Below are 288,358 nucleotides of genomic sequence, written 5' to 3'. Positions count from 1 at the left end.
TGTCGGATCTGGTACTGCTGGCAGAAAGCAAAAGACAGTCAAAGGGTGGGTGTGTGAACACCCAGTAACAATGGTGGGAATGCCACCTCCACCTCTCACTCAACACGTTGCAGCGGTCTCAGATGAAAAGGAGCGCCGTCTTGCACAGCCTCCGCAAAAACGACCGGTTCTCCTGCAAACACTCACAATAACAGATTTATAAATCTCACAAAAAGGGCTGAGAGTATTACCTCCAGATGAAGATGATATCTCGGCAGTTTGGTGGAGGTGTCTTCCTGCTTTTATACCAGATGTGTTGATTAGTGACAGCTGTCATGGATGATGGGTGACAGCTGTCACCACGGCTTGTTCCTGAGGCGGCAGCGCCCTCTCGTGCCTGAAGCCCGCACTTCAGGCAGGGCGCCCTCTGGTGGTGGGACAGCAGTACCTCCTCTTCAGCGGCCCACACAACAGGACCCCCCCCTCAACGGGCGCCTCCTGGCGCCCGACCAGGCTTGTCCGGGTGGCAACGATAGAAATCGGCCAGGAGGGCCGGGTCCAGGATGAAGCTCCTCTTCACCCAGGAGCGTTCTTCGGGTCCATACCCCTCCCAGTCCACCAAATACTGGAAACCCCGGCCCATTCGACGGACGTCCAAGAGCCGGCGAACTGTCCAAGCCGGCTCCCCGTCGATAATACGGGCAGGAGGCGGCGCTGGACCGGGTGCACAGAGGGGTGAGGTGTGATGCGGTTTTATCCTGGAGACATGAAAGACCGGATGGATCCGCAGTGAGGCCGGGAGTTGGAGCCTCACTGCGGTAGGACTGAGGACCTTGAGGATGGGGAAGGGTCCAATGAATCGGTCCTTCAACTTGGGGGACTCGACCTGGAGTGGAATGTCCTTGGTGGAAAGCCACACCTCCTGCCCGGGCTGGTAAGTAGGGGCCGGGGACCGTCGACGGTCTGCATGGGCTTTAGCCCTCGTCCGGGCCCTCAACAAGGCCGAAAAGGGCGGTGTGCCACACCCGACGGCATCTCCACAGGTGGGCCTGGACCGAGGGCACACCGACCTCTCACTCTACCAAAGGAAACAAAGGGAGCTGGTACCCCAGACACACCTCGAACGGGGAGAGGACACCTGGCTGTTATGAGCGTACTCGATCCAGGCCAGATGTTCACTCCAAGCCGTCGGGTGTGCGGAGGTCGTGCACCTGAGGGCCTGCTCCAACTCCTGGTTGGCCCGTTCGACCTGTCCGTTAGTCTGCGGGTGATACCCAGACGAGAGGCTTACAGTGGCCCCCAGTTCCCGGCAGAAACTTCTCCACACCTGCGAGGAGAACTGGGGACCGCGATCCAAAACGATGTCTGTTGGTATCCCATGCAGCCGGACAACATGGTGGACGAGGAGATCCGCCGTCTCCTGGGCCGACGGGAGCTTCGGGAGGGCCACGAAGTGGGCCGCCTTGGAGAAACGGTCCACTATCGTGAGTATGGTGGTGTGTCCCCGGGACGGCGGGAGGCCCGTGACAAAATCCAGACCGATGTGGGACCAGGGGCGGTGAGGCACAGGAAGTGGCTGTAGAAGTCCCTGTGCCTTCTGGTGGTCAGCCTTGCCCCTGGCGCAGGTGATGCAGGCCTGGATGTAAGCCCGGACATCAGTCTCCAGGGACGCCCACCAGAAGCGCTGCCGGATTACTGCCACGGTCCTACGCACCCCTGGGTGGCAGGAGAGTTTGGACCCGTGACAGAAGTCCAGGACGGCAGCCCTGGCCTCTGGTGGGACGTATAGTCTGTTCTTCGGTCCTGTTCCGGGATCCGGGCTCCGTGTCAGGGCCTCCCGGACGGTCTTCTCCACGTCCAAGGTCAGAGCAGCCACGATAGTGGACTCTGGGAGAATGGGTTCCGGTGGATCCGACAGCTCGGTCTTGACTTCCTGTTCATGCACCCGGGACAGGGCATCCGATCTTTGGTTTCTGGTCCCGGGGCGGTAGGTGATCCGGAAGTCAAAACGGCCGAAAAACAGTGACCAGCGGGCTTGCCTGGGGTTCAGTCGCTTGGCGGTCCTGATATACTCCAGGTTCCGGTGGTCAGTGAAAACCGTGAAAGGCACTGACGCTCCCTCCAGCAGGTGTCTCCACTCCTCAAGGGCCTCTTTCACCGCAAGGAGCTCTCGATTGCCCACGTCATAGTTCCGCTCTGCTGGGGTCAACCTGCGGGAAAAATAGGCACACGGGTGAAGAACCTTATCAGTTTCTCCGCTCTGGGATAGCACGGCTCCTATCCCTGAGTCAGAGGCGTCCACTTCAACCACAAACTGGCGACCAGGATCGGGCTGCACCAAGACCGGTGCAGTCGAGAACCGGCGTTTCAACTCCCTAAACGCGGCTTCGCACCGATCCGACCAGGTGAAGGGAACCTTTGGTGGAGTCAGGGCCGTCAGGGGGCTAACAACCTGACTATACCCCTTAATGAACCTCCTGTAGAAATTTGCGAAGCCGAGGAACTGTTGCAGCTTCCTACGGCTTGTAGGTTGGGGCCAGTCTCTCACCGCTGCGACCTTGGCCGGATCCGGGGCGACGGAGTTGGAGGAGATGATAAACCCCAGGAAGGACAAAGAAGTGCGGTGAAACTCACACTTCTCGCCCTTCACAAACAACCGGTTCTCCAACAACCGCTGCAGGACCTGACGTACATGCCGTACATGGGTCTCAGGGTCCGGAGAAAAGATGAGTATATCATCCAGATATACGAAGACGAATCGGTGCAGGAAGTCCCGCAAGACGTCATTAACCAAAGCTTGGAACGTCGCGGGGGCGTTAGTGAGGCCGAACGGCATGACCAGGTACTCAAAATGACCTAACGGGGTGTTAAATGCCGTCTTCCATTCGTCTCCCTTCCGGATCCGAAGTAGGTGGTATGCGTTCCTAAGATCCAACTTTGTGAAGATTTTGGCTCCATGCAGGGGGGTGAACACTGAATCCAACAAAGGCAACGGGTATCGGTTGCGAACCGTGATCTCGTTCAGCCCCCGATAATCAATGCATGGACGAAGACCGCCATCTTTTTTTCCCACAAAAAAGAAACCCGCTCCCATCGGAGAGGTGGAGCTACGGATCAGCCCGGCAGCTAAGGAGTCCCGGATGTAGGTCTCCATCGATTCGCGCTCAGGTCGGGAGGGGTTGTACAGCCTGCTGGACGGGAACTCCATGCCTGGCAACAAATCGATGGCACAATCATATGGACGGTGCGGGGGAAGAGTGAGTGCCCGATCCTTGCTAAAAACGTCAGCAAGATCGTGGTACTCAACCGGCACCGCCGACAGATTGGGGGGTACTTGGACCTGCTCCTTAGCCTGGGAACCGGGAGGAACCGAGGATCCCAAACACATCCGATGGCAGGTTTCGCTCCACTGTACCACCACCCCGGACGGCCAATCAATCCGGGGATTGTGTTTCAACATCCAGGGGAACCCCAGAATCACACGGGAGGTAGAAGGAGTCACAAAAAACTCAATCTCCTCCCTATGATTCCCTGACACTACCAGAGTTACTGGTGGTGTCTTGTGTGTGAGTAAAGGGAGTAGGGTGCCATCTAGTGCTCGCACCTGCAATGGTGTAGGTAGCGCCACCAGAGGGAGCCCTACCTCCCTGGCCCATCTGCTGTCTAACAGATTCCCTTCTGACCCTGTGTCTACCAGTGCTGGGGCCTGAAGGGTTAAATCCCCACTAAGGATTGTAACTGGGAGTCGTGCGGCAATATGTGTGTGTCCCACGTGAATTTTTTGGCCCACCCTAAGCCCAGTCTCTAGGGGCGGGCGTTGGTGTTTAACCGTTCGGGGCAATCGCTCAATTGATGCTCCATTGAGCCACAAACAAAACACGCCCCACGTGGAAACCTCCTCTGTCTATTAGGTGGTCTAAATGTGGCCCTGCTCGAGTCCACAGCTTCGTCAGCAGGGGGAGCTGTCGCCCCACGGGACGTAGAGGCCAGGGAGCGTGGGAAGGGCGGACCTTTCTCGGACCCGGAAGGAAGAGGGACGGCGCGCGCCCGGCCACGTCCTTCGTCTCGTTCCCGACGGCGTTCCTCCAACCGATTGTCTAACCATATAACGAGATCAATAAGCCCATCTAATTCCCGCGGTTCATCCTTGGCCACCAGGTGCTCCTTTAGGACTGACGACAGTCCGTTTACAAAGGCGGCGCGGAGCGCAGCGTTATTCCAGCCGGACCTCGCAGCCGCGATGCGGAAGTCGACTGCATAAGCGGCTGCGCTCCGGCGTCCCTGTCTCATCGACAGCAGCACGGTTGAAGCGGTCTCTCCCCTGTTAGGGTGATCAAACACAGTTCTGAACTCCCTCACAAACCCAGTGTATGTGTGAAGGAGCCGTGAATTTTGCTCCCAAAGCGCCGTAGCCCAAGCGCGTGCCTCTCCCCGAAGCAGAGTGATCACATAAGCTATTTGCTTGCGTCTGACGCGTACATGACGGGACGTTGTGCGAAGACGAGCGAACACTGCATAAGAAAGTCCACGCACGTCTCCACACAACCTCCGTACAGCTCAGGAGGGCTTATGTATGCTTCAGGGGATGGTGGGAGGGGTTGTTGAACCACCACTGGAACATTAATATCTAGCACAGGATCGACAGGAGGAGGAGCTGCAGCAGCGCCCTGAGCGCTCGCCGCCACTTGCGCGGAGAGAGCCTCCACCCTGCGGTTCAGGAGGATGTTTTGCTCGGCTATTTGATCCATTCGAGCCATAAAGGCGGTGAGAATATGCTGTAGCTCACCAATCACGCCTCCTGCAGATGCCTGCGCTCCCTGCTCTCCCATTGGTTGTTCAACAGCCTGGTGACGCCCCTCGGAGTCCATGACGCTGGCCGAGATATCCTGTTGGGAAAGTGTAGTGACACGGACCCACAACAGGGGGCGTAAATGAACGGACAATGGAAGGAGTCAAATTATAACACTTTACTGTTGTGAATGTCACAACCAAACACAGCAGATTCAGAATGTGCAACAGTCAATTAATAAAGGTGTCGTGTGGGCAGGCTCGACGATAGGAGACGCCCGTCTGGAAACGAACCGGAACCACACGATTTCCACCGCCACCTGAACCCGAGGAATACTGGAGCCGCCAAGTCCCGGAGTCCCCAGGTGGCCACCTACCCGGCGTGTCGGATCTGGTACTGCTGGCAGAAAGCAAAAGACAGTCAAAGGGTGGGTGTGTGAACACCCAGTAACAATGGTGGGAATGCCACCTCCACCTCTCACTCAACACGTTGCAGCGGTCTCAGATGAAAAGGAGCGCCGTCTTGCACAGCCTCCGCAAAAACGACCGGTTCTCCTGCAAACACTCACAATAACAGATTTATAAATCTCACAAAAAGGGCTGAGAGTATTACCTCCAGATGAAGATGATATCTCGGCAGTTTGGTGGAGGTGTCTTCCTGCTTTTATACCAGATGTGTTGATTAGTGACAGCTGTCACGGATGATGGGTGACAGCTGTCACCACGGCTTGTTCCTGAGGCGGGCAGCGCCCTCTCGTGCCTGAAGCCCGCACTTCAGGCAGGGCGCCCTCTGGTGGTGGGACAGCAGTACCTCCTCTTCAGCAGCCCACACAACACTTTTATTGGGTTTTTTGACATTGAGTCAAAAACTAGACCCCAGTCTGAGTTGAAACATAAAGTCAAGTGACTACTGCACTACCAAAATTTGCTGAAATTCATTTTCTATGTGACTAAAAAGATTAATCCAGGTTTTGAGTATACTTCTTATTGTTACATGGGAAACAAGATACCTGCAGATTCAGTAGATTCTCACAAATCCAACAGGACCAAGCATTCATGATATGCACACTCTTAAGGCTATGAAATTGGGCTATTAGTAAAAAAAAAAAAAAAAACAGTAGAAAAGGGGGTGTTCCCAATAATAGTAGTGTGGCATTCAGTCAGTGAGTTCGTCAATTTTGTGGAAAAAACAGGTGTGAATCAGGTGTCCCCTATTTAAGGATGAAGCCAGCACCTGTTGAACATGCTTTTCTCTTTGAAAGCCTGAGGAAAATGGGACGTTCAAGACATTGTTCAGAAGAACAGTGTAGTTTGATTAAAAAGTTGATTGGAGAGGGGAAAACTTATACGCAGGTGCAAAAAATGATAGGCTGTTCATCTACAATGATCTCCAATGCTTTAAAATGGACAAAAAAAAAAACAGACGCGTGGAAGAAAACAGAAAACAACCATCAAAATGGATAGAAGAATAACCAGAATGGCAAAGGCTCACCCAATGATCAGCTCCAGGATGATCAAAGACAGTCTGGAGTTACCTGTAACTGCTGTGACAGTTAGAAGACACCTCTGTGAAGCAAATTTATTTGCAAGAATCCCCCACAAAGTCCCTCTGTTAAATAAAAGACATGTGCAGAAGAGGTTACAATTTGCCAAAGAACACATCAACTGGCCTAAAGAGAAATGGAGGAATATTTTGTGGACTGATGAGAGTAAAATTGTTCTTTTTGGGTCCAAGGGCCACAGACAGTTTGTGAGACGACCCCTAAACTCTGAATTCAAGCCACAGTTCACAGTGAAGACAGTGAAGCATGGTGGTGCAAGCATCATGATATGGGCATGTTTCTCCTACTATGGTGTTGGGCCTATATATCGCATACCAGGTATCATGGATCAATTTGGATATGTCAGAATAGTTGAAGAGGTCATGTTGCCTTATGCTGAAGAGGACATGCCCTTGAAATGGGTGTTTCAATAAGATAATGACCCCAAACACACTAGCAAACAAGCAAAATTTTGGTTCCAAACCAACAAAAGTAATGCCTCGCAGATGTGAAGAAATCATGAAAAACTGTGGTTATACAACTAAATACTAGTTTAGTGATTCACAGGATTGCTAAAAAAGCAGTTTGAACATAATAGTTTTGAGTTTGTAGCATCAGCAGCAGATGCTACTATTATTCTGAACACCCCCTTTTCTACTTTTTTTTTTATTAATAGCCCAATTTCATAGCCTTAAGAGTGTGCATATCATGAATGCTTGGTCTTGTTGGATTTGTGAGAATCTACTGAATCTACTGGTACCTTATTTCCCATGTAACAATAAGAAATATACTCAAAACCTGGATTAATCTTTTTAGCCACATAGCACTACTATTATTCTGAACACTACTGTATATAAAGACAGACGAAGCAAAGTGATCACATAACCTCTGATGCTGAAGGTGTTTGGGGATTCACTCCTTAATTCCCTCCCAACCTTGTCTGAATACATGTGAAGACTGGAGCTGCAGGACCCAAGCCAACGCTGGTATTGGATAGGCACCCACAACATCAATACCACCACCAATCCAGAGAGCGATTCACAGTGCTTAAGGCCCCCTGACGCGCGCATGTCTTTGACTCACGCACTAGCACGACCTGTCTCGTGCTGGAGAGTAAACTTGTATTTAAAGGGCGCAGACAGGATGCGAGAGGGGCGCCGGTGCGTGCTATTGCACACAGAGAATTTTGAAATGTTCAAAAAATCTTTCACGCATAAATGTCGCACTACATGCCGCGACCTAATCGCCAATACGATGTGCAGCTCATCAAGTGGAGCAAAGAAGAAGTGAACAGAGCGAGTGGTGACGTCAGCGGCTCACATCAGAGTGCAGCTCGTCTGAATGATTATAACAAGAAGTTAAATCTTTCATAAACATACTTTAAGAGCAGCAAACAAGAAGGAAAGAACACACAACTGTTTTATCAAGTTATGACAATGACAAACATGACAAATAATTACCTTTTTAGACAGCTCAAAATGCTTTCTGTAGCTTTTTAGGCACATACGTGTGCGCGAACAGCTGAAGCTGGAGCGGTCCTCCCATACAGCCATTTTCAACGGCCAATTTGCAGAGAAAATGATTAATCCGACACAAAATAATTTTTTTATATACACAGCGTGCAGCGCAGTGCACGTGGCAGCCGGCAGAACAAGAATGGTGTCCTGCTGTGAACACAGTGGGTGTGGTCATCATGACAACATGCGTGCTACTGCATGAATCAAAGACATGCTCATGTCAGGGGGCCTTTAGAAAGCACAGCCAGTCGCCCCTACCACCCCCTCCACCATTACCATCACTCATGAAGTAGTAAGCTTCAACGGTCTGCACTGTGGCAAAAAGTTGAAGAAAATGTTGTAGGTCCTTGACTTGTCGCTAGAGGCTGGCTCCACAAGCAAGCAGGTTCCATGTTAAAATGCCCAACTTTAGAGCAGGAATAATCATGTTTGCAGTTTAGTACAAAACAGCCTTGGTCACTATGGCTACTTCCTCTCTCCATGACAACTTAGAGCTGACATGGATGGGCCAGTGTTCCACTGCCTGTGCACCACAGGAGACAGCAAGCAGTGGAATGCCGGCCCATCCACGTCAGTGGTGCTGAGGTTGAAAGAGTCACCAGAGGACCTATCCTCAGTGCACACACACAATGCTTTGTGAGGAGGCTGAAAAAGCTTAGTATGAATAGCAGCATCATCGCCGACTTCTACAGGAGCACAATCAAGAGTCTGCTGATGGATTGTATAACAGTACGGTGTGGGAGCTGCTCTGCATATTGCCAGAAATCTCTTGAGATGGTCGTGGAGGTGGCTTAGTAGGTCACAGGTAAGAGTCTCCCTGCCATCCAGGACATTTACAACCAGTGAAGCCTGCAGAAAACACACCACATCATCAAAGACGACAGCCACCCTGCACACTAGCTATTCTCCCTGCTACGCCAGGCATATAATGCAAGAGTTTGACTGCATGGACCACAAGACATAAGAACAGTTTCTTCCACCAAGCCATCAGGCTTCTCAACTCCAATACATCACTCTACTAGACTCACACTGAACACTGATAATTCATACTAGACACTCCATCACACATTACTGCAGTGGTCACTTTATCACAAACAGACTACCTCATTGCATTGGACTTGATTCAGAACGTTGGACACTTTCATCAGAATCAGAATCAGAAGAAGTTTGAATGAATGAATGAATGAAAACTGTTTATTTCGAACATTTGATACAACAATTACAAGATAGATCAGTAAAGACAACAACAAAAAAGTTCCTACTGTGTACCCAACATGTCCGAAAAGGGGTAGGGTGAAGCATCAGCTTATTTATCCCTACCCCTTCTTCCCCACAACCGTGATACCCTTTGCCACATATACACATAATTCCTACACACCTAAACCGATATCAATATATATATATACATATATATACACATACATATACACATCAACATACATATATACATATATACACATATATATACACAAACATAATATACACCTACACATACCTACTTACATACAAAATACTATATATTACAAGCCGAAGCAAAAAACAAAAACACCCTAACCCTCATTACCCTTCCTCCGCCCTATACCCAGAAAAAAACATATTTTTGTACCGCTGTTTGAACTGGTTCATGCTTGGACATTGCTTGAGCCCCACTCCCAATCTGTTCCACATCCTCACCCCACAGACAGAAATACAGAAGCTTTTAATGTTGTTCGTGCCCACTGATGCTTTAAATTAAATTTCCCCCCTCAGACTGTAATCCCTGATCTGTTAAAAAACATATTTTTAATATTGCTGGAAAGTAATTGTTTATTGCTTATACACAATTTGTACTGTTTGAAATGAACCAAGTCTGTGAATTTTAAGAATTTGGATTGTAAAAATAGTGGATTCGTAATGATCTCTATAGCCAGTATTATGAATAATTCTTATAGCTCTTTTCTGCATTACTGATAGTGATTGTGTTGTACCTTTATAAGTATTACCCCATACCTCTGCACAGTACTGTAAATATGGTAAAACCAGTGAGCAGTAACAGAATGCGGAGTGAGTTGTGGTCCAGAATATGTTTCGCTTTGTTTAGACTGAATGCTTCTTGACAGTTTACTTTGTATATGTTTTATCTGAGTCTTCCAGTTATCTTATCATCTAGTATCACCCCATAAACTTATTTTCATGTACCCTTTCAATATCTACCCCCTCGACTTGTAACTGAAACCTGTATGTCTGTATTACAATAGCCAAATAACATGTATTTTGTTTTACTTAAGTTTAATGATAATTTATTTCTGTCAAACCATATTTTCAATTTTCCCATTTCTATACTGATCCTCCTCAGTAACTCCTGCAAATCCCCCCCTGAACAAAAAATGCTTGTGTCATCTGCAAATAATACTAATTTTAATATTTTGGAAACATTGACAATATCATTTATATAAATTAGAAACAGTTTTGGACCCAATACTGACCCCTGTGGGACGCCACAAGCATTGTCCAAGCATGATGATATGTTATATTCCCCCAACTTCACAAACTGTTTTCTGTTACTTAAGTAGCTTCTCACCCAGTGCAACACCAACCCCCTAATCCCATACTGTTCAAGCTTATTGATTAATATGTGCATGATTATTGTATCAAAAGCCTTTTTAAGGTCTATAAATATTCCAACTGAATGTAATTTGTGGTCTATGGCGTTTGTAATCTCCTCAACTGATTCTATTAATGCAAGTGATGTTGAACTATGTGCTCTGAATCCATATTGACTATCAGTAAGTAATTTATGTTATTTATGAATTTGTCTAATCTATTATTGAATAACTTTTCTAATAATTTGGAAAATTGTGGAAGCAAAGAAACAGGTCTATAATTTGTGAAGTGGTGTCTATCCCCAGTCTTATACAGCGGCACAACCTTAGCTATTTTCATTTGATTGGGAAATTTACCGGTTTGAAATGATAAGTTACAGATGTATGTTAATGGTTCTACAATCCATTCAATGACCTGTTTTACCACCACCATATCAATTTCATTTAAATCGGTAGATGTTTTATATTTACAATTATTCCCAATGTCTATAATTTCATTTCCATCCACTGCTGTGAGGAACATTGAACAGGGATTTCTTTCTATGAGATTATTATCCCAATCCTCAGGTTGGGAATCGGGAATTTTTTCTGCCAAGCTTGGTCCAATATTTACAAAAAATTATTAAAACCGTTGACTACCTCATCCTTATTTTCCTTCTTGACATTATTATCAATGAAATACTGAGGGTAACTCTGTTTTTTATTATCATTTTTGATAATGCTATTTAATATATCCCATATTCCTTTAATATTGTTTTTGTTATTATATAATATGTTACTATAATATTCCTTCCTACATACCCGTATAATATTAGTTAATCTATTTTTGTATTTCTTATATCTATTTTCTGCCTCTTTAGTCTTTAGTTTTATGAATTCTCTATACAGTGTATTTTTCTTATTACATGCATTTCGTAACCCTTTCGTCATCCATGGTCGAGCTTGGATTTTTTGTTTTCTGTAGTCTTGTTTAATTGGACAATTTTTATCATATAATGATGTAAATATTTGTAAAAAAGTTTCATATGCACTATCAACATCACTTTCACTGTATACCTTTTCCCAGTTTTGCTCCTGTAAATCCTTCTTTAGTGTGTTCATGTTTTCCTCTGTCCGCACTCGCCTGTATTTTATTTTCTCCTCTGGCTGATTCCGCCGATGGTTTCTATTATAAACGATGAAAACTGGTAGATGATCACTAATGTCATTGATTAATAATCCACTCACAGTGTTATTCTCAATATCATTGCTGAATATATTATCAATTAAGGTGGCACTATGGGATGTAATTCTGCTTGGCCTGGTGATTTTTGGATATAAACTCATACTGTACATTATACTGATAAATTCATCTGTTATTTTATGCTTATTTGGATTGAGCAGATCAATATTTAAGTCACCACAAATGAACACAGTTTTTTGATTAGTTTTTGAGAACATTTTTCCCATACAGTCAGTGAATGTTTCAATACTAGATCCTGGTGCTCTATATATACAGCTGACTAATACATTTTTGCTTTTTTCTTCACATATTTCAATAGTTATACATTCTAATAAGTTATCAATCACAGTTGTCATATTGTCTACTATTTTATAATCCATGTTCTTATCCACATACACAGCCACTCCTCCTCCACTCTTATTTTTTCTGTTTACACAATTAAATTCATATCCATCCAGTTCAAAATCCATTCCTTTATCTTCATTGATCCATGTTTCTGATATAGCAATTATGTTAAATATTTTTTAAACTGACTTAAATATTCTTTAATGTTGTTAAAGTTCGCATATAGACTTCTGCTGTTGAAATGGATTTTGATAATTTGTTATCCGTTTTAATGATCCGATTAAACTGTTCATCTGTATAATAGCAACAACTGTCATTGATATTTGAGAAGAAATTATTGTCCGGGTCTATATCGTGCTCCAAGTCCAGTACATTGTGGTCTGTGTATTTAAATGTTCTCAGTTCTACTTTTCCATGATCAGCAATCCTTTGAGTTATATCCTTCTTGTCTCCAGATGTAGATGAATAGGTAGTAGATGAATAGGTTCCTCTGGTCTGTGTCATGGTGTTGTGATGTGTTTGTGTCCTCATACCTTATTGGTCATATTTGTCCAGATCCTCACTTTAAGAAACACTATTGTTCATATTTGTCCAGCTCCTCGATGTTCCTTTTTGCCATGACTTTTGCTTGTTCTGGTGATCCGTTCAGTTTGATGAATATTTTACAGTTTGAAGTCCATGTGTGCTGGATTTTTCCCTGTTTCTTCAAGAAGCGTGCTTTCCTGGCGATGTCGGCATTCCGTTTGGTGAGATGTTCATTGATGAATACGTTTGTCCCTTTCAGTTTTCTTCCTTGTTTTAACAGTGCTGTTTTGTGTTTTCTGTTGATGAATCTCATGATGACGGTTCGTTTATCACCGTCATTTCTCCGGGGCAGAGGGTGGCACGCTTCAATGTTATTTAAATCCATTTCTATACCTTTACATAGGAGGAAATCAGCAACCTGTTTTTCCACAGAGCTGACCTCCTGTTCACTGGGCTCCCCTCCGCTCTCATCTGTTACCGCCCGTGCGTAGGACCGTGGTTTGATATGAAGACCTGTGATGATGACGTCGTTAATTCTGGTGTACTGCTCCAATTCAGCCACTCTATTTTCCAGCTGCACCAGATGCCGGTGCAGAAGTTTATTGCCATTGCCAGTGAACAGGATTCACAGACTAGGAATTTGCTTCGGTACAGTGGTGCAACGTTAAGAAGTCCGCAAACTTGATGAGCTTTACAGAATCATGGATGGAGGCGCAGCAGTTAATGTAGAGGGAGAAGAGCAGAGGGGAAAGGACACAGCCCTGTGGAGATCCTGTGCTGAGAGCCCGAGTGTTCGAGACATTTTTTCCCAGCCTCACACGCTGACTCTGGTCCGTCAGGAAGTCTGTGATCCACCTGCAGGTGGAGTTGGGCACATGGAGCAGAGAAAGCTTGTCCTGGAGCAAAGCTGGAAGGATGGTGTTGAATGCAGAGCTGAAGTCCACAAACAGGATCCTAGCGTAGGTTCCTGGGGAGTCCAGGTGCTGCAGGATGGAGTGCAGGGCCAGGTTTATGGCCCTATGACATAATTTTATTATGTCATAATATATGACATAATGTGCAATATAGTTACATTCAACTGTTTATGCTTTTCTTACCCTTACTTACTTCTCTGTGTCAGCCTGATCCTGTCAGATCTCAGAGGCTAAGCAGTGCAGGATCTGGTTAGTACTTGGATGGGAGACCTCTTTGGAACACCAGCAGCTGTTTGTGTTTCTCCAGGTAACACTGGGGTTGCATCGGGAAGGGCATCCGGCGTAAAACTTGTGTCAACTACCAATGTGGATCTGGGTGTATCCGCTGTGGCGACCCCGACCACAAAATGGGAGCAGCAAAATGGACAACAACACAACCCTTACTTCTTTATATTTTTATTACTTATGCCTTTTTATGTACATTCCTACCATTTTTTAAATTTACTTTATTATGTACTTCATATGGTTTCATATTGGCTTTACATCACAACACTGAGTGAATTGCATTTCACTGTAAGGTTGACCTCTATGTTAACATACATCTGGCAATAAACATGAAACCTAACTTTTAGTAGCTACCGGTTAGATCCAGTTAATTTAGATTAGATTAGATTAGATTAGGCAGAACTGTATTGATCCCTTGGGAAGCTTCCCTCAGGGAAACTGAGGTTCCAGCAGCATTGTATAGCAGCACACAGAGTATCAAAAGTAAAACTAAATAAATAAATAAATAAATAACTGTTTGCAGTTATTAAAAAAAATGCAAATACACAAATATAAATACCAGAGATACTGATCAAGACTGATTTACTGGCTACTACTGTTCCTCTCATTCCCGTCCTCTGTCTTCCTATTACTCCTCCTGCCCCTGAGTGAGGAGTTGTACAATCTGATGGCCTGAGGAACAGTCTGTTGGTCCTGCACTTGGGAAGGAGCAATCTGTGGCTGAAGAGGCACCTCTGATTGTTGATGACAGTGTACAGAGGGTGACAATTTACAATTACTGAGGAAATAAGCGGATCATAATTTTTAATGCCCACTCTAGAGTGAACGATTACACTATGTAACAAATTTTTATTTTTGTTTTGTTCCTGGGTACACAGTGTGTTTTCCTAACCTGTTATGCCTTAAATAAATAGAAAATAGCTGTTATTCCACAGAAACTTTGCTTCTGTGATCAGGACAATGATATTTTGAAATTTGTCTGTTTTCAAGAATATTCTCGATTCGCCTTCACTACTACTGAGTAGTCTCTGAATATTACTACTGAATATTCTTTAACTGCTAGAACTGTCCAGAATTTTCTAGAAGTTTCCAGAATTATCTAGAAATTTCAAGAAACTTTTAGAACTTTCTAGAACGTTAAAAAAAATAAAATCAAAGTTTGTGCTGAATGTAGTCATTTTTCCATAGACTTTAGACATAAGCAATTGAAATATAACACTTAGAAGCCAGGAACAAAAATTGTGTTACATAGTGTTATGAGAACCACCACTTAGTGGCCAAAAATATCATTTAATAAACACCTGAGCTAAAGTTAGTCTGCGAGCTTATCTCGTTCAGACTTGAAGATGGGGCATGTTTGGACTTCATTTGTCCCACCCAAGTCATGAAGAGTCTCACCTACTCGTCACCTTAGATTTAGCGTGATCCTACCATTTTAAAAATAAAGATGAGCTTGATATTATAAAGTGATGTTTTTGCAATAATTTAAGGTTATTTATATGTGACAAAAAAAAAATCCTCCTTGAATCATCCTCTTATATTAGGGTTCAAACTCAAGATCATGAAATGTATCTTTGTGCCATGAAACAGACGGGGCACAATGGAAGAGAATAGGTCATGGAAAGAGATTTTAAAAAGGGGGTCAAGATGTGAATATGATTGTAGACACGTTAAAACGAATCAGAAGTCAGAGCTGAACACAAACAGAGTGAACGCAGTCAGGTGTCCCACAATCCAATCAGCGAAGGTAAAGAGGATGGAGGGATGATGGAATTCCCAGATCAGACTTGACTGATGGCAGGAGACTTTGCTGTCACATTCTTGAAACACAGAGAGGTGCATTGTGGGAGCTGACCTAGAGGCTGTAAAAAGCTTGAATGGAATACGTTGCCTGAGTGAAGGCGGTGAAAGTAAAAGAATGGATAAGTCCAACATCCATTCATAAGTTTCACCAATTCTGCTCACTTATAGACATCATGGTCAAAGACATGCTGTATGTTCACATCAACATAAGTGCAGGTGCAGTTAGTATTAATATGTAAAATTTATTATTCATTAATACGTTGACTACAACCTAAATGGTTCAGTGATGTTACATTTTAATGTCTTTAAACAGTGCAAGTCCTCTGATGTGACTTTGATTTAGGTGTTTCACAAAAAAGCTGCACAATTTAGATTTCAAATGAATAGACTGAAACATTTTCAGAACATTTAACAGCTTTAGAAATTGCTTTACATTTGAACGTTTTCCTGTTAATACTGTTATTTGTATCGGTTTAACAATAAGAATGGGAATTAACATGCCCACAAACCCGCTCTTCTGCCCGACATCCTCACCTCAAATCCTGACAAAGCAGGAACAGACAGCGACAGCAGGCTTAGGGGAAAACCATTAACCGCGAGAGGATCCTCGAGTCTGGAGCCAAACACATGACTGAGCGCACACATGGCATCCTAGTGAGAAAGGGAAGAACACACAGGAGGACAGAGACTCACTCACTCACAGTCCCTGAACAACAATACATTCAAGAGCTGTCAATCATGCAGCTAAAAACCTGCACAGTACAAAAAACAAACACATTTATATTAAACAGTTAACTTCACAGTATGTTCAAAATTACTGTTTGCATTGTCCATTAAAATTGTGAACATATTCAGACAGTAAAATAAACTATTTTCTTTCTTGTCATGCCACAGTGAACCTGATCTTCCACCCAACACACAACTGCAAGTGTCACTGTGTACAACCCAAGTAGTTCTTGCTTTTATACTCAGCATCTATACTTTTCTTTTTTCACAACCAACTTGTGGTCATCTGTGTGCCCGTGTGTGTTGGTGTTAAAATGAGGTGTGGTCAGGCACAGGGTTGGTGCCGTGCTATGGTGTACAAAGTGATCGGGCTGTCAGTGTGACATGACATCTACTCAATACTTTATTCTTGCATCATGGTCACAGTCCTGCCACCTGCAGAACTTTGTGGACGACTCTGCCAATGTGAGCTGCATTGGCAGTGACCACGAGGCCGAGTACAGGAGTGTGGTGGACAGGTTTGTGGAGTGATGCGGACTCAACCACCTGCAGTTCAACATATCTAAGACAAAGGAGCTGGTGGTGCACATCAGAAGACGGAAGACTCGTCTGAACCCAGTTATCATTAATGGAAAGGAGGTGGACATTGTGGAGTACTACAAGTACAACCCCAATTCCAATGAAGTTGGGACGTGGTGTAAAATGTAAATAAAAACAGAATACAATGATTTGCAAATCCTCTTCAACCTATATTCAATTGAATACACCACAAAGACAAGATATATTTAATGTTCAAACTGATAAACTGTTTTTGTGCAAATATTTGCTCATTTTGAAATGGATCCACATCGACAACAAACTGGACTGGACTGTAAACACAGATGCTGTGTATAAGAAAAGTCAGAGCTGACTACTTCCTCAGGAGGCTCAGATCTTTCAATGTCTGCAAAAATATGTTGCAGATGGTTTATCACTCGGAGGTCTCCAGCATCATCTTCTAAGCTGTAGTGTGCTGGGGCAGCAGGCTGAAGGCAGCTGACACGAACACACTCAACAAGCTCACCAGGAGAGCTGGCTCTGTCCTGGGGGTTGAGCTGGAGTCTCTGGTGAAGGTGGCAGAGAGGATGCTGAGGAAGCTGCTCAGCATCCTGGATAACACCCCCCACACTCTGGATGCCAGTCATCCTGTCAGAGCACCTTCAGACATAGATTGAGACTGCAGAGGTTCACCACAGAACACCACAGGAGGTCCTTCCTACCTGTGGCAATCAAACTGTATAATTCCTCCCCCACTGCAGGATGAATACATAATGAACATTTATTTAGCGTTATTCAGACTTATGTGCAGTACTGTCAAACATATTGTGCAACATATCTTCCAGTCATTTCACATAAATTTGTTGTACTTATTGTAAAAAAAATGTATTGATTGATTTTTATTTAATACTAACACTCTGTAATTGTGCATTTAACTAACCATTGTTTACGGTTTACCATTTCTGTTCTCTGGCAAAATAATTTCCTTTGGGATAAATAAAGTTGATCTTTAACTTTTTAGATTTAATATCACAGAATAACCCTTTCTATGCTCAGTAGGAACACTGGACACCATGGTGCCTCAAGCCTTTTGAATTTTTGAACAGGTTCAAAGTTGGCACGAGTTTAACTGACCTTTCCTGATTTGCGCTCATTCGTGTTCTGTGACATATTGAGCCACGCATGGACCGTACTGCTGCCTTCATCAGGGGTGTTCATAACTCAGTTAAGTGTAAGAGCTGCAAGGTGGGTGCTGGGTGTGAGATCAGCTACTGTGTTAGCTGTAAACTAGCATTGCACTGTGCGCTACTTTGGATGGAGTGCAAGGTTGGGTCCTGAAACTGTTTGGCCACGGTGTATGCAAACATATATCTACATCTTTATGTGTAGAAACCAGTGCATGCAGACTCATTAAATTAGGCATAGCTCTGACAAAATAAAGACTTAAGCTTAGTTTAAATTAACATTTTGCACTGAATGACACTGGGTCATCTGGTAGTTTGAGCAGAACCAATGTGGCTAAAAGTTCCCTAAATGTATCTAGATGTTTATGTTGGTATAGAGCTCCAACACAATTACATCACAGCCTCTTGACAATCACTTGGCTGGTTCCATAACGTTCGCGTCCAGTTTTCTGATGAGTCAAAATGGCGACAGTGATGGGGTAATCCCTACAAATCGGAAAGTGTACAAAGTTTTAATCATTTTCCAAGTGGTTGAGGAATTTAGCAAGCTAGCATGAAAGAAAAAAATTAGAAAGTTGTAAGTGGTGCTGTTCTCCATTATGTCAATGCGGGAACTGCCCTTCTACCCACCCACATCTGTGTTGGTTTGAGTTAAGTGAAATCTTAATGCAGACACAACTAGAACTGCCCAAATGTCATTTGCCTGCATCTGACTGTGGCACACTTCATCAATTTTCATAATGTTACTATGCTTATATTTACAATTTGTAAATCCCACGCAATGAGCAGCATGGCCAATTGGATGGTAAAGGCACCCACAGCTAGAGCTCTGCCATAAACCTGCACTAGTCCAGAACGTAGGACCAGTGACACCACAATGTAAGACAGCAGGAACCTGGTGTAGGAAGGTTTGTGCATATAGGTGGCTTTTGTTGGTACTCTGGACGTGAACTAAGTTGATATTCCATCGCCAAACGACTGGTACACTATACAGTAGTAGTAAAAAGTTGGACACACTTTCTATGGGAAAGTGTGTGCACGCATTGCCAGTCATACTGGGCTTCAAAATACAAAATGGCTATTTTAAAAAGATAATGTGGAACCAGCTTGAGCATTGTCATGGATATGTGACATCACTCTTAGGAGCTCTATGACTGAGGGACCTTTACTGGAAGACCGGGGAGCTGTACTCCATGCAGTTGTAGTCAGGTAAAGGGTCGTCAGTGAAACGATCACAAATATACTGGGCTGCAACCATTACGTTTTTAAACAGTAACAAAAAATTTAAGGCAGTCATTCCAAATTGATACGGGCTGGGAGCCAAAGAATTTATTTGAGTACTGGAGAACTGCATGTTGGTGCTTGTATGTGCACGTGAGCACCCCAATTGCTTTGTTCTTTCTGAGATTCAACCTTAAATGCTTGGTTAAAAATTGTTTGGTAATCCAGCAAATACAGCATCCGAGCAGTAATTATGCCCCCCCCCCCCAACACACACCCACACCCACACCCACTCAGAGAATGTTTGCCAATTACAATATGGGATTATAAATCCAAGTCAAAAAATAAATCCCCTCATTCTACATACGAGGTCTATTAGAAAAGTATCTGACCTTATTATTTTTTTCAAAAACCATATGGATTTGAATCACGTGTGATTGCGTCAGACAAGCTTGAACCCTCGTGCGCATGTGTGAGTTTTTCCACGCCTGTCGGTTGCGTCATTCGCCTGTGAGCAGGCTTTGAGTGAGGAGTGGTCCAGCCCCTGGGTGGATTTTCATTGTCAGGAAATGGCGGAATGATTTGGGCTTTTTTTTCCATCAGAATTTTTTCAGAAACTGTTAGAGACAAGCAGCTGGAAACCATTCGAAAAATTTATCTGGCTTTCGGTGAAAATTTTACGGGCTTCACAGAGAATAAGGACTGTTACTACAGCTTTAAGGACGGCTTTAAGGACGCTCGGCGCGCCGCGCTCCGTGCCGCCATCGAGAGCCACAAACCACCGGATCATTTCTAAACGGATGGCTCTGTGGATCTGAGACCGTCGTGTGCACTTTCTCTGGTTATCACAAGAGCTGGACATCAACAATTTTCCGGCAGATTTCACTTTTAACAAGAGATTTTGTCATGGAAACCTGAGCGGAGGCTTCGCGCGTCACGACCGATTTGCTGATGGAGCGAGACAAAGGAACACCTCCATTTTGGTCTCACAGGACGGCTTTGAGATGGAATTCACGGAATTCCTCCGCACGTCTGTCTCAATGTGCCGAAAAAGTGCTGATGTCCACGTCTTTTCACAATTCCTGTGCTAGTCAGATGACGTCCCGGATAAAACACAGCATCCAGTTTGGAAATGAACGGTACATTCCACTGTTACAGGAGTTTTTGTCATGGAAAGAGGAGCGGATGCTTCGCGCGCCGCGGCGGTGCCGCATGGCGCACAGCAACGCTGTGATGAAGCCTCACGGGACATGTTCCTGCATGTCCAGGCACATCCACAATTTCTCGGATAATCACTCGATGGAAAAACCACCAACAGCTGTCTGAACGCCATCTCAAAGCCGTCCTGTGAGACCAAACGGAAGGGTGTTCCTTTGTCTCGCTCCATCAGCAAATCGGTCGTGACGCGCGAAGCCTCCGCTCGGCTTTCCATGACAAAATCTCTTGTTAAAAGTGAAATCTGCCGGAAAATTGTTGATGTCCAGCTCTTGTGATAACCAGAGAAAGTGCACACGATGGTCTCGGATCCACAGAGCCATCCGTTTAGAAATGATCCGGTGGTTTGTGGCTCTTGATGGCGGCACGGAGCGCGGCGCATCCTTAAAGCCGTCCTTAAAGCTGTAGTAACAGTTCTTATTCTCTGTGAAGCCCGTAAAATTTTCACCGAAAGCCAGATAAATTTTTCGAATGGTTTCCAGCTGCCTGTCTCTAACAGTTTCTGAAAAATTCTGATGGAAAAAAAGCCCAAATCATTCCGCCATTCCTGACAAATGAAAATCCGCCGAGGGGGTGGACCACTCCTCACTCAAAGCCTGCTCACAGGCGAATGACGCAACCGACAGGTGTGGAAAAACTCACGCATGCACATGAGGGTTCAAGCTTGTCTGACGCAATCACACGTGATTCAAATCCATATGGTTTTTAAAAAAAATAATAAGGTCAGATACTTTTCTAATAGACCTCGTATACTGTAATATGTAAGTGACAAAGTTACTGATAATACGTACTTTTAAAAATTAAGATCAAGAATATAAATAATTTCTGATACTTGTAGAAGCATTTTCATTAAATCATTTGTAGTAACAAGTTGTGAATAGTACGAAAGTGAAGTGCATTAAAAACTTGACATCTGTTCACATGGAATAAAAAAGTACTGGAAGCGCCAGCAGGATTCTGCTTATCAAACAGGTTGCAGACAGCTCACCAGGAAGGATGTGTGAGTCACTGGACTGATCTTTGACCCACATGGTCCTGGACCAATATCACGCCAGGATGTCATGGAAGTGACATCCTGGCGTGATATTGTTCCCACGTTTTGCCCTTTATTCCACAAAAAAAAGGAACCAGATTAAAGTCAAATCCAAGCAATTTCGGAAACACGGCAGCATTTACAGGAAGGGAGCTGGATGAACAGATTGCTTCTGAGATTTCTGGGAATTAGTGGCAAATGTGAAACAGCCAGGCTTTTTAATCTTTTGGGAAACTGTAGAGATTTTTCAGCAGGGCATGACTGTCATGAAACTACACATGAACTGTACTGGAGCAGATGTACTGTCTGACTTTTTCAGTTCGGATTTGACTACAGGTAAGAAATCTGTAACCTAAGTCAGTGGTAGAGGTCACAGGTACAAGACATTTTAGCACATGCCCAGCAGTAGTCAGTGTGTGTGGCACATGGACAATCTGAGTGGCTATGATAGAACCCAGTATTACTGTATTGGCCCAAACACAAAACAAAAAGTTTTACCCGAAAATACAGCTGAAAAATACAAGGTGATCTTATAATCACAAACTACACTTTTATACACCATATACATATACATACAGTAGGTCTGCTTTTTGTATGCATGGTCAGAAGCATGGTTAAACTTATCCACATTCTTAAATCAGTTGAACCGGAGAATATGTCACCTATTTTTTTCTTTATGTGGAACTTTTTTATAGCATTTCCCTGAGTGTGAGTTTCACAATGGACATGAACTCAGTGCAGCACATGTGCACACCACAGTCTGTGCTGTTACTTAATATAAGGACTTTTAAGCTCTAAAAATAAACAAGGTGTGCAAATAAACGGGGGACAACATATTGGATCTTATTTGGCCAACAGAAAATGTCAGATTGAACATGGATGGAGAAGTGAACAGTGGATTTACACAGGAAGCCCTCAGCTTGTGGTGTGTGCCATAAGAACCTTTAAAAAAATGAGCAAGATGGAAGAATAAACCTGAGATAGACAAATAAACTTGAGATGGACAACATATTGGATGGTGTTTGATGCAGAACGCAGATTGCTGACCCACACGACAACGTCATGAGTCCATTTGACTTTTTTTTTTTAAATCAGGCCTGGAATTTTGGATTTTTGTATATTGCTGTCAGGTACTTTTATTGTCAGAGCAGCTGATCTGCACTGTGTAAGTCTGATCCCGTCAGATCTCAGAAGCTAAGCAGTGTGCAGCCTTTTTAGTACTTGGATGGGAGATCTCTTCGGAACATTTCCGAACAACTTCTATTGTTAGAGTTTCTTTTGTTCCATGTGTTTTTCACTAGGAAAGCCCTATATAAATAGTTTATTATTAATAGCAAATGCATGATTTTTCAGAATATAAATTGCATTGGAGTATAATGGCCCATTCACAGTCTGACGATAAGTGTTTGGCGTTTGTCAACGGAGAGTGAAAGGTTGTTTATTGTTGACCAGTGCTGAGTTCCGCCAGGCTCTGCAGGAGCTAAGTCAGCGTCAGTTGGGCAACGCGTCGTGGTCCCGGAAAAAATTTTCAACATGCTTAAAATCTTCGACGTGGATGCTAAAATTCCTTCAAGAGTTGTGTTCCACTACAGCTACAGCGTTATTGCTCCTTTTACCCTTTGCTGACCTCCACTGGCCAACATCAGAGCTTTTACTGGATGCGCCATCTCTTCTGGATCTGGGCATGAAGAAATATGTGGAAATATGAAGAAATCTGAAGGAATATGTAGAACCTGTCTCGATGACACACCAATCAATCAATCAATCAATTTTTTTATATAGCGCCAAATCACAACAAACAGTTGCCCCAAGGCGCTTTATATTGTAAGGCAAGGCCATACAATAAATATGTAAAACCCCAACGGTCAAAACGACCCCCTGTAAGCAAGCAAGTAGCAAGGTATGCAATTGCAGAGTTATGCCAAGTTAAATAGGCTACGTCACATGACGTCTCAAACACTGAATTAACGATGAGCTCCGCAAAGATATACTACTGCTCCAAGGAGTGCACTACATATGTATGTCCTCCTGCCCCTGCCATCGGTGGAAGTTAAACTACATCCTGTGCGAGTCAGTGGAGCGTCGCCAGTCACTGAGTTACGCCTAGAGCTCCTTGATTGAAAGAATAACGACACGAGTTGAAAAAAAAAAATGGTCACGTGACTCGTGGTGCCATCTTGGGTTCAAAATACCGTTTGCTGTTATTCTGTCTGCATATAAATCCAGCTATTTTATTAGTTATTTATTCACTGAAAATGCCAGGTTGCTGTCCATTTGGATGCACAAAGACACAACAAGGGCTTCAAGATGTACAGATTCCCTTCAGATCCAAACAGAAGAAAAATTTGGGAAAATAAAGTAAGCTGTGTGAGATGAAGCTGACTTGCTGTTGAGTCTTGCTGTTGTCCCGTCCACGTCCACCTCCCACTCCAAAGATGTCCACTTAAAATTTAGTTTTTACACCACTATGTCTTTAGCGCAGTCTTCCTCCTCTCTCTCGATAATTTTCGCCATGTTAAAGACACAGCTCGACAGACTGAAACTTGCAGAAAATCCACGTCCGGGTATTTTCAGTGAGTTTATTACTGAGATTCTGATTGACTGAAAGTTCCCCAGTGTAGAAAAAGTAACCAATGACACTACACGTTTTAGCTTGCAGTTTCGGCAGCGCTATTATGGTCCCCATGTATATGAAGAAAGGTTTAATTCGCACGGCTCACCCTGCTTCCCCCCCCCCAAAAAATGGAAAATTCTCAGCGGATTTACGCTGATCTCAGAAATGGCCCAGAAACCCAGAAAAACTCTGAAATCTGCGGATCCACGGAAAATTGTCATCCCTGCATCATATTTTAATAGTTTTTGCAGTGCGCACTCTGTATGCATCACATCAGCTACAAGCTTTGATTTGTAGCTATGTCTGATTGTATTGTCCCTGACAAATAAACTAATAAATAAATAAATAAATAAATAAATTACAAATGGATCAGAAAAGTCTGCAACTTTACAACACGGAGTCTGAAAAAGATGAAATTGTACACCTTACCTTTGTATTAGAGGAGGCGATTGTAGAAAGAAAAGTTTGTTGAGGGTCAAATTTACCCATAATAAAGCATAAACCAGTGACTGACAACTTTAACCCTCTGGGGCCGACACCGTTGTATATGACGGCTAAGACCAAGCTTTACTAAATTATAAATAACTTTTTAATGATATGAGATAGAAACTTACTTTTTTTTTTGCTGAAAAGTTAACTCCGTGGCCATCTTTGTACTCCTCATAGAAGCTGTGTGATGATGTGCGCAATGTGAGTGTCCAATCGGAATTGGTTCACCGTCACATGGTTTCTCAAAATCCAATTGTAGGGCAGATTTACCTCACGTGAAAAGCCAAAGATCATTTTCAGGAGTGATATGTTACTAGTTGGCCAGTTTGAATAGCCCCCTGGGTGCTCCAATGAGTACATACTATTAGTACATACTCAGTGCGCCCTACGCCATTATGCACAGTGATCAGTGAAAGCAGGAGCAGACGGAGAGCCTCTAATGACAATCTCACGTGCTCAAACAAAGAGTGTGTAACTATCAGGATTGCTCCACTAATTTGCATGTGAATGTTACTGGATAACTCTGTTTACCATATCAATGGACAACAAAACGCATAGACCATTTTGTATATATTGTTCAAAATGTGCATTTGTGTTTACTGTTTGAACCTTTTTGTTGTACAGTCTTTCACACAAGACCTCAAATTACCTTTATAAAGTGTCAAAACAGTTGTTTATTATAGTTTGCTATGCGTTTTGAATAAATGTGTGTGGAAAATTATTTTTCGCTTTATTTTTTCCTTGCCTATTTTTGATTGTAAACCTTTATTACACTTATAAAACACAACAAAAACATATATATCCTGAAAGCACAGGTTGTCCTGAAAAAAGAGACAGAAAACTTGATTGTGGGATGCAGGGAATGCTGTTAACAGCAATAATAAAACATTTATGCCAGGCGAGTGAACTGTCCAAAAAATGCCTCGGACCCCAGAGGGTTAAAACTGCCACGCACGTCATTGTATGACATGGAGTTACAGAGCTGCAGAAGCATAAATCGGGCTTTAAATTAAATAAATAAATCATCATAACTTGTAAATTTGATAGCTTAACTGTTTTTATATTTATTTTGATAGCACCTGTACCTGGATGTGTTGCTGTACGTGGTTAAATGATTTTAAATGTTGAAAACATAAAAGGTTCATTCAGTAGTTCAGCGCAGTTGCAACCAAAATGGCGCCAAATCCTAAATTGGCGTTACTCTCCTCAATCAAGGGACTCTAGCTATGCCAGTACATCACTGCCCTCTGCTGGGCTAAACCAACCTGCATTAGAGACATGAAATTTGGACCCCTGGGGTGCGCCCTGGCCGGAATTTCACAGACACTTTACGTCATAGTGTGATTGAGCCCTAACTCACAGAATCTCCCAAACTAGTAAAAAAAAAATAAAAAAAACCTATGAATTATACTGCAGAAAATACAAACTCTGGTAAATACAACCTGATGACTCTCACACTTTGCTGAAAAATGTTAGTCCACACAGTTCATAAACAGTGTGAAGGCCCCCCCCCCGGGCTTCTTCCATACTGCGCTTTCTGGTGTTTTATGTGGCACACTGCCCCTAGTGGTGAGCTATAAATGTTAGCAGACACTTAACATCTACATCTACAACACAAAAGTGAAAACAGAGCTGTGTGTGGTGTTTGCTGTCTGTTTTTTTCTGATAACGTATACTGAATAACTTACTCGAGCGCCATCAACTTGTTTATGTCTAACGGAAATGTAACTTTGGATGGGCGTCGGTACATTGTGTGCAGGATGCAGGCAGTTTAAGGCAAAACAAATAAGATTTTATGTGCCTACAGCGGACAGGAAAAGACTAAATGTGCTGTCAAAGACCTTGTGTACATGCGTCCCTCCTTCCTGTCTGCCGATGACTGGAACAGGAAGGCTGAAAGAAAGAGAGAGAAAATCAACTCGGTGATCAAATGACAACAAAAGGCACTTTTCCACTTCACAAAACAGATCGTGCAGAAGCGGACGTCCCTTTCAACTTTCCCTGCCCGGAAATCTGATTTTTACCCCTCTGAAGTTGCTTGCTCTCTCTTTCCGCACACATTTTTGTTTAAACTACTTCTCGCCCTTTTCCACTAGAGATATGTTTTCAACACACCAAGTTCTGTACAAACAGACTAAGACCAGAGATGTCCCCGTGTTTACTAAAACAAGAAGAACCTTGTCCCCAGGGAAATTCAGCGTATGACCGGTATTTTGCTTTTGGGGTGCACTGATACAGGAATCAATAAAGGGTTCTTTTCTTAGGCCAGATGTGACCAATCCATTTTACAATCTGCACGCCCTGCAGGAGCTGTCGCGGGTTCTCTTCCCCATTGCTGATCTGCTGCTGTGACAAAGTACAGCTCCTGGCAGTAACAAGTCATTGACTTCTCAATGTGAGAATCAATAAATGCCTGGCGGGAGTGGAAGGAATTTATCGTGAAAAAATGCCAAAACATTATGATGTCAGCAAACATCCTAATGGGTCTTAAGGTCAAAAAATGGGAGATATCATCAACGGATACATTTCCTCACTAAAAAAACAGGAGGGGCATTCTACCAGAAACGTATACTCAACAAAAATATAAACGCAACACTTTTGGTTTTGCTCCCATTTTGTATGAGATGAACTCAAAAATCTAAAACTTTTTCTACATACACAATATCACCATTTCCCTCAAATATTGTTCACAAACCAGTCTAAATCTGTGATAGTGAGCACTTCTCCTTTGCTGAGATAATCCATCCCACCTCACAGGTGTGCCATATCAAGATGCTGATTAGACACCATGATTAGTGCACAGGTGTGCCTTAGACTGTCCACAATAAAAGGCCACTCTGAAAGGTGCAGTTTTGTTTCATTGGGGGGGGATACCAGTCAGTATCTGGTGTGACCACCATTTGCCTCATGCAGTGCAACACATCTCCTTTGCATAGAGTTGATCAGGTTGTCAATTGTGGCCTGTGGAATGTTGGTCCACTCCTCTTCAATGGCGGTGCGAAGTTGCGACGACGAACTGGAGTCAGGTCGAGACCCCGATAAGGATGACGAGCATGCAGATGAGCTTCCCTGAGACGGTTTCTGACAGTTTGTGCAGAAATTCTTTGGTTATGCAAACTGATTGTTTCAGCAGCTGTCTGAGTGGCTGGTCTCAGACGATCTTGGAGGTGAACATGCTGGATGTGGAGGTCCTGGGCTGGTGTGGTTACACGTGGTCTGCGGTTGTGAGGCTGGTTGGATGTACTGCCAAATTCTTTGAAACGCCTTTGGAGACGGCTTATGGTAGAGAAATGAACATTTAATACACGAGCACAGCTCTGGTGACATTCCTGCTGTCAGCATGCCAACTGCACGCTCCCTCAAATCTTGCGACATCTGTGGCATTGTGCTGTGTGATAAAACTGCACCTTCCAGAGTGGCCTTTTATTGTGGACAGTCTAAGGCACACCTGTGAGGTGGGATGGATTATCTCAGCAAAGGAGAAGTGCTCACTATCACAGATTTAGCCTGGTTTGTGAACAGTATTTGAGGGAAATGGTGATATTGTGTATGTGGAAAAAGTTTTAGATCTTTGAGTTCATCTCATACAAAATGGGAGCAAAAACAAAAGTGTTTATATTTTTGTTGAGTGTACGAGGGCTGTCCGTAAAGTATAGGTCCTTTTTATTTTTTTCAAAAACTATATGGATTTCATTCATATGTTTTTACGTCAGACATGCTTGAACCCTCGTGCGCATGCGTGAGTTTTTCCACGCCTGTCGGTGACGTCATTCGCCTGTGAGCACTCCTTGTGGGAGGAGTCGTCCAGCCCCTCGTCGGAATTCCTTTGTCTGAGAAGTTGCTGAGAGACTGGCGCTTTGTTTGATCAAAATTTTTTCTAAACCTGTGAGACACATCGAAGTGGACATGGTTCGAAAAATTAAGCTGGTTTTCAGTGAAAATTTTAACAGCTGGTGAGAGATTTTGAGGTGATTCTGTCGCTTTAAGGACTTTTCACAGTGCGAGACGTCGCGCAGCGCTCTCAGGCAGCGTCATCAGCCTGTTTCAAGCTTAAAACCTCCACATTTCAGGCTCTATTGATCCAGGACGTCGTGAGAGAACAGAGAAGTTTCAGAACAAGTCGGTTTCAGCATTTTATCCGGATATTCCACTGTTAAAGGAGATTTTTTTAATGAAAGACGTGCGGACGGGTCCGCGCGTCGGCTCGCAGCCGCCGCGACGCTCCGTCACAGGAAAAACACCTCTGTTGGAAGCCTTGAGGACAAGTTGGAACATCTCCAGCTGATAAACAATTTCTCATATACTCACTCCACTGAAAGCCATCAAAAGCCAACTGGATTTTAACAAATGGTTATCAACACGGAGGTGTTTTTCCTGTGCCGCCGCGCCGCGTCGGCTGCGTCCCGACGCGCGGACCCGTCCGCATGTCTTTCATTAAAAAAATCTCCTTTAACAGTGGAATATCCGGATAAAATTCTGAAACCGACTTCTTCTGAAACGTCTCTGTTCTCTCACGACGTCCTGGATCAATAGAGCCTGAAATGTGGAGGTTTTAAGCTTGAACAGGCTGACGACGCTGCCTGAGAGCGCTGCGCGACGTCTCGCACTGTGAAAAGTCCTTAAAGCGACAGAATCACCTCAAAATCTCTCACCAGCTGTTAAAATTTTCACTGAAAACCAGCTTAATTTTTCGAACCATGTCCACTTCGATGTGTCTCACAGGTTTAGAAAAAATTTTGATCAAACAAAGCGCCAGTCTCTCAGCAACTTCTCAGACAAAGGAATTCCGACGAGGGGCTGGACGACTCCTCCCACAAGGAGTGCTCACAGGCGAATGACGTCACCGACAGGCATGGAAAAACTCACGCATGCGCACGAGGGTTCAAGCATGTCTGACGTAAAAACATATGAATGAAATCCATATAGTTTTTGAAAAAAATAAAAAGGACCTATACTTTACGGACAGCCCTCGTACATGTCACTTCTAAACATCTTGAGAGGAAAATAGATCTTGATTTGAACATGAACATATCATGTCTGCTCATCATGCTTTTATAAACATTTCACCCTGAAAATGTCAGACCTTGTTAGATTTAAAACAATGACACTTTCGACTGAGATATTTTAGTGTGACAGGACCTGACCTTGTGTGACAATCCTGGAAAGCACCAGGTTGTTAAGGAACTGCAAATCCATGACAAAATTCGAGGGACAGAGACAAAGTTGATGAAACACTGGCTGGGGAGAAGCAGACGATGTCCAGGTTACACCCCATACATGTGCTGGTGTCCCCCTAAAAATCGGTCCGCCCTGCCTTCACTGCGCATGCATCATTTCAGCAGCGTCAGCTGCAATCCACTGATTATCACCTCATTTCTGCTTCAAACTGCACTCCAGTCATCATCTATCTCAGCGACAGACATCTGAAGCTTTTGTACAACAATCATTTCCACATAAAATCAGCATTATTTCGTAATAAAAGACAGCGGATGGCTCAGAGCGCAGAAGCTGCAGGTCAGACGTCTGACGAGCAGCTGCGCCTATTTCGGTGCATCAGTAGCGAAATGAGGTGATTATCAATCAATCAATCAATCAATTTTTTTTATATAGCGCCAAATCACAACAAACAGTTGCCCCAAGGCGCTTTATATTGTAAGGCAAGGCCATACAATAATTATGTAAAACCCCAACGGTCAAAACGACCCCCTGTGAGCAAGCACTTGGCTACAGTGGGAAGGAAAAACTCCCTTTTAACAGGAAGAAACCTCCAGCAGAACCAGGCTCAGGGAGGGGCAGTCTTCTGCTGGGACTGGTTGGGGCTGAGGGAGAGAACCAGGAAAAAGACATGCTGTGGAGGGGAGCAGAGATCGATCACTAATGATTAAATGCAGAGTGGTGCATACAGAGCAAAAAGAGAAAGAAACAGTGCATCATGGGAACCCCCCAGCAGTCTACGTCTATAGCAGCATAACTAAGGGATGGTTCAGGGTCACCTGATCCAGCCCTAACTATAAGCTTTAGCAAAAAGGAAAGTTTTAAGCCTAATCTTAAAAGTAGAGAGGGTGTCTGTCTCCCTGATCTGAATTGGGAGCTGGTTCCACAGGAGAGGAGCCTGAAAGCTGAAGGCTCTGCCTCCCATTCTACTCTTACAAACCCTAGGAACTACAAGTAAGCCTGCAGTCTGAAAGCGAAGCGCTCTATTGGGGTGATATGGTACTACGAGGTCCCTAAGATAAGATGGGACCTGATTATTCAAAACCTTATAAGTAAGAAGAAGAACTTTAAATTCTATTCTAGAATTAACAGGAAGCCAATGAAGAGAGGCCAATATGGGTGAGATATGCTCTCTCCTTCTAGTCCCCGTCAGTACTCTAGCTGCAGCATTTTGAATTAACTGAAGGCTTTTTAGGGAACTTTTAGGACAACCTGATAATAATGAATTACAATAGTCCAGCCTAGAGGAAATAAATGCATAAATTAGTTTTTCAGCATCACTCTGATTTTTCTGATTTTAGAGATATTGCGTAAATGCAAAAAAGCAGTCCTACATATTTGTTTAATATGCGCTTTGAATGACATATCCTGATCAAAAATGACTCCAAGATTTCTCACAGTATTACTAGAGGTCAGGGTAATGCCATCCAGAGTAAGGATCTGGTTAGACACCATGTTTCTAAGATTTGTGGGGCCAAGTACAATAACTTCAGTTTTATCTGAGTTTAAAAGCAGGAAATTAGAGGTCATCCATGTCTTTATGTCTGTAAGACAATCCTGCAGTTTAGCTAATTGGTGTGTGTCCTCTGGCTTCATGGATAGATAAAGCTGGGTATCATCTGCGTAACAATGAAAATTTAAGCAATACCGTCTAATAATACTGCCTAAGGGAAGCATATATAAAGTGAATAAAATTGGTCCTAGCACAGAACCTTGTGGAACTCCATAATTAACTTTAGTCTGTGAAGAAGATTCCCCATTTACATGAACAAATTGTAATCTATTAGACAAATATGATTCAAACCACCGCAGCGCAGTGCCTTTAATACCTATGGCATGCTCTAATCTCTGTAATAAAATTTTATGGTCAACAGTATCAAAAGCAGCACTGAGGTCTAACAGAACAAGCACAGAGATGAGTCCACTGTCCGAGGCCATAAGATCATTTGTAACCTTCACTAATGCTGTTTCTGTACTATGATGAATTCTAAAACCTGACTGAAACTCTTCAAATAGACCATTCCTCTGCAGATGATCAGTTAGCTGTTTTACAACTACCCTTTCAAGAATTTTTGAGAGAAAAGGAAGGTTGGAGATTGGCCTATAATTAGCTAAGATAGCTGGGTCAAGTGATGGCTTTTTAAGTAATGGTTTAATTACTGCCACCTTAAAAGCCTGTGGTACATAGCCAACTAACAAAGATAGATTGATCATATCACCTCGCTTCTGCTTAAAACTGACATTAGAATGCTTTAAGTGGTTTTGCTTTGTCATCTGATGGTTAATAATCACACTATTCCCTTTGATCGCTTTGGGTGTAAAGAGTCAGACACAGAGAGTCGGTCTCAGACGTGCTGCTGTGGTCCCAAGTATCAAGTTTGAAGGAAATCCATCCAGCTGTTTTTGAGTGGTCCACAGAACACACACACACACACACACACACACACACACACACACACACACACACACACACACACACACACACACACACACACACACACACACACAATCAGTAGAAAAACAATACACTCCTCCTCTGTTTCTCTGCATCTACCACTAGATGGTGTATTGTGTATATTACAGACACTGTCCATGCGGAATATGCTAAAGGGGCATTAAGGGCCTTTCACACCATGCATCACTATAAAATCCATTATCTTCAGTCACGTACTAAGGTTATGTTTTATTTTCATATTACTCATGTACCTTAGACAAATCTGCAGAAGCTCTGTCGTTCAAACTGGGTCTGTGTAAAATGGCAAAATGTGCAGAATGTCGGCTCAATGAGACCGTCTCCTTCAGTTAGTCGGCAGTGCTGTGAGATTCAACGGGCCTCATTGATGGACAGTTGCTGTAGAAAACTCCACCAAACAAGGTGACCTCCATCATAAATTACACTTATTGTTCTGCTTTTTGCTGCACTCTAAAAAAGGAACTGCTGTCTCAAAAAAAAACTATGTAACAATTTGCATAGATTTTATAAAGTTATTTCAGCTTAGTTATTTCAACTGTCAACTGAGTTAATGCCACAAGATGTCTGTAGTTAAGTTGAAATAACTTTTTAAAAATCTAAGCAAATTGTTACATCACTTTTTCTCATTGAGACAGCGGTGAATTTTTTAGAGTGTGGTAATCTTGTGGTTATGAGTCACAGACCGAGTACTTACACTGATATATATATATATATATATATATATATATATATATATATATATATATATATATATATATTATAACAGACAAGTTGTCTCTGTGTGCATGTGTATGGCTTCGATCATGTAAAAACCAGAGAGCACTGACATTTACCGTTTGGCATGATTATGTACAGTGAGGAAAATAGGTATTTGAACACCCTGCGATTTTGCAAGTTCTCCACTTAGAAATCATGGAGGGGTCTGAAATTTTCATCTTAGGTTCATGTCCACTGTGAGAGACATAATCTAAAAAAAAAACAAAATCCGGAAATCACAATGTATGATTTTTTAAATAATTTATTTGTATGTTACTGCTGCAAATAAGTATTTCAACACCTGTGAAAATCAATGTTAATATTTGGTACAGTAGCCTTTGTTTGCAGTTACAGAGGTCAAACGTTTCCTGTAGTTTTTCACCAGATTTGCACACACTGCAGCAGAGATTTTGGTCCACTCCTCCATACAGATCTTCTCCAAATCTTTCAGGTTTGGAGTTTCAGCTCCCTCCAAAGATTTTCTATTGAGTTCAGGTCTGGAGACAGGCCAGGCCACTCCAGGACCTTGACATGCTTCTTACGGAGCCCCTCCTTAGTTGCCCTGGCTGTGTGTTTGGGGTCATTGTCATGCTGGAAGACCCAGCCATGACCCATCTTCAATGCTCTTACTGAGGGAAGGAGGTTGTTTTCCAAAATCTCACAATACATGACCCCATCCATCCTCCCTTCAATACAGTGCAGTCGCCCTGTCCCCTTTGCAGAAGAGCACCCCCAGAGTATGATGTTTCCACCCCCATGCTTCACGGTTGGGAAGGTTTTCTTGGGGTTGTTCTCATCCTCTAAACATGGTAAGTGGAGTTGATTCCAAAAAGCTCTATTCTGGTCTCATCTCACCACATGACCTTCTTCCATGCCTCTTCTGGATCATCCAGATGGTCACTGGTGAACTTCAAACGGGTCTGGACATCTGCTGGCTTGAGCAGGGGGACCTTGCTGCCCTGCAGGATTTTAAACCATGACAGCATCATGTGTTACTAATGTAATCTTTGTGACTGTGGTCCCAGCTCTCTTCAGGTCATTGACCAGGTCCTCCTGTGTAGTTCTGAGCTTTCTCAGAATCATCCTTACCCCACAAAGTGAGATCTTGCATGGAATCCCAGACAGAGGGAGACTGACAGTCATCTTGTGTTTCTTCCACTTTCTAATAAATAATCATAACAGTTGTTATGATTATCTTCTACCAAGCTGCTTGCCTGTTTCCTGTAGTCCATCCCAGCCTTGTACAGGTCTACAGTTTTGTCCCTGGTGTCCTTAGACAGCTCTCTGGTCTTAGCTATGGTGGACAGGTTGGAGTGTGATTGATTGAGTGTGTGAACAGGTGTCTTTTATACAGGTAACAAGTTCAAACAGGTGCAATTAATACAGGTAAAGAGTGCAAAATAAGAGGGCTTCTTAAAGAAAAATTAACAGATCTGTGTGAGCCAGAATTCTTGCTGGTTGATAGGTGTTCAAATACTTATTTGCAGCAGTAACATACAAATAAATGATTAAAAAAATCTTACATTGTGATTTCCGGATTTTTTTTTAGATTATATCTCTCACAGTGGACATGCACCTAAGACGAAAATTTCAGACTCCTCCATGATTTCTAAGTGGGACAACTTGCAAAACCGCAGGGTGTTCAAATACTTATTTTCCTCACTGTATATTGGGTAATGGAGGAACAAAAACAGAAAGTTGATAGCATAAATATTTTTGGAGAAAATAGCAATTTTAGCTAACCAATAAACAATGGATGCTGTGTTGAAATGCACCATGGGAGTTTTGGGTTTTGAAGTTTTAAATGTTATTGTGGTTTATGTTAGTTTAACCGTCTTGTTAGTGTTATTGATTTATTGTGTTTTTGTAGCTCAATTGGTTTTTGTCAGTTTAGATAAGTCTCATGTTGCTCTTGACTTAAGTTTCATGTTGGTACCATGGGTGAAATGTTTAGTGGTTTTAATGTCTTCAGCCACTGTCTTTGTTTGTCAAATTAAAACCACCTGCTTACAGCAGCTGTGAGCGCGTGCTTGCAACTTTGATCAGGGACAAATAGAGCACAGCTGACATTTGCTGTTTGGTATGCTTATGTATTTTGGGTCAAGGGTGAATGGCACCAAAAGAGAACACTCATAGGACTAATAGTTTTGGAGGAGCTACGAATATTAGCTAATGTTGCTAATTACATTTTGGACTCACATGCCTTTCCAGCAGACGGCAGCAAATCTTCTTTATAGTAAAAGCATGACTTTAAGTGCATATAATTGTAAATACACTAAAAAAACACAGATGACACATGAAAGTGAAAGTGAAAACATTTATTTCCATTGTGGTCCATTTAAAAAACAAATGACAAATTAGAAGCAATAATAAAATAAAAATAATAATGATCATAATAATAGTGTGTATACAGTAGCAACAATCAATTTCTAAATACATTAAGACACTAAATTAACAATAAAACTACATAATTAACAGGAAATAAAAGGGATGAGATCCTCTTCTAAAAATTGTTGAGATCTTTGAACTTCCACACCATTCCAACTAATTGCTTAATTTATTACCACCAATGAAAAATGTCAGCTACCTATTTTATAAACACTACCCAATCTAGAGCCTGTGGACCTTCACGGGCAACATGCTAGCATATTATATATATATACACTCAACAAAAATATAAATGCAACACTTTTGGTTTTGCTCCCATTTTGTATGAGATGAACTCAAAGATCTAAAACTTTTTCCACATACACAATATCACCATTTCCCTCAAATATTGTTCACAAACCAGTCTAAATCTGTGATAGTGAGCACTTCTCCTTTGCTGAGATAATCCATCCCACCTCACAGGTGTGCCATATCAAGATGCTGATTAGACACCATGATTAGTGCACAGGTGTGCCTTAGACTGTCCACAATAAAAGGCCACTCTAAAAGGTGCAGTTTTGTTTTATTGGGGGGGGATACCAGTCAGTATCTGGTGTGACCACCATTTGCCTCATGCAGTGCAACACATCTCCTTCGCATCGAGTTGATCAGGTTGTCAATTGTGGCCTATGGAATGTTGTTCCACTCCTCTTCAATGGCTGTGCAAAGTTGCTGGATATTGGCAGGAACTGGTACACGCTGTCGTATATGCCGGTCCAGAGCATCCCAAACATGCTCAATGGGTGACATGTCCGGTGAGTATGCCGGCCATGCAAGAACTGTGACATTTTCAGCTTCCAAGAATTGTGTACAGATCCTTGCAACATGGGGCCGTGCATTATCCTGCTGCAACATGAGGTGATGTTCTTGGATGCATGGCACAACAATGGGCCTCAGGATCTCGTCACGGTATCTCTGTGCATTCAAAATGCCATCAATAAAATGCACCTGTGTTCTTCATCCATAACAGACACCTGCCCATACCATAACCCCACCGCCACCATGGGCCACTCGATCCACAACATTGACATCAGAAAACCGCTAACCCACACGACACCACACACGCTGTCTGCCAGCTGCCCTGAACAGTGTGAACCGGGATTCATCCGTGAAGAGAACACCTCTCCAACGTGCCAAACGCCAGCAAATGTGAGCATTTGCCCACTCAAGTCGGTTACGACGACGAACTGGAGTCAGGTCGAGACCCCGATGAGGACGACGAGCATGCAGATGAGCTTCCCTGAGACGGTTTCTGACAGTTTGTGCAGAAATTCTTTGGTTATGCAAACCGATTGTTTCAGCAGCTGTCCGAGTGGCTGGTCTCAGACGATCTTGGAGGTGAACATGCTGGATGTGGAGGTCCTGGGCTGGTGTGGTTACATGTGGTCTGCAGTTGTGAGGCTGGTTGGATGTACTGCCAAATTATCTGAAACGCCTTTGGAGACGGCTTATGGTAGAGAAATGAACATTCAATACACGAGCAACAGCTGTGGTTGACATTCCTGCTGTCAGTATGCCAATTGCACGCTCCCTCAAATCTTGCGACATCTGTGGCATTGTGCTGTGTGATAAAACTGCACCTTTCAGAGTGGCCTTTTATTGTGGGCAGTCTAAGGCACACCTGTGCACTAATCATGGTGTCTAATCAGCATCTTGATATGGCACACCTGTGAGGTGGGATGGATTATCTCAGCAAAGGAGAAGTGCTCACAATCACAGATTTAGACTGGTTTGTGAACAATATTTGAGGGAAATGGTGATATTGTGTATGTGGAAAAAGTTTTAGATCTTTGAGTTCATCTCATACAAAATGGGAGCAAAACCAAAAGTGTTGCGTTTATACTTTTGTTGAGTGTATATAGATATATATATATATATATATATATATATATATATAAATGCACATCCAGAACTGACATCTTATGAAGCAGGCATCGACATTAACGCTTGTCCGATTGTCCGGGTCAAGCGTAAAATGTGATCAGACAAGCAACATGCTCTAAATCGTTGTCCGACCGGACATGTGGCATTTTTTGGTTTAAAACATTCAGATTCTTTATTTTCATCGCTCGGAACCAAAATACCTGGCCGCCGCCGTTTTTTTTCTTATCTACATCACGTGTCTCACACCTCGTGAGAAAGCGTCTCGAAAGGTTTTTCCTGCCACTCTCCACGCAGCGGACAATCAGAAAACATGATATCGATGCGTGCGCGAGACCACTGTATGGAGTGTGTGTTCGTAGCATCTTCTTGCGAGGTGCTGTGGTGGGAAACATTAGATAACAAACATCGCATGGATTAATACGCCTTTTGAAGATAATATTGAACAGAACGTCTTTTCTAAAACCTCCGAAACCTGGCCAGATACCAGGGAAAGCGCCAGTCAAACGCAAAGCATCAACCCCTGCAAGTGTAGAAGCTTCAAAGAAGAGGTATGAAAAGAAAGGAAGAGAGGAAGTTTGTGAGTAGCTGGACACAGGATTACCTGTGGTTGGGGCACAAGGAAGAGGACAACACAATATATTGCCATGTCTGTCAGGATTTGTCTTCAATTGCGGACCAGTAAGTCATTTTTAAATGTTGAAATAAAATAATTTAATTTGCTTTATAAAATACATACTGGCAAATGATCATGCATTGAACAGTGATGAATTCAGAAAACACACAGGAGAGAAGCAGATGCATATTGGCATTTACCAATTATTTTAATTTTTTCTCAATTATGAACAATCGCAGGAGAGAAACATTATGAGCTATGTCTTGGTTAACATATTAAAAGGCTAGAGGCTATGCATGCAATATGTAATAAAATGTATTTTTTGAAAATTGAATTGTACCACCCACAGAGGAGAGTGACAGTATTAACTTTTTCATGAAGTGATATGTCACAGCAAAGTAGATGTGATAACTATTTAATCTGAATCTCAGTCCCAGAAAATGTTGACATGTAATGATTTTTCTATTTCAGCTGCAATTCTTATGTTGGAATATTAAAGTTAAAGTACTTACAAACAAAAGAAGTATGACAGGTTTTTATTAAGTGACAAGTCAGAGCAAAGTATATGTGATAAATATTTAATTTGAATCTCACTCATGGGTTGTCCGGACAACCAGCTTTTCCTATAGGACAAGTAAACTGCCAGAGTTACTTGTCCTATGGACAAGTACAATAAAAAGCTTAATGTCAATGCCTGTAAAGAGTCTGAGTATGCATTTTCCCCTTCTGCTCGCAAAATTTTATACATGTGTTGCACACTGTCTGAAAGGCCCTTTAGTGTTACACAGAACAATGTCCCACTGAATATGAGTCCAATCAGTTCACATTTCACTTTACTCAGCGTGGGCACTTGTAATACAAATTCCTTGCTGTGTTGTGTTGTCTGTTCTGGTCCCTAACTGAGATCTAATCTACAACCCCTGGCAAAAATTATGGAATCACCGGCCTCGGAGGATGTTTATTCAGTTGTTTAATTTTGTAGAAAAAAAAGCAGATCACAGACATGACACAAAACTAAAGTCATTTCAAATGGCAACTTTCTGGCTTTAAGAAACACTATAAGAAATCAAGAAAAAAGATTGTGGCAGTCAGTAACAGTTACTTTTTTAGACCAAGCAGAGGAAAAAAATATGGAATCACTCAATTCTGAGGAAAAAATTATGGAATCACCGTGTAAATTTTCATCCCCAAAACTAACACCTGCATCAAATCACATCTGCTCGTTGATATTGACCCTATGTGTCTTTTTGCAAGGAATGTTTTCACAGTTTTTGCTCTATGGCAAGATGCATTATCATCTTGAAAAATGATTTCATCATCCCCAAACATCATTTCAATTGTCCAAAATATCAACGTAAACTTGTGCATTTATTGATTATGTAATGACAGCCATCTCCCCAGTGCCTTTACCTGACATGCAGCCCCATATCATCAATGACTGTGGAAATTTACATGTTCTCTTCAGGCAGTCATCTTTATAAATCCCATTGGAACAGCACCAAACAAAAGTTCCAGCATCATCACCTTGCCCAATGCAGATTCGAGATTCATCACTGAATATGACTTTCATCCAGTCATCCACAGTCCACGATTGCTTTTCCTTAGCCCATTGTAACCTTGTTTTTTCTGTTTAGGTGTTAATGATGCCTTTCGTTTAGCATTTCTGTATGTAAATACCATTTCCTTTAGGCGGTTTCTTACAGTTCGGTGACAGACGTTGACTCCAGTTTCCTCCCATTCGTTCCTCATTTGTTTTGTGGTGCATTTTCAATTTTTGAGACATATTGCTTTAAGTTTTCTGTCTTGATGCTTTGATGTCTTCCTTGGTCTACCAGTATGTTTGCCTTTAACAGCCTTCCCATGTTGTTTGTATTTGGTCCAGAGTTTAGACACAGCTGACTGTGAACAACCAACATCTTTTGCAACATTGCGTGATGATTTACCCTCTTTTAAGAGTTTGATCATTCTCTCCTTTGTTTCAACTGACATCTCTCGTGTTGGAGCCATGATTCATGTTAGTCCACTTGGTGCAACAGCTCTCCAAGGTGTGATCACTCCTTTTTAGATGCAGACTAAGGAGCAGATCTGACTTGATGCAGGTGTTAGTTTTGGGGATGAAAATTTACAGGGTGATTCCATAATTTATTCCTCAGAATTGAGTGATTCCATATTTTTTTCCTCTGCTTGGTCTAAAAAAGTAACCGTTACTGACTGCCACAATCTTTTTTTCTTGATTTCTTACAGTGTTTCTTAAAGCCAGAAAGTTACCATTTGAAATTACTTTAGTTTTGTGTCATGTCTGTGATCTGCTTTTTTTCTACAAAATTAAACAACTGAATGAAAATCCTCTGAGGCCGGTGATTCCATAATTTTTGCCAGGGGTTGTAATACACCAGATCACAAGAGTTTAACTGCCAATCATGTAAATGTCAAAAGGGTGTGAGACACTTTTGTCAGACAGGCAGCATTATTCCAGCCAGTGTAAAGTCAAACAGTGATATTAGAGCAAACAGAAGGGCCACTAGTTGAACAATGTGCAGGTCTCAGTGTTTACCTGTCGCCTTCTGTGCCTATTTGAACAGGTGCCACTGTGTGTATGAATAGGTGTGCACATCACGTGAACTACAGTCAATTACTGAGAGACCATATCCTGTTAAGAGAATGTCTCACTGTAATTCAATAGCCATGGATCCTCCTCCTCTTTCTTATCTCCACTCTCTCCTTTGTCCCTGGCCTTAGTTTTTCACCTTGTACCCTGAGCAGGGTTAAGGAAGAATTTCGGAAATTATAATTCTCCTGTTCTTTCAGGAGTTAAACAGGAAACTACTAAGTAAAAAAACAAGGAGTATAAGAACAGGGTCTGTGATTTGACAAAACAAAAAATAAAAAAGGTTTCCACCAGTAGAATGATGATCAGTGGAAACAGGATGCACCTGAGCTCAGTTTTGAGCTTCATGGCAAAGGCTGTGAATACTTACGTACATGTGATTTATTCGTTTTTTGTTTTTTTTGGGGTTTTTTTTAATAAATTTGTGAAAATCTCATAACAACCTTTTTCACATAGTCATTATGGCTATTGTCTGTAGAATTTTGAAGAAAAAAAAAGAGTTTCATGCATTTTGGAATAATGTAGAAAAAGGGCAGCGCTTCGAATACTTCTTATTGGATGCACTGTCATGGATGATGAATAAGAAATGGAGGATGTTGCGAAAACTGCTCACCATCTGTGACAACACCTCCCATCCCCTGCATGCCACACTGATGTCCTGTGACATCAGTGTGGCATGCACATTCAGCCAAACACATTCAGCCAAAGACTGAAGCCACCGAGGTGCACAGGAGGTCCTTCCTACCTGTGGCAATCAGACTGCGTAAAGTATTTCAGTTACTCAGTGCTGTGTGCAATACTGTCAATATCTTGTGCAAGTGTCTCAGTCATTGCATCTCACTCATACAAACATGCTGTACTCATTGTAAAGACGGGGGGGGGGGGGGGGGGGGAAGCAATGTTAACTGTTTCGGCACTCTGGCAAAACAATTTTCTTCAGGATTAATAAAGTTCTTTCTTATTCTTTCTTAAATATCACACTACACCCAGACTGTGCTTTGAGCTGTAACCCAACAAATGAAAAGGTCTGTTACTTTTAAAAAAGAGGTAATAGTACCCGTGGGCATGAAGACAGTAAGGACTACATCCATGTGACATTTGACACCAATGAAATTGACCTGCACCGAAATGATTCACCACTGACTGACTTTGCCACAGCAATTCTATAATCCACCTAAGTGTGTGCCACATTTGGTCCCAATCAGGTTGAAAAACACATTCAGAAAACACAAAGGTCAAGACCTTTACCAAAGTGAATTCTTTCAGTGCAATTTCAGGGTCAACCTTCACTAACATACCAAGTTTGGTAGAAATCAGCACCTGGACCTGGGAGGAGTAGCCAACAAGTAGGCAGACCAGACTTTGTCTCCATTGATTGACCTTTGGCAAAGTGGACCTTGCTAAGCATTTCTAGAATTCACTTCCATATGTATCCAAAGTTTGGTGGACATTGGCATGAAAAAACTGACCATGTCCTTTGCAGAAACAAACCTTTTAAGGGCAATTCCAAAGTTGACTCATCCAAATACCACATTTGTTAGACGTCAGACAAAGGACCTGGTCAGAGCAAACACATAGACATTCAAATCTACTGTGGTGACCCCAAGTGAAAAAGGGAGAAGTTGAAAGAGCACCATTAAATAAGATGTTCCTTGGAACATTTTATTTTAATTGAAAGAAATTAAAATAAAACTTAGTTCAAAATCAACATATACAGCAAAACACTCAGGGAGTGGGCAAAAGTCTTTGGCACAGGCTTTCTGCAAATGCTAATGTACATCTCTCGTATTGGTTGAACAGGCTGTGAATCCAAAGTCAAGCACATAAATCTGCACACATCAGCAGTAAACTGTGACCATGTGCTTGAGTCAACATCTGTAAATGCTCCTTCCTCAATGTCAACAGGAAGCCCCACCTCCAGGAAGCTATTAACAGGTTATGGGATCATGTTCACAACGCGCTAAGCAGACACAAAAAAGCTTTTGCACAGCACCGTGTGCACTGCTGCTTTGTAAAATCAGGTCTGTGTGCACTTAATGAGAAGTGGAAGTGAAGCTACAAAGTGGTTGTTAAATCAGACTATAGAGGTTTTCGACATGAATGGCTTTAAAAACTGGGCTTGATCACGAGTTTCTGCTCTTATAGAAACCAGCGACGTTTCTTGAGGCAAAGAAAATCTTGGAGAAATTAGTGTTTTTTTGTTTGTTTGTTTTTTTTCAGTGGTGGTCGTCTTCTTCTGGAGGTTGAATAATGAATACTGAAAAGCCAACTGAGCTGTTAACATTCAGAGGAAACCTTGGCTGTTTTTATGTGGCTTTGCATAGTATTTGTTGATACATAACACACAGAAAGTGCCTAATGACCTGTTGGTCCATGCGATTAAATGTTTACACACCTGCTTCAACTGTAAAAAGTTAGCGTGATCACACACCAACGCATAAGTCAACTGCAGTATTTGTCCTCTGTCTGTGCTTCATCATCATGTTATCTTTGTTCCGCATCCACCTGTATCCATGTTTTGTTTCCCTGGTTGCATTCTTTTCATTTTTGAGTTCAGCATTTATTTTCTGCTTTTGTTCCTTGATTTAGTTTTTGGTTATTGTTCAGGTCTGCTTATAGTTTGATTACTGATTGCTTCTTTTTATGTGTTAGTTCTTTATGTTAGTTTTCCCAATGTTGCACTTTGTATACTTTTGAGTTCCACTTCATGGCCTCCTCCCAGTTGGACGTGCCAGGAACACCATTGTACGGAGGCAACCGGGGGGGGGGGGGTAAGTATCCTAACCAAATGCATGAACCACTTCAGCAGTGCTACTTGGGATAACCTACACCACCTTTCCCAGGTGATAAACCAAAGTGAAGGCGTGGAAGGAAAGGGGGAGTGCGAGCTCGATTGAAAAGGAGGCCATTTAGGCCACCTTTACCAACCATTATGTTTGGGAACGTACAAAGCATTCGGAATAAAACTGATGAACTCCGTGCCTGTGCGCAGCATATGGCTGACTATCGGCAATCTTGCCTGATTTGTCTATCGGAAACCTGGCTGACGGAGTTTGATTCAGATTCATCGGTTGAATTGGAAGGCTTCACACTGGTAAGGGCAGACCGTGATTCTAACTCTGGGAAGAGAAAAGGTGGAGGAGTGTGCGTGTTTATAAACAATAGGTACTGCAACCCAGCACACATCACCGTGAAACATAAACTTTGCACGAAAGACATTGAACTGTTATCGGTAAATTTAAGACCTTATTATATGCCCCGTGAAATACATCAGATTTGCCTTTTTATTGAATATATTGCACCTTTGGCGGACGTTACGGAAGCTGCTAACACTATACATGAACTTGTGACAATGACTGAAGCAACAGCGCCCGATGCGGCAAAATTGATACTTCGGGATTTTAATCTGTGTTCTTTGGCAGAGACTCTACCTGCGTATCATCAATCAATCAATCAATCAATCAATTTTTTTATATAGCGCCAAATCATAACAAACAGTTGCCCCAAGGCGCTTTATATTGTAAGGCAAGGCCATACAATAATTATGTAAAACCCCAACGGTCAAAACGACCCCCTGTGAGCAAGCACTTGGCTACAGTGGGAAGGAAAAACTCCCTTTTAACAGGAAGAAACCTCCAGCAGAACCAGGCTCAGGGAGGGACAGTCTTCTGCTGGGACTGGTTGGGGCTGAGGGAGAGAACCAGGAAAAAGACATGCTGTGGAGGGGAGCAGAGATCGATCACTAATGATTAAATGCAGAGTGGTGCATACAGAGCAAAAAGAGAAAGAAACAGTGCATCATGGGAACCACCCAGCAGTCTACGTCTATAGCAGCATAACTAAGGGATGGTTCAGGGTCACCTGATCCAGCCCTAACTATAAGCTTTAGCAAAAAGGAAAGTTTTAAGCCTAATCTTAAAAGTAGAGAGGGTGTCTGTCTCCCTGATCTGAATTGGGAGCTGGTTCCACAGGAGAGGAGCCTGAAAGCTGAAGGCTCTGCCTCCCATTCTACTCTTACAAACCCTAGGAACTACAAGTAAGCCTGCAGTCTGAGAGCGAAGCGCTCTATTGGGGTGATATGGTACTACGAGGTCCCTAAGATAAGATGGGACCTGATTATTCAAAACCTTATAAGTAAGAAGAAGAATTTTAAATTCTATTCTAGAATTAACAGGAAGCCAATGAAGAGAGGCCAATATGGGTGAGATATGCTCTCTCCTTCTAGTCCCCGTCAGTACTCTAGCTGCAGCATTTTGAATTAACTGAAGGCTTTTTAGGGAACTTTTAGGACAACCTGATAATAATGAATTACAATAGTCCAGCCTAGAGGAAATAAATGCATGAATTAGTTTTTCAGCATCACTCTGAGACAAGACCTTTCTGATTTTAGAGATATTGCGTAAATGCAAAAAAGCAGTCCTACATATTTGTTTAATATGCGCATTGAATGACATATCCTGATCAAAAACGACTCCAAGATTTCTCACAGTATTACTAGAGGTCAGGGTAATGCCATCCAGAGTAAGGATCTGGTTAGACACCATGTTTCTAAGATTTGTGGGGCCAAGTACAATAACTTCAGTTTTATCTGAGTTTAAAAGCAGGAAATTAGAGGTCATCCATGTCTTTATGTCTGTAAGATAATCCTGCAGTTTAGCTAATTGGTGTGTGTCCTCTGGCTTCATGGATAGATAAAGCTGGGTATCATCTGCATAACAATGAAAATTTAAGCAATACCGTCTAATAATACTGCCTAAGGGAAGCATGTATAAAGTGAATAAAATTGGTCCTAGCACAGAACCTTGTGGAACTCCATAATTAACTTTAGTCTGTGAAGAAGATTCCCCATTTACATGAACAAATTGTAATCTATTAGACAAATATGATTCAAACCACCGCAGCGCAGTGCCTTTAATACCTACGGTATGCTCTAATCTCTGTAATAAAATTTTATGGTCAACAGTATCAAAAGCAGCACTGAGGTCTAACAGAACAAGCACAGAGATGAGTCCACTGTCCGAGGCCATAAGAAGATCATTTGTAACCTTCACTAATGCTGTTTCTGTACTATGATGAATTCTAAAACCTGACTGAAACTCTTCAAATAGACCATTCCTCTGCAGATGATCAGTTAGCTGTTTTACAACTACCCTTTCAAGAATTTTTGAGAGAAAAGGAAGGTTGGAGATTGGCCTATAATTAGCTAAGATAGCTGGGTCAAGTGATGGCTTTTTAAGTAATGGTTTAATTACTGCCACCTTAAAAGCCTGTGGTACATAGCCAACTAACAAAGATAGATTGATCATATTTGAGATCGAAGCATTAAATAATGGTAGGGCTTCCTTGAGCAGCCTGGTAGGAATGGGGTCTAATAAACATGTTGATGGTTTGGATGAAGTAACTAATGAAAATAACTCAGACAGAACAATCGGAGAGAAAGAGTCTAACCAAATACCGGCATCACTGAAAGCAGCCAAAGATAACGATACGTCTTGGGATGGTTATGAGTAATTTTTTCTCTAATAGTTAAAATTTTGTTAGCAACGAAAGTCATGAAGTCATTACTAGTTAAAGTTAATGGAATACTCAGCTCAATAGAGCTCTGACTCTTTGTCAGCCTGGCTACAGTGCTGAAAAGAAACCTGGGGTTGTTCTTATTTTCTTCAATTAGTGATGAGTAGAAAGATGTCCTAGCTTTACGGAGGGCTTTTTTATAGAGCAACAGACTCTTTTTCCAGGCTAAGTGAAGATCTTCTAAATTAGTGAGACGCCATTTCCTCTCCAACTTATGGGTTATCTGCTTTAAGCTACGAGTTTGTGAGTTATACCACGGAGTCAGACACTTCTGATTTAAAGCTCTCTTTTTCAGAGGAGCTACAGCATCCAAAGTTGTCTTCAATGAGGATGTAAAACTATTGACGAGATACTCTATCTCCCTTACAGAGTTTAGGTAGCTACTCTGCACTGTGTTGGTATATGGCATTAGAGAACATAAAGAAGGAATCATATCCTTAAACCTAGTTACAGCGCTTTCTGAAAGACTTCTAGTGTAATGAAACTTATTCCCCACTGCTGGGTAGTCCATCAGAGTAAATGTAAATGTTATTAAGAAATGATCAGACAGAAGGGAGTTTTCAGGGAATACTGTTAAGTCTTCTATTTCCATACCATAAGTCAGAACAAGATCTAAGATATGATTAAAGTGGTGGGTGGACTCATTTACTTTTTGAGCAAAGCCAATAGAGTCTAATAATAGATTAAATGCAGTGTTGAGGCTGTCATTCTCAGCATCTGTGTGGATGTTAAAATCGCCCACTATAATTATCTTATCTGAGCTAAGCACTAAGTCAGACAAAAGGTCTGAAAATTCACAGAGAAACTCACAGTAACGACCAGGTGGACGATAGATAATAACAAATAAACTGGTTTTTGGGACTTCCAATTTGGATGGACAAGACTAAGAGACAAGCTTTCAAATGAATTAAAGCTCTGTCTGGGTTTTTGATTAATTAATAAGCTGGAATGGAAGATTGCTGCTAATTCTCCGCCCCGGCCCGTGCTACGAGCATTCTGACAGTTAGTGTGACTCGGGGGTGTTGACTCATTTAAACTAACATATTCATCCTGCTGTAACCAGGTTTCTGTTAGGCAGAATAAATCAATATGTTGATCAATTATTATATCATTTACCAACAGGGACTTAGAAGAGAGAGACCTAATGTTTAATAGACCACATTTAACTGTTTTAGTCTGTGGTGCAGTTGAAGGTGCTATATTATTTTTTCTTTTTGAATTTTTATGCTTAAATAGATTTTTGCTGGTTATTGGTAGTCTGGGAGCAGGCACCGTCTCTAAGGGGATGGGGTAATGGGGGGATGGCAGGGGGAGAGAAGCTGCAGAGAGGTGTGTAAAACTACAACTCTGCTTCCTGGTCCCAACCCTGGATAGTCACGGTTTGGAAGATTTAAGAAAATTGGCCAGATTTCTAGAAATGAGAGCTGCTCCATCCAAAGTGGGATGGATGCCGTCTCTCCTAACAAGACCAGGTTTTCCCCAGAAGCTTTGCCAATTATCTATGAAGCCCACCTCATTTTTTGGACACCACTCAGAAGGCGAGCAATTCAAGGAGAACATGCGGCTAAACATGTCACTCCCGGTCCAATTGGGGAGGGGCCCAGAGAAAACTACAGAGTCCGACATTGTTTTTGCAAAGTTACACACCGATTTAATGTTAATTTTAGTGACCTCCGATTGGCGTAACCGGGTGTCATTACTGCCAACGTGAATTACAATCTTACCAAATTACGCTTAGCCTTAGCCAGCAGTTTCAAATTTCCTTCAATGTCGCCTGCTCTGGCCCCCGGAAGACAATTGACTATGGTTGCTGGTGTCGCTAACTTCACATTTCTCAAAACAGAGTCGCCAATAACCAGAGTTTGATCCTCGGCGGGTGTGTCGTCGAGTGGGGAAAAACGGTCAGAGATGTGAACGGGTTGGCGGTGTACACGGGGCTTCTGTTTAGGGCTACGCTTCCTCCTCACAGTCACCCAGTCGGCCTGCTTTCCCGGCTGCTCGGGATCTGCCAGGGGGTAACTAACGGCAGCTAAGCTACCTTGGTCCGCACCGACTACAGGGGCCTGGCTAGCTGTAGAATTTTCCACGGTGCGGAGCCAAGTCTCCAATTCGCCCAGCCTGGCCTCCAAAGCTACGAATAAGCTACACTTATTACAAGTACCATTACTGCTAAAGGAGGCCGAGGAATAACTAAACATTTCACACCCAGAGCAGAAAAGTGCGGGAGAGACAGGAGAAGCCGCCATGCTAAATCGGCTAAGAGCTAGTAGCTACGCTAAGCTAGCGGATTCCTAAAAACACGCAAAGTGAATAATGTGTAAATAATTTAGAGGTGATTCAGCAGAAGGAGTGCTTTAGTTAAGGCACGTAAAGATTACACTGGGAAACAAATCGTAATCTAGATAACTAGATCAATCTAACTACGCAGATTAAACAGCTAACAGATACAGCAAAACACCGCTGTGCTCCGGAACAGGAAGTGATACAATACCGCAGTGAGAGCCAACCACCAGTAGAGGCATATCATCAATATGTATCATGTTCCACGCGGGAGGGGGCGTGCCTAGACCTGTGTTACGGCAACTTGGAGAAAGCTTACTACGCGACGGCCCTGCCAGGGCTCGGAAAGTCAGATCATAACATGATCCGCTTAACACCAACGTACCAACCTCTGCTGCGCCGAGAGAAAGTAAAGAAAAAAGAGGTGGAATGTTGGACCACTGATGCATCTAATACTTTAAGAGACTGCCTAGACTGCACTGATTGGGAACTTCTGATAAACTTGTCGTCAAACATCAATGACGCTGCGCTTGCAGTTTCAGGATACATTCATTTTTGCAAGGACATTATCGTTCCAAAAAAGATTGTGAAACTCTATCCAAATAATAAACCATGGATCACTCCTGAACTTAAAGAACTACTAAACTGTAAAAAGAGGCTGTTTAAATCTGGAGGCTCAAAGGAGGACATTAGATCTGTACAGAAAAATATTAAAAAGAAAATACTGGACTGCAAGACTGCTTATAGGAATAAGATTCAGTCATTATTCAACCATGACGCTAAAAGGACCTGGCAGGGATTACAAATTATGACTGGATAAAAACCTAAAATGCAGAACTTGACTGTCTCAGATGACAATGTCTTTTCAGATGAATTGAACACTTTTTATTGTAGGTTTGACAGTACTGACTATACAACTCAGCAGAAACTGTCAATGGATGCAGTCAGAACTATGCAAGTTCGTGACATACAAATTAGCATTGAGGAGGTTAAAGAGCAGTTTTTACGTATTAATATTAATAAATCTCAGGGTCCAGACGGTATCAGCTGTAAAGTGCTGCGCACATGTGCCGATTCACTTGCTTTTCCTTTTCAAATGCTGTTTCAGCAGTCAGTAGAAACAGGATTAATCCCGGCTCAGTGGAAACAGTCTTTGATTGTTCCGGTACCAAAGAAAAGCAGGCCCAAAGAGATGAATGATCTGAGACCTGTCGCATTAACCTCAGTGCCTACGAAATGCTTAGAGAAAATTATATTGAAACATCTGCTTAGTGAGGTAGCACCATCTTTGGACCCTTTCCAGTTTGCATACCAGCCAAGGCGGGGAGTGGAGGATGCACTGCTGACCATGATAAACAGTATATTTGAACATCTAGAGGAGCCTTACAGCTTTGTAAAGATTGTTTTCATTGATTTCAGCAGCGCGTTCAACACCATCCAACCCCACCTACTGGTAGACAAACTGGTTAAATTAGGTGTTAACTCAAGACTCATTACATGGATTAATAACTTCCTGTTAAATCGTACTCAGCAGGTTAGATTTAATCAGGCCATCTCATCCGCTAAGGTCATTAACACGGGTGCTCCCCAAGGATGTGTGCTGTCTCCCATACTCTATACACTTTACACCAACAAGTGTCGTGCTCTTGCGACTACACACTCCTACTTCAAGTATGCAGATGACGCTGCCTTGGTGGGGTTTTTGAAAGCAGGGGAGCTGTCAATGACCAGCTTTGAAGAGGAAGTGGAGAGCTTCATAAAATGGTGCTCTGACAATTTCCTTAATGTTAATGTAAGCAAAACAAAAGAAATGGTTATCGATTTTAGACGTAGTGCAGAAGAAGTATCAAACACTGTCATCAACAACACATTGATAGAGTTAACACCTATAAATATTTGGGGGTTGAAATTGATGATCAGTTGAGATTTGACAAATGTGCTGTTTTTAAGGTGAAGAAGCTTCAACAAAGAATGTTTTTCCTAATAAAATTGTGTAGTTTTAGTGTTGACACCTACATTTTAGAGTTATTTTATAAGTCTATACTTCAGAGTGTCTTGTCCTTTGGTCTGGTCTGTGTCTTTGGTAGTATGCGTAAACAAGATCAGGATAGATTGCAACGTATTATTAAAACAGCTAGTAGGATAATTGGGTGCAATCAAACATCAGCTGCTCAGCTGTTTCAAGATATCATACTACACAAGGCTGAAAGTATTCTTGCAGATATTACCCACCCTTTACATAACAGATTTCAGTTAAGTCAACGTGGTAAGGGGAGGCTACTACAAAGGAAAATAAGGACAACCAGGTTCAGCAAGTCATTTGTTCCCTCTGCAATTAGAATTGTTAATGAAAGACAGTTCTCAGCAGGGGACTTGACACTGTAGTATTGTGTGTGTGTGTGTGTGTGTGTGTGTGTGTGTGTGTGTGTGTGTGTGTGTGTGTGTGTGTGTGGTATGTAGCAGCTTAGCTGTGTGGAGAGGAGCCAGAGAGGCATGGGGGAGGGGGTGTATTTATTTGTCTTTTATTTATTTATCTGTTTTTAAGTTTGTCTATCTTGTCTGAAGTTGTTTGTATTATACGCACCTTGACCATCTGAATTTCCCTTCTGGGATAATAAAGTTGACTTTGAGTTTGACTTTAGTCCACGGGCCAAACAGGTTTTTGGTACCACATAGGGTCACAAAACGACACTTCAAATCCAGCCTCAGTGCATCATAACCTACACAAAAATTATAATAACCATTCCAGGGTTGTAGCTGTAGCCAGCTAGGGGTCAATGAAGAATTACACAGAGGTCAAAATGTAAAAATGCCAATCATGTTAAAAACTATACCAAATTATTTGTCTGATCATAACAATTCCATAAAGGTATAGTTTGGACAATCTATGATGGAATGTTCCGGAGTTATGGGATAAAAACAACACAAAAGGTGACAAAAGTCCGTTTCAGTTTGTACAGGGGTCAAAAACTAAAGTTGCTCCAATTTCAGAAAGAAATAATGCAAATTATTGTTTGGGTTAATAGGGTTCTAAAAAGGAATAGTTTGTACCATCTGATTAGTTATCATGTTACAGAGTAACATATGTCAGAAGTCATAGAATCCAATGGACGTCGACCTTGTTTGACCTTTACTTTGGAGACGAAACATTCAGCACAGTCAAAACAATTTCATTTATTAATCCTTTTATTTCAACCAATATTTGCATCATTTTTTACTGAAATTGGAGCAACTTTAACTTTGACCCCTGTACAAACTGAAACTGACCTTTGCACCATTTTTGCGGTTTTTACTTATGTGGTACCGATTAGGTCAAAATTGATGACTGGCTCATAGACTAAACAGTCAGCGCACACATGGTGTAAAAGTTTTGAAAACATATTTATGCTTTTCTTTCTGACAGATGGTGCATGTGATAGAACTTTATTACTGGGCAATCAGGTAGTGGTTTTCACAGAGTAAAAGTCTACTTTTGCACATAATAATAATAATAACATTTTTAACAACAAAAATGAATCAGTATTAGTCTGAGTGTCCTCGTCTTAGTCCGACAGTTCTGTACTAAGTGGAATTGAAGAACTATATAAAAAATCAGTTTACTTAATTTAAAAAATAAACACTTTTATATGGTGGGTTGCACGTAAGTAAAAGTAACTTCCTTCAGCTGCTCCCTTGTTTTGCACAGGGGGTCACCACACCAAATCCAAGATGGATCTGCATGTTGAATTAGCACAAGTTTTACACCGGATGCCGTTTCTGATGCAACTCCACATGACATGGAGAAATGTGGCAGGGGGTGCATGACAGAAAGGAAAATAAATTGTGAGGCAAATATTACTTAACATAACATCTATCTTAAGGTGGTATTACATGTGTTAGACTGCAGGAAGTGGCTTCATTTTAAAATAGTTTTTCAGAGATTTCCAGGGGTGCGCCACGCAAAAAGCAGGTCAAGTACATAGTGAGTTCCCCTTGCCCTACAAAATGCCTAATATCAAAACCTGTTTGCATTAAAGTCTTTAGCAGTGTGTTCTGAATTTTGATTGCAGGATGTTGCTGAGTACATGCAAATAAAAAAGTGGGCCTTTGAGCATTCATGAGATTTATGTAAGACTTCTCAAATAGAAGCAAAAAACAAAAAAGGGACTGCATATAATAAGACAAAAGTATAAACATGTCAGGCTAAAATCATTTTCAGAATAATAAGAAAAAGTCACCCTGCTGTGGATTTTGCTGACAAACCTCAGGTCTTTCACCAGCACCACTCTTCTGCTGAGCTGTGGGTGGACTGGTTTAGCCCCTGTTCTAGTGTTCAATGTGAGTTCATGTAGTGGGAGAGGGAGAGTGAGAGTGAAGGAGGACGAATAGTAAAGCCAGAGGAAGTGAAGTTTGTGGTAGAGGTCAGAGTACTCGCCCTTTGTGCTGATCTTCTACAGCTTCCTCCTGACCCGACCGCACCGCTCGGGCACTTCTCTGCTGCTGGAAAAACATAAACACACTGGGAGACAGTGAACATCTGCGCACACGCACACCCACACCCACACATTTAACGCTTACAGTGGCTTGCAAAAGTATTCAGCCCCTTGGTATTTCATGCATTTAAATTTATTTATGCCATTTCAAATACAAAAAGTAAATCAGGTTCCTCAATATAAAAATTTGGAAAATTATCTTCCTTAGACTCAAACTGAAAACAAATCTCTACAACTTGATATAAATTAATAAACAATATAAAAGCCAAAATGATGGTTGCATAAGTAATGGGCCCCATTGGTATAATACCTATAATAATCAACTTTATTGTCACATAAATTATGAAGAAATACAAACAGTATGGCACTCTATGGTAAATCTGTGTGGAGTAGACAGTTCTCAAAAACTGAGTGACTGTGCAAGAAGGAGAACAGTGAGGAAAGCCACCAAGACACCCAGACAACCCAGAGGAAGTTATAGACTTCTCTGGCTGTGATTGGAGAAATTGTGCAATTTTTGCATTTTGCATCACCAGTTATATAGCTTCATGATTAAGTGATATAGAGGAGGATTTTCTTTCGCCAAAACATTAAATCTAAGCTTGCATCTCAGATGTACCTTCTGGCAAATTGTAGCTGAACTTTCAGGTCTTTTTTGTTTGTTTGTTTGTTTAAGAAAAGCCTTGTCTGTACTATTTTTTCATAATTTATGGAAATAAATTCCAAGACATATTCAGTGACTTGGAAATGTTCATGTATCCATCCCCTGACTTGTCTGGGGAAAACTGGCAATAAAGCTGATTATTTACAGGTATTGTACCAAAGGGGGCCATTACATATGCAACCATCATCTTGGCTTTTATATTTTTTATAAATTTATATCAAATTGCAGAGATTTGCTTTGAGTTTGAGGAAGAAAATTTTAGAAATTTTTTGTACAGAGAAGCTTGATTTATTCTTTGTATTTGAAATGTCATAAACAAATTAAAATGCACGAAATGCGAAGGGGCTGAATACTTTTGAAAGCCATTGCAACTGTAACTGTATCTTTAACCAAGTCCTTGAAATAACAATTCTAAATAAATGACTTTTCAAGGTCATCCAAGTTCAAAGTTCATTTGACCACTCAAAAAATGTAAGGTGTCTTGTTTAGAGATGGGTATCAAGAACCAGTTCCTTTCGGGTATCGTTAAGAAATGATTCGATCCACCGTCATCAATAACCTTTTTACTTGATTCCCTTATCGGTCCTTCAGAGTGGCTGTTGTTTTTGGGGTTGTTTGTCAGGAAAATTATAATTTCTCTACATTGATTACAGACCCTGCAGCGGGTCTGTAATCAACTTTTCTGCAGCGCGGCTTTGCTTTGAACCATGAACCAATTGAAGCAGTGCTTCGATCATTGCTTCGTTGATTCATTTTTTTCTTTCGCTTTCCCCCGCAAAAACCCTTAAGAGCATATGGTTGTGAGTATTATTTACCTTTTTTATGTTAAACCGACCTGTTATGGTCTTCTGAAACAGTTGATAGATATATTTTATAACTTAAAAACGGGACCGATGCTAACACGTTAGCATGTCTATGGCATTTTCAATGTTAAAGTTAGCATTTAGCAGTTGCAGCTGTGAAGCATTTGTTGTAACAGAGTCAAATGTATTACAAATTGTAATATTTTTAATTTTATTTTTGTTTATATATTAATAATAATAGCAAGCACAACAACAATAGTAATAATAACTAATCTAATGATTATATACAATTTTAGAGAAAGAGACAAAAAGAACCTGAATAGAAACACAACAGAAAAAATATAGAACCAACTAACAATGAACATAAATAAATAAATAAATAAATATACACATACATACATACATACATAAATAAGTGTTTCCTGTGAACACCTAGTGACTCTTACACCTCCATTTCATCCCTGTCTTATTTAAGTTTAATGACAGTTTGTTTTGGTCAAACCATATTTTCAATGTGTTAATTTCTTCAGTGATTTCCTCCAGAACTATCTGCCAAACTAGAAAACTGCTGCATCCTAGTAAGAGCAGAATACTACTGGAATGAATTTGAATAAGGAAAGTTGTTTTTTTTTTCTCACTAAATGGATGCTGCACTCACTGCAGTTTATCATCTGGAATAGTCCCAGATTGCATTTCAGAGCTTCTAGAATTCAAACATTTTCGTGCACATGGTGTTGGGGGGTAATTTTGGGTTTCAGCTTTTTTTGTTTTTCACCACTTTCATCCCTGAATATGTGAAATCGTGAGTCACTTTTGTGCGGATTAAAGTTACTAACTGGGACTCCTGTCTTGTTGCGAGAAAGAAACGAGAATCGTCCTCCGTTCTGTTCACACAGCTCCAAACGTTGCACGGCTCTCTGACGAGTCAAGTTAGAATGATAGATCGGAATTAACTTCAAAGCTAAACACCATTTTGTTTATTTTTATTTATGTCCAGAGATCAAGGATACAGTGACCAATTTCATATTTATTTACTTTAAGACTCAATGAAATACATAGAAAACTTGTAAAGCCTAGTTTTAGTACAAAATTCACAAGAGGTATCAATAAGGGAATCAATAAGAGAATCGATAAGGAATCGGATCGATAAGCAGAATCGATAATGGCATCGATATCGATAAAATCTTATCAATACCCATCCCTAGTCTTGTTACTAGTGCTTATTGTAACTATAAATGGAGCTTTAACCAATTTCTCAAACTCACTATTCTAAATTAATTACACCTTTAAAGCTTAACGAAGGTCAAATGTTATGGGATGTGAAAAGAGTGGCATGTGACTTGATGTTGGTAAAGTTTTCATCTGTAACAATAACAGTGCAATGCCTCATTTATTTATAGAAATTTTATTTATGTGGCACACTGGTGAAAAATGCACAGAGATCTGTGCAACTTAATAATGGCAAAAAAAAAAAATTACTGTAGCAACAACAGCTAAAACACGTGCTGAGACTTGCACAGTCAGATAAGTGTTTGTTTTCATAGCTGCAGCTGATGTTTCCCCCATCAACACACAACTTCACTGTCTTTACAGCTGGATGTCCTTCAGAGGTGCAGACAGACGTGGAAGAAACACAACCAGCACAAACTCACTGTGACCACACCAAAGACCTGACTGAGACACTGACCCCTGAGGCAGACCACAGCAATAAACAAAGATACAAATTCAGAGGTGCACAATCACATTCTCATAAAGCGGCAGTTTCTGGAATTTGTGTGATTTGGTCTGTGTCTGCATTACAGTCTGAAGGAGCCTGACATCAACCTTAAGTCCAGCAGGCAGGTGGAGGTCTGTCTTTGCTCTCCTTCCTTTCCCTGTCTGTTGCAGTTCTTAGTTCCATGAGAATCCGGGATTGGTGCACGAGACACTCCTTCAGCTTGTCCTCAGTGAGGGTGAGGCGTTCCTCCAGCTCTGAAACAATCTGTGTGTAACAACAGATTCAGGAAACATTCAGTATGAAGCAGTCACATACCATATTGTCCTGAATATAAGAACGTATTTTTCCTTGGACATATATTGAGAAAATGTTGGTGTCCTGTATTCTCAATTTTTACATGCTATGTACAGAAAAAATACCCATGAAACAAGTATTCCTGCCAGGACTGAAGTGACCTGCCCCTCAAACTGTCATGTTTCTGTCCTGTTTGGGTTCTGGTCTTATTTGTCCCCTTTTGTTTTCCTTCAGTTTAGCCCGGTCTTGACTTTGTTTTTATTTTTTGCCGCTTGATTATTTTCATTCTTGTCTGGTTCTGATTATTCATGTTCATGTATTATTGTGTGTCCCTGGTTTTGGTTCTTTATTGTATTCTTGGTTCTCATATATTGCATTTTTGGTTTAATCATTTATTGCTTTTCTTTCTGTATGCTTGAGCCACTAGTTTCATTCTTGGTTATCTTTTATTTTATTAGTCATGTATGTATTGGTTTAGCTTTTCACATTCTTTACATTATGCTTTAGTCTCAGGTCTTGCTTACAGCTTTTAGTTATTTTGTATTGTCTCATTATTATCGGTCTATGCATTTATTTTTATACTTTATTCTGTGTCAGTTCTGTTGCAGCTTTGTTTTTTATTATTATTGATCTCCTGGTTTTTCACTTTATTGATTAGTCACATTATTTCCTAGTTTTTTTTCCCTTTTTGTTTTGCTCACTTTAATTATTGTCTGCCTTAAGCATGTCACATTTTCCACTGTTAATTTTCCAGTCACTTAGTTCTTTTGGTTTGTCTGCATTGTGTTTTCTTCCCTCACTCTCTTGCACCTGTTCCTCATCTGTCAGCCACACCCCTTTCCAGATCCTTCGTCCTCATGTGCGCCTTGTTTTCCTGTCACTGACTTCCTTATTTAAACTGTGTCTGTTCACTCCCTCATTGCTCGTTTGTTGATGTTTATCACTTACCAGCACCTCGTCTCTGTCCTGTTTATGCCACGCCGTGTTTTGACTCTGCTCTGTGTACCGGATCCTGCTTTTTGCCTCAGCTCTGAAAACCCAGTTTGCTTGTGTACTGACCCTGCTTGTTTTTTGACCATGTCTTCTGTCTCACCCCTGCCTGGTAATTTTGCTCCCATTTACTGAACGCCTGTCTGTATTAAAGACCTATATTTTTACTCATACATCCTGCATTGAGAGCCTGCATTTGTGTCCAGTCTCTGTCTGTGCCTTGCCTTCGCTCAGCCTGATATAAACAAATTTACAATGTTTTACAACAGAGTGAGAGCAATCATTCATAAAAGACAGTGCCTCAAAAGTCAGGTAAGTTAACTAGCAGAAGTTATGATACAAACTTCAAGATCACGTAATAAATGCAGTAGAGTCATCAAGCAATTTTCAAGCAGCCAGGAAATATACAATGTGTGAGAGTGTAATGTTGGATGATGGTGAGCCCAAAACACAGCTTTAAAAATGCTTACTGAGAAAGGTTCACTGTAGTCCTAAAAGCAGCTGTGTGTGAGCATGTGGGGCTGCCTTTAAAGGCTCTGTCATACCTTGACAATTTAGCCAGCGTATGCCAGCCATATTTAAAAAAAGCTGGCTTAAGTCCAATAAGTTAAGGTTAAGTTTTTTTATAAGAGCAAGTTCAAGCACGTTGATGCTCACTGAAGCACACTGAAGCGAGCTGACGTATGTCCTGATAAGCTGAGCTCATCAAAAAAATTTTTTGCCATGCTGAAAATTTTCAACGAGTGCCAGCATGTGACTCACATGTCCCACACATGCTGGACATAAGTTGTAGGTAAGTTACGTGATTGTTGGCAGATGTTCCTTGCAATTTACTCTTAAGTCTAGATCCGTCCATTAATGCTGGTCACTGATTGGCTGAAAGCTGCGGTCCGTATGCAGAACGACTGTTTCATTCACACACGGAAAAGTCTGACCTGTTCATTTCAGTCCAATTCACCATCACAGATGGCCATGAATCCTTATAAAGCTCCTGATTTTTGAAAACGACCTCAGAAAATCCTTTAATTTGTGCCTGGAAATGTAGCATTTTAAAGCAAGTCCCTCTGTGTTTTTTTTTTCTGCTGCAGATGCGTTTCTTATGCCAGTGCTGTGCGCTGAACACACAGAAGTGCTGGGATGATTTAACTTTTAAAGCGCCGTCACTGCGGTGTGATCATCAGATGACCTGATTGATTGATTGATCGATCAGGGTGATTACGCCTGATTAATGCGCCATTTAAACATTTAAAGTGCCGTGGCTGTCAGTGATCACCACGCTGACAGATCACACCGTCAGATCACACAATACTTCCTTCAGATCGCACCTGAGTGCTTTAAAAGTTTAAATCATCCCAGCATTTCATTATTCAGGTCTGTGATAACCTGATCAGGAAGCAGCCAGCGCTTTCACTGCAGCGTTTTCCACAGTAAGTCCACTCATCAGCATTCTGTACACAATGAAAATGGTCCACCATAATTTATTACTCTGTTTCTGACATGCACCATACCAACCAGAACCACTGGGTTGAAACAGGGCAGTCGGCACACACTGGTTAATCGTCAAGGTGTGATAGATGAATTAATTTATTAGACGTACACCGGTGTGTGCTGATGTTTTTAATATGGCAGGCATACGCAGGTTAAATTGTCAAGGTGTGACAGGACCTTAAGGGCCCCTTCACACATAACAGGATTGAAGCCGACTAGCGCACGAAGGAGGAATTGCATTCCATTCATGAAAAATCGGAGCTGCCTCCAACACCTCATACACCTGTCGCTACAATTATTCACGCACACCAGCGGCTGAAAGACAGAGAGTGCCCTGTGAGAGCCCATTCAATCCCTCTCGTGGCAGGTATCCGCCAAATTCCAGATGACACACACGAACATCTAATACTGCTTGGTTGGCATTTAGAAAATGTGTGGCCAGTGAGCAGATGATCACTTGCATGAATTGCTGATTTGGATGTACAGATGGGGACTGGCCAGCCACGTCAGAGCACACACAGCACAGCGAGCCGCCTCCCAGCTGCTGACCAGAGACTCACTGACAGCTACAAATGACAGCTCGGTGCACACGACGTGTCGCATTAAAAACACAGAGACCACAGTCAGGACATATACTAATAAGTACTACACTAACTACATACACAATTACATAACAAATAACAAAAAAACAATGATCACATAACAGAGAGTGACATGCTGCTGTGTGCGCTGAACTGATAGGGGCTGTGTCCACCGACAGCAGCAGCTGTTGAGATCTCTGGTTCTGGACATCCCAGCTGGGGAACACATACTGTGTCTTGATGGACATGACCTAACAATGGTCCACTGTGACGCGCATGTGTCTGCTTGCTGTCCTCACGTGGACATACATAAAAACATATGTCACTGTTGTGACAGGCTGCAACGAGCGCACAGCGTGCACATTGACAGGCTGTCCCGGGTGAAACAGACCGCCAGATCATAACACGCAGCAGGTGATCTGAATGTCACATCACTCATGTGAGCTCTGCTCCACATGAACACACGATGTCTGTCCTGCAGCACACGGTCCACAGGATACGCGTCAGGCCAGACGCACGCAGGGCCAGCTGGACACCCCGGGCCAGTAGATGTGGCCATGATAAGAGCACACTGCTTCATTCATGTCATGTCATGGCCGTACGTCTGTGACTATGTGTCATCTACAGAGGAACAGACAGTTCATACTTGTATTGTGGGCTCGAGGGATTCAGAGGCGCGATGTGGTGCAACACATTTTGTTTGTTTTTCTTTCCTCCACAACAGCGGCAATTACAGCGCTTGTCTCTTTTTTGTTTTAAATATGTTTATCTCCTTGCTGATTTTAGGCATTTTATGCTCTGGCTGTAGGACAGTGATGGTACTAGAGAAGCTTGAATCTTTGACTGGACTGGGTTGCTTGATGTGAGGACGTTTCGCTTCCTCCGATTCCTCTGGTAGTCTGACTTCTGTCTTGATTCTTGCAGAGAAGTCTGTAGTTCCTAAATGGTGAATGCAATAGTATACTCATTCTGATTCTCCCTATTTAATTTTTTGAGGTTGCCACAGCAGATCCAATATGGTTGTGCATGTTTTTTTAAACATGTTTTATGCCAGGGAGTGGACAGACGTGGCCTTAAACCAGGAACTTTTTGATCTGGAAATGGCCTCCACACTACCCCTAAATTGTAAATGCAATAATTTTGCAGAAACACTTTAATTAAATATGAAATTCTACAATTTTTCATTTTCATTGTTTTTTTTTTCCAATTACAGAGGCAGAAATTGCACGTCCAAATACTTATAGACTTTACTTTAGATGAAAATGAAACACCAGGCTTTATAAGATGACATTCTGCACTGATTTGTCATATTCTTCATTTGATCTTCAACCCAAATGTGTGGAGTGTAAAATAAAAATACTGTTTTTCAATACTTTTACAGGGTAGTTGTCGTATTCCTGATGAACCGTGTGGGCAAAGGAGGGCAGGGCACTATAGGGCTGATAGTAACCTTCTACTAATGTAATGTTAAAATATATAAAGCACAGTAAAAGCATAACTGAACCTTAACCACTGCACAGAACATACAGAAATCAACACTTAACACACCATCAATACAGCCCTGAGCTGTTTTCCAGAGACAAGGTGGTCATTGCGTGGTACTGTGTCTGTGTGTGAGTGACAGGCGCAGTGTTTTTTTAAAGTCCAGTCTGTTGCAGAGCCTTGTTTTGGAGGTCAGAGCAGAAAATCCAGCCTCACCCAAGTAATGCCACTGTGGCAAATTCTGGGTATTCTCCTTCAACTTTAATCCATAAGGATGGGATAGATTGGGATGTGAAGAAAGTCTTTATTCTTTCATCATATTTTTTTAACTCCAGCAGTTTGTTCTCTTGTACTGGTGTGACAGATGATTCAGATTACGGTTCAGAAATAAAAGAATCATGTATCCAGTCCCACCCACTGATCTGAATGAACCTTCACTGCCTGCTGGCCTTTTTTTCCTGCAGCCTCAGTAAAAAAAAAGTTAATGTTTGTTTTTCATTTTCTCATTCATTTTTGCTCTCACTACCCACCTAACTTCTTCATCTCTAAAAGTGACCCTTGACTGTGCATGTGCACCTTAGTCCGCAGAAATGAGGGGAAGGAAAAAAGAAAAAGAAAAAAATAAACGGGCGTTATTTGTTGCGCTCATCCCTGCGATATTTTCGCCAGCTAGCTTTGTTAGAGGGATTTTTTTATTTTGTGACTGATCTCTGACAGCAACACCAAGATTCCCAAATCAAATCAACATCCAATTGATACATTTATTGCATAAAACCAAAACCAGCGATCTGCTAGGTGTGGCATTGTGCAACATCATTCAAACCCTGGCCCAAGATGGTGGCCTGAGCTACTCCTTACTGGCTGCTGTGATGACATCCGCTTTTATGTTTATTTATCTCTATGCTTTGAATCCAGACATAATGCAACAGTTAATGTTGTGTGGGCCGCTGAAGAGGAGGTACTGCTGGCCCACCACCACCAGATGGCGCCCTGCTTGGAGTGCGGGCTCCAAGCACGAGAGGGCGTCGGAGCCGCTGGAGGTGACAGCTGTCATCAATCAACACCAGCTGTCACCCATCACCACCACTATAAAGACCGGACTGCAACTCCACCTCCTCGCCGAGAAATCGTCTACCATACAGGTAATTTTCTCTGCTGACTTAAACTTTGAGTATTAGTCTGATCTCTTTTTGCAGCCGTTTTCCTGTGGTGTGCCTTATCTGCGGAGTTGGCGTTTGGTGTGGACTGCGACGGCTTCGCCTCACACCCCACTCAGATAAGTGGTTAACTCAGGAGCTGCACGAGTGTGTGATTGGAGGTGGAGGTTCTCCCTCCTTAACTGAACACAGACTGTGGGATTACTGAGTGTGCGGACTCACACTCATCCAGAACTGTTTCTGTTTTCTGCCAGCAGTACCGGGTCTGACTGCTGAAGAAGTGGCCACCTGGGGCGCAGGGCTTGGCGGCTCCGGTGTTCTTCAGGTCCGTTGGTGGTGAGGCTTGTGTGGGTTTCGGCTTCTCTCTCACCGGACGTCTCTTATCTTCGAGCCTGCCACACGTCACCTTTTGTTGGATTGATATAACATATTTGTATCTGTCTGTATCACGTTGTGCACCTTCACAACATTAAATTGTTACTTTTTGGCTATTCCATTGTCCCTTCATTAACGCCCCCTGTTGTGGGTCCGTGTCACGACACTTCCCCAACAGGATTTCTCGGCCAACGTCATGGATCCCGAGGGGCGTCAACTCGAGCCTGAACGGCCAATGGAAGAGCAAGGTGCACAGGCACCAGCAGGAGGCGTGTTAGGGGAGCTGCAGCAAATACTGACCGCTTTCACTGCTCGGTTGGATCTGGTCACCGAGCAGAACGTTATCCTCAATCGGAGGATGGAGGCTCTCACCGCCAGGGTGGAGGCGCGCGATCAAGGCGCTGCTGCAGCACCTCCTCCTGCTGATCCTTTGTCAGACACAAACGTTCCACTGGTCGTTCAACGACCCCCCCCACCATCCCCTGAAGCATACATAAGCCCTCCGGAGCCATACGGAGGTTGTGTTGAGACGTGCGCGGACTTCCTGATGCAGTGCTCGCTCGTCTTTGCACAGCGTCCCGTCATGTACGCGTCAGACGCTAGCCGGGTGGCTTATGTCATCAATTTGCTTCGAGGAGAGGCACGCGCCTGGGCTACGGCGCTCTGGGAGCAGAACTCACGGCTCCTAATGTCATACGCTGGGTTTGTAAGGGAGTTCAAACAGGTTTTTGATCATCCCAACAGAAGCGAGACTGCTTCGAGCATGCGCTGTCAATGCGACAGGGGCGCCGGAGTGCAGCCGAGTATGCAGTCGACTTCCGCATCGCGGCTGCGAGGTCCGGCTGGAATACCGTTGCACTCCGCGCCGCCTTCATAAACGGACTGTCTCCGGTCCTGAAGGAGCATCTGCTGGCTAAGGAGGAACCGCGGGATTTTGACGGGCTTGTCGACCTGGTTATACGCTTAGACAACCGCTTAGAGGAACACCGTCGGGAGCAGGGCGGGGGGCGTGACCGGGCACGGGCCGTCCCTCTTCCTTCCGGGTCCGAAAGGGTGCCGTCGTCCCCACGCTCCACAGCCAGAGGGCCCCGTGTGGCTACAGCTCCCCCTGCTGACGAAGCTATGGACACGAGCAGGGCCAAAATAAAATCAAAGGACAGACAAGGGAGACAGGCCCGCGGGGAGTGTTTTTTCTGTGGGTCTAACAGTCATATACAGAGGAACTGTCCCAAACGGTCAAACTACAACGCCCGTCCTTAGAAACTGGGCTAAGAGTGGGCCATAACACGCACGCGGGGGAACCCTGAAAATCAGCACGAATCCCAGTCACAATCCTTTGTGAGGATTTAACCCTTCACGCCCCAGCACTTATAGACACGGGGTCAGAAGGGAATCTGCTGGACAGCAGATGGGCAAAGGAAGTAGGGCTCCCTCTGGTGGCTCTGCCTTCCCTTGTGAAGGTACGAGCACTAGATGGCACTCTTCTTCCATTAATCACACACCAGACACAGCCAGTGACTTTGGTGGTGTCTGGGAATCACAGGGAGGAGATAGTGTTTTTTGTAACACCTTCTACCTCCCGAGTGATTTTGGGTTTTCCATGGGTGTTGAAACACAATCCCTGGATTGATTGGCCGTCTGGGGTTGTGACGCAGTGGAGCGAAACCTGCCACCGGGAGTGTTTAGGATCCTCGGTTCCACCCGGTGAGATAGCTAAGGAGGAGGTCAAAGTCCCGCCCAATCTGAAGGCGGTGCCATGTGAGTACCACGATCTTGCTGACGTCTTCAGCAAAGATCTGGCACTCGCCCTTCCCCCGCACCGACCGTACGATTGTGCCATCGATTTGATTCCGGGCGCTGAGTACCCGTCCAGCAGGCTGTACAACCTCTCACGTCCGGAACGCGAATCAATGGAGACCTACATCCGGGACTCATTAGCTGCCGGGTTGATCCGGAACTCCACCTCCCTGATGGGTGCTGGTTTCTTTTTTGTGGGTAAAAAGGACGGCGGACTCCGTCCATGCATCGATTACAGAGGGCTGAACGACATTACGGTTCGCAACCGATACCCATTACCTCTGTTGGATTCGGTGTTCACGCCCCTGCATGGAACCCAAATATTTACCAAACTTGATCTTAGGAATGCGTACCACCTGGTTCGGATCCGGAAGGGAGATGAGTGGAAGACGGCATTTAACACCCCCTTAGGTCACTTTGAGTACCTGGTAATGCCGTTCGGCCTCACAAACACTCCTGCGACGTTCCAAGCTTTGGTTAATGATGTCTTGCGGGACTTCCTGCACCGGTTTGTCTTCGTGTATCTAGACGACATCCTCATCTTTTCTCCGGACCCTGAGACTCATGTCAAGCATGTACGTCAGGTCCTACAGCGGTTGTTGGAGAACCGGCTGTTTGTGAAGGGTGAGAAGTGCGAGTTCCACCGCACTTCTTTGTCCTTCCTGGGGTTCATAATCTCCTCCAACTCCGTCGCCCCTGATCCGGCCAAGGTTGCGGCGGTGAGAGACTGGCCCCACCCAACGAGCCGTAGGAAACTGCAACAGTTCCTCGGCTTTGCAAATTTCTACAGGAGGTTCATTAAGGGCTACAGTCAGGTAGTTAGCCCCCTGACAGCCCTGACCTCCACTAAAGTCCCCTTCACCTGGTCGGATCGGTGCGAAGCCGCGTTTAGGGAGTTGAAACGCCGGTTCTCGACTGCGCCAGTTCTCGACTGTGCCAGTTCTGGTGCAGCCCGATCCTACTCGCCAGTTCACAGTGGAAGTGGATGCCTCTGACTCAGGGATAGGAGCCGTGCTGTCCCAGAGCGGGCAGTCCGATAAGGTCCTCCACCCTTGTGCCTATTTTTCCCGCAGGTTGACCCCGGCTGAGAGGAATTATGACGTCGGCAATCGGGAACTCTTGGCAGTGAAGGAGGCTCTTGAAGAGTGGAGACACCTGTTGGAGGGAGCGACGGTGCCCTTCACGGTTTTCACGGACCATCGGAACCTGGAGTACATCCGGAACGCCAAGCGGTTGAACCCCAGGCAAGCCCGCTGGTCACTGTTCTTCGGGCGCTTTGACTTCCAGATTACGTACCGCCCCAGGACCAAGAACCAATGGTCGGATGCACTGTCCCGGGTGCATGAAGAGGAAGTCAGGGCCGAGCTGTCAGACCCCCCAGAAACCATCATCCCCGAGTCCACTGTCGTGGCCACCCTCACCTGGGACGTGGAGAAGACCGTCCAGGAGGCCCTGGCACGGAACCCGGACCCGGGGACCGGCCCGAGGAACAAGCTGTACGTCCCACCAGAGGCCAGAGCTGCGGTTTTGGACTTCTGCCATGGGTCCAAACTCTCCTGTCATCCTGGAGTGCGTAGGACCATGGCAGTAGTCCAGCAGCACTTCTGGTGGGCGTCTATGGAAGCCGACGTCCGGGACTATGTCCAGGCCTGCACCACCTGCGCCAGGGGCAAAGCAGACCACAAGAGGACCTCAGGACTCCTCCGACCCCTACCGGTGCCTCATCACCCCTGGTCCCACATCGGTCTGGACATTGTCACAGGCCTCCGGCCGTCCCAGGGCCACACCACCATCTTGATGATAGTGGACCGGTTCTCCAAGGCGGCCCACTTCGTGGCCCTCCCGAAGCTCCCTACGGCCCACGAGACAGCAGACCTCCTGGCCCACCACGTCGTGCGTCTGCATGGGATACCAGCGGACATCGTCTCAGACCGTGGCCCTCAGTTCTCCTCTCAGGTCTGGAGGAGTTTTTGCAAGGAACTGGGGGCCACCGTGAGTCTCTCGTCCGGGTATCACCCCCAGACGAACGGACAGGCAGAGCAGGCCAACCAGGAGTTGGAGCAGGCCCTCTGTTGCGTTACCTCCGCGCACCCGATGGCCTGGAGTATCCATCTGGCCTGGATCGAGTACGCCCACAACAGCCAAGTGTCATCTGCCACCGGCCTCTCCCCGTTCGAGGTGTGTTTGGGGTATCAGCCCCCATTGTTCCCGCTTGTGGAGGGTGAGGTCGGTGTGCCCTCGGTCCAGGCCCACCTCAGGAGGTGCCGCCGGGTGTGGCGGACCGCCCGTTCTTCCCTGTTGAAGGCCCGGACGAGGGCCAAGGCCCATGCAGACCAGCATGGGCAGGAGGTATGGTTATCAACAAAGGACATCCCCCTTCAAGTGGAATCACACAAGCTGAAGGACAGATATATCGGACCCTTTCCCATCACCAAGGTCCTCAGCCCGGCCGCAGTGAAGCTACGGCTGCCAGCTTCACTGCGGAACCATCCTGTTTTCCACGTGTCCCAGATCAAACCATACCACACCTCCACCGCTCTGCACCCCTGGACCTGCACCACCTCCTGCCCGGATCATCGACGGGGAGCCGGCGTGGACTGTGCGTCGGCTTCTGGACGTCCGTCGCAAGGGTCGGGGCTTCCAGTATCTGGTGGACTGGGAGGGGTATGGTCCCGAGGAATGCTCCTGGGTGAAAAGGAGCTTCATCCTGGACCCGGCCCTCCTGGCCGACTTCTACGCCCGGCACCCGGATAAACCTGGTCGGGCGCCAGGAGGCGCCCGTTGAGGGGGGGGGGGTCCTGTTGTGTGGGCCGCTGAAGAGGAGGTACTGCTGGCCCACCACCACCAGATGGCGCCCTGCTTGGAGTGCGGGCTCCAAGCACGAGAGGGCGTCGGAGCCGCTGGAGGTGACAGCTGTCATCAATCAACACCAGTTGTCACCCATCACCACCACTATAAAGACCGGACTGCAACTCCACCTCCTCGCCGAGAAATCGTCTACCATACAGGTAATTTTCTCTGCTGACTTAAACTTTGAGTATTAGTCTGATCTCTTTTTGCAGCCGTTTTCCTGTGGTGTGCCTTATCTGCGGAGTTGGCGTTTGGTGTGGACTGCGACGGCTTCGCCTCACACCCCACTCAGATAAGTGGTTAACTCAGGAGCTGCACGAGTGTGTGATTGGAGGTGGAGGTTCTCCCTCCTTAACTGAACACAGACTGTGGGATTACTGAGTGTGCGGACTCACACTCATCCAGAACTGTTTCTGTTTTCTGCCAGCAGTACCGGGTCTGACTGCTGAAGACAGTGGCCACCTGGGGCGCAGGGCTTGGTGGCTCCGGTGTTCTTCAGGTCCGTTGGTGGTGAGGCTTGTGTGGGTTCCGGCTTCTCTCTCACCGGACGTCTCCTATCTTCGAGCCTGCCACACGTCACCTTTTGTTGGATTGATATAACACATATTTGTATCTGTCTGTATCACATTGTGCACCTTCACAACATTAAATTGTTACTTTTTGGCTATTCCATTGTCCCTTCATTAACGCCCCCTGTTGTGGGTCCGTGTCACGACACTTCCCCAACAAGTTAAAAGTTCATTGTTTTGTCTATTTTACTTTTTAAAAAGTGAAATGTTTGTTGAACACTTTATTTCCTAGGGCAGTACAGTGACTTAGTGGTTAGCACTGCTGCCTCACAGCAAGAAGGTCATGGGATTGATTCCCCCTGTGGACTTTCTGTGCAGAGTTTGCATGTTCTCCCCGTGTTTGCATGGGTTTCCTCCAGGTGCTCCGTCTTCCTCCCACATCCAAAAACATGCAGGTTAGATGATTTGAAAACTTTCAAAATTGTCCGTAGGTGTGCGTGTGGGTGTGAATGTGTTTGTTTGTCTGTGGCCCTGCGACAGACTGGCATCCTGTCCAGGGTGTACCCCACCTCACACCCAATGACTGCTGGGATAGGTTCCAGCTCCCTGTGACCCTTAACTGGAGCAGGAAGTTGAAAATGAGTGAGTGAGTGAGTGAGTGAGTGAATGAGTGAGTGAGTGAGTGAGTGAGTGAGTGAGTGAGTGAGTGAGTGAGTGAGTGAGTGAGTGAGTGATAAATTTCCTTGTGGAATTTAATGCAGTTTGATAGTTGTAAGTACATAAATAAATAAAACACAATGCAGAACGATCCAATTATTTTCCCTCTTGCTTCCTATGGGTTTTTGTTAGAGGTGGGCGATACTGGGAATTTTGGTATTGATCCGATACCAAGTAAATACAGGCCCAGTATCACCGATATTGATACAGATACTGATACTTTTTCATATTTAAGCTTCACAGATCCAAAGGATTCAAAAGACCAAGGATAGAATTTCACCAAACATTGTAAGTGACAACAAAATACTTTATTATCACAATCAACATTTTTGTTTAAAAAATATCACTCAACACAACTTAAAAAAAAATCTCCTGAGGTAGAGGGCTGACAAACCACAATACAATAAAATGTACACACCACGATAAAATTGGCTGGCGCCGCTGAGCCATGTGACTGCGCAATAACAAAAGACCAGAGGGGGGAGGGTGCGCTGCTCCGTGTTGCGTGACATAGCGCAGCGCTGCGATTACAGACAGAGAGTAGACTTTGATGAATCTGCATGCGCAGCAGTCACTATGTGCGGGAGAGAAAAAAGCTTGAGTATTGATCTTTTTACATGAGGATCGTTCAATGGCAATACCAGCGTTGGTATCAATATTATCGATATTAGGATTGATCCGCCCACCTCTAGTTTTTGTGGTCCAGTTCGGCCTAGCCCAGGGGGTCGGTGCCAATGTGTGACCCGGTGATTGGGGACTCCTGCTGTATGTCACCATGTATGTCATGCCATGTAGTGTAAAATATGCCAAACATAACCAAGAAGACATTGAAAACACAGCTCTTCAAAAAGGGATGATGATGATTCAGCCATAATTAAAACTTTGGTTGTTGTAACAACAAACATGACATGTTTAGTGGTTAATTGCACATTGTGCAATCAGACACCATAATGAAACTGAATCATTTCAGCTTGAAATTTGTACTAGTTCTGTTATGGGGTGTTAGATTAGAGAAATCTAATGATTTGATCATTTTACACCTGTCTTTTCCACCCCATTGGTCAGGGTGATTTGCTCCACAGACTAGAATCTGTACGCTAAACCAGAACTTATTTCAAAAAGGAAAACACACCCCATAGCTGACATTCAGAGCTAGAGCAAGCTGACTGTCCTGTTTGGGTTTCAAAAAATACCAACAAAGTAGAGAGTCTTTTCTTTAGAGAGACCAGTTGTAAACAGCGAGTCTGATCTGTCACGTAACCATGACGGAACCCTGACGTCTTGAGAATAGCGGTCAGACTGTCCTGTTTGAATGTTTTGCACACGTCAAACTCATCAAAGTTGTAGTTTGGAATTCAGACTTTATGGTTGTTGAGGGAAAATGTAGCTTCAGTGATTGAAGGAAGAACAATCGTTTATCCTGTTTGTGAAACCAAAAGTCTTTTAAGTTTGATTACAATTATCTTGAGAAGGACACACAACTAATGTTGTGCCTTAAAGCCACAGCGTGCAACATTTAGGGGTGTTTATTAGCATGATGGAATTTAGCACTCATAACCATCTGTTCATTCACATCTAATTATCTGCAAGAAAGACTGATGTGTTTTCATAAGCTTAGATTGGTCTCTTCATATCTACACAGGGGCGGGCACCCTGGCGGAGGCTGCCGTGTCAACACAGTGGTGCAAAACGGACATATTGACTCCACCTTTCACATTTTGCAACATGGCTGGAAGACTGAAGACAAAAGAGGAATCAGCAGTTGCCTCGTGACCCACAGTTGGAGTTGGAGTAAGCGAGCATAGAAAGTGGAAGGAATCAGTGGTTTGCTCTCTTATACTGGTTGCTAATGCAGGCTAACAAGAAGGAGGACCTTCATTTTTGTGAAATGAAGGTTTATAGATTTTGTTGACAACAAGCAAAGGCAACGAGGCATGATTGCATAACGCAATCTGCAACCTCACCAATAGATCAGCTTAAAATACTTCCTACACCAAATCAAATACATGGAAAACATAATAGTATATCTTCAAGATGCAGTTGACTTCAAGAAATGGAGAACCTAAAGTTGGATGCTGCCATATCAATGCTTTTCATTGTCTTTCTGATAGGATTTAGTAATCACATTTGAAGTCTTCCTATTGTACAGATGCTTTAGTGGTTTTCACGTGGACGTGTGCTGATGACTGACCTGTGTGAGAATGTCAAGGTGCTGAACAATAATCTGAAGTGTAGAGTCCAATCCCATAGAAGGAGGGGAAATAGCTTCTGGTGGGGGTACCCGACATCGCTTGTCTTCTTGTCTGCTTCCTCTTCTTACCCCACTGACCCCATTCCGGCTTTGAGAAGATGAACCCCTCTGACCTGCACTTTCCTCACTCAGTCCCACTCGTGAACAGGTTGCATGACACACCGGCACACGACCGGAGTGTCGACTGTTCGTGGCTTCTGGTTTGCTGCCGGTCTGGAGCTGATGATGGAGAACAAAGAAAGAGAAAGGCATCACTGGGTACTCATGTATTGGTGGTGATGTGTTATCAGTGCTATTCTTATGTATATCGGCAATGTTGTCCACAACAGTTTGATGACGACAACACTGTATGAAACCCCCGTGGACATTTAATTGATGTGTATATGACCAAAAACAAAGATTTCTCAAACTACTACACTATTATATATATTATATACAGAGTTCAGCCTCACTGCACTGTTGGAAACAGGCAAGAACACGAGATGATTAATTAGTCTGGCTAACTTGCTACACAGACACCTAATGTTACGGCGGGTTGGCCAACATCCTTCCTGTATTATTGTTGTGTCAGTGAGAGAGGCCTCGAGTCTACAGACAGAAGGATGTGGATGAGTCACTGCTGGATAATCGACTGACACGCTTGGTGACAGACTGAACAACATGCTAGCTAAAGCATGCTTGCAGGGTTATTTCCATTCTTGCAAAATGGAAGCCATTTTGGCAAGTTTCCAGTCTTTTCAAAATAACGTTAAAAAAAAAAACTCACTTATTGCAATATATTGATGTTTCTAAGACATAGATACGATTGTTATTTGTAGCCTTTGCATGTTTTCCACCTTAAGGTTGTTGAGACTGCTTCTGGGAGCCAAAATCCAGAATGAAACCACCACAAAAATCTGTAGCTATGAAACACAAACACCTGTTTTTGGTTGCTGAGTGGCCGGCAGTGCGGTGGTGTTAGCCAGCTGGTTAGTTCCCCCCCTTTCCTTTTTTCATGCTTGCGTTGCAGTATTTCACACCTTCACACTTCAGTGGTTCTTGCCAAGACATCAAAATGAAAATGTTGATGGCGGGTGTTTATTAGGGACTTTAGCTCTCTCAGACTACGTGTCAGTGGTACGACTCCGAGACCAAAGATCTCCATCATGGCGCCAGACAGTATGGCGCAGTTTTTCCTTTCTTGCTTGTACTGAACTTTTTCCACACCATTTCTTCCACTGATGGAGGCAAAACATCAGTAAAAATCACAAATGAACCATAAAGCTAAGGAAAAAATGAGAATTATTCTACTAGTTGCCCATATAATGTGAAGAGGGCTGCTTCTTATTCCCTCCATCTGAAAAACTAAACACAAAGGTGGCTTTTCCACCTGAACAGTGATAGACAGGCTGTCTATGGGACTATTCTGGAACCCATAAGTCAATGTGTTCCCCATATACTTATGTTATTGGAGTTTGTTTTGTTTAGTGCCATGATTCTCTGGAAAGCCCAACATGAATAGTTTATTATGACTATTAATATTAACAAACGTGTGATTTTTTCTAACCATATAAATCACAGGACCTCAAAAACTAGTAAAAAACAAAACAAAACAAAACATGACATACTCAGGAAAATATGGTACCCCATTAACAGAAGTACTCAAATGCAGGATCATAGCCACGACATCCATATTCACACATCACTCCGGACATCCGATTAAAAAAGGCTGGTTGGTTGTTTGTCCTCATACAGCCGCTGTTGACATCACAGGAGGATTTTTCTTTTCTCATTAAGCTATTAAGCCGCTCTTACAAGTGCAGGACCAACAGACTGAAAAACTCCTTTGTCCCTCAAGCTATCACAATGTATAACTCCTCACTCGGGGGAGCAGGAATAACAGGAAGACAGAGGAAGGGAAGGAGAGGAACAGTAGTAGCCAGTAAACCAGTAGCAATCAGTATGGTAGGTATTTATATTTGTGTACTTATATTTACAAATTGTTTTTTTACTTTTACTTTTGATGCTCTGTGTGCTTCTTCTGTGTTGCTATGCAATACTGCTGGAACCTCAATTTCCCTGAGGGAGCCTTCCCAAGGGATCAATAAAGTTCTATAAAATCTAATCTATGATTAAATGATTAAGAATACACATTACACTGGAATTGTCGAGAAACACAGGCCGTGTTGCAGCATGTATGGAGCATTATGATCATGTGTGTTGTGACATCAGACTTCACTGCAGCAGTACAGGCATGTTTCAAAAATCCTGAGATGTAATTGGTGCTGTATTTGCTGTGTTACATCATAGAGCCTTTTATATGGCATTTACAGGCATGCAGTGGTGAGCACAGCTAACCAAAAAGTTAGCTTCGATAACCGCTAATAAGCTAACTGAAAAGTTAACTTTTGTAACGCTAAACTGATAAGCCACTAAAAAATTTTTTTATTGACTCAGTACACAGTCAGCTAAGCCAGTTTCGAGTTTAAGCACTGCTGGGTGAATTCAAAAGTGATCACAAACCAAAAACAAAAAAAGCCAGAGCTTCTCTCTTGATGCACCCGGCATGCCGCTACAACAAAAGAAAGCATAATTTACTTTCAACATCCTTCCAGACAGTGGGCATAAGACATGAAGCGCAATTCCGGATAGTTTATCGAAATTAATGGCAACTCTGTCATTTTTACAAAGTGAAAATATGATATGGCACATACGTATTATTTAAAGTAATGCACTAATTCTGAAGGTTTGAGTGTTAACCAGACACGTGCCGAAAGGCATTACAGGAAATTAAAGTGCTCTGCTCTCATTACCCTACCAACCAAAAAAATGCATAGAACACTGCCATCTATTGGATGTGAATAGACTAATTGTAATTGTGTGTGGAAGTTTCAAATCCTGCAAAATTTCGGAGAGTTCTCATTGAGATTGCCTGATAAGGCTGCAATTTAACCCCTGCACATGAACAACAGCATTAACATCCCAACCTATAACTCTTTATATTTATTAATTTATGATCTGGGTTTATAGATGCTGTTACTCTGTTTGTTTTATGTAAACCTGCAAGAAGCTCAGGTTGTTTCACTGTTATTTATGGTGGGCGGGGAATCGCTGTGAGCCGAGATCGCTTCATGTTCATTCTGGAGGAAACTGAAGTTTGCTCTTTAATATCCTGCTTATTGCTCTTTACAGCACTGTTTATTCCAGAGTAATATATATAAGATGTCTGAATTCTGATTTGTGTTTATGAAGTTCCACGCAGGTTAAACATAGTAGACATGGAATATTTGCAATATTTGTTTTAGCAAGTTTTCAGGGTCTCATGCAGCAGTCTCAGAAATGTTATGAAAGGCATAAAAGTTAGATTTTGGTTGTATAATGTTCATTTGCAATTGTTGTCATGTGGTTTCTCAGTGTTATTTTGACTGCAGCAACTCTCTGGTGCTCAAGGGATTATGGGATATCTCAATATGGCAAATTGTGGTACAACCCCAATTCCAATGAAGTTGGGACATTGTGCGAAATATAAATAAAAACAGAAAATAATGATTTGCAAATCCTTTTCAACCTATATTCAATTGAATACACCACAAAGACAAGATATTTAATGTTCAAACTGATAGACTTTTTTGTTTTTGTGCAAATGTTTGCTCATTTTGAAATGGTTGCCTGCAACACATTTCAAAAAAGCTGGAGTGGGGGCAACAAAAGACTGGGAAAGTTGATGAATGCTCAAAGAACACGTGTTTGGAACATTCCACAGGTGAATAGGTTAATTGGAAACAGGTGAGTGTCATGATTGGGTATAAAAGGAGCATCCCCAAAAGGCTCAGCCATTCACAAGCAAAGATGGGGCAAGGATCACCACTTTCTGAACAACTGCGTGAAAAAAAATAGTCCAACAGTTTAAGAACAATGTTTCTCAATGTTCAATTGCAAGCAATTTAGGGATTCCATCATCTACAGTCCATAATATAATCAGAAGATTCAGAGACTCTGGAGAACTTTCTACACGTAAGTGGCAAGGCCGAAAACCAACATTGAATGCCTGTGACCTTCAATCCCTCAGGCGGCACTGCATTAAAAACCGACATCACTGTGTAAAAGATCTTACTCAGGAACACTTCAGAAAACCATTGTCAAGTAACACAGTTCATCACTACATCTACAAGTGCAAGTTAAAACTCTACCATGCAAAGCGAAAGCCATACATCAACAACATCCAGAAACACCGTCGCCTTCTCTGGGGCCGAGCTCACTTGAAATGGACAGACGCAAAGTGGAAAAGTGTGCTGAGGTCTGATGAGTCCACATTTCAAATTGTTTTTGGAAATCATGGACGTCATGTCCTCCATACAAGAGAGGAAAGAAAACCATCCAGATTGTTACGCGAAAAGCGTAACAACGAAGAGCGCAAAGTTCAAAAGCCAGCATCTGTGATGATATGGGGGTGTGTTAGTGCCCATGGCATGGACATCTTACACATCTGTGATGGCACCAACAATGCTGAAAGGTACATCCACGTTTAGGAGCAACACATGGTGCCATCCAAGCAACGTCTTCTTCAGGGACGTCCCTCCTTATTTCAGCAAGGCAACGCCAAGCCACATTCTGCACGTGTTACAACAGCATGGCTTCGTAGTAAAACAGTGCGGGTACTAGACTGGCCTACTTGCAGTCCAGACCTGTCGCCCACTGAAAATGTGTGGTGCATTATGAAGCGTAAAATACGACAATGGAGACCCCGGACTGTTGAACAACTGAAGCTGAAGTCGTACATCAAGCAAGAATGGGAAAGAATTCCACCTACAAAGCTTCAACAATTAGTGTCCTCAGTTCCCAAACATTTACTGAGTGTTCTTAGAAGGAAAGGTGATGTAACACAGTGGTAAACATACCACAGTCCCGGCTTTTTTGAAATGTGTTGCAGGCATCCATTACAAAATGAGCAAATATTTACACAAAAACAATAAAGTTTATCAGTTTGAACATTAAATATCTTGTTTTTGTGGTGTATTCATTTGAATATAGGTTGAAGAGGATTTGCAAATCATTGTATTCTGTTTTTATTTACATTTTACACAACGTCCCAACTTCATTGGAATTGGGGTTGTACGTTAAAATGATATACTGTCATGAAACTGAAATAAACAAAAAAACATGCCAATTTTGACATCCCCTGTAAAGTTACTGTAACTTGTGTGTTGGTTTTTACAATGTGTGTGATCGGTGATCCACTTATAATGAGCCATTCTGAGTGTAAAACTGCCTTTGAGATTCACAAGTATGTTGGTATATTCACACTCCCATCCAGTAGATGGCAGTGCTTTCTTTCCTTTTGACGGGGGAAGGGGGGCGTGATGAGAGCAGATCATCTGAATTTCCCATAATGCCATTCGGCAAGTGTCTGCTTAATGCTCAAACCTTCAGAATTTGCACATTACTTTAAAAAAAATGTGTGATATCATATTTTCACTTTGTAAAAATGACAGTGGCCGTTAATTTTGACAAACTGTCCGGAATTAGTTGATTTTAAATTCGATGCATGTTGAAAGTAAATGACATTTTTTTTTTCTATGCAATAGCAGCTGGTAGCCGGTCTGTCCCCTACTGCTGGGGGAGAACTGAGGTTCTCACAGCGGTCTGATTCTTGCAGAACACACAACAGGAATTAACATGTAGGATTTTAGGTTTTACAGATATTTCTGACCGCTAAGCTTTACTCACTATGCCAGCAAAAAAAAAAATGCTAGCAGACTGAAAGTTAACAGAGCTAAATTTAGCGGAAGCTAATTGGTCCCCTGATGGTTTTCAAAGTTAGCTGAAAAGCTAATCCGCTAATGAAAGAGTTAGCTTTGCTAATTAGCAGTTAGCGGAACTGTGCCCACCACTGCAGGCATGTAATTACAGACAGTGTATATGTGTCTGCCCACATACACACATACATGTTTCCACACTACATGTTTGCACATACAACCCCTGGCAATAATTATGGAATCACCGGCCTCGGAGGATGTTCATTCAGTTGTTTAATTTTGTAGAAAAAAAGCAGATCACAGACATGACACAAAACTAAAGTCATTTCAAATGGCAACTTTCTGGCTTTAAGAAACACTATATGGAATCAGGAAAAAAAACTGTGGCAGTCAGTAATGGTTATTTTTTAGACCAAGCAGAGGGAAAAAAATATGGACTCACTCAATTCTGAGGAATAAATTATGGAATCACCCTGTAAATTTTCATCCCCAAAACTAACACCTGCATCAAATCAGATCTGCTCGTTAGTCTGCATCTAAAAAGGAGTGATCACACCTTGGAGAGCTGTTGCACTAAGTGGACTGACATGAATCATGGCTCCAACATGAGAGATGTCAATTGAAACAAAGGAGAAGATTATCAAACTCTTAAAAGAGGGTAAATCATCACGCAATGTTGCAAAAGGTGTTGGTTGTTCACAGTCAGCTGTGTCTAAACTCTGGACCAAATACAAACAACATGGGAAGGTTGTTAAAGGCAAACATACTGGTAGACCAAGGAAGACATCAAAGCGTCAAGACAGAAAACTTAAAGCAATATGTCTCAAAAAATGAAAATGCACAACAAAACAAATGAGGAATGAATGGGAGGAAACTGGAGTCGACGTCTGTGACCGAACTGTAAGAAACCGCCTAAAGGAAATGGGATTTACATACAGAAAAGCTAAACGAAAGCCATCATTAACACCTAAACAGGAAAAAACAAGGTTACAATGGAATAAGGAAAAGCAATCGTGTACTGTGGATGACTGGATGAAAGTCATATTCAGTGATGAATCTCGAATCTGCATTGGGCAAGGTGATGATGCTGGAACTTTTGTTTGGTGCCGTTCCAATGACATTTATAAAGATGACTGCCTGAAGAGAACATGTAAATTTCCACAGTCATTGATGATATGGGGCTGCATGTCAGGTAAAGGCACTGGGGAGATGACTGTACATCATCAATAAATGCACAAGTTTACGTTGATATTTTGGACACTTTTCTTATCCCATCAATTGAAAGGATGTTTGGGGATGATGAAATCATTTTTCAAGATGATAATGCATCTTGCCATAGAGCAAAAACTGTGAAAACATTCCTTGCAAAAAGACACATAGGGTCAATGTCATGGCCTGCAAATAGTCTGGATCTTAATCCAATTGAAAATCTTTGGTGGAAGTTGAAGAAAATGGTCCATGACAAGGCTCCAACCTGCAAAGCTGATCTTGCAACAGCAATCATAGAAAGTTGGAGCCAGATTGATGAAGAGTACTGTTTGTCACTCATTAAGTCCATGCCTCAGAGACTGCAAGCTGTTATAAAAGCCAGAGGTGGTGCAACAAAATACTAGTGATGTGCTGGAGCGTTCTTTTGTTTTTCATGATTCCATATTTTTTTCCCTCTGCTTGGTCTAAAAATGTAACCGTTACTGACTGCCATAATTTTTCTTCCTGATTTCTTGTAGTGTTTCTTAAAGCCAGAAAGTTGCCATTTGAAATGACTTTAGTTTTGTGTCATGTCTGTGATCTGCTTTTTTTCTACAAAATTAAACAACTGAATGAACATCCTCTGAGGCCGGTGATTCCATAATTTTTGCCAGGGGTTGTAATACAGATAGACAATGATACACTTGTTGAAATCCCAAATGAGAGCAATTAAAGGAATTTTTTTTAAAAGGTGCAAGCATTTAAAGGATCTGAGTTTCAAAGTGCACCATGAAACCCTGGAGTAGACAGACAGAAGAATAGGCTATACGAGGTCTGTCAATAAAGTAACGGTCCTTTTTATTTTTTTCAAAAACTATATGGATTTCATTCATATGTTTTTACGTCAGACATGCTTGAACCCTCGTGCGCATGCGTGAGTTTTTCCATGCCTGTCGGTGACATCATTCGCCTGTGAGCACACCTTGGGAAGGAGTGGTCCCGCCCCCTCGTCGGATTTTCATTGTCTGGAAATGGCGGAATGAAAATGACTTTTTTCCATCAGAATTTTTTCAGAAGCTGTTAGAGACTGGCACCTGGAAACCATTCGAAAAATTTATCTGGCTTTCAGTGAAAATTTTACGGGCTTGACAGAGAATAAGGTCTGTTACTACAGCTTTAAGGACCCCTTTAAGGACGCTCGGTGCGCCACGCTCCGAGCTGCGCCGACGCGGCACAAGCCACCGGACCATTTCTGAGCTGATGGCTCTGTGGATACGAGACCGTCGTGTGCTCTTTCTCTGGTTATCACAAGAGCTGGACATCAGCCATTTTCCGGCAGATTTCACTTTTAACAAGAGATTTTGTCATGGAAAGCCACGCGGAGGCTTCGCGCGTCAAGACCGATTCGCTTTGGAAGGGAGACAAAGGAACACCTCCGTTTCGGCGTGTCAGAGGACAAGTTTGGACATGTCCAGCTCTCCACAATTTCACTGATACTTACTGGACTGATAAGCATTGAAAGCCGAGATAGACATGTCCAAACTTGTCCTCTGACACGCCGAAACGGAGGTGTTCCTTTGTCTCGCTTCCAAAGCAAATCGGTCTTTACGCGCGAAGCCTCCGCGCGGCTTTCCATGACAAAATCTCTTGTTAAAAGTGAAATCTGCTGGAAAATGGCTGATGTCCAGCTCTTGTGATAACCAGAGAAAGAGCACACGATGGTCTCGTATCCACAGAGCCATCCGTTTAGAAATGGTCCGGTCGCTTGTGCCGCGTCATCGCAGCTCGGAGCGCGGCGCGCCGAGCGTCCTTAAAGGGGTCCTTAAAGGGGTCCTTAAAGCTGTAGTAACAGACCTTATTCTCTGTCAAGCCCGTAAAATTTTCACCGAAAGCCAGATAAATTTTTTGAATGGTTTCCAGGTGCCAGTCTCTAACAGCTTCTGAAAAAATTCTGATGGAAAAAAGTCCTTTTCATTCCGCCATTTCCAGACAATGAAAATCCGACGAGGGGGCGGGACCACTCCTTCCCAAGGCATGCTCACAGGCGAATGATGTCACCAACAGGCGTGGAAAAACTCACGCATGCGCACGAGGGTTCAAGCATGTCTGACGTAAAAACATATGAATGAAATCCATATAGTTTTTGAAAAAAATAAAAAGGACCGTTACTTTATTGACAGACCTTGTACTTTATCCAATTCCTCAAACTAGCCAATGAATATGATCTTTAACAAAACTGAAGATCAAAGGTCATGTGATCAATAGAATGTTGATTTATTATTTCATATTATTGAAATATTTAATCCCTGTTCTCACTTTCATGGATATGCATCCTGGAAGATCATACAGTAGTTTGAAACCTTCTCCATACCTTGGAAAACCTTTGTGGATCCAGGATGGTGTGTACATGATGAACCTTGATTTTCTGTCATTGCAACAAAGTACTGCTTTAACTGTTACATTTTCACAATGCTCAAAAATCAAAAATACCATCTTAAACTTTTCACATAACTACAAACATGCAACACTCAAGAGCACCCCTACATCACTAGTGCTCCTCCAAAAGGAGAGCTTCCTCTGCTTTTGGCCATGGTTGTAGCAGACGACTGTCATGATGTGTTTGTGACAGTTACCACATTAGCCACTGTGTGTCGCTGTTACGCTCAGCAGCGTTGTGTGCACAAAAAAGCTGGACGGAAGTGTAGAAGAAGAAACTGAAGAGTGAAACTGCTAGGCTAACAGGTAAGCTTGTCGTTCTGCAGTTCGTATGTGTCTGTAAATGTTAATAAAGCCAATTAATGAAACAAAGGCCGGATAGTTTATGACAACAAGCAACCCGGAAGTAAACAAAATTCTCGCACATTGGAGCTGTTTCTTGGTAAGGGTGCTCGCGAGGCCGCCATGCCCGTGAAAATCATCGACTATTGTAAAATGACTAATCTACAAGTTTAGTCGACGATGTGAAACAGAGATCAGACAGATAATGTTGGGCAACTAATTGTATTTGACTAAGTAAGTTTAGTAGACTAAAAGATTAGACTGCTTTATGAAACCGGGCCCTGGACTGCTCAACTGGGTCAGTGGTATATCATCAGCATACAGGAGGACACTGGACAAACTGACCAGTTAAACTGGCCTTACACTGTGTGAGTTTTGGCCCTTTTGAGCCGATTTTTCACTCGTGTGAGAATTTTTTTGGATCGCGCTGAGTTTCAGCTTAATCACGCTTCCTGCATCATGCAGTACACATGGAGTAATGAGCTACGTTTAACCTCTCACGACCACCTCCCGATCGCCAATCATATGGTCGGATGAAAATCAAACCTGTTTGGTATTCTAGTCGGCCGTCGTGAGGGTATCACGCTGTTGAAGCAGCGCTACAAGCGTCCAACCTCTCGCACTGTGCATGTCCAAACAACGATGCGAAATTGGAGAAAGCATAAACAGTGAAAAAAACAGTTTGGGAGAGCAGCTTCTGTTTCTTTTTTCCCCCTTATTCTTCAACTCATGTAAAGTCTTGAATTGTTTTTTTTTTAACTTTGATGTCTCCCATTGAGAGTTTTTGTAAAAATAAGAAATGTAAATAAAGTTTGCAAAAAAGAAAAAAAAAAAGCTTCTGTTTATGTTTTGCGTCTGGAAACACGAGTCCGATGTTTGGTTTTTGAACGTACAATGTGAGTAGTCAGATCAAATCAGAGCATCGGGTCGTGAAGTGTGAGAACATAAATCGTGCACTCTGAAGTTTTAGACCCTGCAGTTTTGTCGTACAGTTTGAGCTGGAGCCAAGTACAACAATTAAAAATATTGTACAGTGTCTGCCCAGCTTTAGGCTGTTTGTCCCTGGGATGCCTTCAAGGCCCAGGGTTCTTTCGTGGAAAGGCATGGGCCCCAGTGGGTCTGTAGGAAACAATTAAAGACAACTTTGAATAAAGTAAAGTATGGATTATTCCTTGCAGAGAAGGTTCTCTGTTTTACTTTGCCCTATTGTTGTGCAGTTCTGTTTATCACTGCTAATTTCCCATTCAGGATCTTATCTTACTGCAGACTGTTAAGCCTAACGAGGGACTGTTGTGATTTTGAGCCACACAAATAAACATTGTCAGCAGACAGGAATTTGGGAGGGGCGTACCTCGGCTACATGGCAATGTTTGTGTGGATTTACGCTGAATTAAGAATTGCCTTTAACAATCCATGAGATCTTCACCCGCTGTAGCACAGTAATCAGATCAGTGTTACATTACACTCGAACAGCAGGAAGTGAAGCACAGTCACCATTTGAGCTTTCGTCTCTGAAAAAAAAGCAGAAAAAAGAGGGATGTGCAAGGAGGAAGGAAGAGGAGGAGGAGAGATGTCATACATGCCTGTGTTAATGCATGGAGCAATCGATTGAGACTCACTTCCTGAGCACTGTCCTCACTTCAAAGCACAAGGTGGGAGCAAGGAGAGGAAGGAGGGAAGTAGGATGAGTGTGTATGTGCTTGCAGGAAGGGGCGGGGGGGGGGGGGGTGAGCTCACTACAGAATGGAGACGAACAAAGCTGTCAGTGTTCAGATGGGGAGTGGACCGCTTACTGATGGACATGTCTGTCTGTAGCCCCACCCACCCCCTGCTCCCAGGCCACATCTGGTAAACATCTGCTCTGCCTATTTACAGCCAGGAAGTTTGGGTGCCAACACATTTGACAGACAGGAAACCCGGGCTGGCACGTCAACACTACACAAGCTCATTCAAACACATAAATACGCTCACCCTGTAGATTAAACTAATTACCGCTGCAGCAGCCGCTCATTAACAAGAACACGTTACAGCAGCCGGACTGAGAATTATAGCATGATTAAAGCAGTAGGGGCTTATACTGGAAAAACGTGCACAAACCAGAACATGCTGCTGTACACTGCCAGAGCACACTTAATTAAACTGCAAACAAAAGTCCCATTTCTTCTGTGAGGACGCTCTGCTTGATTTGATGGAAGACGAATAAAAGACTTAAAAGTGATGAAAAAATTACTCGTTATAGTTTGAAGAATTAGGCTTACCGATTTTGTTATGGTGTTTAGGATTGTGCACTATTGCTTGTTTGGTTGTGTTTTGAATTTTTAGTGCATTGATTAAGTACTGTTCTTGCACATTTCTTTGGTTTGTTGTTTTGAGTATATATAACAGGGCAGCACGGTGGATTGGTGGTTGGCACTGTTGCCTCACAGCAAGAAGGTCATGGGTTCGATTCTCGCCTGTGGTCTTTCTGTGTGGAGTTTGCATGTTCTCCCCATGGTGCTCTGGTTTTCTCTCACATTTAAAGACATGCATGTTAGGAGGACTGGAAACTTTATAATTGTCCAGGTCTCCCTTGCAAAAGAGGTCTCAATGATCTCAATGAGACTAACCTGGTCAAATTAAAATATATATTTATGTATGTATACATTCTTTATTTTTTTTATGGTGTAAGGGGAGGGTATTTATAAGCTTTGCTTCTGCCTACATCCTTTTGACCACACGGATACACTACGTTTTTGTCATTGTTCATCTGTGTGCCGAATAAATAAATTCATTCATTCATTCAGAGTCAAGATAAATGCTATAATGAGTCCATCATGGATTTGAAGCCAACTGAGTTAAAGAACATCATTGACAGCCGGAAAATCTCTTCTACCAAGCACAGTGAAACACCAGGTGATAGCCATGAGTTTGCTTCAGTTTATGTGTTTGAGTGTGACAGGATTCCACAAAATGCTATGAACTGATTTCTGTGAAATTTTGTTGGAAATATTACAGTAATATTTCTCAGTTATATGACAAAGTGCCTTTTATATTTGGTGCTGTCTGTCTCAATGTCATCATTATATTTTTTAATAAGATGTTTCTTCATCTTTGCCAGCGAGTCAAAAATAATCATCTGTCGCCTGGCTATATGTGATTAAGTATTGCTCATAATGCTGAAAAATACTCCGAAGTGTAGAATTTAACCATCTGCATGACAAACACATCAGTGTGAGTCAGACAGCCGGCCCAGCTAAAATGTTAACAGTGACTGTGATGCTTATTATCAGAAGGGTTCTCAGTAAGAAGTGGCTCAAAAATAGCCTCCTCTTCATATTCAAATTGAATCATAGAGAACTGATTAAAGACATGATTATCATGAGGTACAAAATTAGCTGCACACTGTCCTTTAACAAACAACCACAGACACAGTGACCCTCACATGAACAGGCTGTTTCATCTTAATTGAAGAGCTTTTCTGATGTTGTGTCTCCTCTCACAAACCGCTTGCTGGAGCTGAAGCACTATACTCACCCTACTCAAAAACACCTACAGGAATCCATCAGGAAAATAAAATCACACAGGAACTTTCCAGTAATACTACCAGAAAATAAATCCATGTAGAAATCATATACACTGCCCTCCAAAAGCAGGTATTGGGCCTCTTGATATTTCACAAATTTTACTTTGTTTATGCCATTTCAAATACAAAAAACAAATCAGGCTTCTCAATATAAAAAAATGTAAAAATTATCTTTCTTAAAGTCAAACACAAAGCAAATCTCTGCAACTTGATTTAAATTAATGAAACATATAATGGGTTGCACAAGTAATGGAACACTTTAGTATAAAACCTGTAAATAATCAGTTTAATTGCCAGTTTTCTACAGACAGGTGAGAGGATGGATACATGAACATTTCCAAGTCACTGAATATGTCTTGAACTTATTTACATCAGTTATGAAGAAATACAAACAGTATGGCACTCTATGGTAAATCTGTGTGGATTAGACAAGTTCTCAAAAACTGAGTGACTGTGCAAGAAGGAGAAGAGTGAAGAAAGCCACCAAGACACCCAGACAACCCAGAAGAAGTTACAGGCTTCAGTGGTTGTGATTGGAGAAATTGTGCATAGTGCATGTTTTGCATGTTGTGTCCCCAGTTATACAGCTTCATGATAAAGTGATATAGAGGAGGATTTTCTTTCAACAAAACATCAAATCTATTCTTGCATCTCAGATGTACCTTCTAGCAAATTGTAGCTGAATTCTGATTTCAAATCAGAAGCTCAAAGGTCTTTATAGTAGTGGCAACTCAAAGAGGAGTTTGCATTAATTGTTTGATCTGTTCATGCTAATATATTTGCAGGACAGAGAGCATATTTACTGTTTCTGTTTCACTTTTTTGGTGAATAGGAGTTGATGTTTTGAGTCAGATTTCCACACCACTCTGACGTTACCTGTTCAGAAGTTAAGCGAGAAATTGAAGGATTGCTCTGCAGATGGGAGACCTGTCCACTGCTCATTTCATATCTTCCCAGCACAGATCATTCATAATAAATACCTTAAATCAGACCTCAACATGGATCTGTTTATTTTCTGATTTTCATGTTTGTTTCTTGACATCCTGTGGACATCTGATAAATTCCCTACAAGATACAGGTTTGGAAAAAAAATATTCCAATTTCTAGTAGCCACTCTGTATGATTCCTATAGGACTTTTTGAAAAGGACATCTTCTAATAATTGACCACTATTTGTGCAAGGCTGTCCAAACCTCCAACCTCAAATGCTTTATTTCAGCAGCTGTAATGTGCAAAATACTTTAAATGCAACTCCAAAGGATTTCCTTACATGTAAATAACAATCACGCCCTCTACAAAAATTACCCAACACTCATCTCCTTCACATAACACTACCCTGTGGCATTTACAAAATCAATACAAGCACTCAGTTAGGCTGAAAAACTACCCCAGTCAGGATGTAGTCTGGAACGGACTGGAGGCTACAGATCAATTGACTGCCACATTAAGCCACGGTCACAAACTGAATCTGTAATGGCAGTTTTACTTGTGCGTCCTTCCAACTAGGTGGGATAGGAGGGTCACTGATGTATCCTTGTGCCTTTATGCAGGTTTCTCTGGTGTGGTCACTGTATATCATCATACACAATTATCTAACATCACAACTGTAAGGCCAACATATTTAATAAAGTGCAGAAAAGCGCAACTGCTTCATGCTGTTTGATAAAAACATATAAGCAGATTACATTATTTGAAAACATATAAGCAGATTACATTATTTGCTTAGAAACACTCAACAAAGCTCTTTTTGTTACATACTAATTAGACAAGCTAGCTGGCCATCACATTAAGGGTGTGTTAGCTAGTTAATCATTGATAGAACTTAATTAACTGTACTACATGTCATGTCTTAGGGCCCCTTTACACATAGTACGAATGTGGTCGAACTGCATGTGAATTGCGCATGAAGCAGGAATCGTATGCAATACGTGTAAAACCGGAGCTGCCTCCAATGCCTCGTACAACTGTTGCTACAATTTGTGCACACCAGCGGCTGAAACACAGAGTGTGCCCTGTGAGAGCCCATCGAACACTCTCGCGGCAGGTGTCGGCCAAATTCCAGCTGACACGGACAAACATCTAACACTGCTTGCTTGGCACTTGTGACAATGTGGGGCCATTCGCGTTATTAGCACGAAAACAGTCACTAGACGATCACTTTTGAGCTGGCGGTGAAATTTGTCTAAATTCCCCATGACTGTGAAGTTGCTGAGTACACATGTGGCGTGCCAGAGTGTCGGCTCCCCTCCACAACACATGTACGTGTGTTTTGCGCACTTCTCCCCACTCCCTTCCAACATGTGTGTGCGTGTCGTTTGTGCTTCCCCCCCACAGCCTCTCATCTGATCACAGATTGACACCTTGGTCTGTGTGCTGAATGGACAGGGGACATGGCTGGCTGCTAACAGCAGGAGCTGTAGACATCTCTGGACCTGGACGTCACAGCTGCAGAACACGTACCGTGTTTTGATGGACACGAGCATGTGTGCTTGCTGTCCTCGTGGAAATACATAAATACATATATCGCTTTTGCGACGGGCTGGAGAGTGCGCACATTGACAGGCTGTCCCAGCTGAAACGGACCGTCAGTTCATGTGGAGACGCAGCAGGCGATTTGAATGTCACATCGATCAGACAGGAAATGCGTCTTGTGAGCGGCATGCCGCAGGACTATATGACAAGCCAACAGTGCGACAAATACGCCACTTTCAGTCACGTATCAGCAGAAATATGCCATAACAAGCGCCGTTTTGTCAGTTATCACAGCGCTTTTTTCTCTTTGAAAAAAATGCGTTTATGTCCTTGTTGATTTCAGGCATTTTTCCGCACTTTTTACAGGACAGCAATGGTAGCGCAGTATTAAAGTTTCTGGCTAGCAATCAGAGCTTTTGTAAATTGCAGGTTCTAATCCCATGGGTGGCATGCAGTTTTTTTTCACAGCAGCTGTGTGATGTGGTTACACATGCTCCAGCTGCTCAATTAATTTTCTTTTATATAGCGCCAAATCACAACACAGTTGCCTCAAGGCACTTCACATAAGTAAGGTCTAACCATACCAACCCCTCGCACTGTGTTCTGGCTGTGACAGTTGCGTGCATGAAACCGCCGCATACTTCAGCAACCACAGCTAGGTCTTCAAACATCTCCCTGGGTACCACCAACCCTTCTTACACCCCTATTCCACAGGGCACTGTTATAATTGCAATCCCCCATAATGCAGAAAAAGTGCAAAAAACAGGATGAAATTGTTTACTCCGCGCAGATCTGGCAACTGGCTGGCTTATAAAGTGCATACCTGGCGACCCACTCAAAACCAAAAGAGAAAACTTTGCCCGGCTGCACTCTCAGCTAAAACCGCAACAACCACTGCTTTTGCTTAAATTTTTACCCCAATAAGAACACAATCAAACAAGCTTCATGCTGTATTCATTACGACTAAACCCTTTAAAGATGTTTGAACATGACTGAAGCTGTTAAGACTATGAACACTCGGATGTGACCAAGTAATGACGCAGATCTGACGAACTGCAATGAAACTTTTGAACAGCTCGAAAATTTCACCCCGATTTCAGAACTGGTGTTGATGATGACCGTAACTACTGCATATACCACTTTGTTTAAGACTGATAAAAGATGCATCAATAAGTTAGTGTGAAGTTTCAAAACACGCCCCAATTTGCTATTCCGGATGAAACCAGAAGGAACGGTGCTCTGTGGAATAGGGGTATTAGCATTTCAGATGAGAATGTGACATTTCAGTTAAAGCCCCTTTCACACAGGACCCAATTCAAGTTGCATCATGCGGCGTCATGACGACTCCACGTGGAACCAACCCAGTGCCGAGACGAACAGTGCGAGGGGCGCAAAGGACAAAGTGAATCGGACGCCAAAAATTAAACATGTTTAATTTTTGTTTGCGTCGTGTGCTCAACACAGAAAATAAGTGGATTCAGCGCAAGTCAGTGCAACGTGATGGTACTCAACGTGACTGAAAGCCACACCCTCACAATACAACGTTACCCTACGCCAATTTATGATTCCTGCTGTGTTCCATTGTTCCTGAAGTATAAATCACACAGGATTGTTTTCATACCATGTACATAATGCAGTGAAAACTACATGCTCAAAAAGAGCAGAGAAAAAAAATGCTGCAGATTGCAGTTGCTGCAGCTGCAGCTCCTCGCTCTTCTCTCACAACTGTGTTTAAATAAAGTCCATAAAGGTCCTGCTCACAGACTGATTGCCAGAGACAGGACATGTCCACATCCAGTAAAAAGTCCGGGCATGTCCAGTCCACTCATGGATGATTCATTCAAGCGTGCACATGTGAACAATTAAAAGAAAGAAAAAAAAACTGTCTGGCTGCTGCAGTTCCTCGCTCTCCCCTCAAACTCTCATCATTCTGTTAAACACATGAAGGACAAAAAAGGACATAAGTCCTGCTCACAGACTGATTGCCAGAGACAGGACATGTCCACATCTCCACATTTACTCACGGACGGTTCATTCGCGCACACGTGCGTGCGCATCTCGCGGTCAAAGAAGGAAAGATAAACTATAACAGAACTCTATGCGCAGACCTGCAGCTCAGCACCAGAACAACTAGAAGATAAATCAGAGTGCACAGTCTGGCTGCAGCCAAACTGTGCACTGTGCACCTGACGCAGACAGGTGCTCGAAGCAGCCCCAGTGTGAAAGGGGCTTAAGTAACACTTATGGCATGGGAATGCCTGCAACAGACACTTTCAAAACTAAACTTTCTTGCTGTTAAAAGGTTCTAAAACCAGCTGTCTGGCATGTACGTACACAAGTTAGCTGGTTTGTAGTTAGTCTGCTCTGCTGTTGTGGTGAACTGAAAGTGTTCTGGTGATGTGGAAGAGAGCATTTCCTGGTCACAGGATGCCATGTAATGCCGCTAATAATGCAAACTGTGTGGAGAGAGGAAATTCTTGTTAAAATCAAAGGGGGCTGTGACCCTCGGCCCTGGTTTCAATCTACATTTGCACATGAACAAACACTTGTAAACACATGCAAATTGCTTCCTTCTGAACACCAACATACTCGTGTTTCTCAAACAAACACAAATGGTGGCACGTGTACATGGACAACAGTGACTGCACACATCTTTACACCCAGAACTGCTCTATTCTGGAGTCCAGCTCTACAATTCTCAGCCTGATTCCAGTAGTGGTGCAGCTTAGCTAAATTTTCCATAAAAAATTGTTCATTTTGTGATAAAAGCATGGAATTTGGCACACATATTCTAAATAAACTATTGTTTAGTTTCAGATATAGAGCCATCCTGGAGCTGACCTATAATGAGCTACAGGGATCAATAAAGAATTACACAGGGTTCAAAATTAGAAAAATGCTCCAATCATGATGAAAAATGAAGCATACACCACATTATTTGTCTGATCATAACGATTCCAAAAAGGTACAGTATGGACCATCTATGACTGAATGTTCTGGAGTTATGCCGTAAAAACAGCAAAAATGGTGACAAAGGTCAGTTTCAGTTTGCACAGGGGTCAAAAGTTAAAGTTGCTCCAGTTTTTGTAAAAACTAACCAGCTGGTTAGAAATGAATAATCCACCTTACTCATGCTAGTATTTGTTGCATCAGTCACAGTTATTTTTCCCTCCAAACTTTCACAAAAAACTATTCACCAAACGTCGGGAGTAAATGAATATCCACCTCGTTCATGCTTGTGTTTTGTTGTGACTATTTGGTGCTGTTGCTGCACTTTTTGCACTAAAGTTTAAAACACTGTTAAACAATATACAGTAGGGTGCATCCGTTCCCCACTTTCAAAGAATTGTTAATATACGCTTTGTTTATTATTTATACTGTCTCTTAACACAATTGATGGCAGAGAGATGTGCCCTCTCCAAATTCTGTTGTCTGTGCTAATTTCTGGAACAAACAGAATGACATGAGGTATGAAACTGAAAGTGAAACTGATACTAAAAGTTGTTGGGAAGTAAAAATGCCTGAAAAGTTTTTCCAGACGTTTCAATAGGCAGACTACACTGTCTTCAGTTTATCTAAGGATCATATATCCCACTAGTCTACCAACAATCAGGAAAATTGCAGACTTACATTTGCTGTGAATTATAACATCACTGTGGTCTCCCTAACATTAACAAAATCACCTCAAAATTCACAATTGTTATTATTTTCTGGAATGCAACAGTTTTAAAGTAAGGGCAAAGAAATCTGACTAAGGGGGAAAATGATAAGCAGTGCCTTGAAAAGGTATTCGGCCTGTTGGCATTTCACAAAATTTTATTTGTTTATGCCATTTCAAATACAAAAAAATAATTTAGGCTTCTCAATGTAAAAAATTCTAAAATTATCCTCCTTAAACGCAAACTCAAAGCAAATCTCTACAACATGATATAAATGATATAAAAATATACGAGGTCTGTGATGAAAAAAGCGGTCCTTTTTATTTTTTTCAAAAAATAAATGGATTTGATTCATATGTTTTTACGTCAGACAAGCTTGAAACCTCGTGCGCATGTGTGAGTTTTTTAAGGCATGTCGGTGACATCATTCGCCTGTGGGCAGGCCTTGAGTGAGGAGTGCTCAAACCCACCCGTCGGAATCTCTTTGTCTGAATAGCCGCTGCGGACGGCGCACGTTGCTTTATCAACATTTTTTCTGGACTTGTGAGGGATATCCGAGTGGACACTATTCGAGAAATTAAGCTGGTTTTCGGTGAAAAGTTTAATGGCTGATGAGAGCTTATGGGGTGTTTCTGTCGCTGTAAGGACTTCCCACGGAGCGGGACGTCGCGCAGCGCTTCCAGGCACCATCGTCGACCTGTTTCGACCTGAAAACATTCTAATTTAAGGCTTAATTCACCCAGGACGTCGTGAGAGAACAGAGAAGATTCAGAACAGGCCGGCATGAGGACTTTATGCGGACATTCCACTGTTTAAGGACATTTTGTAATGAAAGACGTGCGGGCAAATTCGCCGAGTCGTTTCCGTGACGACTCGGCGAATCTGCGTGCGCCGCGACAGGAAAAACACCTCCGTGTTGAAAACCATTTGTAAAATTCAGGCGGCTTTTGATGGCTTTCAACAAGTGAGTAACTGAGAAACTGTTTAACAGCTGGGCATGTTCCAACTTGCCCGTTAAGGTTTCCAACTGAGGTGTTTTTCCTGTCACGACCTGCCACGGTCGGATCTGGCCTGACAGGCGACTCTGCCCGCACGTTCTTTCATTACAAAATGTCCGTTAACAATGGAATGTCCGAATAAACTCCTCATGCCGACTTCTTCTGAAAGTTCTCTGTTCTCTGACGACTTACTGGGTCAACAGAGCCTGAAATGTGGAAGATTTCAACTTGAAACAGCGAGACGCTGCCGCCTCGGAGCGCAGATCGCCGTCAGGCGCCGTGGGCCATCCTTAAAGTGACACTACCAGACCAAAATCTCTCATCAGCCGTTAAAATTTTTACCGAAAACCAGCTGAATTTATCGAATGGTGTCCACTCAGTTGTGCCTTACAGTTTTTGAAAAAAAATTTTATCAAACAAAGCAGCAGTCTCTGAGCCATTCCTAAACAATGAAAAAACGACGAGAGGGTGGGCGACTCCTCACTCAAAGACTGCCCACAGGCGAATGACGTAACCGACAGGCGTGAAAAAACTCTTGCATGCCCACGAGGGTTCAAGCATGTCTGATGTAATCACACGTGATTCAAATCCACATGGTTTTTGAAAAAAATTAATAAGGTCCGTTACTTTTATCACAGACCTCGTACATACCAAGATGATGAGTTGCATCAGTAATGGTCCCCCCTTTGGTATAACACACGCAAATCATCAGTTTTATTGCCAGCAAGTCAGGAGATGGATACATGAACATTTACAATCACTGAAAATGTCTTGCACTTTATTTACATAATTTATTAAATCAAATCAAATCAATTTTATTTATATAGCGCCAAATCACAACAAACAGTTGCCCCAAGGCGCCTTATATTGTAAGGCAAGGCCATACAATAATTACGGAAAAACCCCAACGGTCAAAACGACCCCCTGTGAGCAAGCACTTGGCAACAGTGGGAAGGAAAAACTCCCTTTTAACAGGACGAAATCTCCAGCAGAACCAGGCTCAGGGAGGGGCAGTCTTCTGCTGGGACTGGTTGGGGCTGACGGAGAGAACCAGGAAAAAGACATGCTGTGGAGGGGAGCAGAGATCAATCACGAATGATTAAATGCAGAGTGGTGCATACAGAGCAAAAAGAGAAAGAAACACTCAGTGAATCATGGGAACCCCCCAGCAGTCTAAGTCTATAGCAGCATAACTAAGGGATGGTTCAGGGTCACCTGATCCAGCCCTAACTACAACCCCTGGCAAAAATTATGGAATCACCGGCCTCGGAGGATGTTCATTCAGTTGTTTAATTTTGTAGAAAAAAAGCAGATCACAGACATGACACAAAACTAAAGTCATTTCAAATGGCAACTTTCTGGCTTTAAGAAACACTATAAGAAATCAAGAAAAAAAAGATTGTGGCAGTCAGTAACGCTTACTTTTTTAGACCAAGCAGAGGAAAAAAATATGGAATCACTCAATTCTGAGGAAAAAAATTATGGAATCACCCTGTAAATTTTCATCCCCAAAACTAACACCTGCATCAAGTCAGATCTGCTCGTTAGTCTGCATCTAAAAAGGAGTGAACACACCTTGGAGAGCTGTTGCACCAAGTGGACTGACATGAATCATGGCTCCAACACAAGAGATGTCAATTGAAACAAAGGAGAGGATTATCAAACTCTTAAAAGAGAGTAAATCATCACGCAATGTTGCAAAAGATGTTGGTTGTTCACAGTCAGCTGTGTCTAAACTCTGGACCAAATACAAACAACATGGGAAGGTTGTTAAAGGCAAACATACTGGTAGAACAAGGAAGACATCAAAGCGTCAAGACAGAAAACTTAAAGCAATATGTCTCAAAAATCAAAAAATGTACAACAAAACAAATGAGGAACAAATGGGAGGAAACTGGAGTCAACGTCTGTGACCGAACTGTAAGAAACCGCCTAAAGGAAATGGTATTTACATACAGAAATGCTAAACGAAAGGCATCATTAACACCTAAACAGAAAAAACAAGGTTACAATGGGCTAAGGAAAAGCAATTGTGGACTGTGGATGACTGGATGAAAGTCATATTCAGTGATGAATCTCGAATCTGCATTGGGCAAGGTGATGATGCTGGAACTTTTGTTTGGTGCCTTTCCAATGAGATTTATAAAGATGACTGCCTGAAGAGAACATGTAAATTTCCACAGTCATTGACGATATGGGGCTGCATGTCAGGTAAAGGCACTGGGGAGATGGCTGTCATTACATCATCAATAAATGCACAAGTTTATGTTGATATTTTGGACAATTGAAAGGATGTTTGGGGATGATGAAATCATTTTTCAAGATGATAATGCATCTTGCCATAGAGCAAAAATTGCAAAAACATTCCTTGCAAAAAGACACATAGGGTCAATGTCATGGGATAGGGTCAATGTCAATGAGCAGATCTGATTTGATGCAGGTGTTAATTTGGGGGATGAAAATTTACAGGGTGATTCCATAATTTTTTCCTCAGAATTGAGTGATTCCATATTTTTTTCCTCTGCTTGGTCTAAAAAAGTAACCGTTACTGACTGCCACAATCTTTTTTTCTTGATTTCTTATAGTATTTCTTAAAGCCAGAAAGTTGCCATTTGAAATGACTTTAGTTTTGTGTCATGTCTGTGATCTGCTTTTTTTTATACAAAATTAAACAACTGAATGAACATCCTCTGAGGCCGGTGATTCCATAATTTTTGCCAGGGGTTGTATAAGCTTTAGCAAAAAGGAAAGTTTTAAGCCTAATCTTAAAAGTAGAGAGGGTGTCTGTCTCCTTGATCCGAATTGGGAGCTGGTTCCACAGGAGAGAAGCCTGAAAGCTGAAGGCTCTGCCTCCCATTCTACTCTTACAAACCCTAGGAACTACAAGTAAGCCTGCAGTCTGAGAGCGAAGCGCTCTATTGGGGTGATATGGTACTATGAGGTCCCTAAGATAAGATGGGACCTGATTATTCAAAACCTTATAAGTAAGAAGAAGAATTTTAAATTCTATTCTAGAATTAACAGGAAGCCAATGAAGAGAGGCCAATATGGGTGAGATATGCTCTCTCCTTCTAGTCCCTGTTAGCACTCTAGCTGCAGCATTTTGAATTAACTGAAGGCTTTTCAGGGAACTTTTGTTGTGAAAGTGTCGTGACACGGACCCACAACAGGGGGCGTTAACGAACGGACAATGGATAAGCCAAAAAGTAACAATTTAATGTTGTGAATCGCACAACGCAGTACAGACAAAAACAATATGGTGGAATGTCAATTGTACACAAGGTGACGTGTGGGCAGGCTCGAAGATAGAAGACGCCTGGTGAGAGAAGAGCCGGATCCCACACAGCTTCCACCACCAACGGACCTGAAGAACACCGGAGCCGCCAAGCCCTGCGCCCCAGGTGGCCACTGTATTCAGCAGTCAGACCCGGTACTGCTGGCAGAGAACAGAAACAGTATTGATGAGTGTGAGTTTGCACACTCAGTAATCCCACAGTCTGTGTTTAGTTAGGAGGGAGCACCTCCACCTCCAATCACACACTCGTGCAGCTCCTGTCTAACCACTTATCTGGTTGGGGTGTGAAGCGAAGCCGTCGCTGATCACACCAAATGCCAATCCCACAGATAAGGCAAACACCACAGGAAAATGGCTGCAAAAGAGTTCAGACTATTATTCAGTTTTAAGTCAGCAGAGAAGTTACCTGAATGGTAGTTGATTTCTCGGCGAGGAGGTGGAGTCGCAGTCCGGCCTTTATGGAGATGGTGATGAGTTGACTGAGTGACAGCTGGTGCTGATGAAGAGTGACAGCTGTCACTCCCAGTGGCTCCGGCGCCCTCTCATGCTTGAAGCCCGCACTCCAAGCAGGGCGCCATCTGGTGGTGGTGGGCCAGCAGTACCTCCTCTTCAGCGGCCCACACAACAACTTTTAGGACAACCTGATAATAATGAATTACAATAGTCCAGCCTAGAGGAAATAAATGCATGAATTAGTTTTTCAGCATCACTCTGAGACAAGACCTTTCTAATTTTAGAGATATTGCGCAAATGCAAAAAAGCAGTCCTACATATTTGTTTAATATGCGCATTGAATGACATATCCTGATCAAAAATGACTCAAGATTTCTCACAGTATTACTAGAGGTCAGGGTAATGCCATCCAGAGTAAGGATCTGGTTAGACACCATGTTTCTAAGATTTGTGGGGCCAAGTACAATAACTTCAGTTTTATCTGAGTTTAAAAGCAGGAAATTAGAGGTCATCCATGTCTTTATGTCTGTAAGACAATCCTGCAGTTTAGCTAATTGGTGTGTGTCCTCTGGCTTCATGGATAGATAAAGCTGGGTATCATCTGCGTAACAATGAAAATTTAAGCAATGCCGTCTAATAATACTGCCTAAGGGAAACATGTATAAAGTGAATAAAATTGGTCCTAGCACAGAACCTTGTGGAACTCCATAATTAACCTTAGTCTGTGAAGAAGATTCCCCATTTACATGAACAAATTGTAATCTATTAGATAAATATGATTCAAACCACCGCAGTGCAGTGCCTTTAATACCTATGGCATGCTCTAATCTATGTAATAAAATTTTATGGTCAACAGTATCAAAAGCAGCACTGAGGTCTAACAGAACAAGCACAGAGATGAGTCCACTGTATGAGGCCATAAGAAGATCATTTGTAACCTTCACTAATGCTGTTTCTGTACTATGATGAATTCTAAAACCTGACTGAAACTCTTCAAATAGACCATTCCTCTGCAGATGATCAGTTAGCTGTTTTACAACTACCCTTTCAAGAATTTTTGAGAGAAAAGGAAGGTTGGAGATTGGCCTATAATTAGCTAAGATAGCTGGGTCAAGTGATGGCTTTTTAAGTAATGGTTTAATTACTGCCACCTTAAAAGACTGTGGTACATAGCCAACTAATAAAGATAGATTGATCATATTTAAGATGGAAGCATTAATTGATGGTAGGGCTTCCTTGAGCAGCCTGGTAGGAATGGGGTCTAATAGACATGTTGATGGTTTGGAGGAAGTAACTAATGAAAATAACTCAGACAGAACAATCGGAGAGAAAGAGTCTAACCAAATACCGGCATCACTGAAAGCAGCCAAAGATAACGATACGTCTTTGGGATGGTTATGAGTAATTTTTTCTCTAATAGTTAAAATTTTATTAGCAAAGAAAATCATGAAGTCATTACTAGTTAAAGTTAAAGGAATACTCGTCTCAATAGAGCTCTGACTCTTTGTCAGCCTGGCTACAGTGCTGAAAAGAAACCTATTAGTGATGAGTAGTAAGATGCCCTAGCGTTACGGAGGGCTTTTTTTTATAGAGCAACAGACTCTTTTTCCAGGCTAAGTGAAGATCTTCTAAATTAGTGAGACGCCATTTCCTCTCCAACTTACGGGTTATCTGCTTTAAGCTGCGAGTTTGTGAGTTATACCACGGAGTCAGGCACTTCTGATTTAAAGCTCTCTTTTTCAGAGGAGCTACAGCATCCAAAGTTGTCTTCAATGAGAATGTAAAACTATTGACGAGATACTCTATCTCACTTACAGAGTTTAGGTAGCTACTCTGCACTGTGTTGGTATATGGCATTAGAGAATATAAAGAAGGAATCATATCCTTAAACCTAGTTACAGCGCTTTCTGAAAGACTTCTAGTGTAATGAAACTTATTCCCCACTGCTGGGTAGTCCATCAGAGTAAATGTAAATGTTATTAAGAAATGATCAGACAGAAGGGAGTTTTCAGGGAATACTGTTAAGTCTTCAATTTCCATACCATAAGTCAGAACAAGATCTAAGATATGATTAAAGTGGTGGGTGGACTCATTTACATTTTGAGCAAAGCCAATTGAGTCTAATAATAGATTAAATGCAGTGTTGAGGCTGTCATTCTCAGCATCTGTGTGGATGTTAAAATCGCTCACTATAATTATCTTATCTGAGCTAAGCACTAAGTCAGACAAAAGGTCTGAAAATTCACAGAGTAACTCACAGTAACGACCAGGTGGACGATAGATAATAACAAATAAAACTGGTTTTTTGGACTTCCAATTTGGATGGGCAAGATTAAGAGTCAAGCTTTCAAATGAATTAAAGCTCTGTCTGGGTTTTTGTTTAATTAATAAGCTAGAATGGAAGATTGCTGCTAATCCTCCGCCTCGGCCCGTGCTACGAGCATTCTGGCAGTTAGTGTGACTCGGGGGTGTTGACTCATTTAAACTAACATATTCATCCTGCTGTAACCAGGTTTCTGTAAGGCAGAATAAATCAATATGTTGATCAATTATTATATCATTTACTAACAGGGACTTAGAAGAGAGAGACCTAATGTTTAATAGACCACATTTAACTGTTTTAGTCTGTGGTGCAGTTGAAGGTGCTATATTATTTTTTCTTTTTGAATTTTTATGCTTAGATTTTTACTGATTATTGGTGGTCTGGGAGCAGGCACCGTCTCTACGGGGATGGGGTAATGAGGGGATGGCAGGGGGAGAGAAGCTGCAGAGAGGTGTGTAAGACTACAACTCTGCTTCCTGGTCCCAACCCTGGATAGTCACGGTTTGGAGGATTTAAGAAAATTGGCCAGATTTCTAGAAATGAGAGGTGCTCCATCCAAAGTGGGATGGATGCCGTCTCTCCTAACAAGACCAGGTTTTCCCCAGAAGCTTTGCCAATTATCTATGAAGCCCACCTCATTTTTTGGACACCACTCAGACAGCCAGCAATTCAAGGAGAACATGCGGCTAAACATGTCACTCCCGGTCCGATTGGGGAGGGGCCCAGAGAAAACTACAGAGTCTGACATTGTTTTTGTAAAGTTACACACCAATTCAATGTTAATTTTAGTGACCTCCGATTGGCGTAACCGGGTGTCATTACTGCCGACGTGAATTACAATCTTAACAAATTTACGCTTAGCCTTAGCCAGCAGTTTCAAATTTCCTTCAATGTCGCCTGCTCTGGCCCGCAGAAGACAATTGACTATGGTTGCTGGTGTCGCTAACTTCACATTTCTCAAAACAGAGTCGCCAATAACCAGAGTTTGATCCTCGGCGGGTGTGTCGCAGAGTGGTGAAAAACGGTTAGAAATGTGAACGGGTTGGCGGTGTACACGGGGCTTCTGTTTAGGGCTACGCTTCCTCCTCACAGTCACCCAGTCGGCTTGCTTTCCCGGCTGCTCGGAATCTGATGGAAGGGAACTAACGCTGGCTAAGCTACCTTGGTCCACACCGACTACAGGGGCCTGGCTAGCTGTAGAATTTTCCACGGTGCGGAGCCGAGTCTCCAATTCGCCCAGCCTGGCCTTCAAAGCTACGAATAAGCTACACTTATTACAAGTACCATTACTGCTAAAGGAGGCCGAGGAATAACTAAACATTTCACACCTAGAGCAGAAAAGTGCAGGAGAGACAGGAGAAGCCGCCATGCTAAATCGGCTAAGAGCTAGTAGCTGTGCTAAGCTAGCGGATTCCTAAAAACACACAAAGTGAATAATGTGTAAATAATTTAGAGGTGATTCAGCAGAGGGAGTGCTTTAGTTAAGGCACGGGAAGATTACACTGTGAAACAAATCGTTATCTAGTTAACTAGATCAATCTAACTGCGCAGATTAAACAGCTAACAGATACAGCAAAACATCGCTGTGCTCCGGAACAGGAAGTGATACAATACCACAGTGAGAGCCAACCCAAGAAATGCAAACAGTATGGCACTCTATGGTAAACATGTGTAACGTAGACAATTCTCAAAAAATGAGTGACTGTGCAAAAGTGAGCAAAGCCACCAAGACACCCAGACCCAGACAACCCAGAAGTTATAGGCTTATGTGGCTTCGCCCTGAGAAATTGTTCATAGTGCATGTTTTGCATTTTGCATAACCACTATCAGCTTCACAGAGGAGTGGAACAGAGAAGGATTTTCTTTCACCAAAACAGATGAAATTAAGGCTTGCATCTCAGATGTACCTTCTAGCAAATTGTAGCTAAACTTTCCGGTCTTTATTTTAAGAAAATCTTCCTGGCACCCACCTCAATTGCAGGGTGTAGTGGCTGGTTTAAGGCATGCTGGAATATGTTTAACCTAATGTGTCTATTTTCTTCTCGAAGTAATCCAAGAAATCTTGTGCTGTAACAGGACAGCGACTTATACAGTAGTGTTCAGAATAATAGTAGTGCTATGTGCCTAAAATTAATCCGGATTAATCCAGGTTTTGAGTATATTTCTTATTGTTACATGGGAAACAAGGTACCAGTAGATTCAGTAGATTCTCACAAATCCAATAAGACCAAGCATTCATGATATGCACACTCTTAAGACTATGAAATTGGGCTAGTAAAAACAGTAGAAAAGGGGTGTTCACAATAATAGTAGTGTAGCATTCGGTCAGTGAGCTTGTCAATTTTGTGGAACAAACAGGTGTGCAGCAGGTGTCCCCTATTTAAGGATGAAGCCAGCACCTGTTGAACATGCTTTTCTTTTTGAAAGCCTGAGGAAAATGAGACATTCAAAACATTGTTCAGAAGAACAGTGTAGTTTGATTAAAAAGTTGATTACAGAGGGGAAAACTTATACGCAGGTGCAAAACATTATAGGCTGTTCATCTACAATGATCTCCAAAGCTTTAAAATGGACAAAAAAAAAACAGAGACACATGGAAGAAAATGGAAAACAACCGTCAAAATGGATAGAAGAATAAACAGAATGGCAAAGGCTCACCCACTGATCAGCTCCAGGATGATCAAAGACAGTCTGGAGTTACCTGTAAGTGCTGTGACAGTTAGAAGACGCCTGTGTGAAGCAAATTTATTTGCAAGAATCCCCCGCAAAGTCCCTCTGTTAAATAAAATACATGTGCAGAAGAGTTTACAATTTGCAAAAGAACACATCAACTGGCCTAAAGAGAAATGGAGGAATATTTTGTGGACTGATGAGAGTAAAACTGTTGTTTTTGGGTCCAAGGGCCGCAGACAGTTTGTGAGACGACCCCCAAACTCTGAATTCAAGCCACAGTTCACAGTGAAGACAGTGAAGCATGGTGGTGCAAGCATCATGATATGGGCATGTTTCTCTTACTATGGTGTTGGGCCTATATATCGCATACCAGGTATCATGGATCAATTTGTATATGTCAAAATACTTGAAGAGGTCATGCTGCCTTATGCTGAAGAGGACATGCCCTTGAAATGGGTGTTTCAACAAGACAATGACCCCAAGCACACTAGTAAACGAGCAAAATCTTGGTTCCAAACCAACAAAATTAATGCCTCGCAGATGTGAAGAAATCATGAAAAACTGTGGTTATACAAAGAAATACTAGTTTAGTGATTCACAGGACTGCTAAAAAAGCAGTTTGAACATAATAGTTTTGAGTTTGTAGCATCAACAGCAGATACTACTATTATTGTGAACACCCCCTTTTCTACTTTTTTTTTTACTAATAGCCCAATTTCATAGCCTTAAGAGTGTGCATATCATGAATGCTTGGTCTTGTTGGATTTGTGAGAATCTACTGGTACCTTGTTTCCCATGTAACAATAAGAAATATACTCAAAACCTGGATTAATCTTTTTAGTCACATAGCACTACTGTTATTCTGAACACTACTGTAGGTGGTTGTCACCATGCTGAACAAGAACTTTGAGTTATGCTTGTTTTTGTTGATCAAATCAGAGTAATATGTCTGCTTTGTAGCCAGTAGTGCATGCTTATAGTCTAAGACAGCATCACTCCATTCAAGGTGGAATACTTCTAATTTTGAACTATGCCATTTTTGACCTCTAGCCTTGTGCTTGAGGTCACGCAAGTAATCACTGAACCAAGGTGACTGTGTTTTTTTCGGGGGGCATAGTTTTAATATACGTGGCGCAATCATGTCGAGTGTAGTTTTGAGCGCTGAGTTTAAACTGTCCACAAGACTGTCTACTGATTGGGCATTTTCCAAACGTGAAGCTAAGATATCAGGCAGTCTATCTTTGAGTTCAGTTGTAGGTGAGAAGTTGATGTGTCATCACAATGATAAATAAGGTTGTTGTTCCACTAAACACGGCAGCGAAACTGTAAACCTAATAAGAGAGTGATCAGAAACCACTGATGCAAGAGGCATGATGTCAATATTTGTGACAGCAATACCCCATGCGAGAACCAAATCCAGGGTATTGCCGCTAATGTGAGTTGAATCCTGAATGTATTGCTGGAATCTGACTACATTATTGCTGTTCATGTTATATGGTGAAAAAATAAAAATTTGAGAGACTTTGGGCCACATGTCGTTTTTGTTCCACTTGGGGTTTTATAGGTGCAGACCAAATATGAACTCAATCAGATAAGATTTAGAGGTTCCCCAGAGTGACACATTTTCCTCAAGGCAAGGCAATGTCACCCAAATGAGAGAAAACTCTGATGCCATTATTTTTCTTTTACATGTACATTTGATGGCTTCTAATCACAAAAAGTGGTGGCTGATTTGTCACCAAGAGGAGAACATTACTGGAATTACTGGATTACTACATTGCTTGTTTGGGTAAAATTGTTGCTTTGTGGGGTATCCCTAAACAATGTCCGATTACAATAAAATTTGGCACAGATCTTTTATTTTATTAGTGGAACAAGAACATGTGGCCCGAAATATTTTGTAACATTTGAAATTTTGAACAGGTCTATAATACATCCTCAATCTCCATAAATGATTTGCAGAGGGGATCAGAAGGCTTATTTATATGAATGTTAAAGTCACCAATAATCAGAATGTTATTTGCAGTAGTTGACAAGTTAGAGATACTCACCAAAATCATCTAAGAATTCAGAGTATGGGCCAGGGGACCTATATACAGTGACAAAGTAATACGGCTGATTTTTATTCTTGTGACCTTGGCAATACATAACATCATGGGCAGAGTGGAGAATCAGATGTTCATGTGAAGTATATTTATGACACCCAACAGCTAATAAACTACACCTAGATTTATAAATAAGAGCAACACTCCCACCTTGCTTCGCATAACGAGGGATGTGACTAAATGTGTACGCCAGTAGGCAGGCCTCATTTAAGGGCAGGATAGCTGTAGGTTTAAGCCAGGTTTCACATAACCCAAACATATCTAAGTGGCGATTCATAATTAGATCATTAATCAACAGTGATTTTGAGGACAGTGATCTTATGTTAATAAGACCCAGACTAAGGAACTCATTGAGGTTGACACTTGGACTGTTTGGATTTAGGGGTGGTTCCAGAGTAGCATATATAAGATGCCTGGAAGTACGCTTTTGTTTGACACATTCCACGTGGGTTGTAGGTAGCAAACACAAAATATTTGATATTGCTGGGGCCATCCTCAATTTCAACATCATCCAATGTAGTAATGGGTATTAATTTTGCAACGCATATCCCTCTATGATTTTTATGGATGTGTCTGCAGAGACAGGCCACAGTCTCAACTGGACAAATAATACAGAAAACTTTCTTTGCAATTACAGAGGTTAGATGCTTCCTGTAGGTCTTGACCAAGTGTACACACACTGCAGCAGGGATTTTCGTCCACTCGTCCATACAGATCTTCTCCAGATCTTTCAGATTTCAGGGTTGTAGCTCGGCAACACTGAGTTTTAGCTCCTTCCAAAGATTTTCTATTGCGTTCAAGTCTGGAGAGTGGCTGGGCCATTCCAGGACCTTGACATGCTTTTTACAGAGCCACTCCTTAGTTGCCCTGGCTTTGGGTTAGGGTTACAAATTTGGCACTCCTGTAGAAACTGACGTTTTCCAAAAAACCCATGCTTTCTCACATAAACATGGTCACACTCCATAGCAACACCACTCCTATTAGAATACTCTGTTCACGTCCATGTTCTGGATGCTGAAATCAAGATCCAGCAACTAGCAGACCCTGACGTTGTTGTGTGTGCGTCTGTATTACTGTCTGTGCCTTCCGATTATGGGTTGGCGTTCAGTCCTCTGTCTTTTTCTGTACGACATTATTGTCTGTGTCTTTGTGTTTGATCCCTGTCTGCATGTCTTATTCTCTGCCTCCCCCTTGTGTCTGTCTTTACTTTTGCATCTGGGGTTTTTCTGTATTGGCCCTTGACCACTGACTCCCCCTGGTGACCATTCCTAGTGTTGTCAGTGTCTATGTCTCTGTGAGCTGTTATGTCTATCTTTGGTTATTTTGTCACTGTTCTGCAATTTGGTTTCCTTTATTATTGTGTCTCTTCCCTGGGTTTATTTTGATCATGGTTTTGTTTCAACTTTAGTTTGTTTTTCCCCATTTTATTTTGGTCGTCTGACTGTGCTTGTATGTTTGTGATAACTTATTCATGTGTTTTCTCCACCAGCTGTGGTTGATTGTATTATCACGTCATGCATTTGTGTCATTACCGCTGTGTGTTTTTAAGCCTGTGTTTGCCCTTATGTATTTGCTGGTTCCTTCACTGTGCTTACGTTAGTCCCACATCGTTCCCTCCTGCTGAATTTTTGCAAGTACTTTCAGAATTGTTTGTCACCTCCTGTAGCATTTGTATTCAGTTTGTGTGTACTCCTTGGTTAGATCCCCTGTCATGTTTTTTGGACTCTTTACCCCTTGTCTTTCATATCACTTGTTGGGACTGTTTGTCACCACTGGAACATTAAATCACCTTGGGTTCTTGCAATTCATCATCTGACTCATTGCTGCCTGCATCTTGGGTTCTATTTTGCCTTTGATAAATCACAACAGATGTTTTGCCAAATCAAGGGCAATCCAACTACTTTTCAGCCAGATCCATGAGTTCTGATGAAGTCCTTTGTCTGTACACACTGGGTGTGCAAACAATGACACTGAACTGAAATTATTATTTTTTATTTTAATGTTTTGGCTGTTGTCAGTTTCTCATAGTAACCACAGCAGATTCTGTATTGGGATTTAGTACAGGTTTTATGCTGGGTGTCTTTAATGATGCAATTCCAGTTGTATTTGGAGAAAAATGCTATTCACTCCTGGTTTTCCCAAGTGGTCTCCCAATCTAATAAGAATCGGGATCTATTATTCTTCCCCTCTGAGATCTGACAGAACCAGGTGTGCTCAGAGTTATATTCAAAGTCAATACTTATAGAAAAACAAAATCACTTTACTGCTTCACCTCAGGGAGCTTTGGTGGTAGTTCTCAACACGCACACTGTGACACTTTGTGCAAAGCTGGAAAATGGACTGCAAGTCTACAGTGCTGTTCCGCTTGATGCAGATGGTCAAAACTCTTTCAAATGATGTCTTTCATTCGCAAATCACCCACGCCCATCAATGTCAGGGTGCTACTATGCAAGGCACTCAACTGTACACCAGGAGATGCTTGCAGATTCTGGAGCTTGCTCAACAGAACTGAGGATCTTCAAAACTTCACCTCGCTCAGAAGGGAGATTCTTTCATTGGCCAGAAAACCTCTCCCCTGGGTCTGTTGTGAAAACAACAGTGCGTCAGGTTCCAGTACACCCTGACTCATAAAGGGGTTTGTCAGATGGCAATCTGATTGGTTTATGTCAAGTTATGCTCTCAACATATTCATGACTAAGATAATGAATATAAGCACTGTGCCCTGTGCACCTTCCTATGCACTCAGATTACATGCCCTGTAAATAGCAAAGTGGAGGTGCACCAAATGCACTTGCAATGTATGCATTAGACCCATAGTTGGCAAACCATCCGTGATGTCACCCACAGGTTTTCTGAAGAGTAATTCTGAAGTTCAAATAGTGCAGCTCTGGGTGTTACCACGTTGGCGGTGTTGACTCTGCCTATGTCCCAGCCAACCCTTAAACTGGTAAAGAGATGGCGCGTGGGCAAGACCGTGCAGGACCTATGCAGTACTAAAGAACTCTGAACAAGCCCCATATCAGAGTTTAGAAAATGAGCTTGAGCTAACAGGCTAAGCATGGTCTGGATGTTTTATTCAAGCAAATTTTTATGAATTGGGTGGTGGTTCTCATGAAAGACAGCCTGGGCGTAGATGTTAAAAATTGTGTCTGTTTTATTCCTTCAGTGTTCGTGCTGTAACAGTAGAGCTAATGTTACCAATACCTGCTCACAGTGCTAATATAAAAATAAGATAACATGAAAAATTCACTCAACAGAAATGCTAGAGCAAAGACTTAAATGGCCCATTAAGAGAATTGAGCCATTACTGTAGACATTTAGAATGCAATGCTCAGAAAGGACAGACACGGACAGTCCATAACAGTTACCAGCCACTGTTAGCGGTCTCTGCTTGCCAGATTCTGGACTTAAAGCAACCATGCCTCTAATTATTTGTAGCTCAAAATATGTTAAACTGGTGCATTTTTTTAAAAAATACAAGTGTCATGGAGGGGGAAGGGATAAACTAGCTATAGAGAGCAGAACTGGTTAAAAAAATGTTTTTTGGTTCCAGGTTCTTTATTTTGGCTTTAAAGCTGGATCATTTAAAATGGTAAATGGTAATGGGAAATGGTTTTCTATAAAATGGGCTTCTATAGGAAGTAACTCTCTTTTGGAGCCAGCCTCAAGAAGCCATTTGAGTTCCTGCATGATTTTCTACTTCCAGGTTTGCTTCATTTCAGATGGCCTGGGGTTGGCGTTTGATAAGACCTTGCACCATAGATCCTCACAATAGAGCTTTAGCCCTATACTGATGTTAGTGAAATAACAAGGCCAAGAAACAGCTCAGTAGCCATCTGTCTAATTACTTCCAGTCTCTCAAAAATAGGGGCCAACCTGAACATAGTTCTGTAAATCACAGTATTACACCAAATGGAATCACATCAAACTCTGATTAAAAAAAAAAAAAGTGAGATTTTATAATGAACTGACTCCATGTAGACACGAAGTGCTCACTGGACTGAATCATTACACATCGAGTGAGTAGGTGAACATGCACACAAACCATTACATCATTACTTATCATGCACACAAACACATATCTGATGAACACACTGATCTACCACGATCTCTGTCAGATGTGCATTTTTTTTCAAGATGGGGCTGAAAGATGAGGAGAAAGGTGATAAGTCCATGTGGCTTTGAGGAAGTGGATACATCTTTTTTTTTCAGGCAGTCTGTCTCTGACAGCCAGACAGCAACCACCCACACACTCAGACTAAAATATCCTGCACAATGGCGGCACATTACCAAAAACATATATGTTTTCTGACTACCTCTGTCACACATGCACAAATGCAAAAGACCTCAGCTGAGGCTCACAGGAAACCACAAAAAAAACCCTGTTCGGTGTTGTTAGGGTTAAGCCTGTAATTTTTATCTCTGCCGTGTACATACAGTGATCGAGACAAAGACTGAAAGCAGAGACATCTGAAAATTTTAATTTAGTGGACAAAACACAACCTAGAGAGTAACCTAGAGGGAAAAAAACTGCAGCAATGTGTAACAGTCCCTACAGAGACACGTGACAAACAGATGATTATCAAAACTCATAATCTCAGACACAGGTACCAAAAAAATCCTAAATACTCCCCGAGTACAGCTCTCTGATAAGCATGCACACAATAATATACCCAGTCAGGCTGCTGACACACACAAGAGCTCTGAAGGAGTTTTAGGCCTCGTTTTTGCATGGCTGTTCAGTTGTTGAGAACTGTTCAACACAGGCAGATTTACCAGAACGTAACATACAGTTTGTTTTTCTTTTAATGATTGATAGAAATAAAGTCCAAGACATATTTAGTGACTTGGAAATGTGCACTGGACAATGCCCTGACTTATCAAACGAAAACTGGCTGCAAAAGTGATGATTTGTATTGACACCAACCCTTATACTTAATCTAGATCCACTAATTCAATGGGATTGAATTTTGGATTCTTATACATGGGCGTGGGTTAGATTCCCAGTCACCATATCTATCTGTGTCCTTGTATGAAACACTTTATCTGCATTCTCCCAGGCTACCCAGTAACCTGCGACGGTCAGTGTTGCATCCAGGAGGAGTCAGACTCTCCTTCGTTTGATACTCTGGCCTCAGGGCCTATGTTGGACTGACTTCTTCCTCTGTTATATTTAGCGTCTTCAATTACTTGTGACCTCTGAAAATGGAGGAGCGACACATATAAAAATAGCTACAATTCCTCATTGTGGCAATCCCTCTGTGATGAGGAAGACTGTTGATCGATTCCCGGATGGTGTATCTAGGGTCACTCTACAGATGGCTGTGCAGAGGGGTTTGTTTAAAGCGGGAATGTCTTGCACTCCAACAAACACGTGGTGCTTGACAGATTCTTAAGATGATCCGGTGGCTGGGAAAGCCCAGACGACCGTGGCATGAGGACCTGCTGCAGCCTTCATCCGCCTTCCCAGCCACTGTGTTACAACCAACACCTCCTCCCCTTAATCCGCCATTGAAGGTTTTTTGTTTTACAAGAGCCCTGTTAGCCAGGTCATGTTCAGGACTCCTGCTGGGCTTTCATGGTTACCGTAGCAGCCATGGGGTGCACAAAGCCCCCATCGAATTTCATGCCAACAGGCAATCCCCTACTTGATTGATTTCCCAGGTGTCACAATATGGACAAGGGAATGGATTTTGAAAATTTCTAAAAGGTATCATTTCATCTCCACAGTGGTCATGAAATGAAGGAATACTACAAAAATTTTCCAAACACTTCTAGACTTGACAATATATAAGAATTAAGGCCCACAGGAGGGCTGGAGCCTGGGCAGGCCACAAGTCTATCACAGGGCTAACGTACAATTTCATTCACACACTTATTCACACATATAGTCAATTCAAAATGTTCACCAAACCCAGAAAGACTAATTCCAGACAGACCTGGAATTAGCAGGTACAATTGTTTCCAAGACAGCAATCAGTAATGCCCTCTAGGGCTGAAACAATTAGCTGAGTAACTCAAATAATTAGATTACATCTGACATAGTCATGTCAGATGAGACCAAACTTGAACCCTTTGCATGCTACAATGCACAACATGTTTGGAGGTCAAATGGCACATAACCCAAACAACAACCAATTCCCATACCAATTCACTTACAAGGCCAACAGGTCAACAGCGGACGCCGTGACTGCTGCCCTCCACACCATGCTGACCCACCTGGAGCAACAGGGTAACTACGCCATCTTCTCTTCATGGATTATAATTCAGCATTCGACACCATCCTCCTCCATGGCCTCGTGAGGAAACTGCTAAACCTCCGCAGTTTTGTACATACTTTTCTCTTTTTTTATATATATAATTTCTTTTTTGTTACCGCATACGTAATTTTTTTTCTTTGCGCTTTGAACACACTTTTTTCATTCTGTTAAATTTCATGTTTGTTTTCTTTTCTTCTCCAGACCTTTTAAGTCTCTGTGTGGTTTACTTAGCTCTCATTGCACAACAAAGAATCTGACTCTCTGAATCTGAACAGTGACGTTTGGAGGTGGGAACATCATTGTGTGGGGCTGTTTTTTCAGCCTCCAGTACTGGCAAAATTCATATAATTGAAAGAAGGATGAATGGAAACATGTACAGAGACATTCTGGATAAAATTCTGCTGCCATCTACAAGGAGGATGAAGATGAAACGAAAGTGGACATTTCAGCAAAACAATGATCCCAAACACACAGCCAAAGAAATTCTTAATTGGTTTCAGAGAATGAAAATAAAGCTGCTGGAATGGCCCAGCCAATCATCATCATCAGTCATAGAAGAGGTCCACATGACCTTCAAAATTTGAAGACTGTATGGAAGACTGGGCCAAAATCACAAATGATCAATGCATGAGACTACTTTCTTCATAGAGGAGGCATCTTGAAGCCAACAAAGGCTTTTGTACGAAGTATTAAATAAATTTTATTCAGTGTGTTCAATACTTTTTCCCCTCTGTCTTTCCATTTTATTACACATAACTTAATTTTTGTACGTATTTGTTTCTTTGCATATATGGATTACTTTGGTTGATACCAACATCTGGTGAAAATTTCAGGTAAACATGTGCATGATCACCTCAATAACTGCAAAGATACTTTTAAAAAAGATTATATCGATAGCTAATTACCTCAGCGTTGACCTGATTAGTTGACGCAGAACAGAAAGAAGGCTAAGGCAAGCAGCTCCCTGGATGAGCACTCATTTTAAAAAGCCTCTTTCCATTTACTGAGGTAAACGTGCACATGTGTAGTAGGGTGTCCCAAAAAATGCCAACTTTAAAAGTTTTCTGAGTCTCACCCACCAAAAAGTTTTCTTTTGGTGAGTCATTCTCACATGTAAAATTGTTTGCCAATCAGAAATTATTCAGAGGTGGTCCAAGGTCACCAAACATTGAAAATCTACCTGCGACAATCGGCATTGGTGCAATATTCAAAATGTCATATCTCTGCCACTGTTAGAACTATTAGATCACTACTTTTCATTTGTGTACACTTTCCTTTGGTAATTTAGAAATTACCAGCTGATTAGACAGACAGACAGACAGACAGACAGACAGACAGACAGACAGACAGACAGACAGACAGACAGACAGACAGACAGACAGACAGACAGACAGACAGACAGACAGATAGATAGATAGATAGATAGATAGATAGATAGATAGATAGATAGATAGATAGATAGATAGATAGATAGATAGATAGATAGATAGATAGATAGATAGATAGATAGATACTTTATTGATCCCAGAGGGAAATTCAAGGCATCCAGCAGCTTACATATTGCACCAGACACACAAAATAGGGTTAAGTAAATAAAAGAAAAATGGACTAATCAATAAAAGCTACTAACTAAAAATAAAAATAAAATGTGAGCAAGTGCAGCATCCAGTCTCAGAGAATATGACGGAGGAGTAAATGTAGTAGTGCAGTAGTGAGGAGGTAGCACAGATGTTAACAGTACACAATGTGAACAGTGTAGGTTGTGCAAAGAAGTAAGCAGTGTAAACAGTGTTGGTAGTGCAAAAGAAAGCAATAAAAGGTCAAACAGATGTGTCACAGGATTATTTCTTACTGAGATGGGAAGAGTTGAACAGTCTGATGGCCTGAGGGACAAAAGACTTCCTGAATCTGTCTGTGTGGCAGGACTGGGACAGCAGTCTGCCGCTGAATGAGCTCCTCTGCCTGATGATGGCGCTGTGCAGAGGGTGCTCAACATTGTCCATGATGGCCAGCAGTTTACAGAGGGTCCTTCTCTCTGCCACTGATGTTAGTGTCTCCAGCTCTGTTCCCAGCACTAAACCAGCTTTCCTCACCAGCCTGTCCAGTCGCCCGGCGTCCCTCCTCTTCATGCTGCTCCCCCAGCAGACCACCACAGAGAGGAGGACACTGGCTACCACAGACTGGTAGAACATTCGCAGGGGTTTATGGCAGATCCTGAAGGACCATAACCTCCTCAGGAAGTACAGTCTGCTCTGTCCCTTCCTGTAGAGGGTGTCAGTATTGGCTGACCAATCCAACCTATCGTCCATAAGTGTCCCCAGATATTTGTAATTCTGGACCACCTCCACATCGACCCCCTCAATGGAGACTGGCTGCAGAGTGGGCCCGGACCTTCTGAAGTCCACTACCATCTCCTTTGTTTTGGCAATGTTCAGCTGCAGGTGGTTTGATTTGCACCACTCCACAAAGGCCTGTATCAGGTCCCTGTACTCTCTTTCTTGTCCCTCTCGCACACATCCCACAATAGCAGTGTCGTCTGAAAACTTCTGCATGTGGCACGACTCCGAGTTGTAATTGAAGTCTGATGTGTACAGAGTGAACACAGCTGGAGAGAGCACAGTTCCTTGTGGTGCTCCAGTGCTGCTGATCACTGTGTCCGAGGTGCAGTTACTGAGTCTGACGTATTGTGGTCTTCCAGTTAGATAATCAGTGATCCAGGTGACCAGATGAGTGTCCACCTCCATCTCCATTTGGTTGGATGATTTGGTGCCTGATGTTTACTGCAGTGAATATACAATTTCAAACTTGGCTGGTTTTGCCAGTTTTTTGCAGATCTGAAACCTGGAAGACTGGAAAGTGAAAGAAAACTATAGCACTGTATGGACACTCACCAGTTTTGGTCTCTCTAAACACTAGAAACATTTATATATTCCATATGAAAGCATCACAGTAACATATTACATACCTTTAACCAGCTGATTTTCAGTATTCATATAAGTATTTTCATTGCACTAATTATACAGAAAATATAAAAACGGCCCTAACAGAGTTTTGATTTTTCAACATTTATGATTAATCTGTAAGCACTTGCAGAATGCAGACAGTTATCAACAAGTACCAAAAAATATTAAACAAAGCCATAAAGGCAAAATAAAAGGTAAGTAAACACAGTATTGTAAATATAACATGTAAATAAATTGTCTAACTGACCAATATCATAGGCTGACTATGAAGCCCAGCTTCTGCACAAATTGGGTTTGGAGCCAAGTTTGTACCTGTATAGTCACTGCAGTCAACATTTAGCACCCAATCTGCTGCTATAATTTCTAAATTACCAAAATAAACTGTACACATCTGAAAAGTAGTGATCTAATAGTTCTAAAAGTGGCAAAGATATGACATTCCATTTGCACCAGTGTTGACTGTCCCATGTAGATTTTCAATGTTTGGTGACCTTGAGCCACTTCTAAATAATTTCTGATTGGCAAACAATTTTACATGTGAGAATGACTCACCAAAAGGAAACTTTTTGGTGGGTGAGACTTGAAATTTTTTAAAGTTGGCATTTTTTGGGACATCCTAATGTGTAGCTTTGTAGGGACTGCCTCCATGCTACTAAACATGAGCTGATTACTGTGGGCTATTTATCTTGCACAGTAGACTTCCACTGTATAGGCATTGAGCCAGTGATGGTGCTAGCGTCCTGATGCAATGCTGTACTGATTGTCTTAATTTTTGTACCGAGTCACAAGTTGAATTCATCTCCTGTACAAAATAGGGCCCAGCTTGAAAAATCCCAGAGGCCCCATTTATGTAAATGGAGTGTCAACTGTCACCCAATTCTCCAGTTATTTTTCCATATAATTCCTCATTCAAGCATGGCATGTGACCGATCTCCTCACTGGCTCTGCTAATTCACTTTAATACTTGATAATTTATCCATACATGCTCTTTCACTGTGCAAGGTGTGATTCTAAAGCAATGACACATAGCGTATATTTGTAAAAACATGTGAATACCTGCAGATGGAGGGAGAAAAACAGAAGCATGAGGTGTGAAAGAGGCTAATGAAGTCATGAACTGTAACCAACTCGACTAGATGTATTGGGAAACAAGATACTGGGTTTGAACGGGGGCAGGCAGAGAGAGATATCTGAGGAGAAAAAGAAGATAAAACAAAACAAAATAACAAAAAAAGGAAGCAGAAATCTATATGTATGTGAAGATTAATATGGCTCTCTGACCCATTTCTACAGAATGAATAAGCATCCGTCACAGAGGTCCTAAGAAAATGAAGATGAACCATCTGCCAGCACTTCTCTCACTGACAGAGACAAGGAAGTAAAACACAATGAAATCTTTCTAAAGTCAAGTTCACTGTTCATACCTAATAGCATCATTCAATCAAGAGAGTATATTAACAGATACATGAAAAAGATCCTTTGAAAAGTCCTAATTTACTCCATGATGTACTAAAAAATTAAGAACTACTGATGCTGTAGTTCCACGTGAACAAAATGTACCTCATTTCAGATGGTGTGCACCACCGCTTTGGAGACGAGGCTAAAAATAACTGCAGGTCTCAGCTGCAGTTCATTATGAGGGAGGGGAAAAAAAAATCCAGACCAGATAGAAAGCTGGTTTGTGACAGAACCCTGAAAACTCAGTTTTCAAGCATTTATCTTTTCCCAGTAATCTATTTATGATGAAATTATGACAGCCGAGGAGACTATGTTTTTACCTGTCTGCTGGTTAGCAAGTTGGTTTGGAACCAGGACTGCTGAAGAAATGGTGTAGTTGACAGTTTTTTTTTTTTGGGGGGGGGGGGGGGGGCATTCTAGGTTTTCAAGACCCCATTCATCTCGTAAATCCAAACTAGCAGAGATTTAAGGAATTTGACTTAATTTGTGACTCGGCAGTCCTGAAGTAACTAAACTTTAAATTGTGTTTCAGAAAGCAATTTGTTGTGCCTAAATTTACTATCCTGGATTTGGGCCTGCTCCTGTCTTAATTTGAAGCCTGTCTGCAAAACCAACCCAACAGGTCCTAGAAGTCTGACACAATTTGCACACGGTATAATAATACTTCTTATCCTCTGTCGTCAGTACTCTGTGACAGACTAGCAGCCTGTCCAGGGTGCACCCCACCTCTCGCCCAGACTGCTGGGATCGGCTCAAGCTCCCCCGTGCCCCTTAATTGGAATAAGTGGGCAGGCCACCAGTTTAAGGCAAGGAAAGGGATACAGAATTATCCTCATCCCATGCATCAGTCATGCTTTCTTGTGCACATGATAATTTGAACAAAATTAAACTGTAAGTTTCACCAAATTTCAGATGGACACGCTAAATGAGGAATCTTGGATGAATTTGATTTCGAGCATGATTAGGTCTCACCAACAATCTAAAAGGGCCCCCATTTTACTTAACACAGTGTTGATTATTGTAATTCATTATCCTCAGACAACTGGTGGCCTATCAAGGGTGTACAGTGGAGGTTATGGTCTAGTGATTACGCGTTGGACTTGAAACCAGAGGATCCTTGATTCTAATCCCAGCCTGACTGGAAAATCACTAAGGACCCTTGGGCAAGGACCTTAATCACCCAGTTGCTCCCAGTGAGTAGTGAGCACCTTGTATGGCAGTACCCTGATTTCAGGGTGAATGTGAGGCATTATTTAAAGCGCTTTGAGCATCTGACGCAGATGCAAAAGAGCTATATAAATGCAGTCCATTTACCATTTTTACCATTTACGCCCCACCCCAATTGCCCAATGACTGCTGGGATAGGGTCCAGTGCCTCTGTGATCATATGAATTATCCTGCAACGGCCGTAGTTCTTTAACCAATCAGCATCAAAAAGTGAAGTCTAGGAGAATGTGCTGGTGCTGGGCTTGCATCCATGACACGACAGAAATGCCTTGGGTCCTGGATGGTAACCACCCAAGCAAACAACTGGTCCATCCTTACAACTCTAAAACAACCATCTAGCTGCCATAGCCTTCTCAAGCTACTGGAGTCCTCATCACTCAGGCAACTACAACCCCAATTCCAAAGAAGTTGGGAAGTTGTGTAAAATGTAAGTAAAAACAGGATATAATGATTTGCAAATCCTTTTCAACCTATATTCAACTGAATACACCACGAAGACAAGATATTTAATGTTCAAACTGATAAACTTTATTGTTTTTGTGCAAATATTTGCTCATTTTGAAATGGATGCCTGTAACATGTTTCAAAAAAGCTGGGACCAGCATTATGAAGCACAAAATACGACAACAGAGACCCTGGACTGTTGAACAACTGAAGTCGTACATCAAGCAAGAATGGGAAAGAATTCCACCTACAAAAGCTTCAACAATTAGTGTCCTCAGTTCCCAAATGCTTATTGAGTGTTGTTAGAAGGAAAGATGATGTAACACAGTGGTAAACATACCACTGTCCCAACTTTTTTGAAACGTGTTGCAGGCACCCATTTCAAAATAAGCAAATATTTGCAAAAAAACAAAGTTTATCAGTTTGAATATTAGGGCAGCACAGTGGCTTAGTGATTACCACTGTTGCCTCACAGCGAGAAAGTCATGGGTTCAATTCCCACCTGTGGCCTTTCTGTGTGGAGTTTGCATGTTCTCCCCGTGTTTGTATGGGTTTCCTCAAGGTGCTCCGCTTTCCTCCCACATCCAAAGACATGCAGGTTAGGTGGATTGGAATCTTTAAATTGTCCGTAGGTGTGCGAGTGGATGTGAATATGTTTGATTGTGGCCCTGTGACAGACTGGCATCCTATCCTGGGTGAATATACTCAACAAAAATATAAACGCAACACTTTTGGTTTTGCTCCCATTTTGTATGAGATGAACTCAAATATCTAAATCTTTTTCCACATACACAATATCACCATTTCTCTCAAATATTGTTCACAAACCAGTCTAAATCTGTGATAGTGAGCACTTCTCCTTTGCTGAGATAATCCATCCCACAATAAAAGGCCACTCTGAAAGGTGCAGTTTTATCACACAGCACAATGCCACAGATGTCACAAGATTTGAGGGAGCGTGCAGTTGGCATGCTGACAGCAGGAATGTCAACCAGAGCTGTTGCTCATGTATTGAATGTTCATGTCTCTACCATAAGCCGTCTCCAAAGTCGTTTCAGAGAATTTGGCAGTACATCCAACCAGCCTCACAACCGCAGACCACGTGTAACCACACCAGCCCAGGACCTCCACATCCAGCATGTTCACCTCCAAGATCGTCTGAGACCAGCCACTCGGACAGCTGCTGAAACAATCAGTTTGCATAACCAAAGAATTTCTGCACAAACTATCAGAAACCGTCTCAGGGAAGCTCATCTGTATGCTCGTCGTCCTCATCGGGGTCTCGACCTGACTCCAGTTCCTCGTCGTAACCGACTTGAGTGGGCAAATGCTCACATTCGCTGGTGTTTGACACGTTGGAGAGGTGTTCTCTTCAGGGATGATGCGAAGGAGATGTGTTGCACTGCATGAGGCAAATGGTGGTCACACCAGATACTGACTGGTATCCGCCCCAATAAAACAAAACTGCACCTTTCAGAGTGGCCTTTTATTGTGGGCAGTCTAAGGCACACCTGTGCACAAATCATGGTGTCTAATCAGCATCTTGGTATGGCACACCTGTGAAGTGGGATGGATTATCTCAGCAAAGGAGAAGTGCTCACTATCACAGATTTCGACTGGTTTGTGAACAATATTTGAGGGAAATGGTGATATTGTGTATATGAAAAAAGTTTTAGATCTTTGAGTTCATCTCATACAAAATGGGAGCAAAACCAAAAGTGTTATATTTTTGTTGAGTATAGGTTGAAGAGGATTTTCAAATCATTGTATTCTGTTTTTATTTACATTTTACACAACATCACAACTTCATTGGAATTGGGGTTGTATGTGTTGGATCATGCACAGAGAAATGCACCATATGGGCAAAATTCCAAAGCTGATGTTCCCTCACAATGCAAGTGATACTCCTCATCTGAGAGTCCCTAAGTAATTGCTCATTTGATACAAAGCCATTGCTGCAGTACACAAGGATCCTCTGAAGAAACATTGTACCAAAGACATCCAGTGATCCTGCAAAGATCAAGGCATTATCTGCTAAGTCGAGGTCAGTAGATATTTCCTTTAACATAAGAACCTACAGTGAGGAAAATAAGTATTTGAACACCCTGCGATTTTGCAAGTTCTCCCACTTAGAAATCATGGAGGGGTCTGAAATTTTCATCTTAGGTGCATGTCCACTGTGAGAGACATAATCTAAAAAAAAATCCGCAAATCACAATGTACGATTTTTTAATAATTTATTTGTATGTTACTGCTGCAAATAAGTATTTGAACCCCTGTGAAAATCAGTGTTAATATCTGGTACAGTACCCTTTGTTTGCAATTACAGAGGTCAAATGTTTCCTGTAGTTTTTCACCAGGTTTTCACACACTGCAGCAGGGATTTTGGTCCACTCCTCCATACAGATCTTCTCTAGATCTTTCAGCTTTGGAGTTTCAGCTCCCTCCAAAGATTTTCTATTGAATTCAGGTCTGGAGACTGGCCAGGCCACTCCAGGACCTTGAAATGCTTCTTACGGAGCCCCTCCTTAGTTGCCCTGGCTGTGTGTTTGGGGTCATTGTCATGCTGGAAGACCCAGCCATGACCCATCTTCAATGCTCTTACTGAGGGAAGGAGGTTGTTTGCCAAAATCTCGCAATACATGACCCCATCCATCCTCCCTTCAATACGGTGCAGTCGTCCTGTCCCCTTTGCAGAAGAGCACCCCTAGAGTATGTTTCCACCCCCATGCTTCACGGTTCGGATGGTTTTCTTGGGGTTGTTCTCATCCTCTAAACATGGTAAGTGGAGTTGATTCCACAAAGCTCTATTCTGGTCTCATCTGACCACATGAACTTCTCCCATGCCTCCTCTGGATCATCCAGATGGTCACTGGCAAACGTCAAACAGGCCTGGATATGTGCTGGCTTGAAAGGGGGACCTTGCTGCCCTGCAGAATTTTAAACCATGACAGCATCATGTCTTACTAATATAATCTTTGTGACTGTGGTCCCAGCTCTCTTCAGGTCATTGACCAGGTCCTCCTGTGTAGTTCTGAGCTTTCTCAGAATCATCCTTACCCCGCAAAGTGAGATCTTGCATGGAATCCCAGACAGAGGGATATTGACAGTCATCTTGTGTTTCTTCCACTTTCTAATAAATAATCATAACAGTTGTCTTCTACCAAGCTGCTTGCCTGTTGTCCTGTAGTCCATCCCCGCCTTGTGCAGGTCTACAGTTTTGTCCCTGGTGTCCTTAGACAGCTCTTTGGTCTTGCTATGGTGGACAGGTTGGAGTGTGATTGATTGAGTGTGTGAACAGGTGTCTTTTATACAGGTAACAAGTTCAAACAGGTGCAATTAATACAGGTAAAGAGTGCAGAATAAGAGGGCTTCTTAAAGAAAAATTAACAGGTCTGTGAGTGACAGAATTCTTGCTGGTTGGCAGGTGTTCAAATACTTATTTGCAGCAGTAACATACAAATAAATTATAAAAAAAAAATCATACATTGTGATTTCGAGATTTTTTTTTATTTTTTTTTATCATGTCTCTCACAGTGGACATGCACCTAAGATGAAAATTTCAGACCCCTCCATGATTTCTAAGTGGGAGAACTTGCAAAACCGCAAGGTGTTCAAATACTTATTTTCCTCACTGTATTTTGCTGGTTTCTACAACCCTTCTGGGCGACTTGACACCTGGATCGAAACCTTAACATGGTGGAGTGGTTTGTGAGCTCCACAGATCCTTGGAGCTGTGTTGTTTGGAGCATTAGTTCCTGGTACACAGTACATTTTGCTGAGTAAAATTTACTCTGTTGGGATAACATTTGATCCCAGGCTAAATATAGTAAAAAAAAAAAAAAAAAAAAAAAACTACACTAAAAACACTCTATTGTAGAGTGAAATCAGTTCTACCAGTGTCGCCAACCGAAAGGTTGCCATAGTTTGATGTCCTTACAATCATCCTCCTTTTACCTTTTAAAATTCTGATTGTGAGTGCACATTTTGTAATTAAGGATGGGTAATCCATGTAATAGTGAGGTAGGGAGGCTGTGGAGGAACTAAGTAAATGTGTGTGCGAGAGTGACTGTAATGTATGAGAGCAGGAAGCTATTAACATAGCATTACCAGATCAACAAGAGGCAGGAAATTAAATTTGGCTGCCTCTGAGAGGCTTACATCCCACCAATGCCATGTGGTAAATGATTAGTTTAGTGTTCCAAAGCTTTTGTGTCATTATGCTGTGTATGTTTTAATGAAAGAGCTCAGATATGCTGCAAGATATTGGGGCTCATACAAGAAATATTTCTGTAAATGCCTTCTAAAATTTACTAACCTATTTCATTATTCTCACTTCATACTCATATTACAGCAGATTCAGGAAATACCAATAAATTCAGGGAACTGTGTAAAAATAGTGAATACCATCTGTGTGTAAATGTAAAACCAGTTCAGGATGTTGTGTGGGCCGCTGAAGAGGAGGTACTGCTGGCCCACCACCACCAGAGGGCGCCCTGCCTGGAGTGCGGGCTCCAGGCACCAGAGGGCGCCGCCGCCTCACGGGAGCAGCCTCGGTGACAGCTGTCACCCATCACCTGAGACAGCTGACGGCAATCATCAGTGGGGTATATCAGCAGGACGGCATCTCCACCTCATGGCCGAGATATCGTTTCTACCGGAGAGGTAACGTATCGAAGCTAACGGAGTGTATCTTTTTGGATTGAGCTAGTTTTTGGATTACTGTTCCAACGAGAGGTGGAGGTAACTTTCCTGCTGTTCGGAGTCCTAGGTGCAAACGCGCCCCCATCTAACTGTTCTTTGTTCCTCGCCAGCAGTACCAGGTCCGACACGCGGAGGCAGTGGCCACCTGGGAGTTCGGGACTTGGCGGCTCCAGTATTCCCGGGGTCCTGTGGCGGAGGAAGCCGTGTGGTTCCGGTCTTACCTTGGAGAGGCGTCTACTATCTTCGAGCCTGCCCACACGACACTTTTGTGAATTGACTGTTGTCCATTTCTGTGATTGGTTGTATTCGTTGTGCACATTCACAACAGTAAAGCGTTGTTATTTTGACTTACTCCATTGTCCGTTCATTTGCGCCCCCTGTTGTGGGTCCGTGTTCCTACACTTTCCCAACAGGATATCTCGGCCAGCGTCATGGATCCCGAGGGGCGTCAACCGGCTGTTGAACGGCCAATGGAAGAACAAGGCGCACAGGCGTCCGCAGGAGGGGTAATCGGTGAGTTGCAGCGGATCCTCACCGCTTTCACGACTCGGTTGGATTTGATGACCGAGCAGAACGTCCTCCTGAACCGCAGGGTGGAGGCTCTCGCCGCGCAGGGCGCCGCTGCGGCTCTCCCTCCCGTAGAACCTGTGCGTAACAGCGACGTTCCACTGGTTGTCCAACGACCCCTCCCACCTTCCCCTGAAGCATACATAAGCCCCCCAGAGCCGTACGGAGGCTGTGTGGAGACGTGCGCGGATTTTCTTATGCAGTGTTCGCTCGTCTTCGCACAGCGTCCCGTCATGTACGCGACCGACACTAGCAAAGTAGCTTATGTGATAAATCTGGTTCGTGGTGAGGCACGCGCTTGGGCTACAGCGCTCTGGGAGCAAAGTTCACGGATCCTTCTGACATATGATGGGTTTGTGAGGGAGCTCAGAACGGTGTTCGATCACCCTAATAGAGGAGAGACCGCTTCAGCCGTGCTGCTGTCAATGAGACAGGGGCGCCGGAGTGCAGCTGCCTATGCAGTCGACTTCCGCATCGCGGCTGCGAGGTCCGGCTGGAATAGCACTGCCCTCCGCGCCGCCTTCGTAAACGGACTGTCGTTGGTCCTCAAGGAGCACCTGGTGGCTAAGGACGAACCGCGGGATTTAGATGGGCTTATCGATCTTGTCATACGATTAGACAATCGGTTAAATGAGCGCCGTCGGGAACGAGACGAAGGGCGTGGCCAGGCACGCGTCGTCCCTCTCCCTTCCGGTTCCGACCGCGTTCCGCCCTCCCCACGCTCCACGGCCCCTGCGCTCCGTGCGGTTACAGCCCCCCCTGCTGACGAAGCTATGGACACGAGTAGGGCAACATTTAGGGCACCGGTCACACAAAGGAGGCTGGCCCGCGGGGCGTGTTTTGTTTGTGGCTCGATTGAGCATCAGGTAAGAGACTGCCCCGAGCGGTTAAACACCAACGCCCGCCCCTAGAAACTGGGCTAGGGGTGGGCTGAGACGTTCACGTGGGACACACCCACATCGCCACACGACTCCCAGTTACAATCCTTTATGAGGATTTAACCCTGAAGGCCCCAGCACTGGTGGACACGGGCTCAGAAGGGAATTTGCTAGACAGCAAATGGGCCAGGGAGATAGGGTTCCCTCTGGTGGCGCTTATCTCGCCTGTGCAGGTATGGGCGCTAGATGGCTCCCTACTCCCTCCAATCACTCACAAGACGCCACCAGTAACTCTGGTGGTGTCGGGGAATCACCGGGAGGAGATCGAGTTTTTCGTGACTCCGGCCACCTCCCGTGTGATTTTAGGTTTTCCCTGGATGTTGAAACACAATCCCCGGATCGATTGGCCGTCCGGGGTAGTGGTTCAGTGGAGCGAGACCTGCCATCCGGTATGTTTAGGTTCCTCGGTTCCTCCCGGTTCCCAGGCCAGGGAGAAGGTCAGAGCCCCGCCCAATCTAGGGACGGTGCCGGTGCAGTACCATGACCTTGCGGAGGTGTTTAGCAAGGATCTGGCGCTCACCCTTCCCCCGCACCGCCCGTATGATTGTGCCATTGATTTGGTTCCAGGCGTTGAGTTCCCGTCCAGTAGGCTGTACAACCTCTCACGACCTGAACGCGAATCGATGGAGACCTACATCCGGGACTCTTTGGCTGCCGGGTTGATCCGGAATTCCACCTCCCCGATGGGTGCGGGTTTCTTTTTTGTGGGGAAAAAGGATGGCGGATTACGTCCATGCATTGATTACAGGGGGCTGAACGAAATCACGGTTCGTAACCGATACCCCTTACCCTTGTTGGATTCGGTGTTCACGCCCCTGCATGGAGCCAAGATATTCACCAAGCTTGATCTTAGGAATGCGTATCACCTGGTTCGGATCCGGAAGGGAGACGAGTGGAAGACGGCATTTAACACCCCGTTAGGTCATTTTGAGTACCTGGTCATGCCGTTCGGTCTTACAAACGCTCCCGCGACGTTCCAAGCATTAGTTAATGACGTCTTGCGGGACTTCCTGCACCGATTCGTCTTCGTATATCTAGACGACATACTCATCTTTTCTCCGGATCCTGAGACCCATGTCCGACATGTACGTCAGGTCCTGCAGCGGTTATTGGAGAACCGGCTGTTTGTTAAGGGCGAGAAGTGTGAGTTTCACCGCACCTCTTTGTCCTTCCTGGGGTTCATCATCTCCCCCAACTCCGTCGCTCCTGATCCGGCCAAGGTTGCGGCGGTGAGAGACTGGCCCCAACCCACAAGCCGTAGGAAGCTGCAACAGTTCCTCGGCTTTGCGAATTTCTACAGGAGGTTCATTAAGGGCTACAGTCAGGTTGTTAGCCCCCTGACAGCCCTGACCTCACCAAAAGTCCCCTTCACCTGGTCGGATCGTTGCGATGCCGCGTTCAAGGAGTTGAAACGGCGCTTCTCGTCTGCACCCATTCTGGTGCAGCCCGATCCTAGTCGCCAGTTAGTGGTTGAAGTGGACGCCTCGGACTCAGGGATAGGAGCTGTGCTGTCCCAGAGTGGGAAGACCGATAGGGTCCTTCATCCGTGTGCCTATTTTTCCCACAGGTTGACCCCGGCTGAACGGAACTATGACGTCGGCAACCGAGAACTCCTTGCGGTGAAAGAGGCTCTTGAAGAGTGGAGACATCTGTTGGAGGGAACGTCCGTGCCATTCACAGTTTTCACTGACCACCGGAACCTGGAATATATCAGGACCGCCAAGCGGCTGAATCCCAGGCAAGCCCGCTGGTCACTGTTCTTCGGCCGTTTTGACTTCCGCATCACCTACCGGCCCGGGACCAAGAACCAGAAATCGGATGCCTTGTCCCGGGTACACGAAGACAAGGCCAAAACGGAGTTGTCGGATCCACCGGAACCCATCATCCCGGAGTCCACTATCGTGGCCACCCTCACCTGGGACGTAGAGAGAACCGTCCGGGAGGCCCTGGCACTAAGCCCGGACCCCGGGACTGGACCAAAGAACAGACTTTACGTCCCACCAGAGGCAAGGGCTGCAGTCCTGGACTTCTGTCACGGCTCTAAGCTCTCCTGTCATCCAGGGGTGCGAAGAACCGTGGCAGTTGTCCGGCAGCGCTTCTGGTGGGCGTCCCTGGAGGCCGACGTCCGGGACTATATCCAGGCCTGTACCACCTGCGCCAGGGGCAAGGCTGACCATCGCAAGGCTCCGGGACTGCTACAGCCGCTGCCCGTGCCTCATCGCCCCTGGTCCCACATCGGCCTGGATTTTGTCACGGGCCTCCCGCCGTCCCAGGGAAACACCGTCATCCTCACGATAGTGGACCGATTCTCCAAGGCGGCCCACTTTGTGGCCCTCCCGAAGCTCCCAACGGCCCAGGAGACAGCGGACCTCCTGGTCCACCACGTCGTCCGCCTGCATGGAATACCATCAGACATCGTCTCCGATCGCGGTCCCCAGTTCTCCTCGCATGTCTGGAGGAGCTTTTGCCGGGAACTGGGGGCCACGGTCAGTCTCTCATCCGGGTATCACCCCCAGACCAACGGGCAAGCAGAGCGGGCCAATCAAGAAATGGAGCAAACGCTACGTTGTGTGACAGCCGCGCACCCGGCGGCCTGGAGTACTCATTTGGCCTGGATCGAGTATGCCCACAACAGTCAAGTGTCATCAGCCACCGGCCTCTCCCCCTTTGAGGTGTGTTTGGGGTATCAGCCCCCATTATTCCCGGTGGTTGAGGGAGAGGTCGGTGTGCCCTCGGTCCAGGCCCACCTGCGGAAGTGCCGTCGGGTGTGGCGTGCCGCCCGTTCTGCTTTGCTGAAGGCCCGGATGAGGGCGAAGACCCATGCAGACCGGCGGCGGACCCCGGCCCCTACGTATCGCCCCGGGCAGGAAGTGCGGTTGTCCACCAAGGACATTCCACTGCAAGTGGCCTCCCCAAAACTGCAAGACAGGTACATAGGTCCGTTTAAAATTCTCAAGGTCATCAATCCCGCCGCAGTGAGGCTTCGGCTTCCAGCCTCACTGCGGATCCATCCAGTATTTCATGTGTCAAAAATCAAGCCCCATCACACCTCGCCCCTCTGTACACCCGGTCCGGCACCACCTCCTGCCCGGATCATCGATGGCGAGCCGGCTTGGACAGTGCGCCGGTTGTTGGACGTCCGACGGATGGGCCGGGGCTTTCAATATCTGGTGGACTGGGAGGGGTACGGTCCCGAAGAACGCTCCTGGGTGAAGAGGAGCTTCATCCTGGACCCGGCCCTCCTGGCCGACTTCTACCGTCGCCACCCGGACAAGCCCGGTCGGGCGCCAGGAGGCGCCCGTTGGGGGGGGGTCCTGTTGTGTGGGCCGCTGAAGAGGAGGTACTGCTGGCCCACCACCACCAGAGGGCGCCCTGCCTGGAGTGCAGGCTCCAGGCACCAGAGGGCACCGCCGCCTCACGGGAGCAGCCTCGGTGACAGCTGTCACCCATCACCTGAGACAGCTGACGGCAATCATCAGTGGGGTATATCAGCAGGACGGCATCTCCACCTCATGGCCGAGATATCGTTTCTACCGGAGAGGTAACGTATCGAAGCTAACGGAGTGTATCTTTTTGGATTGAGCTAGTTTTTGGATTACTGTTCCAACGAGAGGTGGAGGTAACTTTCCTGCTGTTCGGAGTCCTGGGTGCAAACGCGCCCCCATCTAACTGTTCTTTGTTCCTCGCCAGCAGTACCAGGTCCGACACGCGGAGGCAGTGGCCACCTGGGAGTTCGGGACTTGGCGGCTCCAGTATTCCCGGGGTCCTGTGGCGGAGGAAGCCGTGTGGTTCCGGTCTTACCTTGGAGAGGCGTCTCCTATCTTCGAGCCTGCCCACACGACACTTTTGTGAATTGACTGTTGTCCATTTCTGTGATTGGTTGTATTCGTTGTGCACATTCACAACAGTAAAGCGTTGTTATTTTGACTTACTCCATTGTCCGTTCATTTGCGCCCCCTGTTGTGGGTCCGTGTTCCTACACTTTCCCAACACAGGAGGATAGTGAATTAGCATAAACCACATGCCACAATATCATATACAGCTACGCGTCCTACCCATATCTGTCAGAAGTTTCCACTCAGGACACAGAAGAAGTGTGCAACATCACAGATCGACATCAATTTCAATTTTTCAATTTATTTCAATTTATTTTCATTTATATATCGCCAAATCACAACCGAGTTGCCTCAAAGCGCTTCACACAGGTAAGGTCTAACCTTACCAACCCCCAGAGCAACAGTGGTAAGGAAAAACTCCCTCTGAGGAAGAAACCTCAAACAGACCGGACTCAAAGGGGTGACTCTCTGCTTGGGCCATGCTACAAACATAAATTACAGAACAATTCACAGAACAACTCACGGACAAATATACAAGAAATGCTATTGGCGCACAGGACAGGAGGATCGCCAAAACGAATACAACTCCCATCTCTGGATGGAGCTGCACCTTAAACAGAGAGAAAAAACAGAATCAGGCATCAGAAAGACAAAAAAATACTGTATAATTTGCCAGCATTAAACAACAAGAAAAACAGAGAAATACTAAGGTGATCACCGGCCACTAGCCCTACAACTTCACTAAAAGACCCAGAATTTAGGTAAAGTTGAGGCCGCGGCCTTTGGAGGTTCGACGAAGTGGGACGACAGTCAAATGGAACGCTGACGGTACAGGAACTACACAAATGATGAGAAATCATCAAGACAGAAAGCAAAACGGAATACGGACGAATTAAAGTTGTCATCGGGATTCGTTTTTTTCAACAGTTTGAAAATGCTGACAAACTGCCAGCTACAGGAACGAAGCTGGACAATGGTTAAACAATGTCTCCAAAAGCCAACGCAAGTCCAGACGAATGTGTCAACTGCTGTAAGAATGGTGTATAAGAAGTTTGAATGCAGCTCAAATTTGCCTGAATGTGGCTCAAATCCTCATTTGTACATCATTCAGGCTTATTCGTGCTCTAGTGTGATAGGGGTATAAAATCTGTTTCCTGATATACCCAGTGTCTCTCCTCTGCATATGTCCAAACTAGCTCAAGCTCACCTCTCTGAATTAGTCCCCAAACTGTCCTATCCCTACTGTCCTACCGTTTGATATGCTCAACCACAATCTTGTCTATCCTCATCACTCCCAAGCAAAATTGCAGCATTATCTGCTCTGTCACTTCCAGCTCCACCTCCCGTCTTTCTGTTAGGGCCCCATTACACTCAGACCAAGAAGACTACACTGCATCCTGAAAATATTGTTGAATGCAGCAGGGATGTGGTCAAGTGGAAAAAATGTGACTTTTTCAAGTAAGTCTACTCTTCATTCTGATTATGTTCCTGCTATGTTTTCACATCATCGAACCTGTTCATGCAAATTTCTAACCACATGCATGACTACACACGTATCATGCACAGTTCTATAACATTCTTACTACAAACAATCATACTGCACTGCATGTGTGTGACATTTTCACTGTGTCCAACCTGTCCTTATCAATATTGTGCCACAAGCTGCATTTTGTCATTCATTCTGCAAATTTTCTTGTGTCCACATATAGGTTTAACAATAAATGGTAGCCAGAAAAAAAAAACTCTCCTGCCAAATGTGCCAGTCTCTACTGTGGGCAGCTGGCAGGCACATGTACTGAAGTAAACCTTGATTTTTTTTTTTTTTTTTTTTCAAGGAAGTGAGGGATTTGGTTTTTTGTTTGTTTGTTTTTTTGACATTTCAGCACAACAGATAGTGACTGGCACATTTCGTTCACAAAGCAGTCCACAGTCAGCTGCCTGTCCACACCACAATTGACCAAGCACTCCCTACTAAGTATAATTATGTCGTTAATATGTAAAGAACATGACTTTTTTTGTTGTTTCATTTTTTTACGTGTTCAAACAAGTGTTACACATCTATGGATAATACAGTATGCACTTAATGTTTTTTTGTTTTTTTCATTTTTTCTGTGCTCAAACAAGTGTTCCACATCTATGTAGAATACAGTATGAACTTAACAGTTTCTACTACATAATATGCTACACATGCTTACTATGTACTCCCAGGCTTTTTGTGGAAGTTGTGGAAACAGGGCTGAGTGTGACAGGTGTATTAGCACACCAACTGAAAGTCATACAACATAGCTGGTTTCACTATAATCTTGTAACTGTCTCCTTTCAATCTTGCAGATATACCTTCAATCACAAATTACACTCTTCTCCACCTGTTCCATCCCGCCTGCACTCTCTTTACTCCTTACACTCTCCATCACTTTGAACACTTCACATCAAGTACTAAAGCTCATCTACCCTCATAACCTCAACTCTTTGCACCTTCACAGTTTCACAGTGCTCCCTTTCATTTACACACATACTCTGTCTTTCACCAACTAACTTTCATTCCTTTTCTCTCAAGAGCATATCTCCACCTCTCCAAGCTAATCTCAACTTGTTTATGACTTACTACAGATCACAATGTCATCTACAAGCATCATAGTCCATGGAGAAGGTCTCATCTGTCAACCTGTCCATCACCACTGCAAATAAGAAAGGGCTCAGAGCTAATCTTTGATATAACCCAAATTAAACCTTGAATTCAATCATTCCTATTGAGCATCTCACCACTATTACATCACAACTCCTTCTGGTCTTCTCTACACCATTCTATTAGCACTCTCAGAGCAAACATTGTATGTGTACAGTGCTTTCTCAGCACAAAACTATATCAATATCATTGCTCGCAGATATTCCCCACTTTTCTCAGCTGAGCTTCTACTATTCTTTCCTGTAATTTCATGCTGTGGTTGATCAACTTTATGCTTCTGTAGTTACTGCAGCTCTTCATCACACTTATTCTAAAAAAAGGTAGCTCCTCTGCTCCTTAACCATCCTCTCACATTCCAAGATTTTATTAAACAATCCTGATTAAAACCTCCACTGCCATGACGGACATTTCCATCTGCAACCTTTATCACCCCAACCTGATGCACATCCTTTCCAGCTCAGTCCCTGTTTGGCCAATCGGTAAAAGTGATTTTTTCCCTGCCTTCAGTTACACCTGGCTATACACCTTTTTCCTGAGCCTTTGGCACATCTGTATTCACACCTGTGGCTCCTGCCTATCCTCATCATTCCCAAGCAAAATTGCAGCAGTATCTGCTCTGTCACTTCCAGCTCCACCAACATCGACTTGTAATCCTGTCTGCATTCTACAACTCTTCATATATCTTAATTCTTTCTGGCCAGCCTCTTCCTCCTTATCTTTTGCTGTACTTCCTCATGTCAATATCAAGTAAATGGTAAAACGGACTGCATTTATATAGCGCTTTTCCATCTGCATCAGACGCAAAAAGTGCTTTACACATCAATGCCTCACATTCACCCCGATGTGAAGCTGCTGCCATGCAAGACGCCCACTACACAATGGGAGCAACTAGGGGATTAAGGACCTTGCCCAAGGGCCCTTAGTGATTTTCTGGTCAGGCTGGGATTTGAACCGAGGAGGTCTCAAGCCCAACGCTTTAACCACTAGACCATCACCTCCCCTGGCCTGACGTCTGTTCGACTTCCTTAATTTGTGCAGATGTCACACCTAGTACCTTTGTAGCTGCCCCCATTACCACTTCTGCAGTAAATGTTCAGTCTTCCTCCTTCAGCTTCCACCATAAGTGCCTTGGTTCAGCTCTGTCTCTTCTTCACCGCCAATCATCCTACAAACTAAAATCTAATGTCTCACTGCACTCTCCCCTGTCACAACCCTATAGTATCCAGGTTTTTTCATGTGGTATTTCTACATGGAACATAGTCCACTTGTGTGCACCTCTCTCCACTCATACATCATCATGTGCTCCTCCTCCTTCTTAAAATAGGTATTCAACAAAGCCATTTCTATCTATTTTTGTCCACCACCATCTCCCCTTCTGCCTTCCTCTTTTTGACACCATATCTATCTTCACCTCCTCATCACTCCACTCCCTTCACCAACATGCTCACTAAAACGTGCTCCTATTCCTCGTTCTTTGTGTACACACTCTACCACCTCATCAAACTCACTCCAGAAATCTCCTTTCTCCATCACACAAGTGATTTGTGGGTATATGCACTAATGACATTCATTATAGATGTGGATTGTCCTTGCTCAGAAAACGTGTTTCACGGCACACCTCTGAGAATTAAAAACAATTTACTTACAGCTTTTGACAATAAATTGAAATCTGCTTGTTGGGGGTCTGCAGTTAATCATAAAAATCCAATTAAAATAAAGAAAAGAACCACACAGGAATTGCCCCACAATGCATTGGGCTATCAGCGGAATAAATGACATATACTTCTTATCAGCAAATACCCCCCCGGCGACCCAAGAAACCAACATGGCAGTCTCCATGGAGAGCGTGATTGATGGATTTCAGTCGTGAATCCAGTAAATCTCATCAGTTTTGAGGCTTGGAGTGTATAATATCTAATGCTCCTAGCAGGAAAAAAGACATGATAATGTCATTTTCTGAAACAAGTTAGAGGAAAGCACATGAGTGTACAGAAGAATTGGTGAGCTTATCTCTTTATTCCTCTATGCTCCATGGTTCGACATACTAATATGGGTGGGAATCCCCAACATGGTATGATGCTGACCACATCAGAAAGTCAAAATGAGAGGCTCGTCCTCAAGATATCTACAATTTATTAACACAGCCTTCTCATATTTTCCTTCAGTGCTTTCATTTTTTCTAGGGATAACAATTATTTGGCCTGAAAGGCATTTTCATTATTAAATAAAACAAAAATAAATTTTGCTTAATATAAGAGAAAGGGACATGGTGGATACAGCTTACTGAAAAGTTATCTTATCATTTTCCCTGCTACGAACTGTACGTATAACACTTCATGACTCAAAATGGACAAATCACAACTGAACAAAGACAATCACACTCTCCATGGAAGTTTGATCGGTGTGATCACATGTGCAAGCTGCATTCTTTCAATGGCTAATAAAGACAATATCTCATTTATTCTGATCACAGTGCAATGCAATATGGGGTTATTCCTGCCTGGACCTTTCATTATCTATAATATTATATATATCTATATTATTATTATAACCAAGTGGCTTCTTTGTGCCTGTATGTGCGCGTGTGTATGGCTTTGATCATTGAGAAAAGCTGACATTTGCCATTTGGTATGCTTATGTATTTTGGGTCAAGGATGAATGCTGCGAAAATGGAAAGTTGATAGGACTAATATTTGTGGAAAAATTAACAATATTAGCTAACAGCCATGTGGATGTTGTGCTGCAATGCACCATGAGAGGTTGGAGTTTTAAATGTTGTTACTGTGGTTCATGTTAGATTAACAGTGTTATTAGTGTTATTTTTTGTATTGTGTTTTGTAGTTCACTTGGTTTATTAGGTTTAGTTAAGTGTGATGTTGCCGTTACCATGAGTGAGAAGGGTAATGTGTTTGAGGTCTTCCTAAATCATCTCTGCTTGTGGGTGTGTAAAAATAAAAGCACCTGCTTGCGGCAGAATGCAGAAAAGACAAAAAAGCTCTGGCTCAGTTATCATTCTTTCACGCAGCTCGCAACAATATATTAGAAGTGAAATGGTGTTTGTGTACATGTGTCCGTGCATGTGTATAACTTTGATCACAGACAAACCGGGTAGAGCTGACATTTGCAGATTGGTATGCTTATGTATTTTAGGTCAAGGATGAGTACCGCCAACATGGAACTTTGATAAGACTAATATTTTTGAAGAAACCATGGATATTAACTAAGAACACTGAACAATAGGCACTGATAATTACACTCAGCTCTCACATGCCATTCCAGCAGGGGCTAGTAAATTATTGTTAAAATCGTGACATTATTTAGTAAGTTCACTGTAAGTACATAACGTAATTGCAAATACGTTAAACATATATGGATGACACAAGAAAGTGAAAACACTGGTTTCCATTGTGGTCAATTTAAAAATCAAATGACAAAATAGAAGTAACAATAAAAAAAATGAATAATGATAGTAATATTAGTGTGTATATGACAAGAACCTAAACAATTTATAAATACATAAAGACAATAAATTAACATAAAAAAGTTACATACGTAACAGGGGAAAAAAGGGTTGAGTTCTTCCTCTAAAAACTGTTGAGGTCTAAGTGTCTACAAACATGCTGAACTGACACACCATTCCAACTCATTATAGAAACTTTGCATAAATTATTACCACTCTTGAAAAATGTCAGCTACCTATTTTATAAACACCACTCAATCTAGAGCCCATGGATGCCCACGGGCAACATGGTAATTTTAATTGTATTTTTCTAATTAACCACAGGAGTTCATGACCCCATGACTAGCAGATTTGCAGCGAAAAATTGTAAAACGTGCTTAGTTTTTAAATTCTCAGAGATGTGCCATGAACATGCAAGATAAATGGGGACATTCCGCACCTATCTGAGCCTCATCTTCTTCTGCTTGTTCATCAGTGAGTAGCACTGTTTCCACTGGCACCCTGCTGGTAACACCACTAAATCGTCACGCTGTGAGAGCTGCATAACGTATTCGATGTATCCAGCATATTCGGCACATTTTTCATACATCGAGATGCTGCTCCTCAAGCGATGCTCAATGGAAATTAAATTAGTGATCTGCATATTTTGTTCAGAAATGTTTATGGTGAATGCCCTTCCTGATGGTACCCTCCTCATTTACCTGGGCTTGAGATCAGCTTTCTGAAGGCACTGGCCTGTCCACCCCAAGTTTATTTGTACTGCAGTAAAGGATGTCAATATTTATGCATCCAATAATGTTGGCATTGATATTTTTTTTATATCACAAGATATATCCATAGATTTGTTTTAAACTGTGAGCTGAAAGATTTTTGTAGAAATCTGAAAATAATTTTAACATAATTAAAAACATGGCTGCCTGAGCATGCCCAAACCTTTTCACAACACTGGTATGTTTTGGATTCACATGTGACCAAACAACCATACAAAACAGGACACAGTAGTATGACCTCATGTACACGGGAAATTAAAAGAGGATGACCATTTTAAAATCCAGACACTGGAGAGCATGGTTATTTTTTTTTTCACCCTCTCTCTCACTTTCAGTTCCTTTCTTTCTTTGGCCCTTGCACATGCCAGGAGTCAGTCAACAATTTTGCTTCCTCTTGTTTCACTGCTTCCCTGTGGCGTGTCTCTCTCAGTCCTACTTTTCTTCCTCTTTGTACTTCAGATTTTCTTTCTTTTATGTGGAAAGTGGCACATTTGATTTCCTGTGCCACTGTCTCCGCCAGACAGTAACTGTCTGCTAATCTGCAACACCCAATCACATAAAAGAAAAGCCAGTACCCGTTGTCCTCAAGATGCATTGCATGTGCATGATTTCTGCATTGCCGATTTGATGTTTGTATGCTCACACTGCTAGCATTTTTGCAGCAACACTGCGGTAACTTTTTCTGACCCCCAATGAGAGGAAAAAAGCGTGAGTGTGTGTGTGGTGGTGGTGGTGGGGGCTAATGTTCTGATAAATTAAATAATTATAGTCTAGATTAACTTTCTGTACTACAACAATATAGCACATGTACAGCCCCAAATTATTAAAATCTTTAAAATGACTATATTTTTAGATTTGTCATGTCTCTGACTTAGTCCCTACATATTGAAACTACAGCAAAATGTGTTAGTTATTGAATGTTGCTGGTGTGATGTCAACATGACAACCTACAGATCTTTTCAATCTCTACTTTTGCTCAGAAACTGTGACTTTGCATGCAAAAAAGGCTTCATGCTGAAACTCGACATGACTCACTCCATCCACAACATTAGAGCCACGTCTGAGGGATACATGTCTCACGCATGTACTGCATGTATATTAAATGAACTTACATTGGCCGATGCCCACGCAAGCCATTGACTATTTAGAAAGGAATAAGGTAACAAAATATTAAAGTGCAACTGACATGATTTTGTTTTTTTCACTGATTATTTTGTGACAGTATGTGTTTCGTTCTATTAGAAAAAAAATTACTGAATGATTGAACCGTGATCCTTATTTTGGCAAAATATTACCCCTTACACAGACACTTCAAACACACTTCACAGAAGATAACGTGGCAGTTGTATTTGGTGATGAGAGGACAGTTTTGAGTCTAATAAAATCTGAAGCTGATGACAAAGGGACTCGAATGGGATGCAGGCAATCGAAACAAGATAACCCCATGACTTGCACCAGACTAATAATGTTAAATGGTAATTTATAGTCATTAAGTAATAAGTCTCTTCGGCTGCTCACTTGTTTTCACTCGGGGTTGCCACAGTAAATCCGAGGTGGAGTTGCATGTTGATTTGGCACAAGTTTTACACCGGATGCCCTTCCTGACAACTCCACTTTACATGGAGAAATGGGCAGGGGTGGAATTTGAACGGGGAACCTTCTGCACTGAAACCAGCGCACTAACCACTTAGCCACCACCGCTGCATTTATAGTCATTAAGTGCTATATAAATATATTATATATAAATTCCCAGGACTTTGTATACAGAAATGTAACACCAGACTGGGTCCACACCTGCACAGCATTTTTAATTTTACCATGGCCGTGCCACCCTGTTTCATATCAGTGCCTCAGAGCGAGTGGCAGGTGCCGCCTGTCTCCAGCTTTCCATGTGGATGACATGAGCCTGATATATGATGCTGGTGCATCAGAGATCAGAAAGCCTGTTCTAGAGGGGACAGTCTGCTCTGGAGGGCAGAATATGGTCAGCCAGAGCAGCATGCCATTTCAGATGAAATGCAGCCAGCGGGGGCCATCAGGTGTGACAGTTGGTTGGATCTTTATCAATGTGTAAGTCACAGCCCAGCCAAACGCTGTAAGACAGAGAGGTGTGCATGTAACGTGTGTTCAGATCTGACCACAATCATTTGATTCTCTCTCTCTCTCTCTCTAGCACACATACAGGTACTTAAGAAAATAAAAATAAGGTAATTGGAAATGTAATGGCTTACATGTGAATTTTCATCTCAGACATTACCTATATTATAATAGCCAAATGGCCTCTGCGTGCCTGTGTGCCTGTGTACAGCTTCAATCACAGACAAACTGGAGAGAGCTGGCATTTGCCATTTGGTATGCTTATGTATTTTGGGTAAAGGATGAATGCTGCGAAAACAGAAAGATGTTAGGACAAATGTTTTTTGGAGAAATTAGTGATATTAACAGTGAACAATGGATGTGGTGCTGCAATGAACCATAGGAGTTTGGGGTTTTGGGGTTTTAACCCACTGGAGTCTAGGGTATATTTGGGCGTTTTGACTACTTTTGGTTTTACCTTCATAATTCAACTTAAAAGACTGTTTACTTTGCCTTGTTTAGTGTCATTTTTTCAGCACAACCTCACCTGTGTGACTTTACAGTTTTTCTTCCATTCTGACATTCTATATTAACACAGGTAACCTAATTTCATGTAAAAACATGAAATTCGAATATGAAAAAAAAGTTGTTTTTTTTTACTGTGAAACCCACAAACATCTTTAACAAACCATTTTTACCCAAGGCCGATGTATGGCCATTGGGTACTGCGAAGACCTGGCATCCGTCCGTGTGTCTGTCCGTTCGTCCATCCATCCATCAGTCTGTGCACAGCATAAGTCCAGTTCTATTACTGCCAGTCTTCAAATTCACAGGGAACATTCTTGGGACACAGACCTTGGACAAGTTCAAAGATGGGTAACCTTGATGTATTTTAAGAGGTTTAAAAAGTCGCATTCTGTTATCTGATCCATTTCATGCTTGAGTGATGTCAATTAGAGTAGAGCTGCACTGTGACGTCATTTGATGATTTCTTCAAAATCACTTTGTTTTGTGTGTTTATATACCTGTTTCTCATATATAATGTAAAAAGCTAGCTAGAAGTAAGCACTTGTAAAACTGAAAACGCTGTTTTTGGAACCTATTAATACCTCTGAACTTAATTATGAGACATTTTACGGAGGTTAGCATGGTGACGTCACATCCTAGTTTAGCGATTTGCTAACTGCTTCATTTCTGGTATATTATGTAAAAGCAAGAGAGAAATAAACACTTCTAAAACTGAAACCACTGTTCTTGTAACCTGATAACACATCTGGTGTCATTTACAAGACATTTTGCGGACATTAGCTTGCATGCTAACTTTCATTAACTCAAAGCTAACTTTCTATGGAGCTAAATTTGTCTCATTAATATTAATATATGCAAATGCGCAGAGGGTGAGATACAAATATTCCTTGATTTGCACAACATGAACAAATGATGATTTGATTTGAACATGTACAAATTGTAAGTAAGACAATAAGATCATAATAATTAACGAAACAACTGCAAATTATAAATAACACAATGCTCATATGGCTGAGTGTATTTCAGCATTGTGTTATATTTATAATTGTCATGCTCGGCCCTGATCAGGTTTCTGATCTACTTGCTTCCCCTTTCTTTGACCCACTTTCTGCTCCTGTTCTGTTTTATTAGTTATTTATCATGTATTTATTCCCTGTTCTATTTTACTTTGGTTCTCTGTTACTTTGCATTCTTTAGCTATTGTCTAGTTCTTTTCTTGTTCTGCCAGATTGTGTTTTCATTGTTTATCATTCAGTTGTCATCTATTAATTTCTGTTGATCTTTAGTATTGGTATTTTTGTGTCATGGCTTGTCGATTTTGTCATCTGGTTTTCATTTGGTATTCTTCAGTCAGTTGTGTTTTCATTATGTTATCACTTGTTTAATTTTGCTTTAGTATTCTGTTTCATGTCTCCTGATCAGTTACCATGTCATGCCTGGTTACTAGCTATGTTTTTCGGCCCTAAGTTTTCGTTGTTACTTTTGTTCATAGTAATATTATATTCCATAGTAGATCTGTTCTTAGTTTTGTGTTTCACTCCAACCTGCACCTGCTTTTTGTTTTCATCCCTCTGCCATCTCTGTCTGTGTTGTCACGTCATGTCACTCCTTTGGTTCTGTGCCCTCCTCTCATACTTTGTCCCAGTCTGCTTTGTGTTTTCATTTAGTCACATTCTTGACACCTGTTCACACATCTTTGTCTTTTCTTCTCCCCACCTTGTGTTCTCTTCCCTCACTGTCTTGCACAACATAGTAGCTTTGTTCATCAGCCACGCCCCCTTTCTGGATCCCTCCTCTCACATGCACCTTGTTAACACCACCTGTTCCTAATTAGTCCACATGCATTTAAACCCTCACAGTCTCACAGTCCCTCGCCAGATTGTTGTCGCTTCCAGCACACTTTCCAGCCTTTTTGTTCTCTGTCCTGATTAGTCTTGCCGTGTACCAGTTCCTTGCTCTGTGTTTTTTGACCGCCTTTTTGCCTCAGCCTATATGCCAGTGTTTGCCCGTGCCTCAGACCCCTGCCTGGAGATGACTGCGTTTTTGCCTCACCCTGCTTGTGCCTCTGCTCCGTTTTCTGACAACCTGTGTACCGAACCTCTGCCCGAAATAAACATGACGACTTGTACCTCAAAGCCTGGTTTGGGAGTTTGTATTGTGGGTCCACCCGCTCCTGGGGTCGGGCTGCCGCCCGTCATGACAATAACTTAGAATGCAAATATAAATTGTAAATTTCAAAAGCAAAAATTGCAGCAAAAATAAAGTGAAATACATGTATTTGCATTAAAATGCAGGAGTGTTTCAGGAATTTTTAGTACAACATTTTACATGCAGTGACATGCCACACAAATTATGTTTGTGCCACTCAAATAAACAATTCTTGTCCAAAGCAAGACTTCTCTGACTTGTATTGATTGGCCTTTAGAATGACCTGATATTTTGTTATTCCTGCTGCTGGCCACTTGCATTGTTTGTCTCTGGTGGCTTTTTTTTAGTCTCAAGAACAATCCCACATGGGGTCCACCAACAATCCAATTGTAATTGGTGGTTTTGATTGGTTTACGTCACGTTTTTCCACCAATGATAAAGGAGAATGCCCGCTCCCCTCCCCCAGCCACAACAGATGAATGAGGAAATAAATGCACTTGCGCGCTGAATGCAGAATCTTCGCAATCAAATACGTGGGTTTATGATCAGTTTTGGTTTGGTTTATAACGTGCATTTAAAACCAAATCATAAAGGGACAGTCATGGTTTCTTTCACCTTGTAACTGGTGCAGGCAGAGAAGAGAAAAGAGGCAGAAAAGCCCCGTTCGCATGCGTGCTGGAGGAGCGCAGCACGGAGAACCGCTCCACACACATTACCATAATAAATCAGCAAAAACCTTTTGAAAATTATTAATCATTATTCAAGTTTTACTGAGTTGATCAACAAAATTGAAAACCTGGTTTAAAGGTTGAAGTCTACATTTTCAACAAACATTCAAACCAAAACTGAAAGCATGGGGAATTTGGTGGGTGGAATGCTTAATTCAGTCGTGTCTTTTGACACGGATACGTGTCAAACGACTCCATAGGGTTAAATGTTATTGTGGTTCATGTTAGTTTAACAGTGTTGTTAATGTTATTGATTTATTGTGTTTTAAATTGGTTGTCAGTTTAGTTAAGTATTATGATGCCATTACCATGAGTGAGTTAATTGTCATGTTGCTATTACCATAAGTGAAAAACATAGTGCATTTGATTTCTTCCGCCACCGTCTCTGTTTGTGTGTGTGTAAAAATAAAAGCACCTGCTTGCGGTAGAATGCAGAAAGACAAAAAGCTCTGCGTGCATGTGTGTGTATATAACTTCGATCACGGACAAACTGGGGAGAGCTAATATCTGCCATTTGATATGCTTATGCATTCTGGGTCAAGGATGAACGCTGCAAACGGAAAGTTGATAGGGTTAATATTTTTGGAGAAACTACAGATATTAGCTAACATTGCAAGTTACAACCGGGACTAACACGCCATTCCACCAGGGGATGGTAAATCATCTTTATATTAAAAGTGTGAGTGCGTACATGCGTGATTTTATTTCATAAGTTCAATGTAAGCACATAATATAATTGTAAATATGTTACAAATACATGGATGACACAATAAAGTGAAAATACTTATTTCCATTGTGGTCCATTTAAAAATAAAATTTATAAATACATTAAGACAGTAAATTTATTTTTTTTTTTTTTGCCAGCTTGCACTCGGCCGAGACGGACGCACTTTTCTCTTCTCCCTCCCTCCTTATCTTTCCTGCTTCTGTGGCGTGTTGTCTGTGAGGCTGCAGCTTTGCTCTTCTGGAAAACGACAAAAATGGATCTGTTTAAGTGGTCTCTGAACACTATTTTTTCTACAAGACATTCGGGGGCGGAGGACCCGACCTGTCCTGCCGGGACGCATGTGATGGGTTACGTGATGGACTCGTGGAGGAGATGGCAGGTCATGTGCCTTTACATGCTTTCTGTGGAGGACGTCGAAGATGTGTACATATTCGGCTTGGTGGTGACCGGCTTTCTGATGTGTGGAGCGGGCACTTTGCTGGTTTACCGGAAAATCAAGAAAGTGGAAGCAGCTTTGATTGGTCCTTCCAGGCTGCCCTACATGATTGATTTGATTGGGAAGGCAGTGGCTGCGCAGTCGGCAGGGGTTAACCGCGCGTTGGAAAACATCTTGAGCAGGATTGCAGCCCTGGAAACCTGCTCTGACCGTCTGTGAAGACCACATTCTACATTCAGATGCATTGAGAGCCACTCTGTTCTCAGAACTGTGGAATCTTTCAGGCGTCTGCTAATCTGGCTATTCATTTGGCTTCCCCAAATACAGCTGCACTTCAAGGTCGCTGTGTAATGCAGCGGCTATGAGGTTTTTTTTTCTCCTTTTCCCTCGTGTTTTGCTTTCATATATATGTTTTATGTACCGGGCCGGCCTATGTGTTGTGTGTTGTGTGTGTGTTGTTTGTTATGGGTCGGTGTTGGTTTGCTCAGCCCTGCTGTTGACCAAGGCAGGGATGTACATCTGGAGCTGGTCCCCGGGCGCCTAATGGCGACTTCTGCTCCTACTGGCAATTAGGATGGGTTAAATGCAGTAGACACATTTCATTGTGCAGGGAACATGTTCTTCTGTGCATATGACAATAAAATTTCTTTGAATCCTTTGAATCCTTTGAAATTAACATATAAAAAATTACAAAATTAACAGAAATAAAAGGGTTGAGTTCTTCTAAAAACTGTTGAGGTCTAAGGTCCTAAAACATTCTGGACTCACACGCCATTCCAACTCATTATAGAAACTCTGCATAATTTATTACCACCCTTAAAAAATGTCACCTACCGATTTTATAAACACTACCTAATCAACAACCCGTGGATCCCCACGGGCAACACGCTAGTTTTCAGGTCATGTTTATTCCCATTTCAGACAAAAGCATGGACCCTTCTATAAAGTGATCCTCAGAAAAAAAATGTGTGCTCCAAATAAAGATACATTTCGTAGCTCGCCCACGTCATCTCTCTATATTGAGCACTCAGCCACAAAGCAACTATGGCATATTTCCACACTGAATGATGCCTTTTCTCATCAATCTGAAAGGTGCAGTGTGTGTGCTTTCAAGTGGGAGTGAAGAGAAAACCTCCTGGAGTTACATGCACTTCAACAAGAAGTCGAAAGGTGGAATTCCCACTGAATATTTTAAAGCTTATAAAAGTGACAGAGTATTTTTATAGCATTTTTAGAGTACATTATATACAATTTTGTTATGCAAAGCATACACAATGTCAGTGGCACTTTAATATGTTTAATATGCCAATCTTCGCAATATGAAGGTAAACCAGGAACACGGGGTGTGTACATGATATCGTCAAACCTGGAAGGCAGCAGTATACTGGCATGCTGGATGGTAGACAAGGCGATAGCAGCTGTCTTCACTCGTCCCTTCAGGCATAACAAAAAGTTGGGCTAAACAGGCCGAATGAGCGAAACTCAAAAAATTCCAGCAATGGTTGGTAGGGAAAGACAGCTGGACCGCTGTGTACGCATGCTGTACGATACTGCGGTGACGGTTTCGTGCATGATCGTGTGCATGCACATGAACACAGTGCGACTCTGGTGAAAGTCGTTTATTTTCTGTAATTATTGTATGGCTTTTGCCTTACAATATAAAGCACCTTGGGGCAACTGTTTGTTGTGATTTGGCGCTATATAAATAAAATTGATTTGATTTTTATCTGAAAGGTGTGATACCACATCATGCTGTCACAGCAGCAGAAGCAATTAAATGTTGTACAGATGTTCATGAATCGAAGAAAATGTATACGGACAGACTATAGAACATTATAAGAACAATGACTGTACCATTGAAATGTAAGACAATCACATTACTGGTAATGATGATTAATTGATGCTTAATGATTTGATGCTGGGACAGCATCTGTGTTGGAATTAAGGAAACAAATAGATTTATTTTTGTCTGTTAAAATATTTATCCTGTTATAAGGAGCAGAGCATACAGTACAAGGATTATCGTCCTTCTGTTCCTTTTTGTTCATGAACCATGCCCATGGAAGTAAACAAGGATTTAATGGAATGACATGAATGATATGTCACAAAAAGAAATAAAAACATCCCTCTCTCCCTCGTGCACGCAGTAACCAGAGTTCAGGCCAGCAAAGTTCAGGCCAGCAAAGTTCACGGCAGCTGTGGGCCACCTGCCCAGTGCAGCTCTGACCGCACAGACGTGAGGCATCTCTGGGCTCACATCATGAACACATTAGCCAGCCACACGGGTGGTGACAACGGCCGGCCGCACGGAGGGTCCGTGCGTCCAGCTATCTCTGGCTCCTTGGCACGCCGAAGGAAACTGTGTCATGTGGACTATAACTTATGTGGTGGACATGACATTAGCCTCACACCTGGCTGATCACAAAGATCACACGGATAATTTCAGATGGCTTAGTCTGGCTGCATGGTCATCACCGTGTGCGCTGAGATGTGGCTGAAGGCCATCCAAAGGTGATTTAATTTGTTTTTATTTTCTCCATGTTGTCATCATTTGCACACACAGATACACCACCGTGCCTTGTACATGGATGGCTGGAGTACATGTAACAATGTGTGTTCCACAACTTTGTGTTGCACTGGCGTGGCAGTCAGCCACAGGAATGCAGCCACTCGACAATGGTGAATTGGGGGCGCGCCATTTGTGGTGCTCGGGGGACCGGACACGACACCTCCCTTTGAGCTGTGGCCACCTTGACCACAACTCGACAGTGGTGTCCTGGGCACTACATTCGTGCTGGCTGCATGAATGGGCCTGCATTTTCTAAGTGTCCCGCAACTGCTGTTGGAAGTTCATGGGTGGCACTTAGAGTGTGGGTCGAATGGGCATTCACCCACCATTCGTCCTCATTCGGCCGCTGGTGTGAAGGCTGGCTCAATCGTGACATTTGGCCATCGTTCGATATGGCTGATCATTTCGTGCAGCCCATCGACGGCGGTCTGAACGGTCCGACCTGAGTACGTCATGCCGTACGACAGTTGTGACTACAGTCAGATATTACTATGACCTCATCTTGACTGCTGCTCGATTGGGTTTCCAGCATGACCGCGACATGAATGTGGAGTGCATGTTTTGTGGCTAAATGGTTGTGCCGACTGCTGTACGAGGCATTCGAGTACAGCACCAATTTTTCACAAGTGCCATTCGAATCCTCGTTTGTGCGCCATTCGGCCTCATTTGTGTTATGTGTGAAGGGGCTTTAAACTGGACAACAGGACAGCCCACATATGAGAACAGGAATCAAACATTTTTAAACTCAAACAAAAATAAAAAAAAGTCATGAATTAAACAGTTTTAGATGGTTTTCAGCCTGCCAGAGGTCCATGAAGCTGTTTCATTAGCAACTGTTAAAACTGAATCAGCGCTTTGTGAATTAACAATGGAAAACGCACAAACTCCCGCATTTGTGATAATACAATGGCAAGTTAATTCGGTTACGAAAAGTATTTAACACACACTTTATCTGCATGTCTTGAGGACAAGCCCAGCTCGCCACAATTTCTCTTATACTCACTCGACTGGTAAGCAGTGAAAGCCGAGATAGGCATGTCCCAACTTGTCCTCTAACACTCCAAAATGGAGGTGTTCCCTTGTCTCGCTTCATCAGTGAATCGGTCGTGACGCGCGAAGCCTCTGCGTAGCTTTCCATGACAAAATCTCTTGTTAAAAGTGAAATCTGCTGGAAAATGGCTGATGTCCAGCTCTTGTGATAACCAGTGAAACTGCACACGACGGTCCCGGCTCCACACAGCGATCTGTTTAGAAATGATGTGGTGGTTTCTGCCTCTCGATGGCGGCTCGGAGCGCGGTGCAACGTGCGCCATTGTGGGCCGTCCTTAAAGCTGTAGTAACACTCCTTATTCTCTGTGAAGCCCGTAAAATTTTCACCGAAAGCCAGATAAATTTTTCGAATGGTTTCCAGCTGCCTGTCTCTAACAGTTTCTGAAAAAATTCTGATGGAAAAAAAGCCCAAATCATTCCGCCATTTCCTCGCAATGAAACAACGACGAGAGGGGTGGAGCAGTGCTCACTCAAAGCCTGCCCACAGGCGAATGACGCAACCGACAGGCGTGGAAAAACTCACGCATGCGCACGAAGGTTCAAGCTTGGCTGACGTAAAAACATATGAATCAAATCCATATAGTTTTTGAAAAAAATTAAAAGGTACAATACTTTTCTAACAGACCTCGTAACGCCACCTAAGACCTGAAGTGTGTGAGTGGAGGTGTGTGTGTGTGTGTGTGTGTGTGTGTGGGCGGGGGGGGGGGGGTATTGCTGAGGTACACTGGAAGGGAGACTGATTGCAGCTGCATGAGGGCTTTGCTATTACCAATATCTTACCCTAAGCAGGTTTCTCCCCAGACAATGGAACAACGGCATTGCGCTGTTATACTGCCATGTGAGGCATTTAGCAGGCTGACATCATTAAATAGGTGGCTGACGCAGTTTTGTAGACAGCAAAGCTTTAGCTATATTGATAACTGGCCTTCGTTCTGGGACCGCCGTGGCTTGCTGATGCCGGACGGCCTCCACCCTACTGGGGAAGGCGCCGCCATCTTGTCTGTGAACACAGATAGAGCTCTACAGGGAGGGTAACATTAGGAATCTACAGCAGGCCACGGAGCAGGTGATAAGAGACCCTGCAAGGCTTATGACAAATGTGGCTGTGGAATCCATTAGCTTAGCAGGGAAATTAGTGCAGAAAATCCACTATGGTGATAGTGCAGTTAGTGCAAGGGAGGGAATCTCAACAAGTTGAGATTGTGGCCTGCTTCCGTAGTCGGAAGTCCCTCTATAAAAATCATTGAGGGATATGCTTTCCAAACTTAATACCCATTACTATATTGGATGATGTTGAAACTGAGGATGGCCCAGTGGTTGTTCCAGCAACAGCGAAGATTTCATGTCTGCTACCTACAACATGCATGGAATGTCTCAAACCTAAACTTACTTCTAGGCATCTTATATATGCTACTCTGGAACCATCCATAAACCCAAACAGTTCAACTGTCAACCCCACTGAGGTCCTTAGACTGGGTCTCATTAACATAAGATCACTGTCCTCAAAATCATTGTTGATCAATGATCTAATTATTGATCATCACTTAGATATGATTGGGCTATGTGAAACCTGGCTTAAACCTACAGCTGTCCTCCCCTGAAATGAGGCCTGCCCACCAGCATATACATTTAGTCACATCCCTTGTGATGCGAAACAAGGTGGGGGTGTTGCTCTTATTTATAAATCTAGGTTTAGCTTAGCTGTTGGGGGTTACAAATACAACTCGTTTGAGCATCTGATTCTCTGCTCTGCTCAGGATATTACGCATTGCCAAGGTCAGAAGAATAAAAATCAGGCATATTACTTTGTCACTGTATATAGGCCTCCTGGCCCATATTCTGAATTCTTACATGAATTTGGTGCATTCATCTCTGACTTGTCAACTAGTGCAGATAACATTCTGATCATTGGTGACTTTAACGTTCATACAAATAAGCCTTCTGATCCCCTCTGCAAATCATTTATGGAAATTGTGGATGCATTAGAATTTCGGAAATGCATTCGGGATTTGACGCACATTAGTGGAAATACCCTGGATCTGGTTCTCACACGTGGTACTGCTGTCACGAATATTGACATCATGCCTCTTACATCAGTGGTGTCTTATCACTCACTTATTAAGTTTACAGTTTCACTGCCGTGTACGAGGGCTGTCCATAAAGTATAGGTCCTTTTTATTTTTTTCAAAAACTATATGGATTTCATTCATATGTTTTTACGTCAGACATGCATGAACCCTCATGCATTCATGCGTGAGTTTTTCCATGCCTGTCGGTGACGTCATTCGCCTGTGAGCACTCCTTGTGGGCGGAGTCGTCCAGCCCCTCGTCGGAATTCCTTTGTCTGAGAAGTTGCTGAGAGACTGGCGCTTTGTTTGATCAAAATTTTTTCTAAACCTGTGAGACACATCGAAGTGGACATGGTTCGAAAAATTAAGCTGGTTTTCAGTGAAAATTTTAACGGCTGATGAGAGATTTTGAGGTGACACTGTCGCTTTAAGGACTTCCCACGGTGCGAGACGTCGCGCTGCGCTCTCAGGCGGCGTCATCAGCCTGTTTCAAGCTGAAAACCTCCACATTTCAGGCTCTATTGATCCAGGACGTCGTGAGAGAACAGAGAAGTTTCAGAAGAAGTCGGTTTCAGCATTTTATCCGGATATTCCACTGTTAAAGGAGATTTTTTTTAATGAAAGACGTGCGGACGGGTCCGCGCGTCGGGACGCAGCCGGCGCGGAGCGGCGGCACAGGAAAAACACCTCCGTGTTGATAACCATTTGTAAAATCCAGGCGGCTTTTGATGGCTTTCAGTGGAGTGAGTATATGAGAAATTGTTTAACAGCTGGACATGTTCCAACTTGTCCTTAAGGCTTCCAACAGAGGTGTTTTTTCTGTGGCGGAGCGTCGCGGCGGCTGCGAGCCGACGCACGGATCCGTCCGCACGTCTTTCATTAAAAAAATCTCCTTTAACAGTGGAATATCCGGATAAAATGCTGAAACCGACTTCTTCTGAAACTTCTCTGTTCTCTCACGACGTCCTGGATCAATAGAGCCTGAAATGTGGAGGTTTTAAGCTTGAAACAGGCTGACGACGGCGCCTGAGAGCGCTGTGCGACATCTCGCACTGTGAGAAGTCCTTAAAGCGACAGTGTCACCTCAAAATCTCTCATCAGCCGTTAAAATTTTCACTGAAAACCAGCTTAATTTTTCGAACCATGTCCACTTCGATGTGTCTCACAGGTTTAGAAAAAATTTTGATCAAACAAAGCGCCAGTCTCTCAGCAACTTCTCAGACAAAGGAATTCCGACGAGGGGCTGGACGACTCCTCCCACAAGGAGTGCTCACAGGCGAATGACGTCACCGACAGGCGTGGAAAAACTCACGCATGCGCACGAGGGTTCAAGCATGTCTGACGTAAAAACATATGAATGAAATCCATATAGTTTTTGAAAAAAATAAAAAGGACCTATACTTTATGGACAGACCTCGAATAGTGGAACAACAACCTTATATATCATTACGGTGATGCATCAACTCCTCAACTAAGAATGAACTCAAAGCTAGACTGCCTGATGTCTTAGCTTCACATCTGACAAATACCCAGTCAGTACACGGACTTGTGGATAGTTTAAACTCAGTGCTGAAAACTACAGTCGACATGACTGCACCACCTGTGTTAAAACTGCGCTCCCCTAATTCACAGTCACCTTGGTTCAATGATTATCTGCGTGACCTCAAGCCTAAAGCAAGAGGTCTAGAACGGAAATGGCATCGTTCAAAATTAGAAGTATTCCACCTTGCGTGGAGTGATGCTATCTTAGACTATAAGCATGCATTATTGTCTACAAAGCGGACCTACTACTCTGATCTGATCAACAAAAACAAGCATAACTCAAAGTTCTTTGACACGGTGGCAACACTTACGCATGGACAACCACCTGTAGTTCACGCTCCTTTTACAGCACAAGATTTCCTGGATTACTTTGGGAAGAAAATAGAAGACATTAGGTTAACCATATCTCAGCATGCCTTAACCAAGCCACTACACCCTACTATTGAGGTAGGCGCCACTACTGAGATATTACCTAGATTTACAGAATTTGATAGTATCTCACTAGGCATGCTGACAAAACTCGTAACGTCAACAAAAAGCACAACCTGTTGATTTAATGCTATACCAACAAAACTGTTTAAGGACCTGTGGCCCACTCTTGGGCGGACTGTGCTGGAAAATATTAATCTTTCTTTAACTTTTAGATCTGTTCCTAAATGTTTCAAATCTGCAGTGATTAAACCATTACTTAAGAAACCTAATCTTGACCCTAGTGTATTGAAAAACTATCGGCCGATATCAAATGTATCGTTTTTCTCTAAAATTCTGAAAAAAGTGGTGTCACGGCAGCTCATAGACTATCTTACTGAGAATAATCTCTTTGAGGCACTGCAGTCTGCTTTTAGAAAATATCATTCCACTAACATGGTGAATAATCTTCTGCTTACAATGGTTTCGGACACCACTACGGTTCTGTTGCTGTTCGATCTCAGTGCTGCAGTTGATACAGTGGATCATCATATTCTACTTGATAGGCTGGAAAATCATTTTGGGATTACTGGGAGTGCCCTTGCATGGCTGATGTCATACTTGGCCAGTTGTTCTCACTGCGTTTTGTACAGTAACACTACCTCTAACCTTAGTGACATGAAATTTGGGGTTCCACAGGGGTCTGTCTTAGGCCCCCTGCTTTACTCCATTTATATAGTACCCCTTGGGCACATATTGCGGCGTTTTGGGATTACCTTTCACTGCTATGCAGATGATACTCAGTTATACATGCCGATAACTGCTGGTAATCTTGTTCACGTAAAATCCTTAGAAGATTGCCTTGCAGCAGTGAGAAGTTGGATGTCTAGAAACTTCCTACTTTTAAACTCTGATCAGACTGAAATGATGGTTCTTGGTCCAGTGAGACATCGGCATCAATTTGACCAGTTAACGCTCAGCCTGGGATCGTGTGTCATACATCAGACTGACAAAGTGAGGAACCTTGGGGTAATTTTTGATCCTTCGTTGTCCTTTGGCTTCCACATTACAAATATTACTAGGACTGCTTTCTTCCACCTGCGAAATATAGCGAAGATTCGTCCCATCCTGTCTATGGCTGATGCTGAGACCCTGATCCATGCATTTATCTCTTCTAGATTGGACTACTGCAATGTTCTATTTTATGGTTTACCACAGTCTAGCATTAGGGCTCTCCAATTGGTTCAAAATGCTGAAGCCAGACTTTTGACACGAAGCAGAAAGTACAACCACATTACACCCATTTTAGCATCCTTTCACTGGCTTCCTGTCTCAGTGAGATCAGATTTTAAGGTTCTGCTACTAACCTATAAAATTATTCATAGACTGGCACCTCCCTACCTAGCTGACCTAATTAAACCTTACGTACCGGCCCGGGCTTTACGTTCTCAGGGTGCAGAACTACTGTGTGTCCCTAAGGTGAATAAGAAGCCTGTGGCTCACAAAGCTTTCTCTTATCGTGCCCCTGTTCTGTGGAATGGTCTCCCTGTGTCAATAAAACAGTCAGATTCTGTGGAAACTTTCAAGTCCAGACTTAAGACGCACTTATTTTCCCTTTCATATGGCTAGCATACTGGTACAGCTTTGTTTTATGCTTTTTACTCTTTTAATTCATTTTATTAGTAATTGGAGCGGGCTGCAGCCTCAACTTTACCTAAATTCTGGGTCTTATAGTGAAGTTTAGGGCTCGTGGCTGGCGATCACCTTAGTATTTCTTCTATTTTTCTTATTGTTTAATGCTGGCAAATTATACAGTATTTTTTGTCTTTCTGATGCCTGATTCTGTTTTTTCTCTCTGTTTAAGGTGCAGCTCCATCCAGAGATGGGAGTTGTATTCGTGTTGGCGATCCTCCTGTCCTGTGCACCAACAGCATTTCTTGTAGATTCCTCCGTGAATTATTCTGTGAATTGTTCTGTAATTTATGTTTGTAGCATGGCCCAAGCAGAGGGTCACCCCTTTGAGTCTGGTCTGCTTGAGGTTTCTTCCTCAGAGGGAGTTTTTCCTTACCACCGTTGCTCTGGGGGTTGGTAAGGTTAGACCTTACCTGTGTGAAGCGCTTTGAGGCAACTCTGCTGTGATTTGGCGCTATATAAATGAAAATAAATTTAAAAAAATTGAAATCTAGCACTGCTATAGTGTAGTGTCATCTCGTGATGTTTTAGAGGCAAACTGGGTGGAAATCTAATGGCGTGCAAACCCGCTTTTGTGCAAAATTTCACATAAACAATTTCAGCTCTTTATTTTATCTTGTTTACATCCAGATGACACAAACCATGACAAAACAAGTCTTACATGAAGCCAGATCTCTGCATTTTTTGTTTCGTCTTAGTGGGGATGCAGCGATCGCTGGGCCGTCTGGGAAGGAGGCATGCTGACACGATCAATGCTGTCTGCTATGGGATTGATCAGATCAGAGGCTGAGAACGATGATGCAGCTTCTGTGACAGTGAGCAGGGAGGCTTTTATGAAGAAACGGCAGAACGGAATACGAAAATCTTCAGGTACCAAGACACATTTTGAGATTTTGGGGTTGCATAGCGGCGTGCATTATTTCCATTTTTCTATGTTGTAAAGGACATGTCACACTGAAATCAGAACACTTCCGAGTGTGTCCGACAGCATTTCTTAGAGGAAAACGTCTCAGCTCGCACTTGAATGCTACTAACGTTAAAAACGGAACCACAGATTAATTACAAATTTTACATAAGTGTGATATCGTGTTATGATGACTTGTTTTTTGTGATAACTATTAATTTTGATGCAGTCATGGTAAAAGCAGCCACTTTCCACTGTGCAAAAACTTGCACATGCACATTGCGTGAGTGCAGTGTGCGCTGCTCCATTACAGAACGGTCTCACATCAAGACAGACACTCAAAGTAAAATAAAAATAATCCCCACCAGCGCCACTGAGAAGAAAAAAAACCTGAACACTCATCCACTTGTGATTTCCAAAGTCAGCTCCACCAAAGGAGTCCCCACTCAGGGGCCGCACACGATTGCCAGCTGGCATTCCAGAACTCCTCACAAAGTCCATTATCTCCTGAGTATAATATATTCCGACTTTTTCCCAATGTAAAAAAAAATCCACTTGCGTGTCCAGCCTGTAAAAAACAGCATCATGGAGACATTCCGCATGCATGCTCACGGCAGGACTAAAATAGTGTCCAGCGACACAAACAGCAGCATCACCATACATTAGAATCCAAAACCCGACAGACTCTGAAAAGATTAAGAGTTTTGGGGTGAAGTGTGTCGCCTCCTGTCTCTCTGTACAGCCTCTGTAAATCTGAAATTTCACTTTCAAGTAAAAGCTCAGAAGCTTCATTATTGCATGAATCAGTGTTCATTTCACTGTCTGTCAGCCATCGGGATGTTTCTGCTTTTCCTAAAATGTGCATCACACGCTGAGAAATGGTGACAAATGCAGAGTAAAATGCAGAGTAATAAGACATTTTCCAGAAATGCACCTGCTAACTCAGAGAGGAAAGCTGGATCTTTTGTTTTTCCATTTCTTGACAGTACAGAGGGGTGTCAAAATCTGAATCACAAGGACAAGGTGAGATTTTAACACTTTGAAATGAATGCCCCCAGCCTGGTGATACTGTGACTTGGGAATTCAAACTTTTCAAATTGAAAATTATGCAGCGGAAATGTGTAAAAAAAAAAAGTCCTGGAATCATCCACATTTTAAATGGTCTTTCTGTACATTATTTTTTCTTTCAAATAAGTTTATTGCACATTTGTAACATACAGTGTGTCAATGAAATAGAAACATTCTTGATTAATGTAACTAATCAACCATTCAGCACAGAATCAGACCAGAAACAGTACTAAAAGATTTTTATTTTTGTCTTAGGACGCAAGGTCAGATAGGACCCCAAGTGGAAATGTTGTGCGCCACTTCAGGTGATCGTTCCCAACAACACCGCTATACTAAAAGTTTCTGGGGAGAACCCTGCTAAGCCTTACAGTAGTGTTCAGAATGATAGTAGTGCTATGTGACTAAAAAGATTAATCCAGGTTTTAAGTATATTTCTTATTGTTACATGGGAAATAAGGTACCAGTAGATTCAGTAGATTCTCACAAATCCAACAAGACCAAGCATTCATGATATGCACACTCTTAAGGCTATGAAATTGGGCTATTAGTACAAAAAAGTACAAAAGGGGGTGTTCACAATAATAGTAGTGTGGCAGTCAGTCAGTGAGTTCGTCACTTTTGGGGAACAAACAGGTGTGAATCAGGTGTCCCCTATTTAAGGATGAAGCCAGCACCTGTTGAAGATGCTTTTCAGTTTGAAAGCCTGAGGAAAATGGGATGTTCAAGACATTGCTCAGAAGAACAGCGTAGTTTGATTAAAAAGTTGATTGGAGAGGGGAAAACTTATACGCAGGTGCAAAAAATTATAGGCTGTTCATCTACAATGATCTCCAATGCTTTAAAATGGACAAAAAAAAACAGAGATGCGTGGAAGAAAACGGAAAACAAGCATCAAAATGGATAGAAGAATAACCAGAATGCTCACCCATTGATCAGCTCCAGGATGATCAAAGACAGTCTGGAGTTACCTGTAAGTGCTGTGACAGTTAGAAGACGCTCGTGTGAAGCTAATTTATTTGCAAGAATCCCTCGCAAAGTCCCTCCGTTAAATAAAAGACTTGCAGAAGAGGTTACAATTTGCCAAAGAACACATCAACTGGCCGAAAGAGAAATTGAGGAATATTATGTGGACTGATGAGAGTAAAACTGTTATTTTTGGGTCCAAGGGCCGCAGACAGTTTGTGAGTTTGTGAACACCCTTTTTCTACTTTTTTTACTAATAGCCAAATTTCATAGCCTTAAGAGTGTGCATATCATGAATGCTTGGTCTTGTTCGATTTGTGAGAATCTACTGAATCTACTGGTACCTTGTTTCCCATGTAACAATAAGACATATACTCAAAACCTGGATTAATCTTTTTAGTCACATAGCACTACTATTATTCTCAACACTACTGTATGTCTGAGGCTTTCTGGGTGTGGCCCCTGGGAGCCCCTGCTGTATGGACATGTGCTGTTAATGTGAGTAGCTTGTGAATGGTGATGGGTGTGACTGGCTGAGGGGGCTTTCCGTATGCTCTCTGAATGACTGGTGGTCCTGTTGTATGGGTTCATGTCTGGCACATATTGGCTACATGTACAAAGGTCAGCACAATGTGTGGTTGATGTACAACAAATTTGAAGTTTCAAGAGTGCAGGTTATACGTGGTGAACATCACTGTATGTCACTTCTGGCTAGACATGGGCCGATAACCAGTTTCACGGTATACCGCAGTATGAAAAAGCCACGATATCAAAACCACTAAAATTTTCCGTTATATCGTCCCTACAGTATGAGCGGGTTATGAGAATTCTTGACAGGCAGAGCAGAGGCGGCCACTGCTGCCCTTCCCCCTGACACGCACCTCTGTCTCTGTTTACAAACAGGCAGCTAACGTTAGCTAGCTCTGCATCATGACTGAAGGAGGTGAAGCCTGCATTGCTCTTTTCCCTCTGTCTAAAAGGACCAAGCCGACTTTTTCATTTTATTTTCTGTGGAATAGCCCTTCAAACCAAAAACGGTGGCAACAAAGTATCGTAGCTATGGCCTGTGTCGGACTCGGAGAGATTCAAGATACCTGCAAAGGATTACATGGAAGGAGTAAACTTTATCCCATCTTTGAAACCACTAAGAAGTACAAGCGGTGGACTTGAGTCATGCTTGTGGTCAACAAAATTTCTCTCACAAACATGTCAAGAAGGACGAATACATCTATTCTAAGCACTTTGTTGGTGATGCTGGGCCAATATTGAGCATCTGTTGTTCCAGAACTTATGCCAGCTACTTTTCTCATGTTTCCCAAGGGGCAAATGCTACATGTTTAAAAGAGAGACCATTATTTTGGTATTTTCTCTAAAGTTATCAGAGGTATAGTGCTCATAGCGGTAGACATCTCGTCAATTAGTGCACCTGAATCACACGGGCTTCATATCCAAAGAGCCATAATGTTGTTAAAGCACATTTTAAAGCTACACATAATACCGTGAAACCGCAGTATTTTTGCCTCGGTTATCATACCGTCCAAATCTCATACCAGCCCAAGCCTACTTCTGGCCAATGCAGAAAAGAGCATTGGGGGAATCACACCGAGACATTTTGACAGACTAGGTATTACCCTCACCAACTCAAAACAGCGCGTCGTCTCCACTGCATGACAGGCATGATAATAATTAAGAAGACTGATAAGTTTGATGTTTACTGTATGTCTAACATCAAGAAATTAACTAACTAAAAAGACTGCCTTTTTTTTTGGTCTGCTACCCTGTGCTTAGTTTTATTGTAGCTGGCACTGCCTGCAGTGGTAAACTATAAAAGAGAGCAAACATGTAAGCTCCTCCACATGTTCATTAAGATGGCACCAATAAACCGCACAAGACTGCTTTAATGCAACACAAACAAAATAATGGAGAAAATGCATGCAATCTATGCTTTGCCATGATAATGTGAGCACAACTTTACACTTGTGTGTGACTTATGAGCTAAACTGACAGCATCAGCATTGAGAAAACGCCGTAAATTTTCAACATTGTGAAAGATGATGTTTGTCACGATACTTCAACACGACAGCATTCACACAAAAAAGAACTCTGAACAGACTGACATCACATGACAAAATTTCTTCACAAAAGCTTTTTGTTGAACAGGAAATGAGGCTCCACTGATAAGTTGAATCAGTCATATCCCAATCACGCACATTTCTACTGTTTCTTTCCCACCACAGTCTTAAATGACAGAGAATCCGCTCACAGGAAGGAAGTGAATGAGCGTCATTGTGGCTTTGCAAGGGATTAACCCATTTTAAAGCACCTTAGTAAGACTTATCCGCATCATTCACATTTTAATGGTCATTCCCACTCCTACATCTCCAGACGAAAATCTAAATCTGTGGAAACACATTAAGGGAAGAGATTGTAAGGTTCACTCTCCTCAGTCAAGTGTAACGGATTGTGTGGATACAATGATTTTAAAGAGGTAGTGAACAACTAGGGATGGGTATTAAGATTTTATCGATATCGACGCCATTATCGATCCTGCTTATCGATCCGATTTCTTATCGATTCCCTTATCGATACCTCTTGTGAATTTTGTACTAAAAGTAGGCTTTACAGGTTTTCTATGTATTTCAGTAGTAAGTAAATAAATATGAAATTGGTCACTGTATTGTTGTGTGGGCCGCTGAAGAGGAGGTACTGCTGGCCCACAACCACCAGAGGGCACCCTGCCTGGAGTGCGGGCTCCAGGCACAAGAGGACGCCGCCGCCTCACAGGAGCAGCCAGGGTGACAGCTGTCACTTATTACCTGTGACAGCTGTCACCAATCATCTGATCTTCAATCGTATATCAGCAGGACGACATCTCCACTTCTTTGCCGAGATATCGCTATGCTTAGGAGGTAACGAGCTCAGCCAATCAAGTTGTCTTTTCGACAGAAGAATATTGTTGCTTTGTGTTTTTTGACAGCAGACCTTTCAACGAGAGGTGGAGGTGGATTTCCCACCATACGTGTTGCTGGGTATAAACACACCTACATCTAACTGTTTTTGTTCCTCGCCAGCAGTACCAGATCCGACAAGCGGAGGCAGTGGCCACCTGGGAGTTCGGGACTTGGCGGCTCCAGTATTCCCGGGGTTCGGTGGCGGAGGAAATCGTGTGGTTCCGGTTCTGCTTTGGACAGACGTCTCTTATCTTCGAGCCTGCCCACATGACACGTTCTGTAAATTGACTTCATTGCATACTATTGTGACCTGCCGTGTTTGTTGTGCTCATTCACAACAGTAAAGTGTTGTTATTTGACTTCCTCCATTGTCCGTTCATTTGCGCCCCCTGTTGTGGGTCCGTGTTCCTACACATTCACAACAGGATATCTCGGCCAACGTCATGGACCCCGAGGGGCGTCAACCGGCTGTTGAACGGCCAATGGAAGAGCAGGGCACACAGGCGTCTGCAGGAGGCATGATCGGTGAGTTGCAGCGAATCCTCACCGCTTTTACGGCTCGGTTGGATCTAATGACCGAGCAGAACGTTCTCCTTAACCGCAGGGTGGAGGCTCTCGCCGCGCAGGTGGAAGCGCGCCCTCAGGGCGCTGCTGCGGCTCCCCCTCCTGCCGATCCTGTGCGCAACAGTGACGTTCCACAGGTCGTTCAACGACCCCTCCCACCTTCCCCTGAAGCATACATAAGCCCTCCTGAGCCGTACGGAGGTTGTGTGGAGACGTGCGCGGACTTTCTTATGCAGTGTTCGCTCGTCTTCGCACAACGTCCCGTCATGTACGCGACTGATGCCAGTAAGATAGCTTATGTGATTGCTCTGCTTCGTGGTAAAGCACGCGCCTGGGCTACGGCGCTCTGGGAACAGAACTCACGGTTGTTATCAGCATACACTGGGTTTGTGGGGGAGTTCAGAACAGTGTTTGATCACCCTAACAGAGGAGAGACCGCTTCAACAGTGCTGCTGTCAATGAGACAGGGACGCGAGAGCGCAGCCGCTTATGCAGTCAACTTCCGCATCGCGGCTGCGAGGTCCGGCTGGAATAACGTTGCGCTCCGCGCTGCCTTCATAAACGGACTGTCGTTGGTTCTGAAGGAGCAGCTGGTAGCTAAGGAGGAACCGCGGGATTTAGATGGGCTTATCGATCTCGTTATACGGTTAGACAATCGGTTGGAGGAACGCCGTCGGGAACGAGGCGAAGGACGTGACCGGATACGCGCCGCCCCTCTCCCTTCCGGGTTCGAAAAGGGGCCGCCCTCCCCACGCTCCACAGCCGCAGCGCTTTGTGGGGCAACAGCTCCCCCTGCTGCCGTTGTTAGGGAAATGCACAGGGCCAAAATGGGGAGGCTGATCCGTGGAGAGTGTTTTCTCTGCAGCTCCACTGAGCACACACAGAGAAACTGCCCCAAACAGCCAAAACGACAACACTCGCCCTTAGAGACTGGGCTAAGGGGGGGTCAAAACATTCAAGTAAGACACACACAAATTGCCACACGACTCCCAGTCACAATCCTGAGCGGGGATTTAACCCTTCAAGCCCGAGCACTGGTGGACACGGGGTCAGAAGGGAATCTGCTAGACAGCAGATGGGCAAGGGAGGTAGGGCTCCCTCTGGTGGCGCTTCCTTCGCCATTACAGGTGCGGGCACTAGATGGCACCCTCCTCCCTTTACTCACACACAAGACACAACCAGTAACTCTGGTGGTGTCTGGAAACCATCGGGAGGAGATTGAGTTTTTTGTGACTCCTTCTACCTCCCGCGTGATTTTGGGCATCCCATGGATGTTGAAGCACAATCCCCGGATTGATTGGCCGTCTGGGGTGGTGGTTCAGTGGAGCGAAACCTGCCATCGGGGGTGTTTAGGATCCTCGGTTCCTCCCGGTTCCCAGGCTAAGGAGGAGGTCAAAGTCCCTCCCAATCTGACGGCAGTGCCGGTTGAGTACCACGATCTTGCTGATGTCTTCAGTAAGGATCTGGCACTCACCCTTCCCCCGCACCGTCCGTACGATTGTGCCATTGATTTGGTTCCAGGCGCTGAGTTCCCGTCCAGCAGGCTGTACAACCTCTCACGACCTGAGCGCGAATCAATGGAGACCTACATCCGGGACTCATTAGCTGCCGGGCTGATCCGGAACTCCACCTCCCCGATGGGGGCAGGTTTCTTTTTTGTGGGCAAGAAAGATGGCGGACTCCGTCCATGCATTGATTACAGGGGGCTGAATGAGATTACGGTTCGCAACCGATACCCGTTGCCATTGTTAGATTCCGTGTTCACCCCCCTGCATGGAGCCAAAATCTTTACTAAGCTGGATCTTAGAAATGCGTATCACCTGGTTCGGATCCGGAAGGGAGACGAATGGAAGAAGGCATTTAACACCCCGTTAGGTCACTTTGAGTACCTGGTCATGCCGTTCGGCCTCACCAACGCCCCCGCGACGTTCCAAGCCTTGGTTAACGACGTCTTGCGGGACTTCCTGCACCAATTCGTCTTCGTATATCTGGATGATATTCTCATCTTTTCTCCGGATCCTGAGACCCATGTCCAGCATGTACGTCAGGTCCTGCAGCGGTTGTTAGAGAACCGACTGTTTGTGAAGGGCGAGAAGTGCGAGTTTCACCGCACGTCTTTGTCCTTCCTGGGGTTTATAATCTCCTCCAACTCCGTCGCCCCTGATCCGGCCAAGGTTGTGGCGGTGAGAGATTGGCCCCAACCAACAAGCCGTAGGAAGCTGCAACAGTTCCTCGGCTTCGCTAATTTCTATAGGAGGTTCATTAAGGGCTACAGTCAGGTAGTTAGCCCCCTGACAGCCCTGACCTCTCCAAAAGTCCCCTTCACCTGGTCAGATCGGTGCGAAGCCGCGTTCAAGGAGTTGAAACGAAGGTTCTCTACTGCGCCAGTTTTGGTGCAGCCCGAACCGAGCCGCCAGTTCATGGTTGAAGTGGACGCCTCTGACTAAGGGATAGGAGCCGTGCTGTCCCAGAGCGGAGAGACCGATAAGGTCCTTCACCCGTGTGCCTATTTTTCCCGCAGGTTGACCCCGGCTGAACGGAACTATGACGTCGGCAATCGAGAACTCCTTGCGGTGAAAGAGGCTCTTGAAGAGTGGAGACATCTGTTGGAGGGAACGTCTGTGCCATTCACGGTTTTCACTGACCACCGGAACCTGGAGTATATCAGGACCGCCAAGCGGCTGAACCCCAGGCAAGCCCGCTGGTCACTGTTCTTCGGCTGTTTTGACTTCCGGATCACCTACCGCCCCGGGACCAAGAACCAGAGATCGGATGCCTTGTCCCGGGTGCATGAAGACGAAGTCAAAACTGAGTTGTCGGATCCACCGGAACCTATCATCCCGGAGTCCGCTATCGTGGCCATCCTCACCTGGGACGTGGAGAAGACCGTCCGGGAGGCCCTGGCACGGAGCCCGGACCCCGGAACCGGGCCGAAGAACAAACTTTACGTCCCACCAGAGGCCAGGGCTGCAGTCTTGGACTTCTGTCACGGCTCCAAGTTCTCCTGTCATCCGGGGGTGCGAAGAACCGTGGCAGTTGTCCGGCAGCGCTTCTGGTGGGCGTCCCTGGAGGCCGACGTTCGGGATTATATCCAGGCCTGCACCACCTGCGCCAGGGGCAAGGCTGACCACCGCAGGGCACCGGGACTGCTCCAGCCGCTGCCCGTGCCCCATCGCCCCTGGTCCCACATCGGCCTGGATTTTGTCACGGGCCTCCCGCCGTCCCAGGGCAACACCACCATCCTCATGATAGTGGACCGATTCTCCAAGGCGGCCCACTTCGTGGCCCTCCCGAAGCTCCCGACTGCCCAGGAGACAGCAGACCTCCTGGTCCACCACGTCGTCCGGCTGCATGGGATTCCAACAGACATCGTCTCCGATCGCGGTCCCCAGTTCTCCTTGCAAGTCTGGAGGAGCTTCTGCCGGGAACTGGGGGCCACGGTGAGTCTCTCGTCCGGGTATCATCCTCAGACCAACGGGCAGGCAGAACGGGCCAATCAGGAGGTGGAACAGGCCCTGCGCTGCATGACGGCCGCGCACCCGGCGGCCTGGAGTACCCATTTGGCCTGGATCGAGTATGCCCATAACAGCCAGGTGTCTTCTGCCACCGGCCTCTCCCCTTTTGAGGTGTGTCTGGGGTACCAGCCCCCGTTGTTTCTGGTGGTCGAGGGAGAGGTCGGTGTGCCCTCGGTCCAGGCCCACCTGCAGAAGTGCCGTCGGGTGTGGCGCGCCGCCCGTTCTGCTTTGCTGAAGGCCCGGACGAGGGCAAAAGCCCATGCAGACCACCGGCGGACCCCGGCCCCTGCATATCGGCCAGGGCAGGAGGTGTGGTTGTCGACAAAAGACATTCCCCTCAAAGTGGACTCCCCAAAACTGCAGGACCGTTACATCGGTCCCTTCGAGATACTCAAGGTCATCAGTCCAGCCGCAGTGCGGCTTCAGCTTCCGGCCTCACTGCGGATCCATCATGTTTTCCATGTGTCCCGGATAAAACCACATCACACCTCACCCCTCTGTGCTCCGGGTCCGGCGCCGCCTCCTGCCCGGGTCATCGATGGTGGGCCGGCTTGGTCTGTGCGCCGGCTCTTGGATGTCCGTAGGATGGGCCGGGGCTTCCAGTATTTGGTGGACTGGGAGGGGTACGGACCCGAAGAACGCTCCTGGGTGAAGAGGAGCTTCATCCTAGACCCGGCCCTCCTGGCCGATTTCTACCGCCGCCACCCGGACAAGCCTGGTCGGGCGCCAGGAGGCGCCCGTTGAGGGGGGGGGTCCTGTTGTGTGGGCCGCTGAAGAGGAGGTACTGCTGGCCCACAACCACCAGAGGGCACCCTGCCTGGAGTGCGGGCTCCAGGCACAAGAGGACGCCGCCGCCTCACAGGAGCAGTCGGGGTGACAGCTGTCACTTATTACCTGTGACAGCTGTCACCAATCATCTGATCTTCAATCGTATATCAGCAGGACAACATCTCCACTTCTTTGCCGAGATATCGCTATGCTTAGGAGGTAACGAGCTCAGCCAATCAAGTTGTCTTTTCGACAGAAGAATATTGTTGCTTTGTGTTTTTTGACAGCAGACCTTTCAACGAGAGGTGGAGGTGGATTTCCCACCATACGTGTTGCTGGGTATAAACACACCTACATCTAACTGTTTTTGTTCCTCACCAGCAGTACCAGATCCGACAAGCGGAGGCAGTGGCCACCTGGGAGTTCTGGACTTGGCGGCTCCAGTATTCCCGGGGTTCGGTGGCGGAGGAAATCGTGTGGTTCCGGTTCTGCTTTGGACAGACGTCTCTTATCTTCGAGCCTGCCCACATGACACGTTCTGTAAATTGACTTCATTGCATACTATTGTGACCTGCCGTGTTTGTTGTGCTCATTCACAACAGTAAAGTGTTGTTATTTGACTTCCTCCATTGTCCGTTCATTTGCGCCCCCTGTTGTGGGTCCATGTTCCTACACTTTCACAACATGTATCCTTGATCTCTGGACATAAATAAAAATAAACAAAACGGTGTTTCGTTTTGAAGTTATTAATTCCAACTGGATTCTATCGTTCTAACTTGACTCGGCAGAGAGCCACGCAGCGTTTGGAGCTGTGTGAACAGAACGGAGGACGATTCTCGTTTTTTTCTCGCAACAAGACAGGAGTCCCAGTTAGTAACTTTAATCCGCACAAAAGTGACACGATTTCACATATTCAGGGATGAAAGTGGTGAAAAACAAAAAAAGCTGAAACCCAAAATTACCCCCAACACCACGTGCACAAAAATGTTTGAATTCTAGAAGCTCTGAAATGCAATCTGGGACTATTCCAGACAATAAACTGCAGTGAGTGCAGCATCCATTTAGTGAGAAAAAAAACCCCAACTTTCCTTAGTATTCTGCTCTTACAGGATGCAGCAGTTTTCCAGTTTGGCAGATAGTTCTGGAGGAAATCACTGAAGAAATTAACACATTGAAAATACGGTTTGACCAAAACAAACTGTCATTAAACTTAAATAAGACAGGGATGAAATGGAGGTGTAAGAGTCACTAGGTGTTCACAGGAAACATTTATTTCTGTATGTATGTATGTATTTATTTATTTTCATTGTTAGTTGGCTTTATATTTTTTCTGTTGTGTTTTTTATTCAGGTTCTTTTTGTCTCTTTCTCTAAAATTGTATATAATCATTAGATTAGTTATTATTACTATTATTGTTGTGCTTGCTATTATTATTAATATATAAACAAAAATAAATGTAAAAAATATTACAATTTGTAATACATTTGACTCTTTTACGACAACAAAGCTGCAACTGCTTAATGCTAATTTTAACATTGACAATGCCATAGACATGCTAACGTGTTAGCATTGGTCCCATTTTTGTTATAAAATACATCTATCAACTGTTTCAGAAGACCATACAGATCGGTTTAACATAAAAAAGGTAAATAATACTCACAGCCATATGCTCTTTAGGGTTTTAGCGGGGGAAAGCGAAAGAAAAAATTAATCAACGATTGGTTCAAGGTTCAAAGTAAAGTCGCGCTGCAGAAAAGCTGATTACAGACCCGCTGAAGGGTCTGTAATCAATGTAGATAAATTATAATTTTCCTGACAAACACCCCCAAAAACAACGGCCACTCTGAAGGACCGATAAGGGAATCGTTAAGTAAAAAGTTCATTAATGTCGGTGGTTGAATCATTTCTTAACGATACCCGAAAGGAACCGGTTCTCGATACCCATCCCTATGAACAACAAAATAATAAACAGAGGTGATAATCCCAAATGTATCTCATTTTACATGTTTAATTTAATGGTGATAATATTACAATAGAGGCAAGTTGGAAGTTAGTTTTTTTTTAATGCTTCATTCCAAACTGGGCTATGTCTTCTGTAGCACCCCAAAAGATACTGGACACTGTAAAGTGGTGGCAGGTAAGAATGTATGTAGACAACATTAAATTGTGGCTTGAAAGATGACGTTGGAGGTGAAGAGGAAGAAGACGGGATTGAACCAAGGGAAAAATTGAATTGAAAGACATTGAATGTTGTGTGAAATTCAGGGAGGAGGTGAAACAACTGCAGACTTGGTAAGATAACTACAGACAACCTTTCACTTGGTGGTGAAAAAAACACCAGAAGACTGGATAACAATTGCAGCAATGGTGACAGAAACCACGAGGAAGGTACTGGGTGTGATATCTGGACAGAGAAAGGAAGGCATGGAGACTGGGTGGTAGAATGAGGAATTGCAGGAAAGCATGAGGAAGAGGCTGGAAAAAATTTGGGATTGCCAAAAAACAAAAGAAAAGATTAAGATACTCAGAAAGCTGAAAAAAACTAGACAGGAGTACAAGTAGATAAGGACACATAAGTGGTGAAGACTTACAGCAAGTTGTACGTGAAATTGAACACATAGGAAGCTAAAAAGGACTTGAACCAATTGAGCAGACACAGGGACCAAGTTGGAAAATATGTGTCGTAGTCTAGACCACGTTCAGACTGCAGTTGGTGATCTGGTTCAAGCCGAATTGAATCCAGATTGCTTTCTAGCCAGATAGCAGTCAGACCGGTTTTACATATGTGGCTCATCATACACACGTATCAATCCGGCTCAAGCCAAATTCATGCCATGTGTGAGTGTGGATCTGGACGTGAGAGTGGGGGTGTGGATCTGGTCGTGACAGTGCGGGTGTGGGTGTGCGCGGGTGCCTCTGAACATGACAGCACTGGTATGTGCCAATCCACTGCAGAGAAGGAAGGTTGTTTGCTGTCCCTGCTCGATGAGTCCCGCTCAAACAGCGCTGTTCAGATTCAGAAAAAACCAACCTGGCTCGAGCCAGATTCAGCCCAAATCTGGGTCAAGCCGAACTGCCAACCACAGCCTGAATGGGGTCTTCGGGTGCTAAAGGATGCATATGTAAATGTGCTTTTGGAGGGCACTGTATATTGAGGAGGGTGGTATGTTTGTTCCTCAAGCTCAGGTCCTCTACCAGTGTCCTGGGAGATTGAGATCTCGGTGCAATACCTTAGCTGTTCCTGGGACTGCACTCTTCTGGATAGAGATCTCTGATGTTCTGCCTGGAATCTGCTGGAGCCACTCTTCCAATTTGGGTGTTACTGATGTTGCTGTCAGCTGGGATTTCCACAACGATCACAACTGTGGTCTTATTTCCCTTGTCAACCAACACTATGTCTGATTGGTTGGCCAGCAGCTGCTTGTCTGTCTGGAATATGAATTCCTACAGGACCTTAGCCATGTCGTTCTCAACCAGCTTTGGTGGCGTCTTCCATCACAACTTGGACTTCTAATCTGTATGCAGCACAGAGGTTTCTGTACATGATTCCTGACACTTGGTTGTGCCTCTCAGTGTACGCTGTCCCAGCTTGCACCTTGCGTCCCAACGGCTGTGGTAGACTCCTGCCTCTATGGATCTGGTGCTTAGTGCTTGTTCTTGTGCTACCATGATCAGAGCCTCTATGCTGTCCTTTAGGGCCCCTTCACACACACTGCGAATTTGGTCGATTTGCGCATAAAGTGTGCATGAAGCAGGAATCGTGTGCAAAACATGTAAAATCGTAGCTGCCTCATACACCTGTTGCTACATCTATTTGCGCACACCAGCAGCTGAAAGACAGAGGGTGCGCTGAGCAAGCCCATCAAACCCCCTTGCAGCAGGTGTCGGCCAAATTCCAGGTGACACAAATGAACATGTAACACCACACTTCATCTAATGTTTGGCTTCTCTGGTTAGTCCACTTCATGTGCTGTTCGAATTTTGGGATCAATGGTTTTATATCCACGTGGTTAAAGTCCCCCATGATGATGATGCACACAGTGTCAGGGTGCTTGGATAGCTGAATGCTAATGCTACGGTGTCGTTGTGCAGTGGCTGTGCTAGCATTAGCATCTGGTGCTATATAAACAATGGTAGTCAGGACTGCGGTAAACTCCCTGGGAAGATATATGGGTCTGCATTTACAGATACTCCTCCCCAGACTTGAGTATGTAACGATCCACAGTCACTGTCTTTGTACACCAGTTGTTCATGTCTAGACACAGCTCCCACCTCTGATCTACCTGGAGTCACTGGTCCTATCCTGGCCCTGTAGCCTCAGTTCATCAATTTTGTTCACTAGGGTTCTGGAATTGGTGAGGAAAGTACTTGGAAGTGGTGGTTTAAGAGGCTGCCTCTGTAGTCTCGCTAGCACACCAGCCTTGCAGCCTCATTTTTGCTTCCAATCTGCATGAAGTCAAATGAATTGTCTGCAGACCTCTGAGACAAGATTGTCTCGAGGCACAAATCTGAGAAAGGGTACAAAAACATTTCTACTGCTTCGAAGGTCCCATTGAGCACAGTGGCTTCCATCATCTGTAAATGTAAGACACTGGGATCCACCAGGACTCCACCAGCTGACTGCCCATCTAAACTGAGCAATCATGGGAGAAGAGCCTTAGTCAGGGAGGTGACCAGGAACCTAATGGTCACTCTGTCAGAGCTCCAGAATTCCTCTGTGGAAAGAGGAGAACCTTCCAGAGGGACAACCATCTCTGCAGCAATCCACCAATCAGGCCTGTATGGTAGAGTGGCCAGATGGAAGCCACTCCTTCCTTAGCAAAAACCACATGGCAGCCCACCTGGAGTTTGGTCATGTTTGGAGGAAACCAGGCACCATCTCGACAGTGAAGCATGGTGGTGGCAGCAATATGTTGTGGGGATGTTTTGCAATGATAGGAACTAGGCGACTAGTCAGGATTGAGGGAAAGATGAATGCAGCAATGTACAGAGACATCCTGAATGAAAACCTGCTACTGCGAGCTCTTGACATCAGACTGGGGTGACAGTTCATCTTTCAGCAGGACAATGGCCCCAAGCACACAGCCAAGATATCAAAGGAGTGGCTTCAGAACACCTCTGTGAATGTCCTTGATGTGAATGTCCCCATCCAACCTGATGGACCTTGAGAGATGCTGCAAAGATGACAAAACTGCCCAAAGATAGGTGCGCCAAGCTTGTGAAATCATATTCAAGAAGACTTCTAGCTATAATTGCTACCAAATGTGCATCAACAAAGTATTAAGCAAAAGCTGTGAATACTTATGTACATTTGATTTCTTTGTTTTTGTTTTGAATAAATTAGCAAAAAAAAAAAAAAAAAAAATCATGTTGTCATTATGGGGGATTGTGAGTAAACGTTTGGGGAAAATGAATTTATTCCATTTTGGAATGAGGCTGTAACATAAATTGTAGGAAAAGTGAATATTGCAAATACTTTCCGGACACACTGTATCCTCACCTATGGTCATGAACTTTGAGTAATGGCTGAAAGAATAAGGTTGCAGATACAAATAGCAGAAATGAGATTCCTCCTTCGGGTATCTGGGTTTACACTCCTGGACAAGGTGAGAAACCCGATTATCTGGGAGGGACTCTGAGTAAAGTCTCTGCACCTTAACGTGAAAAGGAGCCAGATGAGGTGGTTTGGGCATCTGGCCAGGCTGGTCATCTTTCTAGAGAGGTCTTCCAGGCACATTCAACTCAGAGGAGGCCCCTGGGAAGACCAAGGACACACTGGAGGGAATATATTTCCCAGCTGGCTTGCGAATGCCTTAGGATTCTCCGGGAAGAGTTACAGGACTTGGCTGAAGATAGGGAAACGCAAAAATGAGCTGCTTTGACTGCTGCCACCACATCCCAGATGTGTGTACACTACAATAAAGAGCTGTCTAAAAAATAGATAAAAACTAACTTGGAGGGAAATGATCTTACTGCATGGACAGATAATTTCACTTGACAAGATGTCTTGAATTAAGATTGTTAAATATAGAAATAAGCATGTCGAACACTTAAAATAGACCTGCATTGAAATAAATGTGGTCAGATCTCAGAAAGAAATAGCTGATATGTATTTATAAGACCCTTATGAATGTGGTCAAGTAAATCTGCAAGCCCAAATTTGTAATTCAGCGGAGAAATCTTCATTTAAAAATGACAAATTTGCAGCTAAAATTTGGCCCTCCGCAAAAACTGTTTGTACGAGGTCTGTTAGAAAAGTATCTGACCTTTTATTTTTTTCAAAAACCTGATAGATTTGAATCACGTGTGCTTGCATGAGCCTTGTGTGAGGATGGGTGTAGTCTCTCTGTGTTTATTCTTTGCAAGGAAAATGGCAGAACAACTGGAGCAGCACGACTGCATCAAATTTTGCCAGAAACTGTGCGACAGCCAGGTGGAAACCATTCGGATTATTCAGACGGCTTTTGGTGACGATCCTATGGGCAACACACAGATTAAGGAGCGGTACAACCGGTTTAAAGACGGCCGCACAACGGTGGAGATCATGATTCGGACGTGAATCGATTTTTTTTCTGGCACCGCTACTACTCTGATTTACTCCATTTCTCTGCAGAAATAGTCTGTCTCTGTCACTGACAACCACACCTGTTCCTAATCCATCTTCAATATAACAGTACTCATCCAGCAGGTGACACACACATCGGCGGTATATTGCACTGACAAAAGAAAATTGCTTTTTTTTTTCGTTTAGAAACAGTGAGGAGTTTGAGGTCACACTGTACCGCTGCCTTTCACCAGTTTTGAATGGGTTTGTGCCCATGATATGAAGTTTTATTTTGATGAGTTAAAAGATAACACTTGTTGTTTTTGAGTTATTGGATGAACAAACTGAAGCAGATGGACTCATCCATCCATCCAGTCACTGCATTTTACACAGCACATACCTCAACTCTTCCAAAACCTGGGGAAAAAAAAAAAACCTCAAACCAACCATTTTAGACATTGAACCTGAGTAAATGGACACGCTAACAAATGTCAGAAACAATTCCTTGTCACCTCTCCACATGCAAGCATTTCAAAATGCTAGACTGCAGGAAACACTGATCAGCAGGTGCGAAAACTACCAACAAGAAAGCCCAGATCATTGGGTGAAAAAGCCTTCAATATAGAAGCAACTAGCATTACTAGCATTACAACAGCTTTGAAAGGGTAAAGGTTGGGCTACCTGATTGGCAGCTGCAGCAGTGGGGAATCTGCGGTCACGCTGTGCGCCTGCCCTTCAGAGTACTGGCAGAGGACAGCTAGAGAGAGCGGCCTCAAGCACTGGCAGCCGCGGGTGGGCTTTGTGGCCTGTCATCATCAGTCGTGTAGAACCTGCATCTCAACCCCTCTATCAAAGATTTACACAATAAGCTGGAATTTTGTGGATGTGTGCCTTCAACATCTGTGTGTTAATGCGCATCTGTGTCTTTAATGCAAGTGTAAAGAATGTTTGTTCAGATTAAGATATGAAAAGCGAAAAGAAAAAAAAAAAAAAAAATCATACAGTAAAACAGTTATGTCTGCATACAACCCCAATTCCAATGAAGTTGATATGTTTAGTGCAGCGGATAACTGAAAAAATGCTTCAAATGGTGATGCAAGCACCAAATTTGGCACACATACTCCTTAGATATTACTCTTTTAAAAATGCCGAGTGGCCACATGAACTTTCAATAGGCTGCTCCAATTTTGCTAAAAAGTGATGCAAATTATTAGTTGAGTGAATATGGTTTTAAAACGAATTGTCTGCATCATGTATCATGCATAGTTATCATGTTACAGGGTAGCATATGTCACATGTCATAGAATCCAAAGGATGCATGGGAGCAAATTTGGTGGGAGATAGGGGGGACATGTCCCCCCAACCTTTTTAACCAGGGGGGACAGAATATGGTATGTCCCCCCACCTTCTGACATACAGTAGTGTTCAGAATAATAGTAGTGCTATGTGACTAAAAAGATTAATCCAGGTTTTGAGTATATTTCTTATTGTTACATGGGAAACAAGGTGAAGGTCGTGGGTTCAATTCCCGGGGCCTTTCTGTGTGGAGTTTGCATGTTCTCCCCGTGTTTGCGTGGGTTTCCTCCGGGTGCTCCGGTTTCCTCCCACATCCAAAGGCATGTGGGTTAGGTGGATTGAAATCTTTAAATTGTCCTTACGTGTGCGTGTGGGTGTGTCTGTGCTTGTGTGTCTGTTTGTGGCCCTGCGACAGACTGGCATCCTTTCCTGGGTGTACCCCGCATCACGCCCAATGACTGCTGGGATAGGCTCCAGCCCCCCGCGAGCCCTTAATTGGACTAAGCGGTAGATGATGGATGGATGGATGGGAAACAAGGTACCAGCAGATTCTCACAAATCCAACAAGACCAAGCATTCATGATATGCACACTCTTAAGACTATGAAATTGGGCTATTAGTAAAAAAAAGTAGAAAAGGGGGTGTTCACAATAATAGTAGTGTAGCATTCAGTCAGTGAGTTCGTCAATTTTGTGGAACAAACAGGTGTGAATCAGGTGTCCCCTATTTAAGGATGAAGCCAGCACCTGTTGAACATGCTTTTCTCTTTGAAAGCCTGAGGAAAATGGGACGTTCAAGACATTGTTCAGAAGAACAGCGTAGTTTGATTAAAAAGTTGATTGGAGAGGGGAAAACTTATACGCAGGTGCAAAAAATTATAGGCTGTTCATCTACAATGATCTCCAATGTTTTAGAATGGACAAAAAAACAGAGACGCGTAGATGAAAACAGAAAACAACCATCAAAGTGGATAGAAGAATAACCAGAATGTCAAAGGCTCACCCATTGATCAGCTCCAGGATGATCAAAGACAGTCCGGAGTTACCTGTAAGTGCTGTGACAGTTAGAAGACGCCTGTGTGAATCCCCCGCAAAGTCCCTCTGTTAAATAAAAGACGTGCAGAAGAGGTTACAATTTGCCAAAGAACACATCAACTGGCCTAAAGAGAATTGGAGGAATATTTTGTGGACTGATGAGAGTAAAACTGTTCTTTTTGGGTCCAAGGGCTGCAGATAGTTTGTGAGACAACCCCCAAACTCTGAATTCAAGCCACAGCTCACAGTGAAGACAGTGAAGCATGGTGATGCAAGCATAATGATATGGGCATGTTTCTCCTACTATGGTGTTAGGCCTATATATCGCATACCAGGTATCATGGATCAGTTTGGATATATATATATTATATATTATATAATATATAAATATATAAATATATATAAATACTTAAAGAGGTCATGTTGCCTTATGCTGAAGAGGACATGCCCTTGAAATTGGTGTTTCAACAAGACAATGACCCCAAGCACACTACTAAATGAGCAAAATCTTGGTTCCAAACCAACAAAATTAATGTCTCACAGATGTGAAGAAATCATGAAAAACTGTGGTTATACAACTAAGTACTAGTTTAGTGATTCACAGGATTGCTAAAAAAGCAGTTTGAACATAATAGTTTTGAGTTTGTAGCGTCAACAGCAGATGCTACTATTATTGTGAACACCCCCTTTTCTACTTTTTTTTTAATAACAGCCCAATTTCATAGCCTTAAGAGTGTGCATATCATGAATGCTTGGCACTACTATTATTCTGAACACTACTGTATATGTGTGTACTTGAAACATGCTATGCCAGTCTTATGTGCAAACCATGTCAGTCTTATGTGCAAAACCATGTCAGAATAGTATCTTTGTTTCTGTAAGTTTGTATTTTTAGCAGCATTGACTTGTTTACAACACCTGTTTCTTGTTTGTCACATTCAAAATTTTCTGGGACTGTATTTGCCCAGATTTGAAACCAAAAATAGTTGCCTCTAGGGACTAGTGTCTACACATGAGTATCAATGGACCATATGCTAATTTACTAAATTCTGAAAGTTAGAAAAGGAAATCAGAAAAGCTATCTGGGACCTCAGAAAGCCCATCTGCAATTATTGCTTGATCTCCAAAATCAGTCTATGCAAGCGAAATTATGTTCAGTATGAGTGTTGTCATTAGTGCCACTTCGAAAATTAAATTCATGATAAGTAATTTATCCTAATCCTATGATCTGTTGTTTTTTCAAACTTATGCAAAAACAAATCTTGAGAAAAAAAATACAGTATGCGATACTTAATCATTATTAAGAGCCTGTTCTTTCATATTTATGAATATATTTTACCACATTGCAGTTGTTTTTTAATGAAAACTCAACCTATCATTCTTTTTGAGTTCTACACATGTGATGATACCTTATTTACACCAGGATGTTAATAAAATCAATGCTGGCTATTCTCAGAATAAAGTACTTATATCCACAGTTTCAAATTGCATAAGTCAAATGGTGTCCACTTTATGGTCTTCTCAAAGCATTAAAATTACTGTTCTGGATACTCAGAACGCATCTGAGCTTATCTAGAAACCATTGGCCTATGGGCTTTGGCCCTGCGGGCCTCGCACTTTGTCCCTGCGGGCCTCGCACTTTGTCCCCACCAATTTCTAGTTCTAAATTGCGCCCATGAATGGATGCCAACAATGTTTAACCTTTACTTTGCAAACCAAGCATGCAATGCAGTCAAAACTATGCCATTTATTAATCCAATTAGCTCAACCAGTAATTTACACTTTTTACCAAAATTGGAGCAATTTTAACTTTTGACCCCTGTACAAACTGAAATTGACCTTTCTCAGTGTTTTGGCTGTTTTTACCCCATAACTCCATAACATTAATTCACAGATAGTCCAAACTATATCTTTTTTGGAATTTTTATGATTAGACAAATAATATGGAATACATTTCAATATGATTGGCACATTTTTTAAATTTTGACCCCTGTGTAATTCTTCAATTGACCCCTTCTTGGCCGCCTATTGAACGTTCATGTGGCTACTCACCATTTTTAAAACAGTAATGTCTAAGGAGTATGTGTGCCAAATTTGGTGCTTGCATCAACATTTGAAGAATCCCTCAGTAAATATTCACTTATCTGCTGCACTAGTTGTGTAAAATGTAAATTAAAAACAGAATACAATGATTTGCAAATCCTCTTCAACCTATATTCAATTGAATACCACCACAAAGACAAGATATTTAATGTTCAAACTGATAGGCTTTTTTGTTTTTGTGCAAATATTTGCTCATTTTTAAATGGATGCCTGCAACATGTTTCAAAAAAGCTGGGACAGTGGTATGTTTACCACTGTGTTACATCACCTCTCCTTCTAACAACACTCAATAAGTGCTTGGGAACTGACCAGAGCTACTGAATTGAGAGTTGATGAAAAGCTACGCAATCTAGCAACAAAGAGACAAGATTAAAAAAAAATCATAGCAGTTACTACCAGAGACATTGTTGCTGCTGAGACCCATTATTACTCATCCTGTTACAAGGATTACACACGTGAATCAGATGAAAACAAGAATGAAGAAGAAACTGATGACTCTGAATCTCACTATCAGGAAATGGAAGTAGAATCATTTGCAGACCTTCTAGGATTCATACAAACTAAATCAGTGATCCAAATATCAACCTTGAAAAGAAAACTAGACAAATATATCCAGAACAGAGGCATTAAAAGAATCATCCAAAAAGCATCTTTGCAGAAATCTTGAAAGTGAGCTTGGCATTGCTCCATTCAGTATACCATATCACCTTGAGAAGTTTTTGTTGGGACTTCTGACTGGTGATCCAAACAACAAAGCCCCATCTCAGAGAGTGGCAACTCTTATCAAATCCTTCAGTCAGGATATAGTATATGCAGTGACCAGTGGACAGGAAAAACCTCCAAAACATTTGTTGATCCCATATGATGTTAAGACACACACTGGTAATGTTGAAATCATCCATACCCTCAATCGCCTGGGACATGCTGTATCCTATTCCCAACTTCAGGAGAATGACACAGCATTATGCTTGCAGAATATGGCGGCTTCTATGAATCACCAGGCTATTTTCCTTGCTTCTATAAACCCCTATGTGTTTACCAACCTTGCAAGGGACAACACAGACCGAACTACAGAGGAGGACCTGGTCATTGACCTGAAGAGAGCTGGGACCACAGTCACAAAGATTACATTAGTAACACATGATGCTGTCATGGTTTAAAAGCCTGCAGGGGAGCAAGGTCCCCCTGCTCAAGCCAGCACATGTCCAGGCCCATTTGAAGTTCACCAGTGACCATCTGGATGATCCAGAGGAGGCATGGGAGAAGGTCATGTGGTCGGATGAGCCCAGAATAGAGCTTTTTGGAATCAGCTCCACTTACCATGTTTAGAGGATGAGAACAACCCCAAGAAAACCATCCCAACCGTGAAGCATGGGGGTGGAAACATCATACTCTGGGGGTGCTCTTCTGCAAAGGGGACAAGACAACTGCACCGTATTGAAGGGAGGATGGGTGGGGTCATGTATTGCGAGATTTTGGCAAGCAACCTCCTTCTCTCAGTAAGAGCATTGAAGATGGGTCATGGCTGGGTCTTCCAGCATGACAATGACCCCAAACACACAGCCAGGGCAACTAAGGAGGGGCTCCGTAAGAAGCATTTCAAGGTCCTTGAGTGGCCTGGCCAGTCTCCAGACCTGAACTCAATAGAAAATCTTTGAAGGGAGCTGAAACTCCAAACCTGAAAGATCTAGAGAAGATCTGTATGGAGGAGTGGACCAAAATCCCTGCTGCAGTGTGTGCAAACCTGGTGAAAAACCACAGGAAACGTTTGACCTCTGTAATTGCAAACAAAGGCTACTGGGGCTGTCGCTGGGCAACATGGACTTTCAACTCCCTCAACAAATTTTTTATGGGGTTGAGGTCTGGAGACTGGCTTGGCCCCTCAAGGACCTTGAAATGCTTTTTACGGAGCTACTCCTTTGTTGCCCAAGCAGTGTGTTAGGGATCATTGTCATACGTTGCATTTTCAATGCTCTCACTGATGGAAGGAGGTTTTGGCTTAAAATCTCATGATACATGGCCCCGTTCATTCTTCCCTGAACACAGATCAGTCGTCCTGTCCCCTTTGCAAAAAACAGTCCCAAAGCATGATGTTTCCACCCCCATGCTTCACAGCAGGTATGGTGTTCTTGGGATGCAACTCAGCATTCTTCTTCCTCCAAACACAATAAGTTGAGGTTTTACTAAAATGTTCTATTTTGGTTTCATCTGACCACATGATATTCTCCCAGTCTTCTTCTGGATCATCCATATGCTCTCTGGCAAACTTCAGACGGGCCTGGACATGTACGGACTTAAGCAGGGGGACACGCCTGGCACTGCAGGATTTGAGTGCCCCTGTGCGTAGTGTGTAGCCTTTGTTACTTTGGTCCCAGCTCTCTGCAGGTCAAGCATCAGGTCCCTCCGTGTAGTTCTGGGATTTTTGTTCACTGTTCTCATGATCATTTTGACAATACGGGATGACACCTTGCGTGGAGCCCCAGATCAAGGGACAATATCAATGGTCTTCTATGTCTTCCATTTTCTTACAATTGCTCCAACAGTTGATTTATTCACACCAACCTGCTTCACTCTTCCCAGCCTGGTGCAGGTCTACAATTTTCTTCCTGGTGTCCTTCGACAGCTCTTTGGTCTTGGCCATGGTTGAGTTTGCAGTCTGACTGTTTGAGGCTGTGGACAGGTGTCTTTTATATAGATCACGAGTTTCAGCCGATGCCATTAATACAGGTAACAAATGGAGGACAGAAGAGCTTCTTGAAGTCATCTAAAAAAAAATAAAATCCGGAAATCACAATGTATGATTTTTTAATAATTTATTTGTATGTTACTGCTACAAATAAGTATTTCAACACCTGTGAAAATTAATGTTAATATTTGGTACAGTAGCCTTTGTTTACAATTACAGAGGTCAAACTTTTCCTGTAGTCTTTCACCAGGTTTCACTATATATATATATATATATATATATATATATATATATGTGTGTGTGTGTGTGTGTGTGTGTGTGTGTGTGTGTGTGCAATTTGATCTTGCAAGAGAGACAGCATACAGTGCGTAGGTGAATGTGGTGTGCGTGTGTGATCTTGACCTGTTTTTCTTGATCAGCCTATAATGTTTTATTTAAAGCTAACTGACAGTTTCTATCAAGGAGGGCTGAACACCAAAACAAGAAATAGACAGACCAGAACAAAAGATGAGTGGTGACAATAATAACAGTGAGGTGATGTAATTTGTGAGTGGAACCCCCACAATACAACAGACCAGGACAGACAGCAACATATAAACAAGCAGTGACAGTAACAGTCTGTTGTCTAATTCATGAATATCCAGCCACCTATTCCAGGATAACACAGTCTTGAACCCCTTGAGAACACCCAGAACTGAATTGTGGTGACGGCCACGAGCACTGGACGTACAGAGACCCAGATCACAGCTGAATATCTGGTCACTTCTGTGGCTGGTGTGTTGGACCAAGAACCAAGTACAGAACCTTACCATATGACATGGACCACTCCGGCATGACATGAGCAACACGGGTGAGTACATGTACTTTGACAGAAAGGGGTCCAAGATACAGGGCCCCAGGGGAAACAAGGAGAACCAGGACAACAGAAGGACCCCGGGCCCGGAGAGGGCACCAACCAGGGCCACCGGACCTGCTCAATGAACCACCAGGGGCGCAGCCCAGGCACAACCCCGATGTTTTCACCCCCAGAGGCACAGGAAGTGGCCCACAGGGAGGCTCTCTGGCGACACACCAGCAGCAGGAGGATCCCTAAACCCGGGCAGGAATCACTGAACTGATGAGGGTGAGACCCGGCCCCCAGACGACCAGCACGCCCAGATCCAGGCTGCAGGGGACAGACCCCCACTGAGACTTCCACAACACAGGCAGCAGGACCCCCCCCCCCCCCCCAGTCCCCCAGCCACCCCACCCTCACCAGGACTCCCACCCACACACCAAAGGCCAAGGTCAGAAGACCACCCACGCAAGAGCAGGACAGCATCCTCCAGCTGAAACCACACTCACAAATAACATTTGACCTTCACCTTGGAGCTGATCATTGGCTGAGTCATTGCCATTCTGTCTATTGTTCAATCCATTTAAAAAGTGGTTTTCCTGTTTTTGGTTGCTATGTTAAAGTACGTGAGATCATTTTCATTGAGCAGCCTTTTACTTTCTGCACTTCTTTATGCAGTTTCCTGTCTCCAATCAACTTCTTTTTAAATCAAAGTACACTGTTCTTCTGAACAATGTCTGGAATGACCCATTTTACTCAGATTTTCAGACAGAAATGCACTGCAACCAGCATTTACAACATCTGCTGACTTCATCCTTAATGGAGAACTACATAAATTTGGTAAGTTTTTGTTTTTTCTTTGCCGTTTCATCTGTTTTTGGTTGCATTCATCTCTATGGCGCTCCCCCTACAATTTGGGAGTATATAAGGCATAAAACTGTCATAAAAACTCACTGCCCCATCACCTGCTCTCCATGTGTATTTGTTTTTACGCAATCCATGTCAAGAAAGCCACAATCCAGAAATACACAGATAACAGTTCAATTCAGGTGGATTTCTCTTTCTCTCTGCTCCTCTTTTGCACATGCGCTATCACTCCCTCTGACCTCCCGCGGTTTTTCTCTCTCTTTCTCTTTCTTCGAAGATGTACGTATACAATCAGTGAGGAAATATAACCTCATGCTTTCACAGCGAACTCCGCTACAAAGCCTACGTTAACATCCATAAGATTTCTTGTAAATCACTTTCAAATCTACCAGATGTTGTTCATAAGATCTGATCCCTTAAATTTCTCCCCTCAGTGGTTGAAATTCGAAATATGATATTGCCAGTAATAATCATATTGGCAATATCATATTATGAATCCTTTATCTAAATACTAAGGAATAAATTTATAGTGGTGCCAAAGAAAATTCTTTTTAATGACTTAAATCTTTAAAAAAAAAAAACTAGTGGCATTATACCTTTACATTTTGGCTTACTTATTAAATATAGCAGGAAAATTCTTCACAACATAACTAGCCCACACTTTCAATGATACTGCCTCACACAGGAAGCTGACAAAAGAAGCAGGTGTCCCTGAGAGAAAACGGATGGAGGCAGGCTGCACTGCCACACAAATGCCTGCTTATCAGCTTTAGTACTTGAGCTAATCCCAAAAGGACTGCAAAGCACCTGTGGGAAACTCATTTGTCATTCAGAATAACTGTAGTGCCAATGGCTGATCCCACTCTCAGACTCTGCAAGCTAACTAACCTTTCCCATGTTCCCACACATACCAGGCTTAAGGCCAGAACAATACACTTAGTCATTTTTGACCAAGGAATTTAACTGATTTAACATTACTGACCCTCAACAAGCCATCAAACCAAAGCCACCAATGCAGCCAAAGCTAGTAGTACTCTTGAACTTAATATGAAAGCAATTTCTGACTGAGGGTCATAATCACAGCTTTACACACACAGCTGCATTTCTATGTTGGCCAAACCTTCATTTGATTAAGACCTGTAAGTTGATGGCATTAAATATGTACAAAACACTGACGCAGATTTGTACCCAATCTGTTATCCCAAAGCTCACTGCAGCAGCGCAGCATGCAGGCGGCAAAATTTTCCATCCCGTGAATAGGTGTCACCAGTGGCAAGGTCACTGCCAGCTTCAGCTCCACCCCTTTTTGTGACTTTGGCTGTCATTTGCTTCCCGATTTATATCTGGAACCTAACAGGAACATGTGGAAACCAGTACAAACCTGTCATTCAATAGATTTCACAAACATATCGCATTCAGTATTTAGCAAATATATTCATTTTTATACAAAGTCCCTCAACTTTCAGAGGCTATTTTTTCTCTTTTTTCATTTAATTTTATATAGCACGAAATCACAACAAAGTTGCCTCAGGGCACTTCACACAAGTAAGGTCTAACCTAATGGCCCAGTCACACAGCAATTAATGAAGGGCAACGAAGCCCAAATGAAACAAGAAATCTGGATTTTCGTTGACTTTCGTTGGCATAGTTTTTAACCTTTGCACAACCTGGCGCTTCATCAGGATTGTTAAACTGTTGAAAAATTTGAACGAAGGGCAACAAAAACCTCAATTCGTCCGTGTTTTGTTTTGCTGTCATTCTTGACGTTTTTTAATCATTTTAGTTTTTGTAACATTATTGTTTGGTTTGACTTCGTTAGACCGGCTGAATGTTTTCACACAGTGCAGAAGCCGGTTTGTGAGCGCTGAGGCTGCTGTTGCGTTCATGTACCGTCTGGAATTACAGGGCAAACTCAGCCTGTTTGCTTGGATTTCTTTTTTACCTGTGTGGGGGGTCAGCTTCAATGGGCTCAGGCACCTTATATGGAGAAGAATTAATCTTTTGTGTGGATACAATTAATTATTTTTCCACAAGCAACTGCTGAATTTGAAACAACAAAAAAGTTGTGTAATTTCCAACGGTATTTGAGCGCAGTGGCAGCAGCAGCTCCTGTGTGCACTTATTATTTTTTATTAAATATAACAATATGAGTGTAGGAATGACAATCCAACTATTATGTACATGTGGCAACAGGTAGATAATTCAAATGATTACATAAAGAGGTTCTGGAATGCAGAAGTCATGTTGTGGATCAACTGGTGGAAATGGCCGCACATGGGGAGTCAATGCGCATTCACATGGACTGATCAATTTACTGCTCTGATATATTCACTCATCTTTACACTCATATTTATTCCCTGTTTTGACAGTTTCCTGTTATAAATCAATATATAGGGCTTAGAACATAATACAGTGATACAGCAGTGACCACGGCACACCAGAGGTTTTTTTTTATATACATATAAATTGGAGCAAGAGTGTGCAGCGTGTCGACAGACAGTGAGGATTCTGATGATGAAGGAGATGATCCCTCTTTTGTTCTGGACGAGGACCCAAAGCAGGTGGGTCCACCGATGTGCGCACAGATATCCACAGCTTCTGTTAGCAATTTCTCCAGGACTCAGTCGCTATGAGCTGCATCCCAGCATGGAATCCTGGAACACAGATGCAGACACACACTGCTCCAGCTGTGGCTCCAGGCGCGTTTCATTTAAAGCGTCGAGATCAACATTAGCTTCAGTTTTGTTAAGTTCCTCTTTCATCCCTTTTGCGCTCTTGCTTCGCAAGCTATTTGGTGATAAAGCTCTTTCGTCCACCTTTTCTCAACAAATTATGACCTTTTTTTTTTTAATTTTTTTTTTTTTTTTACTTTTTTCCCTTTGTTCAGGAATCATCGTGTGCTGTGTGACTGGGCCATTACCAACCCCCAGAGCAAGCACACAGGCAACAGTGGTAAGGAAAAACTCCCTCTGATGATTTGAGGAAGACACCTCAAACAGACCAGACTCAAAGGGGCGACCCTCTGCTTGGGCCATGTTATTGCCACAATTGACAAAACAATTTACAAAACGAATATACAGGAAATTTTTCTGGTGCACAGGATGGGAGGGTTGCAGAAGTAGCCACCACACCCATCTCTGGATGGAACTGCACCTCAAACAGAGAGAAAAAAACAAAAACAAAATTGGGCATCAGAAAGACAACAAATACAGTATAATTTGTCAGCATTAAGCAACAAGAAAAACAGAAGAAATACTAAGCCATAACATACTACGCCAGCATGCTAGCCATACAAAAGGGAAAATAAGTGCTTCTTAAGTCTGGACTTGAAAGTCTTGACAGAATCTGTTTTATTGATGCAGGGAGATCATTCCACAAAGCAGGTGCACAATAAGAGAAAGCTCTGTAACCTGCAGACTTTTTATTCACCCTAGGGACACAAAGTAGTCCTGCACTCTGGGGCCATGTGTAAGCATTACAAAAGGAAACATAGTTATTGTTACTATTACTATTATTACTACTGCTATGTTACTACTGTTACAGGGCAGGTGTTTGTGTGGAGGATGCCATCCTCTACCTGCTACACCGTGCCCACTCGCACCTGGACAAGGGATGCGGCACAATGAGGATTCTCTTCCTGGACTTCTCGAATGCCTTCTACACCATCCACCCCTTGTGTTTCAGAACAAACTGAATAGGATGGGAGTGGACCACTGCCTCATCACCAGAGCACGACAGGACTGGACTGATCTGCCTACGCAGGTCAAGGGGCCACATCCTCTCTGCCTTCTCTCAGGGAGAAAATAGCATCAGAAAGCAACCCGAGCAAACAAATATGGAGTTGCTTTTCCTTGACTACAACTCTATTAGCTGCTGCAGCAGCACTGTTGGATAACACCAAGCATTCAGTATTGGGGTCACTGAGGATAACACGTCATACACATACACTTTATTTGTCACTGTAACCAGTACAACAAAAGGTAAGGTGCAAGCCTTTCAGTGCAAATATAAACCTGAGTAAACCATACGCAGACTTTAAAAGTATGGAGAAAAAATAAAAATAAAAATTAAATTTAACTGAATGAAAGAGGTATGTCCAGAGCACAACAGGGCACGGTGCTGGCCCCTCTTCTCTTCACTCTGTACACCTCGGACCTCTGCTACAACTCTCAGCTGTGTCACATCCACAAGTTCACAGATGACACAACCATTGTTGGATGCACCAGGGACGACAGAGAGGAGGAGTACAAGAGCCTAGTGCCTGGTGCCATGCAAACCACTTAATTGCACTTAACTGGCCCTGCTAAAACATAATAATATATTTATTTGCTCACTGGAGATATGTAATTCAAGTAGTTTCTGCCAGAGAGTGAACAAATTAAGGAAGCCCAGCATCTCCACGGAATGTAAAGTAGACAATTCACATGTATACATGGAACAACAGTCTGAGGATGACACAAAAATATTACAAAACTTATTTCCATTCCATTTCCATTCTAGTGCCGTCAGGCTGGGCGGCTGCCCAGCTACCATGGCGGCTGGACCTGCAATGCAAACTCCCAGACTAGGCTTAGGTGTTGGAGAAATCATGGTCTTTATTCCAGGCTTGGTTTCGCTACACATGTAGTCAGTCAATGCAGCAGAAGTACAAGCAGGATTAGGCAGAGACACAGTCCTGAATGAGCAGGGGTCAGAGGCACGAGCAAACACCGACATCTGGGATGAGGCAAGAGGCATATGGTCGAGGAAACACAGAGCAGAAGTACGATGCAAGGCTTGACAAAAAAACAGGACTGTGAAGGGTGCTGGAAAGTGTACTGAGACAAGTGCATGCCCCCTGCTGTGCCATACCCACTGATTTCATTATCTATCTATCATGTTTTGCTGTTGACATACATCAAATAATAAAAAGCCAATTACCGGTAAGCTCATTCATCAGCATGAAAGTGCAGAGGTTTGGGGGATAGATTTCTCCCCCTCCAGGGAATAGAGAGATGAATGACTTCCTAACAGGTGGCTTGTGTGTTCAGTGGAGGTTGGGGGAATTTAACCTGCCGGTGCCGACTTAGGTTACAACTGCACCTCCGGACAGAAACCCTGTCCCCATGGCTTTCTCAACTCAGAGGAAGAGGATTTAGTTTCTTATCCTTTCCCGAGTCACTGTCCATTCTCAGAGATATCCATGTATGGTTGAAAGAAAAAAAAAAAGGCTTTTGAACATTCACACTATGACATGCATGGGAAAACGAAACAGAAAAAAGTACAGGCAGGCAAATTAACTGAAGTTGGAATCAATATCCCTCCACCTGGCAGTTCTATGTAAGGACTGTTCTGCACCAAGCCAGCGCTACTACCAACAGCAAACACCGATGGAGAAATGAGACAGACACGACTATTCTAAACCCACCACAGTTATAAAAATCCATTCCTAACTGCAGTAACAGTCCACTGAAAGCACAGTCCTATCTAACCTCTGCCCCAATCACTCAAGGTCTCAGGTAGCAACAGAAGGAAATAAGAAAACATATTTAAAATTTTCAGAAAAATCAATAATGTTTTTATTCTGCAAGCCTGGATAAGCTGTATAAAAATAAGCCTGCCCAGCAGCAGAGCTGTGAGGCGTCTGATCTGCCTACGCAGGTCAACAGGCCACATCCTCTCTGCCTTCTCTCAGGGAGAAAATAGCATCAGAAAGCAACCCAAGCAGACAAATATGGAGTTGCTTTTCCTTGACTATAACTCTATTAGCTGCTGCAGCAGCACTGTTGGATAACACCAAACATTCAGTATTGGGGTCACTGAGGATAACACGCCATACACATACACTTTATTTGTCACTGTAACCAGTACAACGAAAGGTAAGGTGCAAGCCTTTCAGTGCAAATATAAACAAAAAAAGTAAAATAAACATTAAATTTAACTGAATGAAAGAGGTATGTCCAGAGCGCAAATTTAATATATAAGAATGTAGTAGCAAAAAAGAGATTGCATAAAATAAAAGAGAAAAGTATATACAAAAGTGTGGATACTGCACAAAAACAAATATTGCACACAAGTGTGGCATGTGACATGGCTGTTTGGTTGCGATCCCACAACCTTCTTGCTGTGAGGCAACACCACTATATATATATATATATATATATATATATATATATATATATATATATATATATATATATATATATATATACACACACACACACAGTGAGGAAAATAAGTATTTGAACACCCTGCGATTTTGCAAGTTCTCCCATTTAGAAATCATGGAGAGGTCTGAACTTTTCATCTTAGGTGCATGTCCACTATGAGAGACATAATCTAAAAAGAAAATCTGTGAATCACAATGTATGATTTTTTTTAATAATTTATTTGTATGTTACTGCATTGTTAAAGCATTGGAGATCATTGTAGATGAACAGCTATCATTTTTTTGCACCCGCGTATAAGTTTTCCCCTCACCAATCAACTTTTTAATCAAACTATGCTGTTCTTCTGAACAATGTCTTGAACATCCCATTTTCCTCAGGCTTTCAAAGAGAAAAGCATGTTCAACAGGTGCTGGCTTCATCCTTAAATAGGGGACACCTGATTCATACCTGTTTGTTCCACAAAATTGACAAACTCACTGACTGAATGCCACACTACTATTATTATGAACACCCCCTTTTTGACTTTTTTTTACTAACAGCCCAATTTCATAGCCTTAAGAGTGTGCATATCATGAATGCTTGGTCTTGTTGGATTTGTGAGAATCTACTGAATCTACTGGTACCTTGTTTTTCATGTAACAATAAGTAATATACTCAAAACCTGGATTAATCTTTTTAGTCACCTAGCACGACTGTTATTCTGAACACTACTGTGTATACTCTATATGTGTGTATATATATATATATATATATATATATATATATATAGAGAGAGAGAGAGAGAGAGAGAGAGAGAGAGAGAGAGAGAGAGAGAGAGAGAGAGAGAGAGAGAGAGAGAGAGAGAGAGAGAGAGAGACACACACACACACACACACACACACACACACACACACACACACACACACACACACGTATCCAGGGTGACGTATAAGAGTGGAGGAAGGTGCACACAGGTGAACTACATTCTTTGTAGGAGATGCAAACTAAAAGAAATCAGAGACTGTAAGGTGGTGGGAAGGGAGAGCGTAGCTCAACAGCATTGGATGGTGGTTTGTAGGATGACTTTAGAGATGAAGATGAAGAGAGCCAGATGTTAAGGATCAGATGTTCGCAGCTGAAAGTGGAAGACTGTTGTGTGAAATTCAGGGAGGAGGTGAGACAGGCACTGGGTGGACGTGAAGTGATTTTGAAAATCTGGAGAAGTGCAGCAGATTTGGGGAGGAAGACAGCTAAGACGGTGTTTGGTGTGAAATAGCCCCATTAGAATGATAGTTGGGTAGATGGTAACATGGTGACAACCGAGAGTGCGTTGAGGAGGTTAAGGGAATATTTTGAGGAGCTGAAGAAAATGAGAGAGAGAAAGAAGGCTGGATAATGTGGAGAGAGTAAATCAGGAAGTGCAACAAAATAATAAGGATGAAGTGGGGACAGCTATGAAGAGGATGAAGAGTGGAAAGGCCCATAATGTCCAGATGACATTCCAGTGGAGGCATGGAAATGTTTGGCATGGAAAGATCTGTGAGCAGCAATATGGTTTCATACTAAGAAAGAGCACTACAGATGCATTGTCTGCACTGCGAGTGTTGATTAAGAGCTATGAAGAAGGCCAGTATGAGTTGCATTGCGTGTTTATGGATTTAGAAAAAACTTATGGCAGGGTGCCCAGAGAAGAGTTGTGGTACTGTATGAGGAAGTCTGAAGTGGCAGGGAAGTATGTCAGGGTGGACCAAGATATATAGAAGAACAGTGTGACAGCAGTGAGATGTGCAGTAGGAATGATAGATGCATTCAAGGTGGAAATGGAATTACTTCAAAGATCGGCTCTGAGCCCTCTCTTTTTCGCAAAGGTGATGGACAAGTTAACAGACGAGAGCAGAGAGGAGTCTCCATAGAGTATAATGTATGCAGATGAGTACAGTACAGTACTGTGGCAAATCAGTCTGGTGTAGCTTCTCACAATATGAGTGACTTTATAATATGGACTTTCGTGAGGGAAGCCACAATGAAAACTCTAAATGCGTGACTGCCTTGTGTGGCTGTAATTGGAGAAACTGTGCATTGTCTGTTGCATTACCACTTATACAGTCTCATGGTGGAGTGGCCAGAAAAGCATTTCTTCAAAAAACCGAACAAACAAAAAAAACCTTAATATTTCTGTTGTAGTTTGCCTGAAGGCACATGGCAGACTCAGTCACTGTCCAACTAGTTATGGTCCTGACTGTGTCCTGATAAATTTCTTACAGACACCCTTCGATAATGTTGATGAAATTATGTTTGTATTATTCAAAAGTGACTAATAAAGTCATTGAATAATTATTTCAGATGACGTTACATTATTTTGATTTGTGGGAATATGGTCATAAGCAGTGTGAAGTACTGATTCACACTAACAGATTTAATTAAATTTTAAATTGTCTGAGTAGTATAGGACTCGAACAAAGTTACTTTGAAACACAAAATTGTAAACAAAGGTGTAAAAAAAAATCAAAACAATTTAAAGCAGATAACGGAACAGGTAACAGTGAAATCACCATTTTTGCAAATAATACACACATACATACAAGTATAAATATATATTTATTTTAAAAAAAATTACATAACAAAAGTATATTTACCCGAGGCCATCGAATATGGCTGTCCGGTACTGCGAAGGCTTTGTGTCCATCCGTCACTGCCAAGGTTTTCAAATTCACAGGGAACATTCTTGGGACACAGACCTTGGACAAGTTCAAAGATGGCTAACCTTGACCTATTTTAAGAGGTCAAAAGGTCACATTCCATTTCCATTTTTTAATACTATGAATCATGCAAATCTTTTTTTGCATGGGGGTGGTTGACAGCCAATCAGAGTAGAGTGGCACTGTGACGTTACTGGTTGGTTTCTCTCTGGCTGCTAATCCAACATGGCGGAATCCACTCAAACTGCGGTGTTTCTGTGTAAACATAGCATGTTTCTCTTATATTATGTAAAAGCTAGCGAGAAAGAAACACTTATAAAACTAAAAACGCCATTTTTGTAACCAGATAACACCTCTGGAGTGATTTACAAGACATCTCACGTGCACACGCAGCGTGCACACGCATCACACGCGGTTGAGTAACTTCCACTCTTTTCAAAAGTTAATGTATGCGCACACACACACCCTCCTGCAGACACCGTTAAAATGTAAATAACACAATGTTTATGATTGATCAATGGAGTTTATTTTGTATCATCAACATAAACATACAGAGGTGAACCCGTCACCAGACCTCAGTCTTAGGAGAGTATTTGAGCTCCATGGGAGAGCACAATTTTAGCATACAGTAGCCTACATATACTACATATTTTTTGATAATCATACAGTATATTCGCCCAGCATTGACGCACACTTCGGCTGCTCCCTTGTTTGCACTCAGGGTTGCCACAGCAAATACAAGGTGGATCTGAATTGAATTGGCACAGGTTTTACACCGAATGCCCTTCCTGGCGCAACTCCACATTACATGGAGAAATGTAGCAGGGGTGGGATTTGAACCTGGAATCTTCTGAACTGAAACCAAGCGCATTAACCACTTGGTCACCCTCCCGCACACTAATCATCACATCAAACATAACCAACAGCAAATATGACCAGACCAGGTATAATTATATATAATTTAATGCAATAAATTAGATAGGAACAATGTTGTCAATATCCACAAACTACTGGAGTCTGCGATAGGTGTGGTGTCTGAAGTATGACGCTAGAGGGAGCTCACACTACATAAGCAAATTACCGCTTCCAGAGCGGTCAGTCGAGCTTCAGAGAGCGAATGAGCGGTAACACAGATAACGTAATAAAGCTGAGCAAACCAGCCCCAGTTCTTTACCAGAACAACCCACAAATATTTGAAACACAACAATAAGTCTAGTAACACCAGCAGCTGAATCTCTGAGAAAGAATCACGGCGGATGCACTTTAAAGCAATCATTGCCATTACACACACACACACACACACACACACACACACACACACATATTGTGGACCTACTTTGAGTAGAGGCAGGTCTCTCCAGTTCTCCTGTGTCAGTGTACTCTCCAAAATGCAGGTTCTTATTAATTTTGCATCTTATTTTGCTTGGACTAGGGCCACCGGTCACCGGCACAGCCTCAGTGGGCGTGGCTGGAGAAGCGCAGAGATCCCACAATGAAGAAAATTCCTTTTCTGTGCACTGTGTCTTCACGCAGTCGCAAGCGCTGATCACAAGTGTCACTGCAGTTAACAAGTCCATATCTTTGGCTTGTAGTAATCTGTTCATGTTCATAACAGTGTGCGCGTTGAAAAGAAAACTGCGCTGATTAATGGCACGAAGCAAGCCATGTATAGCCTCAACGCGAACCTCCACTCCAATGCCTCCTCCTGCATAGCAAAATGGGGCATCCTTTCGCACAAAGTACTCAAGCCAGTCTCTGTTCAAACAGCAGCCAAAGGAAAATGATCGTTTTTTTTAAACCAAACAATCAGACTGTGTATTTCTTTAAAACAACCTGGTTGGGGTTCTCCATGCTGAGGTAACCCACCACAGATCCAGCAAGGGGTGTTGGCCCAATCGCAGTTGAAAATTCATGCTCACTGCATGTCCTGCCAGACTCCCACTCCAGCGGCTCAACAGAGCTAAAAACGGGTTCCGACTCAGGGTCTCGTTGGCCAAGAACATCTTCAGAAGTTATCAGGTTATCGATGGAGGTGGTGTTTGTTGGTGGGTTTTTAAAGCACTTGCGTATATCCATAATATTGCAGAAAGAAAAATTGAGCTGAGCCAGCGTTGCACGGTCACATTCAAAGGTTGAATTTCAAAAATGCGTGGCAGAGCTAAGCCTGCTTCACATCCCATTTGCAGTGTGACCGCAACATTTGTTGCTGGCCAATGAACCATTTTTAAAAACATATACTGTATATTTTGAATGTTTTGGTGATAGAAATGCAACATTAGAATTTCTTAACACAAAATGACCTACTATGATAATAATAATTTAAAAAAGGATGTGTTTTTAGAGATCTGTGCCCCTAGTGGTGGGGGGGCACAAGCATCTTGGTGGGCACTCTAAGGTCACCCATAGCGATGGGTTTGATTGTGGTCCTTGTGAAATTTTCATGTGACAAAATGGAGGGGCATGTACAAATTGTAAATAAGGCAATAGGATCTTAATAATTAATGCAAACAACAATAAATGTATAATTGAAATTGATTATATATATATATATGTTTGCACCAGGATACAAAGACCATGCTCATATGGCTGAGGGTATTTTAGCAATGAGTTGTATTTTTTTGTCCTCTCTCTTCTTATCAGGATGTAGTCAACAGGACAACAACATAACTAATCTCATGCAAGTTTCATAATCAAAAAAATAACCATGTTCTAGTTTCGCCCACTATCACCATCTCTCATTTCTCTTGCCATTTCTCTTGCCATGGAAAAGGGCATGCATGGAAAAAGCATATTTGCCTTTCAGGTGTCCATGGTACCTGGAATAGTCCTGCTTGACTATTTTTAGCCTCCTGCACAGAGTGAGTGTCAGCACGTTTCAGTAACGGACCATCAGGGAACAAGATGTACCCTTGAGAGAGAACATTCAGAATGCTGGGGCTGGCTTGGATGTGAAAGGAATGTGGCACTGACAAACTACGAGGAGAGTCAAGAGATTCAAAGCTTTTACTGTCATATGCACAGTAAAGAAACATGTTTCCCTGTGCAATGAAATTCTTACTTTGCTGCCCACACTGGATGCCCAAATATATATATAATAACTAAGTATAAAATATCTAAATATAAGTGGGGGGAAAAATGAAATAACATAAAATAAACGTGCTGGTAAGAACAATAGAATATAACAAGCAATGTAATAAAATGCAATAATGTAATAAAAAGAAATATACACTGTAAGAAGGGAAATATAAAATACGAGGTCTGACAAAGTATCGTACCTTTTAATTTTTTTCAAAAACTATATGGATTTCATTCATATGTTTTTACGTCAGACATGCTTGATTTGATGCCAAGACATTTCTGTCACTGACAGCACAACTAAGTGTCCTAAGCCGCCATCAGGACCCTGCAACTAGCAAAAAAGCTTTTAAATCACATGCCAACAACAAGCCTATTTTATATGTGCCGGCCTGGACAGGCCCAGACATGTCCCACTTTGAATCATTATGTCTGTGTGATAACAACACAGACATATTGTAAAAAAAAATAAATAAATAAAAATGGGTGTGCCACACATAACCACCTGCAGTTTGCTGCTGCAGACAACAGAAATTCTGCTTTTCTGATGCCAAAGTAAACGAATCGAGTGTGCTTGCATGCATGTATCTGGATGTGAGAGGGCACCCAGTGGATTTTCTTGGCAAGAGGCGCCTCAGAGAAAGAGGGTGGTTTGTTGTCCTCGCCATTACAGCTGCACTGAACGCCACCACAGTGGAGAAGATGCGGTGGCGTAGTGAAGAAGTTTGATGTCATGAAAACAATCCGGTTTAAAATCAGATCTGCGCAGATTCAGAAAAACGTATCTGTCTCCAGCTGGATTCAGCCAGACTACTGCTCAAGGCCGATTCGCCAACCCCAGTCTGAACAGGATCTAAGCTCTCAGCGTGCCATTGTTTCCTGCCACGTCAGTCAGAGTTTTCTTTGAATCCAATAAAACACTATTTTTTTAACATTGTTCAGGAGACCACATGAAAAGGAACACATCACTGCCACCTGCGGAACACTGGCACCTGCTGGAAAGTTCAGGATTGTGCATCCATATTAAATTATGAATGCTACATTTAAAAGCTACTGTGACTGCATGGTGCTTATATGTACTAACACAAACACTGCGTGTATATAAATAATAACTGTAAATTATTAGATTAAAAAATGATTTAGTCATTTTGTGAATACACTTGTTCATTCACTGACTCACTCTGTTATAGCAAAGCTGAAGTTAGCAATAATAGTCACTGGATTAAGTCTTCAAATAAAACTGTCATTTTACAAACTGTCATTTTAGAAACTAAATCAGAACATAAAAAAAGAATGTGATGTTCAACACATTATTGATCTTTACCTGCAATTTTGTGTCAAACACTATAAACTGGCTTCACAGTGGAATTCTCTTGATTTTCGTTGCCATCGAGTATCAGTTCATGTTTCATAAGTGGATGCTGCATAAGGCAAAGAGTGACTCAAAAAGAGAAAGGCGAGACACAGGAAGGGTAAGAGAGGTGACTGGAGAAAGGACAAACAGCAATCCAAAGAGAAAATCCTCTTGAATTAGTGATGAGGCTTGCCCTTCTTTTTATTTTTTATGAGGAAGATCAGGTTTTTGGATGGTCGCATGCCAGTGCCAATGAGACTGGAGCCACCAGACGTCTCAAAGAAAATGCTGAATTATGGGATGCGCAATGTCCCTGAATGGGGCAGTGCAGTATAATTTGAGGGCGGGCACTAAAGGGGTCAAATATGACGCATATGGCGTAATTTCTCTACTTCCAGGGGTAGAAACACAGCACTTTCTCTCAGTTTTTGGGCAAATTACATGCAAACAAAGGTCCGCTAGGTGACAGCGAGTATGCTTTTAAGTTTACCAAGCTGGGCTGAGTGGTTTGTGCTGAAACTCCCACACTCTGCCCCGGGATTCTCTGCCATGTTTGTGCCCGCTGTCCCCAGACAAGTTCAAATCAAAGCAATCTAACGTAGGTGTTCAAACAAGACTGCACTGCCCAATAGCTTTAAAATGTAACTCTGCTGGATAACTGTCAAGTTAAAGTAGACCTGCACTGAAATAAATGTGGTCAGATTTCAGAAAGAAATAGCTGATATGTATTTATAAGACCCTTGTGAATGCAGTAAAGTAAATCTGTAAGCCCAAATTTGTAATTCAGCGGAGAAATCTTCATTTAAAAATGACAAATTTGCAGCTAAAATTTAGCCCTCTGTGAAAACAGTTTGTACAGCCGTATCATTTCCATGACGTCAGGGACAAGACGACGCGCTCCCGCCTTCAGTCCGATCCCGCATCGAAATTGATTTTATCTGTTAGTAATGTTACTTATACACGTCCTGGTTTCAACATCCAAAAGTAAGCTGCAATGAATGTAAGATACAGATCTGTGTGCTCAGATCAGCAACGACATCGACAGCGGGCGCCGTTCTTCCTCTCCCGCTCTCTGCCTCCGCTGCGCTTATTAAGTCTGCGGGCTCGTTAACGGGCCACTCACACCGCCCGTGTCTACTTTGCAGCCGGTGTTGTGCCAGATTCAGCGCACAACACCGGCCTCACCTCTCTGTCTACTGAATGAAGCTGCAGCACACTTGGCACAAGTCCTGAGATTACGCTCGCTGTTTTAATGCGACGCGGCCGGTACACCTGTTGCTGCAAGGACAGACTTCTTGCGGCAAAATCCACAGCACCGCACGTCTCGGCAATCGGAGCCCCAGAGCTCCATGGACGCTGAGAGAGGTTTATATATTTTTAATGACTGGGATTCTTTGCGGGTCTCGCCTCCATATCCCGCGATGGTACCGGAGGCGGAAGACAGTAGATTTTCATTGCAACACCACTCAATCAAACGAGCGTATGAAAAAGTCCCCCAAAATAATTTTCAAGCACAAATGTGTACTCACCAAACGTGCCGCAAGACAATATGAAGTTTTAAAAAAAGTAGATCCTTCCATATAAGACAAGAAAAAGGTGCAGATGCAAACTGACATAAATCCACAAATTACAATTGGCGCAGTGCATGCTGGGAGAGGGTCTTGTCCATGACGTTTCGGCAGCGTACATGATGAGAGGGACAATTTGCGGAGGGCTAAATGTTAGCTGTAAATTTGTCATTTTCAAATGAAGATTTCTCCGTTGAATGACAGATCTGGGCTTGCAGATTTACTTTACTACATTCAGAAGGATCTTGTGTGTAAATGTAAGTCATTTTTTGTTCAAAAAATCTGACTGCATTTTTTTCAATGCAAGTCTCCTTTAGGATCATCAGGGGCAGTATGAAACATTTGAGATTCCCAATATATGATCAAACATACAACACAGCAATAATATACGAGGTCTATTAGAAAAGTATCCGACCTTATTATTTTTTTAAAAAACCATATGGATCATGATTGCGTCAGACAAGCTTGAACCCTCGTGCGCATGCGTGAGTTTTTTCATGCCTGTCGGTTGTGTCATTCGCCTGTGAGCAGGCTTTGAGTGAGGTGTGGTCCGCCCCTCTCGTCTATTTTTATTGCGAATAAATGTCTGAACGATTTGGAGCTTTGCTGCATCAATTGTTTTCCAGAAATTGTGAGAGACCTCCAGGTGGACACCGTTCGAAAAATTAATATGGCTTTCAGGGACGATTTTATGGGGATTAAACAGATTACGGAGTGTTACTGCCGCTTTAAGGACTGCCCACAACTCCTGAGAGCGCGGCGTGCTCCCAGCCCCCATCGACAGGCTCACACCCCGATGGAACAACCAGATCATTTCCAACGTGAAAGCTTTGTTGATCCGGGACCTCGTCTGACTTTCACAAAAAGGCAGAAGATGTGGACATCAGCACTTTTTCGGCACATTCCACCGTTACAGGAGTTTTTTTTTTCATGGAAAAAGAAGCGGAGGAACACGCCACGGAGCCGTTCATTACGCGGCACAAAACCACCTCCGTGTTGGTCTCACAGGACGGCTTTCAGGTGGATTTCAGATGGATTCCGGTTGCTTTCCAGTCGTGTGAATATCCGATTGTGATTGTGCATGAGCTGGACATGCCCCAACATGTCCTGGAAGGCTTCATCACGGCGTTTCTTTGCGCCATGCAGCTCCGCCGTGACGCGCAGTGGAGCCGCTTCTCTTTCCATGACAAAAACTCCTGTAACAGTGGAATGTTATTCATTTCTAAACCTTGATCCGGTATGTCATCTGACTAGCACAGGATTTGTGAAAAGACGTGGAAATCAGCACTTTTTCGGCACATTAAGACAGACGTGCGGAGGAGTTCCGTGCGTCGCGGCGGAGCTGCATGGCGCAAAGAAACGCCGTGATGAAGCCTTCCAGGACATGTTTGGGCATGTCCAGCTCATGCACAATCACAATCAGATATTCACACGACTGGAAAGCAACCGGAATCCGTCTGAAATCCACCTGAAAGCCGTCCTGTGAGACCAACACGGAGGTGGTTTTGTGCCGCGTAATGAACGGCTCCGTGGCACGTCCCTCCGCTTCTTTTTCCATGAAAAAAACTCCTGTAACAGTGGAATGTGCCGAAAAAGTGCTGATGTCCACATCTTCTGCCTTTTTGTGAAAGTCAGACAAGGTCCCGGATCAACAAAGCCTTCACGCTGGAAATGATCTGGTTGTTCCAGCGGGGTGTGAGCCTGTCGATGGGGGCTGGGAGCGCGCCGCACTCTCAGGAGTTGTGGGCAGTCCTTAAAGCGGCAGTAACACTCCGTAATCTGTTTAATCCCCATAAAATCGTCCCTGAAAGCCATATTAATTTTTCGAACGGTGTCCACCTGGAGGTCTCTCACAGTTTCTGGAAAAAAATTGATGCAGCAAAGCTCCAAATCGTTCAGACATTTATTCGCAATAAAAAATAGACAAGAGGGGCAGACCACACCTCACTCAAAGCCTGCTCACAGGCGAATGACGCAACCGACAGGCATGAAAAAACTCACGCATGCGCACGAGGGTTCAAGCTTGTCTGACGCAATCACACGTGATTCAAATCCATATGTTTTTTTAAAAAAATAATAAGGTCGGATACTTTTCTAATAGACCTTGTATATTCAGTTTTCCAAACTCATGACAGAAACACAAGCCTAACACACTTCTGATTTAGAAATTTATTATGCATTTGACTCCAGGTCAACAAGTTAAACCTCCAAAAGCAATGAGCACTACATTGGAGAAACTAAATAGCCACTCAACAAATGAATGGCTCAAAACAAGAGGCTCAAATCCTCTCGTCAGGACTCGGCCATCATCTACCTGCATCTGAAGGAAAATGGACACATCTTTGAAGAGAGCAACATTCATGTTTTAGATGATTCATGATTTAGAAGATTCATGTTTTAGATGGAGAAAATAGTTGATGTGTCAAGGAAGTAATCTTTGTTAAAGTGATGAAACCTTCTCCAAACAGAGGCGCCGCGGGGGAGGGGGCTGAGATGTCATCTTTCTCCCCCCATAATTCCATCCTTTCATCAGTACCACAGAGTCTCAAAAACTGTTGTCACCTTTCCTCAAAAGAAACCAAGAACAATGGGCTGTCACACCAGAACTCAAGCAACCTCCAGTGACAAACATCTCTTAATGACTTTTATTACATCACTGTGACATCAGTGACCCCACAGAGGATAAATATTTGAGTCTCTCACTACTCCAACTACAACCCCAATTCCAATACAGGTCAGGTGACTGATGTGTTCCATTTAAACCATTCCAAGCTGTCTTTGCTCAGTGCAGTGTTATACTTTGAGTACATGCCTGTCTACATTGTACAACCCCAATTCCAATGAAGTTGGGACATTGTGTAAAATGTAAATAGAAACAGAATACAATGATTTGCAAATCCTCTTCAACCTATATTAAATTGAATACACCACCAAGACAAGATATTTAATGTTCAAACTGATAAACTTTGTTTTTGTGCAAATATTTGCACATTTTGAAATGGATGCCTGCAACACGTTTCAAAAAAGCTGGGACAGTGGTATGTTTACCACTGTGCTACATCACCTTTCCTTCTAACAACACTCAATGACCATTTTGGAACTGAGGACACTAATTGTTGAAGCTTTGTAGGTAGAATTCTTTCCCATTATTGCTTGATGTACGACTTCAGTTGTTTGATAGTCCGGGGTCTCCGTTGTCGTATTTTTCACTTCATAATGCGCCACACATTTTCAATGAGGGACAGGTCTGGACTGCAGGCAGGCCAGTCTAGTACCTGCACTCTTTTACTACGAAGGCATGCTGTTGTAACACATGCAGAATGTGGCTTGGCATTGTCTTGCTGAAATAATCAGGGACGTCCCTGAAAAAGACGTTGCTTGGATGGCAGCATGTGTTGCTCCAAAACCTGGATGTACCTTTCAGCACTGATGATGCCATCACAGATGTGTAAGTTGTCCATGCCATGGGCACTAACACACCCCCATACCATCACAGATGCTGGCTTTTGAACTTTGCGCTGGTAACTATATGGATGGTCATTTTCCTCTTGTATCCAGAGGACACAGCATCCATGATTTCCAAAAACAATTTGAAACGTGGACTCATCAAACCACAGCACACTTTTCCACTTTGCGTCTGTCCATTTCAAATGAGCTCGGGCCCAGAGAAGGTGGCGGCGTTTCTGAATGTTGTTGATGTATGGCTTTAGCTTTGCATGGTGGAGTTTTAACTTGCACTTGTAGATGTAGCAGCGAACTGTGTTAACTGACAATGGTTTTCTGAAGTGTTCCTGAGCCCACGCGGTAAGATCCTTTACATAATGATGCCGTTTTTAATGCAGTGCCAGCTGAAGGATCGAATGTCACGGGCATTCAATGTTGGTTTTGCTGCTTACATGGAGAAAGCTCTCCAGATTCTCTGAATCTTCTGATTATTATGGACTGTAGATGATGGAATCCATAAATTCCTTGCAACTGAACATTGAGAAACACTGTTCTTAAACTGCTGAACTATTTTTTCATGCAGTTGTTCACAAAGTGGTGATCCTCGCCCCATCTTTGCTTGTGAACAGCTGAGCCTTTTGGGGATGCTCCTTTTATACCCAATCATGATGTAACACAGTGGTAAACCTACCACTGTCCCAGCTTTTTGAAATGTGTTGCAGGCATCCATTTCAAAATGAGCAAATATTTGCACAAAAACAATAAAGTTTATCAGTTTGAACATTAAATATCTTGTCTTTGTGGTGTATTCAGTTGAATATAGGCAGAAGAGGATTTGCAAATCACTGCATTCTGTTTTTATTTACATTTTACACAATGTCCCAACTTCATTGGAATTGGGGGTGTAGAACTGATTACGTTTTTCTGGATGGAGAGCGAAGCACATTAAACAAAACATGTCCAGCTGACCTAAAGCAACTAAAAAATAATACCATGTCAAACATTTAGATACACTTTCCAACTTAACTGAATGGGAACATGTATCCAAACTTCATTGTGATTTGATAAATGGGGCAGTGGTGTGGCACTGTACGTTGGTTCGAGTTATCATTGTGAAATTGTTAACAATATGTCCTTTTCTCTTGAAAATATCATGGAATGTGTTACAGTGGAAATCAAATGTGAAAAATCCAAAAACATAATTATAAGCTGCATTTACAGATCACCTAGATCAAACATGAATTTTTTGTGGATAAATTGACAGACATGTACAATACTTTTAAAAACAAGTTTTTGTTTATCTGCGGAGATTTTAATATAGATTTCCTAAATCCTCATAGTCAGTTACATATAGATGAATTTATAAATTCTGTGTTTTGTATGGGATTGTACCCAGTGATTACTCATCCAACTAGGATAACCAGGAATACATCAACACTTATTGACAATATATTGACAAATATTACTGTGGGAAATGTAACGGGAGGACTGCTCATTAGTGATATCAGCCTGTTTTTGCTGCTTTCAATTCCTTAGTTGATCAAATTGAAGACAGCAACATTACAAACTTCACACAGAAAATAAAGGAAACTATGGACAATCTTAGAATGGATTTATTACATCAAAACTGGAGTGGCATTTATGTTGAGGATGTAGATCAATCTTATGAAGCATTCATTTCTATTGTTTCCAAGTTGTATAACAAACATTGCCCTTTTGTGTCAAAAGTTGGATATAAGGAAAATGATGATAAACCTTGGATCACTAAGGGACTTCAGAATGCATATAAAAAGACCATTTTTTTGTATAAGCAGTTTCTAAAATTTAGAACAAATGAAGCCAAGATATAAGACATATAAAAACAATCTAATTAATATTATGTGATCGTGATTAATATTATGTGATCATGATTTACTGGATAAAAATAAAATGAAAATTCAGAGTACCTGGAAGTTTTTAAATGAAATTGTAAATAAGAAAAAAGTTGTTAAAGAATATCCTGCTTTTTTTATACAAATACTGATACCATTGTTAAAGAAAAGAAAGCTATAGCAGATCACGTCAATGGTTATTTTGTTAATGTGGGTAAAAATTTAGCTAATTCAATTGTATCTTCTAAAATGTCGTCTTTGGTTTACAACAAAACAATTAAAACAGTTCTGGATTCAATGTTCATCAAAGGAATGGATGAAAAAGAGATTATTGACATAGTTCATAAATTTAAGGGGGAAAAAAAAATCAATGCATATTAACTATGTTAAATCTAAAATGTCAAAGGTCATTGCAATTCTGCATAAAGTACAAGACTTCCTCTCCTAACATTCCCTTACCAAAAAATAGTACTGATAAGTATATAAAAAGTAAACTAGAAGTATACTTGAAACATACTTGCATATACTACTTTTTGGTAAGGGTTCTTTGGCTGTTTTGTGTCATATATTACTTGTTCCATATATGACATACTGTGTTGAGGTTTGGGGAAACACATATAGAACGAATACTAATCCAATATTTCTATTGCAAAAGAAAGCTATAAGAATTATCAGTAATAAGCCATATCGGGAGCCAACAAATCCGTTATTTGTTGGGTTGCAAATTTTAAAATTCTGGGAGTTTGTTGATTATATCACAATACAAATTATGTATAAAGTCAAAAATAAACTCTTGCCTAAACATGTCCAGGATATGTTTAAAATGAGGGATTCCTGCTACAATTTGAGAGGGACATTAATATTTGAGAAACTAAGGATCAGAACTACTGCAAAAAGTCATTGTGTTTCCGTTAAGGGTGTTGATATTTGGAATAAGTGTCCTGATAATATTAAGTTACTTGGTACCTTACCTACCTTACAAAAATAATATACTTACTCGTTATAGTTATAGTTTGGAAAATTAGGTTTACCATTTTGTTGTTGTGTTGTTTTAAAATTCTGGTGCACTGAGGTGTTTTTTTGTGCACATTTCTTTTGTATTGTTGTTATGAGTATATATGTTTATATGTGGAGAGTTCACATGCAAAATCCAGTATCTTCAAAACCATAAATTTCCTCATATGTATACATTCTTTACTTTTTAATGGTATGGGGGGGGGTATCTATAAGCTTTGCTTCTGCCTTCGCCCTTTCGGCTACACGGATTCATTGTACGTTGTTCCTTTTACGAGTGTATTATTGTCTGTGTTGTTCTGTGTGCCGAATAAATTCATTCATTCATCCATCCATTCATTAGGCGTTATACAAATAAACTGAACTGCGGTAGATTATACCTCGCTAAAACCTTGGACACATTTGAGGTTGGGCTAGGAGACACAAGTTAGGGTAAGTATTGCCCTTGTTATGACAGCAGATTGTTCTGTTGTTCAGAGTGAATTCCAAATAAAGAGAATGATGTGATTCTCTGCTTAATGACATACAAAAACTACAGCTGATGGCATGGAAATGTCACTTTGTGGTTATGAACCTGTCAATAAAAGCAGTGTAATATCAATGGAAAGTGAAGACTCCTCCCTGAGGTTCTCTCTCCTCAGTAAGGACATAGTGTTTCCAGCTAGTACTCCATTCTGAGGCATAGAGATGCACTAATGCCGCAAGTTCTCTGGAGTGATTCATGGCTAATGCAGCGAAAAGGAGAAGGGGGACACAGCTGATGCCATGTCAGTGATATGTCATTACTGACGTCACCTCTTAGTTGATGCAAACTCCCTGAATGCAAGTTCAAAGCATGCTGAATTGTAACATGAGCACGGGGTGAGCTATGGACAAAAATGGAAAACGCACACTATAAACATATTTACACTGCCTTCACAATATCCTCTGATAAATGTGGTAGATACCTCATGCATATTTAATCCAAGGGCATCAGCAACCATGTCATTTGGTTGTACGCCAACTTGACAGTGTATTACACACCTACGGTTCTACTGTTGGGTTTCAGTGCACTGACGTCAAGACATTTGCCTCCAGCTGTCTGCATCATTACTGCAGACAGTAAGCTGAATGCATAAAAAACACTGACACTCATTCTTCCAAAACATACCACACAATAAAAGCATTTTCAGATGAAGACAGTCTTTATGATGAAAGTACAAAAAAGCTTCAAAACACAAAATACTGACAACCAATTATCCCTACCGTGTATAGGATGGGAAGGAAAAAACAATAAAATCAACCCAGAATGCACTGCATCATCAACATCTGTTTTTGTTTTGTGTTTTGTTTTTTTTGCCAATAAACACACTTCTAGTAGCATAAACACAGTGGTGACTTTTGCTTTGCAGCGCCTGGTTAATGTGTTTTATTTTGTAATTATTTTTAGTGTTTGTTTACCGTGACTTTCACATGCATTATCTCAACATCTGTCATCAAGCAAGAGCTTGAAATTTTCAGAAATATCACAGCCCCACAGCTAGAAACAAATTCTCACTGCAAGGGGTGTTGACTGCAGTGGAAAACTACGCCAAGAGGCAGGCAGTCTCACGGAGAAAACCGCGCTAAGTTTATATGATTTTTGAGAAGTGTGACCAAGAAGAATCGGACAGAAAATGATGGAGGGGCACAACGGCAAAAGGCTCTGTTCGGGATTTTAACAGGGGAACTGTGACGTTGACACGCGGATTGAAATGACTACCAGCCATTTGTTTTAGTGTGTATGCTTACCTGCTTATTGACTGTGGATGGACAAATGAAAGAATCAAGCAACACAAATGTGACGAAAGAATCACAAGTGAAACTAAAGAACTGAATAATTTGATATAACATACAAAGTTTAATGTGTATATATGGTTTAATCTGGCCGCTCCACCAATTAAACATACAGAGCTGCACTTCACAATCAATGAAGCCAAGCTTAAAGGACAAAAGGGTTACCAATGGCAGCAGGAACTGAATGAAGGAATGACCTCGTACTCCCACCCACGTGCCCACAGCAGGCAGTTTGCATCTGCCTCACTCTCTCCATTTCTCGCTCACTCTTGGTTTCCACTTATGCTGGAATCTATTAGGGCAATGGAGAGGAAACATGAACAGAAGGGAAAGCACTTTGAGGACGTTGACAAGAGTGGAAGTGGAGTGCAAACCAGGAGGTGCTGACTACAAGAGAACAGGAGAGACTGAAGTGATGGGAATCGCACCCCTCTTGTCAGCTCTAATCAGCAATTAGAGCTGACAAGAGGAGCAGCACTCGGGGCTCCCTGCTCTGAACCTCAACCGAAAATAATCTAAATGGAAATGGCCCTCCCACACGCCGACAATCACACTCCAGTGCCCAGTGATTTCTTGTGTACCATTGGCACGCATGCTGACCCAGAAGTCCAAACTCACAATCCCATGCACAATCACATATTCACAGGCACGCTGTACAATCACAAAATCATTCACTCCGTGACAACACCACCTAACTGAGGCTACAATCTGCATGCAGTTAATCTGATTAACACCATTTTGTGTGAAAACGATGTGCATCAAAGCATTATCTCACATCAATACACAGGCCAGTCCAAATTCCTTTGGTTCCTGTCCACACCTTGAATATGGAGCCACTGTGTGGTCAACTTATGTGTGGACGCTAGTGGAATGGATTGGGAGTGTCCAAAGACAACCCACAAAATGAGTACGAGGATTAAGGACAGACTTACACTGCGTTTACACATAGGCAGGATGCGCTATTAATGTCATACTGTATTTGCGTCATTCTTGGCGCATTCCTGACATTCTTAACGTGATTTAACGCATCTGAATAGGTTTCTTAATAGTGTGTGTTGGTGCGTGATATTCATGATTTTCGTGGAGCATGTTTTTGGCTGTCAAAAAAATCTTCCAAGAATGTCACGCACCACCCTCATTTCGCCTCATGTCGCGGAGGTCGCAGCTGAGCGTGTTGATCCGTCTTGATTAGTGGTGATCCTTAATAGAGCATGACAGCGTTCTTTAACATGCGCACAATTAAACCCTGCTGCACCGCATTCAGTTTAATTTCTGCAGTATGCTGAAGAAGGACAGTGATGCCAAGTAGGCTAAAAGTCTCGTTCCAATGCTCCTCAGCGCACTCCTGCAGGTATTCCACCTGCTGCTGCTGCTGCTGCGCCTGATGGTTGGGAAAATGAGCAAGACGAGAGCCACACATCTGGCTGTCTCCGTCTTTTCCTCCTCTCTGCGCCACTCCACGGCACAGAGCCCAACTAAGCATGCAATCACAAAGTTCTTCTGCTGTGGATTAATCTAGATTTTGAGGAGCAAACTGGAGTGATCTGAATTGTTCAGCAGCTGATGGATGAATATGGGTGTGGGTGTGTGTGTGTGTGTGTGTGTGTGTGTGTGTGTGTGTGTGTGTGTGTGTGTGTGGAGACAATTCGCCTGATTCACAATGTGACAGAACGATGCGCTGTTACGTGCAATTGCGCGGAACAGCGCACAACAGCATGGAACATTATTCTTGACCGTGCATAATGCTGCATTAGCCAGCAACACTTGCCATTAATCGTAACGCATGGTAAGAGGTTGCAGAAGTTCATGAGGACACCTGACGCCTCTGCCTCAAATCATCACATTAGTAATCAGCGTCCAAGAATGTATACTTCGTGGCATTTATGACTTGTCATCGTTATGTGTAAATGCAGCATTAAGGCTCTCAACCCACCTACACTTGTGTATAGAAGAATACATGGGGGCTTCATCAACATCTTTAAACATGTTCATGGAATATACAGTGGGGTAAAAAAGTATTTAGTCAGTCCCTGTGCAAGATATCCTACCTAGAAAGATGACAGAGGTCAATAATTTCACCATAGGTAAACTTCAAGTAAAAACTAAATCCCTTCGGCTGCTCCTTTGTTTGCACTCGGGGTCGCCACAGCAAATCAATGGTGGATCTGCAAGTTAAATTGGCACAAGTTTTACGCCGGATGCCCTTCCTGACGCAACTCCACATTACATGGAGAAATGTGGCAGGGGTGGGATTTGAACACGGAACCTTCTGAACTGAAACCGAGGGCATTAACCACTTGGCCACCACCCCTGCCATAAGTAAACCTCAACTATGAGAGACAAAATGAGAAAAATTTTTTCCAGGAAATCACATTTTAGGATTTTTAAAGAATTTAGTTGTAAATTATGGTGAAAAATAAGTATTTGGTCAATAACAAAAGTTCAACTCAATACTTTGTAACATAATCTTTGTTGGTAATGACAGAGGTCAAACATTTCCTGTAATTCTTCACCAGGTTTGCACACACTATAGCTGGTGTTTTGGCCCATTCCTCCATGCAGATCTCCTCTAGAGCAGTGATGTTTTGGGGCTGTCGCAGGGCAACATGGACTTTCAACTCCCTCAACAAATTTTCTATGGGGTTGAGGTCTGGAGACTGGCTTGGCCACTCCAAGACCTTGAAATGCTTTTTAACGGAGCCACTCCTTCATTGCCCAAGCAGTGTCTTTGGGATCATTGTCATGCTGGAAGACCCAGCCACGCTGCATCTTCAATGCTCTCATTGAAGGAAGGAGGTTTTGGCTTAAAATCTCACGATACATGGCCACGTTCATTCTTCCCTTAACACGGATCAGTCGTCCTGTCCCCTTTGCAGAAAAACAGCCCCAAAGCATGATGTTTCCATCCCCATGCTTCACAGTAGATATGGTGTTCTTGGGATGCACCTCAGCATTCTTCTTCCTCCAAACATGACTAGTTGAGTTTTTACCAAAAAGTACTATTTTGGTTTCATCTGACCACATGATATTCTCCCAATCCTCTTCTGGATCATCCATATGCTCTCTGGCAAACATCAGATGGGCCTGGATATGTACAGGCTTAAGCAGGGGGACACGCCTGGCACTGCAGGATTTGAGTCCCTCTCTGCGTAGTGTGTAGTCTTTGTTACTTTGGTCCCAGCTCTCTGCAGGTCCTTCATCAGGTCCCTCCGTGTAGTTCTGGGATTTTTGTTCACCGTTCTCATGATCATTTTGATCCCACGGGATGACATCTTGCGTGGAACCCCAGATCGAGGGAGATTATCAATGGTCTTGTATGTCTTCCATTTTCTTTCAATTGCTCCCACAGTTGATTTATTCACACCAACCTGCTTGACTATTGTAGATTCACTCTTCCCAGTCTGGTGCACATCTACAATTTTTTTCCTGGTGTCCTTCGACAGCTCTTTGGTCTTGGCCATGGCTGAGTTTGGAGTCTGACAGTTTGAAGCTGTGGATGGATGCCTTTTACACAGATAAGTTCCAACAGGTGCCATTAATATAGGTAACAGGTGGAGGACAAAAGAGCTTCTTAAAGAAGAAGTTACAGGTCTGTGAGAGCCAGAAATCTTGCTTGTTTGTTATTGACCAAATACTTATCTCCCACCATAATTTACAAATAAATTCTTTAAAAATCCTACAATGTGATTTCCTGGAATTTTTTTCTCATTTTGTCTTTCATAGTTGAAGTGTACCTATGATGAAAATTACAGACCTCTCTCATCTTTCTAAGTATGAGAACTTGCACAATCAGGGACTGACTAAATACTTCTTTACTCCACTGTAAGAAGTGCACACCTGATGTGATAAATGTCAAGACAAAGGAAATGACTTATGTCTACAAAAGAGAATGGACAAGCGTAAGAGTTGGTTGTTTTTCTTTAGTAATTGCATTGTTTCATGGTGGAACAGTTTGCCAGATGAGACAGCACCAAGTGTAAACATGTTCAAGGTATGGCTGGACAAATATATGGAGAACTACACAGTGGTGTACAATTATAAAGCTCTGGACAATGCACAGAGACCAGTAATGGTGATTGGTTGAATTTGGAACAGCTCAAACTGGAATAAGTAATTCCTCCAGAGCTGAAGAACTTTACTCTATGGTATGCCCTTCCTGATGTACATAGAAATTGAGGTATGGGTAAAGGTGTCGTCACACTGTGACAGATTGAATAAACTGATTAGTAACAGATTGAAATAATTTGTCCAGTGGCAATATCACTTAGTCCATCGGTCTCTAGTGGATTACGGGGCGTTGACTGCAGAGGTGTCAAATACAGCTTCAGAAAGTAAAAGTCCAGCCACATATTTGTTCCATTTTACCAATAAACTAATTGTAATTATTTCAGCTCTTCAGGCAGGTGAATGAGCTAATTATTGAGATCACTTGTATTAGGTGCACAGGTAGAAGCAACACATGGGAGGGTTTTTACTTTCTGAATCCGGATTTGACACCTCTGGTTGATGAATGGATAATGTCAAATTTCCACTGGCAACACAAAGCGCTGCAGAAGAATGAGTCTATGTCGGGAAAATGAATGAAGAAAAGTGAGACATCGGAGAAGATATGGCAGTGTTTTATTGCTGATCCCTGCTGCATTGAAGCCCGTGCGGCGGGACTTGAGCATATAAACATCTCATTCACTTCAACTGAATCCCCACAGCCGTCAGATTAAAAAAAAAGTTAAACCACATTAAATTACAGTCCCACCTTTCATTTGGCAGCTTTGTCTTTTTTGGTTAAGAGAGACCTTTTTTGGTATAATAGAGTCATTCAAGTATTAAATAAAACACATTTTTACAGTTATTTTCAAAATTTGCATTTTCGATTAATAATTATCACGCTAAAAAAATTTGCTAAAACTAAATCGCCACTAGATGCACTGCATTCAAAACGGAAGTGTGATGTATGCATATGGGGTAATGTCTTTACAATACAACAGGACGTCATAAGCTCTGCACCTCCTTCACTTCTTACACAGATGCCAAACAGAGTAATTTAACATTTTTTTGGATTTTATTTTATTTTTGTCTTGGTGGATCATGGGATTTATTTTTATTGTGGGAAGAGCCGACTGATGGCTATAATAAACACTGACGTGATGTGAATGAATGAGGCACTGTGACTCGTTCAACTTTTAAAACAAGTTAATTTTCTTGTTGTGGAACAAAACACCGGTGTTCTCTGGTTTAGGCTGAAAACACAGAGAGACTTCTTTTAAAACGCTACATTTCTTCAGGCACGACAAGCAACCATTTTCAGAAGTTGTTTTCCAAAATCAGGACGCTTTACGTGGATACATTTTCATCAGCCTGTGATTTGAAATGACATAATGGGTAAGATTAAGACTTTATATTTGAATTTATACCATGTCCTCAGCTAGACTCATAAATAAATACTCTACTTTTGAAACTCACCTCCTGTAAAGACTTGCCCGGTTCTTGGCTGTCTCTGCACTCACGGCGACAGCTAGCTTTGGTCTTCTTGACCAGGATCCTGTTTCTGGGGTTCTTGTTGACTGTGACTCACCCCATGTTTACACACTTACTGAAGTCAAATAACGCTGGGATTCCAGTGTCTTTCAACAAGTGTTGGTTTTGAGTCCATGAACTCCGCTTGAAAATCTCTTTCATAGCAGTCCCGCTCAAAATAGTCGCTACACACTTTTGATAGCCTGTTAACAGGTGGGTCCTTTAGTTTCATTGCGCTTAGCCACTGCCCGAGCCTTTGCTTATTTTTCAGCAGTAACCCAGCTAACACTCTTTCTTCTGTATCCCTCATTAGTGCAGCCGGGGCCATACAAAACACCCCCATTTTCACTAAAACGCTCTCCTACGTTTTCCTCACTTGCACATAGAGTTCAATATGGATACAGTAAGGTGGGAGCTTGGTCCCCACACACATATGTCATAACATTTCTGACCAATCAGATGCATACTTTATCATTTTTTATTTTATCAATTTATTATAAAAAACAAAAAAAATCATAAGAAGGGTGGAAAATGCATGTTTTTAATTATGTTTTAGCAGAAAAATAAGAATTATTTTTAAACTAGCAGTTCTTTAAATGAACAGCCGTACTGCATGTTGGTGTATTGGGAACTGTCCTCTTTCCCACTGTGCTTAATTCACACCACACGACAGACCTTTGGCCAATCAGAAGCCCACTGTGAAGCATTGGACAGCCACAGGATATGAATGCATGAGTATCAGAGAAGTAACACACAAGTATAGGACAAAACGGTAAACAAACATGCAGCCACTGGGAAAGCTCTCAGTCTGATGTCCACTCAAAATCTGGAGTACGCACAAAACTTCTGAAAGGCCTCGCCGGACATCAGCTGACAAAGAACGTATATAATGAATGAGAAAAGAATTTGTACAGAACAAAAATGGACACAAACGCATATCAAAATTTTGTATACATTTTTCATACCTTTCCTCAGTCTGTCATAGTGTGATGGACACGCAACTTTAAACTGGGAATCCTTTTCAGTGGAAGGGAAGAGCACTACCATCAATATGTCTGTTCAAACATGACAAATGTGCCAAAAGAGCTTTGGTGGTATCTCCAAGAAGACAAGCAATATTACACCATACACACATTACACCATCAACTCAAGATATTTTAGCACTAATCTGCTCCATGATGGTTGTACTTTTAATTCCTTCAGTTAAACAAAGTAAACAGGTCAGGATACAATCCATGCCTGTGATGTGAAATTTACAGTAGTGTTCACAATAATAGTAGTGCTATGTGACTAAAAAGATTAATCCAGGGTTTGAGTATATTTCTTATTGTTACATGTTAAACAAGGTAACAGTAGATTCAGTAGATTCTCACAAATCCAACAAGACCAAGCATTCATGATATGCACACTCTTAAGGCTATGAAATTAGGCTATTAGTAAAAAAAAAGTAGAAAAGGGGGTGTTCACAATAATAGTAGTGTGGCAGTCAGTCAGTGAGTTCGTCAATTTTGTGGAACAAACAGGTATAAATCAGGTGTCCCCTATTTAAGGATGAAGCCAGAACCTGTTGAACATGCTTTTCTCTTTGAAAGCCTGAGGAAAATGGGACGTTCAAGACATTATTCAGAAGAATAGCATAGTTTGATTAAAAAGTTGATTGGAGAGGGGAAAACATAGGCTGTTCGTCTACAGTGATCTCCAATGCTTTAAAATGGACAAAAAAAAACAGAGATGCGTGGAAGAAAATGGAAAACAACCATCAAAATGGATAGAAGAATAACCAGAATGGCAAAGGCTCACCCATTGATGAGCTCCAGGATGATCAAAGACAGTCTGGAGTTACCTGTAAGCGCTGTGACAGTTAGAAGACGCCTGTGTGAAGCTAATTTATTTGCAAGAATCCCCCGCAAAGTCCCTCTGTTAAATAAAAGACATGTGTAGAAGACAATTTGCCAAAGAACACATCAACTGGCCTAAAGAGAAATGGAGGAATATTTTGTGGACTGATGAGAGTAAAATTGTTCTTTTTGGGTCCAAGGGCCGCAGACAATTTGCGAGACGACCCCCAAACTCTGAATTCAAGCCACAGTTCACAATGAAGACAGTGAAGCATGGTGTGCAAGCATCATGATATGGGCATGTTTCTGCTACTATGGTGTTGGGCCTATATATTGCATACCAGGTATCATGGATCAGTTTGGATATGTCAAAATACTTGAAGAGGTCATGTTGCCTTATGCTGAAGAGGACATGCCCTTGAAATGGGTGTCTTAACAAGACAATGACCCCAAGAACACTAGTAAACAAGCAAAATCTTGGTTCCAAACCAACCAAATTAATGCCTCGCAGATGTGAAGAAATCATGAAAATCTGGTTATACAACTAAATACTAGTGTAGTGATTCACAGGATTGCTAAAAAAGCAGTTTGAACATAATAGTTTTGAGTTTGTAGCGTCAACAGCAGATGCTAATATTATTGTGAACATCCCGTTTTCTACTTTTCTTTACTAATAGCACAATTTCATAGCCTTAAGAGTGTGCATATCATGAATGCTTGGTCTTGTTGGATTTGTGAGAATCTACTGGTACCTTGTTTCCCATGTAACAATAAGAAATATACTCAAAACCTGGATTAATCTTTTTGTCACATAGCACTACTATTATTCTGAACACTACTGTATGTGGACATCACAGTTAAATAAACAGGTTTGAAAAGAAAAAAAAAATACTTATGCTTCCATGTGGACAAAATACACACACACTTTCCCATGTGTCCAAACTTTTGACTGGTACTGTTTGTTATGCGTGTGTTTGAACTAAAATGTGTGTAGGGCACAGTGTATGGAAGTAAATCTGTGCCATCAGACTTTGAATTTGAATTTTTAAGGTTGAATGTTTTTAGCATCAAAATATTCAGCCTCAAAAAAATTAAACCTAAAAAAAAAAAAATTTCAACCTCAAAAATTAGAAAAGCAGGGAGAAGCAATCGATCCCTGTCTCAATCATCCAACGTTTATGTATGGAAGTAAATCTGTGATGCTGGTTGATTGAGACAGGGATCTATTGCTTTTGCTTCTCCCTGCTTTTCTGTTTTTTTGAGGTTGAATTTTTTTTGAGGATGATTTTTTTTTTTTTTAATGCTGTGTTTACACATAACGACAACAAGTCACGAATGCCACGAAGTACACATTCTTGGCCGCTGATCACGAATGTGATGATTTGGGGCAGAGGCGTCAGGTGTCCTCAGGAACTGCTACAGCCTGTTACCACACGTTACGATTAATGGCACATGTTGCCGGAGAATTATCAGGAACCATTATGCACGGTCAAGAATAGTGTTCCGCGTTGTTACGCGCTATCGCGCGTAACAGCGCATCGTTAAGTTCTGTCATGTTGTGAACGAGGTGAATTGTCTCCACACACACACACACCCATATTCATCCAACCAAATTCAGATCGCTCCAGTTTTTCAGAAGAACTTTGTGACTGCATGCATAGTTGGGCTGTGCCATGGAGTGGCGCAGAGAGGAGGAGGAGGACAGCGCCAGATGTGTGGCTTCATGCGGCTCTCGTCTCATGCATTTTCCCAAACATCAGGCACATGCAGCAGGTGGAACACCTGTAGGAGCATGCTGAAGAGCACTGAAATTTGACTTTTAGCCGACTTGGTGTCAGCAATCAAACTGAATGCGGTACAGCAGGGTTTAATTGTGTGCGCGCTTCTTCCTCCGCTGGACTGGAGGAAGTGCAGAGATGTCTGGCTGCACGTGAGTCTCCTCTCGCTCCTCTGGTTCAGACTCGTTCTCCCGCTCATCAGTTACAACAGCAGGTGGAACACCTGCAGGAGCATCTTGAGGAGCTTCAGCAGGAACTGTGGACCGACATTTGGAGCCAAGTTTAATTGTGCGCACGTGACAGAAAACTGATTCGCCGTGGCGCGCAGTGAAATGTGATGCCGCGTTACAAGTCTTGTCAAAACTTGACAGGTTCCGTGTCACTTTGTAATAACGCGTGACAGTTTGGGCTCCAAGAACAATCACAGGAACCACTACGAACGTTGTCACGTTCTATTAAGGATCAATACTCATCAAGGCGGATCAGTACGCTCAGTTGCGACCTCCACGACGTGAGACGAAATGAGGGTGGTGTGTGACATTCGTGGAAGATTTTTTGACAGGCAAAAACATGCTCCACAAATATCAAGAATATCACGCACCAACACGCACTATTAAGAAACCTATTCAGATGTGTTAAGTCACATTAAGAATGTCAGGAATGTGTCACGAATGACAGAAAAATTACATTCGTAACGCGTGTAACACGCGTGTGCGTGTAAACGCACCTTTAGGTTGAAGGTTTTGAGGCTGAATAATTTGATGCTAAAACACTCAACCTTAACAATTCAAATTCAAACTCTGATGGCACAGATTTACTTCCATAACAGTGCAGTGAGTTAAAGAGGAAAGCAGAACTTCAGCATGTCTATTATTAGAGCTGAAGTGGCTCTGGCTGTGCCCCCTGGACAGGGTCCCTGGAGGCCCGCGCCACATGGACTTCTCCTCTCGTCCCTACTCTCTGATCTCCATTTATCCCTGCTGCTCCATGATCTCTCCTCCTCTAACCCATTAGGTACAGGCCTTGCACATGAGTGATTCAAAGACAAAATGCAGCAAAAATTGCCTCTGCCAGAGAGGTGAAAAAGAAAGAAAAACAAACACAGAGAAAGGATAAAAAGAGAACAGGAAAGAAAGGAGAGAAAAAACTCAGGGGGACCATGACGTGCCTCTTCATGCTGCTCTGTTCACATATGGAGGGTTTCACTCCATGTGAAAAGTGACATGTTTCTTTCCTCCTCTTCAATAACTTGAAATTTTGCAGCATAAGAGTTGCACAGCAAAGACAGAGATGAGCACGTGAGCCATTCCGCCCCAACTAGCTTGTGTAAGCATTAACTAAAATAAAGAATAGTTATCGTCTTGTAAATCACAAAATTGCAATGAGGATATCAAGAGGATGAACTGAGTAAACTGTGGTTTACTCATATGTTAGTATGGCAATATGACATACAATTCATTATATTTTCAGAGTCTTACTTATAGTTTGGCAGCACAGTGGAGCAAACAGTGAGTGTGCCTGCCTTCCAAGCAAAATAGCCCATGTTGGCTGAGCATTATTCAGGCAACTGAAACAGCTTTTTTTTTTTGTTTTTTTAAACAGGGTTTACAACGTGCATGTTATGGGACATTGGAGTCTTCTTCAAAATGAAATGGGCTAAATGGGGCCTCATTAAGTCGCCATCTGTTTCAAGACAAATGTTTTTAAACGTTGCAAATGATTTGCTCCCTCTCGTGTTGGAACATGATCAAGCAAGTAAATGAACTAGCACAACAGTGTTATGAGCCTTAAAAATACTTGAGTAACAACAAAAAATTTTAATTTGCTTTATTTGTGGTTCCTTGTTTAGCCACCTTTGAATCTCTGCATTGCTCAATGACTTTGATTTTTGTATTAACAAATAATGATGGCATTTAAAAAAAAAATCAACTAATTTTATTGTGGCTTACTTTAATCAATCAAAAAACAACTTTGTTTTGCTTCTATAAAATGTCCTAAACCTGTCTACCACATGCTATAGACTGGCACCTGCTGGAAAGTTCACTCCAAAATATGGATGTCATATTTAAAGCTACAGTCAGAGCAGCATTTGAATGTGCACTAGCACATACATTTCCTGTTAAAACAACTTTCCTGTATTTTACAGCTCATCAAAACAAATCTATACGAGGTCTGTCCAAAAAGTATCGTACCTTTTTATTTTTTGCAAAAACCATATGGATTTGGTCTCGGATTTCTCGGATACTCCGATACAATTTCTCGGATACTCACACGACTGAAAAGCAACCGGAAGCTGTCTGAAAGCCACCTGAAAGCCGTCCTGTGAGACCAACACGGAGGTGGTCTTGTCCCGCGACATGAGCGGCATGGTGGCGCAATCCTCCGCTTCTCTTTCCATGAACAAAAACTCCTGTAACAGTAGAATGTGCCGAAAAAGTGCTGATGTTCACGCCTTCTGCCTTTTTTGTGAAAGTTAGACGACGTCCCGGATCAACAAAGCTTTCACGCTGGAAATGATCTGGTTGTTTGAGCGGGGTTTGAGCCTGTCGATCGGCGCTCGGAGCACACCGCGCTCTCAGACGCTGTTGGCGGACTTTAAACCGGCTGGAGCACTCCTTAATCTGTGTAATCCCCATAAAATCGTCGCTGAAAGCCATCTAAATTTTCCGAATGGTGTCCAGCTGGAGGTCTCTGAGTTTCTGGAAAAATTTGATGCACCAAAGCTCCAAATCATTCGGACATTTATTCGCAATAAAAATCCGACGAGAGGGGTGGACCACTGCTCACACAAAGCCTGCTCACAGGCGAATGATGCAACCGACCGGCGTGAAAAAACTCATGCATGCGCACGAAGGTTCAAGCTTGGCTGATGCAATCACACGTGATTCAAATCCATATGGTTTTTGCAAAAAATAAAAAGGTCCGATACTTTTTGGACAGACCTCGTACATCCCAACTAATCTACCGTGCTGGTTAAAACAAGCCCTGTACTCAATTCACTGACACAGACACTCTTAATGTCATGACTGGCTGTCCTGCAGTTGTGCGTTCACTGCAGTCTTAAACTAAAACCTCCTATCTGACCTGGCCATCCTCATTCTAAATGGCTTTCACTTGGTTTGGTCCAGTCATAGCATTTCTCCTACACACCAGCCACAGACAGTGAATACGATACCAAATACTGCGATACACAAAACAGAAGTTGTGCCATTGTACAAAAAGCTGTCTTTCATGTGGACGCAGCTATTCATTTTGTTTCTTCTCCAACGACAGAATAACAGATAAGGAGAAAAAGAAAATGTTCCATGTCAGCATAAGGTAACGTTTGCGTTTGCAATCTTTTTTCTGTTCTTACATTTTGTAACTTATGTCTGTGGTCAGAGAAAGCATATTCATCACATTAGACCTCTGCTTCTACATGCACTGTGCACTATTCTGCTTTTTTGACATGCATATCAAAGATTAAACTGATAAGATAAAGACATGAATGTTCTGTAATTCGACATGTTCTTTAAGCATCAGTCACACTATGACAGACTGAGGAAACATATGAATAATGTATATGAATTTTTGATGTCTATTTTTGTTTTCAACAAGTCTGTTTCTCATTTCTCTTGAATGAGTTCCTTGTCAGCTGATGTCTGGCAAGTCCATTGTAAAGTTTTGTGCATGCTAAAATCTTTGAGCAGCCATCAAGTTGAGAGCTTTCCCGGTGACTGCACATTTGTTTACAGTTTTGTCCTGTACTTGTTCATTACTTCTACGATACTCACATGTTCATATCCTGTGGTTGTCCGATGCTTCAGACTGGGCTTCTGATTGGCCAAAAGCTCCGGCACAGGGTGTGAAGTTAACACAAGGGGAGAGAGGACCGATCCAAATGCAGCAACATGCAGCGTGGCTGTTCATTTAGCCAAGGTCAGACTGAAGAAAAAGACTTGGCAGCTGTCTGCTTTTTTTTTTTTATCTGGATGTGAGAGCACGCCCGGCAGATTCTCTTGGCAGGAAGGTGCTGAATGGGGAGAAGGTTGTTTGCCATCCTTGCTCTTGCAGCTGCACTGAACGTGGACACAGTGAGACGTTGTGGTCAGCGCATGAATGTAGTGAGGAAGTATGATGTCACAGTTCTTGAGTGAGCCGGATTCTCGCCACATTTGAATTCAGAGATTGGTAAATCCCGCTTAAATCCATTCCCCTCAGCGAAACTCGGAAAATCATTCTGCTGAATGCAGCTCTTTCTGTCCATCAGAGCCCCAAGTCCGCCGGAGACCATTGGGTTAAGCAATATTTGCCACCCAACAAATTATTTCATCAATTACTAATCAATTTACTCAATCTGTCATAGTGTAACAACACCTTTAGATCCTCTTCTTTGAGGATTTTGCCAGATGGAGAATTAATGACATTATTCTTATATCAATGCCTAGCATCGGTGCATTCTCTCAGACCTGATTTCACCTTCTTTGTATCAAGGCAACACAGTGAGTTTTAGAGAGAGATTTGCAGCACTGAAACTGTCTGAAGCTGGATGACAGCTGAAGTGAGAGAGGCCAAGCAAGCATGTCGTAATGTCTCAACACTGGCATTGGCAAAGGGTTCAGACAGAGAAATGTTTCATTTGTAGTGATGCCAATTGCGGTGTGGAATGGTCTTCTAAATACAATTTAAAACTTATACAGGTTACAGCAGGCTTTTCATACTAGCATCCCACAGGGCCTGACTCAATAATATTATAAACCATGCCATAGCTTAAAGGATAAGTTCCCATTTTTCCAAAAACAGTAGTCATAATAAAATACTGTGAGCAATCAAAACTCCTCCAACTAACTCATCATTGTTCTCATCTTTAAAAGTCACTAGCATCACAGGAAATTTTGCTACATCACATAACACAACGCTAACAGACTTATAAAATTTCACTAGCATCACATAATGCCATGTTAACATGTCAACACTCGCTAGCATCACATGATGCGACACTAATAGCCTAATGTTAGCAAGAGCTGAGTGCTTCCAGTGTGCGCAATAGGATTTATAAAGTGCTTAAAAACATAATTACAATAAAATCTTATAGCAAATTTTTAGTTAATTTTACCTTGCTTGAAAAATGACAATCCATGGGTGACTTTTGCGTTTTCTGCAGGGCAGACTAACTAGCTAACATATAATAGACATACATTTGGGCTTTAGAGAATTATGGTATAGACCGAGAGCCATCTGCATTAATGTCACGTTTCCACCCATTTAGCCAGACCAGCAGTAGAGAAGATTCTGTCTTCCAACATAATTTTTCTTTGCGACCCAGACCGATGGCGTGAATATACATAGCACCAAAAAAAAAAAAAAAAAAGGTATCTGAGATGTGCCCCCTTTCTGTATCTTCTGGATAATGCATGTCACGACAGATGGAGGTCATGATGTAAAAACTAGTCACCTTTTTCATGGTTAAAAAAGTCCTTTCAGGTTGGTGGAGGACCAAGCCACAGTGACAAACAGACATCTTCCCATGTGCAAAACACACTGATGATTCTTGCTCAGACGGATCAGAGCTACCGTAATTTCATTCAACCAAAAGCAACTGGATTTATTTGATCTTCAGTACATTTAATCCATGTGGACTCTTCAGTCTAAAGCAGATTTGTGTGGCAGCAGAAACATTCTCCCTCTGAAATGTTAATCTTGGACCAACCACACCGGTTTGTTTTAGACTACAAAACCCACCTGGATGAATGATGGAACTTACTGAAGATTAAACAAGAAATCGAGTTGCTTTAGTTTTTTTTTTTAAGAACTGTATGAAACAGAAGCTGACTAACAGACATATAATGTTTGAGAGCAAACAGAAGCAGAGTGTTTGACTCTGCAGATTACAGTCTCACTGAAGGGTAACAGATACACTGCAGTCTCACAAAAGCTAAAAAGGATCTGCGCAGAAGGATGACGTGCACCATTTAAAATTTAGACTGGCCTACACTGCCATCTAGTGGCCATGTCCCATCGACAAACCCAGAAATCAGTTTGTCCTGAACCGGCTGACAAAACCTGATGACCATGTGCTTTAAAATGATTCTCCAGGCAGTGACTTCATGTTGATTGTGTCTGCTTACTGTGCTGTGTCCCAGCACACATTTTATTTGTCTTCAATACACAGAACCTCAACTTAACCTAGTAAGCTGGTTCTTGCATGTGTTATAAAATGGAAGCATGTCAGAAAAAATAAGCACATAGTCTGCACTAACTCTGGAGCTACAGGACTTATACTCTAGAAAATACGGTAACTCCAACAAAATCTTCATTTTGTGGAAGGTGTAATGACCTCACAATGTCCACGCACACATCCGCAGTGATAACAACTATACTACAGAATCACTGGTGAAACTAGAATATTGATAACTATACACTGTCCCACTTGGTTTGTCACACAGAAACATAGTAAAATCACAAAATTAGGTTGGAGAGTGAGTTGTTATAGTTGCCTAGTAATGGGCGTCACAGGGAAGCGCTTTTGCAGGACATAGCAAGTTTTTGGTTAACACTGTGACTACAACAAAGTGAAAATAATGAAGAGAGCAGCAATTAAAATTGACTAATGCATTTTTTCTGTATGTACATGCTGCCAGAATGGCACAAAAGACTCTGCTGTGTCTCTCTGCTTATCCACTGGTTTTTGACGACATCTTTAAGAAGGAACGGCGAGTATACTCCATGGCCGGACTCTCTGGCTTCTACTGTGCAACGCTAGGTGGTCCACCACAAAAATATGAACTTTGCACCAAATTCTTCTCTACTACCAACCAGGAGAAAGAGTGAAAACTGACACAGGATCAAAATTCAACATCATGTCGGCTGGTACATTAAACCATGTGAGTCCACAGGCACTTATCAGCCTTTCATTCACTGTAAACGTGTTTTTTTCTGGAGATCAAGTGATTCCCACCACAGGTTTTGCAATGCTGGACATGAACTGTGGCAAGGTTGACTTTCAGGTTGTGGACCTTGAAAAAGTCACTCCTGGGCCTGGTGAGTGTGAGTGCAGAGGTCCACAGTATTCAGCGGAGAGCTGAGCACTTAGAAGGACCTCTTTGACTCCACGACCACAGGTAAGCTTCCGGTGCTCTATCACATGAGAGTTAATGACTATGTGTGTCCAGCTGTATGTGCTCCAAGGAGTGTGCCGCTCCCCATGAAAGTCAAGCCAAAGCAGAAAGGATGATCAAACTGGATGTCATCAGACCTGTTGATAAAGCTAAAGAGTGGGTCTCAGACATGGTGGCAGCCAGTAAAAAAAGATGGAAAAGTCAGGCTGCACCTAGACCCAGTGCATCTCAACCAAGCACATCTCAGATGCCACCATCTGATGAGAACTGTGGAGCAGGTAATTGCAAACATGCCTTAGACCAAATTCTTAAAAATCTTGGATGCCAAATGTGTATTTAGTGAGGTTTCCTCTGACAAAGAGTCGTGAAACTCATGTTGTGTGGAATCTCCATAGGAAGTGAAGCATTTCACTGCTGAATGGAGCAGCTTTTTGCAGTATTACCATGTGAGATCAAAGTGGATGGTAAGGCTTTGTAGGAGCATGCCTCCACCAAGTACTGGACAGGATATGGGCTGTGAATCTGAAGCTGAACACTAAAAAAAACACACACCACTTCACTGTGTCTGAGGTTCAATATGTGGGACACCTGGTGTCAAGGCAGACTGAAAAAACTGAAGATGTTCACTTGATGGTGCTGCCACAGGACAAACATGAGCTCCAGAAATTCTTGGGATGACAAACTATCAAAGTTCATCCAAACTGACAGTGAAATTACAGCCCCCGTGCGGCCTCCTTCACTAAGACTGTTGCTGGCACAAGCAGGCTGCTCCAGTGGTGGGCACAGCTAACCAAAAAGTTAGTTTCGATAACCATTAATCCCATAAACCGATAAACTGCTAAAAAATTTATCTTTATTACAGATAACAGATAACTTTTAGTATTGATTCGGCTTCTGATAAACCAGTTTCACTTTCAGTTTTTGCTGCTGGATAAATTCAAGGATCACAAACACATAAAAACACACAATGAATGAATGAATTTACATGAATTTACAAATTCAAAATGAATGAATAAAAAATAAAACCCCAAACACTGTCATCATCTTTCAAAAGCAGTAAAACACAGTATTAGAAACCACAGTTTATCTCGGTATTCTATACATCATTTATGAATTAAAAAGCTGCTGCTTTTTCACACACTTTGAACCCTGTGGCTTAAACAATCAAAATACGTCCATTAATGCATTGTTTGGCAGAGTAAAAGACACATAGTAAATATAAATTCTTACCTGTTAGTTTCAGTGGGATTCCTCTGAATAAATAATCCACATAAAGCATCCTTAGACTTCTATAAATGGGAAACAAAATAACACATCTTTTTCCATCCATTGAGGACGTCAGTATTACTGGGATGCTGACAATTTATGTGTCACGCAAAATGACGCATCAATACTTGACTTTTAGAGCATGTTAAATGTTTATATATATATATATATATATATATTTTCCTCCAGTTGGATATTTCACACCCATGTAACAGAAAAACTGGAAAATGCAGATTTAGCAGGATAGAGTTTGCATGGGGGGAATTTGATGTAAATTCTTCCCAAAGACAGATTTTGAAACCTGATATAAAAATCAAAGACTTACCCTGAGTGTTAGCTTTACTGTATAAACAATTATTTTAACAAAAATTTGGGTCGCTGTTTTGGTCCTTTTTGCTTGTAGTTTCAGCATAGCGTGGAGTTCACGGTAAAATCTGTAACGGCGCCTCTCATTTGCTGCTGTACGGACAAGCAGCTGCATGAAACATTTATCCTTCAGTCTTGGATCCAGACATTAAAACGTGAGACTTAATAGGGTAGCGCAGTCTCGTCTGAACCACTGCGTGATATTGCGGGATTTGTCCACTTGCCTGCCGTTGCACAACATAAACGCAGCGTCACTTCAGATGGAAAAATGATGTACTGTTTTGTTTTCGGCTGGAACCACCGAAGCAGTCATGAAAAGTGCAGTTTTTTTGGTTCCCAGTGGAGAAGGGAAGACAAGGCAAATGAGAGAGGTCCTGTTGGTAGGTTTTAGCCTACACATCTTGACAGAGTAGCTGCGGTCTCTCACCTGCACAACCGCCTCGACATGCTTGTGCTCCGGATCATGAATAACCCACAACTCTTGTCCACTTTTCACTGCATCGTCACTTTTTATTTGCATTTTCACTTTGTTTGCCGTGTAATTTGCCTAAAAACTCAGAGAAAGTGCCATGTTTCTGATGTGGACAGATGAGGGTTGTCAGCGGATGTAGGACTATTGTGTCATATTTTAACCCTTTAGCACCCACACTCAAATGAGGCTGCGCTGCCCAATACCCACTGCGGCATCTCAGAGATGTTTCCAAACAATTTTACAAAAATGCACATCATGGAATCAGACCACAGACTAAATCCGATGCATGCCAGGAAAACAAAGACAACCCGGAAACATTCGCCGCTAATCACATGACACAACCAACCAATGGAAGGCCAGCATAATGCACTACGTTATCCCAAGCCTTGTGACTGGCTGCCAGGTCCACTAAACACCAAAACGGCCAACAGGAACAACTCTGACAACATTTTTGCTTCAATCGATGCTTGATTTTCCCAGAAATTTTCACATTTTTCTCCAAAAACCGCAATTCCATGAATTTCTGGAAATTTTTAAATGTCCGAGTTGTTTACTGTGTAGGCGGTCTTACCTTCATATTGTGAGCATCAGGTCTAATGTCTATGATATCAGGTTGAGCAGACTGAGTGTCTCTCACAACTGGAGTGATCTGTAGGGGGGAAAAGTTAGGTGGCAGTAACACAAAAACTCTTCCACTTGATTTGCAATCTTGTTGTGGACTCTGTGTTGTGGGCTGGGGTGTTTGGCTGGCTTGGTTTTTGTTTTCTGTTTCTCCCACCAGGTGGTATGCATTCAGGACTGAGTGGCTGAGCATTAGGACCTCACCCTGAATACCTGAGGCTTGTTTTCACGTGCAGGTCATCAGGACTCACAGCTGTGGTGTATTTTGTCTTGATCAGAGATTGCTGCATTTAAACCTTGAATGCACAGTGTGTGATGGCCAGAGACTCGACCTTGTGAGCAGACGTGTGAGATCGACGTCAGGAGAACAATCTCACCATTACGGACGCAGAGACCGCTCCAGGTTTGACGCCACAGTCTGTGAAGGAGGATTGGGTGAGGTCTCACGCTCTTCAGCACACTTCCTGAGGTAATTTGGTTTTGGTGACTTTTATGAAGTAATGACAGTGGATTTGGTGTCCCTCACACCTTGTGTTATTGAGCTGTCACGTTATGCTAATTGTCTAATCAGCTTCTGCTGCAGTGGAGATTTGAACTGAGTTGTTCCGTGCCTGCAGGGTGAGAAGCTGATGTATAGATTTAAGCCAGGAAGTGTTTGCTGATTGCGTGCACCTTTGAGTTGTGTCTCTGTGTGGAGTTGGACTCACCTCCATGTTTTCTTTCTTCACAGACTTGGTTTGTCGCGGCCACCTGGGGGGTGTCGGCGGGGTCCCTGGGTCCGAACTGCTGTGGCTCCGGACCGTTTGCGCTGTTGAGAGCGCGCCGTGTTTCCACCTCACCAGACCGCGGATGTTTTAGTTGTTTAGCACGTCACTCACTGTTATGTTTATTAAATTCTGTTATCCTTTGAACCGTGCTCTGCTTATTTTATGCTGGGTCCTTTCAAACGCTGGGTCGGTGCTCCGACCGCGTCCGAAACATAACAGTAGTCTCTGGCCATTTAACAATGGACCAGCGGAAGCAGAGACGGTGTTTTTGCCGGGAAGGCTGCAGCAGATGTTGGAGTTGATCCGGGATCAGTTGCGGGTGCTCTCCGCCCGGGTTGTGCGCGTTGGTGCGCGCATGGTGGAGTTTACAGCTTGGGTCGCGTCGCACCCCACTGTTACGGCTGTAGCCCCGTCTCCTCCCGTGCAGCTGGCTCCGACGCCTGTTGTAGCAGCCCCGGTGGTATTTAGTTTGCACTTTAAGCTGTTTGGTATAACCTGCTGTCGTTTACAGCAGTGTGTATTGGTTTTTACTCTGTTACCACAGGGATTTTCTTATTTGGCACTTTGGCTCCCTCTGTTGGTGACAGAGTCACATTACCGTCTAGGTTCAAAGGATGGAAAATACGTTTTTCCATTCTTTGCACTTGACGATGTAGGCCAATGTTAGTTTTTTTTATTGGTCTATTATTTGTTTCTTGTTTTAGTATGTGGTGTTTTTATCAGGGGTTAATTTGTTGTTTTTGTGGATTATAGCACTGTCAGTGGTCTGGTGGAGTTGAAATACAGGCTGTCTGGAGCATGGCATGGACCCAGGTGACTTTATGTTTGTCTGTTGGTCTTTCTTTTTATTTCTTTTGGTTTCACCTCCCAGGGTTTGATGGGACGGTCCTCTGGGGGGTGATGGGGGGGTAATTGGGTTGTTTTTTCTTTTTTTTTTTTTTTTGTTGTTCTCTCTCTTCTCCTCTGGCTCCAGCCGTGTGAGCCGTACGTTGTCGGCGTTGCTGGAGTGGTGCAGTTTGGTTATGCTGGGCGTTTCCCGGGTAACCTCTGCACCCGGGAGGGGGGGGGGTTGGGGTATTTTTTTTAAATTTTTTTTACTTCCCTGTCTTCTCCTCTGGCCCCAGCCGTGTGAGCCGTAGGTTGTCGGCGTTGCTGGGGTGGTGCAGTTTGGTTGTGCTGGGCATTTCCCAGGTAACCTCTGCATCTGGGAGGGGGGGGGGTTCGGGATGTTTTTTTGTTGATTCCCTGTTCCACCTCCGGCTTCAGCGCGCCTTTGAGCCGTATGCCATCGGCGTAGCTGAGGTTTGGGGCAGTGGAATATACCCGCAGCTGGTGGCTGGTTTAAAAGTCGGAGGGGTGGCGCCGTCTTGTGCCGTACGCCATTACCGCTGTTCCACTCCTCCCGGTTGACTTTTGGGGTATAGTCGTGGTTGGTGACACTGGACGTACTTCCAGTTTCCACTGCGCTGAGGGGGTGGGGTTGGGGTTGTTGTTTTGTTTGTATGTTTTTTTTTTTCCCTCCAGTTTCCGCCCTCAGGGTGTGACTGTGGTGTCCTCTGGGGGGGAAAGGACTGTGGGTCCATCTAGCCGTAGACGGCCGGGGCTGGGTCTGTTAGTCATGAGGGGGGCGTTTCCTGGGGTTTGATGGAACGGTCCTCTGGGAGGCGCTGGGAGTCCCCGTGGGTGACTTTGGATCCCAGAGGGACCTCGGCTGTGGTTATTACTCCTGGAGCTGGCGGGATGTCCTCTGCGGGGTTTTTTTCTGCAAGCTTAAGTTTGGGTTGTGTTTTTTCTTTTCTCCTCTTCCCGGGGTTTGATGGGACGGTCCTCTGGGGAGGGGGGGTTGGTATGGTTGTTTGTGTTTGTCTTTTTTTTTCTTTTTTTTTGTCTTATGACTAAGCAGACTTTAACACACAGTCGGAAGAAGGCTGAGTGCACAGGTTCAAGAACTCCTGGCCAAAATTATGCAAAGTGAACAACTAAAGTAAGAGTCGACAGGAATGAACGCAAAGATGCAGTCAGAGGTGGAGACTCTAACAGGTTTGCTAAATGAAACAGAGGGCAAGACCATTAAAGTCAACAAAGGATATCTCTGCACTGGAGTGTCAGCTGCGGAGCAGTCTGCTGCAGACAGGCTCAGGGTGAGAAAGGATGAGCTCCAGGATGAGAGTGATATTCTCGGCACAAAGTTCCCTGTTGACAGAAGAGGCGGCTGGAAGCGTGCATTATCCAGCTGAAGGAAGAACTAGAGAAGCTCAACATTGAGATGATCAATGACTGCATGACGAAATTAACATTGCAGGTGGAGCAGCTGATGATGGAGCTGTCGTCAGAGCACAGTAACGCACAGCTCCTGGAGACGGGCCTTTCCCAGCTGGATCGTCAGCACAAGGAGCTGAAACTGAAGCTGCGGGAGGTGTTTTTTTGTTCCCAGCCAACATTCCAGCCATGGTCCCTGGAGGGGGGCTTTGTTTTTTTCTGGCCCAGGTCCGTGTGGTCGCCGGGAGGCTTCCCGTGAGGGTGGGGTACTGTTGTGGGCTGGGGTGTTTGGCTGGCTTGGTTTTTGTTTTCTGTTTCTCCCACCAGGTGGTATGCATTCAGGACTGAGTGGCTGAGCATTAGGACCTCACCCTGAACACCTGAGGCTTGTTTTCACGTGCAGGTCATCAGGACTCACAGCTGTGGTGTATTTTGTCTTGATCAGAGATTGCTGCATTTAAACCTTGAATGCACAGTGTGTGATGGCCAGAGACTCGACCTTGTGAGCAGACGTGTGAGATCGACGTCAGGAGAACAATCTCACCATTACGGACGCAGAGACCGCTCCAGGTTTGACGCCACAGTCTGTGAAGGAGGATTGGGTGAGGTCTCACGCTCTTCAGCACACTTCTGAGGTAATTTGGTTTTGGTGACTTTTATGAAGTAATGACAGTGGATTTGGTGTCCCTCACACCTTGTGTTATTGAGCTGTCACGTTATGCTAATTGTCTAATCAGCTTCTGCTGCAGTGGAGATTTGAACTGAGTTGTTCCGTGCCTGCAGGGTGAGAAGCTGATGTATAGATTTAAGCCAGGAAGTGTTTGCTGATTGCGTGCACCTTTGAGTTGTGTCTCTCTGTGTGGAGTTGGACTCACCTCCATGTTTTCTTTCTTCACAGACTTGGTTTGTCGCGGCCACCTGGGGGGTGTCGGCGGGGTCCCTGGGTCCGAACTGCTGTGGCTCCGGACCGTTTGCGCTGTTGAGCGCGCGCCATGTTTCCACCTCACCAGACCGCGGATGTTTTAGTTGTTTAGCACGTCACTCACTGTTATGTTTATTAAATTCTGTTATCCTTGCTGTTCCTTCTGTTATCCTCTGCTTATTTTATGCTGGGTCCTTTCAAACGCTGGGTCGGTGCTCCGACCGCGTCCGAAACATAACACTCTGTTGCCATTTTTAAAACTACCACTCATGCTGGCATCACGATATGTAGTTTTATGTGCTACACTGTAGCACATTCCAGACTGTGAATATTCGACAGTGTCATTTTTACAAGAGAGTCCATTGGACAGTCAAAACACAGAACTATGTGTTGCATTTGTTTTTGTTTTTTTAAGTCTTGTCTCCAAACTGAGCCTTTGTTTGCTCGTAAACAAAAGTTCAACTGACACACCTGAATGGCTCTGGGCTGTGGAAGGTGGAGGTGGGGTACTCGAGGGTGGATGTCAGCCAGGTGAGGTGGCGGATCAGGGGTGGACCTCTGACGATGTTGTTGCAAGACATCCTGATAGGATTTTTTGTCAAAGTTTGTCTTCCACATCAGCACCTAGGGGGCCGGGACATGGGAACAACTTCTGAGAAAATGTCAGCGTTTTGTCTGAAATCATTCTAAGTTCCCTACAAACTGTGCCACACTGGTGTTTATTATTTGAAAGTGCTAGAAACAGTATCAACTGTGAAAATGCAGTTTAGTCAAGTGATTTGATTTGTCAAATGAGCTCCAAATATGCTGATATTTCACAAAACAGGCTGAAGTTCCCTGTTTCATGTTTGTCTGGGAACATGACTCAAAAAGAAAGGATTTTGACCAAGCCCGACCTCCAATGCCGAGAAGCAAAGCCAACATGCTAGTGCCAAATCTTGCAGTTCCTTGAGAGGCAGCTTGAAGCTTGCTCCAAAAGCAAGGCACTCTCCATAGGCCCCCATGTTAAATTGCCTAACATGACACACAAATAAACATTTACAGCCTGGTACAAAAATTGGTTCTAATCTCTATAACTAGTTTCCCCATTCATGACGTTTTTAAATAATTCATCAGTATAAATTATTTTAAGACAAAGTTATGAATAATTAGGCGCATGTTATGGCTGCACAATACTGGAAAAAAAATTGACATTGCAATTATTTTGCCAATAGATATATATATATTTATACCATGGTCAGTGAGAATTCCTTGTCTGACTGGCGTGCATTATTTTCGTATATACGAGGTCTGTGAGAAAAGTATCGGACCTTTTTATTTTTTTCAAAAACCATATGGATTTGAATCACGTGTCATTGCATCAGCCAAGCTTGAACCTTCGTGCGCATGCGTGAGTTTTTTCATGCCTGTCGGTTGCGTCATTCGCCTGTGAGCAGGCTTTGTGTGAGCAGTGGTCCACCCCTCTCATCGTATTTTTATTGCTAATAAATGTCTGAACGATTTGGAGCTTTGCTGCATCAATTTTTTTCCAGAAACTGTGAGAGACCTCCAGGTGGACACCGTTCGAAAAATTAATATGGCTTTCAGGGACGATTTTATGGGGATTATACAGATTAAGGAGTGTTACTGCCACTTTAAGGACGGCCAATCGACATGCTCAGACCCCACTGAAACAACCAGATCATTTCCAACGTGAAGGCTTTGTTGATCCGGGACCTCGTCTGAATTTCACAAAAAGGCAGGAAACGTGGACATCAGCACTTTTTCGGCACATTCCACTGTTACAGGAGTTTTTTTCATGGAAAGAAAAGCGGAGGGACGCGCCACTGAGCCGTTCATTACGCGGGACAAAACCACCTCGGTGTTGGTCTCACAGGACGGCTTTCAGGTGGATTTCAGATGGATTCCGGTTGCTTTCAGTCGTGTGATTATCCGATTGTGATTGGTGCATGAGCTGGACATGCCCCAACATGTCCTGGAAGGCTTCATCATGGTGTTGCTTTGCGCCATGCAGCTCCACCGCACGTCGCGGTGGAGCCGCTCCTCTTTCCATGACAAAAACTCCTGTAACAGTGGAATGTGCCGTTCATTTCTAAACTGGACGCTGTCTTGATCCGGTATGTCGTCTGACTAGCACAGGAATTGTGAAAAGACGTGGACATCAGCACTTTTCAGCCCATTAAGACAAATGTGCGGAGGAGTTCCGTGCATCGCAGTGGAGCCGCATGGCGCAAAGCAACGCCGTGATGAAGCCTTCCAGGACATGTTGGGGCATGTCCAGCTCATGCACAATCACAATCGGATAATCACACGACTGAAAAGCAACCGGAATCCATCTGAAATCCACCTGAAAGCCGTCCTGTGGTCCCGGATCAACAAAGCCTTCACGTTGGAAATGATCTGGTTGTTTCAGCAGGGTCTGCGCATGTCGATCGGCGCTGGGAGCGCGCCGCGCTCTCAGCAGTTGTGGGCCGTCCTTAAAGCGGCAGTAACACTCCTTAATCTGTATAATCCCATAAAATCATCCCTGAAAGCCATATTAATTTTCCGAATGGTGTCCAGCTGGAGGTCTCTCACAGTTTCTGGAAAAAAATTGATGGAGCAAAGCTCCAAATCGCTCAGACATTTATTCGCAATAAAAATCCGACGAGAGGGGTGGACCACTGCTCACACAAAGCCTGCTCACAGGCGAATGACGCAACCGACAGGCGTGAAAAAACTCACGCATGCGCACAAAGGTTCAAGCTTGGCTGATGCAATCACACGTGATTCAAATCCATATGGTTTTTGAAAAAAATAAAAAGGTCCGATACTTTTCTCACAGACCTCGTACGCACACGTAGTTCGGCGAGTGAAGTCAGTGTTATAATCACTCCATTCTGGTCGTCACCATAGCAACGCGCAAATCAGCTGTGTTTTGACAAGTGAATGACAGAAATGTGATAAAACATGGATTTTAAGTGAATTTTAATATTTTTGGCCAAAATAAAATGTTTGAGGAATGTAAAGAGGAGGAGAGCAAACGAGAAGAACAGCAAAAGCAACGGCGTAATGATTTAACATCGGACGAACTGGACAAGATTGAAGACGGGAAAGAAGAAGAGAATGGTTCTATCCTTGCGGGCTGCCGGAGCGCTCTGCATCAAAACAGCGAGTGTAGTTTCTGGACCTGTTGCCAGAGTTGGCCGCGGCTCGACACAGCAGACAGGGGGGGCGGTGTGAGTGGCCCGCTGCAGCGCGAGCCCGCAGACTCTGTAAACACATCGGAGACAAAATATCTTGAGACTGGCATAAAATAGTCCCAAATACTTACGCATTTTTATCAAGTTCTGTTAACTTAAATACATATTTGTGTGTTAGCTCACTGTGTGGGACCATGGTATAAGCGGGTTAAATAACTCAAAGCCGTGCATTATACGGTTTGAATGGTGGTATTTTAGACTCCGCGTCGTGCATTTTATATATATATATATATATATACACATACATACATACATACATACATACATACATACATACATACACTCAACAAAAATATAAACGCAACACTTTTGGTTTTGCTCCCATTTTGTATGAGATGAACTCAAAGATCTAAAATTTTTTCCACATTCACAATATCACCATTTCCCTCAAATATTGTTCACAAACCAGTCTAAATCTGTGATAGTGAGCACTTCTCCTTTGCTGAGAAAATCCATCCCACCTCACAGGTGTGCCATATCAAGATGCTGATTAGACACCATGATTAGTGCACAGGTGTGCCTTAGACTGTCCACAATAAGAGGCCACTCTGAAAGGTGCAGTTTTGTTTTATTGGGGGGGGATACCAGTCAGTATCTGGTGTGACCACGATTTGCCTCATGCAGTGCAACACATCTCCTTCGCATAGAGTTGATCAGGTTGTCAATTGTGGCCTGTGGAATGTTGGTCCACTCCTCTTCAATGGCTGTGCAAAGTTGCTGGATATTGGCAGGAACTGGTACACGCTGTCATATACGCCAGTCCAGAGCATCCCAAACATGCTCAATGGGTGGTGTCCGGTGAGTATGCTGGCCATGCAAGAACTGGGACATTTTCAGCTTCCAAGAATTGTGTACAGATCCTTGCAACATGGGGCTGTGCATTATCCTGCTGCAACATGAGGTGATGTTCTTGGATGTTGGCACAACAATGGGCCTCAGGATCTCGTCACGGTATCTCTGTGCATTCAAAATGCCATCAATAAAATGCACCTGTGTTCTTCATCCATAACAGACACCTGCCCATACCATAACCCCACCGCCACCATGGGCCACTCTATCCACAACATTGACATCAGAAAACCTCTCACCCACACGACGCCACACGACGCTGTCTGCCATCTGCCCTGAACAGTGTGAACCGGGATTCATCCGTGAAGAGAACACCTCTCCAACATGCCAAACGCCAGCAAATGTGAGCATTTGCCCACTCAAGTCGGTTACGACGATGAACTGGAGTCAGGTCGAGACCCCGATGAGGACGACGAGCATGCAGATGAGCTTCCCTGAGACGGTTTCTGACAGTTTGTGCAGAAATTCTTTGGTTATGCAAACCGACTGTTTCAGCAGCTGTCTGAGTGGCTGGTCTCAGACGATCTTGGAGGTGAACATGCTGGATGTGGAGGTCCTGGGCTGGTGTGGTTACACGTGGTCTGCGGTTGTGAGGCTGGTTGGATGTACTGCCAAATTCTCTGAAACGCCTTTGGAGACGGCTTATGGTAGAGAAATGAACATTCAATACACGAGCAACAGCTCTGGTTGACATTCCTGCTGTCAGCATGCCAATTGCACGCTCCCTCAAATCTTGCGACATCTGTGGCATTGTGCTGTGTGATAAAACTGCACCTTTCAGAGTGGCCTTTTATTGTGGGCAGTCTAAGGCACACCTGTGCACTAATCATGGTGTCTAATCAGCATCTTGATATGGCACACCTGTGAGGTGGGATGGATTATCTCAGCAAAGGAGAAGTGCTCACTATCACAGATTTAGACTGGTTTGTGAACAATATTTGAGGGAAATGGTGATATTGTGTATGTGGAAAAAGTTTTAGATCTTTGAGTTCATCTCATACAAAATGGGAGCAAAACCAAAAGTGTTGCGTTTATATTTTTGTTGAGTATATATATACACATATATATATATATATAAACATATATATATATGTCAGCCCTGTATGTGCTGCTGTAATGTTTCCACAAAAAACTGAGAAGAAGATGGGAGCAAACGCATAACAGGTGTAAGGAGCTAATCAATGTAGCAGCAGAAGGCTAGAACATTTCAAAGAGGAAAACTGAGTAAATTAAGTCTTTTACAAATTTTGCTGATTAGTCATGAAAAATGAAAGTGGATTTTGACCCTTAAACTTAGCAAAGTAAACGTGTCTGCTTAATTTAATTATGCAATATCGCGAGTTCTGCGATGTAACAATTGCACACATGCATATCACGAAGGTGATGCTCAAATTATATATTGTGCAGCCATATACCATGGTGGTTATGAGTGACAGCTAGTGTGTGCCGACAAGCACAAACCAGACACCCGTGAGCAGAGACCGCTAGCTGCTGTGGACTTAACCATGTCCCTTTTTGAGCATTTTATCTGAGATAATATGGCTTGCTGAGTGCTTAATTGTATAAACACATGACCTAAGATGTCTGTGCTTCAGTATTTCCGTTGAGTGAAATTTCAGTGGCATTTAATATGTATATAAGCACAGTGAGCACCAATTAACAGGTAACTTCACTGTAATTCCACTGTGGCAAAGGCAATACTTTGCAATTCCCCAGTTAAATTTCTGGGATAGATTTCAAAAAGATTTTTCAGAAGGTGCGTGAACTGTGCATACTCTGCCTTACTGCAACTAGACACTCTTGCAACTATTAGCTTTCATAGAGGCATGTATAGTGTATTTAATTAAGCTCAAACATACGGAGGTCACAAATTCCTACGGTAGTTTAAACTGCCTGCCAGGTGAACTTTTATCATTTCCACTTTAAAACTTGCTTGGAGAAAATGTTGTGAAACGGCTTTTCAGGTTCCTTTTTTATTTCAATAATATATAATTTATTCAAATACTAGAGCTACAATGAGGAACAAGTCATCTACCAACCTGAGCATCAACTCCCCCTGAAGCAAAGAGATGTCCATCTCTAGAAAAGGTTACTGCAAGTACAGCACTCTAAAAAAATAAATAAATACAAAATAAATGTGTCAACCCATTTGTCTGTCTCAACACAGTTGTCTATCTCAACTTGAGAAGGCATTCACAAACAGGACTACATTCCCACTCCCAATTGAATACTTATATTTTCCACTATAATAATAGAATACAAGCAAATTAAAGTCAATCCATTGTATATATGTCACTTTAACAGCTGCTTCTTAATGTTTGCATTGATTGATTTTTTTTTTTTAATAAGTTGTGGCGGACATTCAACTGGACATAATTCACCATACAGAGTGTATTTCCTGTTTAATATGTGGTAACACAGCCAGATGGGCGAAGCACATACCAAAGTGTTGCCACTAATTATCTTCCGATGAATTACCGTCCGATAACGTTTAGACTGATAACGTACTAAACTAAGCTGAACAGTGAAAAACATTTTCAAAACTGTTAAAAGTTTCTTAATAGGCATGTTGTTCTACCCTCTGCAAACAGAAACCACTCTATCTTCTGTAAGTAAAGGAGAACTGGTGACCAAAAAAAAGTCATTTCCTTTAACACCATACTAATATAATCGCAATGTCACCAAGTCATCCAGAGGCATACATGTTTAACTTATGGTTCAAATTTTAACCACTCATTTTAGACAAGTTATTTAAAATTATTGTCATGTCTGAAGTTTATAAAGTGAAAATATCAGATATATGTTTTTGTTTTAAAGTAATGTGCTAATTTTTAAGGTTTTGTGAGCACATGCTGTGCCAGGCAGCAATGCATTACGGGTAGCATAAGGTAATCTCAGACGTTCACAACAGGACAAATGCATTTCAGACACTCTGTTCAGGGTCCACAGATAACAGCATTAAACTCTAGTGCCTAAAACTCTTGTGAATATATTCCCTGGGTTTATAGACGTTAGTGTATTTGCGTTTGTTAAATTCCACCATCTTAAATGTAGCAGACACGGATTATCTGGAATTTTGATTGACATTTTTTCAAGGCCGCTGCTGCCATCTACTGGCCAGGAGTGTTCATGGCAGTATTAAACGTCTGGGGGTACATGGCTGCTCTCAAAGTGTTGGTATTGTCCATTGTCCAGGCGCTTTTTGTGTGCATATATGTTAACTTTGTATTCTAAAACTACGGTTAGAAGTAATTCCGACTCCTTATTGGTCCACACGATGGATTTTTTTTTAAACGACGTAATGTGGATGAAGTTTTTTCCCCAAACTGAAAGGGTAAGATATTCGGTTTTACAAATACCCGACAACGTGTGTACATGGCCTTATGTCTGTGAAAGGCACTATATAAATAAATTTACTTACTTACTTACTAATATTGAGTGCACATTTTACAACATCATAAAAGTTTTAAAACATGTGCCAGCATGCCACTGGCAGAGAGATCTGCTAGACTTGCGGCATTGGAAAGTGGAATATCTAGTGCGACTTTGGCCTCCTGCCCCAGGAAGGACCCAAAGCGCCGTAAACGCCCACATGCAGGAGCCCCTTCTGCTAAGAAGGTTACTCATGACCATGCTTTGGCTGAAAAGGTCAAAATGTTGACTTCTGAGTTTGCTCAGATTAAGTCCTTGCTTCTGAATCTACAGCCTAAGGATGCAGTGACAGTTCCTGCTGTCCCTAATGAGGCTGATCAGACCAGTGTAGTTACTCAGCAGGAGGACGATGTCGTGTCTATTGCTGCAACTGATTCCTTGTACATGACAAGTGATATAAACTGTGTGGAGGATGAGGATGAGAGGAGTCTTTCTCCAAGCCATTCATTAGTGGGCTCTCATACCTCCGAGGCAGAGTCCATGCCGCAAACCGAACCTGGACTATCCTTTGTCAAGCAAGCTGTTCAGTTGGCTTTATCCAGGCTTGGGGTTGACAATCCCCCTGCGGAAACCACCGCTTCAAGTGCCTTTTTCAAAGTCACTCAGAAGCCTGAGTTCAACGTTCCAGCTTCACAACCATATATCGAGGAGCTCCACCGATGTTGGGCGGACCCCAAATCATTGACCCATCTATCACAGGACTGCAGAGCCCTTAGCTCTATGTGTGATTCAGCGCAGTATGGTCTGAACCGTATGCCCGCCGCTGACAGCATTATTGCGAACCTGGTTGTGGCTCCAGCTGATGCTGCTCGGCCGGATGCCCGCTGCCCACGCCCTCAGTGTAGGGTCACTGATGACCTCCTCACCAAAAGCTATGACATAGCTGCTCGCATCGGTCGCCTAGGCAACTCACTGTCCCATTTAGCCCTCGCCCTCTCAAAGTCTTTGAGGGAGGCAGAGGTTGATGATGCTACGCAAAGTCTTAGTGATGCCTCACTCCAAACCTCTGCTTATATGTCCAGAGAGCTTGGCAGACTGATGTCAACCCTTACCATCACTAGACGTCAGGTGTGGCTTGCGCAGTCCCCCCTTTCCGAATCCTGCAGAGGCACACTCCGGTCGCTGCCGGTTCTTCCAGGCCAAGTATTTGGACCTGCGGCCCAACAAACTTTAGCGCGTGCTGTTGAGGCTAGTAAATCTCGGCAACAGTTTGTTGACCTACACCGGTCTTCCAGACCTTAGCCAGTCAGACGTGCTACAGCTTTTCACTCTACATCTAGGCTTCCGCCGACTTCCAGAGCTGCACGTGCTTTTGCAGTTGAGGGCCAGCTCTCCCAGCAGCCTGCCTTTCGTGAGCCTACGGGCAGACCTCCGAGAACTGAACGGTTTCGCAGCGCTTCCAGTAGTCGCGCCTAGAGGTCCTCAGGGACGCGAGGCAGAAGTGGTCGGGTCTGACTGCCAATGTTTGGCCCCCAGCCGTTTTTCACGAAATCAACTCAGCCACTGGGAGGCTCAAGTTCAAGACCCATGGGTTATTTCAACCTTGTTCGAAGGTTACAGAATTCAGTTTGGATGTCATCCTCCAAAGTTCAATGGGGTGAGGATGACTGTTGTTTCCAACTCGGTGCAGTCTGTTGCCCTACAACGGGAGATTTTGGAACTCCTGGAGAAGGGGGCCATAGAGCCAGTTCACAGATCAGACCAGCTCAGGGGGTTCTATTCAATTTACTTCCTTGTTCCAAAGAAGGATGGCGGCTTTCGTCCTATCCTCGATCTCCGACGTCTGAATCGTTATATCAAAGTGCTGCAGTTTCACATGCTCCGCACAGTAGACGTCCTTTAAACTATCACACCAGGAGACTGGTTCACAAGTGTCGACTTAAAAGACGCCTATTTCCATGTGCCAGTGGCGCCCCATCACAGGCAGTTTCTCCGCTTTGCTTTCGAAGGTCAGGCATACCAGTTCAGGGTGCTTCCTTTCGGCCTCTCTCTTGCCCCTCGTACATTTACCAGATGTATGGCTGCAGCACTAGCTCCACTGCAAGCTCTTGGATTAAGAATCCTACCCTACTTAGACGATTGGCTTGTCTGCGCTCCGACTCAGGAGCAGGCGCACAACGACACAGCTCTTCTACTGAACCATGTCTCTCATTTAGGACTCACAGTGAACTTTGCAAAGTGTTCTCTTGTTCCCAGTCAACAAACGACCTTCATCGGCATTGCCATCAACTCCCTGACTATGACTGCATCGCCATCCCCGCAGAGAGTGGACGATGTAATTCGTCTCGTCTCACACATTCAACGGGCTGTGACGCTGCCTTTTGGTTTGCTGCTCCTGTTGATGGGCAAATTGACTGCAATGTCGCTAGTGGTACCTTTGGGACTTCTGTTCTTACGTCCCCTACAGATTTGGATCAACAACCTAGGCCTTAACTCAAAGTTGCATCAGCACAGGCTTGTACGACTCTCCAACCAGTGCCTTCTGCACCTCAAACCCTGGGGGAACGTGGACTTCATCTGCAAGGGTGTCCCTCTAGGCTCTGTTCCTTCTCGCAGAGAGGTGGTTGTTACAGATGCATCACTCAAAGGTTGGGGGGCCGTGTGGAATCACAGGATGGTGAGGGGTGTCTGGAGTCCCCAGGAGAGACTCCAACACATAAACGTGCTGGAGCTTCGCGCTGTGCGACTGGCTCTCAAGCATTTCCTCCCAGCCCTGAGAGGAAGACATGTTCTTGTCCGGTCGGACAACACGTCAACAGTCTATCACATAAACCATCAGGGGGGCACCAGGTCCAATCACTCATTGGCAGAAACTCTGAAGCTTCTCTTATGGGCGTTGCCTCGCCTTCAGAGTGTCAGAGCAGTTCATCTGCCCGGTGTACAGAACAGCGCAGCGGATTTACTCTCCAGACAGAAACCACCACCGGGAGAGTGGAGACTGAACCCGATTGTGGTCCAAATGATCTGGCAGAAATATGGTGCAGCGGAAGTGGACCTTTTCGCTTCAAGCACCTCGACACATTGCCCACGATGGTACTCCCTCTTGGAACCAGACAGCCCGCTGGGGCAGGATGCATTGGCTCACCCGTGGCCGGATTGCCTCCTTTATGCCTTCCCTCCTCTCCCGCTGCTGATGTTGACACTGCACAGGATAGATCAGAGCAGCTACAGGGTGCTGCTGGTTGCTCCATTCTGGCCTGGGAGGATTTGGTTTCCCATGATTTACAAACTCCTCGAGGGAGAACCTTGGGCTCTCCCGGAGAGGAAGGATTTGTTGTCACAGCTACAGGGGAGGATTTGGCACCCTCACCCAGAACGACTTCAACTGTATGTGTGGCCGTTGAGGGGCCAGACTCCTTGTTAAGTTCTTGAGACCAGGTTGTTGTTCAGACTATCCTTAATTCACGTGCTGCTTCTACCAGGGCTTTGTATGACAACAGATAGAAGCTGTTTGTGTGGTGGTGTGAGAATCAAAAGTTAGACCCGGAGCATTGCCCTGTGCCTATTCTCTTCAAATATTTACAAGAACTGCTGGAGAAAGAACTTTCTGTCGCTACCTTGAAGGTTTATGTTGCTGCAATTTCTGCCCGGCACGTCTACGTTGATGGCCGGTCAGTGGGTTCACAACTCTTAGTGTGTCGTTTTTTGAAAGGTGCTCTACGTTTGCGGCCTCCAAGGCTTGCACGCGTATCTTCATGGGACCTTCCTCTAGTCCTGGAAGGTTTAAGCTTATCCCCTTTCGAACCAGTTGAAAGTGCTGATCTTAAATGGGTGTCAGTGAAGACTGCCTTTCTACTTGCACTGTCTTCGGCTAAGCGGGTGGGAGAGCTCCATGCCCTATCAGTCGCTGGAAACTGTTTGCGATGGAATTCTGACGGATCTGGGGTTACGCTGTGGCCTAATCCATCCTTTTTACCCAAGAGAATTTCAACTTTTCATGTTAACCAGCCAGTTTCCTTGACTGTGTATGTCCCGCATTCTGATCCAGGATTATCTGTTTCAGGTTCCCTGTGTCCTGTCCGAATGTTGAAGCAGTACATTAGTGCAACTGCCGGGATCCGGAAAACGGATGCCCTGTTTGTGTGTTACGGGGATCACAAAAGAGGCTGTGCTGTCTCAAAGCAGCGACTCTCGCATTGGGTCGTGGATGCCATTTTACACGTATACAGGTCCAGAGGTCTTCAGCCTCCTAAGGTTACGTGCCATTCCACCAGAGGGGTGCCCACCTCCTGGGCTGCACTGAGAGGTGTCCCTTTGAGTGATATTTGTGCTGCTGCTACGTGGGCTTCGTCCTGTACCTTCGCCCGCTATTACAGACTGAATGTGGCCGCTCCTCCTGCGGTGACTTCAGCGGTGTTGTCTGCCTCCACTCCCCACTGCTGATGCGAGGTGAGTGTGACTCTTCATGACCTTGTTGGTATTAAGTCATCCAGGTGCTAAAGCACCGCCCTCTGGCGGTCAGGAGGAATGAAATAGAACGAGAGTTACGAATGTAACTACGGTTCTATGAATTCCGGATGACCGCCAGAGCTGCTTGTCACTCAGAGTCTTGCGAGTTCATTCCGAAAAGAAGCAAGCGCTGGGTGCATCTGGTATATAAAGACAACCAGTGACGTCACCCAGGTCACATTCAATGGTGTGACTTTGTTGGTATATATTCTCGACCTCTGTGCTGCGCACATGTAGTTATCCAGGTGCTAAAGCACCGCCCTCTGGCGGTCATCCGGAATTCATAGAACTGTAGTTACATTCGTAACTCTCGATTTCGTGGGTGCTCTCAGGATTTGTCTGTGCTGTTTCCTGCAGGGGGCAGCATGGTCAAACATTCTTGGTTAGTCTTTAGGTCTTTTACTGCTTTTAATGCTTTCAAAAGCGATCGTGTTAAAAATCAATTTCAGCTCTTTAGTAACTGCAGATGTCCCATAGACAACACCGGAATTTATCGATTATCTGTAACTTCCGATACGTTTTTGGGTGGTTTATCTTTATCAAAGATAACTTTTCAGTTATCTTATTATCTGTTATCGAAGTTAATTTTTTGGTTACCTGTGCCCACCACTGTATATATATATATATATATATATATATATATATATATATATATATATATACATATATACACACACACACACACACACACAAATTAATTAATATTTCCATAGTTATATAGTTTTGCGTGTGTTTTCAGTTTTTGAACAGCTTCTGGGCAACACTGATGATGATCATGGTTGAGCACAGGAAGCAAAACATGGCCAAGTTTGTGAGACTTTTTTTATTATTTAAATACATGATGCTGTTAAAACTTCCACTGTAAAGGTGATTTGTCACTTTATTTTGCTTTGTATAAATCACAATGTTTAAAATAAATTCCAGTGGAGTCTGGAAGCAAAAAACATGTATACAAGTGTATTCGGGGACTCAAAAATATCTACAAAAGTGTGAAACACTGATGTACTAAATAATACCTATATAATACCATGGTAAATAATACCATGCCTTGCTAGTCCCAAACACAGAGATGGGAAAAATAAATAAATAAATAAATAAAGAAAGAAAGAAAGAAGTAAATAAATAAATAAGTGAATAACTAAGTAATCGAGAATGGACATTGTCATTGGCTGAACCAGCCAGTAGCAAACAGTTTGTGTAAAGTATTGAATGAAGCTACACAATGTAAACAAAGCAAACTGTTTACAGTTTGCCACACAAAGATTTGGGGAGAGAGACAGCTGGTCATCCAGTCTACTGGGTAATGACTTTGAGGACCACAATGGAAATAGGTTTTATGCTTCATTGAGCTGTCCTCTGCAATTTTATATTACTGTATTGTTTTTACATACATGTATTGTATTGCCAAATAAATTAAATCAAAGACTTAAACCTTCATACTGAGAATCAGATTCACAACAAGACCACAGCTATTGTCTGGGTAATAACAAAGGCTTCTGAAGCCATCATAGTGATAAAAATTCAGTTCAAATGCACAACACTGTTGGGAAAGTCACTTGCCTAATGCCAAGTTTTTTAAAGAGAAGGTGACTGGAGTCCATTTACTATTATCCATCTTCAACCAAAAATGCCAAGGTCCAACGTACACAAGATGGTGGACAAAAATATCACAGAAATGTCCTTTGTAGTCCTTATTCCATCTTTATGGTCCCAAATGCCAATACAGTTTCTAGCACCCATTAGAATCTAAGAACATGTTTGCCCAAAATATTACATATTGTGATTAACGTAACTGAATAAATCTTATATGCTGGCTATGTTATATTCAGAATGTAACTTACGAGAAAGACAACACAACTGCATAAAAATAATGTTATTTCATGTTTCTCCTAGTAGAAAAAGTTGCTACCCTGGATGCATCTGAAGTGCTGTTTCACTGTAATGATGAAACAAGTAAGTGTGCTACAGCATCACCTTGTGCCCATGCAGGGTGTAGATTAGGTGGCCCTCCAGCAGGTCCAGGATCTTGACAGTGTTATCACTGGAGCCACTGATCAGGTAGTTGTTGGAGGGGTGAAAGGAAAAGGAAGTGATTTCTGCACTGTGGACTAAAGTGAATATTAGAAATGAGTCACACTGCAACAAAAAAAATTAACAACAATGAACAATTTGTTTCATGATTACCTAAATGTTCTTGGACTATGGCGCAATAGAATTAAGGATAATCAAGCTTTTCCAACAAGCAGGTGTGACATTTCTGGCAGTCCATGACTACTCTGTAGTCCGTATACCTTTATAATGCTGAAACAACTTGTTGGTCCGTAAGTCCAAGATTTTCAGCGTGCTGTCAGCTCCAGAGAACCCAATACATGTGCCGCTGTTGTTGAAATCAACAAATGTAACAGAGCTGGAATACGAAAAACATACAATGTAGTCAGTCATCTGCAGCCGTTCTTTCAACAATTACACCTGACATTCTGTGACTGAAAGTACTGAACATACCAAAAATGTTTAGATTTTTTTTTTTTTTTTCCGTTGTTGCTGGCAGAGGAAAAATTATTAAACATCTTATTTTTTGGGGGGGGGGGTCCAAATCTTAAATAGGACTGCATATGCATAAATGCACACATCCTGTATCTAATGCTATGAACAACCATCAAACCATAAATGCCAAAACATCACCTCTTAAGCTTTGTCGGAAAACTGAGTACTGCATCTTGGGACTTACACCTTAGAATCTGTGAAGCAGTTAATGCACTGTTTGGTGCACGTGTCCCACAGCCGGACAGAAGAGTCATCACCACAAGACGCTATGAGCCGTCCATCTGGAGAAAACCTGTGGCAGGGAAAAACAAAATGATAAATACAGTTTTGCACAAAGCCAGGAAACTACAGAGGAAAATACTATGCATATTTATGTATTTTAAATGGCTCACACTGTTCAAGATTCAAAGTTCTATTGTTATATACAGCAAGAAGAAACAAGTTTCTCTGTACAATGAAATTCTTACTTTGCTGTCTACACTGGTGGTGAGTTATATATAAATACCAAAGAAAAGGACGAAAAAATATAAAAAGTGAAAAGTAAGAACTACAATAAGAAATACAATGGCAAAAATATCTGATATATACAGTGTCTGATACGTACATGGAATGTGCAATGGAATACGCAACACAGCTGGGCAACTGTGTTCCATTGCAATGTGACTGATTATACATATGTACTGTAACAGGAATGAAACTGGTAATAACATTGTATGGTTAAAACTAAAATGTTATGGAATAGAATGGTTAGAAAAAGCATGTCAACAGAAAATATTAATACCCTGTAGGGTCAAAATTATTAATTTAATGTCTTACACGTAGCCTGCCTAAAACTTTTGCATTTAACTCTGTACTGAAGGCCCCATGTAACCTAATTAGCTAAGCAGCTGCATTAATAACCACACTGTTTCTGCCTGACCTTCCTTCCCTGCACAGCAGAAACTGTGATAATGTTCATTTTCAGCAAGTTTTCATGGGAAACTCAAAGTTTCATTTACTGGTAAATGTGTATGTGACTGTTTGCAGCAACCCCGCCTTTCTCTCAATGTACAGAAGAGCACCTTCAGATATGCTCTGGGCACACGCACTTATTCAAAATCCTGTTGTTCTGATTTTGACTATTACGTGTGTCTTCAAGGCCTCGAATTAAAAGCCTGTTATTTAATTTCTCAATCTCGTCAACTGCATTGAGTAATTCTGTATCAGAATCCACATCAATACTTTCGTACGACAGATTAAATTCACCCATTTCAGCATCGTCGTTGCTGCACTAGTTTCTCTCGCTCTCAGCTGACAGCACCATTATTAACATCTGTGTAGCAACGCAGTCAGGGCGCGGATTAATACATGAAATGTCAAATATTTTGCCACCGTCAACATGATATTTTATGGTCTGAAATCTCACATGTTTCTGCACATCAGGTGCTTTTACATGCAGAACAGCTCAGTGGTGTCTCTTTCAGTCACTTCTCTAAGGTTGTTCCTCATTGTTATCACTGTTTGTTTTTGGTTAAATTGTCCCAGGTGTGTCATGTTGTTTCCCTTGCTTGCACCTTCTCTTGCCACCCTGAGAACAGTGAGCCGGTTTCTCTTACCTTCACTTTGCGCTCCCTCACCACTTGTCAGTTTTTCCACCTTGTCTTCACATTCTTGTCCTGCACACACTTTCCTTTAGAGCAGAGGTCTCAAACCAATTCCAGAAAGGGCCGAGAGGGTGCAGATTTTCTTTGCAACCACCCACTCCACCAGGTGTTCTCACTGATTAACATCACTTTGAGCAGATGGAATCAGTTAATCAGTGAAATCACCAGGTGGAGTGGGTGGTTGCAAAGAAACCTGCACCCTCTCAGCCCTTTCTGGAACAAGTTTAAGACCTCTGCTTTAGGGCTACGTTCATTGGTCATTCTTTACATATTTCTTTTTGGTCTCCCCGTCCACTATACTGACCACCTTGTTTTCTGCTGTGGTTTGTTACCCGCATTTTCCATCAGTATCTCATTGTACCTCTTCGTTTCCACAGTGCGTGGCTGTGGAGCCGATATAAGGTGTGCTGATTATTACATTCCTCAATGGTTTTCCTGATGTGTCGCCATTTCCCAGACTGTACTGGTATAACTTTGTATAATTCATTACAACTCTCAGAAGAAAGCCATTAATCCAAGATAGAAAAAAGAGCATGGCCTTTGTCCTGGTGATTAAGGATAAATTGTTGTTCAAACTTTTTATGTTTATTTTAGAGTAATGGAGTCCACCATGGACAACAGGCTTTGACAATGGTCATGATGACATAGGGCACTCTTACAAAGTGGATGATGTCACATTTCTAGCTGATGCCTCAAACTACTTCATCAATTCCTCAATTGTGACCCTGAGGTTCTAATGGACAGAACCTCAGAATCTAAATAAAGTCCAAGACATATTCAGTGACTTGGAAATGTAACCATCCCCTCACTTATTTAGTAAAGTAAACTCAATGTAAAAGTGACAATTTATTTTTGTTATAAAGCGGGCCATTACTTATACTACCCATCATCTTGGCTTTGATATTTCTATCAAGTTGTAGAGATTTGCTTTCAGTTTGAGTTCAAGGATGATTTTAGAAATTTTAATGTAGTGAAGCATGAATTACGTTTTATGTTCAACATGGTATAAACAAATTAAAAAATGTAAAAGCCCAAGGAGGTGAATAGTTTTCAAGGCACTGTATGTATATATTCACATGTGGGTGTACCTGGCACAGCGCACCCAGTTAGTATGCTGGTTAAGGGAATAGATAAAGCACTTCCGTTGAACATTCCACACTTTGACAGACTTGTCATCTGACGATGTCACCAGTCTCAAGCCGTCACTAGAGAAAGCAACACTGCGTACAGCAGCAATGTGTGCTTTGAACACTGTGGACTCCCCTTTCCTGTGGCACAAAAGAAAAAATAAATATTTCGTGACTTTTCCTGCATGCATGTACTTTATAAACAAACTAGTAGAGGAAGCATCACTTAACATGGCTAAAGCATGCGTAAAATGTGTCCAGTTTAGTTTAGTTTTTAGTTTTAGTTAGAGAAAATCCAGCCCGACTTTCATGACTGAACTCAGTCAAAAATTATGACATCAATAAACTTCAGCTCCAGGTTTCCAAAGCAATGGTTTTCAAATTGTGGCACATGTAAAACTGGCTCTTGATAAATTATAGCATACTCTCCAATCCATTCAGTGGTGCTGCTGCCTGCCGAGTCACTACAAATCATTTACCAAAGATGGGCTTAGTGGGCTATGAACCTAAGGAAAACAGCTAACTGTATAATTAGTTGTTTTAAAGCGTTTCTTTATTTTTAGTGAGGTAAACATGCATTATGACCTCAGCAAGGATCTACTCCGTGATACGAGACCTTTCTAATGACATTTTCTCCTGTTCACTGGTGACAGTAAGTGTTCTGAGTGTTTTAGCCTTCGCCATGCCACTACTTTACAGTTCATCTGGAAAGTGTTGACAGTGCTTCACTTTTTCCACATTTTGTTATGTTACAGCCTTATTCCAAAATTTTTTCCCCTCAAAGTTCTACTCACAACACACCATAATGGCAACATGAAAAAGGGTTGTTTTTTGTGTATTTGTTTTTTATTGCAAATTTATTAAAAATTTAAAAAACTAAGAAATCACATTTTACATACAGTAAGTATTCACACCGTTTGCTCAACACTTTGTTGATGCACCTTTGATAGCAATTACAGCCTCAAGTCTTCTTGAATATGCTGCCACAAGTATAGTGCACCTATCTTTGGGCAGTTTTGCCCATTCCTCTTTGCAGCACCGCTCAAGCTCCATCAGGTTGGATGGGGATAGTTGGTGCACAGCCATTTTCAGATCTCTCAGAGATGTTCAATCAGATTCAGGTCTGGACTCTGGTTGGGCCACTCAAGGACGTTTACAGAGTTGTCCTGAAGCCACTCCTTTGATATCTTGGCTGTGTGTTTAGGGTCATTGTCCTGCTGAAAGATGAACCATCACCCCAAGTCTGAGGTTAAGAACACTCTGGAGCAGATTTTCATCCAGGATGTCTCTGTACATTGTTGCATTCATCGTTCCCTCAATACTGACTAGCCTCCCAGTTCCTGCTACTGAAAAACATCCCCACAGCATGATGCTGGACCACCATGCTTCACTGTAGGGATGGTGCCTGGTTTCCTCCAAACATGATGCCTGGCATTCACACCAAAGTCTTGAATCGTTCATCTCATCAGACCAGAGAATTTTGTTTCTCGTGGTCCTTCAGGTGCCTTTTGGCAAACTCCAGGTGGTGTGCCATGTGCCTTTTAGTAAGGAGTGGCTTCGGTTTGCCCACTCTACCATACAGTCCTGATTGGTGGATTGCTGCAGAGGTGCTTGTCCTTCTGGAAGGTTCTCCTCTCTTCACAGAGGAATGCTGGACCTCTGACAGAGTAACAATTTCAATTTATTTCAATTTATTTAGTTTATATAGCACCAAATCACACAAAAGCTGCCTCAAGTAGCTTCACACAAGTAAGGTCTAACCTTACCAACCCCTAGAGCAAGCACACAGGTGACAGTGGTAAGGAAAAACTCCATCTGATGATACTGAGGAAGAAACTTCAAGCAGACTGACTACTTAGGCCATTCTACCCAAAAGGTTTACAATACAGAACACAACACGACAACAACTGATGAGAGTCCATACAGGGGTCCAGTCCACCATTGGGGTATCAAGCCACCACCCTGACTAAGGCCCTTCTCCACTGATCGCTCAGTTTAGATGGGCAGCCAGCTGCAGGAAGAGTCCTGATGGATCTGAACTTCTTCCATTTACAGATGATGGAGGCCACTGTGCTCATTGGGACCTTCAAAGCAGAAGAAATGTTTCTGTACACTTTGGCAGATTTGTGCATCGAGACAACCCTGTCTCGGAAGTCTACAGACAATTCCTTTGACCTCATGCTTGGTTTGTGACCTACGCAACTATGTAATTAAACCCTACATACCAGCCTGGGCTCTGCTTTCTCAGGGCGCAGGACTATTTTATGTCCCTAGGGTGAATAAAAAGTCTGGGGGCCACAGAGCTTTCTCTTATCATGCACCTGTTTTGTGGAATGTCTTCCTATGGAGGATAAACAGTCTGATTCTGTAGAGACATTCACGTCTAGACTTAAGACACATCTATTCTCCCTCTCGTATGGCTTGCATACTGGCACAGTATGGTACTATGGTTCCTATCTTTTTTAAAGTAATTTTATTTGCAACAGAACAGGCCCCGGACTCAACTTTAGCTAAATTCTGGGTCTAGTGAAGCTTAGGGCTAGTGGCAGGTGATCACCTTCTGCTTTCCTGTCGATTTAATGCTGATGAATTATACCTTAGGTGTGGTTTTTTTTCCTGACAACTGATTCTGCTCTTTTTCTTTCTCTCCAAGGTGTGGAGGGAAATGCATGGGAGTGGCATCTGTGGACAACAGGATGCTGGACTGACTGCAAGATGCCATGCCTGAAGCTGATGCAGCAGATGTCTTTGAATTCCTGTTTTCTGTTCCTTCAGCTCTGTAAAACTTTGTAAAAACCTTGTAACTGTTAGAATGGCTTAAGCAATGGGTCCCCCCCTCTGAGTCTGGTCCTCTTGAGGTTTCTTCCTCAATATCATCAGGGGGACCTTTTCCTTGCCACAGTCATCTGTGTGCTTGCTCTAGAGGTTGGTAAGGTTACCAACTTGTTGGTACTTGTGTGAAGCACCTTGAGGCAGCTTTGTTGTGAATTGGCACAATATAAAATGTAATAAATTGAAATTGAATTTGTGCTTTGATGTGCACTGTCAACTGTGGGACCTTATATGCAGACAGATGTGTGCCTTTCCAAATTGTGTTCAGTCAACTGAATTTACCCCAGGTGGACTCCAATTAAGCTGTAGAACATCTCAAGGATGATCAGTGGAAACAGGATGCACTGAAGCTCAGTTTTTTAATAAATCTGAAAAAAATAAATACTTTTTCACATTGTCATTATGGGGTATTTATTGTGTCTATAATATTGAGGGAAAAAATGAATTTCATCCATTTTGGAATAAGGCTGCAACATAACAAAATATTGAAAAAGTGAAGCGCTGTGAATACTTTCCAGATACACCGTATATAGCCAGTGGTGTTTGCATTCTAAATCAATACCGCAATGATTAAATTCATTTTTGTCTTAATTTTTTTTTTTTTTTTAAAAGATGAACCCCACAACTTAATCTTGGAGTGACCGTAAAACTCAAATACTTGTGCACCAGTCAGTGCAAAACATTATTTCTAGGATTCTTACACTAAATAAAGCATTAAAAAAAAAAAAAAAAATCAAAATCACTGAATTTGTTGTACTTCATAGGAAATAAAAGATCCTCATTAAAGTGCAACTCCAGCTTACATAGAGGGCCTCCAGAGTCGGACTGTTCTATCCTTTGAGGAAGTGGCCACCACATTGCCGAAAGGAGAGAAGTGCACTCCAGTGATGGTGTCTTGGTGTCCAACAAAGCGGAAGGCACTCCTCTTGGGAGCCAGATTCCAGATCATTAGACTCTTATCCACTGATCCAGAAGCTGAATAGACACAAAAGGCAGAAGAATGGAGGTAATTCAGTCTAAATGATAAATGGTGTAATCAACAGAGGCAATAGATGAAGAAACCACAAGTATTTAAAGGGTATATTGTACTCCAATCAGTAATATCTTTTTAATAATAATTACATACCAGATTATGAATCATTAATTCCAACTCCTTAACTTGTGTGAGTCCTGATGTAGTTGATAAAAAAAAAGACCAGATCACTTTTTTTTTTGGCTTGGGACTCCAGCGAGGGCGGTCGCATCTCCTCCTCTCTCTCTTATCTTCGCTCCAACCTTCAAAGTCCCTACTTCAACAGACTGTGAATTCTTCAAACTATATTTTTTCTACAAGAAGATCAGGGCCAGGGGACCCTGCATGCCCAGATGGTACCTACCCTGCGGGCTATGTTCTCAATGCCTGGAAGACGTGGCGAGTCGCATGTTTTGCGCCATTCTCTGTGGAGGACGTCGAGGATTTATTTATATTTGGTATCATAGTAGCAGGGCTGGTACTGATTGGCTTATCTGCTGCCCTGACCTACCGGTAAATTGGCAAGACAGCTGCCACCAGAACCACGACCCCTCACTTGTCCGTCATGATTAATGAGTTGGGCAAGGCGATGCATTCTCAGAGTGCGCTAACGAACTCAGACGCAAGTTGGATGACATCTCAGAGCAAATGCGCACCTTGCAGAAGATTTCAGAAACTGGAGAATAGTCATAATTTTGGATCTGGTTTGATCATGTAAAACTGTAAAAGTGTTTTTTACTGCTCAACCACAAACACGGCAGGCTTATCAGCCTCTGAAGGACAAAATGCCCATTGTTTTCCTCCAGAAGAATGTATATGGCCTTGGTGAACATTCGGCTGCCCCTTATCTTAACTCCCACACGGACTCCCACACGGACAGAACTGACTCACATGGACAGAGACTGGAAGCATGCTCCATGGTGGGGGGTGGCTCCCCCACTTCCTGCTCCCTACCACGCACCCCATCTCAGCCTCCGCTCACGCCACTCCCCCCCCCCCAAACTGATGGCGGCGCGACTCATGTTTGCTGCAGCCCTCACCCACTTTGCCTCAATTCGGATGACGGATTGCTTCAAGTTTACAGCACATAAACAATGTCAAATGTATATGTGTTGTTTTTAATTTTGATGTGTGCCATTATTACGGTAAACAAGTAATAATTGTGGATTAATTGCTGTATTGTGTCTGAGGTAACTGGAGTGTAAACGTAATCTTGTTGTTGTATTTGTAATGACAATGATAATAAATCTCATTCCATCTCATCTATCTATATATATCTATATCTATATATATATATATATATATATATATATATATATATATATATATATATATATAAAAACTCACTTTCCTCCTCAAAATATTATCTTTGGAAAATCTGTCCACCTAATAAGCAACATTACATAATGTCACTACTCGCCATGGTGTTTCATTGACCGTGCAATACTTTTTTTGTAGCGTGAATTTTTGTGCTATTTGAAATTTGCTGTTGCAGGGCCCCGACCACCGCGCACGCTCACACTACCGGGGGTGGTGTTTCGCTAAAGATGATGGTGTTTGTTTTGCTGATGGACAACGATTTTAAGGAGCTAATTGACGGTGCTAATTCTTCTAACACAAAAAGAAAAAACAAACAAACAAACAAAAAACAAATCCACTCCGCTGTAAGCCGCCTGGAGGCATGACGAGCTGTTAGGATGAAAAGCTGAAAAGCTGACATGATTTTTCACTGGACTGAGGAACTAAACAAAGTCTTTTTTTTCCTTCTTTTGTTTTGGAAGTACACAAAGTCAGTGCACGGCATCATGGACTACATCGCCGCAATTTGGACTCCTATGTAAAGTTTGTGTTGAACTGTTTAGCAGGAATGGAACACCAAAATGTAAGTCCCTTTTCTGTTGTTTGTAAATTAATAAAATATCAAATGACAAGGATATATTTTAGCCATTGTATAAAACAAATAATGAATGTTTTTGCATTCTTTCAATGGAACAAAAACTCAATTTTAGATTTAATTTTAATTTCACAAATTTTAGATTTAGTTAATATTCACATCATTGAACTCACAGACATTCATTATTTGTATACAGTAGTGTTCAGAATAATAGTAGTGCTATGTGACAAAAAAGATTAATCCAGGTTTTGAGTATATTTTTTATTGTTACATGGGAAACAAGGTACCAGTAGATTCAGTAGATTCTCACAAATCCAACAAGACCAAGCATTCATGATATGCACACTCTTAAGGCTATGAAATTGGGCTATTAGTAAAAAAAAAGCAGAAAAGGGGGTGTTCACAATAACAGTAGTGTGGCAGTCAGTCAGTGAGTTTGTCAATTTTGTGGAACAAACAGGTGTGAATCAGGTGTCCCCTATTTAAGGATGAAGCAGCACCTGTTGAACATGCTTTTCTCTTTGAAAGCCTGAGGAAAATGGGATGTTCAAGACATTGTTCAGAAGAACAGCGTAGTTTGATTAAAAAGTTGATTGGAGAGGGGAAAACTTATACGCAGGTGCAAAAAATTATAGGCTGTTCATCTACAATGATCTTCAATGCTTTAAAATGGACAAAAAAAAAAAACAGAGACATGTGGAAGAAAATGGAAAACAACCATCAAAATGGATAGAAGAATAACCAGAATGGCAAAGGCTCACCCACTGATCAGCTCCAGGATGATCAAAAACAGTCTGGAGTTACCTGTAAGTGCTGTGACAGTTAGAAGATGCCTGTGTGAAGCTAATTTATTTGCAAGAATCCCTCGCAAAGTCCCTCTGTTAAATAAAAGACATGTGCAGAAGAGGTTACAATTTGCCAAAGAACACATCAACTGGCCTAAAGAGAAATGGGGGAATATTTTGTGGACTAATGAGAGTAAAATTGTTCTTTTTGGGTCCAAGGGCCGCAGACAGTTTGTGAGACGACCCCCAAACTCTGAATTCAAGCCACAGTTCACAGTGAAGACAGTGAAGCATGGTGTGCAAGCATCATAATATGGCATGTTTCTCCTACTATGGTGTTGGGCCTATATATCGCATACCAGGTATCATGGATCAGTTTGGATATGTCAAAATACTTGAAGAGGTCATACTTGAAGAGGCCTTACGCTGAAGAGGACATGCCCTTGAAATGGGTGTTTCAACAAGACAATGACCCCAAGCACATTAGTAAACGGGCAAAATCTTGGTTCCAAACCAACAAAATTAATGCCTCGCAGATGTGAAGAAATCATGAAAAACTGTGGTTATACAACTAAATACTACAACCCCTGGCAAAAATTATGGAATCACCGGCCTCGGAGGATGTTCATTCAGTTGTTTAATTTTGTAGAAAAAAAGCAGATCACAGACATGACATAAAACTAAAGTCATTTCAAATGGCAGCTTTCTGGCTTTAAGAAACACTATAACAAATCAAGAAAAAAAAATTGTGGCAGCCAGTAACGGTTACTTTTTTAACACCTGCATCAAATCAGATCTGCTCGTTAGTCTGCATCTAAAAAGGAGTGATCACACCTTGGAGAGCTGTTGCACCAAGTGGACTGACATGAATCATGGTTCCAACACGAGAGATGTCAATTGAAACAAAGGAGAGGATTATCAAACTATTAAAAGAGGGTAAATCATCACGCAATGTTGCAAAAGATGTTGGTTGTTCACAGTCAGCTGTGTCTAAACTCTGGACCAAATACAAACAACATGGGAAGGTTGTTAAAGGCAAACATACTGGTAGACCAAAGAAGACATCAAAGCGTCAAGACAGAAAACTTAAAGCAATATGTCTCAAAAATCGAAAATGCACAACAAAACAAATGAGGAACAAATGGGAGGAAACTGGAGTCAACGTCTGTGACCGAACTGTAAGAAACTGCCTAAAGGAAATGGGATTTACATACAGAAAAGCTAAACAAAAGCCATCATTAACACCTAAACAGAAAAAAACAAGGTTACAATGGGCTAAGGAAAAGCAATCGTGGACGGTGGATGACTGGATGAAAGTCATATTCAGTGATGAATCTCGAATCTGCAGTGGGCAAGGTGATGATGCTGGAACTTTTGTTTGGTGCCGTTCCAATGAGATTTATAAAGATGACTGCCTGAAGAGAACATGTAAATTTCAACAGTCATTGATGATATGGGGCTGCATGTCAGGTAAAGGCACTGGGGAGATGGCTGTCATTACATCATCAATAAATGCACAAGTTTACGTTGATATTTTGGACACTTTTCTTATCCCATCAATTGAAAGGATGCTTGGGTATGATGAAATCATTTTTCAAGATGATAATGCATCTTGCCATAGAGCAAAAACTGTGAAAACATTCCTTGCAAAAAGACACATAGGGTCAATGTCATGGCCTGCAAATAGTCCGGATCTCAATCCAATTGAAAATCTTGGGTGGAAGTTGAAGAAAATGGTCCATGACAAGGCTCCATAGCCTTAAGAGTGTGCATATCATGAATGCTTGGTCTTGTTGGATTTGTGAGAATTTACTGAATCGACTGGTACCTTGTTTCCCTTGTAACAATAAGAAATATACTCAAAACCTGGATTAATCTTTTTAGTCACATAGCACTACTATTATTCTGAACACTACTGTACTAATTGTTTTAGTGCATCCTGAGGGTTTATCAGCAGCAGGTGAAATCAGGCTAAAGTCCACATGTTCATGACTTAATTTCTAAGGATATATAGCACCAAAAATAAAACGCAATGCATCAATATTTTCATAATTCTTTCTTTATTTAGAATAGTCTGTTCATTTGGCATGTTATTTACCAGTGATATGCACTTTAAATATGAAGTCATGCAGAGTTCTAGCTACGGTGGGCAGCGCCAGGCGGTACCACCCAGCACTGCAAATTTCCTCCTAGCTCTCAGGTTCAAATTTCCTCTCCCGCCCGGCACGGATTTTCCAAAAAATTAACTGAAATGTTGCTGAAAAATGTACCAATTCAATCATATTTCAAGCTTATAGTGTTGTACTTTGTTTTATTTTGCAATTTCTACCAAATAATTAAAGAAATAGCAAATATATTTCTAATTTTCTTCATATCTCTGTCACAAAAAGCAGAGAGCTCAGCTGTCAGCTGCTTACAGCACTTAAAACAGATCAGAACAGAGACACTGTGTGTCTCTCTGTACTGATTTAAAGGGGAAAAAAACTCCATTAAAACATTTCATTAAAATAATCCAGAGTTTCAGTGTCCATAGATGTTGACACATTCAGAAGTTTAAGGTTTATTTTACAGTTTAAAGGCTCCCATTTCCAAAACGTTCGGAGGAACGGTGAGCGCGAGGAGGAGGGGGAGGAGGAGCAGCAGAGAGCAAGCACGAGGGGGGGGGAGCCTCATTCGGCTCTTGTTCAAACAAGACAATTAGTGGTTATGTTGTTTTTGTTTTTTTTTTAAGGAATGCTATCCTAGTCAAATATGTTGGAAAAAAAACTGTCATGATAGAAAAACTCTGCTTCACTGGATTAAAGAAGAAGAAAAGAGCAAATGCTATATGCCCATCAAATATTCTTGCTTTCAATGCATGTAAAACCACTCAAAATTGGTTAAAATACAGCTTGCCAATAACATTTTAGAGGTACAGTAGTGTTCAGAATAATAGCAGTGTTATGTGACTAAAAAGATTAATCCAGGTTTTTCAAGGGCATGTCCTCTTCAGCATAAGGCAACATGACCTCTTCAAGTATTTTGACATATCCAAACTGATCCATGATACCTGGTATGCGATATATAGGCCCAACACAATAGTAGGAGAAACATGCCCATATCATGATGCTTGCACCACCATGCTTCACTGTCTTCACTGTGAAATGTGGCTTGAATTCAGAGTTTGGGGGTCGTCTCACAAACTGTCTGTGGCCCTTGGACCCAAAAAGAACAATTTTACTCTCATCAGTCCACAAAATATTCCTCCATTTCTCTTTAGGCCTGTTGATGTGTTCTTTGGCAAATTGTAACCTCTTCTGCACGTCTTTTATTTAACAGAGGGACTTTGCGGGGGATTCTTGAAAAATAAATTAGCTTCACACAGGCATCTTGTAACTGTCACAGCACTTACAGGTAACTCCAGACTGTCTTTGATCATCCTGGAGCTGATCAATGGGTGAGTCTTTGCCATTCTGATTATTCTTCTATTCATTTTGATGGTTGTTTTACGTTTTCTTCCATGCGTCTCTGTTTTTTTGTCCATTTTAAAGCACTGGAGATCATTGTAGATGAACAGCCTATATTTTTTTGCACCTGCGTATACGTTTTCCCCTCTCCAATCAACTTTTTAATCAAACTACGCTGTTCTTCTGAACAATGTCTTGAATGTCCCATTTTCCTCAGGCTTTCAAAGAGAAAAGCATGTTCAACAGGTGCTGGCTTCATCCTTAAATAGAGGACACCTGATTCACACCTGTTTGTTCCACAAAACTGAAGAACTCACTGACTGAATGCCACACTACTGTTATTGTGAACACCCGCTTTTCTACTTTTTTTACTAATAGCCCAATTTCATAGCCTTAAGAGTGTGCTTATCATGAATGCTGAATCTACTGGTACCTTGTTTCCCATGTAACAATAAGAAATATACTCAAAACCTGGATTAATCTTTTTAGTCACATAGCACTACTATTATTCTGAACACTACTGTATAAATCCCTATAGCTTGAGGGGGCTTTGCCCCCTTGATCCCCACTGGGGGCCCCTACACCCCCAGCTGTGAGCCGCAACAACATAATTTACCAGGCACTAAAATGGTTCTAGCTAGAACCCTGAAGTCATGTAAATAAATTCCTACCAGACTAATATTTGACCCTTAAAGAGCCACACCACTCAAGAATATGGTTTTCCTGTTGTTACAACTCCAGTCATATGTTATTTTCATGATACAGTGTAAGTCCAGAGTTCGTCATTATAATAATACTTTTCCCCCCAGTGTTACGCTGAAGGAGGCAGACAATGTTGCCAGATGTCATAAAACAAATTATGATGCAAAAACTTCAAAAGTATTCCATTTCTGAATGAAATATTCCAGATTCATGCTTAACATCAGGGCAGTTATGGCAGCTTCTGGTATGTTTAATGCAAAGTGTTTAGTTTGGCCCATTTTCAAATCTGTTTCATACTTTTATGATTAAAAATTACTGAAGAAACAGACCTACAGTCTTGCACCTGGAGCAATGTTAAAAATAACTGATCATAAATCATAGGACACGGACAACACTGCAAGCAGGTTTCTCCTTTTCATGCAAGTTCCTCAAGTGTATATCTAATGATGGCCAGAAGGTGGTGCTGTGCAATAAACACCACAAAATGTTCTTAAGCCTTGTGGTTAGAACACCTGCTTCCGAAGCCCGTGAAAATGTGCAGCATGAGTCCATTAGCGCCCCCTAAAAAGTTTGTTACAACAATAGCTCTAAACCAAGCAATGCATCAACTTGTACAGTCCTGTGAACGTGATATATGGATGCAAAGCTATTTAAGATTATGCCCTTTAAATTAACAGTAAACAAATATCAGCAATGTATGACAAAAAAGTCAACAAAATTATATAGTTAAAACAATACAGTGCAAAAGAATGTGACTTCCTTACAACACCAAACTTTATAAACTCTGCACAGTATGGAAAATGCAAATAAATAAAATCTGAGCCTGAGATTTATTTATTACATTTCCAGTGGTACTGCTCAACTTTGTCCATATCTGCAAGTTTTCAGAAAACAGACACAGGTACAAAGAGTGCAGACAGAAGGCTCTATCTGTACCTATATTTAAATGTACCTAATTTATGTAATTGTACCTAATTTAACTGTACCTAATTTAAATTCCACAACTGTGAATTTGTCAAGTCCCGTTCTCACTTTCATGGATATGCACCCCCGAAGGTCACAGTCTATAAATGAGTCAAACTGACATGTGAAGACACATCAGTCTGACGTTTATTCATACCTTTCCCATGAATGAATAAATGAACAATGATTTCATATCCCTCTCGATCATGGACATCCTTCCAGTTACAAGGTTTTCAAAAGTATGGACAACTTTTCAAACCATGACCTTCAGAGATGCATATCTAATTTAATCAGCTTATAACGCGCCAAATCATAACAAAAGTTGCCTCAAGGTGCCTCACACAGAACAGTTCAAAATAAAATTTAAAATACACTAAGTGAGTAAAGAAAAAAATTCAAATGCATAATTAAAAACACAAGAATAAAACATTAAAAATAATAGAAGCTATTCATAAGAAAGCGAATAAAAATAGATTTTAAGTCTTGACTTAAAAATGTCCACGGACTCTAACTGCCTCACAGTCGCAGGGAAACTGTTCCACAGAGCGGGTGCACGATAAGAAAAAGCTCTTTGACCCACTGACTTCTTCACCCTGGGAACACACAATAGTCCCGCATCCTGCGACCGCAAAATCAGGGCCAGCACGTAGGCTTTCACCAAATTGGCCAGATAAGAAGGCGCCAGTCCATGAACAACTTTATAGGTTAATAACAAGACCATAAAATCTGCTCTTACAGAGACAGGAAGCCAGTGCAAAGATACCAGAATGGTTGTAATATGTTTAAACCTTCTGCTTTGTGTCAAAAGTCTGGCAGCAGCGTTCTGAACCAGCAAAAGACCCCTAATGCTGGACTACAGTAACCCTGAAAATAGGACATTACAATAATCTAATCTAGAAGAAACAAAAGCATATTTTGCAGATGGAAAAAAGCAGTCTTGGTAATACCCTAATGTGGAGGTCAAAGGACAGCGTGGGATCAAAAATTACCCCAAATTACCCCAAAGCTGACAAAGTGAGAACATAAAACATGTGGCAGCAGGAATTACCAAGTTGTTTGTGATTTGGATTGAAGTCTGCACAGATGACAGCGCCTTTGTGCCCTGTGAAGTACCTCTCGAGGGTGGGATCTTCCTGCAACAACAACAGGGATACAATAACAATTATATTTACCTGACAGTTTTATATATATATATATATATATATAGTGAGGAAAATAAGTATTTGAACACCCTGCGATTTTGCAAGTTATCCCACTTAGAAATCATGGAGGGGTCTGAAATTTTCATCTTTGGTGCATGTCTACTGTGAGAGACATAATCTAAAAAAAAAAAAAAAAAACGGAAATCACAATGTGTGATTTTTTAATAATTTATTCGTATGTTACTGCTGCAAATAAGTATTTGAACACCTGTGAAAATCAATGTTAATATTTGGTACAGTAGCCTTTGTTTGCAATTACAGAGGTCAAATGTTTCCTGTAGTTTTTCTCCAGGTTTACACACACTGCAGCAGGGATTTTGGTCCATTCCTCCACATAGATCTTCTCTAGATCTTTCAGGTTTGGAGTTTCAGCTCCCTCCAAAGATTTTCTATTGAGTTCAGGTCTGGAGACTGGCCAGGCCACTCCAAGACCTTGAAATGCTTCTTACCGTGCCCCTCCTTAGTTGCCCTGGCTGTGTGTTTGGGGTCACTGCCATGCTGGAAGACCCAGCCATGACCCATCTTCAATGCTCTTACTGAGGGAAGGAGGTTGTTTGCCAAAATCTCGCAATACATGACCCCATCCATCCTCCCTTCAATACGGTGCAGTCATCCTGTCCCCTTTGCAGAAGAGCACCCCCAGAGTATGATGTTTCCACCCCCATGCTTCACGGTTGGGATGGTTTTCTTGGGGATGTTCTCATCCTCTAAACATGGTAAGTGGAGTTGATTCCAAAAAGCTCTATTTTGGTCTCATCTGACCACATGACCTTCTCCCATCCCTCCTCTGGATCATCCAGATGGTCACTGGTGAACTTCAAACGGGCCTGGACATGTGCTGGCTTGAGCAGGAGGATCTTGCTGCCCTGCAGGATTTTAAACCATGACAGCATCATGTGTTACTAATATAATCTTTGTGACTGTGGTCCCAGCTCTCTTCAGGTCATTGACCAGGTCCTCCTGTGTAGTTCTGAGCTTTCTCAGAATCATCCTTACCCCACAAAGTGAGATCTTGCATGGAATACCAGACCGAGGGATATTGACAGTCATCTTGTGTTTCTTCCACTTTCTAATAAATAATCATAACAGTTGTTGTCTTCTACCAAGCTGGCTGTCTGTTTTCCTGTAGTCCATCCCAGTCTTGTGCAAGTCTACAGTTTTGTCCCTGGTGTCCTTAGACAGCTCTTTGGTCTTGCCTATGGTGGACAGGTTGGAGTGTGATTGGCTGAGTGTGTGAACAGGTGTCTTTTATACAGGTAACAAGTTCAAACAGATGCAATTAATACAGGTAAAGAGTGCAGAATAAGAGGGCTTCTTAAAGAAAAATTAACAGGTTTGTGTGAGCCAGAATTCGTGCTGGTTGGTAGGTGTTCAAATTCTTATTTGCAGCAGTAACATACAAATAAATTATTTTAAAAAAATCATACATTGTGACTTCCGGTCAAGCTGGCCAAGATGGAGGCAGCATAAACTCATGTCTCCGCTCTCCTTTTCCAATAATACAACTTTCTGCGGCATGGTAAGGTGAAATATCACTTGTCAAAATACCTAACACGATAACTATGCCGTCCAACTCAAAACCTAGTAGCACTGCCTCTGTTAGAGAGCACAAAACAAGTGAAATGCCCGAGGACGAGCACAGCAGTATCCGGCGGGGCGGAAGCTAACAGGGCTAGCGAAGCTGGAGATGCTAGCCTGGAGTCAATTCTTCGTGAATTACGCCAATCCCGCCGAGAAAACAGCACACACTTTAAAGAATTGAGAGCTGACCTGACGGAGATAAACACGGGGATAAATGAGGTAGAGTCACGAGTGGAGGTGGTGGAGGAGCGGACTATGCTAACAGAAGATGCTATGGCGGAGCTATTAAAACAACAGCAAAAGCTAGGGGCTAAAGCAACTGACTTAGAGGGCAGATCAAGACGCTCCTCGGTCCACATCTACGGAGTGCCAGAGGAGGAAGAGAACGGGTATCTGATTTTGTTGATAGTTTACTTAAAGGGGCTCTGGACACTCTTCAGCCCGTTGACCTCAATATAGAGAGGGCACATCGCTCACTCGGACCTAAGGCCCCACTCGGCGCTCCCCCCTGCTCTATAGTGGTCAAGTTCTCAAGCTACAGAACCAAGGAAGAAGTGCTGCGGCTAACCTGGCAGAAGAAGGGCTTCACTTATAAAGAGAAGAGGATCTCTGTGGACCACGACTACACCACTGAGGTTCTAAAACGCAGACGTAAGTACAATGAAGTAAAAAAGGTGCTTCGAGAAAGGTCCATTCGCTTCCAGACTCCCTATCCAGCTAGATTAAGAGTGTTTCTTGAGGGAGAGACTTGCCTTTATAACTCTACAGAGGAAGCAACCAAAGATATGGCGAGAAGGGGTTTCCCTGTATCAATCATCCAGACTCCCACTACAGCTCTGGATAAAATTATGGCTATTATGTGGCAGAAGGTAAAGGCAAGGGAGCCAGAGAAGGGATATGATGGATCAGCGAAGGAAGGATTTAAGACGAAACTTGCTGTTTTTCGTACGCAATAATAACACTTGATGAGGAGCCAATGTTGACACTTGGGAGAAGGTTGTTTTTTAAGTTGGGATTATAAATGAAGACGAGGACAGTAAAGGAGATGGAGAGGATGGGACGACATGAGCATGCTGCACTCTGGGGGCCCCCTACCACCTGGACTGGAGAGGAATGGGTCCTGCCCCCCGCAGCCACCTGCCACTTACCAATTGGACTTTTTAAGGGTCATACAGAAGACCCCTGACTTGGAAGTCAAGTTAGGGTTTGTACAAATCGCTTCGGTTGAAGTGACTGTTCCATTTTTATTTGTTTTGGTTCGTTGTTATGTTTTCACAGAAGCTGTGTTCATAAATGTGAATGCAATGGTTAAAAGGTGTTTAAAAAGGAAAAAAAAAACTAAATGGCTAATAACTCATCTTTGAGGATTATTTCTTATAACATTAAGGGTCTCACAAATCCAGTTAAAAGGGCAAAAATGTTAACTAAAATGAAGAGGGAGGGGGGTGAAATTGTTTTTCTACAGGAGACCCACCTGACCAGTGAAGAACTAGAAAAGGAAATTCAAACCTACTTAACTGATAACGATAATAGAGAAGTGTCACCAATCATTTTGTGGGACGCATGCAAAGCAGTCCTCAGAGGAAAGATTATAGCTAAAACATCATTACTTAATAAACTAAGAAAAGAGAAGCTGCATGTTTTAACAAAAGAACTAGAACAACCCGAAAAAAAAAATAAAAACAAAATATAAGATATAAGATATAATATAAGATGATGAGACAATTAAAAAAAATCAAGGTAACAAAAAGCCAAATTGACAATTTGCTTAATGTAGACGTGCAGAAAAAAAATGATGTTTCTGAAACAAAAATATCAGGAAGTAGGACCTAGATCAACCAAATTACTTGCATATAAATTGAGAAAACAGCAGGTGGAAAGGGACATTTACAAAATTAAGGATCCAGTTTCTAAACAAATAAAATATAAGATGCAGGAAATAAAAAACTGTTTTCAGACCTACTATAAAAATCTGTACTGTTCTCAATCTCAGCCGGTCCATAACTTTTCAGAGACCATTCTTAAAACACTAAATCTGCCAAAAGTTACAGAAAATCAAAATAGGGCTCTGTCTGCAGAGATAACTAAGGAGGAGTTAAAGAGAGCAATACAAGGTCTTAAATCAAATAAGTGCCCCGGCGCAGATGGTTATCCTGGAGAGTGGTATTGACTTTATTCAAAAGTTCTGTCACCGGTCTTGCTGAGAGCTTTTAACTGGGTCTTAAAGTATGGTGAAATACCTAATGATCCATCCATCTATCCATTTTCTTCCGCTTTATCCAGAGTCGGGTCGCAGGGGCAGCAGCTCAAGCAAAGCCGCCCAGACCTCCCGATCCACACACACCTCCCCCAGCTCCTCCGGGGGAACCCCAAGGCGTTCCCAAGCCAGCCGAGAGATGTAGTCCCTCCAGCGTGTCCTGGGTCTTCCCCGGGGCCTCCTCCCACTGGGACGTGCCCGGAACACCTCTCCAGCAAGGCGTCCAGGGGGCATCCAGAAAAGATGCCCGAGCCACCTCAACTGACTCCTTTCAATGTGGAGGAGCAGTGGCTCGACTCCGAGCTCCTCCCGAGTGACCGAGCTCCTCACCCTATCTCTAAGGGAGCGCCCAGCCACCCTGCGGAGGAAACTCATCTCGGCCGCTTGTACTCGCAATCTCGTTCTTTCGGTCATGAGCCAAATCTCATAACCATAGGTGAGGATCGGAACGTCGATTGATCGGTAAATCGAGAGCTTTGCCCCCCTACTCAGCTCTCTCTTCACCATGACGGTCCGATACAGCGACCGCATCACTGCAGATGCTGCACTGATCCATCTATCGATCTCAAGCTCCATCCGTCCCTCACTCGTGAACAAGACCCCGAGATACTTAAACTCCTCCACTTGAGGCAAGGACACTCCACCGACCTGAAGAGGGCAAAGCACCTTTTTCTGGTCGAGAACCATGGCCTCGGATTTGGAGGTGCTGATTTTCATCCCGGACGCTTCACACTCGGCTGCAAACCGCCCCAGTGCACGCTGAAGGTCCTGATTTGACGAAGCCAACAGAACCACATCGTCCTCAAACAGCAGAGACAAGATTCTGTGGTTCCCAAACCAGACCCCCTCTACACCCTGGCTGTGCCTAGAAATTCTGTCCATAAAAATAATGAACAGAACCGGTGACAAAGGGCAGCCCTGGTGGAGGCCAATGTGCACTGGAAACAGGTTTGACTTACTACCGGCAATGTGAACCAAGCTCCTGCTGCGGTCGTACAGGGACCGGATAGCCCTTAGCAAAGGACCCCGGACCCCGTACTCCCGGAGCACTCCCCATAGGGTGCCCCGAGGGACACGGTCGAACACCCTCTCCATATCCACAAAACACATGTGGACTGGTTGGGCGAACTCCCATGAACCCTCGAGCACCCGATGGAGCGTGTAGAGCTGGTCCAGTGTGCCGCGACCAGGATGAAAACCACACTGCTCCTCCTGAATCCGAGGTTCGACCATCGGTCGAATTCTCCTCTCCAGGACTCTGGAATAGACCTTACCGGGGAGGCTGAGGAGTGTGATCCCCCTATAATTGGAACACACCCAGGGGACCACCACCCCGGTCTGCCAATCCAGAGGCACTGTCCCCGATCACCACGCGATGTTGCAGAGGCGTGTCAGCCAAGACAGCCCCACAACAACCAGAGACTTAAGGTACTCAGGACGGATTTCATCCACCCCAGGAGCCTTGCCACCAAGGAGCTTTCTATCCACCTCGGTGACTTCGGCCTGGGTAACGGATGAGTCCACCTCTGAGTCCCCAGTCTCTGCTTCCTCTTCGGAAGACGTGACGATGGGATTGAGGAGATCCTCGAAGTACTCCTTCCACCGCCCGACAACATCCCCAGTCAGGGTCAACAGCTCCCCACCCGCACCGTAAACAGTGCTGGTGGAGAGCTGCTTCCACCTCCTGAGGCGTAGGACGGTTTGCCAGAATCTCTTCGAGGCCGACCGATAGTCCTCCTCCATAGTCTCCCCGAACTCCTCCCAGACCCGAGTTTTTGCCTCTGCAACCGCACGGGCTGCGGCACGCTTGGCTTGCCGGTACCTGTCAGCTCCCTCTGGGGTCCCACCTACCAACAAAGATAAGTAGGACTCCTTCAGCTTGACGGCATCCCTTACTTCCGGTGTCCACCACCGGGTTCGGGGATTGCCGCCGCAACAGGCACCAGAGACCTTGCGACCACAGCTACGAGCAGCCGCATCGACAATGGAGGTGACGAACATGGTCCACTCGGACTCCATGTCTCCAACCTCCCCCGGGATCTGGGAGAAGCTCTCCCGGAGGTGGGAGTTGAAGACCTCACTGAGAGGGTTCCGCCAGTCATTCCCAGCAGACCCTCACGATACATTTGGGCCTGCCAGGTCTGACCGGCTTCCTACCCTCCCAGCGGATCCAACTCACCACCAGGTGGTGATCAGTCGACAGCTCTGCCCCTCTCTTCACTCGAGTGTCCGAGACACGTGGCCGAAGGTCAGATGATACGACTACAAACTCGATCATCGACCTCCGACTCAGGGTGTCCTGGTTCCATGTGTACTTATGGACACCCTTGTGCTCGAACATGGTGTTCGTGATGGACAAACTGTGACTAGCACAGAAGTCCAACAACTGAACACCACTCGGGTTCAGATCGGGGAGGCCGTGCTTCCCGATCACTCCCCTCCAAGTCTCACTGTAGCCGCCCACGTGGGCGTTGAAATACCCCAGGAGAACAATGGAGTCCCCAGTCGGAGCGCTATCTAGTACCCCTCCCAGGGACTCCAGGAAGGTCGGGTACTCTGCACTGCTGCCCAGCCTGTAGGCCGAGACAATGGTGAGAGACCTGTCCCCGACCCGAAGGCATAGAGACGCGACCCTCTCGTTCACCGGAGTGAACTCCAACACTTGGCGACTGAGCTGGGGAGCAATGAGTAATGCGACCCCAGCTCTCCGCCTCTCCCTGTGGGCAACGCCAGAAAAATGAAGCGTCCAGCCCCTCTCCAGGAGTTGGGTACCAGAGCCCAAGCTGTGCGTGGAGGTGAGCCCGACTATCTCTAGTCGGTATCTCTCAACCTCCTGCACAAGCTCAGGCTCCTTCCCCCCTAGCGAGGTGACATTCCACGTCCCAACAGCCAGGGGCTGTGAGCATGGACCGGGCCGCCGGGCCACCCGCCCTCGACCGCCACCCAATCCTCTCTGCACCTGACCCCCATGACCCCCTCTGCAGGTGGTGAACCCACAGGAGGGCGGGCCCACGTGACTCTTTCGGGCTGAGCCCGGCCAGGCCCCATGGGCTAAGGCCCGACCACCAGGCGCTCGCGCGCGAGCCCCAACCCCAGGCCTGGTTCCAGGGTGGGACCCCGGCTCCTGCCATACCAGGCGACGTCTCGGTCCTTGATCTTTTACTGGTCATGGAGGTTCTGAACTGCCCTTAGTCTGACCCATCACCTAGGACCTGTTTGCCTTGGGAGACCCTACAGGGAGCACAAAGCCCCCGACAACATAGCTCCTAGGATCATCTGGGAACGCAAACTCCCCCACCATAATAAGGTGGCAGCTAGAGGGGGAGTACCCTCTTCTTCCAAATTATTCTTCCAAATCCCAAGTTCTATCATTTAAATATAGACCAAATCATCTCAGCTGTTGAACTTTATTTGAGATCAATTGGGAAGCGGAAGAATTGAAATACTTGGGAATCACAATACTCAAAAAACTCCACTTAATAGTTGCTCATAATTATGGATCCTTGTTGAGAGCTCTGAAAACAGATATATCTAGATGGAATCTGATACCCTTCTTAGGCTTAGCACAAAGAATTGAAACTGTTAAAATGAATGCGTTACCGAGGTTTTTATACCTGTTCCAATCTATACCATCAGAATTGCCAATTAGTACATTTCAAGAGATTGACAAAATTATATCACGTTTCATTTGGCAAGGGAAAAAACCAAGGGTGCGGTTTAAGACACTGCAGTTGGCAAGAGAAAATGGAGGACTCTCACTTCCAAATTTTCAAAACTATTTCCGAGCAACTCAGATAAACCCTCTAATTGACCTGTGTGATTCTCAATATAAGGCAAGGTGGAAAAAGATTGAATGTGGGACACCTGGGAATATTCCTTTACCTGCTCTGATAGGTAATGCCTCTTGTAAAAAAGATTTTAAATTGAACAACCCTTGGATCGATGCATCATTGAATGTTTGGTTTAATCTTGTTAAAGAGTATAAGGACCCATTCCTGCCATTTACATGGGTAGCTCATGATCCTAATTTTACGCCTAATGTCACAAATGATACTTTCAAACGCTGGGCAAGTAAAGGTCTCACAATTTATGATGACCTGAGAGACAAAAAAGGAAATCTAAAAACCTTCCAAAACATTAGAACTATGTACAATTTAGATAATAAGGACTTTTATGGATTTCTCCAAGTCAGACATTATTTGGGAAACACAAAGGGAACACAAACTAAAATGCCCTCTGAAATAATTAAAATGTTTATAAAGGCATATAGAGATGAACCAAGAACAAAGGTCATCCCTAAATTATATAATGCTGTTCAGAATAGTGGCGGGCATGGGACACAATATATAAAGGAAAAGTGGGAGAAAGAGGGAGGATTTGTGTTGCAGATGGAGGAATGGGAAGATATCCTGGCAAACAATGTGAAGTGTACATAATCCATTAACTGGGGGGAATTTGTATGATACGTTTTTTCAGGGTGCCTTCCCAGGGCTCTTCACTGGGTAGGGATACCTCCTGCTGGAGAAAATGTGGGATGGATCGGGCCGATCATTATCATATATTCTGGGGATGTCCCAAGATTTCGTCCTTCTGACAACAGGTTGGGGGCAGTGTGGGAAAAATAATCTCTTTCAAATTACCACACAGTTTTGAAACGCTGTATCTTGGGAAATGTCCAGTTGAACTGGTAGAACAATGGAAGAAATACATGTATAATATACTATTGGCAGCAGGAAAGAAAAGTATTACAAGGAAGTGGTTAAGTGATACTGCCCCCACTCTGGAGGAGTGGATGAATGCTGTCCATGATATTTATGTTATGGAAAAATTGTCCTTTTCTTTTAAGTTTGAATTTGATAAATTTTCCAAATACTGGAAAGCCTTTATAGAATTTATTACCCCATTTAGATCCGACTTTAACTGAAGGTAATTGCTGAAACCATTGCATTGTTTCTGTTGTTGTTCCTGTTTTTGTCATTTTAATTTTTTTTTTTTTTTTTTTTTTTGCTTTGTATATTTAAAAAGCAAAACTGTTAAGTACGTACAGTGAATTGATCTATCTGGAAAAAAGGGCTAATAGTTATTTTCATTGTATTATTGATATGTCAATGTATGATGAATTCTGCCCTCAATAAAAATTTAATGGAAAAAAAAAAAAAAATCACACATTGTGATTTCCGGACTTTTTGTTTAGATTATGTCTGTCACAGTAGACATGCACCTAAGATGAAAATTTCAGGCCCTTCCATGATTTCTAAGTGGGAGAACTTGCAAAATCGCAGGGTGTTCAAATACTTATTTTCCTCACTGTGTATGTACGAGGTCTGTTAGAAAAGTATCGGACCTTTTAATTTTTTGCAAAAACCTGATGGATTTGAATCACGTGTGCTTGCATGAGCAAACCTTGAACGTTCGTGAGCATGCGTGAACTTTTTCACGCCTGTCGATTGCATCATTTTCTGGTAAGCAGCCTTTGTGTGAGGATGTGCAGGGCGTTCGGCGGATTTTCATTTCAAGGAAAAAGACGGAGCGACTAGAGCAGCACCGCATAAAATTTTGCCAGAAACTGGGCGACAGCCAGGTGGAAACCATTCGGAAGATTTAGACAGCTTTTGGTGACTTTTCAGTCGTGTGACTATCCGAGAAATTGTGGAAGAGGTGAGCATGTCACAGCACGTCCTGTGAGACTTCAACACGGAGGCTCTTTTGCTCTGCTGTCAGCAGCAGCATGAATTTCTCCGCCACTCTTTTCATGGCCAAATCTTCTGTCACAGTGGAATGTACCGAAAAAGTGCTGATGTCCACCTCTTCCGCAATTTCTCGGACAGTTACACGACGGTCCCGCATCACCACAGCGTTCACTTTGGAATGATCTGGTCATTTCGGCATGTTGATGGCCGACCGGAGCGTGGCTCGCTCTCCACCGTTTCCTGTGGCGGAGCGTCGCGGCGGCTGCGAGCCGACGCTGCAATCCGTCCGCACGTCTTTCATTAAAAAAAAATCTCCTTTAACAGTGGAATATCCGGATAAAATGCTGAAACCTACTTCTTCTGAAACTTCTCTGTTCTCTCACGATGTCCTGGATCAACAGAGCCTGAAATGTGGAGGTTTTCAGCTTGAAACAGGCTGACGACGGCGCCTGAGAGCGCTGCGTGACGTCTCGCACCGTGGGAAGTCCTTAAAGCGACAGAATCACCTCAAAATCTCTCATCAGCCGTTAAAATTTTCACTGAAAACCAGCTGAATTTTTCGAACCGTGTCCACTTCGATGTCTCTCACAGGTTTAGAAAAAATTTTGATCAAACAAAGCGCCAGTCTCTCAGCAACTTCTCAGACAAAGGAATTCCGACGAGGGGCTGGATGACTCCTCCCACAAGGAGTGCTCACAGGCGAATGACGTCACCGACAAGCATGGAAAAACTCACGCATGCGCACGAGGGTTCAAGCATGTCTGACGTAAAAACATATGAATGAAATCCATATAGTTTTTGAAAAAAATAAAAAGGACCTTTACTTTATTGACAGCCCTCGTATATACATATACACATATATACACATATACATATATACACATATACACACATATACATATACATATATATATATATATATCTATATATATATATATACACACATATACATATATCAATCAATCAATTTTTTTTTTATATAGCGCCAAATCACAACAAACAGTTGCCCCAAGGCGCTTTATATTGTAAGGCAAGGCCATACAATAATTATGTAAAACCCCAACGGTCAAAACGACCCCCTGTGAGCAAGCACTTGGCTACAGTGGGAAGGAAAAACTCCCTTTTAACAGGAAGAAACCTCCAGCAGAACCAGGCTCAGGGAGGGGCAGTCTTCTGCTGGGACTGGTTGGGGCTGAGGAAGAGAACCAGGAAAAAGACATGCTGTGGAGGGGAGCAGAGATCGATCACTAATGATTAAATGCAGAGTGGTGCATACAGAGCAAAAAGAGAAAGAAACAGTGCATCATGGGAACCCCCCAGCAGTCTACGTCTATAGCAGCATAACTAAGGGATGGTTCAGGGTCACCTGATCCAGCCCTAACTATAAGCTTTAGCAAAAAGGAAAGTTTTAAGCCTAATCTTAAAAGTAGAGAGGGTGTCTGTCTCCCTGATCTGAATTGGGAGCTGGTTCCACAGGAGAGGAGCCTGAAAGCTGAAGGCTCTGCCTCCCATTCTACTCTTACAAACCCTAGGAACTACAAGTAAGCCTGCAGTCTGAGAGCGAAGCGCTCTATTGGGGTGATATGGTACTACGAGGTCCCTAAGATAAGATGGGACCTGATTATTCAAAACCTTATAAGTAAGAAGAAGAATTTTAAATTCTATTCTAGAATTAACAGGAAGCCAATGAAGAGAGGCCAATATGGGTGAGATATGCTCTCTCCTTCTAGTCCCTGTCAGTACTCTAGCTGCAGCATTTTGAATTAACTGAAGGCTTTTTAGGGAACTTTTAGGACAACCTGATAATAATGAATTACAATAGTCCAGCCTAGAGGAAATAAATGCATGAATTAGTTTTTCAGCATCACTCTGAGACAAGACCTTTCTAATTTTAGAGATATTGCATAAATGCAAAAAAGCAGTCCTACATATTTGTTTAATATGCGCTTTGAATGACATATCCTGATCAAAAATAAGTCCAATATTTCTCACAGTATTACTAGAGGTCAGGGTAATGCCATCCAGAGTAAGGATCTGGTTAGACACCATGTTTCTAAGATTTGTGGGGCCAAGTACAATAACTTCAGTTTTATCTGAGTTTAAAAGCAGGAAATTAGAGGTCATCCATGTCTTTATGTCTGTAAGACAATCCTGCAGTTTAGCCAATTGGTGTGTCCCCTCTGGCTTCATGGATAGATAAAGCTGGGTATCATCTGCGTAACAATGAAAATTTAAGCAATACCGTCTAATAATACTGCCTAAGGGAAGCATGTATAAAGTGAATAAAATTGGTCCTAGCACAGAACCTTGTGGAACTCCATAATTAATTTTAGTCTGTGAAGAAGATTCCCCATTTACATGAACAAATTGTAATCTATTAGACAAATATGATTCAAACCACCGCAGCGCAGTGCCTTTAATACCTATGGCATGCTCTAATCTCTGTAATAAATTTTTATGGTCAACAGTATCAAAAGCAGCACTGAGGTCTAACAGAACAAGCACAGAGATGAGTCCACTGTCCGAGGCCATAAGAAGATCATTTGTAACCTTCACTAATGCTGTTTCTGTTCTATGATGAATTCTAAAACCTGACTGAAACTCTTCAAATAGACCATTCCTCAGCAGATGATCAGTTAGCTGTTTTACAACTACTCTTTCAAGAATTTTTGAGAGAAAAGGAAGGTTGGAGATTGGCCTATAATTAGCTAAGATAGCTGGGTCAAGTGATGGCTTTTTAAGTAATGGTTTAATTACTGCCACCTTAAAAGCCTGTGGTACATAGCCAACTAACAAAGATAGATTGATCATATTTAAGATCGAAGCATTAAATAATGGTAGGGCTTCCTTGAGCAGCCTGGTAGGAATGGGGTCTAATAGACATGTTGATGGTTTGGATGAAGTAACTAATGAAAATAACTCAGACAGAACAATCGGAGAGAAAGAGTCTAACCAAATACCGGCATCACTGAAAGCAGCCAAAGATAACGATACGTCTTTGGGATGGTTATGAGTAATTTTTTCTCTAATAGTTAAAATTTTGTTAGCAAAGAAAGTCATGAAGTCATTACTAGTTAAAGTTAATGGAATACTCAGCTCAATAGAGCTCTGACTCTTTGTCAGCCTGGCTACAGTGCTGAAAAGAAACCTGGGGTTGTTCTTATTTTCTTCAATTAGTGATGAGTAGAAAGATGTCCTAGCTTTACGGAGGGCTTTTTTATAGAGCAACAGACTCTTTTTCCAGGCTAAGTGAAGATCTTCTAAATTAGTGAGACGCCATTTCCTCTCCAACTTACGGGTTATCTGCTTTAAGCTACGAGTTTGTGAGTTATACCACGGAGTCAGGCACTTCTGATTTAAAGCTCTCTTTTTCAGAGGAGCTACAGCATCCAAAGTTGTCTTCAATGAGGATGTAAAACTATTGACGAGATACTCTATCTCACTTACAGAGTTTAGGTAGCTACTCTGCACTGTGTTGGTATATGGCATTAGAGAACATAAAGAAGGAATCATATCCTTAAACCTAGTTACAGCGCTTTCTGAAAGACTTCTAGTGTAATGAAACTTATTCCCCACTGCTGGGTAGTCCATCAGAGTAAATGTAAATGTTATTAAGAAATGATCAGACAGAAGGGAGTTTTCAGGGAATACTGTTAAGTCTTCTATTTCCATACCATAAGTCAGAACAAGATCTAAGATATGATTAAAGTGGTGGGTGGACTCATTTACATTTTGAGCAAAGCCAATAGAGTCTAATAATAGATTAAATGCAGTGTTGAGGCTGTCATTCTCAGCATCTGTGTGGATGTTAAAATCGGCCACTATAATTATCTTATCTGAGCTAAGCACTAAGTCAGACAAAAGGTCTGAAAATTCACAGAGAAACTCACAGTAACGACCAGGTGGACGATAGATAATAACAAATAAAACTGTTTTTTTGGACTTCCAATTTGGATGGACAAGACTAAGAGTCAAGCTTTCAAATGAATTAAAGCTCTGTCTGGGTTTTTGATTAATTAATAAGCTGGAATGGAAGATTGCTGCTAATCCTCCGCCTCGGCCAGTGCTACGAGCATTCTGACAGTTAGTGTGACTCGGGGGTGTTGACTCATTTAAACTAACATATTCATCCTGCTGTAACCAGGTTTCTGTAAGGCAGAATAAATCAATATGTTGATCAATTATTATATCATTTACCAACAGGGACTTAGAAGAGAGGCACACCTGTGAGGTGGGATGGATTATCTCAGCAAAGGAGAAGTGCTCACTATCACAGATTTAGCCTGGTTTGTGAACAATATTTGAGGGAAATGGTGATATTGTGTATGTGGAAAACGTTTTAGATCTTTGAGTTCATCTCATACAAAATGGGAGCAAAACCAAAAGTGTTGCGTTTATATTTTTGTTGAGTATATATATATATATATATATATATATATATATATATATATATCAATCAATCAATCAATCAATCAACTTTTTTCTTATATAGCGCCAAATCACAACAAACAGTTGCCCCAAGGCGCTCCACATTGCAAGGCAAGGCCATACAATAATTATGAAAAACCCCAACGGTCAAAACGACCCCCTATGAGCAAGCACTTGGCCACAGTGGGAAGGAAAAACTCCCTTTTAACAGGAAGAAACCTCCAGCAGAACCAGGCTCAGGGAGGGGCAGTCTTCTGCTGAGACTGGTTGGGGCTGAGGGAAAGAACCAGGAAAAAGAGATCGATCACTAATGATTAAATGCAGAGTGATGCATACGGAGCAAAAAGAGAAAGAAACAGTGCATCATGGGAACCCCCCCACAGTCTACGTCTAAAGCAACATAACCAAGGGATGGTCCAGGGTCACCCGATCCAGCCCTAACTATAAGCCTTACCGAAAAGGAAAGTTTTAAGCCTAATCTTAAAAGTAGAGAGGGTATCTGTCTCCCTGATCTGAATTGGGAGCTGGTTCCACAGGAGAGGAGCCTGAAAGCTGAAGGCTCTGCCTCCCAATCTACTCTTACAAACCCTAGGAACTACAAGTAAGCCCGCAGTCTGAGAGCGAAGCGCTCTAATGGGGTAATATGGTACTACGAGGTCCCTAAGATAAGATGGGACCTGATTATTCAAAACCTTATAAGTAAGAAGAAGAATTTTAAATTCTATTCTAGCATTAACAGGAAGCCAATGAAGGGAGGCCAACACGGGTGAGATATGCTCTCTCCTGCTAGTCCCCGTCAGTACTCTAGCTGCAGCATTCTGAACCAACTGAAGGCTTTTTAGGGAACTTTTAGGACAACCTGATAATAATGAATTACAATAGTCCAGCCTAGAGGAAATAAATGCATGAATTAGTTTTTCAGCATCACTCTGAGACAAGACCTTTAAGATTTTAGAGATATTGCGTAAATGCAAAAAGGCAGTCCTACATATTTGTTTAATATGCGCTTTGAATGACATATCCTGATCAAAAATAACTCCAAGATTTCTCACAGTATTACTAGAGATCAGGGAAATGCCATCCAGAGTAACGATCTGGTTAGACACCATGCTTCTAAGATTTGTGGGGCCAAGTACAATAACTTCAGTTTTATCTGAGTTTAAAAGCAGGAAATTAGAGGTCATCCATGTCTTTATGTCTGTAAGACAATCCTGCAGTTTAGCTAATTGGTGTGTATCCTCTGGCTTCATGGATAGATAAAGCTGGGTATCATCTGCGTAACAATGAAAATTTAAGCAATACCGTCTAATAATACTGCCCAAGGGAAGCATGTATAAAGTGAATAAAATTGGTCCTAGCACAGAACCTTGTGGAACTCCATAATTAACTTTAGTCTGTGAAGAAGATTCCCCATTTACATGAACAAACTGTAATCTATTAGACAAATATGATTCAAACCACCGCAGCGCAATGCCTTTAATACCTATGACATGCTCTAATCTCTGTAATAAAATTTTATGGTCAACAGTATCAAAAGCAGCACTGAGGTCCAACAGAACAAGCACAGAGATAAGTCCACTGTCCGAAGCCATAAGAAGATCATTTGTAACCTTCACTAATGCTGTTTCTGTACTATGATGAATTCTAAAACCTGACTGAAACTCTTCAAATAGACCATTCCTCTGCAGGTGATCAGTTAGCCGTTTTACAACTACCCTCTCAAGAATCTTTGAGAGAAAAGGAAGGTTGGAGATTGGCCTATAATTAGCTAAGATAGCTGGGTCAAGTGATGGCTTTTTAAGTAATGGTTTAATTACTGCCACCTTAAAGGCCTGTGGTACATAACCAACTAACAAAGATAGATTGATCATATTTAAGATTGAAGCATTAAATAATGGTAGGACTTCCTTGAGCAGCCTGGTAGGAATGGGGTCTAATAAGCATGTTGATGGTTTGGATGAAGTAACTAATGAAAATAACTCAGACAGAACAATCGGAGAGAAAGAGTCTAACCAAATACCGGCATCACTGAAAGCAGCCAAAGATAACGATACATCTTTGGGATGGTTATGAGTAATTTTTTCTCTAATAGTCAAAATTTTGTTAGCAAAGAAAGTCATGAAGTCATTACTAGTTAAAGTTAATGGAATACTCAGCTCAATAGAGCTCTGACTCTTTGTCAGCCTGGCTACAGTGCTGAAAAGAAACCTGGGGTTGTTCTTATTTTCTTCAATTAGTGATGAGTAGAAAGATGTCCTAGCTTCACGAAGGGCTTTCTTATAGAGCAACAAACTCTTTTTCCAGGCTAAGTGAAGATCTTCTAAATTAGTGAGACGCCATTTCCTCTCCAACTTACGGGTTATCTGCTTTAAGCTACGAGTTTGTGAGTTATACCACGGAGTCAGACACTTCTGATTTAAAGCTCTCTTTTTCAGAGGAGCTACAGCATCCAAAGTTGTCTTCAATGAGGATGTAAAACTATTGACAAGATACTCTAACTCCCTTACAGAGTTTAGGTAGCTACTCTGCTCTATGTTGGTATATGACATTAGAGAACATAAAGAAGGAATCATATCCTTAAACCTAGTTACAGCGCTTTCTGAAAGACTTCTAGTGTAATGAAACTTATTCCCCACTGCAGGGTAGTCCATCAGGGTAAATGTAAATGTTATTAAAAAATGATCAGACAAAAGGGAGTTTTCAGGGAATACTGTTAAGTCTTCTATTTCCATACCATAAGTCAGAACAAGATCTAAAATATGATTAAAGTGGTGGGTGGACTCATTTACTTTTTGAGCAAAGCCGATAGAGTCTAATAATAGATTAAATGCAGTGTTGAGGCTGTCATTCTCAGCATCTGTGTGGATGTTAAAATCGCCCACTATAATTATCTTATCTGGGCTAAGCACTAAGTCAGACAAAAGGTCTGAAAATTCACAGAGAAACTCACAGTAACGACCAGGTGGACGATAGATAATAACAAATAAAACTGGTTTTGGGACTTCCAATTTGGATGGACAAGACTAAGAGACAAGCTTTCAAATGAATTAAAGCTCTGTCTAGGTTTTTGATTAATTAATAAGCTGGAATGGAAGATTGCTGCTAATCCTCCGCCCCGGCCCGTGCTACGAGCATTCTGACAGTTAGTGTGACTCGGGGGTGTTGACTCATTTAAACTAACATATTCATCCTGCTGTAACCAAGTTTCTGTTAGGCAGAATAAATCAATACGTTGATCAATTATTATATCATTTACCAACAGGGACTTAGAAGAAAGAGACCTAATGTTTAATAGACCACATTTAACTGTTTTAGTCTGTGGTGCAATTGAAGGTGCTATATTATTTTTTCTTTTTGAATTTTTATGCTTAAATAGATTTTTGCTAGTTATTGGTGGTCTGGGAGCAGGCACCGTCTCTACGGGGATGGGGTAATAAGGGGATGGCAGGGGGAGAGAAGCTGCAGAGAGGTGTATAAGACCACAGCTCTGCCTCCTGGTCCCAACGCTAGACAGTCACAGTTTGGAGGATCCCAAAAAATTGGCCAGATTTCTAGAAATGAGAGCTGCTCCCTCTAAAGTGGGATGGATGCCGTCTCTCCTAACAAGACCAGGTTTTCCCCAGAAGCTTTGCCAATTATCAATGAAGCCCACCTCATTTTTTGGACACCACTCAGACAGCCAGCAATTCAAGGAGAACATGCGGCTAAACATGTCACTCCCGGTCTGATTGGGGAGGGGCCCAGAGAAAACAACAGAGTCCGACATTGTTTTTGCAAAGTTACACACCGATTCAATGTTAATTTTAGTGACCTCCGATTGGCGTAACCGAGTGTCATTACTGCCGACGTGAATTACAATCTTACCAAATTTACGCTTAGCCTTAGCCAGCAATTTCAAATGTCCTTCGATGTCGCCTGCTCTGGCCCCCGGAAGACAATTGACAATGGTTGCTGGTGTCGCTAACTTCACATTTCTCAAAACAGAGTCGCCAATAACCAGAGTTTGATCCTCGGCGAGTGTATCGTCGAGTGGGGAAAAACGGTTAGAGATGTGAACGGGTTGACGGTGTACACGGGGCTTCTGTTTAGGGCTACGCTTCCTCCTCACAGTCACCCAGTCAGCCTGCCTTCCCGACTGCACGGGGTCTGCCAGGGGGGAACTAACGGCGGCTAAGCTACCTTGGTCCGCACCGACTACAGGGGCCTGGCTAGCTGTAGAATTTTCCACGGTGCGGAGCCGAGCCTCCAATTCGCCCAGCCTGGCCTCCAAAGCTACGAATAAGCTGCACTTATTACAAGTACCGTTACTGCTAAAAGAGGCCGAGGAATAACTAAACATTTCACACCCAGAGCAGAAAAGTACGGGAGAGACAGGAGAAGCCGCCATGCTAAAACGGCTAAGAGCTAGTAGCTACGCTAAGCTAGCGGATTCCCAAACAGGGAATCCGACACTAGACAGGCTGTGGAGCAGCACAGGTAACGCACGACAACAGTGCTAAAATAAAATAAAAATCCACTAGACAGGCTGTGGAGCAGCACAGGTAACGCACAACAGTGCTAAAAAATAAAATAAAAATAAAAATCCACTGGACAGGCTGTGGAGCAGCACAGGCAACGCACGACAACAGTGCTAAAACAAAATAAAAATCCACTAGACAGGCTGTGGAGCAGCACAGGTAACGCACGACAACAGTGCTAAAAAAAATAAAATCAAAATCAAAATCCACTGGACAGGCTGTGGAGCAGCACAGGTAACGCACGACAACAGTGCTAAAAAAAATAAAATCAAAATCAAAATCCACTGGACAGGCTGTGGAGCAGCACAGGTAACGCACGACAACGGTGCCAAAACAAAAAACCACTAGACAGGCTGTGGAGCAGCACAGGTAACGCACGACAACAGTGGTAAAAAATAAAATAAAAATCCACTGGACAGGCTGTGGAGCAGCACAGGTAACGCACGACAACAGTGCTAAAAAATAAAATAAAAATCCACTGGACAGGCTGTGGAGCAGCACAGGTAACGCACGACAACAGTGCTAAAAAATAAAATAAAATAAAAATCCACTGGACAGGCTGTGGAGCAGCACAGGTAACACACGACAACAGTGGTAAAAAATAAAATAAAAATCCACTGGACAGGCTGTGGAGCAGCACAGATAACACACGACAACAGTGCTAAAAAATAAAATAAAAATCCACTGGACAGGCTGTGGAGCAGCACAGGTAACACACGACAACAGTGGTAAAAAATAAAATAAAAATCCACTGGACAGGCTGTGGAACAGCACAGGTAGCACACGACAACAGTGGTAAAAAATAAAATAAAAATCCACTAGACAGGCTGTGGAGCAGCACAGGTAACACACGACAACAGTGCTAAAAAAAATAAAATCAAAATCCACTGGACAGGCTGTGGAGCAGCACAGGTAAAAATCCACTGAACAGGCTGTGGAGCAGCACAGGTAACACACGACAACAGTGCTAAAAAATAAAATAAAAATCCACTGGACAGGCTGTGGAGCAGCACAGGTAACGCACGACAACAGTGCCAAAAAACAAAACAAAAATCCACTGAACAGGCTGTGGAGCAGCACAGGTAACGCACGACAACAGTGCTAAAAAATAAAATAAAAATCCACTTAACAGGCTGTGGAGCAGCACAGGTAACACACGACAACAGTGCTAAAAAATAAAATAAAAATCCACTGAACAGGCTGTGGAGCAGCACAGGTAACGCACGACAACAGTGCTAAAAAATAAAATAAAAATCCACTGGACAGGCTGTGGAGCAGCACAGGTAACACATGACAACAGTGCTAAAAAATAAAATAAAAATCCACTGGACAGGCTGTGGAGCAGCACAGGTAAAAATCCACTGAACAGGCTGTGGAGCAGCACAGGTAACACACGACAACAGTGCTAAAAAATAAAATAAAAATCCACTGGACAGGCTGTGGAGCAGCACAGGTAACGCACGACAACAGTGCCAAAAAACAAAACAAAAATCCACTTAACAGGCTGTGGAGCAGCACAGGTAACGCACGACAACAGTGCTAAAAAATAAAATAAAAATCCACTGAACAGGCTGTGGAGCAGCACAGGTAACACACGACAACAGTGCTAAAAAATAAAATAAAAATCCACTGAACAGGCTGTGGAGCAGCACAGGTAACGCACAACAACAGTGCTAAAAAATAAAATAAAAATCCACTGAACAGGCTGTGGAGCAGCACAGGTAACACACGACAACAGTGCTAAAAAATAAAATAAAAATCCACTGAACAGGCTGTGGAGCAGCACAGGTAACGCACGACAACAGTGCTAAAAAATAAAATAAAAATCCACTGGACAGGCTGTGGAGCAGCACAGGTAACACACGACAACAGTGCTAAAATAAAATAAAAATCCACTGGACAGGCTGAGGAGCAGCACAGGTAACGCACGACAACAGCGCTAAAATAAAATAAAAATCCACTAGGCAGGCTGTGGAGCAGCACGACAACAGTGCTAAAAAATAAAATAAAAATAAAAACAAAAGCGTTAGCAAGCTAGTTAGCTTGCCAACGCTGATGAAGGTTAGCTGATAAAAGTGCTCCGTCGCGATGCTTCGACCGTTAGAGGTCTTCTTTAGGCGTTGGAGCACGGTGAAAAAGTAAAAAAAAGTAAAAAAAGTCTTGAAAAAGACTGTTAATTCAAAGAACTCAAACAGCTCAGTTCAAACAGCTAACAGATACAGCAGAACATATATCAATCAATCAATTTTTTTTTTATATAGCGCCAAATCACAACAAACAGTGTGTGATTTATCACATTTATCACTTCATGCAAGAATAAGCAAAATGGATGAAATCACTGTATTATTAATTTATAAGGCACATGTGTAAAGGAGTGAAGCTAACGAGCTAATTAATGTCACTATAAGGGCACAAAATGCAACTAAACTGCTTCTTTCAGCCACTGAACAGACAATCGTATGTGAGGTCAACGTATCACGCATGAAACATTTGAAAACCCAGTGTATCATTTATACATTTAAAACAAAAACACTGCTTTAGCCATCGGAAGCTAAGACCTAATTAATGGTTTTGTTACAAGAGCAAACCACTTCTTTGGGGAGGTGATGGTCTAGTGGTTAAGCGTTGGGCTTGAAACAAGAAGATCCTCGGTTCAAATCCCAGCCTGACCAGAAAAATCACTAAGGGCCCTTGGGCAAGGTCATTAATGCCCTAGTTGGTCCCGGTGTGTAGTGAGCGCCTTGCATGGCAGAAGCCTGACATCGGGATGAATGTAAGGCATTATTTGTTATTTATTTAATTTATTTAGGCACACATGGATCCCAGCAATTAACAAAACATACAAAGAAAGAAAAACAGAAAATAGTCCAACAAAGAAAAAGAGAAAATAGTCCAACAGCGCACCCATGTGGCCAACAGGGGTTATAGGCAAAAGCAAAGCTTGTAGATGCCTACCCCATTAACCAAAGAAATAAAAGATGTACATATGTATATAAAAATGTATACATGCATCCAGTTAAATCCAGTCCGAAAAGGAGTGGGGGGAAGCAAAAAACCCATTTATTCCCCTCAATCACTGCAACTCACGACACAATCCCAATGTTACCGAACATACTACATTCACAATACTGCAACTCATAGAGCACAAACTCATTTTTCTTCATCAGTCACGTATCATATATGGAGAAGGGGTGGTGGCCAAGTGGTTAATTCGCTTGGTTTCAGTTCAGAAGGTTCCGGATTCAAATCCCACCCCTGCCACATTTCTCCATGTAATGTGGAGTTGCGTCAGGAAGGGCATCCGGCGTAAAACTTGTGCCAATTCAACATGCAGATCCACCTTGGATTTGCTGTGGCGACCCCAAGTGCAAACAAGGGAGCAGCCGAAGGGACTTACTAGTCACGTATCATATATATGTACATATATGTCATATATAACATAATTTCTTTATATTGATATTTAAACTGAATAATATTTGGACATCGCTTGAGTTCCTCTGTCAGTTTATTCCATATTTTAGGGTCACAAATGGAGACACAGAAACCTTTCCTGGTCGTCCGAGCGTCAACAATTTTAAATTAATACAAGCCCCTTAGATTATATTTTCCCTCTCTCTCCGTGAAAAATTCTTGAATTCTAAAGGGCAGTTGCTTATTTTTATTTCTGTATTATTTATATTTTTTATTTATTTACTTTATACATTAATTGAACAGTCTTAAACGCAATCATAGCGTAGAGTTTTAATGTTTTAGATTTAATGAACAACGTGGGTGTGGGCTCAATAACCTGCATTGTGAATTGTTCTTAATGCTCTTTTTTGAAGAATGAATAATGGTTGCAATATAGTTTTATAATTGTTGCCCCAAACTTCAGCACAGTAAATCAGGTAGGGTGCAACCAATGAACAATACAGAGTATGAAGCGCTTTGCTATGAACATGCTTTGCTTTAACACTGCAATACTTTTTGATACTTTCTTTTGAATATGTTGAAAATGAGCTTTCCAATTAATTCTTTCATCAATAATGACACCTAAAAACTTATTCTCTTTGACCCGTTCGGCAAATTTTGTGATAATTCATTAATATCAAACCATCTCTTTAACATTATCATTTCAATTTCTAAATCAGATAATAACTGTTGCAAATTTTCTCCTGAACAAAAGAGGTTCATATCATCTGCAAAGAGAACTGCTTTAAACAGATCCGAAACTTTGCATAAATTATTGATTACAAAATCAATCATTTTGGTCCCAATGCATTTATTAGTTTACTCTAATTCTGTCAGCCCAGGTAGGTCAGATTACAGGTGTTTCACTTACAGCCACTGTAACCCTAACCCATGCATCACCTGCTGTCAAAGACTGGAAGACAGATTCTCAACAGCGGGTGACAACAAGGGCGGCATATGTACTGTCCGCTCGTGTTTATTACCGCTTGTGTTGCTTGGCACAGTCCAGTTACATCCTGATGTACTATATATGGTTAGCAGTGGCTCTCCTGCAACAAGCAGCAGAAGGCGCCCACCAGGTGAAAAGGCATAATGTCTCATGTTTTATATAACCAAGAGTAACAAAAGAAAAATTAAATTGGCAGTGACATGCTGGGTAATGCATGGCATCACAAAAACGAGAAGGCACTCACAGAGCACATGCCTCCACTAACACCACATATTCCCACCACCAATATACTTACTTTCACTTGTATTTAGCATCAGGTTTTGTAGGATTACAAGAGAACAGAAAGAGAAATGCAGGGTACACATATACTAATACAAAGTGAATTGACGCTTCTTTCTGTTGGCATATTTAAAAATATGTTCTTTTGACATTTCCTAATAATTTACCTAAATGCTCAGAAAATTTCATCAAAATTCGTACATAACTTTGAGTTAAATGTTATACAAATAATGAATATTTATGAGTTCAGTGGCATGAATATTTATATTCCATTCAACCATTCATACTATTCAACTCGGCTTCACCTCGATGAATGGTTTGTTCCAGCTTTCACCTCATGAAATATTCATTCCATTGAAAGAATGTAAAAATATTCATTATTTGTTTTATATAACAGCTAAAATAGATCCTTGCCATTTGATATTTTATTAATTTATAAACAACAGAAAAGGGTCTTACATTTTGGTGTTCCACTGTTGCTAAAGTCCAAATTGTGACGTGTAGTCCAGTGATGCTGTGCACTGACTTCGGACTTCCATTAAAAAAAGACTTTGTGTAGTTCCACAGTCCAGCCAAAAATCACATCAGCTTTTCATCTGAACAGCTCTTCATGCATCCAGATGGCATACAGCGGAGTGGATTTTGTGTGTGTGTGTTACAAGAATTAGCAGTGTCAGTTAGCTCGGTGTCTCCTGCACGTGCACACACACACGCAACCAGGTCTGCGCTTGTGCGCGCGTGTACTACGAAATAAAGACTGTGTTCATCCTCAGTGCAGTGAGAAAAAAAAATCATGTCAGAAATTAGTCCAGCTTTTCATTCTTTCTTCCTGCTAACAGTCTCCAGACAACGCAGTGGATTTGTTTTGTGTGTGTGTGTGCGTGCGTGCACGAGCCTGTGTGGGCACACAGACATGCTCATGTGTGCGCGAGCACGTGAGTGCACCAGTGCAATGGTACCAAATGTACAGAACCAAATTTGCACTCTAAATGGAACCAAACTACACTATAAATGCAATGAAACACAAATGGGACACATTAATCCATGTCATGTGACATACAAAGCACCAATCAAATGACAAGGATCCACTCAGCCGTTATATAAATATCTCTAACATTCTTCTGGATCCACAATCTAGGACAGGGGTGGCCAAGTTCGGTCCTCGAGAGCCACATTCCTGACACTCTTAGTTGTCTCCCTGCTCCAACACACCTGAATCCAATGAAAGGCTCATTAAAAGTCTGCTAACGACTGAAGTTTATTAAACAATTTTTGAATTAAATGTTGGTCTTATTTTATCAGTATTGATGAATGTTCTTCTAAAAACTGTAAAATGGATGCAGTGTTCCTCAGGGTTCAATTTTAGGTCCAGCACTTTTTACATTTACATGTTACCAGTAGGAAATATCATCAGGAGGCATGACATAAATTTTCACCGTTACTATGCTGATGGTACAGCTGTACACTAATATATCTCCTGATGACCCAGGATCGATTGATACACTTTCTGCTTTTACCCGAGGCCATCAAATATGGCCAATGTGTATTGCGAAGGCTTTGTGTCTGTCCATCTGTCTGTCTGTCTGTCTGTGCTTAGCATAAGTTCCTATTACTGCCATAGTGTTCAAATTTACAGGGAACATTCTTGGGACACAGACCTTGGACAAGTTCAAAGATGGTTAACCTGGATTATAAAAGGTTAAAAAGCTACATTCTGTTTCAATCTGTTTTGTTTTTGAGTGGCGGGCATGACAGCTAATCAGAGTAGAGCTGTACTGTGATGTCAGTGGCTGGTCTCTCCAAAACTGCTTTGTTTTATGTGATTATATGCATGTTTCTCAGATATTATGTAAAAGTTAGTGAGAAAGAAACACTTCTAAAACTGAAAACGCTGTTTTTGGATTGATTAATTGAGAAGAAGTTAACGACACTACCAAACACATAAGTGTCATATAAGTGTCAAACAGTTTCTAAATATACACCACAATATCCTTCATCATAGGTTAAACAGCAGGTTATCAGTAGTTTAGGAATGTGACTACTTCACCGGGATAATTCCCTACCCTTTATGACAAATGAAGCAGGTCCATTAGCGCACAAAAGGTGTGTCTCCCCTTACATGGGCCTGATGGCTGAAAGTCTTCTCTGAAAAACTAGGCAATTGGAATAAAATACCTTAAAAAACCTAATAAAAAGATTAATCTGTTTAAACCTGTGGGGTCCGAAGGCATTTTTTGGACAGTTCACTCGCCTGGCATGAATGTTTTATTACTGCTGGTAAAAGCTCGCCCTGCATCCAACAATCAAGTGGTATGTCTCTTTTTTTCTCAGGACAACCTGTACTTTCAGAATATATACAACCCCTGGCAATAATTATGGAATCACCGGCCTCGGAGGATGTTCATTCAGTTGTTTAATTTTGTAGAAAAAAAGCAGCTCACAGACATGACACAAAACTAAAGTAATTTCAAATGGCAACTTTCTGGCTTTAAGAAACACTATAAGAAATCAAGAAAAAAAAAATTGTGGCAGTCAGTAACGGTTACTTTTTTAGACCAAGCAGAGGGAAAAAAATATGGAATCACCCTGTAAATTTTCATCCCCAAAACTAACACATGCATCAAATCAGATCTGCTCATTAGTCTGCATCTAAAAAGGAGTGATCACACCTTGGAGAGCTGTTGCACCAAGTGGACTGACATGAATCATGGCTCCAACACGAGAGATGTCAGTTGAAACAAAGGAGAGGATTATCAAACTCTTAAAAGAGGGTAAATCATCACGCAGTGCTGCAAAAGATGTTGGTTGTTCACAGTCAGCTGTATCTAAACTCTGGACCAAATACAAACAACATGGCAAGGCTGTTAAAGGCAAACATACTGGTAGACCAAGGAAGACATCAAAGCATCAAGACAGAAAACTTAAAGCAATATGGCTCAAAAATCGAAAATGCACAACAAAACAAATGAGGAATGACTGGGAGGAAACTGGAGTCAACGTCTGTGACCGAACTGTAAGAAACCGCCTAAACGAAATGGGATTTACATACAGAAAAGCTAAACGAAAGCCATCAATAACACCTAAACAGAAAAAACAAGGTTACAATGGGCTAAGGAAAAGCAATCGTGGACTGTGGATGACTGGATGAAAGTCATATTCAGTGATGAATCTCGAATCTGCAGTGGGCAAGGTGATGATGCTGGAACTTTTGTTTGGTGCCGTTCCAATGAGATTTATAAAGATGACTGCCTGAAGAGAACATGTAAATTTCCACAGTCATTGATGATATGGGGCTGCATGTCAGGTAAAGGCACTGGGGAGATGGCTGTCATTACATCATCACTAAATGCACAAGTTTACGTTGATATTTTGGACACTTTTCTTATCCCATCAATTGTTTTTCAAGATGATAATGCATCTTGCCATAGAGCAAAAACTGTGAAACATTCCTTGCAAAAAGACACATAGGGTCAATGTCATGGCCTGCAAATAGTCCGAATCTTAATCCAATTGAAAATCTTTGGTGGAAGTTGAAGAAAATGGTCCATGACAAGGCTCCAACCTGCAAAGCTGATCTGGCAACAGCAATCAGAGAAAGTTGGAGCCAGATTGATGAAGAGCACTGTTTGTCACTCATTAAGTCCATGCCTCAGAGACTGCAAGATGTTATAAAAGCCAGAGGTGGTGCAACAAAATACTAGTGATGTGTTGGAGTGTTCTTTTGTTTTTCATGATTCCATAATTTTTTCCTCAGAATTGAGTGATTCCATATTTTTTTCTCTCTGCTTGGTCTAAAAAAGTAACCATTACTGACTGCCACAATTTTTTTTCCTGATTTCTTATAGTGTTTCTTAAAGCCAGAAAGTTGCCATTTGAAATGACTTTAGTTTTGTGTCATGTCTGTGATCTGCTTTTTTTCTACAAAATTAAACAACTGAATGAACATCCTCCGAGGCCAGTGATTCCATAATTTTTGCCAGGGGTTGTATGCTATAGTGGTGTTTTATAAGCGTAAAGCCGCGTTCACACCGGGCGCGACGCAAGCGACAGCTTGCCATGTAATCCCTATGGAAGGATGCGTTGTGGCACCAAGCCACGCAACGCAACGCAATGGATGTAAATAAAGTAACGCAAATTAAGCTATTTTGAGCGATTGGCACATTTGTGGCGTGATATTGCATCGCGTCGTGTTGCCCTCCTCCCCAAGTTGAAAAATCTGAACTTTTTGCGATGACCATTCAGGGACTGGGTATGTAGTGACGTGGAGAGGTCTGGAGTTTGACTGAGTTGGATGCGAACATGTCCTGTCTCTGATAGCCAGCCTGTGAGCAGGACTTATGTCCCTTTTGTCCTTTATTTCACAATTATGACAGAGTTTTGGGGGGAAGAGCGAGCAGCAGCCCCGCAGCAGCCCCACAGCAGTGGACAGTTTTTTTTTTTACATGCGCGCACGAGCGAATCGTCTGTGAAGATTATTTTATTTATTAATTACACAGATGTATAATAAAACAAATGGTGACTGGTTTATAAACACAATTATGACAGAGAGCGAGCAGCAGCCCCACAGCAGCGGCAGCGGACAGCTTTTCTTTTTTTTATTGTTTACATGTGCGTGCATAAATGGGACAGGAGGTCCTCAAACTGGGTCCTGCAGAGGCGGAAGGACCGCTGAAAGCGGCCGTCATCCAGACGCAGCTCCTGCAGCAAATAATAATACTCCCTGAATTTGGAACGTCTCATGAAGATGTTGTGAACCCAGGGACGGCGCCGCTGGCGACGTTTGTCAGCTTTCCACAGCACAGCAACTTGCTCCGTGTGATCAAGGTCCGCCATGTTAACTTGACTGACAACTGGAGCCGGCAAGCGGAATGGAAGCTCCTCCTATTTGATGACGCACTGGGGCGAATTTTCACAGCGAAAGCAGAGCAACACACCGGGCGATGGTGGCGCGTCCGTCGCGACACGCCCGGTGTGAATGCGGCTAAAGAAAGGTTTATAATCAGAAATAAGAAAAGAAAAAATAAAGTGGAAAATAATTTTCACACACATTTCTTCAAAACACACAGCAAACTACAATAAGCAACTATTTTGACACTTTATAAAGGTATGGGATCTCCTGTAGAACAGAATGTACAAAATAAATGCTCTAACAATAAACACAAATGCACATTGTGAACAATATATATATATATATATATATAATGGTCTATGCATTTTGTTTGTCTTTATGCCACATCTCAAAGCAATTTCTGTCTGCTATTACACAAAGGCTTGAGTTCCTGCACTGTAAACAACCTCTCTTCACAGTTTGAGGCCCTGTTAACACCCCTCCCCCCTCCTTTCATTCATATGTGTAAATGGCACTTTACAGCCTCCCCGGTAAGGTCTATTCCAGAGTACTGGAGAGGAGAATTCGACCGATGGTCGAACCTCGGATTCAGGAGGAGCAGTGTGGTTTTCATCCTGGTCGCGGCACACTGGACCAGCTCTACACGCTCCATCGGGTGCTCGAGGGTTCATGGGAGTTCGCCCAACCAGTCCACATGTGTTTTGTGGATCTGGAGAAGGCGTTCGACCGTGTCCCTCGGGGCACCCTATGGGGAGTGCTCCGGGAGTACGGGGTCCGGGGTCCTTTGCTAAGGGCTATCCGGTCCCTGTACGACCGCAGCAGGAGCTTGGTTCACATTGCCGGTAGTAAGTCAAACCTGTTTCCTGTGCACCTTGGCCTCCACCACGGCTGCGCTTTGTTACCGGTTCTGTTCATTATTTTTATGGACAGAATTTCTAGGTGCAGCCAGGGTGTAGAGGGGGTCTGGTTTGAGAACCACAGAATCTCGTCTCTGCTGTTTGCGGACGATGTGGTTCTGTTGGCTTCGCCAAATCAGGACCTTCAGCATGCACTGGGGCGGTTTGCAGCCGAGTGTGAAGCATCCGGGATGAGAATCAGCACCTCCAAATCCGAGGCCATGGTTCTCGACCGGAAAAAGGTGCTTTGCCCTCTTCAGGTCGGTGGCGTGTCCTTGCCTCAAGTGGAGGAGTTTAAGTATCTTGGGGTCTTGTTCACGAGTGAGGGACGGATGGAGCGTGAGATCGATAGACGGATCGGTGCAGCATCTGCAGTGATGCGGTCGCTGTATTGGACCGTCGTGGTGAAGAGAGAGCTGAGTAGGGCGGCAAAGCTCTCGATTTACAGATCGATCTACGTTCCGATCCTCACCTATGGTCATGAGATTTGGCTCATGACCGAAAGAACAAGATCGTGAGTACAAGCGGCCGAGATGAGTTTCCTCTGCAGGGTGGCTGGGCGCTCCCTTAGAGATAGGGAGAGGAGCTCGGTCACTTGGGAGGAGCTCGGAGTCGAGCCACTGCTCCTCCACGTCGAAAGGAGTCAGTTGAGGTGGCTCGGGCATCTTTTCCGGATGCCCCCTGGACGCCTCACTGGAGAGGTGTTCGGAGCACGTCCCATTAGAAGGAGGCCCCGGGGAAATCCCAGGATACGCTGGAGGGACTATATCTCTCGGCTGGCTTGGGAACGCCCCGGGGTTCCCCCGGAGGAGCTGGGGGAGGTGTGTGTGGATCGGGAGGTCTGGGCGGCTTTGCTTGATCTACTGCCCCCGCGACCCGACTCCGGATAAAGCGGAAGAAAATGGATGGATGGATGACACTTTACAAGTGAGAGAGGCTTATTCAACAATTCCTGGCCAAGTACTAAATCATTTCTCCCAGTGACACTCTTTGGTCGACCATGTGAGGTTGTATGAGGCCTTCTTACGCTGATCACCTTCAGACACAGCTCCTGCAGCAAATAATGATACTATGCTCAACGTTGCACTTTTACACATGGAGCCAGCAGCCACTGGGCGATTCAAACAGCATTCAAATGCCAAAGAGTAACACACTGCTTCTACAAACGATCTTTGGTCTACCATGTGAAACTGCTCTGCCCTATGATTGGATATTGGAGAAACCATGTGACGGTGAACCAATTCCGATTAGACACTCACATTGCACACGTCATCACACAGCTTCTATGAGGAGTACAAAGATGGTGGATGGCTGGCTTGAAAGTCCACGGAGTTAACTTTTCAGCAAAAAAAAGTAAGTTTCTATCTCAAATCATTAAAAGGTTATGTATAATTTAGCAAAACTTGCACTCAGCCATCATATACAACGGCATCGACCCCAGAGAGTTAAGAAAACTTACAATGCATGATCGTGAAACATCTCTAAATAACATCTTAAGATCAGGAACATCATAAAAATTCACACGAATGTGAGCAAAACCAACACATTCAAGCAGAACATGTTTCACTGTAAGTACGCAATTACACGGTATACCAAAACATGGGTCGTCTGTAGGGCTGTCACGATTAGGAATTTCTGGAGACGATTAATTGTCAGACAAATAATTGCGATTGATGAATATATTGTCTATTTTTTTTTTTTTTTCCCCTTCTTTATATTCTACTATTGTAGTATAATTACACAACTCTGGAAGAACGTTTGGCTTCTGTGAGTGGAGAAACTGGGAATGGTGCAACATTTTTATTTTTATCTTCATTTTACATACAGTCCCAACTTTTTCTGAATTGTGGTTGTTTCTGTTGCATTTCTGAAATTGTTTCTCCTCATCAGTCACGTTTTGTGCTTAAACACTGCATTAAGCCCATATTGAACAAACAAATACCTTTGGAAAGTAACAGCTGTTAAAGTTCAGAGTTCTCACCTGCTTTTTGTGATCTGTGCGTCTGAACATCACCACAGCTTCTCCATGTCGGGTTTTTTTTTTTTTTTTTGTGGCTCAGTTCATTCATATATTCTCATTTTTTAAATATGTTTTTAAAGCTATTTGACTGTTTATTTCATCTCATGAGCTCATAAATTCAGCATACGACGCGCACATGGTGTGAACAGGACGGTAACGGCAGAATCACACCTTTAGAGAAAGTTCAGAGAGAAGTAAAGGCAGCTTCACCTTTTGGGTTTTTTTTTTTTAACTTGTTCACGCGGGTTAAAATCCTCTCTGCTCCACGTTCGCTGCGCACTGATGGTTCTCAGACTGTAACGTGTCGTCTGTTGCAAGTAAATATGCATGTGTCAAGTCCCATAATCCCATAATGTTTGCCATAAGTTTCTAAAATAATTGTTAATCTTTGGCTTTAGATCCGTGTAGGGTATGTGTATTTCTGTTACGTCCATAGCAAGAGCTCCTTTTGCCAACTTGTCAGTTTTTTCATTTCCCTTAATGCCTGTATGACTAGGTATCCAGGCAAATATGACTTGCTTACCTAATGCACCAATTGTATACAAAGTTTCCAAAACCTGAACAATATACAGATGTGTATAGGTTTTGCCCTGCAAAGCCGACAAACTAGACAGACAGACAACAAAATGTCTTTGGTTAGTGTCCGCAATAACACCCAAAGCCTTTTCAGGGCAAACAACTCGGCTGTATATATAGAAGAACTGTCTGGCAATCTAATTTGCCTTTGAAGAGGGCCACTTACACAAGCTGCCCCAGCTTTGTTCTGGTCTTTTGACCCATCTGTACAGATCTCACAATAATGTCTGTATTTATACCTCATTTCTCCAAATTCATTCAAAAAGATTAAATCATTGGTACAAATCTTTTTAAATGATCTTAGTGATAAATCAATTACTGGGTCAATGAGCTTCCAAGGGGGAATATTAGGTATGCAGAAAGAAGCTATATTAGTAGTACTGAGTATGCATAATAGAGCGTCCTCATTACGTAAACCAAAAGGTTTAATAACCGACGGCCTAGTAGTATAGAAATTAGAATATCGTGACATAAAGGTACCATCATACGTCGGATTACAACAGTTATTTTTTTAATTTAATTGCGTAGTGAAGAGATAAATTTTCTAATCTTAAATGTAACAGTAGTTCATTTGCCTCCACATAAAGGCTTTGCATAGGAGAGGTACGAAATGCTCCTAGACAAAGTCGGAGACCTTGATTCTGAATTGGTTTCAAGCTGTCAAGGTAAGACTTACGGGCAGAGCCATAAACTGCACAACCATAATCCAGTTTAGGTCTAACTAGAGATCTATAGAGGCGGAGGAGTACAATGCGATCAGCACCCCAATCCATTTTTGACACAACCCTTACCAGGGCTAAGGCTTTAAGGCATTTCTGCGTTACGTAATCAATATGTGCTTTAAAAGTAAGTTTATTATCAAAGAGTAGGCCAAGATATTTAGTCTGACAAACCACAGGAATAATAGTGCCATGTAGTTTAACATCCGAATCAGGGTGCACTGATCGTTTAGCACAAAACACTGTTTTTGGAACCTAATAACGCCTCTGAACTTAGTTACAAGACATTTCGCAGATGTTAGCATGGTGACATCAGAGGTTGATAACTAGCTGCAAAACTGTTTCGTTTGTGTGTAAATAAATCCTCTTTATCATATATTATGTAAAAGCTCAAAGCTCTGTTTTTGTAACCTGTTAACACCTCTGGAGTCATTTACAAGACATTTTGTAGATGTTAGCGTGCATGCTAACATCCACTAACTCAAAGCCAACTTCCTATGGAGTTAAATTTGTCTCATTAATACCTGCAAATGGACAGAGGGTGATCTACATATCGTCACCTTCCAACAATAATGGCCTAAGTCATGTTTTCATGTTTTTGAGAAAACACAAGAGCTTCAGTGGCTGAGTAGAGTTTTTTTTTTTTCCTGAAGCAGTCGCGATTTTGAAAAGCTTCTAAAATTACCTAAGTCACATACTCTTTTGACTTAGGCAAAATAATATGGCCTAAGTCACACTTTTGAGATAGGCCATCATACAACTGGGGTGGAATTGCATGAGCTCCTCAACTGAAGATTTAAGCGATTTTACCAGAGGTGGCTAGCATTAGTGCAGCAGATAACAGAATATTTACAGAGGAATCCTTCAAATGGTGATACATGCACCAAATCTGGCCTAAGTACACCTTAGATATTACTCTTTTGAAAAAAATGACGGACCACTTGAATTTTCAATAGGTGGCCACGAAGGGGTCAATTCAAGAATTACATAGGGGTCAAAATATAAAAATGCTCCAGTCATATTAAAATGATACCACATTATTTGTCTGATTGTAAAGATTCCAAAAAGGTATAGTTTGGACTATCTATGACTGAATTCTATAGAGTTATTGGGTAAAAACAACAAGAATGGTGACAAAGTTCAGTTTCAGTTTGTACAGGGGTCAAAAGTTAGAGTTGCTCCAATTTTGCTCAAAGGTGATGCAAATTATTGGTTGAGTTAATAGGGTTTCAAAAAGGAATAGTTTGCACCATGTATCATGCTTAGTTATCACGTTATGGGGTAAAATATGTTACATGTCATAGAATTCAATGGACGTCAACATATCTGACCTTTACTTTAGAGACCAAGTATTCAACACAGTCAAAACTATTCTATTTATTAATCCAAGTAGTTCAATCAGCAAGTTACACCATGTTTTTACTAAAATTGGAGCAACTTTAACTTCTGACCCCTGTACAAACTGAAATTGACCTTTGTCACCATTCTTAAGGTTTTTACCCCATAACTCCATAACATTCAGTCTTAGATAGTCCAAACTATACCTTTTTGGAATCTTTATGATCAGACAAATAATGTGGTATAGTTTTCAACATGACTGGAGCATTTTTATATTTTAACCCCTGTGAAATTCTTCAATTGACCCCTACGTGGCCGCCTATTGAAAATTCAAGTGGCCCAATGGTTTTTGCAAAAGAGCAATGTCTAAGAAGAATTTGTGCTGGATTTGGCGCTTGTATCACCATGTGAAGTATTGTTTCAGTTATTTGCTGCACTACATCATAGGGAGATGATTTATGCAAAACAGAATTCACTTTTGTGAAAATGACAGGCCATTTATTTTATTAGGTGACGATATATATTCCTTGATTTGCACAACTTTGCTCTTAAAACTTAAATATTGTGTTTGAAGGATTGACAGAGGGGCTTTATTGAATATGTACAAATTGTACGTAAGACAGTAGGATCTTAATAATTAACTAAACAACAATATAAAGAACACAATGCTCATACGGCTGAGGGTATTTTATCATTTCATTATATTTCTAGATATTAAGTCATGGATGGCAGAGATCTTTCTTCAGAAAGTCATTGCAAAACTGAAAACACTGGCATTAAATTCATGTCAAGTTAAAAATTTAGGAGTCTTTGACCCAGATCTAAGTTTTTAACCACATACTACAAATGTAACAAAAACAGCATTTTAGCATATGAATAACATTACTAAAGTGAAACAATTTCTGTCTCAAGCCACTGCAGAGACACTGATTTATGCTTTCATTCCAAGCACATTGGCTTATTGTAATGCTCATCTTCCTGGTCTTCCTAACTTAACTTATTTACAATTATTACAACATTCAACCGCCCCTTTACTGACAAGGAGCAGAAGGACAGCTCGCAGTACACCCATTTTAAAGTCTCTGCCTTAGTTTTCTATCAGCTTTAGAATTGATTTTAAGATGTTTACTGGTTTATACATCTCTTAAAGCTCTTGGTCTCATGTAGCAGACTTGGTTTTGGCCTATGAACCATGTAGAACCGTCAGATCTTCTGATGCTTGCCTCTTCATGATCCCAAAAGTCAAAACTAAAACCCATTGTGAGGCAGTTTTTATATATATATATATATATATATATATATATATATATATATATATAACTATGGCCCATGTTTGTGGAACAGCCTGCCTGGTTGAAGAGAGGCAGAGACTGTTGATATATTTTTAAAAGCAAACTGAAGTCCTATCTTTTCAGTCTGGCTCTTAACTAAATTTTACCTCTCCATTCATTCATAGGTCATCTGGTTTCTGATGGGTGGGATTGTTGGTTGTGGTTTATTGTAAAAGCACTGTGTTGCATTTTCTTTGAAAAAATTCTGCACAAATGAAGTCTCACTGATTGACTGACTGAATGATTCTCCTGGGTCCTGGATCAAAAATATATTCCAGACCTATTTCAAAATAGAATCCCTCATTTTCTATGACATGATCTATCTGCTCACCAAATGTCATTGAAATCTGTTCATTCTTGTTTGCATTATCCTAACAGTGAAAACAGTACCTCCTCGTGGGGGTGGGGGGTGGTAACAACGTTTTCTTAAAATCTTTAAAAAATTAAAAAATAAAAAAATAAAAATTTTATGTAATTTGAGGAGCAACAACAAATACTGATGTCCAGTGTAATGCACTGAATATATTGTTTGTTACTTCTGTGCATGTGTGAAAATCTTGGTGGAAACAGAGAACTTTAACTACACATTCTGAATGTTTCCCCTTCTCTCAGTTTGCTCTCCAAATGACTCGGTCTCCTCAAAATGTGAATGAATGAATCTGAGTCATTTCATTACTTTTCAGCTGAGATACAGACCGCATGCTCATTTAGATCAGCTTGAACATCTTAAATTATTCTTAGATTCTCCCTAGACATTGATTGCCTGGAACACATTCTGAATATGTCCCACATTTATACAAGCTCACAACTTCAATCAAGTTAATCAGATTTATTTTTCCCTTTTCTAAAATATAAAATACAGCTTCAGCAAATAAAAGCAAATCACTGTTTTAAATCTATGCTGTGGGAAAACATGTTGGCTGTTGACACTAATCGGGTAACTGGGAAGATGACAACAGATTTGAACGCTCAGAACGCCAGGCGTGGAAACTCCGAGTTCCCAGTTTCACGAATGCAGCATAACGCTTTGATCCAGTCCGCCTCGACCTGTCGAGTTTGGAGAGTTCACTTTCTAGAGAAGAAATACATTTGGAGAGAGACCGTTTTATAATACATGGCAGGTGTTACTTACCATAACAGAGGCCATTGTTAGCAGTAACAGGCAGCCCTGTGGGAAGAACGGAGGTTAGCCGCTGCTGTCAAACAGACCGCCCTCAGTGGCAGCTGTGCCAGACCCGACCTGTCGAAAACCGATCCACCACTGGCTTTCTGTGATACCGCTTCACTGTGAATGTTCAAAAGTTACTATTCAGAACTCTTTCAAGACCGTTTTGTGATTGCATAAGTGAAATAAACTAGCATTAGCTACTTAAGCGCTAACTGCAACTGTAGGCTGGGCATCAGTGTTGTGTTGCATTCACGTAAAAATACGGAAAAAGGAACTTCCTAGTGAACAGCGATTGTCTGTTGGGCGTCTTTAGCATACAAGCATGTGTGTCGTGTGCCCAAGCAATAAAACAGTTGTGACAAAGAGAAATCCAAAACCATTTTTGGCATTATGCAATATCAAAATCAAAAATAAAAGAAATAATACTAGTTGTACAAAAATGTCCAGAAGGAGACTGCCCAGACTGATGAAGAAAAGGCCGAAGTGCTGGCAAACTTCTTCACTAACGTATTCACTGAGGAGCCCATAGGGCCCATTCAGGAGCTGCCTCTTAGAACAGATTCCTTGCTTGAGTATATTGAAATAACTCCGGATCTGGTAAAAATAAACTAAATGCACTCAATGTAAAATCCTGTGGACAATCTCAATCCAAGACTAATGAAAGAGTTGACGGACACCCTGTGTGTCCCATTATCTCTCATATTTCTCATATTCGGCCAATCAGTCAACTCACATTCTACCACAGAAGTGGAAAGAAGCAAACGTGACCGCTATCTTCAAAAAAAGTGACAAAAGAGACCCTGGAAACTATCGGCCAGTAATCTTAACTTGTACCACATGCAAATTGCTTGAGTCCATCATAAGGGATGAAATTATGGAGCATATGAAAAATCAACTCCTTTTCAGCAACCGTCAGTTTGGAGTCATTAGGTGGAAGGTCCACACCACCACAGTTTCCACATGTATTGGGCAAAGGGACTGAATTAATTGATGATGGTGAAAGTTTCATGGACTTCATGGACTTCATGAAGGCATTTGACAAAGTGCCTCACTGCAGATGATCAAAAGTAAGGTCTCAGAGCATACAAGGGCGTATTCTTCAGTGGACTGAGTCCTTCTTGAATGGTTGACTGCAGAGAACAATGGTAAATGGAGCAAAATCAACATGGAGAGATGTCACAAGTGGCATACCCCAAGGGTCAGTCCTCGGACCACTGCTGTTTGTCATATACATTAATGATCTGCCGGACGATGTGAACTCATATGTATATTTATTTGCGGATGACACAAAACTGTTCCATAAGGCAAATGACTAGGAGGACAAAGCCTTATTCTAGCAAGATTTGGACAGACTAGTTGTATGGTTTGAGAGGTGGTTATTGAAGTTTCATCATGCAAGGTAATGAAGGATGTAAGAGGAATCGTGACATATTCTACTTCAACTCCAGTGAAAGTAAACAAGAATTGAAAACCACAGACAAAAAGAAAGATCTGGGAGTTATAGTAGATGACAACCTGTAGTTCAGGGACCATATCTGTGCTAGAGTCAACAAGAGTAACCAAAGCATGGGAATTTTACAAAGATCTTACAAACATTTAAACAAGTGTAGTGGGATGAAAGTCCCGGGTCCCAACTGAAAAGACGTTCCCGCTAGCTTGGCTAACGGGGAGTTCCCCTTTGGCTGACCTGGTAGAGGAACGGTCTCTTGTGCGAGCCGCGTGGGTTCGATCCCCCACCGTCGTCCCGGCCACGAAGGTCCTGCTGCTTCAATCTGGCATCACGAACAGGATGTGGGTCACAGAGTATGCTAACATGCACCTGTGACTTCGGGATGAAGTCAAAAATGGTGGGGAGATGTGTAGCGGGATGAAAGTCCCGGGTCCCAATTGAAAAGACGTTCCCGCTAGCTTGGCTAATGGGGAGTTCCCCTTTGGCTGACCTGGTAGAGGAACGGTCTTTTGTGCGAGCCGCGTGGGTTCGATCCCCCACCGTCGTCCCGGCCACGAAGGTCCTGCTGCTTCACAAGGAAAATTTCAAACTGCTTTTCAAGGGCCTTGTCCGCCCCCACCTCAAGTATGCTGCACCAGTGTGGATGCCATTATACAAAAAAGATGGAGCAACAGCTGAGAATGTCCAGAGAAGAGGAACACATCAGATCCCATCCGTGAAAGGACTCCCCGAGAGCGACTGAGAAAATTGGAGCTGCCTACCTTATGCTTCCGCAGACTGAGAGGGGACATGATTGAAGTGTACAAGCTATTCAATGAGTACGACAACCAGGTTGATCCCTTACTTAGGGCAGCTGCTGGGACATCTACTAGAGGACACTGTTTCAAGTTGGAGAAGAAGCATGCCCGGCACAAGCTATGCCAGCATTCATTTAAATATCGTGTAGTCAACACATGGAACAGTCTCCCAGAAGAAGTGGTAACAGGCCGCAGCTTGAACGCTTTTAAAAATAGACTGGATAAACTCTGGAAGTACCACCCACACCACCCACAGAGATATGATTGGGAGGCAGAAGTATGAGTGGACACCCCAGCTAAGAAGATCTGGGCATTGAGGCTTGACCTGCACCCAGAATCATCATAACGTATTATAAGGTAAGGTGACATCCATTATTTAAAGAAGTGATTATAAGGAGACGAAATGAAGCTGCAAGACAAAAGGATAGCCACGACATTAAGTAAAACCACAATTGCTGGGTAAAGGATTTTAAGGGAGAAAAGACAGCAGCACAGTAACCAACGGAAATAAGCCATGTGAAGACATATAAGACAACAGTGAAGTTGTAGTCTTTGTCAGATGGCACTCAAGTAGAAAGCAATGCATGCTTTGTGTCATGACTACTTTATTTGAACTTTGTTGAAATATTTCGGCACCAAAAGCAAGCAGAAGGAAGACACCTGCAATACCGGTGATGGTCTCAAGAGGGCGCCTCAGTACAACCCAAATTTCAATGAAGTTGGGACATTATGTGAAATGTAAATAAAAACAGAAAACAATGATTTGCAAATCCTCTTCAACCTATATTCAGTTGAATACACCACAAAGACAAGATACTGTATTTAATGTTTAAACTGATAGACTTTTTTGTTTTTGTGCAAATATCTGCTTATTTTGAAATGGATGCCTGCAACACATTTCAAAAAAGCTGGGATGGGGCAACATTGCTCAAAGAACAGCTGTTTGGAACATT

The 288,358-nt window shown here is 42.7% G+C and overlaps 2 protein-coding genes across 2 annotated transcripts; both read right to left on the bottom strand.

The window, feature by feature from the left end:
• Positions 1-55,830: 55,830 nt before the first annotated feature.
• Positions 55,831-85,337, bottom strand: LOC117514869 (POC1 centriolar protein homolog A-like). The gene is made up of 3 exons (XM_034175446.1): positions 85,245-85,337; positions 70,437-70,715; positions 55,831-56,269 (listed from the first exon to the last, which is right to left on the bottom strand). The coding sequence occupies exons 1-3, from the start codon at positions 85,335-85,337 to the stop codon at positions 56,114-56,116; spliced, it is 528 nt and encodes a 175-aa protein (XP_034031337.1). The 3' UTR covers positions 55,831-56,113.
• A 62,379-nt stretch (positions 85,338-147,716) lies between these two features.
• LOC117514868 (POC1 centriolar protein homolog B-like) lies at positions 147,717-285,269 on the bottom strand. The gene is made up of 12 exons (XM_034175445.1): positions 285,123-285,269; positions 248,957-249,041; positions 239,910-240,081; positions 236,236-236,415; positions 233,689-233,796; positions 233,252-233,367; positions 232,935-233,068; positions 225,119-225,187; positions 219,460-219,612; positions 214,991-215,068; positions 172,442-172,583; positions 147,717-147,886 (listed from the first exon to the last, which is right to left on the bottom strand). Exons 1-12 carry the CDS (start codon positions 285,135-285,137, stop codon positions 147,717-147,719), a joined length of 1,422 nt encoding a protein of 473 aa, XP_034031336.1. The 5' UTR covers positions 285,138-285,269.
• Positions 285,270-288,358: the final 3,089 nt, after the last annotated feature.

Source organism: Thalassophryne amazonica, chromosome 8 (assembly GCF_902500255.1).
Source record: "Thalassophryne amazonica chromosome 8, fThaAma1.1, whole genome shotgun sequence".
Lineage (NCBI taxonomy): Eukaryota > Metazoa > Chordata > Actinopteri > Batrachoidiformes > Batrachoididae > Thalassophryne > Thalassophryne amazonica.
This window is presented reverse-complemented; position numbering and strand designations above follow the sequence as displayed.

Coding starts and splice junctions, on each gene's coding strand:
- LOC117514868 (XM_034175445.1), bottom strand. Junction 240,082..248,956: donor TCCAAATCACAAACAACTTG/GTAATTCCTGCT, acceptor GTGTCTATTCAG/CTTCTGGATCAGTGGATAAG. Junction 215,069..219,459: donor CACAGCCCAGAGCCATTCAG/GTGTGTCAGTTG, acceptor TCCCCCCTACAG/ATCACTCCAGTTGTGAGAGA.
- LOC117514869 (XM_034175446.1), bottom strand. CDS start 85,337: ATGATATACAGTGACCACACCAGAGAAACCTGCATAAAGGCACAAGGA. Junction 70,716..85,244: donor CTAGTTGGAAGGACGCACAA/GTAAAACTGCCA, acceptor CTCCATCATCAG/CTCCAGACCGGCAGCAAACC. Junction 56,270..70,436: donor ACCTTGACATTCTCACACAG/GTCAGTCATCAG, acceptor TGTTACACACAG/ATTGTTTCAGAGCTGGAGGA.